At 35.3% G+C, this 288,358-nt stretch overlaps 1 protein-coding gene and 1 pseudogene across 4 annotated transcripts; one reads left to right on the top strand and one right to left on the bottom strand.

Moving 5' to 3' along the window:
* Window positions 1–48,091: 48,091 nt before the first annotated feature.
* On the top strand, window positions 48,092–263,215 carry CENPW (centromere protein W). 4 transcript variants are annotated; one of them, XR_012517187.1, is made up of 8 exons: window positions 48,092–48,378; window positions 54,096–54,209; window positions 56,218–56,239; window positions 110,855–110,930; window positions 119,823–119,971; window positions 182,724–182,794; window positions 262,256–262,399; window positions 263,126–263,215. XR_012517187.1 is itself a non-coding variant. In XM_003932395.4 (3 exons), the coding sequence occupies exons 1-3, from the start codon at window positions 48,253–48,255 to the stop codon at window positions 56,242–56,244; spliced, it is 267 nt and encodes an 88-aa protein (XP_003932444.1). In that variant the 5' UTR covers window positions 48,092–48,252; the 3' UTR covers window positions 56,245–70,895. The 4 variants fall into 4 exon arrangements, 2 of the variants coding, with proteins under 2 accessions (XP_003932444.1, XP_010341272.1); XR_012517188.1 differs by lacking the exons at window positions 262,256–262,399; window positions 263,126–263,215 and adding an exon at window positions 236,120–239,318; XM_003932395.4 differs by lacking the exons at window positions 110,855–110,930; window positions 119,823–119,971; window positions 182,724–182,794; window positions 262,256–262,399; window positions 263,126–263,215 and having other exon boundaries at window positions 56,218–70,895.
* On the bottom strand, window positions 210,427–213,272 carry LOC141584186 (histone-lysine N-methyltransferase SETMAR-like; annotated as a pseudogene).
* Window positions 263,216–288,358: the final 25,143 nt, after the last annotated feature.

Below are 288,358 nucleotides of genomic sequence, written 5' to 3'. Positions count from 1 at the left end.
AAACCCACAGCCAGTATCATACTGAATGGGCAAAAGCTGGAAGCATTCCCATTGAAAACTAGCACAAGACAAGGATACCCTCTTTCACCACTCCTATTCAGCATAGTATTGGAAATTCTGGTCAGGGCAATCAGGCAAGAGAAAGAAAGAAAGCGTATCCAGATAGAAAGAGAGGAAATCAAATTGTCTCTGTTTGCAGATGACATGATTGTATTTTTAGAAAACTCCATCATCTCAGGCCAAAATCTTCTAAAGCTGATAAACAACTTCAGCAAAGTCTCAGGATACAAAACCAATGTACAAAAACCATAAGCATTCCTATACACCAATAATAGACAAATAGCCAAATCATGAGTGAACTCCCATTCACAATTGCTACAAAGAGAATAAAATACCTAGGAATACAACCAACAAGGGATGTGAAGGACGTCTTCAAGGAGAACTACAAACCACTGCTCAAGAAAGTAAGAGAGAACACAAACAAATGGAAAAACATTCCATGCTCATCGATAGGAAGAATCAATATCGTGAAAATGGCCATATTGCCCAAAGTAATTTATAGATTCAGTGCTATCCCTATTAAGCTGCTATTGACTTTCTTCACAGAACTAGAAAAAACTAATTTAAATTTCATATGGAACCAAAAAAGAGCTCGTATAGCCAAAACAATCCTAAACTAAAAGAACAAAGCTGGAATCATCACACTACCTGACTTCAAACTATACTATGAGTATCATTATTTTTATACTCTTCAGGACCTCATTGACTCCCCTTTGACTCTGAATTACTTCCACTGTAAATGACCTTTAAGTCCATGCCATTGTGCCAAAGTGAAAAGATATGGTAAATGCAATCCTTGAGGAAAAATAAATCTTGAAATGTAGCATATGTTCCCGAATCATTTGGTTTGGCAGTTTATGAATTTATATTAACTGTTTAATTTCCACACTTGGGCTTCAGCACTTCGGCTTGTTCTATATAGCTGAAGATTGCTGATATAACCTGGAAAACATAGGGATATCTAGGAGGAATAAAAAACTTAAACTTAAGGCGGGGAATGGTGGCTCACACCTGTAATCCTAGCCTTTTGGGAGGCTGAGGCGAGCAGATCATGAGGTATGGAGATCAAGACCATCCTGCCCAACATGGTGGATCCCCGTCTCTACTAAAAAATACAAAAAATTAGCTGGGTGTGGTGGCACATGCCTGTAGTCCCAGCTATTTGAGAGGCCTGAGGCCAGCTGGGCGCGGTGGCTCATGCCTGTAACCCCAGCACTTTGGGAGGCCGAGGCGGGTGGATCACGAGGTCAAGAGATCGAGACCATCCTGGTCAACATGGTGAAACCCCGTCTCTACTAAAAATACAAAAAATTAGCTGGGCATGGTGGCGCGTGCCTCTAATCCCAGCTACTCAGTAGGCTGAGGCAGGAGAATTGCCTGAACCCAGGAGGCGGAGGTTGCGGTGAGCCGAGATCGCGCCATTGCACTCCAGCCTGGGTAACAAGAGCCAAACTCCGTCTTAAAAAAAAAAAAAAAAAAAAAAGAATAAAGAGAGGCCTGAGGCCGGAGAATCTCTTGAACCCGGGAGGCGGAGGTTGCAGTGAGCCAAGACTGTGCCACTGCACTCCAGCCTGGGAGACAGAGTGAGACTCTGTCTCAAAAAAATTAAAAAAAATCTTAAATTTAATAAATGTGAACAGATCCAACTGTGTTGGCCAAACTAATTTCCGTAGGCATGAGTTTTTAAAATTATTTGTAAAACAACTGACTTAAAAAATATTTATAGAACACTGTGACATATTTAGCTAAAAGTATCTGAGTAGAACATCGAGTGTCATTTTACTGAGTGTCCATGTCTAGGAAATAATGTAAATGTTCTTGTGTATTTTAAAATACTTGGATTAATCTATATTTTGAAATGTACCTCTTCTGGGTGGTTTACTTGGTACAGTAGTTGGGATAAAATATTTCGTGTTTTTTTTCTTTCTCCATTGTCCTGTTATAAACTTCTTAAGAATATGTATAATTAAAATTATAGGTGCTTGCTGCTGATTAAAATACCTGTATTCAATAGCTTGAAAACATGTATCTTTTAAAAATAAACTGATAGCAAAATATATCCACAATTTGCCCAAAGTTGCGGTTGAAAATGAGAACAGAAGATATTTAACATGCATAAATATACATGTATGTTATATATACATGTATAACATACATGTATATTCATGTATGTTTAATACAGCATACATGGACACACATCTATTTAATATAACACGTATATTCATGTCTGTTATGTTAAATATGGAAAGTATAATATATACTTATAAAAGTATAATATATAATATATACTTTCCATATTTAATATAAAAGTATATAATATACATGTATAGTATATATTTTCCATATTTAATATACAATGTAATGTATTCATAATTTTCAATGAAACATGAATCCTCTGAGTTGTTAAAAGTTGTTTCATGAAAATGAGTCCATAATCAAATAAGTTTGATAATGATGAATTATTATTTAATTTTCCCTTTCTTATTAAAACATAACACATATTAGCACTTTTAAGTCTTAAGAAGTTCTGTCATAAAGAAACCCATTTAACCTGCTTAACCTTATGCTTTCAAAACTTATTCATGTTTGGAAACTCTTCCTTCCCCAGAACATTTATTAATCTCTCATGGGACCCTAGTATTCTAAGGAACATTTTCTCGGGAATATTGACATAGAATATAGGTAAATATAATTTACTATAGAAACAGGTGCACATACATGCATGCAATAAACACACAATTACCCTTATTAAGTGGAATAGTCTGCCTTGACATAGGTGTATGCTTGAAAGTTTACAACTGAATACAGTCCCTGGCACACAGTAGGTACTCAATAAATATCTACTAAAGTGAACAAATTTTAATATGTAGACACTTTACTTTCCCCCACTCCCTTCGTCCAATCGCCAGTTTCCTATAACACTTCCTGAAGTTATTTTTGCCTGTGGTCAGACAAAGTAAGTTATTATGATCTCTTGTAATTAAAACTCTGTGCTGAGCATAGTTTAACTTACTGTGTTACAGCAAAGAGCTTCTTTTGGTGGTTGTAAAACACTCCTTAGCCCTGAAACCCTAGTATGCTGAAATAGGTCATGTAGTCATTAACCATGAGAGGATTGTTTTCTCAATGTTACATTACCTCTGCCGATGTTGAAGAAGGTGTTAGTCTTCAGGGCTCACTGCTCTTCCTGGGTTACACATTTTTCAGCATTCTGTGCACTGATGACATTTTTTTCTCTCTCTTAAAGTTTTATCACTCCAGGGTTTATAGTTGTACTTCCCATTTTTCATGGAAACTCAGGTGCTTAAATACACTCTATGTCTTTTGAAATTTAAAAGATATCTACTATCTTTTTCTATGTTGTCTTATCTCCCATGGCTTTTCCATGAGCTCTTTGAACAAACATTTATTTAGTGCCTAGTGATTTTTGCAACTGTAGAGGTGACATAGAGACTGTCCTAAATGGGTTTCATGTTCTGATAGTAGAACATTCACAAAACCAGTACTCACAGTTTTCTGTGTGATGGTGTGCGCCAAGGATGCTCAGGAAGCACTGTTATCTCAGAGGACTCATCTTCTAAGTATAGTCACAAAACATGCTCAGATTCCTTGGCCTTTCTTTCTCCATCACATACTTGAAAAAAATCATTTATTTTTGTCTCACCAACTCATAACTGGAGAAAAATCACACAACTAGCTTGTGGAATTTCATTTAAAATTTTGTGATTACAAACTGCAAATAGATTCTCAACAATTTTCACTAATTCTTCCATGTCTTTCTTTGGACTTATGTGGAAGTTTTTCTTCTCTCCTTAAACCTCTTTCTTTTCTCACCTAGTAAGTACTCTCAGTTAATTTGCCTCATTTTTTTAAAAAACAAAATAGGAGTTCCTATAATAACTCCCTCATGGGCCCACCATAAAATGTCCAGGCTGCCTACATCTGTACTATATTCACCTTCCTTCTTCCTTTCAACTTGAAAGAGAGGTGTCCCTCCTTCCATCAAAGGTCAGTGCTTCCACTTTTGCCTTATACAGAAATTTATCTCTAATGTTGCTTCTTTCTTCTGCTTAACCGATCTCTCTGTCTCTGCTGGAACATTTCTATTAGCTTAAACATCTGTTATATCCCATGTTGAAGAAAACAAAAGACAGAGGAGGAAGAGAAGGAGGAAAAGAAAGGAAAGGAAACTTGTCCTTTAAGCACCCCTAACTACCAAACCATTTCTCTACCCTGTATCATATCCATTTTTATTGAAAGAGATGTATCCACCTCCACTTCCCCATCTCTTCTTTGTTCTTCAATATCCTCTAATCCTTCTCCATTTTCCTATCTTCATTGGTACAAATTATTATGCCATTAAAGTTAATAAACTATTTTTTCTGTCTTCATTTTATTAGACCTCTTAGCAATATGCAATGTGACGTCTAGCGTCTCTCAAAACCCTCTTTACCTTGGCTTCTGTACCTGTTCTATCTTCCTACCACACTGGCCTACCACCATCATTTTATTCTTCTTTCATAGTCTCTTTAGCTCTTATTCTTCAGGACCTGGCTCTCCTTACGTGATCTCATCCATTTCTATGCTTTACATTTTTCTTTTGTGTCATGACTCCCTTGAGCATCAGATTCATATCCACTTACTTACTTAAATATATTATATTACTATCTCAGTTTAGAAAGTATCACAATGTGGTCTCATTTGGCATTTCATTTTACTCATTACAAGTGTGGAAACATCCCTTCCAGACCATCATCTTCCACTAAGTGTCCAGGGCTTTCATAAGGTTTATGAGTCCCTGGGATGTTGCAAAATGATTTGTCTGTTTGTTCATATGGGGTAAGTCAGAGAAGGGTCAAAGAAAATCTAAAGGACCAACAGGTGTCACTCCTGCAGAGCAGTGGCTTGGAGAAGTGCCAGATACTATTGAAGAGATGCTTTCATTAGTCATTGATGAAAAAGACAGCTTGCATAATATCTGGGCACAAGGGATGGACAGTGATTGCATAAAAGTAGACCAGCACACTTATCAGATGATGAATTCCACATGGCTCTTAGGTACCTGAGCAATGCTCCTCACTGTGGTTCTTTGCTGAGCTAGTCCCCATTCTTGTCCATGTGGCCGATTCAGATTTAGCCCTCTGACCTATACCACCAACTCTCATCACTTCTTTGTTCCGTTTTCTCCTGGGGAATCTCTTCTTTTCTGGCCACAGTATGGCATGGCTGTTTAATATGGGGTATGAAGAGGAGATAGGTAAATATCATATAATATGTTAAATTATTATTCCAGCAAGATATCTTCATTAGACAACTCGTGCTGCCATAATGAAATATCATAGATTGGGTGTGTTAAAAAACAGAAATTTATTTTCTCATAGTTGTAGAGGCTAGAAAGTTCAAGATTAAGGTCCAGGAGGGTTCAGTCTCTGGTGAGAGCTCTTCCTGCCTTGCAGATAGCAACCTTTTCCCTCACATGGTGGAGAAAGAGAAATCTCTACTTTCTCCTCTTCCTCCTCTTCCTCCTCCTCCTTCTCCTCCTCCTCCTCCTCCTCTTCTTTTTTAAATAAGGACATCAGTTTTATAGGATCAAGGCTTAGCTTTTACAACCTCATTTAACCTGAATCACACCTTACAGGCCTTATTTCCAATATTGTCATGTGGTGGTTTAGGGTTTTAATATGTGAATTCGGAGGCGGGATGCAATTCGGTCCATAGCAATATCTAATAGGAATCTCAAGCTTAAACATGTCTAAAACAGGTTACCTGATTCTCCTGGGTTATCACATCCTCATCCACAAAATCTCCCTTTCATAGCCTTTTTCTCAAATTGAGTAATCAGCACAATTATCTAACCACTTGCTGAAGCATAAAACATGGAGCAATTTGTCCATGAGTGTTTTAATTTTCTTTCTATGCATTATCAAACCCAAGAGCAAGACCTGTTGCCTCCATCTCCATAGAATTTCTTGAATTTGGTCACTTATCCATCTCTACAGTAGATGTCTTAGTGTATGCCAGCATCATCTGGAATGCTAGCCTCCATAATGGTGTCCTTGCTTCTAATCTTGTTACATCGTAATCCATTCCTCACAACCAGAGTGATTTTATCAAAATGTTCATCAGATTAATACATGCACCTGAATAAAACTTTTTAGTGAATTTTGTTGCACTTAAAATACAATTGTACAAGACCCAGGTAAAATCGTTGAACGTGATAGGAATTTATTTATTTATTTATTTATTTATTTATTTATTTATTTATCGTGAGACAGAGTCTCACTCTGTTGTCCAAGCTGGAGGGCAGTGGCATGATCTTGGCTTACTGCAACTTCTACCCCACTGGGTTCAAGGGATTCTCCTGCCTCAGCCTCCTGAGTACTTGAGATTACAGGCACACACCACCATGCCAGGCTAATTTTTGTATTTTTAGTAGAGATGAGGTTTAGCCATCTTGGCCAGGCTGGTCTCAAACTCCTCACCTCAAGTCATCCGCCCATTTCGACCTCCCAACATGCTGGGATTTACAGGCATGAGCCACTGCACCCAGGCTGTTACAGATTTTAATTGAGGGAGAATATTTGGATCTGCTTTGTGAGAAATGGCAATTGGAAGAAGTAGAGAAATTAGGATAAAAATTAGGCCGGTGATAGGAAGAGATATGTAGAGTCTACTGATATAATCCAGAAGGGAATTTATAAGGATCAAAACCAAGGCAGTAGGTATGGAGAAGAATATATTGAGGGTTGTTTGTGAGATATATAGAAAAAAAAGAAGCCAAGACTCAACTGATGTGATGGTAGGAGGTAGTAGTCTCTTTCCAGGCTTCTTGCTTTAGTACCTGAGGGATGCAGTATTATTCACTTAGAGATTTGGGAGGAGGGGAAAGTTACAGAGGAGAAGATGACTTCCTTTTGACATAAGCTAATTTTCCAAGAGAATCCTTGGAAAATCAAAATGTGTCCTGTTTGGCTGTTGGACATAGATTTATGGGACCTGAGATATAAAGATTTGAGAACCAGAAAGGGTTCAAAGACCATAAACTAGAAACTCTGATTACACAGTTTCAGTGTATGCTGGAGGACTGGGAGTCAATTTGAAAGATGAAGTGGTTGGAAATGTGAGTGGAGAGCAGTCTATTGGAAAGCTATGGAGTAAAAGATGATGACAAATATTGCGAAACAAATTAAATAGACAGGAACTAAAAAGTTTTTTTGAATTTGCAGCCAGAAATCGGTAATGTGTTTTGAGAGCAGTTTGGATGACCTTGTAGGGATAGCAGCTGGATTGCAATGGCTTAAGGAGTGAAAGAGGGTTAGTTTTATTTTCAAGTTGCTTAGGTGAAAAGGAAGAGAGCTAGGGTGTTAGCTGTGGGGGAATACAATCAAGGGAAGATAGTTTTGTTTTTACAGTTGGAAGAGAAGGAGCCATTAATTATGGCAATACCTAAAAACAAAGCCGCCAAATCAACTAACAAGCAATAAAACAGGAGAAGAGGATAATAGGTAATAGGCTGAGTCCTACAGTGCAATATAAGGGGAATCTTAGTTAAGCAACACCTCTCTTCAAACCTGTCCTAATCTCTCTACCAGTCAACATAGTAAAATGGAGGTGTATACTCATTATCTGTTGAATAGAGCTTTATATTTTCTGTAAAGTTAAAAAGTAAATGGTGCATGTGTGTTTTATTTCCAAAAGACTAAAGTTAATCTTGGCTTTGACTTTTGTATGGCTTATGACTGATGAGTTACAAAAACTAATTTCTTTCATTATTGATGGGTGGTCCTGGGTAGATAAAACTTGAGTAACTCCTGCAGTGGCATTATTCCCTGACCTCCTTCCTGTACAAACAGAAGTCTATATGACTGTCGTAAGTTAAACTATAAAGGTTTCAAAATACATTGCCACCTCTGTTCTGTGCACTCCTTATGTCCTAAACACTCCAGCTACAGCATGTTTTTCTTCATTTTGATTTTTTATTAGATCTTTGACACCAATTTTTTCCCTCCAATTCAAGTTCTTTTTATTTAACAATGTAGCTCATTATAGGAGCAATTGAAAAGCTCACCTAATTAAAAGTCACAGGTCATAAAATTTAATTCAGTGGTAAGGCTAATTTTCCTCTAAGCTATTGAATATCAGTGATTACTTTTTCAGTGGGAGTGAGGACAAAGACCATTTTCATCTCTTTTATTGTTAATATAAATTAGCCCCAACCAAAATACTCAATTGAAAGTCCTAGAAAATATGTTAAGTCTGGATTAAAACTGCTCTACAGTAGGTGGTGAAGATTCTACCCTCTACAAATATGAGATAACTTTAAAAGAAAGTGTTAAATGTAATATTTCAAAAACTAAGTGGATGGGGCCTAATCATCTTAGAAATAGTCACTGCTTAGAGATTGGCATTGTTCTGGTGGTCTGAAGAGTTAAATGCACTTTTGCTTTGGGGAAAGAGACTGAGTTAGAGGAAGGAATACTTGAGAGCAGACACTTGAGAATTGTGAATCTTTACTTTCTCTGCTTTGTGAGTGTCATCCAATCATGCTAGGTATATTTGGCTAGGGATATATGACTATGCATCTATCTCTTTAGTTGCTTTTAAAACAAAACTTAAAAACAGATAATCTTTTAATAGATGGAGGTAATTTTTTGCTAGGGGTGAAATCAATTTGCAAGGTCCCCCCAGCCCATTCCACTGACCTCCATAGACACCGCCCATTGTAATGTTGTGGGAACCCATTAAGTCTTTTCTTTCCCTTTTCTATGTGCATTAGATGAAATTACACAGTATATAGAGTTTATTTTGGTTTTAGAAATTCATCATAATGGAAAAATGTTTGGCTTATGATTAAGATAATACCATCATAAAATTTTTAAGAGTTTTTGTGTTTTGTTTTTCTTTCTTTGTTTTTAAGTAAAATGAGTTGGTTTTTAATAGGGATCCTAAAAACTTGTTGGTGCTTAACAAGACCATAAGAACTGAAGCTGAGAGAGTATAGTGAAAGCTCTTGTCTATGAAAACTTAAAAACAAAAAGCCAGGCATGGTGATACATATCTGTAGTCCTAGCTACTTGGAAGGCTGAGGCAGGGTGGATCTCCTGCAGTGAACTATGTTTGCACCACTGGACTCCAGTCTGAGTGATAGAGTGACACCGTCTCTCTTAAAAAAAAAAAAAAAAAAAAAAAAGAAGAAAAGAACTGAGTGTGTATATTTTAGAGATCAATAAATTGACTTCCTTCAGAAAAATACATCTCAATTAAGTTTATGTGATAATGAACCAGTAATTCAGCATCAAACCCCAGAGCATTTTTGGCTAGGCAGGTTGTCTGATGGGTTATGCAAGTCTTATTATTTTGAGAGGGTCTTGCTCTGTCATCCAGGCTAGCATGACCATGGTTTACTGCAGCCTTGACCTCTTGGGCTCAAATGACTCTCCTGCCTCAGCCTCAAGAGTAGCTGGGACCACAGGCACATGCCACCATACCTGGATAATTTTCTAAAAACAACTTTGTAGCCATGGGGTCTCACTATGTTGCCTAGGTTGATCTTGAACTCCTGGGCTCAAGGAATCCTCCCACCTCAGCCTCCCAAAGTGCCAGGATTAGAGGTATGAGCCACCATGCCTGGCTATATAAATTTTGGATCATTTATGGTGGCTTGCCAGGGAAATTCTCAGGTAATACCTTAGACCCAGATAAGAAGGGTCGTTTCCCTGAGCTCTACACATTAGTATTTCTTACATATCCTCAATAAGCAAAAAATAAATGACTTAACAGATGAGGCCCTTTCTTCTTGATTGTGTGACTGGCGGCCAGGTGCGGCACCACCACTCCAGTTCCCCATTTGCAGTGTCTGGGAATTGCTGTATTAGAAAGACAAAGTTTTGACTTCAAAGTGGAAAATTAGAAGACTTGGTTTCTCAAACCACAGCTGCTTTCCTTTATGTATAAATATACTATTAAAAAAAGAAAAAATGATTTATCATAGAGTTTTATTCATGGATGGGAGGAATCTACTAAAAGAAAATTGGTGTGAAACTGTAATTAAAAACATGGATATAATGAAAGATGTTCTTCTCTAGGCTTAATAGATGTTAATGATTTATTTTGTTGTTTCTTAGTCAATAGAACATTTTAAAATAATATTATGGTAGCAGTTATATTACAACATTTTGAGACTAATCATTTCATGTTTAAAAAAAATTTAAATTTTAAGAGTAGACAATGATAAACTCTTTTAAGAGAAAAGATTGGTTTATTTTAGAATTTCAGACTAGAAACTAAGAAGTTTTACAGGATCCTCTTGAAGGGTAAGTTATGTTGCATCGTATAGAGAAGCATATACAGTAAGGACTTGTATAGCTGACATTGCTGAACACTTGCTAGATGAAAAAAGTTAGTTAAACAAATAATGGCACTGCCATTTTCCAGTGCTATGGTAACTCATCCAATGAAAAATTTAGCTGCACATATGAATGTTAATGCAACCTCTTCTCTGTAGAATTGTACCTTTTCCATACAAATGGCAGTACCTATAGACATGGCTGGGCTTGCTGTTTTGCTTATATTCCGGTACCAGCAGTACAGTATCAGTACAGATCATGATTGAAGATCTTTTATGCGAATGCTTGACAACAACCACAAATGGGGCTAAAATATTCAAAGGATTGAATGTCTTCTTTTGAATCATATGGCTTCTTTTGAAACAGCTGTGCTGACATTTGTACTGAATGTTCACAAGCAATTGGGGATTAAACTATTGGTTCAAATCAGAGCCATGGCCTCAAACCATATTTGTCATCATTAATTTCTTCACCACTGCACTGGCAGAAAAAAGTTTTATTTCAAACTGTTTTGATAAGGAAGTAAAAGTTATTATTTTTATTAAACTATACCTCTTGAATACATGTCTTCTTAATATTCCGTTTGACAAATGGAAAATGCTATGTATGCATAAAGTGCTTCTGTAAACTAAGCATGATGTTTGTCAAGAGGTGTATTACTCTTACAATTGCTTCAGTTGTAAGCTGAAATGATCACTTCTTTCATGGAACCCCATTTCCCTTGAAAGAATGACTAACAAATTATGTCTATTTAGTCTTACATGTTTGGTAGCCACTTTATCAAAATACATCAAATGATTTTTAAAACTAAATATAATTTTATAAGAATATATAATGAAATGGATATTTCGTTATACACATTTAGAAAATGTGCACAGCTTGGTAAACTAGTATTTTCCAATAATCAATACAGGATGTTACAAAGTGACACATGGGTAAAAAAACTAATTAAAGTGCAAGAGAGACCCATGGATTTTAATGTCACAGAGCACAAAAATTTCATCCATATTGCACCTGACCTTTGAGACTTTTCTACTTGTTGAGCTTTGGTGTCCTATCAAAGAAGAATTTCCAGAATTATCTGAAAAGATTATTAAAATACCTTTTCTTTTTCTCATTACATTTCTGTGTGTGACTGGATTATCTTTATATACTTCACAAACAACATATGGCAACAAATTGAATACAGAAGCTGATGTGACAATCCAGCTATCTTTCATTAAGTCAGATGAGATTTGTAAAAATATAAAATTTCATCTTCTCACTCTTATCGTTTAGAAGAAAACACAATGAATAAGTATAAAAAAGTTATTTGTATTGACATGTGTTTATGTTTATTTTTAAGTGAATTTAAAGTACATATTTCTCAAGGAAACAAGTGGGCATTTTTCTTACTTGGGGTCCAGCATTTAGCACTTATACAGCAAACCCAGTAATCTTAACCATCTACCTTTGGGGTTAAAACTGTCAGGCCCTAGGGCAATGCTTTTTCACATCTTTACATTTACCTTTTTGAATCAGAAAAAGTAAAAGTTGCCATTTTTTTTGAAAAGGCAATACTGGATACCTTGGAAATGTGTGGATTATGCAATTACTAACATTTGAAGCTGACACTGCTTTGAAGCAGAGGGAGCATTTCAGCAGCAAACCTAAGATAAAAGGGGTAAGAGAAAAGACCAATTAACTTTTTAAATCCTTCCTCTTTGATAGCACCAATGCAATACAGTCTTACATAATGAAGTATGATATCCTAGTAACACCCAGTATGAAACTTAATGTGAGTTTTGAATCTTTGCCTGTGAAAACATTAAAAATGCTCTGTTGATAGTAATATAAAGTAATTTAAAAATCCCATCATGGACACTTTAGTATGAATAAGGCATAGACTATGTAAAACTTGGAAAATATGTAAGGTAAAATCCAGACAGAATTTTTACTCTTAGAGAAGCTAAAGATATTTATGAAGTAATTAATAAGAGAAACTAAAAATGCAAATCAGAACTTCATACATTATTCAAAGTTTGTATATATTTTTGTGATGAATCAACGTAGAATAAAATACATTTCATGGCTGTGTGTTTTTCATTACCAACTACTGGGTAACCAATAATTCCAAAACTTAGTTATTTAAAACAGCAACCATTTTATTATTTTTCATCAGTCTGCGGGAACCTGGGTTCAGCCGGGCTGTTGTCTTGTTCCTTGTGGTGTTTCCTGATGCTGCAGTTATCTTGAAGGTCAATCAAGCTGGGACATGTAAGATGCTTGCTCACATGGCTGGCTGTAGAGATTGACTTTTGACTGGAAACTCAGCAGGGGCTGTCAGTCTGAGTGCCTTCATTCTTCTCCATGTGGCTTTTCTCTGTGTCTTTGACTTCTCGCTGCATGTTGGTTGGTTCCATAGGGCAGTATCTCAAGAACAAGAATTCCCATAGGAAGAAAGCCAAAGCCATCTGTCTTCTTAAAGCCTCAGCTCAGAAATTCCAGAATATCACTTCTGCTACAATCCACTGTTCAAAATAGAACATTGCCAGACCAGATTCAAATGAAGGGAAAATCAGCTTCATCTCTCCGTAGGGGAGTGGCAAGTATGTACAAACAGGGAAGGAAATAATTGATGGCATCCACCTTTGGAGACTAGTAACTAGAGTGTAATCATTCTCAAGAATGCTTGTTTTCCTAAAGTTGTGGGTGCAGGACATGTTCAGGGGTTTTGATATATTGGTGATATTTATCGACCTGTCTGATTGAACACAGACAATACCTTGACATCCAGAAGACAAATTTAGAAAGGCACAATGGCTTCAGAAGACCCTCTGTTTGTTTGTTTTTGTAATCTGAGTAGGGGTCTAACATTGTGTATGTTCTCACTAAACTCTTTAGTAATATTAGCAACTAACCTCTTGTCTTAGCCCATTTGGCCTGCTTTTACAAAATATTATAGGTTAGGTGGCTGATAAACAACAGAAATTCATTTTTCACAGTTTTGGAAGCTGGAAAATACAAGATCAAGGTGCTGTCAGATTCAGTGTCTGGTAAGGGGCTTCTTTTTCAGCTGACTTCTCATTCTAACTTCATATGGCAGAGAGGACCCAGTTTCTCTCATGGCTCTTTTATAAGGGCACTAATCCCATTTATGTAAGCTCCAATACCACAACCTACTCACCTCCCAAAGACCTCATTTCTTATACCGGCCAGTGAGGATTTTAATATATGAATTTGGGGGTGGTACATAAAGATAAGACCATAGCACCTCTAGTAAGTCAAAATGTTCAAGTTCGAATCTTATAGTTTGAATCTTCCTATTTGAATCATCATACTGGATAATTGAGATGCGCTTTTTTTTTTTGCTTTTTTAAAATTGTACTTTAGGTTCTGGGGTTCATGTGCAGATCGTGCAGCGTTGTCACATAGGTACATACACGGTAAGGTGGTTTGCTGCCTCCAGCCCCCCATCATCTCTGTCTGGCATTTCTCCCCATGTTATTCTTCCCCACCCTCCCCACCCCCTACTGCCCTACCCCTAGTCCCCTCTAAACTGACCCCAGTGTGTGATGCTTCCCTCCCTGAGTTCATGTGTTCTCATTGTTCAACACCGGCCTATGAATGAGAACATATGGTGTTTGATTTTCTGTTATTGTGTCAGTTTGCTGAGAATGATGTTTTCCAGATTCATCCATGTCTCCACAAAGGACATGAACTCATTGTTTTTTATGGCTGCATAGTATTCCATGTGTATAGCTACCACATTTTCTTTGTCCAGTTTATCAATGATGAGCATTTGGGTTGGTTCCAGGTCTTTGCTATTGCAAACAGTGCCATGATGAACATACGTGTGCATGTGTTTTTATAATAGAATGATTTATAATCCTTTGGATATATACCCAGTAATGAGATTGCTGGGCCAAATGGAATTTCTATTTCTAGATCCTTTAGGAATCACCACACTCTCTTCCACAATGGTTAAACTAATTTACACTCCCACCAACAGTGTAAAAGTGTTCTTATTTCTCCACATCCTGTCCAGCATCTGTTGTCTCCAGACTTTTTAATGATTGCCATTCTAGGTGGCATGAGATGATATATCAATGTGGTTTTGATTTGCATTTCTCTAATGACCAGTGATGAGCATTTTTTCACATGTTTGTTGGCCTGATATATGTCTTCTTTTGGAAAGTGTTCATATCCTTTGCCCACTTTTGAATGGGTTTGTTTATTGTAAATATGCTTTAGTTCTTTGTAGATTCTGGATATTAGCCCTTTGTCAGATTGGTAGATTGCAAAAATTTTTTTCCCATTCTCTTGGTTGCTGGTTCGTGCTAATGATTGTTTCTTTTGCTGTACAGAAGCTCTGAAGTTTAATTAGATCCCATTTGTCTATTTTGGCTTTTGTCACCATTGCTTTTGGTGTTTTAATCATGAAGTCTTTGCCTATATCTGTGTCCTGAATGGTATTGCGTAGGTTTTCTTCTAGGATTCTTATGGTATTAGGTCTTACATTTAAGTCTTTAATCCATCTGGAGTTAATTTTAGTGTAAGGTGTCAGGAAGGGGTCCAGTTTCTGCTTTCTGCACATTGCTAGCCAATTTTCCCAACACCACTTATTAAACAGGAATTCTTTCCCTATTGCTTGTTTTTGTCCACTTTGTCAAAGATTAGATGGTTGTAGATGTGTGGTGTTGCTTGTGAGGCCTCTGTTCCGTTCCATTGGGGTATGTCTCTGTTTTACTACCAGTGTCATGTTGTTTTGATTACTGTAGCCTTGTAGTGTAGTTTGAAGTCAGGCAGCATGATGTCTCCAGCTTTGTTCTGTTTGTTTAGGATTGTCTTGGCTATGTGGGCTCTCTTTTGGTTCCACATGAAGTTTAAAGTAGTTTTTTCCCAGTTGTGTCAAGAAGATCATTGGTAGCTTGATGGGATAGTGTTGAATCTATAAATTACTTTGGGCAGTATGGCCATTTTCATGATATTGATTCTTCCTAACCATGAGCATGGAATGCTTTCCATCTGCTTGTGTCCTCTCTTATTTCCTTGAGCAGTGGTTTGTAGTTCTCCTTAAAGAGGTCCTTTACATTCTTTGCTAGTTGTATTCCTAGGTATTTTATTCTCTTTGTAGCAGTTGTGAATGGGAGTTCACTCTTGATTTGCCTCTCTGTTTGTCTGTTATTGTTGTATAGGAATGCTTGTGATTTCTGCACATTGATTTTGTATCCTGAGACTTTGCTGAAGTTGCTTAACAGTTGCAGGAGATTTTGGGCTGAGATGTTGGGGTCTTCTAAATAAACAATCATGTTGTCTGCAAACAGAGACAATTTGACTTCCTCCTTTCCTAATTGAATACTGTTTATTTCTTTTTCTTGACTGATTGCTCTGGCTAGAACTTCCAATACTATTTTGAATAGGAGTGGTGAGAGAGGGCATCCTTGTCTAGTGCCAGATTTCAAAGGGAACACTTCCAGTTTTTGCCCATTCAGATATTGGCTGTATTGTGTGTCATAAATAGCTTTTATCGTTTTGATACATTCCATCGATACCTAGTTTATTGAGAGTTTTTAGAATAAAGGGCTGTTGAATAGGCTTATTGGCCTATTCAGGGTTTCAATTTCTTCCTAGTTTAGTCTTTGGAGAGTGCAACTATCCAGGAATTTATCCATTTCTACCAGATTTACTGGTTTTTGTGCATAGAGGTGTTTGTATTAATCTCTGATGATGGTTTGTATTTCTGTGGAATCAGTGGTGTTATCCCTTTTATCATTTTTATTGCATCTATTTGATTCTTTTTTCTTTTTTATTAGTCTGGCTAGCCATCTATTTTGTTGATCTTTTCAAAAAATCAGCTCCTGGATTTATTGATATTTTTGAAGATTTTCTTGTGTCTCTATCTCCTTCAGTTCTGCTCTGATCTTAGTTATTTCTTGTCTTCTGCTAGCTTTTGAGTTTTTTGATCTTGCTCCTCTAGCTCTTTGAATTTTGATGATAGAATATCAATTTTAGATCTTTCCTTGCTTCTCATGTGGGCATTTATTGCTATAAATTTCCCTCTAGGCACTGCTTTAAATGTGTCCCAGAGATTCTGGTATGTTTGTCTTCATTCTCGCTGGTTTTGAAGAACATCTTTATTTCTGCTTTCATTTCATTTTTATCCAGTTGACATTTAGGAGCCAGTTGTTCAGTTTCAGTAAAGTTGTGCGATTTTGAGTTACTTATCCTGTGTTCTAATTTGATTGCATTGCAATCTGAGAGACCGTTATGATTTCCATTCTTTTGCATTTGCTGAGGAGTGATTTACTTCCACTTATGTGGTCAATTTTAGAGTAGGTGCAATGTGGTGCTGTGAAGAATGTATATTCTGTGGATTTGGGGTGGAGTGTTCTATAGATATGTACTAGGCTGGTCCAGATCTGTATGCACGTCCTGGATATCCTTGTTGTTTTTCTTTCTCGTTCATCTGTTTAATATTGACAGTGGAGTATTAAAGTCTCCCACTACTATTGTGCAGGAGTCTAAGTCTCTTTGTAGATCATTGAGAACTTTCTTTATGTGTCTGGGTACTGCTGTATTGGGTGCATATATATTTAGGATCATTAGCTCTTCTTGTTGTATTGATTCTTTTATCATTATGTAATGCTCTTCTTTGTTTCTTTTTATTTTTGTTGGTTTAAAGTTTGCTTTATCAGAGACTAGGACTGCAACCCCTGCTTTTTTTTTTTTTTCTTTCCATTTGCTTGGTAAATCTTCTTCCAACTCTATTTTGAGTCTATGTGTGTCTTTCCATGAGTGATGGGTCTCCTGAATACAGCACACCTATGGGTCTTGACTTTTTTTAAAATTTTTATTTATTTTTTATTTTTTTGAGAAAGAGTTTCACTCTTGTTACCCAGGCTGGAGTGCAATGGCGTGATCTCGGCTCACCGCAACCTCCGCCTCCTGGGTTCAGGCAATTCTCCTGCCTCAGCCTCCTGAGTAGCTGGGATTACAGGCATATGCCACCATGCCCAGCTAATTTTTTGTATTTTTAGTAGAGATGAGTTTTCACCATGTTGACCAGGATAGTCTCAATCTCTTGACCTCATGATCCACCCTCCTTGGCCTTCCAAAGTGCTGGGATTACAGGCTTGAGCCACTGTGCCTGACCCAGGTCTTGACTTTGTATCCAGTTTGCCCATCTGTGTCTTTTGATTGGGCATTTAGTCTGTTTATATTTATAGTTAATATTGTTGTGTGTGAGTTTGATCCTGCCATTTTGTTACTGGTTGGATGATTTGCCCTTTGGTTGACACAGTTTCTTCATTGCGTCAATGGTCTTTACCACTTGGTTGTTTTTTGCAGTTGCAAAGGAACTGGTTGTTCCTTTACATGTTAGTGCTTCCTTCAGGAGCTCTTGTAAGGCAAATCTGGTAGTGACAAAATCTATCAGCAAGTACTTGTCCATAAAGGATTTTATTTCTCTTTCACTTGTGAAGCTTAATTTGGCTGGATATGAAATTCTGGGTTGAAAATTCTTTTCTTTAAGGATGTTGAATATTGGCTCCCACTTTCTTCTGGCTTGTAGGGTTTCTGCTGAGAGATTCACTGTGAGTCTGATGGGCTTCCCTTTGTGGGTAACCCAGCCTTTCTCACTGGCTGCTCTTAGCATTTTTTTCTATTTCAACCCTGGTGAAGTTGATGATTATGTGCCTTGGAATTGTTCTTCTTGAGGAGTATCTTTGTGGTGTTCTCTATATTTTCTGTATTTGAATGTTGTCCTGCCTTGCTAGATTGGGGAAGTTCTCCTGGATAATATTCTGAAGAGTGTTTTCTAGCTTGGATTCATTCTCCCCGTCATCTTCCAATACACCGATCAAGCATAAATTAGGTCTTTTCACATAATCCTATATTTCTTGGAGACTTTTTTCATTTCTTTTCACTTTTTTCTCTTTTCTTGCCTTCTTATTTCATTGAGTTGATTTTTAATCTCTGATATCCTTTCTTCTGCTTGATCGATTCGGCTACCGAAATTTGTCTATACTTTGCAAAGTTCCTGTGCTGTGCTTTTCAGTTCCTTCAAGTCATTTATGTTCTTCTCTAAGCTTTTTATTCTAGTTAGCATTTTGTCTAACCTTTTTTCAAGGTTTTTAGTTTCTTTGCATTGGTTTAGAACATGTTCCTTTAGCTCAGAGAAGTTTGTTATTCTGAAGCCTTCTTCTGAAGCCTGCTTCTGTCAATTCATCAAATTCGTTCTCCATCCTGTTTTATTCCCTTGCTGGTGAGGAGTTGTGTTCCCTTGGTGGGGGCAAGGCGTTCTGGTCTCTGATAGTTTCATCCTTTTTGTGCTGGTTTCTTCCCATCTTCTTGGATTTATCTAGCTTTGATTTCAGGTAGCTGTTTGCGCATGTGGCCTTTTTTTGGTCTGTCTGTAGAGGCGCTGCTAGGCTGCCACAAATTCAGTGGAGGTGCTGCATAGATTTCCTGCAACTTTCGTTTACTCAGAAAGATTAGGCCCGCCTCTGCAATGGTGGCTGCCCTTCCCCCGCACCGAGATTGATCATTCTTGGTCACGTTCTAACTGATATGTTGACTATGATACTCTCAAGTGAGAGGTCTTCAGCCTGCTGGGCTTTGTTGGGGTGGTATCCTCCCAGCCATATTGCCCGATTCCCGGCTTTCAGTTCCCTTTCTTTCTGGGGGACAGGTAGCTCCATCCCACCAGCTTTCTTGGCATCAGCCAGTGCTTCTGCCTACATCTGTGCTGACAACCCTGGCACTGCTGGAGTTGCTGCTCAGCCCTGTTCAAGCAGCTCTCAGGGGCTCTTCTGCCCAGCAAAGATCTCCTGTTCTGGGGATTGTGGAGGGCTTAGGTAAAATGCAGTATCCAAACTGAAGTCCCAGAGTGGGAGAGCCCCCAGTCCTCCAGTCAGTTGTGTGCACCTCTGGGATGGGGCAGTGTCCTGCCCTGCCTCAGCTTGCCCTCTTTGGTTTATACTCACTGTCCAACCTGACCCACAGAATGAACCTGGTACCTCGTTTGGAACTGTGGAGACCACTTGGATTCTGCATCTTGCTCGCTGGGAACTGCATTCTGGAGCTGCCTCTATTTGGCCATCCTGTAAACCCCCTAAGAGATGCATAATTTTTATCTTTAATTTTTTTTTTTAGAGACAGAGTCTTACAGTGTTGCCCAAACTGAAGTTCAGAGACTGTTCACAACTGGGATCATCATGTAAGACAATCTTGAATTCCTGGGCTCAAGCCATCCCCCTGCCTCAGGCTCTTGAGTAGCTCAGATTACAGGTACATGCCACTGTGTCCAACCAGGAAGCCTAACTTTTTTTTTAAAGGAAAGGTTTTTAAGGAAGTCATGGGGATATGCTAAATGAATTTATTAATTCTTTAGAAAGTAACCAGAAATAACATCATGTTTCAATAAAATTCATTTTTCACAAAAATTATGCACAAGGATTATTTGCACAACACTTATTTAATAAATAAAGGGAATGAAACATCAATAAACATTTTGCTGAGTCTCTACAACTTATTTTTTTTAAAACTTGTTTTCTTTACTAGAATTTTTTTGTCTGATGCTTGCCAAAACATTCAGGCAGAAGTATATGGTGACCAAATTGTTGAGATTGGCCAGAATAAAAATCCAGCTGGAAACAAATGGCCAAAAATTACTTTATCCAAGTCTCTTTATAGGCTGAGTTTATCATACAAACATAATCTAAGATGGTAAAAAAGCTTATTTGCAGCACTGGCTATTCCTTGATTTCCTCATCTCTGGATTCTGTCTATACTCCCACCTGCTGCTGTTTGAGGTTAACTTCTCTGATTTTCTTCTCTTGACTCCTGAAACTTCTTTAATACAGGTTTTAAACATAACTTTTTCATTTGGCCATTGTATGTATATACATGATGGTTGATAATTACCTTCTATTTTACATTATAGAACTTAGTTAATAAGCATTCAGTCTTTTCTCCATTCTCTACTACCACCCTTTCTTCTTCCACCTTTCCCCCCTCCTTTTATTTCTCTCTTTTCTCTCTGCTTCTTTTCCATTCTTTATTTCTTTCTCTCCTTTTTTCTGCCTTTTTTTCTTTACCAAATAATTTGTATGCACTTAAGTAATTAGAACACTAATTTTAATACTTAAGACCTGATGACCAACAACACAGACAAGATAGCCTTTAAGCAACCTATACTCAAGCATTAAATAAATTACGTATTTCAAAGTTAATGATTTGGTTCTAATCATGGGTGCTATGAAGAAGCAAAGGATGTGATGAAAGAACATGACAGGCCTATTGAGATAATCTGGGGTGGGGGATCATCTTTGTGGGGTAAGTGGTATTAAAGTTGAAGTTTGAAGAATGCATGCAAGTTAACCAGGCGAATACTGATGGGAAATTGTTTATCAGGCAGAGCAGAAAGACCCAGAGAGTGTTTGAGGAACTGAAAGACAGCCAATGTAGCTCGGGCTTATTAGAGAAAGAAGACAGGGTGGCAAGAGATGAAGCTTCAAAGGATGGTAGAAACTAAACAATGCAGTGCCTTGCAGGTGATGATAAAACTCTTGAAGGGAAGTATGTGGAGAGTGATTAGGAAGTACTTTGCCTACATTGGATGAATAACCAGGCCTGACCATTAGAGGGAGGAAGAGAAATGAAAGGACAAAACTTATGACTTAAATAAAACTTTGAGATAGTACTTGATTTGTGCTTATTCATTTTATAAGCATTAGTGAATAATGGTTTTAAATCTTCCAAATTGAACACAAGTATAGTTTTATTTGTTTTTCCTTTACCTAGAGTATGGTCTGCCTCTACTTGTGACATATAAATCCTTGTCTGATTTTTGAATTGAATTCAGAAGCCTCCTTTAACTGATACATTTTTGGACTTCACATAAAAGTGAAGGAGGATCAAGAGAATGCTGCATTACTGTTTGTAGTTCTCTGTTTATGAGAACATATAGCAATCAACATTTGCACCCCCATGAAAATATGGTTTCAATTTTGTCCTTGAAGTAGGAGAGGAGATGTGTTGCCAGCACATATTTATTCCTGCCGAGCATCTTCTTCTTTCTAGAGTGTACAGACATTGTATGAAGTTTTGCTTTCAATTTGTTTCAAGTGTAGTTTCATTTTAAAGTGATGAATACCTGAAAAATGACAGCACTTGTTACAATGATGAGAATATTAGCTGGAATGATGTGCCAACAGAGATGGTGGACAGTCAGCAATTGCCACAAGTCTACTAAGAATATCAACTGCTGTCTTATATATTGGGACTTACACTTGAACATACTGGCTAACTCTAAAATCCAAACTTTGCATTGATTAAAGTCAAAACTAGAGACAAGGATTTTGAGTTGGGTGTTTAGAATTTGTTTAATTTTGAAGTTTGTAACTTATCATCTTATTGATTTACATAGCAGAAAAGAATGATTAATAGTTATGACCTTGCAAACTCATAATAGATATGTCACATGTTAATTTACCAATAATTTGAAATCTTAGAGTTTACGTAGACAAACAATATGCCTTGTGGATGTGTGTGACAAATGTTATATAGAGTTTTTTTATATTCTCAAATCAATAGCCCTTTGTTTGACTTAATGTTCATACTTTTCTTATTTGATATTTAGCATTCATAGAGAAATAATAGCACATAACCCCACATTGCCACAAAGAACACTGAAATATTAAACACATTATTTGGTGAATTCACACTGGGATATAAAATTTCCTTAATGATAAATACCCATTTGAAAGCAATCAGAACTGGCCTGGAATATTTTTAGATTTTTTTCTTACGGCTATCCTATTCATTCCTCCCTTTTTTTCTCTTAGATGAACAACACATTTCATTATTCTTTCACTTTATTTACTAAAGTACTCATATATTTGGAAGTGCCAGAAGAATGTTCCTTACTGCATATTCCAATAGTAAATCACTGTCTTGAAGAGATTCAGAGTTTAGAATCTGAATGCATATGAAGGCTTTGTTAAATTCATGCAACACAGTATTTCTTACCATTCCTCTAAATGTTATGACATTTACATATATGCATAACTAGAGACTGATTAGTTAAAATTTTTTAAAAAATTTCATCAAATCTGGATTCTAATCCTGTTATGCCACTGAAATTTCTTATATAATCAATAACATTCAATTGCCAAATCCATTGAATTCATAATTTTTAGTAACATTTGTTATTGTTGACCACTTTCCTACTCATCACTTACTTTTCTTTTGCCTCTGCTTTCTCAATGCATGTTTTATTTTACTGGTTTATATACCATGGGTAGGGTCCATACCTGCTTTTGTTGTCTAATAAAAAGGAGTTAGGAGAATTTTCACAAGTCCAGTAGATTAGGGTTTCAAATATTACTTGCCTATATGCAGGGCTGACCGAATATAATTGTTATATTAAAACGCCAACTTCATCCTCTTTCTACTCTTTTGGAAAAGAAGTAGAAATAGCTTTGCTAGAAATAACACTCAACATCACCAGTAAATCCCAACGAAATAACAAAATTTGTTAACATATTATCATGCTTTCTGTGAAGTTTATGGTAATAGGCCTTTTGCATTTCATTCTATCTCTTCTATCTTTGGATACACCTCTGAAGAGAGTACTAAAAAGCAGAAGGGGAAATATATACCAGAAGAGTAGAACTCACTGTACAGAAATTAAACATGTGACACAGTCTCTTGAAGGAACAGCATGCAAAGCAGTCCCTGGGTGACTTTGACCCAAGCAAATGGCAATGCCACAGAAGTGTAAATCATCAAGAACATTTACACAAATGCCATGTAAATGTAGTGTCAAAATATCTCAGATCCCATGATAGATTTATATTTCTTGCAAATATTTTCGGATGTTGGTATGACTGTTGGGAGCTGGAGACTCAGTTGAGCAGCAAGTTCCACCCTACTGCCTTTGGTTAGGATGCATGTTTTATTCATTTATTATGATATTTTAAATTAAAATATTCTTAATTGGAATCACTTTTCTATTCCTTTTGTGCTAATATATTGAGTTAGTTTATTGGTTAGCTACTTGAAAGAAATACTTGTTAAGAGCATTGCCTTTGGAACTGGAGCCCGAATTTAAATTCTGGCTTCCCCACTTACTAACTAATTGGTTGTCTTACATAGGCCTCAATTTCTGAGAGGCACAATTTCCTCATAGGTGATACAAATATGAGAATACTTACTTTATAAAAGCATTGTAAGGATTAAATGAGACAATCTATGTTAAACATTCAGCATAGTTTACTAGCAAATAATAAATGCTTAACGAGTGATGGTGAAAATGAAAATTGAAATATACCTAGAGATGATTACTTTAATCAGAACAATTATATAACAAAACTTTATATATGTATATATATATGTATAGGTAAATATTTATACACACAATACACTTGCAAACATATATATACAAAGAATGGAGGAAAAACCTTTTGTTAGCAAAAAATCACTATGCTTAATTCATTTTTGTATGTTTTAAAATTAGTCTAATATTTGTATCTGTCTCTCTATTAATACATTCCATAAGGATAAGCAATATTTCTAGCACAGTATATTCAGAAAAAACACATCTGCATGTATTTTAAGAATCCATCAGGGTGCTAACCTCCCTGTAGTATAATGCTGTGAGTATAACTTAGGTTGGAAATCTTTCAGGGATAGCATCATAACACATCCCATGATTTCATGCATTGCATGGCTGGCATCATTCCCGGTGGGGCAGGAGAGACACACACAGTAACATGGCTGTCAAAACAGGTTAAGATGAATCATCTGAAAATATTTTAAGACTGGGATTAGTGAGGACAGTCTGCCAATTTTCATGTGTTTTGTTATATCACTTGATGTTGAATGTTGCCTGTTCAGGAACATACTACCTGCAAATTCTATTTTTTATTAAATCAAAAAAGTTTAACTTTGGAGTAGATGATGGTAAGCCAAAAAGGATATTGAGAAAACTAGAAACTTCTGAAGAGAAACTTTAAATGAGATGACTGAAATTATCCAGAGAATAATTTTTATCATCACTAAATATACTTTTCACCCTTTCCTCTTGATTCACATAAATTTAATAAAGAGAGTTTAAAAAATGTGTGCTGGCCTGCATTTTATTATGGAATAACGTTTGCATGGTACCGCTTTTCTGTTTCTCACTTCATCAGTACTGTTTTTCATTTGGTTGGACCTCCTCAGCTATAACGGTGTTGGAAAAAAGCATCTGTAGTTGTGCAATCATCAACTGAAAACTGCTCTGTTTCCATGTAACTATATGTCTCTTTGAGACCAAATGGGAGATGCTTAATGTTAATAAATAAGCAGTTTCTGCATAAATAAAGACCAGGCCCTGAAATATACAGACTTGATTTTTTTTTCTGTGCCAAGCCAAATGGACTCATAAAACAAGCGATAAAGCTGTGAATTATACACTTAGTTATAAATGCATTCAGAATAAATATGGTTTCTATTTGTAAATATAAATATTATAGTGTTATGGTACTCAACGTTAATCCATTACGATAGAGAAAAATACAAATATATGACCCTTGAGTATAAAACACATTGTTACCAAAGTATTATAGCAATGGCTAATACATTTGTTTTTGTTTTAGATGCAAAAATGCAGTTGAAAATTTTGGAAGATGTGGTCAACTCACCTCTTTTCTGGCTTCCTCCTTAACCCCACAAACTTTAATATTCAATATGACCAAATAGGTACATTACATGGTGGTTTTCATACAAGCTCCATATATTTGCATACCTTTAAGAACATGGCTTTAGGGCCAGGTGCAGTGGCTCACACTTGTAATCCCAGCACTTTGGGAGGCTGAGGCAGACAGATCACCTGATGTCAGGAGTTCGAGACCAGCCTGGCCATCATGGTGAAAACCCATCTTAAATAAATAAATAAATAAATAAATAAATAAATAAATAAATAAATAAAATACAAAAATTGGCTTGGCATGGTGGTACACAGCTGTAGTCCCAGCTACTAGGGAGGTTCAGGCAGGAGAATTGCTTGAACCTCTGAGGCAGAGGTTGCAGTGAGCCAAGATGGTGCCATTGCACTCTAGCCCAGGTGACAGAGTGAGGAACCCTCTCAAAAAACAAACAAACAATGGCCTTAAAAAAATGTAGTGGTGTTTATTTTTTTTAAAAGAAAACGTTTTATACCTCTATGAATGCAGAATCTGAGGACTTCTATACAGCAGAGACTACATTTGCTATTATTTTCTTTTGCCATGATATTAAGTTTCAATACTGTCTGAATAATTTGTACAAATATTCTTTTAGTGCAATTTTTCTTATTTCTGTAAAAGAGACCATAATACAACGTGACTGACTGACCACAATAACCAGTGGTTATCCTAGATCAGATTTTGATGTTCCAAATTCCCTAGTTCAACTTTACTTGAAAATCAAAATGAAAGAGAATTCAGGCTAAGAGGAAGCAAAACTCTCTTTAAATACACATAGCTCTGGCAATTGTCTGGGATAGTTAACATGGATTATGAAAATCATACAAAAGGTAATAGATATGTGTTTGACAATAGAGTAGTTCAAACTTACTTCTGTTCTGAATGGTCTACTTTACAAAGAGAAAATATAAATTAAAATATAAATCATTGTATTTGATGTATGGCCTTTCCCTGTATTTAACAAGAAAAGCTACTTTATAATGATACAATTTTGGCAAGCTATTTTCTTACTTCTAAAAATAAACTCATTTAAAATATGTGTCTAATAATCTTTTTAATTTTAGCAGTATATGTGAAAAATTTAGTATTTCAAGACTATAAATGACATTAAAATACAATTTTGAAAATTAATGCATTATGAAACATGGGGTCTCTATTAAGAAGACTTATGTGTTTTATGAGATTCAGATAGATTTCAAGTGGTCCAGCTGGCAATCACCTTCCACCCAGCCTGTATTTAATACTTACTATATGTAATTATCTCCCTTTCAATCTGAATCCAGCACCTATGTTACTTTAACTATGTAAATATAGTTATATAGACGCCTAAAAAGTAGGATGGTGATTAAAGGCACTTATGCCCCAGTATAAATTTTTAATACTGAAAATTATATTATATTATATCTCCACCCAGAAGACTTTAAAATGCACTTCTCACTGTCAGCTATAGGAGAAAAATCCAAGCATGTTGTACTTCATAGTATAGCTATTAATTGCGTATTCATTTATCATTTAATGGTCTCTTTAGGATTTAATCATACTAAATTACCTGATTACTGACTTCATGTTGCTTTCTCACATCTTCATGCTTTTGTATACTATATTCCCTTTGCTTGGAACGCCTTATACTCAACTCACTTGGCTACTTGGGAAACTCCAGCTGATTCTTCAGTTCTGAAATCAAATATTTCTTCTGTGATGTTTTCTTCTTCAATTTCCTAATTCCATCTCTGTGGAATTTACATACCTACATATATTTGCAACCTACATAAAATTAAATCCTCTTTAATTAGATTACATCTTACATAGACAAGCACATGTATACATATACACACACACACACAATCACACACACTTCCATTAGGACTATAATACCACTTTAATGTGTTCTGAACTTGCTGGTTATTGCCTCTATTTGATCATAAGACTCTTTAAAGATGAAAAAAATTTCTTATTATTCTAATACACTTGTTAAGTTAAAAAATAAATTAATATGTGATAGTGAGTGATTAAATGAATTTATTGAAGTAGTTAAAATTTATTTAAAACCCCAGATCAAAGATAAGTTAGTTATTCAATGAACTTTCTTTACATGAACCTGTTTACATGCTCCTACTATAAATTGCACTCAGTAGCAAAATGAAGAATATAATTCATGTCAGCTTGCTATTTAAATATGTAACTGTGTTACCTATGTGACAAATGTTTTTAAATTCTTTTTTTTTTTTTCTTCACGATTTAAGTTCAGGGGTACATTTGCAGGATGTGCAGGTTTGTTATGTATGTAAATGTGTGCCATGGTGGTTTGCTGCACAAATCATAAATAGATTTCACCTTTATGCTTTCTATAAAAAGTCTCTGAAACTGAAAGTAAATAGCAATGGAGATGATAAAATGATATGAGCACAAGGTGTCTTATGTATTTTGAAGACTCTTTGAATGGAATATTCAAATTGTTGTAAGGCTGGCATCCAAATGCTCTCTTGCTACTTAAAGTCATTTTTCAATGAGGTGATAAATAGATAAAAGCAAACATGTATATTTTGGAATGTTTGGATCTAGGTAAGGCATGTGTGATGTGTTAATTTTCCTCCTACTTTAAGTAATGTATTCTTTAAAAAATGAGTGCTCTCTATATATTCTTTTATGTTCTGCTTTTGTTAAGAAAAGAAATTTACATTTCCATCTTCCTACTATAAGTATTCTGTACTTGAAAACAATGTCTTCATGAACCATTAATTAGTCTATTTTGAACTTGCTATATTTATCTTTAGTCCCATCAAAGGACCTAAAAGAATCAGGAGTTAAAACACTGAGTTGTCACAAAATCAGAGAACTGAAAAGATATGTTTATTTTTTTATTTCTATTGTCAATGTATTCCCTTGAATTTTAAATAGTAGAATGTCTGCTTTTATTATTTGTTTATGTCTTTAGAAGGATTAACAGCTACTTTTATTATCATAGCTATAGTTGCTATTAAAGTTAGGCTTATTTTTCTTTATTTGCATTTAAAACATTTTATGATCCTAGGTATGATATACATTTTGAGAATTAAAAAATCGAGTCCATTCACATTTGGTTGAAAATGATAGAAACAGCTTTTAAGTTAACTCAAGTAAAAAATAAAATTCCTGGGAAAGATGCTGGAGTTGACCACATAAAGGAAGATATAAGGAACTAGGACAACTTTTGGGGTTTCAGAGACTGTCCACTTCTAATATTGCTTCTTTCTGGGTGTCAGGGATACAGCTGCTGGAAGTTCTAGGGTCTCATGTTTTCAGCTTCCTAATCAGGGAGAAAAGACAGCATTTATTATATCTAGCAGAAAAATCATAGGGAAGAATATGAATTGACTTACCTGGAAGCATAGACTATTTGTGCACCAATTCCTGTGTCCAGAAGTAAAGTGTTCTATGAGTGCTACACTGTCAAGATGTGGAACTGTTTTTCCAAGGAGGGTGACTAGGGTGCCAGACCAACGATGGCAATAGCCACTACAGAGAAACTAATGATTTTATTTTATTAGCACTCCATTCTGTAGCATTATAGAGAATATAGAGAGCTGATTTATATCAGGTGCCAAATATTTTAATGCTACTTTTGTTTATTTGTGTTTAAAACATTTTATGATCTTAGATTTATTGTTTTACAGGTGGAAATATTTTCTCTGTACATAATTTAAATGTGTTCTGGCTAAGGATCATTATGAAGAAAAATCACTATTAAGGCCAGATATCAAAGTGAACATTTAATTGAGATACTAGAATGTAATGGGTTATGATTCTAAAGTGAGATACAAGACCAAAATGAAAAATTTCAAAGGAAATGTCAGTGAACGGGCTTCTTGACTAAAATCTCCTTACTCTCACTGGGAATATAAATAGTAAAGAGGGTAGATGGTGAGGAAATATTTGTAAAGAGGATTTTTTGAACAAACTCGTGATTGCCTCTTCATCTTAGGCCAAGACAGAGGATTTCTAACCAACTACTCTGAGAGGCTGAGCAATGGCCCACAGTTAGGGAGTCCTAGAGAAGTACAGAGAACATAGGGCTGCATGGGGGTAGAATGAAGCTCTGCTATTGGGGTTGTCCTATTGCCTCAGACATTGTGGGGTCAAGGATACTTGATTGTTTCCTCTATAGCATAGATGGCCAAGAGAGAGATTTGACATAGATGCTTTATAAGATACTGTGTATGCAGGTTCAGAGAGCGCAAGGAAGTCTCAGGTGAAGTTAGAGGTGAAGCACCAGATCCTTTGCAGCAGAAGTGAGCAACCACTGAAATGCCATGCTTTCACCCTAGTCAATGGTATTGCATGTTAGAGAGCACCTGGAATGAGACATTCCAAAAAATATACAAAAATTCCCCAGAAGAGAAAGAGCTAACTTTCAACATTTGCCAGCCCTTAAGACACAGAAGGCAACTTAAGTGGTGGTGGTAAAGTATTTAGTAAAACTTTCCTGTCGCTCACTCATCCCTCTTCTCTCCTCTGACATTGTCACTGGAAGGAAGGTTCAAAACCACAGTCAGCAGAATGGAGGTGCAGGAGTGAGGTTTAAGGGGAAATGCAAGAGAGAACAAAACACAAAAAAGTACCCTCCCCTCCTTTATTGGCCTCTTACCTACAACAGGCCTATGTAAATGAAAAATAAAATTCTAAGCCCCAAACTGAGTGAGGGACTCCTCTCCTAGGCAAGGCCATTCCAAAGTTAACCTGAAAAGCTAGTTCAGGCCATGATGGGAGAAGTATGGGTTGGACATGCCTCATTATACCTTCTTCCCTTTGGAATTCAGGCACAGCTTACTAGCATTAACAAGAAAATAGAGATTGTAAGACTGACAAAGCAGACATTTTGTAGCGACAACACTCCAAATCCCAACTTAACTCTAGTATAGCATCACATGACAGACAGCAGGCCCTGATGAAATGGAAGTATTTTACCCCAAAGTATATTTCTTTGACATAATTTGAAATGTCCCTAAAAAGTTATCTCTTATAGAGAAACTGCACATTCTGTAAAGAATCTCCTTCCCTTTCCAGGTCTTTTCTCTGACCCAGGAAAGAATTAACTAAGAGTCTCACACATTTTTAAGTCTGGTAAGAGCTTTGAGGCATTCCTTTTTATTGATTCCAGGTCTTTAGATAATAACTCAACCAATTTTTGATCAGAAAATATTTGAATCCACCTATGACCTGGAAGCTCCCCACAACTCCCATTTCAAGTTGCTCCACATTTCTGGACAGAACCAATGTATATTTTACATGTACTTATTGGTGTCTTATGTCTCTCTAAAATGTTTTTTTTTCCCCATGCTGTCCTCATGATGGTCTCCCTAAAATGTTTAAACCAAGTTATAGCCTGACCACCTTGGGCACATGTTCTTAGGATCTCCTCGGGTAGTGTCACAGGTAGTGGTCTTCATATTTGACTGAGAATAAATCTCTTCAAATATTTTACAGTATGACTCTTTTTGTTGACACCTACAGGCTCCACCTGGGGAACCAAGAATGGCTCTAATTTTGAATGGAGCTGGATGCTTTGATGACTGCCTGAGACTTAATGTTTGAGGCTTTGAAAGCCACTGCAATTCTAGTACTTTTTCTTGTCTAAAACTGAGAGCAGTCATGGGACTACCTGTGCTTCATTCCAAGGTCAAGGAGAAGAGCTTAGACCACTGAATAAACTGAAAGGAAAAATGGGCGGGAAACAAAGTACTTTCTGATTACAGCCTTTGAGTTCTGTGATTTATCTGTTTGTTTTTTAGTGGATACAGTCCCTTAACTAGATTTTGAGGTTCTAAGGGTATTCATAATTCTTGCAAAGTGGTGGACATTTTCCCCTATTTTTAGTTTGACACATGGAAATTTTGTGTACTAGACTATTTGTGTCTATGTATATCAGTGTATATATATTTTACATTCTTTATTATTTAAATCATCTGGTATTCCAATATAACATCAATTATAGGAATGGCTTTATTGAACTTAAAAATTATTTGAGTCAGACTCATATTATAAAAGCAATAGAGAAAAATCAACCACTAATTGGAACTTGCAAAATAGATTTTTACAGATTAAAATGAAAAACAAAATGTCATTTAAATGCTTTAATTGGTTGCAGTTTTACAACTGAAAGCCAGATGGTTTCTTTTCAAGTACTTTACGATGTCTTTGCTGAATAACTGAATTACTAAAGCAGCTGTGATTATTAACATTTGCCTAAACAGAAAAACATGTCTGCTATTTGTTTGTTAAGAAAGTACCTGCTTTGCAGTAGTTTGGCAAACAAATCTTGATTCTAATTCCTCTAGATAGCATAGTACTTTAATAAGATAGAAAAGATGAATAAGTGATGCACATATTAATTTATATCTTACAATGAATGCTGATTTAAAATTTTTGCTTTTTGACCCAGTGTTAGCATCTCTTGTAAATTTTTTCAATTTTATTTTTCTACAATTGTATGATTTATTTATATTTTTGATATTAAAATACTTTTAGATGTCATACTCTGTTAACAATTATCTTTAATTCCTGGTTAAAACATTATATTCTGGAAGTAAGTAGTCCTTATAGAAATTTGTTTCTGTTATAAGCTGAGGTGTTCTAACTCTATACTCTTAGCAAGGATAAGTTTGATACTAACTGTAATCTGGAGTGCTGGATAAAAATTCAGTTATTGAGAGAGCCAAATAAGGAAAGAAATATTTAGGGGGATGTAAAGGTGAGGTGTGCTGTTTCAGTTTTATTTTCAAAAAGATAAATTATTAGGAAAAATTCTGATTAGGTAATGGCATTTTAAACATTCTATCACATCATTTTCCAATCAGAATTCTCCTTAGTACTGTTTTGGGGAAAGGATTGAAACAACTAATTTTTGTCTCGGAAGTCTGTGATTGTCTAGGCATTTTTGTTGATCTAGGTTTGGCTCCACAGATCTCATTTGGGCTGTCTCGTGTGTCTGTCTGCAGTCAGCTGGATTATAAAGGGGGCTGGTTGGTGTAGGATGGTCAACATAGTGACAACTGAGCTCTCCTCCATGTGCTTTTCACATTTCGGCAAGGTAGCCTGGGTGTGTTCCGGTTATGGCAGAGGAGCAAGAGCAGCAAGAGAACAAGTCCCATGCACAAGAACTTTTGAAACCTCTGGTTGTGCCATGTTTGATAACATTCTGTTTGGCTAATGCAAGTCTTATAGTCAAACCCAGGCAAAATGCTCTGTTCTTGAGAGGAATAAAGAATTGGAGTCATTAATTGAATCAATGTGACACACGTTCTTGTAGGTTTGCACTATTCTATGATAGCAATCCTGGGTATGACGTACCATAACTTAATTATCCACTTTCCTATTTATGAATATTCAGGTTGATTCTAAATTGCAACATTGTGATCAATGTTGCAATAAAAATGTACATAGAGCTTTATGCACATGTATTAATTTTAGACATTTCATCACAAAACATTTTAAATAAACCAAAAATATGGTCTCCTCCCTGAGATTATATAGCTCTTTGTTTTTTTCAAACTTATTTCAGTCTCTGTGAGTATACTGTTTGTTGCTTCTAAGAACCAGGAATATCTAAAGCCCTATCACTTCTCTTTCCCTTCCATTCCAGAGGCAACCACTACCCTCTAGTTGGTGTGTGTCCTTCCAGTGTTTGCTATGTATGCTTATTGTATGAGCAAAACTGCTTTTTTTCTTTTTTGAGATAAAGTCTCACTCTGTTGTTCAGGCTGGAGTGCAGTTGCATGATCTTGGCTTAATGTAACCTTCACCTACTGGATTCAAGGGATTCTCCTGCCTCAGCCTCCTGTATATACTGCTTTTTACATTTGAACTTTTTACATTTGAAATCAGTGTTACCATACTGCATGTAGGTTTCTGAAGATTTAATTTTTATCTAAAATTATGTTTTTAAAATTTATCCTTATTAATGCATGCAGATTTATTTCCATCATTTACACAGTTAAATAACATCATTCTTCTGCATGAGCAAGCCAGCTAATGAGAGTCAGTTGTATTTTCTAAAATTTTCTTTTGCAAAGAGTGTTCAGCTGCAATCCTTGTACATATTTCTTTGTGCATGTATGTGAAAGGTTGTCAGGGACAGAAATTCATAGGAATAATTTCTATTTACCACAGTATGTATATCATGTTTTGCTTTTTTACAATTCCTCCAGAAATGTATGAACAATTCATCTTTCCTGACAGCTAACAAAATTTAGTTATTATCTAACCAGTGATTTGAAAATTGTATCCCACTGTTACCTAAATTATATTACCATTATTTTAAAGGTATTTTCATATGTTTATTTTTCAATCCAGTTTCTATGCTTGTCCCTTTACTGTTCCATATAAATTTTTGGCTCTGCTCGTCAAGTTGCATAGAAATCCTGTGAGCTGAAATTGCATTGAGTTTATAAATTAATTTTGGTGAAGATTGTCATGTCTTTATTATTTTTAATTATCCATAAACATGCTATTATATTTAAGACATATGTCTCTGAGTAATGTTTTGTTACCTGCTCTACAAAGATTGTTGTATTTCACTTATTAGGTTATTCTCAGGAAATATATGATTTGTGTTACTATTGTAGTACATTTAAAGTTTAAATGTACATTTGAAAACTAAAAAGTACATTTAAAGTATACTTTTGTTTATTGCTAAGGTATAAAGTATATTCTTCATTTTGTGTACTGAGCTTATATCAGACAAAATTGCCAACCTTTTTTACTCAGTGAAATTATTTTCACAATACTGTTTTCTAAAAAGAATGACTTTTTTCTTTTTCTTTTTTCTTGCTTTTACTCTTTATCTTGTATAATTCTCTTTTGCCTTAGTTCACTTGAAGGTCTTCTAATGTGAATTTGACTAGAAGCAATGATTGTCTATATCCCCACCTTCTTCTGAATTATACAGGAATGCTTGTATTGTTTCAAAATGGAGTTTGATATCTGCAGTGAGATTTGATAGATAAAAATCATCAGAAAAGGAAGTTCTCTTCTATTCCTAGTTTGCCAGTAGTTTTCTTAAGTTATAAATGTGTAATGAATTTTATCAAAACTGTTTTACTTCTACTGAAATATTCGTTTGTATCTTTTAATGTGTTACTGTGGTGAATCATACTAATAGCTTTTCCAAAGTTAATCATCCTTACATTCCTGGATTAAATGTATTTCTTAATATATTGATGATTTTTCTTTTTGTTAAGATTTTTATTTATAATTCTCTATTTAGTTTGTAAGTAAAATTCTCTTTTCTCTTACTCCTTTTAAGATCTCTCCTCTTTCTCAAGTTTTGACAATTCTTCTATGATGCCCGTGTTGTAAATTACTTTTTCCTGCTTATACATTAGGAATCTGAGATATTATATCTTCTGTTGACTCTGAGAGACATTTAATTCTAAATCATTTAAAAAAGTATTGCCTTTCCCTTGTTCTTCCTGTTCTTTCCACTTGGAACTCATCTTCAGTTCATGTTGGACATTCTCATTCTATCCCCAACTTCTCTTAATTTCTCTTTAGTAGTTTCCATGCATTTATATCTCTGTTCCAAGTTCTAGATAATTTCCCTAACTCTAATTTTTATTTAATAATTTTGTCTTTGGATTTTATGTATTTGATTATTATTATTATTATTGTTGTTGTTGTTTTTTTTTTTTGAGACGGAGTTTCGCTCCTGTTACCCAGGCTGGAGTGCAATGGCGCGATCTCGGCTCACCGCAACCTCCGCCTCCCGGGTTCAGGCAATTCTCCTGCCTCAGCCTCCTGAGTAGCTGGGATTACAGGCACGCGCCACCATGCCCAGCTGATCTTTTGCATTTTTAGTAGAGACGGGGTTTCACCATGTTGACCAGGATGGTCTCGATCTCTTGACCTCGTGATCTACCCGCCTCGGCCTCCCAAAGTGCTGGGATTACAGGCTTGAGCCACCATGCCCGGCCTATTTGATTATTTTAAGATATCAAGTTTTCTTGCATAAAGTACAATAACAGTATTTCATCATTCAATTTCCTTGTTTTGTTCATTGTATTATGGTTATGCAAGTTATGAACATTAGGGGAAATGGGGTGGAAGATATGCGTAAACTCCCTATATTATTTTTGTAATTTTTCTGAAAGTAAAATATTTTCTTAAAATAAAAAAAGGAATGCTGATTTTTCAATTCTTCAGATTTTGTATTCTGTTATCTCATACTTGTGAGCATAATGTTGCTGTGTATTCTTTCTCACTTTGGCTAATTCTGCTCTTTTCTGGATTTTTTTTTTAACTGGAAGTTGTATCTTCTATTCCTCTTCTTTTTAAAATTTGCTTAATATTTTAATATATATACTTAATAAAATATAAAGTCATTCATTAGTTCTACTTTCCTTCCCTCCACATAAGAACATCACATTATTTTATTATGATTATTTCCTCCTATTTTGACAATGACATGTGGTTGTTGTCTAGGATTTAACTCTCAAATTTCTCCAAATTGGATATCATTATTATTTTGGAGAATTGATTTAGGTTTACTTGCTGTATATTACTTTTTCCATTTAATTTGTTCTTTATGGTTTTAACTCTTTTCTTCATGAAGACTATACTTTAGAGATTCTTTCTGTCCAGGCTAATGATGGTAATGATTATTTTGGTTTGTCTGAAAATGTCTGTTGTATTGCCCTCACTTCTGAATGATGATTTGATTATAAAATCCCATGTTGAATGTTGTTTATTTTCAGCAGATTAAGTTTTTATCCCACTGTCTTTTAATTTCCATTCTTACTATTGAGAATTATTTTCTCAGTTTATTTTCCCTAAATGCTTTTGTGATCTCTCTTTTGTCAATGGTGTTTGACACCTTTTTTTTTTCTTGACATGTTGTAATTGTACATATCTGAGGAGTACAACTTGATGTTTTGTACACATACATTGTAAAATGGTCAGTTTGGGATATACAGCATGAGCATCACCTCATGAATTTATCATTTCTTTGTGATGAGGACATTCAAAAACTTTGCTTCTAGCTATTTTTGTGGTATACAATATTTTACTGTTAGCCATCATCACCCTGCTATACAATAGAAGACCAGATGTTATTCTTCCTATTTGATTATAACTTTACACCTGTTGACCAACCTCTTCCTGTTCTCCTCTCTTCCTTTCTTCCCTCTTCCCAGTCTCTGGTAATTACTGTTTCACTCTCTGTTTTCATGATATCGACTACTCTTTTTTTTTTTTTTTAAAGATTCCATATATGATATTATGTGGTATTTGTTTTTCCTTCTGTGCCTGGCTTATTGCACTTAATGTTATATACTCTAGGTCCATCCATGCTGTCACAAATGGTAGGATTTCATTCTGCTTATGGCTGAATAATATTCCATTGTGAATATATATTATATATTCTTTATCCATTTATTCATTGTTGGACATTTGGCTTGATTCCACATCTTAGCTATTATAAACAGTGCTGCAATTAACATGGGAATGCAGATATTTCTTTGACTTATTGATTTTATTTTCTTTGGCTATATAGCCAGTCATGGGATTACTGGATCATATGGTAGTTATATTTTCAGTTTTTAAGGGAGTTTACATGCAGTTTTACATAGTGCTTTTAATAACTTATAATCCCACCCCTTTTCACAGATCATCGCCAACAATCCCTGTTCTTTTCTCTTTTTGATAATGACTATTCTAACTGGATTGAGGTAGTATCTCATGTAGTTTTGATTTGCATTTATCTCATGATGAGTGATAGTGGACGTTTTTTCATGGACCTGTTGGCCATTTGAATATGTTCTTTCCAGAAAAATCTATTAAGGAGTTTTTCCCATTTTTAAAAATTGGGTTATTTAGTGGTTTTTGTATTGTTTTGTTTTGCTGATAGTTGTTTAAGTTCCTGATCAATTTTTGATATTACCTCTTGTTGAATCTACAGTTTGGAAATATTTTCTCCCATTCCATAGGTTGTATCTTCACTATGCTAATTATTTCCTTTGTTGTGCAAAAGCTTTTTGGTTTGATGTAGTCTAATTTTTCTATTTTTGTTTTTGTTTTCTGTGAATTGAGGTATTATTATTTTAAAATCCTCAGCCAGCTCAATGTTGTAAAACATTTTCCTTATGTTTTCTTCTAGTAGTTTCATAGTTTTGGGATTTACATTTAAATCTTTACTTTGAGCTGATTTTTAAAAATATGGTGAGAGATAGGAGGTGATTTTCATTCTTCTACATGTGGAAATCCAGTTTTTGAGCACCATTTCTTGACACGATTGTCTTTTTCCATTTTGTATTCTTGTCACCTATGTAGAAAATCAGTTGGATGTGAATGCATAAATTTATTTCTGGGATCTCTATTGTGTTCCATTTCATTTGGAGTTAAGAGCTATCAGATCTCTCAAGTCACCTCCAGTTAGGAGGGAAGATTCTACTTGTGTGTGCTAGGGTTCCAATAGCTGCCTTATAATTTTTAACCCTTTGAATCAAAGGAACTTAAATTACTGAAAAATGATAAAAGGAGAATAGTTCGAAATTGTAGACTGTGCTAAAGTTTTTCAGTATTATACTCTGTGACTCTTTAATAAATGAGGATGAAAGTCTATAAAAATAAAGTCGTTAAAAGAAAGCAATTTAGCAAAATTCAGATGTTTCTCTTCCACTTAAAGACATTATAATACATTGAAAAATTAAAACACCTGGGTTAAGAATTTAAATTTTCCATACAAGCTATCACACTTTGGGCCTCTCAAACTCTCTGATGATTTCCATTTGTGTAAAATATAAATTATAGTATTCATCCCAGCCCTACCAATGTACTTTTATTAAGATCAAATAAGATAAAATGTAGCTTCATTACAGGGATAAATGAAATTATTCTTTTCTTATCCAACTAAAAATATTCTTTTAAGTAAATAAACTTTTAAAATACCTGTTAATGTATTTTCATTGTAAAGGTGTAAAAATGCAAATAAAGTGTAAATCCTTTTTTAGTTCTGCTTTCTGCCTCCTATTCACCTCCAAAACTTTGGAGAGAATTATTTGTTAAAATTACTTGTTAGTTTGCTCTAACTGTGCTGACCAGTATGACATCTATGAGCTAGCTACCTGTGGCTATTAAATGGAAATGTAAAATTAATTATATGGAATAAAATTATTGTTTTTAGTTATACTAGCTACAGTTTAAATAATCAACAGCCATATGGATAGCATTACTGTATTGGACAGAGAAGCTACAGAATATATCTATCACTGTAGAAAATTCTGTTGAACCACAATGCTCTTCAATCAAGTTCAGTAAGAGAGCTTGTGGTAGGCAGAATAATAACCCCCTGATAATGTCTATGTCATAGTCTCCAGAACCTGAAAATACTACATTACATGGAAAAAAGGATTTCTCAGATTTAATTAAGTAAAGGATCTTGAGATGAAAAATTGTCTTGGATTATCTGAGTAGGCCCACTATAGTTTCTAGAGGAAGAGGGCATGAGGGTCAGGGTCAGAAAAAAAAAGAGATGTGAAAGTTGTTAAAATAAAAAGTGTAGTCACTTGGGTTTGAAAAAAATAATCCCTGAGAAACAGAGCCGGGGAAGGTCATGCATAATTGCCTGATAACAATGACTATCACAAAAAACTGCAAAAACCACAATCTTACACAAAGCCTTTGCAACCTTATACAAAACATACTTCTGCAAGGACATCTCTCCATCATCTGCCTGTCCAACCTCTGATTGATGCCATAGTCAAGGATAATTGCCTCAAAAATTATGTAATCTTTTTCATTTTTTCTTTAAAAACCTTTGTCTTTCTTTATGTCCCTAAATATGCACATAGTTTACTATGGTATGTGTATATTTCCATTATGATACCCTATTTCTGAATAAATATTTTTTTCTTTTAGAGAGTTTCTCCATTTATTATTTAGGTTGACATAAATGGTATCCAGAAGCATCACTTGAAGCATAATCACTTTAGGAAGGAATTGGCAATTCTTGGATTTAGTGTACCGCACTCCCTTGAGCCCTCTGAGCTCTCTACCTCCCTGGCTTGCCATTTCTGTCCTCATGAATCTTTCCTCAGCAGAGCCTTCTTCTTTTTGGTAGAGATGGTTTTTTGTTTTTGATTTTTTTAACCTTTTTGGGATACAGTTTGGTTATAAGACAGCCTTTGATACAGGACTTTATATCCTCCCTGGGATGATATAAGACAAAAAGTCTTTTCTGACAAGTCCCTTCTGGTATAAAGACAAGCGTCCCTCTACTTCGAATACTCTGGTTTCTAAAGAATTTATTTCCTCTCTGTAAGACAGTCTTTTCTGGTTAATTTAGTTTTGCTCTTTTCTGCATCCCTAATTTAATCTTTTGTTTGATCTACACACCTGGTTTAATATTTTTGTGAGCACTCTGAACTTGGTTTTATTTTGGTTCAGTTACATATGTCTGTAAATAATTTGTCTCTTTTCTCTTGTTTGTTTCTAAAAATCTTCCAAAAGCAAAACTAAACATTACAAAAATGATGGGTGCAGAAGGGCTAACTAAAAGCCACTAGGGAAATCATCATCTAAAACACTGGCATATAAACTCCTGACATTCTGTTACAGGATTTATGGGATTTTCTTTGCTTTTGAGAGCTTAATAAGAACTTAAATGGACTCAAACATTAAGGTTTACCAGGGTTTCTGGGACTCCAGCTGGCTATAATATAGCCCACTGCTCATTATTATGTTCATTTTTAAACTGATGGGCAAATTACAACAAGAAAAATTTAGAGACCAGATGGTCATAACTTAAATCTCTTTTTAAAAATCTCTGCAAATATAGGGTTAACAGGTAAAATCTTCGACATTCTCCTTTTCTCTGCTTTTTCTTTCTACTCTGAATCTGCTGATGTGTCTTCGGGTGTTGAGATAAAACTCACTGCTTATAGCATTGCAGCAAAGATAGGAAAACCAAAAAAGTCTTAAAGGGCTTTTAATTACAGCTTTACAACTACGATAGCTCTATGGCAACCATCAACCTAGACATCTGAGTCATCTCTTTTAATGTAAATGTAGGTTTTCCTGGCTAATAAGTGCTTAGGGTGATGGAACAATGAATTGAAAGATTAATATTTTTTAAAAACTGGATAAATGTTTATAAAAGTTGTAATTTCAGATCAAACAGCTTAAAATTTTAAGTTCAGAGCAATAATATAAGGTATTTCTGTCCAGCATAAAAATTGCCTTGTGTGCTGTGCAGGGGCATTAGAAAGACATTAGAATGTGTTTTCTATTGAAAAAAACTAATTTTATTTGTCTGATCTTATTACAAAGTTGCTTGAAAACATGGATTTAGAGAGGAAATAAAACGATAGAAACCAGTAAGTAGGAGAGAGAGATAAGTGGTTATAAGTATAAAGATGTAGGTTTGGTAAGAAAAGTTAAAAAGAAAAGAGAATATTTTTATGTGAAAAAGAATCTTGTATGGTTATTTAAGAGTAAGTATAGGAAAAATCATAATGTCTAATTATGTTGTTGAGGGTCTAGGGAGGCTGTAAAAGGTTCATTAATAATGAAATTATGAAAGGAATTTTACGTGTAATCAAATGGGCTACAATCAGAAGAAAATTATTTGTCTTTAAGATTGATCTTTAATTTTAAAAATACATGGATACAAAACTAAAAATTTGTTTCCCTAAAGTTACAACAGTAAGTTTTCCTTGAAGTATTGATCTGCTCTTAGTAAAATTGCAAGAGGTTTTGATTTAGTTTTGAAATCTGTTTCTTCAACAGCCATCTTTTAAATTGTAAACATTTTTTTTAATTTCTGCTACATTTCTTCCTGTGATCTGTTTATTCCCTAATTTCAGGTTGGAAATGCTGTCTTCTCCATTTGGAACAGTAATTTCATTTTTTGAGGTAGAGTTTTACTTTTGAAGCTTCTCAGATTAATATCTCAGAAGTTTGACTTTTGCCATATTTTGCACATAATTTGCAGGTTGTACATCATTGCCTTCAGCTCTTTCTCCTTTCCAGAAGTTAAATCTTTTTACTTGGCAGGGTAATAATTCTCACTCTGAACTTTCTCAGTAGCTTTTGTAACCCTTTTCTCTGGTTCTAACTCTGATGTCTTAACTGTCACTAAAATTTCTGTCCTTAAGTTCCAGAAAAACAATGCTTTCCTCCAGTATAACTTGATTCTGTAGTCTTGACTTATCTTGATATGTCTGAATTGTTCTATGTAATGAGGACACTTCCCATGTTGCTACTAAAGTCATGTATTCTACAGGTCAAGGTGCTAGTTTTCTTGTTTATATTCCTCTTTAATGTGGTATATATTCATAATCTTGGACACACACTCTTTCTGTTTCTGATTGATTCCAAGGAGTTTTCCATCTTGTTTGACTTACTGTCTAAATGGGCTTTTCCTAAGAGAAAGCAATCACCTGCAGAAGTTTTTTTTTTTTTTTTTTTTTTTTTTTTTTTTTTTTTTTTTTTTAATGTTTTTAATTAGCCTAAATAAAACCCCAAAGTTGTTATATTTATCAAGGTATTTTCCTTTACTGTCTTTTTAGATTTTACTGATTATATAGAAAAACTGAGATTTGAAAGGGTTAAGGCTATTACAGTCAAGTAGCTTTCTTTAAGTTTTTTGATTATCACTCTGATTAAATAAATGACTCTTATTTCACAGTGACCTGTGGTTTTGTTTTTATTGGTGTTTTCAATCTTTTGACATCTTTGGCAGGCTTTCTTGAAATCAAGATTCTAAATTAGGTCTTTTTGACCTAAAATTCATCTTTCATTTGGGCCCTGGAAGGTCCTCAAAGGATGTATCTCTTACCTAGTAGAGATATTAAATGGTTAGGCTTATTTGGTAAATTGCATGGGAAGCACTGTCAATGACAGGCAATACAAGATTTTCTTTCATTTATGTTTAAGAATATGTTATTGATATGAATGTTCCAAAATTCTAATCGTTCCAAAATTATATTTTAGAAATCTAGTATGTCATCAGCCATAATTCCAGTTATTCTGTTGCATGCCAAAAAACAAACAAATTTTGTCAATTTCTGATTATGATAAACTTTCATCAGATTTTTAACCATAATTATTCTAATTTTTTGTCATCTATATTTAATGTTTTGAATTTTTTCTAAAGAGACCTACAGCCAGATTCATGGAAAAGAGTCTAACAAGTACTGTTAAATACAGGTTTCAAAAAACTTAAAGATAAATGAACTAAACAAAAAGATTCTAGAACTCTCCATAAAGAAACTGATTGGCTCATGAAACTGCTAAAAAAGATAAAAATTTATTGTATCACCTTGAATATGACAAAAATAATAATAACTTTTATTTGAAGCATTGTTATTTACTTAAGTATCTTTTCCAGATTTAAGACTTTTTTTAAAGGCAGAGTCTTGCTCTTATCACTCAGGCTGGAGTGCAATGCCCTGATTTCAGCTCTGCAATCTCTGCCTTCCAGGTTCAAGGGATTCTCCTGCCTCAGACTCCTGAGTAGCTGGGATTACAGGTGCCCACCACCACAGCCAACTAATTTTTGTATTTTTAGTAGAGACAGGATTTCACTATGTTGGCAAGGCTGGTCTTGAACTCTGGACCTCAGGTGATCCACCTGCCTTGGCCTCCCAAGGTGTTGGGATTACAGGCATGAGCTGCTGTGCCTGGCCAGAAAATTTTTTATCTAGAGTAATTTATACAGCAATTTGGTAAAGTATACTTCTGTGAATAAAGGTGGAGACATTTGCTTTTTCTACTTGGTTCCTCCCAAATTTTGAAACTATTAGTGAGTATTCTTATGACACTATACATATTTGTGTAAGTTCAATAAAAAAATCTTCTTTCTCTTGATATGATTGGATATGCTGATTCTGTTACCAAGGCTTTGACTACAGTGTCATATTTGAGAATATGCATAGAATATCTCACTTCAAGGGTTCCCAGGCTTACAGTGAATGAATAAAAACTGTCACTTTTTGGCAGGTCCAGGGACTTGAAGACAACAAGTAAAATCTAAAGTCTACCTTGGTTTGGCTTCCTAGCCCAAAGACGTTTTAAAGTCTGATTTCTATGTTACCCATATAGAGAGAAAAAGTTACATTTCTAAAGGAAAGCTATAGTACACCTATTATTAGATTGTAGCTCTGCACATTGCTTTCAAGTTTTGTTGTCTACCTGTAGACTAGACTAGATCCTAAATTCTTCTAGTTTCCTCCAATCCAATTTTCTTTCATAGAGTTATTAAAAGAGAAACTACTCTCTTCTTGAAGCCCTGTAAGCTAAAAGTAGATGAATTTTAAGGAACAAGTCTCATGCCTAATGTATGGGTTACACAGAAAATTTACCACACTACCTGACACTATAGCCGGAGATATTCAAACTACAAAGCAAGACAAGATGTTTATATTTTCATGCTCAAGACAGTTTTCGAATATGGCAGAAAATGGCTCCATATCATAATGAAACTTTAATTCCTTTTTAATGCCCAGTTTTTCCACTTGGAAGACAGTGGTCATTGATTTATTTAAACTGGTTGCCTTTAAGCCTAGGTTTGTGGCTCGATGCCATTATGCAAACTGAGATTGTCATAATAATGCTAATTTACCTGTATTTCACCTTTTTAAGCTGTGTCTGTTACTTGTTAAATTTGTGCAGCAATACAAGTACTAACAGTATAAAACTGACCCAGCATTTTGAGATGATAGCAAAAGACTACGGAGCAGACAAAAATTGAACTTAATAATGGACTACAGATCTAGCTGGAGAGCTACTCCTTTGAAACCTTTCTGTTGTTCAAATCTGGCTAAACGGATTTTGACAGTGAGTCATAGTAGTCATTTACTCCCTCCAAAGTGGGACCAGACCAATAACCCATGATAAGTCCATCCTAGCACCATGGGACAATCAAAACCTCACTGCAGGATGATTGATCAGAAGTGCTTTTAGACAAAAGCTTGATTAAGATTGAGAAATATAAAAGTTGTTGACATCAAAATGGACTCATTCATGTATTTTAAAAATGACAAATTGAGTTGGGTGGCTCATACATGTAATCCCAGTGATTTGGAAAGCTGAGATAGGAGGATCACTTGAGGCCAGGAGTTCAAGACTAGCCTAGGCAACATAGTGATACCCTGTCATTAAAAAAATATAGGCCGGGCGCGGTGGCTCAGGCCTGTAATCCCAGCACTTTGGGAGGCCGAGGCGGGTGGATCACGAGGTCAAGAGATCGAGACCATCCTGGTCAACATGGTGAAACCCCGTCTCTACTAAAAATACAAAAAAAATTAGCTGGGCATGGTGGTGGGTGCCTGTAATCCCAGCTACTCAGGAGGCTGAGGCAGGAGAATTGCCTGAGCCCAGGAGGCGGAGGTTGCGGTGAGCCGAGATCGCGCCATTGCACTCCAGCCTGGGTAACAAGAGCGAAACTCTGTCTCAAAAAAAAAAAAAAAAAAAAATAAGAACCTCAGGTTATCTGCCTGCCTTACCCTCCCAAAAGGCTGTGATTACAGGCGTGAGTCACTGTACCCGGCCAGAAAGCATTCTTAACAGAGGGAATAGTTAGTGTGAACACCTGATGGGTGAGTGAGTGTGTTGTGTTGCATGTACTTGAAGTCCATCTGAAAGATATTATCTTAGTGTGCTTGGAATGATACAAGAAAACACTATAGATTGGGGGACTTATTGTCTAAGTTAATTTTCTCTTGCTATTACAGAATACTTAACATTGGTTAATCTTCAAGAAATGAACTTTATTTCTCACAATTCTGGAGGCCAGGAAGTTAAAGGTGAAGGGGCTGCCTCTGGTGAGGGCATTTTTGCCATTGAAGGCTTTCTGTAAATTCCTGAGATGGTGCACAATACCACATGGTGAGGAGGCTGAGCATGCTAATGTGCTAGCTCAGGACTCTCTTCCTCATCTTATAAAGCCACAGTTCCCCTCCCATAATATCTCATTAATGGATAGATTAAATCATTCATAAGGTCATAATCCTTGGGACCCAATCACCTCCTAAAGGCCTCACCTCTCAATATTGCCACATTACAGATTAAGTTTCAGTGTGAGTTTTAAAGGGAACATTCAAACTACAGCACTTATAAACAGCAGAAATTTGTTTTCACAGTTCTGAAGGATGGGAAGTCTGAGATCATGGTGCCAGCAAAGTCAGGTTCTGGTGAGGGCCCTCTTTTGGATTTCATAGATGGTGTGCCTTCTAGCTATGTTCCCACACGGTGGAAAAGGGAATGCAGCTCCCTAGGACCTCTTTTATAAGGGCATTAATCCCATTTATGGGGGTTCTGCACTCATGACATAATCATTTTCCAAAGGCCTCACATCCTAATATCATCACATTGATGATTAGATTTCAACAGATGAATTTTGGGGGGACACAAACATCTAAAGAATTGAAGATATTAAGGAGACTAACGCAGCTGGTGGAGAGTGAGTTGCTCAATTGTAGGAGATAAGTAAGTTAATTATATATTTGTAAGTGCGTGTGCATTTGTAGGGGCACATAAGGCCTCAGGTCATTATAGGGACTTTGTTTTATGATTTTAAGGGAGATGGGGAAATGACTAGTGAGGTCTGAGGTGACATAATCTGAATCTAACTGTTCTGTTAAGAAAGCATAGAAACAGATTGAGACACTCTCAGGAGGATATTGCAGTAAACCATGTGAATGATGGTGTCTAGTCCAAGCGTGGTAGCAGCTGAAGTGGTGAGATGTGATCAGATACTGCCAAGTAGAACTGACAGGATTTGCTGAAAGATTTAACGTGGAGTTAGATAAAGAGAGGGGTTAAGGACAGTTTCAAGATTTTGGCTTGAGTAATTGGAAGGTTGGAAGTGCCAGAAGATAAGATAGGTAAGAGAGTGGGAGAAACATGTTTGGGGTGCAAGGGCAGATCAAGACCTAATTTTAGACATAATGTTAAGATGACTTTTAGAATTCTAGTCCATCAGAGAAATGGATATACATGCTTGAAGTTTAGGGGAGAATAAGCTGGAGATGTAAATTTGGTATTTAAAGCCATAATACTGGACAAGATCAGATGGGGTGTGAGTGTAGATAGAGGAAAAATCTCAGGATGTGGTCATGGAGTACTCTAAGATTTACAGATCGAAGAGAAAAGAAAGAACCAACAAAGGAGACTGAGATGTTATCAAGTACAAAGAAAAAAGAGAATCATATCCAATTTAAGATACTGTTTCATGGAAGGAGAAATCATGAAAGTCAACAAATACTTCTGGTTGGACAAATAAGCTGAAGTCTGAAAATTGGCCATAGGATTTGCAAGTATGACGCTATTGGTCATGTTGCACAAAACAATTTTGGTGAAGAGATAGGTACAAAATTCTGATTGTAATGGCTTCAACAGACAATGAGAGGACAGTTATTTGGAGACATTGAATTTAGCCAACCGTTTCTAGTTTTGTTTTGTTTTGTAGGAGGACAACAGCAAAAGGTCAGATTAAGGGAGGGTTTTCAAAAGATTGGACATGTTATAAGCTCTGTGGAGGCTGATGGCAAAAAATTGGCAAAGAAGGAAAATTCATGAAGCAGAGGAGCAAGTAGAATTGCACAGAAATGTCCTTAAGAAAGGGAAGGGGCTTGATCTCAGGCACAAGTGGAGTAGTTGGCATCTCATTCATGGAAGCAGGTAGTGTTTGATGGGTAGATGGGGTAGTGAAAGCATACAGAAAGTCTCTATGAATTTTTTTTTAAATTTTATTTTGTTGATGAAACAATGTCATCACTGGAGATTGAGAATGGGGTTAGAAAGAAAAGAAGAATCTTTCCAGGTTTGCAAGAGGATATGGCTAGAAAGCTGTGGAGAAATAGAGGGGAGTATTATGATGACCAATGCACAATGGACTACAGGTGGGAAGATAAGGCATAGAGTGGGGTGGCAGGGTTGGGGGTGTGGTGAGAGGAGAGTAGTCCCAGCAGCATCTAAGAATTGTTGGAGGAAGTAAGTTCAAAAATAGAAGATGTGGTTGAAGAAAGACAACTAAATTGAAAATATGAAAAGGTAAGGTATTTAGTAATGACACCCCCTAATGTATGATCACAGGCATGAATAACTCAAGGATGTAGGAGATGATTGTCAGAGAGGAGGTCTTAGAAATGGGAGGCCAGATAGTAGAAGGATCATTTGTGTGGGTGACATCACAATAATATAATATTGAGATCACAATAGAGATAGTATTAGAGATAATTATAATTAAAATCAAAAATTGGTCCAGAGACTAGCAAATGCCAATATCTCCTGAGTTGTTAGAATTGCAAATTTTTGAGTCCTCCCTAGATCTAGTGAAGGAGAAACTCTGGGAGCGGTCTGGGAGCAGGGCCCTGCAAACAGCAGTTTAACAAGTCTCCCAAGTGATTTTGATGCTCATAAAGGTAATAACTATTAATACGTTTATGGTAGCACAAATGACAGAGAAATTAACAGCTTGAAGAAGTAACAAAAAGTTTAATGAGTTAGCATTTAAACTACAACTGGAAGTTATTGCTCGGTTAAGTGAGAGGAACCTTAAAATTAAAGGGAGCAGTATTCGTAAAGAAAAGCTAGAATCATGAAAAGACCTAAGGTAAGATCAAATAAAATTATGCAGAAGTGTAAAATTGTTAACTGTTAGTATCTGAAAATCATGCCTTTCTTGCTAGGAAGGCATTGCATTGGTTTTTTAGGAATCCTGATAAAACATCACAAACTTTTGTTCATTGGTATTAGGGACAGTACAGAGTGAGTGCTTGAAAACTGCCTTGGCTTTCCAATCTATTTTTCCACAACTTCCAATCCTCTGTAGGAAACCTAGGATAAATAATTCCACAGAGCAAAAGTTATAACACAGAAAGTGACGCAAGGAGGATGCAGACTCTTAATGACGTAAGGTACTCCCGGGACCCGCCCACCGTGGGCGTTTTCCACCTACAGCCAGGCGCCTCCGGGGCGGGGCTTGCGCAGGGTTAACGTCACTACTGAGCGCCGGGCGCGTTCTGTCGGCGGCGGATTCGAACGTTGGGATCGCGGTTTCGGGGTCTGAAGAAGCGTCAGAGGGACCGGATTGTTTTCCCTGAGCTTGTGTGCGGTGCGGGGAACACCTCGGAAGCTGAGGCAGCTGGTACCTGACGGAGAGGATGGCGCTGTCGACCACAGTCTCCCAAAGGAAGCAGATAAAGCGGAAGGCTCCCCGTGGCTTTCTAAAGCGAGTCTTCAAGCGACAGAAGCCTCAACTTCGTCTGGAGAAAAGTGGTGATTTACTGGTGAGATTCCATGCCTTCTCGGGCTGGGAATGGGGGACGGGAAAGTAAGGGCAATAACCTCTAGCCTTTTTTTTTTTTTTTTTTTTTTTTTTCCCGCCCCGAGCCAATCAATAGCGCCAATCAATAGCTCTTTCAGGCCCATGTCTAAGGCAGTTCCAGCAATGACAGGTTACGTATGCCCCTCCCTGGTTTGTCAGTTCGTATTCCTGGCGCTCAGTTGTCCCGGGCCCCGCCAAAATGTAAATATCTGGATCTTTTTAAAGGGAGGCTCTTAGTTACAGGAGCTTAGCGTACCGTGGCTGCTTGCAGTTTTTAAGTATTGCTGTTTAGGAACACAGTCTGGCATTGTGATTAATGTACTTGCAGAGGGTATGAAAGATGTACTCTTTAAAAAATAGATTTTGGAATTCAGTCTGGGTCATTTTTATTTAGCTGTTGTAAAAGGCATTGTTCACATGCCTTTTAAGCACCCCCCTTCTTGCTTCCCTCCCTCTCTCCTCTTTCCTCCCATGCCTCCTTCCTTCTCCTCTTTTTATGCATTTAACCAAACATTGCCCTATTTCCTCTAGGTTAGTGTGCTTACTAAAAGACCCTGATGCGAAAGTTTATTTGTAGGAAGAGTGCTCTCAACTGTTAATTCATTTTCCTAGACAAATACTAGAACACCTTGTCAGTTTTTAAGCTACACTACTGAAGTCTTCTTATTTGACTTGTAATACCTGAAGCCTAATGTTCTCCTAATTAGAAGTCCCAGCCAAACCACTGTACAATAATGTTTCTGTCTTGAAATAAATTCAGTTTTTGGATTGAATGCCTGGAACACATATTCCTCTGGCACAATAAACACTATTTCTGTAGGTTTAAACCACAGGAGGCATGTTTGGTACCTTGTCACAAGAGCTCTTTGAGTAAAGGAACAGTTATAAATGGACACATAATTTCCAGAAGATCAAGGTACTCCATTGTGGATAACAGGAGCATACTTCACGGATAGTCTTGGGAATGCATCATCCTAACTGTTCTTAAACGACATTGGTTTTTCTGCCTTCTCTTTTCTCTTTTGCTTCCTAGAATTCTCCACTGGCACCCAATCTGTTGCTTCCTTTTTGCTAAACTACTCTAGAATTATCTCCACTTTTCCCCTTATTTATTCTCTGAAGCCAAAACAGAAAAAAAAAAAACACATTTCCCCCCAGAAAAGTATTACTTCTATCCTCTGCCCTTCTTTTTGTTCCTTTCTTAAATCCTGTAAGAAAAGGCAATACAGGCTGTCTTGTGCCCCACCCCAATTAACTACCCTATGCTGCTGATAGAGGTGGCATAAATGAATGGAATTAAAATGAAATTCACTTGCAAAACATTTTAACGTAGTTTATTATGGAGCTTTCACTGGGGCTTCTAAGTGAAGGGAGAGGAAATGTACCTGTAAAAGATATCCAAGAGACTACCAGCTGGTGCAAATGGCTTAGACATTTCTCTAGTCAGCATCCTCCCACATCTACCCCTTTCTGCCCCAACGTTCCCATGGACAGAGGGACTCCATCGTGCGGTGGGATCCAGGTGGCATGAGAAGGTGCGTGAGTTGAAATTTCAAGCGGTTGCATTGATGGGAAATAGAGTGTTCTTTGGTTACCAACTTTTCCCAGGTAATATGCTCCTCATCTTTGGCTTTCATTAAACAGTTCCTCTTAACTGTCCTGTATATGGCATGCATTACCTTGGTTTCTTTATAGTTTCCTGCTCACGGTTGACACTTCATAATCTCACATAGCAGGCAGGCATCCCACATCATCCACAAAGTTTTTTCATAGTTAAGGCAGTTTGTTTTGATCTTTTTTTTTTCTTTTTTTCTGATCTTGGTCAGCCCTAAGAGTATACATTATATAATTGAGCTGTTGGATTGTTGTCTAGGAGTTTCATTTTCATGTTGATGTCTCCTAGTGTGGTATGCAGCTTCTTGAGGAGAAAGAATATCTTCTCTTCTGTCTCCCATTATCTTTAACATAAAATTAATCTACTTTTATGCTGCTTTTTATACACGATATTTCTACTGCTTGAAGATGTCTTCACTCCACCCTACTTGGCAACCTACAATTTTTTCAAAATCCAGTTCATATGCTACTTCAGTGAAGCATTCCTTAGTATCCTTAGAAAAGATCAGTCTTATCTTCTTCTCCATCATCTGGTGTCACACATTTGCCTTTTTCCTTATGGGTTTGATTCTCCCATTAGTCTGGTAACTTGAACTGGGAAATCTTTGTATTCCTAGTGTTTAGCATAATAGCTTCAACATTCTGAGTGTAAAATTAATTTTGGAAATGCATGATAATTATATGTGGATTGATGTCATTTCTAGCATTTTACTTATAATTTCATTGTGTTATTTTATTCTTCAGTGGCATTTTGTTATTTTGTTTGTGTTATGCTTTATTTGATGGTTTAACCTGAGGGATGGTACTAGGGAAAGGGTTAACATCTGTTAAAAGAATGCTGTGCAAGTATCTGGGTGCTTATAGTTCGTGTAAAATTCAGAAGTGCTATGACAAAGGGAGGAAGAAGTCAGGCTGGCCCAGTCTTTCTGTCAACTGAGACTGTCAAGTGAATGTTTATTTATAAATTTTCTTTTGGTTTATTTTTCAAGCAAGTGGATTTTTAAAAGTAAATTATTGATGGAATAGCTTATCTTTTTCAAGTTTGAATGCCTGACTAAATAGCCTAAAACTAACTTTTGTTCTGACCATTTTAATATAAGCCTTAGCACACGGGAGTAGCACCACTCAAGTAACTGTTTTATCGCATAGATATAGGTTGCTTGAAAAAAAATTAGTGAGATCTGAAAAAGTCATACTAATTTGTCTCAGTATCTGTATTAGGGTTTGCTAGAAGGACAGAACTAATAGGATAGATGTATATATAAAGGGGAGTTTATTAAGGAGTACTGACTCACACAGTCACAAGGTGATGTCCCACAGTAGGCCATCTGCAAGCTGAGGAGCAAGGAAGCCAGTCCCAGTCCCAAAACTTCAAAAGCAGGGAAGCTGATAATGCAGTCTTCAGTCTGTAGTTGAAGGCCCTAAATCCCCTGGCAAATTACCGGTATAAGTTTAAGAGTCCAAAAGCTGAAGAACTTGGAGTCCAATATTCAAGGGCAGGAAGCATCCAGCAGGAGAGAAAGATGAGGACTGGAAGACTCAGCAAGTCAAGTACTTCCACGTTCTGCCTGCTTTATTCTAGCCCTGCTGGCAGCTGATTAGATGATACCCACCTAGACTGAGGGTGGGTCTGCCCAGTCCACTGACTCAACTGTTATTTTCCTTTGGCAGCACCCTCACAGACACACCCAGGAACAATATTTTGCATTATTCAATCCAGTCAAGTTGACACTCAATATTAACCATCACAGCATCCATGGCTCATGACCATGAAGAGGAAAGGATATTCCACCTGGGTTAATGAATTAAGTCTTAAGACAGTGTAGTTTAATTGGGGCTGATTTAAAAAAAATGTTTTTTGGCCTTATTTGGGAGATGTGGTGGGGTCTTCATGCAGTAATAATTATTAGCTAGCTACTACATATTGAGCAATGTGTTAAAGGACACTGTTGTCCTTTAACAGTGTTGAAAAGGCTAGGCATAATTCTTGTCCTTACAGTACATTGAGGAAGACAGCTAAGTCAGAAATTACAGCATGATGCAGTTTATGCAGTGATAGGAAGTTCAGAGTGCTGTGGATCAATATAACCTTATATATTGGGGGAATTTGGACTTCTTGAGAAGTCTGTAAACAAGTAGGATGCCTAGAGCAAGGTTATATTTGGATTCTCAAAGAAATTCAAAAGGCCTAGTATAGAACTGGAAGCTGAGAATGGTGAGAGATGAAACTGGAACCCCAGTCAAGTGGGATTTAGTGTTAAGGAATTTGGAATTTATCCTGAGGGTATCTGGAAGCTGTTTACCTTTAGAAGTAGAAAATATAGATTAACAAATGAAAATGTGCCATATTATGGGGTGTTTTTGCTACCAAATGAAATGGGCTATCATTGAAAGTTTAAAAAATAATTGACACAGTATAATGTGAATAATTGGAATTAGGATGTTGTACCTCAGAGTTCTTGTGAGAATTCAAAGAAGACAGTGCATCAGAAATGTACCAAAAGAGTATCCACTTTTCATAGATTCTTCATTTTGTTTAAATTCCCAAACCTCTGTTTTCTCCACGTCACTAGAATGTTATTAAACACCTATATAACAATCTATTAAAGATTTCTGCAGTATATAAAGCATTAAAACATCACATTAATAGTTATTAACTTTTAGTGAACCGGGGGAGAAGAGAGTGTGCAGTACACAAGATAGTGAATATTAAGTTCTGTGTATAAATTGTTTTTCTAACTGCAAATATGACTTGTTATGATGTAAATAACAAAATACGTCATGTTAAAGACACTATCTAATTGAATCTAAGTTAGTAGTGCCCTCAGGTACCTGGCAGAAGCAAAGGATGGGGAAGATATGTGCAATAATATAAATAAGAGTACTACATATCCTAGAGTGGGGATTGAGATAAGACTTTAGCTCACTTCACATTTTCTTTTGCTTGGATTACAAGTACCTTAACTTTTATTTTCCAAGGAATGTGCTTGTAGGTTAAGAATTGTTGCTCTGGATGGTGATTTTGAGTAAAATACTTAATAAGATGTTATTATATATGATATATCAGAGCTTGTTTATATATATATGTACACACACACACATATATATAATATCAGATAATGTTGATATATATATATATATTATCTGATGATGAGTACATATGTTTTGCTTATATGTAGAGCTTGTTTCTGTAAGAATGTACAAGAAAGTGTCAGCTATGGTTGACTCGGGGAAGAGATGGGGAATAGACTTACTTTTGATAGTCTACCCTTTTGTAAACTTTTTTGTTTTATATTCCTATTTTAAAATAATTATAGACCCAATAGAGGGTGCAAAAATAGTACACAGTTCCCATGTATCCTTTAGCCAGCTTTCCACAATGCTGGCATCTTACATAACTATAGTTTGTTTTTTTTTTTTTTTTTTATAGGCTTTTAAATTTTTGAGTCTGCTTATATTATGTATTTTAAATAATTTTTTAAAAAGTCTTAAAGATTATTAATAGTAAGTATGGTTATTTTGTGATAGTTGTTGGATGACAAATAACTTGGCCTTTGTACATACACTTTTTAATTAAGCAAACTTAAACAATTTCAACTAGTAACGTGTTTTTAAATACTTAAATATATCTGTTTAAAAATCTTTGACCTCAGATTGTAGAATGATAGCCTAAAATGTAGTTTTTGATATGTTTTAATTTAAAATTTTCTGGAAATTTTAAATTATGTTATAAATTCCAATCTATTTGTATCAGAAGCAGGTATATTTGTTACTGAGTGAATCTTAAATAAGTTGGATATATAATGATGCTTTACAAAAAATGCTATTTTTGTGGTCTTTGGTCTGCCTTACATAGCTTGTTTCATGTATTGCAATGACCTAGTCTCTGCAGGAAATCTAAGGTGGACTTACATTAGACTGAATTCTATGTAAGTCTAAATAGAAGAGTTAATTTAATCACAATAGTAAATAGTACAACAATACATTTTGAGATAATTATTTTCTAAAAGTCATTATTTCAGTGCATCAGTATTTAAAAATCCACTTGGATTTTCTTTTTTAAAGGTCCATCTAAGCTGTTTACTGTTTGTTCATCGATTAGCAGAAGAGTCCAGGACAAATGCTTGTGAAAATAAATGTAGAGTCATTAACAAGGAGCATGTACTGGCCGCAGCAAAGGTAAAATCCACATTTCTTTTCTTGAGCAAGAATTACACTTCAAAAATACCACTCATCACTTCTCCTGATTTGTATACCTTACTCAGTTTTGTTGATTGAGTTGATGTTTTGCCTTTTATGAGTTAATGATTTTAATTAAGGAGTTAGATTTCCTCCATGTGTGTATCACTGATTTCCAATGGTAATATTAATGGCCACTGCTTTAGAGGAAACATTCATGTTTCTACAGACTGCTAATCTGTAGGCTGTGAAGATATATCACCTTGAAATTTATCAAAACTTACTTTCTTCTTGAGCATTTGAAATTATCCTAATTACCCCATTGTATTAGTCCATTTTCACACTGCTGTAAAGGAATACCCGAGTTGCGGTTTTTTATAAAGGAAAGAGAACTCACTCACTATCAGGGGAACGGGATGGGGAAAACTGCCCTCACGATCCAATCATCTCCTTTCCTCAGCATGAAGGGATTATAATTCAAGATGAGATTTGGGTGGGGACACAAAGCGAAACCATATCACTAATTATTTGATTTCTTATGACTTTTTTAAGATTTGAGTGATTTATGGGTGAAATCTCTTATATAAGTAGAGATGATTGCTTCTTACTGTTGTTTTTCTATAATGTTAAGAATATGTTGCCTATGGCACAATTTTCCAGATATGTTCCTGAAAATGTTATTTTCAAATCATGTTGATAGAGGCCCTACCTCAAATGCTTTTGTGGTCAAATAAGTGTAGATAACATAGCATGCTATATTTCCTTGATTAGTTCACAGTATTATTGTAGAACTTGTTTCCATAAGAATATGTAAGAAGCTGGCAACCACTGGAGATGATAGAGGAGAGAAACTTATTTTTGACAGTCTACCTCTTTGTAGACTTTTTGTTTTAAATGTATTTTGAAATAAGGTACAAAAATAGTTCAGAGTTCCCATGCACCTTATATCCAGTTTCTCACAATCCTAACATCTTATGTAACTATAGTTATGTAAAGTTATGAAAGGCTATGAGAGAAATATAGCAGTAAGGAAACTTGTTGAATTCTGTTTAATATTTTGTAACTTTATTTGAGTATATAAGATACTCAGCATTTTGTAAATTCATTTGAATATTCAAACTTTCTTTTGAAGTACTTATGATATTATATTGTGGAACAGAGAAGTACTAGCCTAGATACAGATTTATTTGATGGCCTTTTGGAAGCCTAGAAATGTGCATGTCTTGGCATTTTCTAGGAGCTTTAAATTATCTTGCAATTATAAACATTCCAACAAATTTTTAGGCTATTAAAGTCAATGTGAATATTTTTCTGCAGGAAAAACAAGGCTTAAGATATTGAAGAATATATATGTATGCTTCAAATTTAGGATTTTTTAAATTGTAGGTTTATTTACTTGAAATAGTAGATACTTTAAAAAAAAAACAGATCTTCTGACTAATGCTGTCAGTCTTTTTACAACTAAAATCTCCTTTTATTTGTTTCACATACTATATATTTTGAAAATAGTCTACTTAACAAACTGTTCAGCATAAGATAGCCAGTTTTGTTCTCAAATGATTATAATTCCAGTCCAAATATAATAGATTTAATGTTGCAGTGGATTTGTGCTACTTTATAGTTGTGAAATGTCTGACTTAGAAGACTCTGAGTTTTAGAATGTTGTTTAACTCCTTAATTGATATTGTTTAACTCCTAATTTAGATAACTGTATTGTCTAAAAATTTCAAGTTTGAAACCATTAATCTGAATGCTTTTGGCTTACAATTGAAGAATCTAGAGGTAACTAATAAAGCCAGGTTTTTACAATCTAGGCATGTTTCATAGTCATTGAGATAAGGCTATTTTAGAGAAATCTAAGACAAAAGATTCCTTAATCACCTTCCAAATCGGATTTTATAAATTCAAACTTGCATATTATGTACCCAGGACTATTTAACTTTTTGTTAAGGAATGATGTTTTAATTTTCATAGGTATAATAAATCTTATTTTTTTTCCTTCTTATAGGTGATTCTAAAGAAGAGCCGAGGTTAGAAGTCAAGGAACATATTCTTGAAAGTTATTGTGATGCATTCTTTTGGGTGGTAACAGATCATAAAGACATTTTTTTACACATCAGTTACTATGGGATTATTAAATATTGGCTAGAAGAGATGGGTGTGGTTTTTTTTTTTTTTTGGTGGCATGAAATATCTCAAGTAAATGCGTAGGATTACTCAACCCTTTTATAGGAATTATTATTTTTATTTTAAGTGTCCTCTAGGTCAGTTTGCTTTCGTTTCATTGCTTTTGCAAATATTTTATGTATCAAAAATGAAATATTACCATATTAAATACTTTGAAAAGATATACTTCCTAGAATTAAGTTTATATATATTTAGATTTAGCCACAGTTTGTGGAATTTAATCTCTGAGGAAAGACAAAGGCAGTCAAATCTAGGTGCACTTTCAATATTTTAACTTTTAATGTCTTTGCAAAGCAATGCAGTCTACTTTTACATTATGCTGATAGTAATATAATTTCTCAACTGGACAATTGTAAACATCAGGTAGGTTTTTGAAAACCTGTCTCCCTCATAACACCAACATAATAGACATTATGGAACAAATGACTTATTTTCTTCAAGTCTTAGGAATTTAATAGATAATTTTTTGCCCTAAATAAAATAATTTAGAAGTTTATTGTTTATCATCAAATAGTTGTTGTTTTTAACTTTTTATTTAGAAATAATTATAGATTTCAACATGTAGTTGTAAAGATAGTACAGAGAAGTCCCATGTATGGTACACCCAGTTCCCCAAATGGTTACATCTTACATAATTACAGTATAATATCAAAACCAGGAATTTCATATAGGTACAATGCACACGTGGTTCTGTTACCATTTTATAGTGTAGGTTTGTTTAACCACTACTGTAATCAGAAATGTTTCATTACCAAAAAGGTCTCCTTGTGCTATCTTTTTACAGTGATTCCTAGTTTAGCATGTGTCCTACCCTGAGCACCGTGTGTAAGCCCTAGCAACCATGAACTATTCTCTGTTTCTATAATTTTGCCATTTTGAGAATATCATATGAATGGAATCATATAAGAAGTGACCTTTGGGCATTGGATTTTTTTCATGTATCAGTAGTTTGTTCTTTTTATTACTGAGTAGTTTTCTGTAGTATGGAAGTACCACAGTTTGTATAACTGTTCATTTATTGAGGGGCATTTTGGTACTTAAAGTTTTGGTTATTACAAATAAAATTGGTGTGAATAGTCATCTGCAGGATTTTATATGGACATAAATTTTAATTTCTCTGGGAGAAATGCCTGGGAGTTTTATTCTGAGTTCATGGTAAGTATAGGCCTAGTATGTATGTATGTATGTATGCATTAATTTATTTATTTTAAGAGACCGAATCTTGCTTTTTAACCAAATTTGGAGTGTAGTGGTGTGGTCATAACTCATTGCAGCCTCAAACTCCTGGGCTCAAGTTAGCCTCCTGCTTTAGCCTCCTGAGCAGCAGGGATTACAGGTGCAAGTTGCCATGCTCAGTTGTCTCAGTTTTAATTTTTTAAACAGAAATGGCCAAATTGATCTCCCAGGGTGGCTGTACCATTTTACATTTCCATTAGCAATGTCTGAGAAATCTTAATATTCTCACAAATATTTGGTAATTTGACTATTTTTTAGTTTAGCTGTTATGACGAGAATATATAGCATCGTAGTTTTAATTTGCATTTTCCTATGGCTCATGTCTTAGTTTAGGCTGCTATAATGAAATACCATGCACTGGATAGCTTATAGATAATATACTTTTTTTCCCACAGTTTTGGTGGGCCAGAACTCTGAGATCATGGTGCCAGCATGGTCAAGTTCTGGTGAGGGTCCTCTTCTGAGTTGCAGATTGCTAACTTCTCATTCTATCCCCACATGGAAGAAAGAACTCCAGAGAGCTCTCTGCCCTCTTTTAAAGGACATTGATCTCATTTATGAGGACTTTATCCTCATGACCTAATTACCTTCCAAAGACCCTATCTCCTAATACTATCACACTGGCGATTAGATTTCGACATATGAATTTTGGGGGACACAAACATTTAGTCCGTAATAGCTGATGATCAACATATTCTCATATGCTTATTTGCCATCTGTGTATTATACATTTTTATACTTTAGTGACATCAAACATAAAGAATACCTGTGTGGTCAGTCTTGAACAGAAAGCCTCATGGATTCATATTTCAGCACAATATAGTAATATATATAATATATGTTACCATGTTAGTAATTTTTTTAAAGCATTAATATTAAAAAATTTAAATCTTTTATTTGAGTTGCCAAAATGGCAAAAGAGGGATTGCTATTCCAGAGGCTACTTTCTATTTGTGTCAGCTACATTGAAACATGGCACTTCTTCTGATTGGATTTAGTGAGGGATAGAATTTTGAGATACTCCAATTATCACCAGTAAAACAACTATTTACATTGTTTTCTTGAGAAATTATCTCTAATCCATGTTACCTGTATTTCCTTTTTGAAGGAATCTACCTTATTGAGACTTGGTGTTTCCTGTGTCTTTTTGCTTAGGATTGCTTTGACTGTGTTCTTTTTTGGTTCCCTATGAATTTTTTCTAATTCTGTGTAAGATGACGTTGTTGTATAGGAATAGCATAGAATCTGTAAATTACTTTGGGGAGTATGGCCATTGTTATGACATTAATTCTTCCATGAACATGAAACATTTTTGCATTTTATTTGTGTTGTGTCTGATTTCTTTCAGCAGTATTTTGTAGTTCTTCTTATAGAGATCTTTCACCTTCTTGGTTAGTTGTATTCCTAGGTATTTCTGTTGTTTTGTGGCTACTGTAAATGGGATTGTCTTCTTCCTTGACTTTCAGTTTGAATGCTATTCGTGTATAGAATTGCTATTGAATTTTGTACATTGATTTTGTATTTGAAACTTTGCTAAATTTGTTTATCACTTGTAAGAGCCTTTTTGGTGGAGTCTTTAGGGGTTTTAAGATATAGCATCATATTGTTAGTGAAGATAGATTGTCCTTTCCTATTTGAATGCCTTTTCTTGCTTTTTCTTTTCCAAATTGCTCTAGTCAGGACTTCCAGTACTATGTTGACTAGTAGTGGTTAGAGTGGGCATTTGGGCATTCTTGTTCCAGTTCTCCAGCTTCTGTCCAGTCAGTATGATGTTGGCTGTTTGTTTATCACAGATAGCTATTGTTATTTTGATGCTCCTTTGATGACTATTCTGTTGAGAGTTTTTATCATGAAGAGATGTTGGATTTTATTGAAAGCTTTTTCTGCGTCCATTGAGATAATCATATGGTTTTTGCTTTTAATTCTTTTTGTGTAGTAAATCACATTATTGATTTACATATATTGAGTCAGTGTTGCATCCCAGGAATAAAGCCTCCTTGATCTTGGTGTACTAACTTTTTGATGTGCTGCTGGATTTGGTTTGCTTTTTTTTTGTTAAGGATTTCTGTATCTGTTCATCAGGGATAGTGGCCTGAAGTTTTCTTTTTTCATTGTGTCTTGAATCAGAAATAAAAAGAAAAACCCACCAGGTGGATTCACAGGCAAATTCTTCCAGATGTACAATTTCATTAAGTTCTTCTCCTATTTTAGTTATTTCTTCTGCTTGCTTGGGGTTGGTTTCTACTTACTTGTTTTTTTTTTTTGTTTTTTTTTTTTTTCCATTTTTTTCCTAGTTCCTCTAGGTGCCAAGTTAGATAGTTAATTTGAGACCTTTCTAAGTTCTTGATGAAGGTGTTTAGTACAGCAAAATTTCCTGCATTCCAGAGATTTTGGTAAGTTATGTCCCTATTTTCATTAATTTCAAAGAATTTTTTGATTTCTGCCATAAATTTGCTGTTTACCAAGGAGTTATTCAGGAAAACATTGTTAAGGTATTTGTGTAATTTTGAAAGATCTTGATATTGACTTCTATTTTTATTGCACTGTACTCTGAGAGTATACTTGATATGATTTCCTTTTTGTTTTTTAATTTATTGAGACTTTATGACAGCATGTGGTCAGTCTTAGAATATGTTCTGGGTGCAGATGAAAAGAATATATATGCTGTGATTTTTGGCTAGATTATTCTGTAGATGTCTGTTAGATCAAATCAGTCAATTATTGCATTTAAGTTCAAAATTTCTTTGTTAGTTTTCTAACAAAGATCTGTTTGATGCTGTCAGTGAGATGTTGAAGTCTCCCACTATTACTGTGTGTTTAAGTCTTTTCCTAGGTCAAGAACTTGTTTTATGAATCTGGGTGCTCTAATGTTGGGTAATTATATAATTAGGAGAGTTCAACAATTGTTGAATTGTTCTCTTTATCATTATGTAATGTTCATCTTTGTCCTTCTTAATAGTTGGCAGTTGAAATTCTGTTGTGTCTGATATAAGAATAGCAACTGCCCCTTTTTTTCTTTACATTTGCATGATAGATCTTTCTTTATCCCTTTACTTTGATCCTGTGGGTGTTGTTATTTGTGAGATGGGCTTCTTGAAGATAGCAGATAATTGGGTCTTGTCGTTTTATCTGGATTACAACTCTGTTTCTTTTTTTTTTTTGAGACGGAGTTTTGCTGTTGTTACCCAGGCTGGAGTGCAATGGTGCGATGTCGGCTCACTGCAACCTCCGCCTCCTGGGTTCAGGCAATTCTCCTGCCTCAGCCTCCTGAGTAGCTGGGATTACAGGCACGCGCCACCATGCCCAGCTAATTTTTGTGTATTTTTAGTAGAAACGGGGTTTCACCATGTTGACCAAGATGGTCTCGATCTCTTGACCTCGTGATCCACCTGCCTCGGCCTCCCAAAGTGCTGGGATTACAGGCTTGAGCCACTGCGTCTGTTCCTTTTAAGTGGGATGTTTAGCCCATTTACATTAGGCCTAGTAAGTTGGGTTCATTTCTGGATGCTTTCAGAGGGTCTTGACTCTGTATGGGATCTTTATTTGTGGATTAATTTGTGGATTAATACTAGTATTGGTATGTGAAATTTTGATCCTGTTATTGTGTTAGCTGGTTGTTAGGTAGACTTGATTGTGTAGTTACTTTACAGTATCTGTGGGCTTTGTGCTTAAGTTTGATTTTGTGGTAGCAAAACATATTTCATTTTCATGTTTAGCACTCTCTTAAAGACATCGTTATAAGGCTGGTCTACTTGTAACAAATTCCCTCAGTGTTTGCTTGACTGGGAAGGATTTTATTTTTCCTTCACTTCTGAAGTATAGTTTGGCACAATACTAAATTCTTGGTTGGAATTTCTTTACTTCAAGGATGCTGAAAATAGGTTCTCAATGTCTTCTGGCTTGTAAGATTTCTGCTGAGAGGTCCACTGCTAGCTTGATGGGATTCCTTTTGTATGTAGCCTGGCCTTTCTCTGTAGGTGTGTTTAAGATTTTTTTTCTTTCTCATTGACCTTGAGCATCTGATGACTATATTATGCCTTAGGGATGGTTGTTTTGTATAGTACCTAGCTGGGGTTCTCAGTATTCTTGAGTTTGCATGCCAACCTCTCTGACTAGATTAAGGAAATTTTTGTGGTATGTGACCTCAAATATATTTTCCATGTTGCTTATTGTCTCTCCTCTCTCAGGAATGTCATTGACTTGAAAGTTTGCTATCTTTACATAATCCCATATTCCTCAGAGATTTTGTTCATTAAAAAAAAATTTCTTTTCTCTTGTTTGAATTGATTTGAAGAATTGGTCTTCAAGCTGTGAGTTTGTTTACTTTTCCAACTTGGTCTATTCTGCTGCTACTACTTTCTATTGTATTATGAAATTTCTGTAGTGATTTTTTTTTTTTTTTTTTTGAGATGGAGTTTTGCTCTTGTTGCCCAGGCTGGAGTGCAATGGTGAGATCTTGGCTCACTGCACCCTCCACCTCCTGGGATAAAGTGATTCTCTTGCCTCAGCCTTCCGAGTAGCTGGGATTACAAGCATGTGCCACCATGCCTGGCTAATTTTGTATTTTTTAGTAGAGACAGAGTTTCTCCATGTTGGGCAGGCTAGTCTTGAACTCCTGACCTCAGGTGATCCACCTGCCTTGGCCTCCCAAAGTTCTGTAGTGAATTTTTACTTACAGAATCTCAGTTTGTTTCTTTCTTTCTTATAATGGCTATTTCATCTTTCAGCTCTTAGATCATTTTGCTGGATTCCTTGAATTGGGTCTCAACTTTCTCATAAATCTCAAGGAGCTTCTTTGTCATCCAGAACATCCTGAATTCTGTGTGTGTCATTTTGCTCATTTCAATCTGGTTATGAACCATTCCTAGGGGACTAGTGGGTTCATTTGGAGGTAAGGGGACACTCTGGCTTTTTGAATTGCCAGAGTTCTTGAACTGATTCTTTCTCCTCTGGAGGGGCTGGTATTCTCTTAACTATGGCATAAATTGAATACAGTAAGTTGGGTTCATTTCTCAATGCTTTCAGAGGGTCGTGGGTCTGTACAGGATCTTTATTTGTGGATTAATTCTTGTACTTGGTTTTACAGGGGTGTGTATATTAGCTAAATAATTTTTAGTGTTGTAGTTTCAGCTGTGATCCAGTAGATGGCGCTTAAAAGTAATTGCTGGTAGATAGGTTCTTAATAAGATGTGTGGCTCTTTTGTATTTCCATGATCATAACCATGTTCTGTGGTGGGCAGAGAGATGATCCCCCCTCACCGGGTCTGCTCCTGAGCATTTAGGGAGTCTCCTCTGATCACTAGCACCACTCTCATGTTTCTTTTGTTGAGTGTTCCAGGCTGTGGGACTTCATCAGGCAGAGGCCAGGACAGGGAGATAGACCACATTCTTTCTGAACTGGTCCTATGGAGAGGCATGCCCCACTGCCACACATCTTGTCCCTCTTAGTGCTGTGAAAGTGGGGACTCCTTTGCTTGAGTGCTGCCCACAGCTCTCAGCTCAGTATTCCAGAGCTGTGTGCCACAGCCTTGGGGTGCTGGGACTGCCAGTGGCTTAGTGTTGGGCCCTGGCTGTACTGGGGGATACAGAGTGCTCTCAGAAAAGAACTCAGGTGTATTAAAGCACTCAGGCGGGGCTAAGGAGTCTGTGCTATGCACACATTCCTGTAGTGGGTCCACAGGGGCCCTGGGAGGGGCCCTGGTGGATAGGAGGGCCTGTAGAACTCATGTGCCCCAGTCCTGCAGGAAAGCCAGTCCTGCAGTCTCCTGGGTTGGTAGTTAGCTGGGGCTGGAGCTTCTCAGAGGGAGATGCGTCCTAGGGTTGAGCATCTATGGCTGTACTTTGTTAGAGCCACCTCATGCACAAAAGCTCCTGGGCTCTGTGACAGTTAAAGCTCTGTTTGCTTACTCCCTGAGCATATCCCTCTGCCAGTTCACAGGTCTGTGAGGGTGTAGGGTTCCCTGTAGCTGGGATCCCACTGGTCTGCAGTGAGATTGAGCTGTCCCTCAGCCCCTTCACCCCTTCCCAAGGATCTGTTTGGTGCCAGGAACTAGCTCTAGCATTCAGGCACCTGATTTTAGGGTTCCCAGCTTCCTCTTCAGCCTCAGTGTTTGTTAGTCTTACCTCTCTTTTCACCCTCAGTGTTTTTTGTCCAAAGTTCTACCAAAATTATGTTGGTTTACTTGTTAATTTGTTCTCTCTCAGTGGGAACAGTGCTTCCTGGCTGTGTCTAGTTTGCTATCTTGTCCCGCACCTCGATTATATATAACAGTTCTGAGCCCTCTAGTATCTTTAATACTAGTGGTTGATAACCTTTCTAAGTCTCTGCAGCATTTAGTCCTTTTTTCTATGTCCTCCTCTCTTCTGATTTCTTCTCCTATGATTTACTGTAATTTCTTTTAAAATTGTACTGAAAACAAACTTTTTAGAGTGAAGATTCATTCTGGAAATACTCTTCCTGATTATCCAAAGCTACCTGTGAGAGAAGTACTGCTGGTGGAAGATGATTGTTTCAAAGATATGTCCTGTATGAAGCTGGCAAAATTTTGGCTTGCATGTTAAAATTTTATTTTAAAAACAAATTTTTAGTTAATCTAGAAATATACTTTAAAATAAAAATCACCTATGTTAAGTCTCAATTTGAAGATTATTTGTGGATTCACAGCCACCAAGATCTGTTTCTTTAGTGAAAAACAGCACTACCTAGAGACAGTGTACTGGTAAGTGGAGAGTTTCTGAGATTTCTATATTGGTTCCTAACAGAAAATAGACCAGCTAGGAAAAGTGGTTTGTGTTCAGATGGAGAGATTTCATCAATTGGCTGTCTAGAATTGGATGGGAGAACTAGAATCTACTGGCAGCCCAGGTATGTATGTTTGGCCTGCAGATAAGTTTTATTTGGCCCATGTAGTTTTTGAAAAAATTGAATTACTTGATTACATTTCAAAGTTAGATTTCATATACAAGTTTAATTTCTGGCTTCTTTTGAAAAATTGGACAATATAGCAATAATAGATCCACACTTAGTTGGACCTAAATGGTAGCTTCTTCCTTTAGATGAAGGCATATTTTTGGTTTACTCCATTTAGGCGAACTGTACTTACATTAACTGTAGCACCTCTGTAGGCATTTGAGTTCATAATCCGTTTGAAAACTTTACATCTGACATTTGATATTCTAAGTCAATTTTAGTGGTGTGCACTACCCATGACTCTGTTATATTCTCTTTCTCATGATGGTATTTTCCAATATTTTCTCATGTTTCTGGTAGCAGTTTGCCTGTACCATTTGTTCCAGAGCTTGCTCAATTGTAAGCTCGATAGCAGCAGTCAGGGCCTTAAGGAGTCTGGAGTAGTACTAACTATTTGAACTCATCTAAGAAAAATCTCCTTATCTTTCCTATCCAAAGGGAACTCAAATTTGTTAAGATTTTTTTGTATCTAAACAGTCTGGATTAAAACTGCTGTCCAATTTGCAGCTTTCCAAGGGAGTTTCTTGGACCTCCTGAATTTAGTGCAGATAATAGTGCTGCATGGGATTTGGTTCTTTGTATATTCAGCACCAAGAGGACCTTGTCAAATTGTACTTACTCCCTCAACGATGTCTTTTTTTCTTTTATGATGCTTCTCCAGGAGCCATAATAGCACGGAGTTGTCTTGCTCACACTTCTTTCCTTTTTAATCCCAAGAGTTTGACAAACTGTAGTAAAAATGTACTTTAGACTTAGTTCTAGGATGGTAATTTACTGTAAGCAATACCTGGTATTAAACCTGAGGTCTATTAATTCTGAATGGTAGCCCTGCAAAATGCATTGCCATACCTATGCCAGTTGAGCACTCGATTACGTATATTTTGAGTGGATGAGTGATGGAAACTACTTAAAACTCATCCTGTTTGACCTAGTCTTTGTGTCACATTCAAAGGAACAGAAACCTGTGTCCAAATGTTTTGAAGAATGATGTAGATCATAATTTAGGCTGTCTTAGAGGCATGGTATAGAGTTTTCTACAGTACTTTACAGAGAAGTTTCTAAGATTTTCTTCAGATAACTTTCCCTTTTCCTAAGGTTTCCTGTTAATAAAATCTGCTAAAAATTTCTGCTTCTCCTACTCTCTCCAGAGAACTATCAATATTTTTTTTTTTTTCAGTGTTCATTAGCTCTTCCTCTTCTTCCTGTGCACTACATTTCCAACCATCCTAGTGTGTGTGAGCACACAACCCTCCATGTCTGGTATTATCCCTACCCCTATCCATGTTATATGTAACTTTTTCCTATTAAGGTGGCTTTTCTTCATGAAAAACAGCACTCTTGTGAATGAGTAAATAAAACTGTCCATTTTATTGTATGTACAATGAAAACTTGAATGAAAGAAATTTAGTTTGTCTCTTACCTTGTCACCCTCCTATGTGGAGAAAGAGATTTACTGAAATATTGTGGGATATATAAAGCATATTAATAGCTAGGCAATCATAATAGAGTAATAGCATTTCAGAAAATACCCTGTTTGCATTATAGTTAAGGTATTTAGTCCTCACAAAAACCCATAAGAAAGATACTCACAATTCACTTAGTCATAAATCAAGAAACTAAGATTCAGAAAGAAGTAACTTGAACAAAAACATGCTCAAATTGCCCATGGTAGGCATGCTCAAATTGCCTTAGGTAGAACTAAGTCTAAAGTGTCATGAAGACACAAAGGTTGAAGATAATAGTCCTGGTGAATATTGAGATGTAGATGATGTGAAATGACTTAGTATTTCTTGATTTTTGGGTAGAAGTAGACTATGGGGATGGATAATTCAGAAGTAGACTATGGGGATGGCCTAACTCTTACTTCAAATATTGTAGACTTGGGAGTCAGGAATATAATTAAAATGGAGTTGTGACCTAATTATAGATTTTGAAGAATTTACATGAGTTGCAATTAAACCACTGTATTAGTCTGTTCTCACATTGCTATAAGGAAATACCTGAAACTGGGTAATTTATAAGAAAAGAGACTTAATTAGCTCATGGTTTTGCAGGCTGTGCAGGCTTCTGCTTCCAGAGAAGACTTAGGAAACTTACAATTAAGGCAGAAGCTGAAGGGAAAGCAAGCACGCCTTACATGGACAGGAGGAAGAAAAGAGAGAGAAGGGGGAGATGCCATATACTTTCAAACAGCCAGATCTCTAAGAACTCTTATTAGGAGAACATCAAGGGGGAAGTCTGCCCCTATGAACCAATCACTTCCCACCAGCCCCCTCCTTTAATCCTGAGAATTACAGTTTGACATGAGAGTTGGGTGGGGACATAGAGCCAGACCCTGTCAACCACTGTTAGGATATGTTATACTAAGAAAATAATGTTACAAAAATACATATGTTGATGATGTAAAGAATACATGTGCAAAAATATACACGTTTATGATGTAAAGAATAAAGCTTCTGTTTAGAAATTTTTCAGTAACTGGGAAAGCAAGAAAAGCATGTTTTATTTTATTTATTTATTTTTTTTCCTCCTTAGCTGTGACCCACAAAGAATGAAAGGAAATGAACATTTTTATGTTTTATGACAGTGATTTTTGTCTTCATATTTTGTGGATGATGAAACAGCTTAATTGTGAAGTCCAGATTTCTGATTAAGCAATTTGTTCTTAGTGGGCTTTTAAATCAAATTTTATCTCTGAACTTTGAGAGTTAAGGCTGCCAAGATTTAAATGAGGAAAAACATTCATTTTTATCCCTACTAGCATTAAAGTTTAAGGCTTTGAAATTGTGAAGCATAATTACTAAAAATAAGTTAAATAGGAACATAAAATTGGGATTGAGTTTTCATTATATTTTTCAGGGGAAAATACTGGACTCTAATATATGTAAAGTATAGTTATATTTTTTGATTTGTATTATAAGTTCAGGTTATAGCCTTCAAAATAATTTTTTTTTTCAAAATTTTACTCTGTAATTTAAAAAAAATACCTTACTTGCAAGTAGAATACATATATAATCTTTGCATAAACTGTTTAGTGAAATAGAGGCAGTTTTCCAGACTATACAAATTTTAGAAATTTTAGAAAATTTGTTGAAATTTTGTTGTAAGTTAAACCATTAAAGTTTCTATTTTTAAAATTGTCATCTAGTATTTCAAAATACCATTGCAACAAATTTTCAGTAATCTGTACATTTTTGTTAGTTTAGATTTTAAGTGGATCTTGGATTAAGTATTAATGAATCATACTTGTATTGGTACCTTTGAGATTGAATAATACCTTTATGAACATCATTATATGAATAGTCTCTGCATTTTAAAATATATATCACATAATCTTGTTAGGCATGTTTATTTAGTTCTTGCTATGTGCTCAGCAATCAAGTACTTTGAGAGACTCTATCCCTATACTTCAGCTTACCATCTAACTGTTTGAGAGTATATCTTAGTCTGTTTTGTGTGGCTATTGCAGAATACCTGATATTGGATAATTGATAAAGAACAGAGATTTGTTTTTTATAGTTCTGGAGGCTGGGAAGTTCAAGGTTGAGGAGGCTGCATCTGGGGAGGGCCTTCTTGCTGTCTCATCTGATGTTGGCAGGATCAAGAGAGATGCACAAGGGAGCAAGAGATGGAACTTGCAGCCTAAAGCCCTTTGATAATTGCCATTAATCATTTATGGGGGTAGAGCCTTCATGACCTAATCACCTCCCTTTAGACTCTACCTTTCCACACTGTTGTACTGGAAATTAAATTTCCAACACATGCATTTTGGGTGACACATTTAAACCATAGCAGATTATTTTACTATAAAATTTGTTTAAATATTTGCCAGTGAAAAATTTTCTAAGAATCAGAGTCATATATTTCAAACTTTTATTTTTTAAATTTAATTTTCATTTTAATAGCTTTAGCAGTGCACGTGGTTTTTTGTTGTTTGTTGTTGCTTTCTTTTTTTGAGATGAGGTTTCACTCTTGTTGCCCAGGCTGGAGTGCAATGGTGCAGTCTCTGCTCACTGCAACCTCCACCTCCTGGGTTCAAGCGATTCTCCTGCCTTAGCCTCCCAAGTAACTGGGAATACAGGCATGCACCACCACACCCGGCTGATTTTGTATTTTAGTAGAGACGAGGTTTCTCCAAGTTGGTCCGGCTGGTCTTGAACTACTGACCTCAGGTGGTTCACCCACCTCAGCCTCCCAAAGTGCTGGATTGCAGGCGTGAGCAGCACCTGGCAACAAGTGATTTTTGGTTACTTGGATGAGTTGTATAGTAGTGACGTCTGGGTTTTAAGTGTACCTGTTATCCAGATAGTATACATTGTATCCAATAGAAAAATAAATTTAAAACAATTAGTGGTCATATATAATATCGAAAAACAATGTCATAGTAAGAGATGTAATGTACAGGATTTGGATCAGAAAGGCTTCCTGATAGAATTTTTCTTTTTTTTTGACACCAAGTTTAGACATAGAGGAAAAGGATAAAAGAGGGTTGACAATTGGCAGAAAACATACAGGAAGTGGTATAATGAGATAAGAAGGAATAAACCTGGAGAGTAACTCCAGATTAGAGTGAAGCAAGGTGGATAGGATGATACTGACGAGATAGGAAGACTTACAAATGGTGGGAGACTTGAAACAGCAGAGATTTTGAATCAGTGTAGGCACCTGGAAGTAGTGAGTTTCTTGAAGATTATTCTAGTAACTGAGTGGGTTAAGAGATAATAGGGACAGTTAAACTAATTTGGAAGATGTTTTCAGTGGGTCAGGTATGAATGAAGTAATTACACCAAAGGCTTGAAGTTCTGAAGTAAAGAGATGACAGTAGATCTGGGAGAACTTGGGAAGGGGAAAAAAAATTACACGAAGTGTTTGTTTAGTGTCTAAGTCATTTTGACTTAATCAGTTGAGGGTAAACATTGATGAATTATGATTTTGATTTAAACCATAATCTAGAAGACTTGTATTCGTTTGGAATGTTAAGATATGCTATGAAAATCCCAAATTTAGAAGCCAGATAAAATGGGGAAGTGGGTGGTTTAAGTTTTTGGCTTAACCATTTAATCAGGGTACTGGGCTTTTTGTGTTTCTCAGTCTTTCTGTGAAGGCCTTTCTTCCTCTTTGTGCATATACCTGTAGTTTAAAGATAGCTACTGCATATACAGGTATTCCTTTATGTTCCACACTGGGGAGGAAAAAGGAGAAATGGGAGAAAGTAGTTCCTGCATCAGGAGAGAAAAAGCTTTTTATCTTATTGAATTGATCATGTTATAAACCATCATTGGCTGCATTGGAGTCTGGAGAAAGTAAGGCTTGTTTTATTCTGGTTTTGGCTGAGCACAGTAAAGGTTCTGTAATTAAGGAAAGGAGAACCAGACACTGAGTAGGCATTTCTGACAACTAAGTTGTTCTCTGGAACCCACTGATTCTTCAAAAATATTAAGCTATAAAATTAAAAATCTTAATTGTTGGGTTAGGATACTTTTAGTTATTTGGATACTGTATTAGGACTTTATTTTTTATTTCAATAGGTTTTTGGGGAACAAGTGGTGTTTGATTACAAGAAAAAGTTCTTTAGTGGTGATATGTGAGATTTTGGTGCACCTATCACCTGAGCGGTGTACTCCATACCCAAAGTGTATGGTGAGGGTATCCCTCACCCTCCTCCCACTCTTTCCCTTGAATCCCAGTCCGTTTGTTTCATTCTTATGTTCTTTTGTCCTCATAGCTTAACTCCCACTTATGAGTGAGAACATACAATGTTTGGTTTTTCCATTCCTGAATTACTTCACTTAAAATAATTGTCTACAATTCCATGCAGGTTGCTGCAAATGGCATTATTGTTATTTGTGGCTGAGGAGTAGTCAATGGTGTATATATACCACAATTTCTTTACCCACTTGCTGGTAGATGTGAATTTGGGCTGGTTCCATATTTTTTTCAATTACTAATTGTCCTGCTATAAATATGTGTTTGCAAGTATCTTTTTCATGTAATGACTTCTTTTCTTCTGGGACCTAGCAGTGAGATTACTGGATCAAATGGTAGTTCTACTTGTAGTTTTTAGAGGAATCTCCACACTTTTCCATGGTGGTTGTACTAATTTACATTCCTACCAGCAGTGTAAAAGTGTTCCCTTTTCCCAACATTCTCGCCAACATCTATTTTTTTTTTTTTTTTTTTTGAGACGGAGTTTCGCTCTTTTTACCCAGGCTGGAGTGCAATGGCGCGATCTCGGCTCACCGCAACCTCCGCCTCCTGGGTTCAGGCAATTCTCCTGCCTCAGCCTCCTGAGTAGCTGGGATTACAGGCACGCGCCACCATGCCCAGCTAATTTTTTGTATTTTTAGTAGAGACGGGGTTTCACCATGTTGACCAGGATGGTCTCGATCTCTTGACCTCGTGATCCACCCGCCTCGGCCTCCCAAAGTGCTGGGATTACAGGCGTGAGCCACCGCGCCCGGTGGCCAACATCTATTTTTAAAAACTTTTTGATTATGGCCATTCTTACAGGAGTAAGGTGGAATCACATTGTGGTTTTGATCTGCATTTCCCTGATAATTGGTGATGTTGAGCATTTTTTAAATATGTTTGTGGGTTATTTGCAGATACCTTCTTTTGAGAATTGTCTATTCATTTCTTTATCCCACTTTTTGCTGGGATTGTTTGCTTTTTGCTTGCTGATTTTTTCCCTATTTATTTATTTTTATTTTTTATTTTTTATTCTTGCTGGTTTTTTTGAATTCTTTGTAGATTTTAGATATTAGTTCTTTGTCAGATTTATAGATAGCGAAGATTTTCCCCCAATCTGTGGGTTGTCTGTTTACTCCACTGATTTTTTTTTTCTATGCAGAAGCTTTTCAGTTTAATTAAATCCTATCAATTTATCTTTGTTTCTGTTGCATTTGCTTTTGGGTTCTTGGTGGTGAAGTATTTGCCTAAACCAACGTTTAGAAGGGTTTTTTTTTGATGTTATCTTCTAGAATGTTTATGGTTTCTGGTCTTAGATTTAAGTCTTTGATCCATCTTGAGTTGATTTTTATATAACATGAGAGATGAGGATCCAGTTTCATTCTTCTACCTGTGACTTGCCAATTATTCCAGCACCCTTTGTTGAATAGGGTGTCCTTTCCCCACTTTATGTTTTTGTATGCTTTTAAGTATTTGGCTTTGTTTCCAGGTTCTCTATTCTGTTCCACTGGTCTTGTGCCTACTTTAGACCAATACCATGCTATGTTGGCAACTATGACCTTATAGTACAGTTTAAAATTAGGTATTGTGATGCCTTCAGATTTGTTCTTTTTGCTTAGTTTTGCTTTGGCTGTTTGAGATTTTCTTTTTTTTTTTCTTTCTTTCTTTTTTTTTTTTTTTTTTTTTGGTTCCATACGAATTTTAGTATTGTTTTTTCTAGTTCTGTGAAGAATGATGGTGGTATTTTGATGAGAATTGCATTGAATTTGTAGATGATGTTTTGCAATGAATTTGTCATTTTCACCCATCCATAAGCATGGGATGTGTTTATGGGTAGAATCTTGATTCTACCCATCCGTAAGCATGGGATGTATTTCCATTTGTGTCATCTGTGATTTCCTTCATGAGTGTTTTGAAGTTTTCCTTGTAGAGGTCTTTCACCTTTTTGGTTAGATATATTCCTAAGTATTTTATTTTTTATTTTTGCAGCTTTTGTAAAAGGGGCTGAGTTTTAAATTTTATTCTCAGCTTTGTCACTCTTGGTGTATAGCAGAGCTACTGATTTGTGTACATTAATTGTGTATCCTGAAACGTTGCTGATTTCGTTTATCAGTTCTAGGAGCTTTTTAGGGGAGTCTTTAGGGTTTTCTAGGTATACGGTCATATCATCGGCAAATGAGTTTGACATTACTCTTAACTGATTTGGATGCACTTTATTTCTTTACCTTGTCTGATTGCTTTAGCTAGGACTTCAGTACTATATTGAATATAAGTGGAAAGAATGGGTGTCCTTGTCTTGTTCCACTTCTCAGGGGAAATGCTTTCAACTTTTTCCTGTTCAGTATTATGTTGGCTGTGGGTTTGTCATAGATAGCTTTTATGATCTTAAGGTAGGTCCCTTTTACGGTGATTTTGCTGAGGGTTTTAATCATAAAGGAATACTGGATTTTGTCGTTTTTTTCCCTGCATCTATTAATATATCATATGAGTTTTGTTTTTAATTCTGTTTACATGTTGCATCACATTTATTGACTTGCATATGTTAAATTGCCCCTGCATCCCTGGTATGAAACCCAGTTGATCATGGTGGATTATCTTTTTAATATGCTGTTGGATTTGGTTAGCTAATATTTTGTTCAGGATTTTTGCGTCTATATTCATCAGAGATATTAGTCTGTAGTTTTCTTTTTTTGTTACGTTCTTTCCTGATTTTGGTATTAGGGTAATACTGGCTTCACAGAATGATTTAGGGAGGATTCCCTCTTTCTCTATCTCATAGAATAATGTCAATAAGATTGGTAACAATTCTTTGAATGTCTGATAGAATTCATCTGTGAATCCATCTGGTCCTGGACTTTTTTTGTTGGCATTTTAAAAAGTGCCATTTCAATCTCACTGTCATTGGTCCGTTCAGAGTTTCTGTTTCTTCCTGGTTTAATCTAGAAGTGTTGTATATTTCCAAGAATTCCTTATCCTCTGTATTTTCTAGTTTATGTGTGTAAAGATGTTCATAGTAGCCTTGAATGATCCTTTGTGTTTCTGCAGTATTGGTTGTAATAAATCTTGTTTCATTTCTAATTGAGCTTATTTGGATCTTCTCTCTTCTTTTCTTGGTTAATCTCACTAATGGTCTATCAATTTTATTTACCTTATCAAAGAATGAGTTTTTTGTTTCATTTATCTTTTGTATTGTTATTTTGTTTCAATTTCATTTAGTTCTGCTCTGATCTTTGTTATTTCTTTTTTTCTGCTGGGTTTGGGTTTAGTTAGTTCTTGTTTCTCTAGTTTCTTGAGGTGTTTACTATTATTCTGATCTTATATTTCTTTCTCAGACTGGGTAACTAGAGGAAACCCAGATGACACCAGCAAGAAAATGTAGAAAATTCATGTGCTTTAAGGACCAATGTATGCATAGAAAAATATTATATAAGTATATAGTTTTAACATCTTTAAAATTTTGGTTTATATTCTGTGTTTATAGTTTCAATTTCTAACATTTTAAATTATCTTTTCAAAATTGAATATCATTTTATTATCTGAAGGTAAGCCTTTAAATTAAATGAAGGATCCAGAATACTTGTAACACTTCTGTGATAGGAAATGAGTGTAGCAAGATTATTATCAGGTATAGTTAGTATACTTTATTCCTCAGACAATATGTGATGTAGGTGCAAAATTGTATAGCTAAAGGTAATTAGCCCATAAGATTATGAAATTGCTGAAATATTCCTGAAGGTTTTAAGAATGAGGCCCTGAAGGTACATGGTTATTTGAAATATTTTTTGAACAAGCCTCCAGTGATTCAGAAGGAGTTATAATGTCTAGCCAAAAGATTGAGTCAGTGAAGAAGTACAGAAAAAAACCTGCAATAAACTTGCTAAGTGTCCTTTCTGGAAATGTAATCATTTCATTGCTACTCACATAAGTCCTCTAAAGTGCTTTGGGACATTACTAGTAATACAGATTCTATGCCCTGGAGTAATAAAATAAAATGTTAGCCTCAGTCATTTGGAATTTGAAATGTTGCTTTGTTTATGGATGCAACTGAGTCATTTTTCTACTTAGCTTTCTAAGGGAAAGCTCAAAGTAATTATATTTTCTTTTTATATTACTATAGTTGAATATATATTAATGCTTCTTCACATATGGAAAATAATAAATGTACAAGATATAAATGATAGCATAATGTTTCAGATTCTGAAATCTTGTAAATGATTTTATAACAAAATTTATATTACTCTAAAGCTTCCAGGAACCAAAATAAATTAGATGGGACTCTAAAGTATTTATTCTGTGGCTAAGTTATTAAATATTATTTCACAGTGTGCTATTTTTAAGGCACTGTGCTTGAGAGAGGCATATATAAAACATTAAAACACATTCTGTCTCCTTAAGAAGTTTACAGTTTGAACAAATAACAGAAAATAACTTGAAGACATATGACCGTTTGCTAAGACGTTAAGCCCTTCCAGCCATAAAAATTTGTGCTTCTAACACAACTGCCTATTTTGTTTGTTTATTGTTGCATAACAAACTAGTCTAAAACTTAATGGCTTACAACCACAGCAATTATTTCTCATGATTCTGTGGACTGGCAGGGGCTCTGCTGGGCAGTTCTTCTGCTGGTTCACTTGAAGTTTCTCATACTCTTGCAATCAACTCATAGCTAGGCTAGAATGTTCAAGATGACTCTTCACTCACTTGAGGACTCAAGGATTCCCCCAAGGGGACTCAGTCTCCCAGAGATGTCTCATCCTCGAGAACCTCTCCATGGGGCCTCTTTGGCCCTGCACCTCTTACATCATGGTTTAGGCCTCCAAGAGTTAGAAAGTTAAAGTTGGGATTCCCAAAATACCCACTTTTACCACATTCTGTTGGGCCAGGCAGTCACAAAACCAGCACCGAGTTTAGGGAGCGGGATAGAATAAGCTCCATCTCTTCATGTGAGAAACAACAGACAGGGAAGGGAGACATTCTTGGAGGGTCTCTTTGAAGAATAGCTACCACATTGCCTGATTAGTGGTCTAGGCCTTAATTGCTGTGGCACTTCTAAGAAATAGAGAATTTCTCAATTTGGGTGACTGAAGTACTCTCTAAAGATTAGCTAAGGGTTTTTTTCTGAGTCATAAAAGCTGGGCCTAGAGATCACAGGGATCGGGGGAGAATTATGGGATCCTCCGTTAGGAAGAATAGCATATGCAAAAATGTACTGGTAGGAAAACAGTGTCATTGGGTCAATAAGAACTCTAATAAAAATTTTAAAGTTAACTCAAAGTATTAGTTATCAGAGCTAGTATTGCAGGTGTCAATTACTACAGAAAGAACTAATGAAATTGTGTAAGGAATAGATTTTTTAAAGGCTGATGCAATTCTAAATAGGGACCATGTTCTTTAACAATAACAAAGCCAGTGGCTCTTTAAAATGGAGCCATCTTTGGGTTTGGAAATAAAACAGGAAAATTTAATTTGGAAGAATTTTTTGTTCTCATCAGATTTGATGTTTTTTTCTGATAGCTTGTTAATGCCAGACTAAACCAGCATGTTAATTTGAATATAGGATAAGTAAGAAAAGACAGCATAGATATGGCTTGGGATTTTTGCCTTCTTGGTGATTAAGCTTGGTAGAGTGCAGATTTGTGGCAACTGAGATCACATTTGTCAGCACTGAGATGAGAGTTGACAGCTCAGAGAGTTATAATACATGTCTCCTGTGAACAAATAAGTCTTGACCTTACAGTAGTTATGGTGTGAAGTAAAAGTCTAGAGTGAACTCTTAGTAGTGGTAAAGAGCATCAACACAATGAAGAAACTGCATCAAACAAACAAACAAAAAAATTCTTGACCTTACAGTAGTTATGGTGTGAAGTAAAAGTCTAGGGTGAACTCTTAATAAAGCAAGTAGTTAGAGTGGCCTCTATTTTGGAATTTAAAGTCAACTCCAAGTATATAAATAATTCCATTCATTCATTCATTTATTTGACACCTTTGTCTATTACCAGCTACATGAGTAGCTCAATACAGAGGAAATCCAAAGAAGCATAAACTGTTCTTATTTTGAAAGTATTGTACTAGACTGAAACCTGTGCTCCTCTTACATACATTGGCATTATTTCTGTGCCCTGGAAAAACATGTTTGTCTTTTTTTTCTACAAAATACTCCTAAATCATCTATAGAAACAAGCATTCTCATTGCCGAAGTCATCTTTGCTCCTCAGATTAATTTTATGCCAACACTTTTATAACCTCATTTATTCATTCAGCAAATATTTATTGAGTTTTACTATGAGCTAAATGCAGCTAAAATGTCTTTTGACTCTGACCTCCAATATGAAAAGCCAGCTTTGAGAATACTTGGTGGGAGAGAGTTTCAACTGAGCACAAAGGCCATGAAGAGAAAATAAAACCAGTGTATTCAAGAAACAGAAAGTAAGTCAGCCTTGCTGTAGCATGCTGAAGAAGAGGTAAATTAGGCCAGATAATGTGTGAGCTCTGAAACTGTAATAAGGAGTTTGAATTTTATTCTCAGTGGGAAAGCAAGGTATTCGAATGTTGTGAGGAGTGTGTGACAGGATTATAATTTACCTTTTATGGGGGTTATTTTTATTCTGGGTAGAAAAAACTATAGCTCAGCAGAGGTCAGGAAGATGACAAAACACCACTGCAATAGTCCATGGTGATGATGGCAACCTGAATTAGGTTAAATGGTGGAGTTGGTAAAGAGTTTGATGTTTTCTGCCTCTTACCCTTTTGTCTTTCCCATCTTTGCTCTCCACATGTTGCCTTTTTTTCTCTTAATTCAGTGCAATGGCTGGTGAGGGCATGGCTTGGGCATCACAGCTCTTCACCTGTTCTGCCTCTAGCCCCCTTTTCTCCTGTTTTACTTCTTTCTCTAATGCTCTTGCCCTTATTCCTCTCCTGTATCTTTTATATGTCATTTCTTCCTGCTTTTGTTTTTTTCTTACACTCTTGATTACTTTAGTTATATTCAGGCCTTATAAAGGCCATCTTATTTCCATTCATGAATAGACTTGAGTTTCTAATCCTTTACTCCTTTGAGGAGATATATGTAGAGGCTAGTTTTTTTCTAATTTACCCAGCTTAGGAAATTTAAAAGATTTTGATCATGGTCTCTCTCTTTCCTGTGCAGGGGCTTGTCAACCTGGTTATCATTATAGCCTTAGTTGGCCATGGAAAAGTCTCAAAATATAGTTGCTCATCAAAGGAATACATCAGTAAACATGACATGCATGTCCTGAAGATGGAACTGGCTGAGACACTAACCTAGTTTGTATTTGGCTGTGCTTTATTCATTCACTCACACCAGCATCAAGCAAGAGTCTTACTTGATACTGAGGTGAATGAATGAATAAATTAATGAATGAATGGAAATAAAATCTTGGTGCATCTTTGCATGTATAGCTGAACAATTTCTGTCTTCCTAGGTTAAAAATTTTTATCTTCCACATCCTGGGTTCCTGCTTGGGACCAAGGTGGATAAGTGTGTCAGGCAGCCCATCATCCTGCTAAGATAGAGTGGGCATCAAGGTCAACATGTTCCTGACTTGAGATTCCAACTGTCTCTAGTCTTGTGCTGTTCTAAGGACATATCCCTAATAAGGAATTGTATTACAACATTAGGAACAGCAGGGCTCTCTTGTCATTTCAGTCATTACTATTTACAGGTAGCAACTCAGGAGGCAGCTAGATCCTCTAATAACCGTAGTAGAGTTGACAGGACAGTGGTTGAGAACAGCCAGGAGAGCAGAACCAGACCAGGTGCTGTAGCTGAAGTCCTGGAACTGGGCATTACTTAGGAATGCACATTTGTCAGAATTTCTGTGACTAATCACAAATCATATTTTTAGATGCGTATTAAAATGCATAAATATTCCCTAAGGGCAAACTGAAGGGCACATAATAGTTTCCCTTAATCATAGGATTTTGCACCAAAAAAAGTATTCCACATGGTGAATAATGTGATATTGATTGATAAAAGGAGAGAAGAGCACAGAGGTGCCTTGTGCTGATGGGGGCACCCTGGTGTTCCAGCATTATGAGGAATGGGGCTGCAGTTGGGGCATTGGTTCTCATTTTGCAAAGTCATTCAGGTGAATTCATCCTGTGTGCACACATCTTTAGGTAAGGGTGATATCCAGTTTTCCCTTCATATCAATTAAATAATTTCTTTAATTATTTCATTTGTAGATTCTGGGGTTAAGAGAAAGCTGTGATAAAAGAATGCAGCATCTTTATTCTAGTAGTGTGTAGAGAATAGAGAGTAAAGAAATTGGGGAGAGCTGGAGAGTCCTTTGACCCAGACCTCTATTCACATTGGGTATCAAATTTATACTGCTATTTTTAACTGGAGTTATACAGTTAGAGAGATCCTCACAATTTAAATAAAAGGTTGTATTCTTTAATGAAAATGTGTATACCCTAATTAACTGTTCACTATTTTACATATTCAGCAGTTTACTACCCAGCATCCTATTACGTAGAAAAAAGACCAGAATTAGTCACTATAGAATTGAGTTAGATTTGTGGTGCTGCTATTCAAAAACTTTTAGTCCTTGGCAAAATATAGTGGCAGACAAGTGGTATCACTGTTTACTTAGTTTTTAAGATGTGATTCTTAAATAAACTATCCTTTTGTTACATGTTTGTGGGGAAGAAAGAAACCATATCTGCAGTGTTGCTAAACTCATATTGAAGAAGGTGATAATTAAGTGTCTTGTTAGATTTTTGAGTCAATATGAGTCAGTTATACAATAAAATTGGGACTGTTAGTGACTTCAAAAAACTCAGACTTTTAAGAAATGTATTTTAAATTCATCTTTTGACTTGTTTTGCATAAGTAAACCACATGCTAATACACCAATCACTTTGAGAGCATTATCCAAATATCACAAAGTCTGTTCCAAAGTCCAGATAATTTTCCAGTCCCTCTGTCAGAGAGCAAGTAACAACAAAAGACTTATTCCAAACGCAAATCAACCAGAACCTTGGAGAACCTTCACAGTAACTTGCTTTGCACAACAACTAGAGGAAGTTTTGTGAATAACCCACAGTAGGGAACACATAACCCCATAATACTCAGAACATATTGCCCAAGTTACACATGATGACAAGGTAAACATTTGCTTAAGAACGCTTTCAAAGGGGGAAATGGTTTGAAATAACCAGGGGAAACTCTCCCATCTTTAAAACTCCAAATTAGCCACAGCTTGGCTTTATGCAGCACCCTTAGGGTCTGAATGCTACAAATTATCTTCTACTTTAGTTGAAAGAAAACAGAAACGTAACTTTTCCACCAAAATACTTCCAATTGTTGACCTTGCTAGAATGTGTGGTAAGTGCTGTTATTTCTAGTTGATTTGTGCTTTTTGCAGCTCAAGCATTTGTCAAATGGCTACTAATGATTCTATACATTGATACAATTATTTACATATTCATTTAGTATTTTTCTGCTGAAGAGCACAAGATAATTAATAACTTGTAGAATTTTCCATCATGGATGCAATTCTCGGGTAATGGTTATTGTACCATAAAACCATGGTACAACAACTTCATTTTAGTAGTTTTACACTTTGCTATAACCACACATAAAAGGACCATTAAAGTTAAAATGTCCCTTGAGGGTTTTTTTTTTTTTTTTCCCCCTAGTATTAACTTTAATCAGTGTAGGCAGAAATTAAAAAAAAAAAAAAAAAAATGTACTGGTTGTGAGCACTCTGTCCCCAACTAATGTAAAGCTGTGATGGTAAGATACTTTATCATACTGCTTTAGAACTCATTCTTACTGTGATACATTGCCCAGAGCACCTTGGGTACATAAAACAGGCAATGGTAATTAATCTTTTGTGGAAGGTATAACCTAAAGTCTAGAACAGGAGGATGAGAGCTGTGTGCACACAATGAGATTTATAGAATGCAGAATGTCAGACACGTTTATGTGACAATTTGAAAATATTCCTTATTCCCATACCTGCACTCTTTAGAGAAAAAGAAAATATACTTCATATTCTTTATGAAAAAATAACGTAGAAATAAGTCTGAATAAAGAAGAAGCAGGAAAGATTGGCCACTAGTATTGTAAATGGAAATATTGTGTATAGAAACTTAAAGAATTTAACCTTATAATTGCATATAGAATAAAATATTACATTGTAAAACATACATTGTATTGTCTCAGTCAACATTTTTTTGGGTAGATAATTGGCACTTCAGTATCTGGCCTTTGTGTACTAGTTATGAAATGTGTGAACTCTTAACTCTGATTGAAATTTTTTAAAGTTAATGCTGAAAAATTAGTATATTAACTAATAAATTTACTCCATAAGCATAGGTGGAGCACCCACCTTGGACCAAACCCTTTCTGTGGGGAATGTGTCTTACAGACATATTTTCTTTTCTCTAAGGAGCTCCAAGTGCTTTAAACTCACAGTGGAGGTTTTTGTAATCTCAGGAAATAATTGTTTCTTTTGGTAAGAAATTTTAAGATTAAATTTTAAATTATGAGGTGGAGGCTCTTTTCTTTAATATATATAAAGCATTCTTTCATGGAAAATGGTTGAGTTTATTGGAACACTAGAAGAAATCTTACTAATACTTGAGTGTGAAGCTGGTGTTATACATGCTTTGGGAATAAAGGCAAGATATTGGCCTCCAGTGCTGTCAGTCTGGCCCTTTAGGAGAATTTAATGCTCTTGATTTTTATTATGCTACTAACCCTCTGCTTCCCCTGCAAACTATACTGGTTTACTCCAACCAATGTGGTCTGAATCGCATCCAACATTTTACTAATATTTGTCAGGTCTAAACTTAGTATTGCTTGATAAGTCAAAGTTGTTGCAAATCACTTCCAGTTGTACAAATACACTATTTATGCATAACTGGTAAAAACTCCATGCTGTCATTAAATGAGTTGACATGTTCATGTAATTACCTGGTCTGGGAATCCATGTACATGTGATTATTCTGGAAAAAGAAAAATGAAATGAATTGAAGTATAATTTCATGAAAAGTATAATCTTTGAGAACTATAAAGGTAGGCATTTTCCAAAGATGTGTTTCATTTTGTTGCAACAATTTTTATTTTTATTTTTTGTTTCTTTTTATAAAGTTCCTATAAATTATCTGAAGTTTGGATGAATTTAAATATTTCAATCCAAGTTTGGCAGCTGATAGATTGAACCTAGCTTCATTACCAGTTCCAAATGACCCATCCAGATTAAGTTCACGGGTTGTGCCACCAACCCTTAAAGTTCATCACTAAAGTGACTTGCCAGGGGAAATGTTTATGGCACAACTCCAATTTGGAACAGACACTCAAAGTTGATTTCAGCTTGGGAGCAGAAGCAGAATGGGAACCAAAGTCCAAGCTAAAGCTGGAAAAGGCTGTTATAGTACTGAAGCATATCCTTTCAGATTAACTGGCTTGCTTTCAAATTGTGTATTGAATTGAAAGTAATGAGAACTCAGATCTGGTGTTAACTTAACCCTGAAATTCACCTATGACCTTAGTAATGAGCAGTGGCTCTGCTGTTATGTCTAATGTTGTTCATGGCAGAAGGGTCTCCCTGTACTTTAGTTTGAGCTATCCCAGAAGTTGTGGAAAGGAATGATAAAGAGATTGCTAAATTCTAATCCAGCATATGACTTGGGTCTCTGGTATCTCCCTGAAGCCAGCGATAGGGGGCACCCACCATCTTAATTCTAGTTTATCACATCATGCATAGTAGACAAAATAAAAATATTTTATTCACTAATTTATAATTTTTAAAGATCCTGTTGGGCATCAGGTATTCAAGGCATACAGTAGTGACCTTCATAGATATGATAACCTGCATCATGAAACTTGCAATTTAGAGTTCATTGAATTTATTAATTTTTAAATTTTTATTTTGTTTATTTTCTCCTGAAATAGCAATGCATAGAAACCTTTAAGAGTCAGCGTTAATAATGACAAAGATTCTCTCTTGATTGAACTTTAGCCAGGATTCTGAACCTTCTCCTAGACTTGTGTTTGTACTTTCTTATAAATTCCAGCTTTAGCAAAGAACCCTGCTAAACCAATTTAGCAAGCATCTCCCACACTTGATATCTGATCACTCTCAATGTTTGATCAAGTTATTTATCCTTCACCATTCCCTAGGTGTTGTCTAACTACTCTGGCTTGTCTTCAGCAAGAATCCCCCTTACCCCAGTTCTCCCCCACTGCCAAATCCTTTTGCTGTAGTCCCTCAATGGTCCTTAATAAGTCTTCCTTACCATGTTTTAACAGGTATTGTTGAATGTTTTTGTTTTTAACAATGATATTTATTCTTTTTTAATATGTTGTCTTAGGACCTTCACTGGTATCTGAGTGACTTCTGTTGTTGGCAGCAGTATCACCCTTATTACTAGGCAAGAAGTCCTTAGCCTTGGGCCTTACATTTCTTTAGAGATCTAGCTGTTGATTAGATATCCCAAATGCACTCATATACACTTTTATTAAACTATATGTGAGCACCTACCTCTGTTTCTCATGACCCAATGTCTAGCTCTGAAAGTACAACTAATAACCTTAAATATTCTGAACATCCACTCTCAAGACTAACATTGTTTAAGCCCCAGGGAATGCCTTTCCACTTTCTTTGCCCTGTGTTCTTGAAACAAAAGCCAATCTGAATGTCCATATAGAGGCTGTCCCCTCAGCACCCTCTAGCAGCCTGCTGCCAGCCAACCAGCATGCACCCTGCCACTCTGCTGCTTCTGCTGACACGTGAATACATACGGATCCCACTGTCACTGGCCTATGAAGTGCTTTGGCTGGCACCACCCATTGCAGTATTGTGACCAGTGGTCCAGGAGCATCTTGGCCCTGCCAATACAGCAAGTTCCTAACCTAGAGGAGCCAGAGCACAAAACCAGGGCTCAATACTAGTCCCCTGAAGTTAGAGCACACAGTTCAGAAGTCCTGAGCTGAACCTTGGCTCCCTAAATCTTCCAGAAATGAAGCCAGTCGACTGAACCCACCTCATACCACAATCAAACCCTGAAGGTCTTGCTGGTCGTGGTGGTTCATGCCTGTAATCCCAGCATTTTGGGAGGCCAAGGTGGGTGGATTATCGGAGGTCAGAAGTTCCAGACCAGCCAGACCAATATAGTCAAACCTGTCTCTACTAAAAATACAAAAAGGAAAAAAAAAAAAGCTGGGTGTGGGGGCCCATGCCTGTAATCCCAGCTGAGGCAGGAGAATTGCTTGAACCTGGGAGGAGGTTGCAGTGGGCCGAGATCACTCCAGCCTGGGTGATGAGTGAAAATCCATCTAAAGAAAAAAAACCTAAAGGTTTTAAATGGGATCAAAAAAATATTTAAAGGACAGCAGCTGCCAAACATGAAAGCACATAAGCCCACAGAGGTGAGAAAGAACCAGCACGAGAAATCTTGACAACTTAGAAAGCCAGAGTTCCTTCTTTCCTCCAAACAATTGCACTAGTTCTCCAGCAAAAGTTCTTAACTGGTCTGAGATGGCTGAAATGGCAGAAATAGAATTCAGAATATGGATAGGAACAAAGATGATTGAAACCTAGGAGAATATTGAAACCCATCTAAGGGAGTTAAGAATCACAATAAAATGATAAAGGGCTGACAGAAAAAAATAGCCAGTGTAGAAAATAATGTAACTGACCTGATAGAACTGAGAAACACACCACAAAAATTATATTGTAGTCTTTTAGGCTGACTGATGATGCCAACGATGCCATGGTAACCTCTGTGACCTGCACGAACACTCCAGATGAGTTCCTGGAAAATCTGAAGTAACTGTAACACCAGGAAAAGGGGAAGAAATGATCAACCCCTGTGGTGCCTAATTAACTCTGAGGCATTCTCTATTGTTTCTTCTTCCTGCCCCAAGTGATTAGGCAATTGGACTTTGTAACTGACCTTGGTCAACCTCATAACTCCAGACTAGACCGACCCCCTCCCAGCTTACCAAAACTACCCTAATCTGTAACTTTCCACTGTCTACCCCAAGCCTATAAAACCAACTCCCATCCCACTGTCCTCCGCTGACTCTCTTTTTGGACTCAGCCCACCTGCACCCAGGTGAAGTAAACAGCCATGTTGCTCACACAAAGCCTGTTTAGGGGGGGATCTCCATTCAGAGCACATGTTTTAACATATATAATGCAATCACAAGTATTAACAGCAGGATAGACCAAGCCGAGGAAAGAATTTCAGAGCTTAAAGACTGATTTCTGAAATAAGACAGTTAACAAGAATAAAGAAAAAAAAAATCAAAAAGAATTACTGAAACCTCCAAGAAGTATGGGATTATGTGAAGAGACAAGTCAATAACTCATTTGTGTCTCTGAAAGAGAGGGAGAATGGAAGCAACTTGGAAATTGTATTTCAGGTTATCATCCATGCGAATATCCCCAACCTAGCTAGAGAGACCAACATTTAAATTCAGGAAATGCAGAGAATTCTTGCAAAAACACTTTATAAGAAGATGATCCCCAAGACACATAATCATCAGCTTCTATAAGGTTTAAATGAAGAAAAAAAATGTTAAAAGCTGCTAAAGAGAAGGGACAGGTTATCTACAAAGGGAGGTTGATCAGACTAAACAGCAGACCTCTCAGCAGAAAACCCACAAGCCAGAAGAGTTTGGGGACCTATATTCAACATTGGTAATGAAAAGAAATTCCAACTAAGAATGTTATATACAGTCAAAATAAGCTTCATAAATGAATGAGACATAAGATTCTTTTCACACAAGCAAATGCTGAGGGAATTTGTTCCCACCAACATCCCTTACAAGAGATCCTGAAAGAAGCACTAAATATGGAAAGAAAAGACCATTACCAGCCACTACAAAAACACACTTCAGTACATAGACTAGTGACACCATAAAGCAACCACGCAAATAATAACCAGCTATTGATATAATGACAGGATTAAATCCATGCATATCAATACTAACCTTGAATGTAAACAGGCTAAATGCCCCCACTTGACAGGCACAGAGTAGAAAGCTGGATAAAGAAGTGAAACCGAATGGGATGTTGTCTTTAAGAAACCCACTTGACATGCAGTGACACCCATAGGCTCAAAATAAAGGGGTGGAGAAAAATCTACCAAGAAAATGGAAAAAAAGAAAAAAACAGCAGGGGTTGCAATCCTAATTTCGGACAAAAAATACCTTAAACCAACAAAATTTAGAAAGAACATTGGCATTACATAATGATTAAGAGAGCAATTCAGCAATAAGACCTGATTATCCTAAATACATATGCACCCAACACAGGAGCACCCATATTCATAAAGCAAATTCTTAGAGATCTTTAAGGAGATTTAGACTCCTGGACAGTAATACTAGGAGGCTTCAACAAACCACTGACAGTATAAGACAGATTATCAAGGCAGAAAATTAATGATATTCAGGACCTGAGCCCAACAAATGGACCTGACAGACATCTGCAGAGTTCTCCACCCAAAAACAACAGAATATAGATTATTCTCACGTGTACAGGAAACATACTCTGGAATTGACCACACAATCAGACATAAAACAATCTTCAGCAAATGCAGAAGAACTGAGATCATACCAACCATTCTCTTGGACCATAGTGCAATAAAAATAGAATTCAAGATGAAGAAAATCACTCAAAGCCATACAATTACATCAAAATTGAACAACCTGCTCCTGAGTGACTTTTGAGTAAATAGTGAAATTAAGGCGGAAATCAAGAAGTTTGTTGAAATTAATGACAGTAAAGATAGAACATACCAGAATCTCTGGGACACAGCTAAGAAGTGTTAAGAGGGAAATTTATAGCACTTTTGAAACTGGACCCCTTTTTTACACCATATACAAAAATCAACTCCGGTTGGATAAAAAACTTAAAACCTAAAGCTATAAAAACCCTGGAAGACAACATAGGCAATATCATGCTGGACATAGGAACTGGCAAAGATTTAATGATGAAGATACCAAAGCAATCACAACAGCAGCAAACACTGACAAATGGAATCTAATTAAATGAAAGATCTTCCGTACAGCAAAAGAAGCTATCAATAGAGTAAACAAACTACAGAATGGGAGAAAAATCTTTGCAAACTATGCATCTGACAAAGATCTAATATCCAGCATCTATAAGGAACTTAAACAAATTTACAAGAAAAAACACCCCATTAAAAAGTGGGTAAAGGACATCAACAGACAATTTTCAAATGAATACACACATTGGGTGAAGAAGCATATGAAAACTCAATATGACTGATTAAAGAAATGTAAATCAAAACCACCATCAGATACCATCTCATACCAGTCAGAATGGTTATTTTTAAAAAGTTAAAAAATAACAGGTGCTGACAATGTTGCAAAGAGGGAATGCTAATACACTTTTGGTGGAAGTGTATATTAGTTTATCCATTGTGGAAAGGAGCGTGGCAATTTCTCAAAAAGCTAAAAACAGAACTACCATTCAACCCAGCAATCCCATTACTGGGTATATACCCAAGGAAATAGAAATTGTTCTATCATGAATACATGTGTACACGTATGTTCATCAGAGTGCTCTTCACAATAGCAAAGACATGAAATTAACCTAAATGCCTATTAATAGAAGACTGGATAAAGAAAATGTGGTGCATATACAATGGAATACTGTATAGCCATAAAAGAGAACAAACTCATGTCCTTTGAGAGATACTTTTTGGTTGATGAAACAAGGAATAAATGAAGAAATACATAACTTAAAATGTACTAAAGAAGACCTAAAATACTGCTTATTCATTGGTATAGTTAGACTTTGTGTCCCTACCCATATCTCATCTTTCATTATAGTTCCCATATCCCCATGTGTCAAGGGAGAGATCAGGTGAAGGTAATTGAATCATGGGGGCATTTTACCCATGCTGTTCTCCTGAGAGTGAGTTCTCATGAGATCTGACAGTTTGATGAAGGGCTCTTTCTCATATGCTTGGCACTTCTCCTTCCTGCTGCCTTTTGAAGAAAGTGCCTTGCTTCCCCTTCGCTTTCTGCCATTATTGTAAGCTGAAGTCTCTCCAGCCATGCTGAACAATGAGTAAATTAAATCTCTTTTCTTTATAAATGGCTGATTCTTAAGCAATTCTTTATAGCAGTATGAAAACAGGCAAATACATTCGTATTGAAAAGCAGAATAAGAGATTAGTTCAATAAGTAAGCTAAGCTTTCAGATAACCAGAAATCAATTGATAATGCCTAAAATTCATAAACCATGAGAGTAGAAATGTATTCTTTTGAAATATGGAATATTATAAAAGATAAAAGGAATTATCCTTGGGAGTGAGTTTCGGGATTAGTCGGAGTTGTTATTTGAAACCATTCTATACAATTTGATCTTTTTAGTTATGCAGATGATCTACATTGGGTCCAATTATTTTTTGCTTGGCCTTCTGTCATTTAGGAGTAAGAGGTCAAATCTAACCCATATGGTCAGGGAGGGAACACAGGCTACTTTCTTTCCCACTTGTAACATCTACCTCAGTCAGACTATTTACTGTCTCTCAGTTATAACACAAACTTCCATGTATGTAAATGGAGAGAGAATATCTCTGTGAGGGGAATGTTGTTAATCTACTGCCATGTTCCATCCTCTCACCAAATTAGCAGTGACTGATCTATAACTCGTACGGTAAAGTGCATTATTGAACATGCCCAGTACTATTTGACTATATCAGGCTCCTTGCTTGGAACTTAATGGTCATTACTTCCATTAGTGATCTTCTGTTGCTCTTTGGATTATTAGCATATTCCTGTCCACTGTGCCTTCAGCCATTTTAACGGGTTTGTGTTTCACAAATTGGCACAGATTAGGGTTTATGTCTTTAAAGAGATGAAATAGTTGTGCAATGTACACTAGAGAAGCAGCCTCCAAATTTATCAGCTTCTTTTGTTTTCAAATAGTTTCTTTTTTTATTCAACACCCTTTTTTATTCCCCCTCAACTGCCCCACCAGATAGCTTCTTCTAGGTAGGCACTGAGGGCACAAAGAAGAGTGACATCAGCTTGATGCTAGAAGAACACCTAGTTTAGTTATAGTAAATACATTTTATCTTGATAAGTACTATCATTGGAATAAGGTAGCATGGGAGTGCCAAGGTAGAAAGAAATATAATTAAATATTATATTATGTGCTCTGTTAAAGCAGACTTTTAGGAATTTAGTCCATGTAGTTACATCATTAAACATGAACACTAATTTAAAAATAATTTACTACAGATAAATTAGTTATTCTTAAATGACTAAGTGATTTAGAGAAGTTAACTAGAGTTAACTGACCAGTGAAATAATAAATCTAGAATATAAATCCTTAATTTTTATGACAAATTAATGAAGTGATTTTCTAGTTTTCTCCTTATAAAATAAACTCCAAGCCTTTCTACTTTTTCCTGAGAACTTATCTTAACTAATCTCCACCTTTATTGTTATTTTTATTATAGTCTTGTTGGATATGAAATCTACATGTCTGCAGACCAGACCACATACTAGCTACTCTCAAAAATAAATCACAATGAAAAGTGCAATTCTGAAGTAAGAAAGAATGGTTAGAAGTACTCAATAATTATAAATGTGGTGTTTCATATGCAGTGTACCTTGATTTTGGAAATTATATGCCAATTTTATAAAGGTAAGTTGACATTTTTTAAATTGTAGTTTTCTAAAAAGCCATCATATTTTTGCCATCCTCTCTATTATATGCCTTTCAAAGGCAATTACTAATTTCCTGAATTGGCTTCTGACGTGAGAAAGCAAACATGATTTCTACCTTAGAATTTTAAGCAGTATTGTATGGACAGACGCAAAGAATACATGAATCGGTCGATATAATTAATTTGTTTCAGCAAGGGGTTAAGTGTTTTCCTAAATCAGTAACTAAGAGATTTCTAACTATTCCTGAGTTTACATAAACTGCTTTGGCGTTACCAGTTAACAGGTATATTTGTCAAAATGCCTAAATTAGTTTCTAACTCATAGGATAGACTTGATCAAGAATGATAGTTTATATTTAGGCCAGAAAAGCTGCCCATGTCCACTTTCCAAAGTGCCAGCTACATGTGTTTTCCCCTTACTACTCTACTGTAATCCTGAATTCTAGACCTTATGTAACATACTAGCCAGACTGCGACTGACTTTTAGTAAACAGAATTGAGTGTAAATAATATTTATGGCCTTGTAGACTATTTGGCTGAATCTACCTTAAAAGATAGCTTCATTCTGCTTATACAGCAATGTTTCATCATCTACTGTAGCACAAAGGGACACTCAGACCAGGCCAAAAGAAAAGACAAAAGTGTAATTCACTAAGGAAGGAAATGTATGAAGGAAGGTGACTAAACTGAGACTTTATACAACTGTTTATTTGTCATAAAACCGTCTATGACCTAAGATATAAGCACAAGCATTAAGTGAATAACAGTTGTTTTATTGTTTTTTCAACATTTTTAGTTGTATCTTAAAAAATACCAGATGCTTTTCATATGATGCCAAACATATGGCTTTTGGCCGTGCTCTTGTGATCTGTAGTAGATTGCTATAATGTACAGGGCAGGGGGAAAAGGCGATTTACAGATAGCCTGGCTTCAGTGCCTCACAGCTGGATTTAATTTTACTGAACTGATGGTCTCTTCCTTCCAACACCTTCTATTTTATCAAATGCCACATACGTTTTTTGAAGTGGTTCTTGTTGTCGTCGTGAATACCACAGATGGATAGCACACAGGACATTTGGTTGTCAGTTTTCTGACTAAGGTCAGGACCTATTGTTCATGTTTAGGTGGAGGACATATTTATAGGACTGCCCAAAGAAACTAATGAGTTTCAGCTGTCTGAGGGATAATGTGTGGGACATTGCTTACTTGGTTGATGTATTTGGAGGCCATCATAGTCATTTGGGTTTTAGGTGTGTCTTTTCTTTGTATCAGTTGCTTAGCTGACATTTCACCTGGAAAGAAGATGAAAAGGGTAAGAAAGAGATTGAATAAATGCTAATAATTAATTTATTGCATGTGATTGCCTATTTACTTTTCTGCCACTCCTACTAGATTTTAAGCTTCTTGAGGGTAGAAAACTTCCTCTTTAACATTGCATAGTGTGCATGTAGCTCTTGGGCTCATACATAATAGGGAGTGAAAATCTATTGAATGACTAGAGGAAAAAGCAAACATTCAAAGATTTTTCATGGATTTGATGATTATGGAGGAAGAGGATGAGTAGTCAATGAAAAAAATGTAGCTCTCATTCTGTTTCCCAATTATTCCCCAAGACCTAATTTTCAAAGAGCCATCTCTTTTTCTTTGAAACAGTCTGTTTCTTGTAACTGTAACATAATACCTTTGTGTGCATTTGCTACCTTTTATCTATTACTCTATAACTGATGGATACCAAGAATGCTTCCAACTCACTTCCAACACAGGATAATTTCTAACTATCTCTACTGTTGCCATGACACTGAGATGTGGGACCACATGGGAGACAATTACTATCTACAATTGCAGATGAGTTGGTCACGTTTTAAATTTTACCATAAGAATATATATATATATATATATATATATATATATATATATATATATTTTTTTTTTTTTTTTTTTTTTTTTTTTTTTTTTTTGTTGTTGTTGTTAATAGGAAACATTTCCAAAGGTGTCTACCTCCTTAGGCTTCCTTTAGGAAACTAGGCACTGATTTCTGCCAAATATTTCTTGGGATTCTATTGTTTAAAACTGCCCTCTCTAGTTATGTCCCTAGAGAGAAGAATCCGTTTCTTTTCCTTTTCTGTAATTCTGTCTCATCCAGCCTGAGAAAACTAATTTACATTACCAGGGCAATCAAAACACACACGAATTTTCAATAGGAGAAAACTCATGGGATAGAAAACCTAGAATTATGTAAAATCCAGTTAAGACCTCTAAATTTTATTCCCACTAAATATACATTATCTAATTCAATGTACATAAATGCCTATTTTATAGATTTGGAAGATGAAACTCAGCTTAAATAATGTACCCAAGGCCCAAGGTTTCATAGTCAATGGAAAAGGACTTTCAAATAAATGTTTGACTCCAAATGCCCAAATTCATTTTACTCTGTGACAACACTGGCCTGTAAGTAAAATGCTGCTGCCACAAATGCAAGTTATGATACAGGTGTGCATTATAATGACACACACTGGTCTTTGTAGACACGTTTTCTTACAGTTGTGATTCATTTTTTAGAATTCATAGGGAAGGACAACATATTTTTGCAAAAGCCAGAAAGAAAGCTGGGTTCCAATCTTGATTCATCACTCTTCTTCACAATCTATAGTCAATCAATCATCAAATTCTAATTGTATTTCAAATCTGTCACCTTTTGTCCAGCTCTACTGTAACCTGCCTAAAACCATACCAATATCATCTTTCCTGGACTACTGCAATAGTTTGCTGTGGTTAGCTATGGGATATTTGCAATGGTTTGCTATGGGATAGCCCTCCTCTCAAGCATTTATCCATTGTGTTACAAACTATTCTTTTAGTTATTTTAAAAGGTACAATTATGTTATTATTGACTATAGTTACCCCATTGTGCTGTTAAATACTAGATTTTAATTCTAACATTTTAATCATCTCCACTTCCCCAACAACTCCTGCCCCTACGCTACCCTTCCCAGCCTTTGTTAACCATACTTCGAACCATCTCTATGAGTTTACTTGTTTAAATTTTTAGTTCCTACAAACAAGTGAGAACATGTGACATTTGTCTTTCTGCGCCTGGCTTATTTCACTTAACATAATAACCTCCAGTGCCATTTATGTTGTTAAAGATGACATGATCTCATTCCTTTTTATGGCTGAAAAATACTCCATTGTGTATATGTACCACATTTTCTTTATCCATTCATCTTTTGATGGACACTTAGGTTGCTTCCAAATCTTGGCTATTGGAAAAGAGTGCTGCAATTAACATAGGAGTAAATATAACTCTTTAATATACTGATTTCCTTTCTTTGGGGTATATATCTAGCAGGTGAATTGCTGGAGAATATTACAGCTGTATTGCTACTTTGTGGAAACCTCCAAACTATTCTTCATAGAGGTTTTACTATTACGTTCTCACCAACAGTGTACAAAGTTTCCCTTTTCTCCACATTCTTGCTAGCATTTGTTATTGCCTGTCTATCAGATATAAGCCATTTTAATTGATGTGAAGTTTTATACCCTTGTAGAGAAATGTATTTCTCTGATGATCAGTGATATTGAGCATCTGTTCATATACCAGTTTGCTATATGTATGTCTTTTGGAAATATCTATTTAAATCTTTTCCTCATTTTCTAATCAGATTATTAGATTTTTTTTCTACTGAGTTGTTTGAGCTCCTTATATATTGTGGTTATTAATGTCTTTTCAGATAGGTAGTTGACAAACATTTTCTCCCATTCTATGGGTTGTCTTTTGACTTCATTGATTGTTTCCTTTGCTGTGCAGAAGCTTTTTAACTTGTGATCACATTTGTCCATTTTTGCTTTCGTTGACTATGCTTGTGGCATATTACTCAAAAGCCTTTGCCCATTCCAATGTTCTGGAGAGTTTTTACATGTTTTCTTTTAGTACTTTAGTTTGAAGTCTTAGTTGTAAATCTTTAATATATTTTAATTTGATTTTTTATATGGTGAGAGATAGGAGGCTGGTTTCATTCTTCTGCATATGGATATCTAGTTTTCCCATCACCACTTTTTGAAAAAATTGTCCTTTCTCCAATATATGTTTTTGGCAACTTTGTCAAAAATGAGCTCACTGTAGATGTTTGGATTTATTTCTTGGTTCTCTATTTTGTTCCACTGACCCATATGTCTGTTTTTATCCCACTACCATGCTGTTTTGATTACTACAGCTCTGTAGAATCATTTGAAATCAGGTAATGTGATTCCTCCAGTTTTGTTCTTTTTGCTTAGTATAGCTTTGACTGTTCTAGGTCTTTTGTGATTCCATATAAATTTTAGGATAGTTTTTCTATTTCTGTGAAGAATGTCATTGGTATTTTGTTAGGGATTGCATTGAATATGTAGATTGCTTTGAGTGATATGGAAATTTTAATGATATTGATTCTTCCAATCTTATGAACGTAAAATATCTCTCCATTTTTTTGTGTCCTCTTCAATTTCTTTCATCAGTGTTTTGTAGATTTTATTGTAGAGATTTTTCACTTTGGTTAAGTTAATTCCTTGGTATTTAATTTTATTTCTGGCTATTGTAAATAGAATAACTTTCTTGATTTCTTTTTCAAATTGTTTGCAGTTGTCATATAAAAATACTACTGATTTTTGTGTGTTGATTTGGTATCCTGAACATTTATGAATTTGTTTATAAGTTTAAATACTCATTAGGTGGAGTAAGATTTTCTCAAATATAAGATCCTATCGTCTGGAAAGAAGGATAATTTGATTATTTCCTCTTCAATTTGGAAATTATTTATTTATTTTACTTTTTACTTTAGGTGCAAACTATATCTGGTATTTCTACCCATGTTATCCCTCCCCACTCTCCCTACCCCCTGCTGTCTCTCCCCTACCACCACAACTGCCCCCAGTGTGTGATGCTCCTCTCTGTAAGTCCACGCATTCTCATTGTTTAACATCCACCTATGAGTGAGAACATGCAGTGTTGGTTTTCTGTTCTTCTGTTAGTTTACTGAGAATGATGGTTTCCAGATTCATCCAAGTCCCTACAAAGGACACAAACTCATTGTTTTATATGGCTGCATAGGATTCCATGTGTATAGGTACCACATTTTCTTTGTCCAGTCTATCATCGATGGGTGCCACAATGAACATATGTGTGCATGTGTCTTTATAGTAGAATGATTTATAGTTCTCTGGGTATATATACCCAGTAATGGGATTGCTGGGTCAAATGGAATTTCTATTTCTAGATCCTTGAGAAATTGCCACACTGTCTTCCACAATGCTTGAACTAATTTACACGCCCACCAACTGTGTAAGAGTGTTCCTTTTTCTCCATATCCTCTCCAGCATCTGTTGACTCCAGATTTTTTAATTATCACCATTCTAACTGGCATGAGATGGTATCTCATGGTTTTGATTTGCATTTCTCTAATGACCAGTGATGATGAGCATTTTTTTTATATGTTTGTTGGCTTCATATATGTCTTCTTTTGAAAAGTGTCTGTTCATATCCTTTGCCCACTTTTGAATGGGTTTGATTGTTTTTCTTTTGTAAATCTGTTTTAGTTCTTTGTAGATTCTGGATATTAGCCCTTTGTGAGATAGGGAGATTGCAAAAATTTTTTCCCATTCCATTGGTTGCTGGTTCAGTCTAATGATTGTTTCTTTTGCTATGCAGAAACACTGAAGTTTAATTAGATCCCATTTGTCTATTCTGGCTTTTGTTGCCAGTGCTTTTGTTGTTTTAGTCATGAAGTCTTTGCCTATGCCTATGTCCTGAATGGTTTTGCCTAGGTTTTCTTCTAGGGTTTTTATGGTGTTAGGTCTTATGTTTAAGTCTTTAATCCATCTGGAGTTAATTTTAGTGTAAGGTGTCAGGAGGGGGTCCAGTTTCTGCTTTCTGCACATGGCTAGCTAGTTTTCTCAACACCATTTATTAAAAAGGGAATTCTTTTCCCATTGCTGGTTTTTGTCAGCTTTGTCAAAGATCAGATGGTTGTAGATGTGTGGCATTGCCTCCAAGGCCTCTGTTCTGTTCCATTGGTCTGTATCTCTGTTTTGGCACCGGAACCATGCTGTTTTGATTACTGTAGCCTTGGAGTATAGTTTGAAGTCAGGTGGCATGATTTGTTCTTTTTGCTTAGAATTATCTTGGCTATGCGCCTCCCTTTTGGTTCTATATGAAGTTTAAGGTGTTTTATTCCAGTTCTATGAAAAGGGTCATAGGTAGCATGATGGGGATAATATTGAATGTATAAATTACTTTGGGCAGTATGGCCATTTTCACAATATTGATTCTTCCTAACCATGAGCTTGGAATGTTTTTTCATTTGTTTGTGTCCTCTCTTATTTCCTTGAGCAGTGGTTGGTAGTTCTCCTTGAAGAGGTCCTTTACATCCTTTGTTAGTTGTATTCCTAGGTATTTTATTCTCTTTGTAGCAATTGTGAATAGGATTTCACTCTTGAATTCATTCTCTTTTAGTCTGTTACTGGTGTATAGGAACTCTTGTGATTTCTGCACATTGATTTTGTATCCTGAGACTTTGCTGAAATTGCTTATCAGTTTGAGAAGATTTTGGGCTGAGATGATGGGGTTCTTTACATATAAAATCGTGTCATCTGCAAATAGAGTCAATTTGACTTACTGATATCCTAACTGAATACCCTTTATTTCTTTTTCTTGCCTGACTGCTCTGGCTAGAACTTCCAATACTATGTTGAATAGCAGTGGTGAGAGAGGGCATCCTTCTCTTGTGCCTGATTTCAAGGGAATTCCTTCAGCTTTTGCCCATTCAGTATGATATTGGCTGTCGGTTTGTCCTATATAGCTTTTATCATTTTGAGATAAGTTCCTTTGATACTTAGTTTATTGAGAGATTTTAGCATAAAGGCTAAATTTTGTCAAAGGCCTTCTCTGCATCTATTAAGATAATCATGTAGTTAATCATGAGATAATCATGTAGTTTTTGTCTTTGGTTCTGTTTATGTGGTGAATTTTGTTTATAGACTTGCGTATGTTGAACCAGCCTTGCATCCCTGGAATGAAGCCTGCTTGTTCATGGTGGATAAGCTTTTTGATGTGCTGTTGCAATTGGTTTGCCAGTATTTTACTGAAGATTTTTGCTGAAATGTTCATCATGAGTATTGGCCTGAAGTTTTCTTTTTTTGTTGAGTCCTTGCCAGTTTTTGGTATCAGGATGATGTTGGTCTCATAAAATGATTTGGGGAGGATTCCCTCTTTTTGTATTGTTTGGAATAGTTTCAGAAGGAGTGCTACCAGCTCATCTTTATATGTCTGATAGAATTTGGCTGTGAACCCATCTGGACCTGGGCTTTTTTTGGTTGGTAGGTTATTAATTGCTGCCTCAACTTCAGCCCTTGTTATTGGTCTATTCAGGGTTTCAACTTCCGCCTGGTTTAGGCTTGGGAAGGTGTACCAGCCACTCCAAAAATGTACCTAATGTTAAAGACCATTGATGCAATGAAGAAACTGTGTCAACTAATGGTCAAAACAACTAGCTAGCATCAAAATGGCAGGATTGATTTCACACATAACAATATTAACCTTAAATGTAAATGGGTTAAATGCCCCAATCATAAGACACAGACTGGCAAATTGGTTAAAAAGTCTAAAACCATCTGTGTGCTGTATCCAGGAAACTCATCTCATGTGCAAGGACACATATAGGCTCCCAATAAAGGGATGGAGGAAAATTTAGCAAGCAAATGGAGAGAAAAAAAAGCAGGAGTTGCTATCTTAGTCTCTGATAAAATAGACTTTAAACCAACAAAGATCAAAAGAGACAAAGAAGGGCATTACATGATGGTAAAAGGATCAATGCAATAAGAAGAGCTAACAATCCTAAATATATACACACCCAATACAGGAGCACCCAGATACATAAAGCAAATTCTTAGTGACCTACAAGAGATTAAGACTCCCACACAATAATAGTGAGAGACTTAATACTCCACTCTCAATATTAGACAGATCAACGAGAAAGAAAATTTACAAGGACATCCAGTACTTGAACTCAGATATGGACCAAGCAAAACTAATAGACATCTATAGAACTCTCCACCTCAAATCCACAGAATATACATTCTTCTCAGCACCACATTGCACCTACTCTAAAATTGACCACATAATTGGAAATAAATCATCCTCAGCAAATGCAAAAGAATGAAAATCATAATAAACAGACTCTCAGACCACAGTGCAATCAAATTAGAACTCAGGATTATGAAACTAACTTAGAACCGCACAACTTTACGGAATCTGAACAACTGGCTCTTGAATGTTGACTGGATAAATAATGAAATAAAGGCAGAAATAAAGATGTTCTTTGAAACCAATGAGAATGAAGACACAACATACCAGATTCTCTGGGACACATTTAAAGCAGTGTCTAGAGGGAAATTTATAGCAATAAATGCCCAAATGAGAAGCAAGGAAAGATCTAAAATTGACACCCTATCATCGAAATTGAAAGAGCTAGAGGAACAAGATCAAAAAACCTCAAAAGCTAGCAGAAGACAAGAAATAACTGAGATGAGAGCAGAATTGAAGGAGATAGAGACACAAAAAAACGCTTTAAAAATCAATAAATCTAGGAGCTGGTTTTTTGAAAAGATCAACAAAATAGACCATTTGCAGATTAATAAAAAAGAAAAGAGAAAAGAATCAAAAAGAGAGAAGAATCAACAATCAAATAGATGCAACAAAAAATGATAAAGGGGATATCACCACCGATTCCACAGAAATACAAGCTACCATCAGAGATTACTCTAAGCAACTCTATGTCCATAAACCAATAAACCTGGAAAAAATGGATAAATTTCTTCAGCTTAATTACGTCTGCTGTTGGAGCTTTCTCTTGCATTTTTTAAAGTTTCATTCTTTGGATATTTAGCTGCAGGCTTTGCATTTTTTTAAATTTCATTTTGTTTTGGATTTATCATTCATATTGTGTGTCAATTGTTTTCCTGATTTTGTTGAGTTGTCCATCTGTATTTTCTTCTATCTCATTACATTTTCTTAATATTGTTACTTTTAATTCCTTTTCCATCAATTCATTTATTTCCTTTTCATTAATGTTAGTAGTGAGTTACATTTCTCTAGTGGTATCATATATCCTTGCTTTTTCATATTTCCTGCGTCCCTGTGTTGATACCTGCATCAGATGGAACTATTACCTCTTCCAAAGTTTCTGGAGTGATTTTCTTAGACAAAGACTTTCATTGCAGTTAGGCTTATGTGTGCCAATTAGGAAGGGTACAGGGACTCTGTTTCCAGATAGTTGCAGTGGTATAGTCTCTGTGCAGTTTCTTCAGCTTTGTGCAATGTCAACAATAACTGTGTGTGGCTGAGGCTGTAGAAATTTGTGACATAGATTGTTAATGCCCTGGTTGTCAAGTGCTTTTGTGTCTTTCAATTCTTGTTTTTCCCAAACTGGGGAGACCTAGCTGGAGGGATCCCTCCTGATGTCAGGTCTGAATTGACCTATAATCAGCTGCAGTGCTGCTGAGTTTTAGGTATAGAAGCTTGAAGTAGCTGTGGGTTTGGGGTCCTAAACTTGATGTTTCATTAACCTATTGTGGCACATGGGCTTTAAGGTACAAGTTCACTCTCTGTGTCAGTGTTAGATGTGGGCTTCCCACAAGGTGAGAGTCTGTTATACTGAGGCATCTCCTGGATGCTCAGGCCCAAGGACCAGGTTGTAGCTGTGATTCTACCTCTGGGATGCAGGACACAGCACTGGTCTGGCTCCAGGGGTAAAGGAACGCTCCAGATGTTTGGAGGTTTGGGCCGAAGAAGCAGGATACAGCTTCAACGTGGGAACCTGAGCCAAGAGTGATCAGTTGTAACTCAGGACACAGGAGATGAAGCACTGTGTAGCAACTGATTTTCTAAGATTTTTGTTTACCTGAAATTATCTTTTCTTTTCCTTCCTTCCCTTTCTTCTTTCCTTTTCCTTTCTGCTTCTTTTCCTCCCTCCCTCCCTCCCTCTCTTCTCCTTCCTTCCCTTAACCTCCCTCCCTCCCTGCCTCTCTTTCTTTTTCTTTCTTCTCCCTTTCTCTTTCTTCCCTTTCTTCCTCTGCCTCTTCCTCCTCCTCCTCCTCTTCTTCTTCCTCTTCTTCTTTCTTTTTCTTCTTCTTTCTTTTTCTTTTTCTGAAACAGAGTTTCACTCTGTCATTGAAGCTGGAGTGCAGTGGTGCAATTATGACTCACTATAGCCCTGACCTCTGGGGCTCCAGCAAGCTTCCCACTTCAGTCTCCCAGGTAGTTGGAACTATGGGCATGCACCATCATGCCCAGTTCATTTTTAAAAAATTTTGTAAAGGAGAGTTTCATCATGTCCAAGCTGGTCTTGAACTCCAGGGCTCAAGTGCTTCTCCCACTTCAGCCCCTCAAAATGCCGGGATTACAGGCATGAACCACTACATCCTGTATTGGCTTCATTTTTGAAATATATTTTGTTGTATATTAGAGTCTTGTTTTACAGGTTATTATTTCCTCCTGGCAACTTAAATATGTTATCCCACTGCCTTCTGGCCTCCTTGTATCTGAAGAAATGTAAGCTGTTAATCTTATTGGTATTTGTTTGTATGTAGTAAGTCATTTTTGTATTGTTACTTTCAAGATTTTCTATTTACTTTACAACATTATTGCTATGATGTGCTTGGGTATGTATTATTTGTATTTATCCTACATGGAGTTTGTTGAGCTTTTCATTGTGTGACTAATGTGTGTGTATATGTTTCTTTAAAATCAAATTTCAGCCATTACTTCTTTGAGTATATTTTTCTGCTTTCTCTCCTCTCCTTTTTGTTATGTCATTATGCATATATTTATGCATTGAATGATGTCCCACATAGTTTTTGTGGCTGTGTTCATTTTTTTTTTTCCAGGGTAACTGTTTTATTCATAACTGGGTGGCTCAGGGGCTCGAGAGAGTAAGAGAAACCAGAGAAGGAGAAAGAAATAGCTAACTCTTACCCTGAGTGAGAGAATCCAGAAAGATGGAATCCAGGAGAGGAAAGCAGCTTCCAAACTGAGTGGAAGGGAATAGAGAGAGATGGAATTTAGGAGGGGAAGACAAGCTTCCACAAGAGAGTATGGAATGGGACTCCAGAGGGGAAATCCAGGAGAGAGAAAGATGGCTTCTGCAAAGGGAGTATTCGTGGAAGGGGACCAAAACATGGAGTCTAGTTCTGTTCATTTTTTAAAATTCTTTTTTTCTACTTTTCTTAGATGGAATAATCCCTATTAAAATATCTTCAAGTTCTCTTTTCTGCCTCTTCAGACTTACTGTTGAGCCCCTATAGTCAGTTTTATTTTAGCTATTGTATTTGTCAACACAGAGCTTGGGTTTGGTAGGGAAGCAATTGGTCAGGTCTCAAATACCACAGATTCTCACTGTCCTTACTATGATTTAGTAGATTTTTTTTGAATAAATATTTCTTCACTTGCTTTATATCTTCATGACACATTCCAGAAGCTTTAAATGATTATTGCAGAATAATTTTTACCAGTTATGTTTGTTTTCTGTGAAGAGGTTTGCAGAGCTCCTGATACCTTCATTCCAGAAGTAGTATTGCTTAGAGGTCTATTGACAGAAATAATAATAATTATATGCTGGTCATATTTATTGAGTATTCATTATGTTCCAGTGGGTATACTGATATTTTTGCATAATTTTCTCCATAGATCTTCATTTTCCTGGTATATTTATTTTCAGTTTATTATTTATTGTTTGCATTCACTCACTAGATTATAACCTTACAAAACCAGACATTTTGGCTACTTTATTTGTCCTGAGTTTCCCTAAATTGTTACAGCAACTTTTAGTATGTGCTGAATAAATATTATTTAAATAAAATAATTAAAAATTAAATACATCATTAAATGAAGCTAAAGACATCATTAAATGAAGAGTCTGTCATTACTTCAGTTTTTTGAAGGAGAACGTTGAGATTTATGGAAGTTAAATCACATGTCCCCATTCACAGAACTAGTAAATTAAGAGCCTAGCATTCAAACATAATGATATGGTTTGGCTGTGTCCCCACTCAAATTTCATCTTGAATTCCCATGTGTTGTGGGAGGGACCCATGAATCATGAGGGGTGGTCTTTGAATCATGAGGGGTGGTCTTTCTTGTGCTGTTCTCATGACAGTGAACAAGACTCACAGGATCTGATGGTTTTAAAAAGGGAAATTTCCCTGCATAAGCTCTCTTCTGTTGTCTGCCATCATGTGAGGCATGCCTTTCACCTTCCTCCACAATTGTCAGACCTCCCCAGCCATGTGGAACTGTCAGTCCAATAAACCTCATTCTTTTGTAAATTGACCAGTCTCAGTTATATCTTTATCAACAACATGAAAACAGACTATTATAGTAAATTGGTACTAGTAGAGTGGGGTGTTGCAGAAAAGATACCTGAAAATGTGGAAGCAAGTTTGGAACTGGATAATAGGCAGAGGTTGGAATAGTTTGGAGGGCTCAGAAGAAGACAGGAAACTGTGGTAAAGTTTGGAACTCCCCAGAGACTGGTTGAATGGTTTCACCAATATGCTGATAATGATATGGACAATGAAATCCAGGCTGAGGTGGTCTCAGATGGAAATGAGGAACTTGTTTAGAACTGGAGCAAAGATGTCTCTTCTTATGTTTTGGCAAAGAGGCTGGTGGAATTTTGCCCATGCTCTAGAGATTTCCGGAACTTTGAACTTGAGAGAGATTATTTAGGACATCTGGCAGAAGAAATTTCTAAGCAGCAAAGCATTCAAGAGGTGACTTGGTGCTGTTAAAGGCCTTCAGTTTTATAAGGGAAGCAGAGCACAGAAGTTTGGAAACTTTGCATCCTGACAATGTGATAGAAAATTCTATTTTATGCAGAGAAATTAAAGCTTGCTGAATAAATTTGCATAAGTAATGAGGAGCCAATGTTAATGCTCAAGACAATGGCGAAAATGTCTCCAGGGCATATCAGAGGTCTTCACAGCAGCCCCTCCCATCACAGGCCCAGAGGCCTAGGAGGAAAAAGTTTTATGAATGGGGTCCAGGTTCCCTGTGCTGTGTGCAGCCTAGGGACTTGGTAGCCTGTGTCCCAGATGCTCCAGTTGTGGCTGAAAGGGGCCAACGTAGAGCTTTCACCATGGCTTCAGGGAGTGTAAGCCTCAAGCCTTCACAGTTTCCACATGGTGTTGAAGCTGCCAGTGCACAGAAGTCAAGAATTGGAATTTGGGAACCTTCGCCTACATTACAGAGGATGTATGGAAATGCCTGAATGTCCAGGCAGAATTTTGTGGCAGGAGAGCAGGGATCTAATGGAGAACCTCTGCCATGGCACTGCAGAAGGAAAATGTGGGGTTGGAGCCCTCACACAGAGTCCCTAGTGGGGCACTGCCTAGTGGAACTGTGAGAAGAAGGCCACCGTCTTCCAGACCCCAGAATGGTAGATCAAATGACAGTTTGCCCTGTGGACCTAGAAAAGCCATACACACTCAATGCCAGCCCATGAAAGCAGCTGGGAGGGAGTCTATATTCTTCAAGGCCATAGGGGTGGAGCTACCTAAAACCATGGGAGCCTACCTCTTGCATCAGTGTGACCTGGATATAAGACATGGAGTCAAAGGAGATCATTTTGGAGCTTTAAGATTTGAGTGCTCTTCTGGATTTTGGACTTTTATGGGGCCTGTATGTAACCCCTTTGTTTTGGTCAATTTCTCCCATTTGGAATGGCTGTATTTACTTAATGCCTGTATCCCCATTGTCTCTAGGAAGTAACTAACTTGCTTTTGATTTTACAGGCTCATGGGCAGAAGGGACTTACTTTGTCTCAGATGAGACTTTGGACCACAGACTTTTGAGTTAATGCTGAAATAAGTTAAGATTTGGGGGACTGTTGGGAAGGCATAATTGGTTTTGAAATGTGAGGACATGAGATTTGAGAGGGGCCAGGGGAAGAAATGATATGGTTTGTCCATGTTCCCATCCAAATTTCATCTTAAATTTCCACATGTTGTGGAATGGACCCAGTGGGAGCTAATCAAATAATGAAGATGGGTTTTTAACCATGCTATTCTTGTGTTAGTGACTAAGTCTCATGAGCTCTGTTGGCTTTATAAGGTGGTCTTACCTGCACAAGCTATCTCTTTGCCTGCTGCCATCCACATAAGATGTTACTTGTTCCACCTTGCCTTCCTCCATGATTATGAGGCCTCCCCAGCCACTTGGAACTATAAGTAAATTAAGCCTCTTTCTTTTGTAAATTGTCCAGTCTTAAGTATCTCTATCAATGGTATAAAAATGGACTAATACACTTGGTAATATAAAAAGGTGCCAGATCCATTTTGCTTAAGCATCATTATCCATACCTAAAATATTTTTAAATCCTATATGTCTATTAAGAACATGTATCCAGAATATATAAATAACTTTTAAAATTCAATAATATAGGTAACTCAAATGGGCAAAGAATCTGAACAGACACTTCTCCAAAGAAAATATAGAAATGGCCAGAAGCACATGAAAAATGTTCAACATTTTTAGCTCTCAGGGAAATACAAATAAGACTTTGAGATGCCACTTTATACCCAATAGGATAGCTTTAATCAAAAAGATAATAACAAGTGTTGTAAAGGATGTGGAGAAAGTGAAATTATTATACACTGACAGTGAGAGTGTAAAATGGTGCATATACTTTGTGCAGTAGTCTGGCATTCTCTGAAAATGTTAAATGTAGAGTTGTTATTTGACCAGACAGTTCACTTTTAGAATAAAACCAAGATACCTGATAATATATGCTCACACAACACTTTAACATAAATTCTCATAGCAGCATTATTCATAATAATAAAAAAGTGGAAACTTAATAGTCCATTAATCAGTTATGAATGAATAAATAAAATGTGGTATATCCATAATAATAAAAATGTGGAAACTTAATAGTCCATTAATCAGCTGATGAATTAATAAATAAAATGTGATATATCTAAAAATATTTGTTATACTTTGCTGCAAAAAGCAAAACTATGAAGACAATAATAAGATTGGTGGTTATCAGGATTTTGGGAGAGGAAGGGGTACATATAACACGGATAATTTTTAGGGAAGTGAAATTATTCTTTATGATACTTATGGTGCATGCATGTAGTTATACAATTGTCAAAACCCACAGGATGTACAACACTAAGAGTGAATCCTAATGTAAACTTTTAAAAAGAACAATAAACAATGATGGCAACTCCATCATTCTTGCTGTTTATAGCTCTAAAAATAATTATATCTACTCTGGGGTTAATAGTTTACACAGAGGTCAAGATAATCCAATTAATAACCAACAGCATGTGCCTTGGCAAAGAATTACAAATATCAAGGTAGATCCCGTCCTTCTTATGAGGTGTTAACTCAGGATAAGAAGGACCATATCTTTAGTGCAGGAGATTCTAAGTTATAACTGTCCTCCAACACTGAGATTAGAATGGTCAATGTACTTTCACCTCTACCAAACATTTCTTTTTTCATAGTCAGAAAGCATAAAGTTTTGATGTCTAGGGAAATAATAACTTTGACAGACAAAGTGCAAAAATTACATATGATAAATAATTATTCAATCAATTCAACTTATTCAGTGCCTATTATATATTTCTCAAAGAATGTAAGTGGTAAGTATAAGAAACAAGGTTCTTGTCCTTATGGTGTTTACATTCTAGTAAGGGGAGATAGATGATAAATAAATAAATGAAACAAGAAAAATATCAGGTAGAGTATTTAGTATTCCACTGTTGCTGTAATTTGCACAAACCAATGACTTAAAACAACACAAATTTATTACTTTACAGTTCTGGAGACTAGAAGTTCGATATTGGTTTCACTGGGCTGTAATCAAGGTGTTAGATGGACTGTGATTCCTCTGGAGGATCTAGGAGACAATCCATTTCCTTGCCTTTTCTACCTTCTAGGCACTTCCTGTATTCTTTGGCTTGTGGTCTCTTTGTTTATCTTCAAAGTGTAACACTTGAACTTCTGCTCCCATCTTTGGCTTGTGATCTCTTTGTTTGTTTATCTTCAAAGTGTAACACTCCAATTTCTGCTCTCATCATCATATGTTTTCTCCATGCCACTGATTCTCCTGCTTTTCTCTTACAAGAATTCTTATGATTATATTGAGTCAACCTGGAAAATCCAGGATTATTTCTCCATTTCCAGATCTTTAACCCAGTCTCACACAAAGTCTCTTTTCGCATGTAAGGTAACGTATTCACAGGTCTGGGAATGAAAATGTGAACATCTTTGGAGGACCAGGGTTCTGCCTAGCACAAGTAGTTACAAAATGAAGTGCAGAAAACTAATACTGATGATGCCATAAAGAACAGCTGACTGCCATTTTAGGTGGTCATGAAGAGTCTCTTTGAACAGGAATATTTAAGGTGAGATCCACATGATTAAATGGAGCCAAACCTGGGAAGGTCAGGAAGTGCAGGCAGAAGAAAGAGAAACAAATTTGCTTTGTCAGGAAAATAAAGAGGGCCAATGTGGCTGAATATCAGTTGGCCTAAGAGCTAAGTGGTACAAGTAGGAATGGGAGAGGTAGATTGGAGCCAGATTATGTAGGATTTATTGAACTATGATAAGAAAACAGCTAAGTATCTTTGCATCAAGTATCTTCTTTAATCATATTTAAAAAGAAAAATGGTAGTCATTGAAAAAGAAACTTTACAAAGTTTGGGTTAAAATGATAGGTAACCTGATGTGGCATAGCAACTGGAAATTGAAGTTGGTGTTGGTATAGATTGAGACAGGTAAGCTTAATTTGTCTTGGCAAAGAAATGATATGTCTCCCCAAGTTTATTTAGTAGGAGAATTTAGAATCTAGACCAAATTTTCTGCAAATATTCACTGGTGGGTCAGTTAAGGAGGCAGAAATTGACTTTAGAAATAAATACCTGGTAATCTATGTCCTCAATAGGAAGCAGCTTTGAAGAGAAGTTCTTTTGTGAGTCTAAATGGGGACTATGGTTATCTCTACTGAAGGAAAGAATTTCCTATCAAGTGGGTCCTACAAAGGGAAAGATGCTTAAGTGAAAATTGCATTAAAGTAGGGGCACATCACCATGGTTGAAGGCCAGGTTTAGTTTCTAAAGTATCCTGCCATTCTAAAATGTCAGCTTCCTCTTTTTTTTTTTTTCTTTTTTAAGGAAAATGGGAAAATAATTTAGGACCTTATCAGGTTCTTTCAGTTAGAAGGCTTCTGTTTGGAGATTAAATATGGGCAAGAATTGAGAAGGTGATCATTCTTTGTTTAATAAACATTTGATAAATATCTGCTTTAAAGATAATTAGAAAGATAAGTGGAAGCTACTTTCCAGTACCGACGGATTGGGGAGACATATATTGTCTTAACTCCCTGTTATTCCCATATTGTGTAAAATCTGTCCTCTTAAAATCCATGTTATACTGTCAATCCATGTGAGAGTTACACTGTCCTCTACTCTTCAACACTGTCATATATTGATGATTTACAGATTTCATTAAAACTTTTAGTATATAGCTTGGAGTCTTCCTTTTTAACTCATATTATTCCATTTTTCTTCCTGTCATTACTGTCTATGTAGATGACAATATCCTTCATATAAACCCTAAGGACTTTTATTTTTCCTCTAACTCAGCTACTATTACCTCTGGGTATATTATGAACTGTGTTGCTACAAGAAACTATTTCATTATGTAAACTCTAATGTGTCACTCTGATTACCGCTTTTATTTTTCCTGTTGTTTTCTTTACTTATTCCCTCCACATCCATTCTCCAACTTTATTAAGATCTTTTTTTCCTGCTAATTTTCCCAATTAAATGTAACTTTTTCTACACACTTTCTTTCCTTTTTTTTTTTTTTTTTTTTTTTTTTTACACCATGTAAACTAGATTGGATTTGCATTAGTTTCTTGTCAAATTACTTCCATTTCTTTCCCAAGTCTTTCTGCTATAATTGCCTGGCAAAACTTCAGTCTTGGGTAAATCTGTCTATTAAGTTGTCATCTCTAAAGATTGTAGCTGAATGAATGTAATAGATAACTCAAATACAATGGCTTACCCAAATAAGATGTTTATTGTTTAATAAGAGTAGTTCTACTATGTCATTAATGTTTTCAGCTTCTCCTTTCTGCTCCACTATTATTTTCATTTGGCTTTAATATTCCCTGTTATCTAGTACTTTCAAGGCCATGAGCAATTTGCCATGTCCAACCTCACATACAAAGAGCAGTCATGAAAAAACAAAGGAAGTAACTAGAAGTAAAGTGACAGTACCTGTGTTTGGAAAGCAAATCTGTTTCAGAAATGTCTCAGTAGACTTTTGCTGAGAACCAGTGTTAGCTATAAGAAGGACTCTGTGTGTGTGTGTGTGTGTGTGTGTGTGTGTGTGTGTGTGTGCATGTGTGTGTATGCAAATATATATTTGCTTGCAAGGAAAAAGATGAGAATAAATAAACATTGAGGAGGCCACTAACAGTATTTACCAAAGCATCATTACAAATTTTCTATGTTAACCCCACAAGTAATCCTATATTAACCTAGTTATATATACCTGTTTTTGTTAGTCTGCTGGGGTTGCCATAAACAGTACAATATATTGGGGAGTTTAGCCTACCAAAATTAATTTTCTCATAGTTCTGGAGACTGGAAATCTAAGATAAAGGTGCTGGAAGGTTTGGTTTCTCCTGTGGCCTTTCTCCTTGGCTTGCCCATGACCACTTTTTCTTCATTCTCGCAGGGCCTTTTCATTATCTGTGTGCACCACTGGTGTTTCTTCCTCTTTTCATAAGGACCCAAACGTATTAAATTAGGACCCCACCCTTTTGATGACAGGACTTTTGATGGGACACAATTCAGTCTATCACAGTCTTTCATTACCTGCAAAAGGTATTTGAAACCTTCATCGCTCATTACCAGTCAGCTACATATTGCTTCATCCCTCAGGCAAAAAAAATTAATCTACCTTCACTCTAACTCACAGAGAAAGTAGGTACTATTATATAAAACTTCTTTAACTTTATCCCTTTTCCTCTTCATCTGAAAACTTGCCTTTAACTGCTTTCACATATCCATTGTTTCCTCCCCTTTAAAGTTAGGTACTTAACAACAGGAGTTGAATAATTTCAGAATTAAAGCACAGCTGTAGAATGAACAGGGCCTTCTGAGGTAATAAAGCTAGAACAAGGTCAAATAACCATAATGCACTGTTTTCCCAAGATTCTAGGAGAATATTTTCAGCAGATAATAGGAACTTTAGCTTTTTTCCCTGATAAAGAAAGTATTTTGTCACCATTTTCAAGATAATGATAACATATCATATGTTTTCGTCTTGCATAAATCTTTCTTTTGGATTATATTAGATGTATGGTTGCCCATCCATACTTGAATGACATCACAATGACATCTAGTGGCTGTAGAAATTTTTTTTTTACTCTCCGAGAAGTACATCTTCAAGTATAGGAAGATCTGTCTAAGCTGGAAATAAGAAAGGAGAATGAACCATTATAAGTTAGTTACTCTCTTTTGAATCTGTGTTGCTTTTGAACCTGATTCTTTGCCTCTCTCTTCTACATTTGTTCTATTCTAAACAGAAGCAAAAAAAAAAAATGCAGAAAAAATGGACACTTAATTGAAATTGACATACTGATGTCCAGTGTGACACTTCAGGGACTCTTTTGAGTCTGCAGAAATGAGACGTTTGAAACAAAAGTGTTGCCAAATATTCAATAGTAGTTTGTAGTTCAGAAGCTAAGGTCCACATCCATATAATTTAGACAATTTTAACGAGAAAACCATGTCAAAGTTACCTTTTGTGTCTTTGTTTTACATAGACAATGAACAACAGGAAAATGCTGGCAATGGTGAAAGATGTTATCTGTGGTGGATGCTGGTGGTGGTGTGTAACGTGAGGTTTTTTTGGGGTGGGACAGGGAATATAGCATTTTCCAATGAAGAAAACATGGGATGCATTCACAGAACACTGTTATTGGTAAAAGGCAAAATGTATTTGGGGTATTTTTTAAATCACCCTGGAGAAATATGTATTTTAATATTTTATAATACATAACTAAATACATTTAGATTTTAAATATAACTGTATACATATGTATATAACTAATACATTAATATAAATAAACAAATAAATATAAATGTATTTTAAATATACATATAATTTCTAATATATAATATAAATTAATGTATATAAGTAATACATTTAGATTTTAACTTTAAATATCTAATACATTTAGATTTTATAGAAGAAAATTAGATAAATAAAATTAAATAATACATTTAGATTTTATAAATGAAAATGATATTAAGATATTTTTTAACTTTTGAAGAAATTTTGTATTAAAAGTTCTTTTGGATCTTTTTACTTTTTACAGTGTGGTGAATAGGACTTAGATTCTTTCTTAATCTCTGACATCTCTTGTCTGAAAAACACTGACCAAATAAGATATTCTTCAAACTTTGATATAATTTAAGAACAAATAGCACTTCATTTTGTTAGATTCTTATCCTTAAGACCACACACAAAAAAGCTGAATTCCATTTATTTTATAATTTTAGAGAGGCAATCACAACATATTTGAATATATGGTTTTAGACCACTAAGACTGCTTATTCAGCTAGTATAGTATACTAGATTACTGCTCTTTTTTTTTTCCCCCACTGGAATGTGGGGATTTAGAGTTCATAGTGAAAGTAATTGTGTATGTTCTCATAATTTGGAAACATTTGAAGAATGGGCTATGACGTATAGTATATGCACCTATGTGAACATGAAATAATTTGCGGAAAAGGGAATTAAGACCTCACAGCCTCAATACTTTGTTCCCCACTTTGTGGCAATTCTTCAGCTTGAGCTGGAAGATAGACCAGTATCATCTGGGAAAAAGATCAATCCAGATCCGTACCACTGTTTGGGATGCTGTGCTCATGTATTGCATTTTTGGAGGCAGTTGTTTTTCTGTTCTTTTGTTGGATAGTCATGGGTTGGATCATTTGACTGGATGGTGGCTGTGTAACAGCATTTAAGACTCTGAACGTTAGGCATTTGAGCTCTGCATCAAAAACAAAGACTAAGAGAAGAATCATTATCAGAGTTTGCAGCCCTCATCTAAGCCAGGATTCAAGAACCCTAATCACCCCTCAAAGCCAGATCTCATTCCCAATCTCTAAGTACCTCTAGTCTCTCTAGCACCTGATATAAGGGTATGGGCAAATTATCTAATTTCATATTTTATTTGTTTCCTGAATCTGCTTAGTAATATCAGAGATCCCAAAAAGGTTTGTAGAAGTAAAAGACAATACATCTCTAACATAGCTTTATTTTGAACTACTGCTTGTTCAATTTCATGTACATCTTGGGCAAGCAGTTTTATGGCTTATAGATATTGTGTAGTTCTGCTAGTCAATAGTATGTAGGATTCTTCTCACTCCTGGAGTCTTTCATAGAGGATGAAAAAGAAATGCTTGGGGAAGAAGAGAGCTTTTTGGAATTCGCTTTCAGGAGTTAAAATTTGTACCCTCCATATCTATAAAAATACAAAAAAAAATTATTTGGCATTAAAAAAATTGGACTTCAATTGAGGTCAAAATTTCGTTTCCTTCTGTAGTTATATAGATAAATAGATAAATCCAGACTGGAAAATACTCTGTATGCATTGGAAACCCAGTGACTACGTAAGAAGAAGAGAATAAGTATTAGCTTCTTATGTGACAAACTAAGTTGTTTTCTCAAGTTAACTTGATTTTATCAGACTATTGGTATCGTATGTCAAAAAGCAGTGGAGTTTTTCCTCTCAACTTTGTCGTTGCTTTTCAGATATCTGAAAACTGAAGAGTGGAGGATATGTTCAGGCAGGAAACAAGAGGATTCTTTCAGAAATAAGAGGTAGAAGGTGAGTAGGAAACTGAGCAAGTTGAAAGAAATTTAAATATATGTAAACCAATGTTTTAGTCAGATAGTTTAAGAAAATGTAAAGCAGCTTTTAGCCAAACCCCTTTTTTTGTGAAAAAGCATAAAATATTAGTGGCAAGTTTTAGTCTTAAGTTTCAACCTTGTCTTTATTATGGGGATTGTGAGGGAGGGGAATTGATGAATTTAAATAAAATTTGCATAGAGCATAGTGATGATTAATTTACCATTCTAATCCTTTATTGTTTTGGAGGTATACCTTTATATATACGTAATAAATATGTTTTATTTATTCTGTTTTATATGAAAGAGTATATAATTTTGAAGCTGACTAGTGAAGTGGCTGTTTTAGTTGCAGTTATTTTCTCTCTGAATCCATTGGAAAACATTTTAATAGATTTTCTTCCAAGATAGGCAAGCACTTGTAGGAGCAAAGCAAAGTGCTGGTATGCAATTTCAGAAATCTGTTGACTACATGTTCCCATATGTGTTCCAGGAAATTCACATTTGGATTTCAGTACAATTCAGAGTTATGGTAGTGTTATCCAACACTTTTTTGGATGGCAGTTTGCTTGATACCAACATGAGGCTTGCCAAACTCAGCAGGCCAAATCTTAGTTTTGGAATATTTGGGAACTGAGAGATCGACAGTTAAATGATGAAGGCCGTATCACTTTCAGTCCTCTAAGGAAACAAATTATACCTAATGGTCTGAAGGTCATTTTGAATATAACCAATAATCTTTTAAAATAAAATGTCTCTTTGTGGCATATCATAGTACATATAACATTTAATAATAAAACTGTACTCTATTGCATTTCTTCTTGTGAATACTATCTACAATGTTTTAGCTCTTCAGACTTAATTATAGCTGGCTAGACATGTATAATTATGCTTACCTTTAGAAATGATAACACGCTAGTATTCATTGTGTGTATGAAAAACAAGTTACAAATTCATCTTACAGCTACTCTGTTTCAAAACTGCCCCAGTTTATGTGAACAGATTGGCATTAAACTCATTGAATATAGACCTTCACATCTTCTAGTAAAACATTGCTATTAACTTGGCAAAAAAATGGTGTTAAAATTATAATACACATAATAAAATAAGAAATTATAACTCACAGTTGACCAGCCTGTTTCTGTTCCTGAGAATAAGCTATAAAATATAAGTTCTGGAGGAGACATCAAAGATTAATGATTAAGTGTCCAGGGTTTATTTAGCAAAGGTAGAGCCAAGTCATTCAACATGAATTGCTATCTATTCTATTCCTGTTTCTAAAGATCCGGATTATATGCCCTTTCTTCCTTGTCTGTTTCAGTGTCTAACCACATAATGAAAAATTATACAATAACTCTAATTATGGCTCCTCCTGCTAAGGTTTAAAACTATTCCTTCTAATGTTTTTAAAATCTTTCATTTTGTCATGATGTAGAACAATTGGTAAACATTCTCCTTTTAATAGCCTTCCACTCTTAAGAGAGTAGGTAAAACATCCACATCTGTGTCTTCAAATATCCAACTTCTTTAATGGTATGCTGTAGTAATTGTTTTTACTCTGTTTAGTGGTTCTTTCTTGGCCTCTGGAAATTTCATTATAGTAACTCTTTCAAAAGTGGGAAAATAAAATTTTATAATACTCTTGAACTAAAATGTGAAAAAAGACAGGTACATTATTTTCTGTTCTCTTATATACATAAGTCTGTACATTTATGATTATATTATGCTTACTTTTTTCTATTAATAGGCTATTTAGCCTCTCAGCCATTGTGATTGATGTATCTTTTGTTTTTTCTGCCTTTCTGGTGCTCTACTAGACTTCATCCATCTTATATCTGTTTATATAGAGGGAGAAATTCTGGACGCGTTAGTAAAAGTATGTGACTTATCAGTATCCTATGTCTGTTGTAAAACTTAGGTAATTTAAGGCCCATATCCTGCTGTTAAGTAAAAGGATGAATTTAGCATCTTTGTAAATCCTGCAATCCATGTTATTTATGTAATTAATTTTCTCAGATAACCATTTTTATTCCAATTTTACTACTTAAAAATATTAAATGAGAGGCTGAGTCACTTGCCCACTTGTCTTATTAGATAGAGACATCTGAAAACCTTTGGACCACTGCCCTTCCCACAAGACCACATTGCTAATATTTCACTTTGTGTAGATAAAGCCTTGGACTCTTAATGCTTCACTGTTTGTTTTTTAAAAAGTACTCTATCAAATGCAGTGCAAATTTTGGAGAAATAAATACTATACTACATTTTTAATGAAGTAAAAATAATGTCTCAATGCTATTATGCTATCATTAGAAGCTTGGCCTATAAATGACTGTGTACAATCAATTGAGATGATTCCTTTTGGGACCAACCTTATTATCCAGAGGTTAGTGTTCTGGGATCAGTGTGGGTATGAAGGTTTATAATGATATAAAAAAGATTTCCTGACAATGAAATCTCTGGGACTAGAGCTTATGATTATCAACTTGATGTGTTTTCTATATTTTTCTCCCAGCAATTACATTTACTAGATAATCTAGGTGTAATCCTACCTAGAATCAGGCAGTGTGCTAATCACTTTGAAAGACTTTTTAGTCTATGTTTTGTAAAGCTGAGTAATCAAGGAAATGATAATTTTAACAAAATGCTTTTCAATCCACCAAAGTTATTTGTTTCCAGAATGTTAGTGTTATGCTACATGATGATAAAAGAAAAGATCACAAATCTGTTAGTTGAGACATCACTTCTATGAACTCTATATTATAGTGTCTTTTGAAGTCCCAGCTTTAGTGAGAACCACAGACACAGCTCTACTTATTAATATCAGCCAGATATGGTATTTCCTTCTAAATGTAAGACATTAATTGGCATTGCAGGGAAATCTATTTTAAATACTTCCATAGTGTTGAGATGCAGTTTGGGGTTTGTGCTCCTGAAATACGAAACACAATACCAAGGATGAAACTTTGAAAAATATTTTAGATCAATGACATCACAAAAATTTTCACTTTCTTTTGGAGTGTTTAAAACATTTATTTTTAATAATATCTAATAATAACTTTCCTTTTCACCATGTGCCATTAGTCTAAATAAAAAAAATTCAGCTAAATTTTGTTTGCTAATAGAAATAAAAGAAAAATAGAACTTATAGATATGCCATCTGATTTCTTTTAGGCATATGGCCTACTTTCTTTCTGACCCCAGATTAATATATTAATTCACAAGGTTGTTATTTATTAAGATGTATGAATTGGTAGTTTACATTGGAGATTTAGTATTCTAATGCCACATGATACAAAGGTCTGTAATGAGCATTGAAACTTTTTTTTTTAATTCATAGGTTGTGAATTGCTAATTGGTAAACTATATTTAGTCAACCTCTATGTGAGTCATTTAAAAGTTTTCATTGATTAGGCACAACAGAAGGAAGGCTATAGACAGTGATTTTTATTTTAATGCCAAACTAAATGGCTCATTTCTTTTAGGCAAAGTTTCATAAACAAATATGTTTAAAATTGCCTGGCATGAAGAAAAAGGAAGCTAAATTTGTCAGAAAATTAAAATATAAAGTAAAGCCAGTTTACGCTTAGATATTTCTCAGAATTAATCTTTCCATACCATATGTTCTTACATAAAACAATCAGATATATCTGTATCATGCTCAATTTTTGACTCTGGCCCAGTTGAAATTGGTTTTCCACCAACTCTGCTGAAGGCCAAGGCCATGGCCCTTATAACTTAAGCCAAATCAGACAACAAGCAGCTTCTTTGGCTCCTTGGTTGGTGGAAAGACTTTGTAATGTTATAACCTCAGTTTGAGCAAAAATACAGCTTGAAATTATAGTGTCTCCTGGATTTCTTCACACAGTTTTGTCTACAAATGGAAATAAATTTATATACTTACAAGTAATGGAGACATAATTTAATAAAGTGCTTTTAATGTTTCTAATAATAAAAAAATAATAATTGTGTGGAAGTTACCATGACATTTTTAAGCTCACTGACCTTTTATTTTTTTCAAATTATCAATTTTGGTTTAGTTCTACTTTCATTTTATTCCCATAGGGGAGCTAGAGCCTGAAATGCACATTTTCTAGTGTTGAGTGTTCAGTTTATAATGCTAATATTTCTGCAGGATCCAAAACAAAGTGAAATAAGTTTATAGTAGAAGGTTAGCTTTAGAAAACATTGTGCTAATTGTCTCTATTTTAAGCAGCTATATAGCACTGGAGTGTGGCCTAGAAAATATAATTCAAATTTAAAAACACTTCCATACAACGGATATTTATTAATTAATTGGAAAACCATGGGAGATTGACTTTTTTTTCTTCTAACAAAGAGACTTTTAAAATCTCCATGATTTTATGTTATTCTCTCATTATTAGTAATCACCCTGGAAGAAAATGTGATGTTAATGCCCAGTAAAATGTAGTCTCTCTCTCACTCTCTCTCTCTTCCCTCTTCAGATAATTTCTTTGTATTTACTTTTCACATTTTATTTTATAAATTGCAAGTTAAATACCTTTCTTAAGGGCTTTTCTTATTATATAAACCTAAATGGGGCTAAATAAATTAAGAAACATCTATGAAATATTGCATTTGGATATAAACCTTAAATAAGAATATAGCTGAATGATATGTGACCGATTGAAAACTAAATAAAGTAAGGGCTCCAAATGACTAAGGTAAAGTTTAGAAAGGGTCTTATCTGATCTCACATGACACAGAAAAAAATCTGTTTGCTGATTGAAAAAAATGATCACATATTAACATCTGGACTTCATGTGGATACAGTGTTTGCTTAACAATTAGCAGCAGTGCCTGTTCAGCTACATTCCTACATCTGGGAACAAAACATCATAAGAACTAAAAATAAAGACAAGGAGAAAATAAAAAAAATTGCTTGCTGTAAAATAGCACAGTTACTCTACATTATAAATTAAAGGGATTTGTGACCCTCTTTGGGAATAAAAACATACTTTTTGCAATAGATATACATACTCCAGATACTACCCACAGATGCCCTATAAACTGACATTTTGTTATATATTTAGGGGAAAATATTATAATTTTATATCACGACTAAATGAGTTAGGGCTTAAAGAATCATTAAAATATTTTAAAGCATTTGCACACTGATGCACTTTTAAGTAAATAGAATATAGCAATATCAATTGATAGAATAATTGTTTCCTTAAGACATAATACGCATGAACTGTTTAAACTGTATTATATACTTTGAAGAAAGTAGCCTAGATAGGTACAAAAGAGTAAACATTGGTAATTTTTTTAATGCAATAATATTTTTTCTGAATTCATTATGATCCCTGTGTTGGGTAATGCTAAAGATTTGTCTGAAACAGATGAGGATATGTTTATTATTTTGTATCCAAGTAGAAATTCAGATAAGGGAAATTTGACTAGTGTAATCTGAGATATGTCATAGGGATTTCTTCCTGACAAAAAGGTGCTTTGGTGTTCTTTATATTAAATGCTTTTTATATAGAATATATATATATATATATATACACACACACACACACACACACACCTTATGGCTAGCAAAGGTATATATTTTTGTTATGCTTACAAGGAGAAAAATTATAGACTATCAACTACCCTGGATGATCTGCATTTTTTTCTCCTACTAAGAAGGGCAAAATAAATATTTACCTATGCCTAAGAACAATCTGATACTGGCAGTTTTCCTAGACTGTAATGCAGGTTTGTATTTTCTGTTAAATTGTAGATTCTATGGAAGATACATTCTATAGTTTCTCTGAAGTATTGTATCATATGTACCACATGTTTTCTGATGCTGCTTATCTTTTAATTGGCTGGAGAATAAGCCCATATGGTAAACACAAGCAAGGCCTGTAGTTCATCGTAGGGATGAAACTATTCTACAGAGATTTGAACTTTGCTTGTCAGATCCCTCTGGGCCCACTTGAAAGAGGTTGGTCATTGTCTCTGACATTGGCCCAATAACCCTAGAGCAAGAAGGAAGCCTGAAAACTCTGATCTATCAGACTTGGTTATGCATGTATGAGGGTGGCTCTGGGAGTTCTCAGGGTAAGAGGAGGGTTTTTTTTCCCCCTTCTTCCTTGATTTTAGCTATTATTTCTTTATTCATATTGAAAAGTTCTCAGTCTATCAATCAATTGCTACTGTTCTAAACAACTGACCACTAATATTTGTACCAAATTGATTATTTGGCCACTTGAAGACAACTGTAGTTTATCAACACTAAGAAATTTTGAAATATACCTGCTTTAGAACAATGGAGCCAAAGATTTCTAACCACTCACTTTTGGCCTTCTTATACTTCAGGCCATTTCAGAATTCTGTTGCCAAGATCATGGTATTTCCCTGGCATCATTAAACTATTTGTTCTTGATACTTTCTATATCACATTCAAATCATTCACCCATACCTTCAAGTTTCTAACCTCTACCTTCATCTCTTTCCACACTTCCCTATTCTTCAACTCATAGTTTTCACAAATTTTATTTGTCCATTTGATTTCTTTGCCATTTTGATTGCAAACAGAATTATGAAATGTCTAAGTCAGATTATTTTTGATAGTCCACCTTTAATGAGCTGATGCATTTATCAACAGATCTACCTCTAGTAATCAAAAGTCTCTCAGTCTTCATTGCGTCTATTTATATTTAAATGATTGTATATTATATGTATGGCTGCCTAGAAAAAAGGAAGAAGACTTTTAAAGAAGGGAATTCATTCATAGGTAAGAGCATGAATAAATATAGTTTGTATGATTTCTTAAGCTCTAAAAATAGCCACAGCAATATATAGTTTGTATAATTCCTTAAACTCTAAAAGTAGCCATAAACAATGAACGCTGAACTAAAAAGAAAAAAGACAGTATACTTTCCGTCTTAAAAAATAGGAATGTCAGAATCTGGCTGTATTGTGTTGCAAGTGCCACTGGGGGTTATTATTTTGTAAAAAATAATTTAGTAACATTTATGTTGTTTTTACCACTTTTAAAAGTGGCATTCTAAATATTCATCTAAAGATAATTTTTTAAATTTTAATAAATTTAAAGGTAATCTAGAATTAAACTATAGACTTAAAGAAATATATGCTAATGTATAGAGAACATGTTATAGATGGCTACAGAAGAATAAAGGATCATATCAAACAAATGGAACATGTGTCTGCAAAATCAACTTATTTTCATAAAGGTCAGATTATAGTGGGGTATTTTAGCAGATATATGCCTTCTAAAAAGTCATCCTTCTGCTATATTTAGCATTAATTAGATAAATCAGAATATAGGGCCTAGTTTAATAACATTTTAATAGAGGATTTGGAAAGACTGGAGAAGCCTAGTAAAGATGATTAAAGGTATTCAGAAGGAATGGTGTTCAGTCCATTTGAGGAGGGCTGGAAGTGTTAACTGTGTTTGTGTTAGAGAGGGAAAATGTAGGTTGATTTTAAGTACTTTTAAGTACTTTAGAACACAATAGAAGATATTTATTTACCTAGTAAGAATTTGACTCCCTTCGAACATAGTTTTTATACAATAGAAACTAGAAGACTAATGTCACACGTCTCAGAATCCTTTGCAATACAGCAGATTCTGTTCATCATCTATATTCTTCCAAGCAGATATACCCAATTAAGATTGGCAGGTGGAATTGAGCAGTAGTGGTTATGTGAAGATCTGGTCAGCTGGCAATCCTGATAGTGGAGGAATTTAGTTATTTTATGTCTAGCAATGATCTAAATTTCTGTTAACCAGTCCCTGGTGTTTTAGTTGTTAAGCAGCAAGATGAGAGCTGTTTAGCTGTCACATGGATGCTAAACTAACCCATAAAATTTGGGCATTTTCCTTCTGTTCTTGACTCTGTAGTAACCAAACAGAATTTATTCTTCTCCCAGAGATTCTGTAAACTGCCTAAGTTCCCCCCATCCCCTGCCACAATAATCCCCTTTCTTCTAAAACTAGGATAGTGGATTACTTTTCCTTTTTTAAAAAATGTTTTAAAATTTCAATAGGTTTTTAGGGAACAGGTGATGTTGGGTTACATGAATAAGTTTAGTGGTGATTTCTGAGATTTTGGTGCATCCATCTCCCAAGCAGTGTACAATGTGCCCAAAGTTTAGTCTTTTATCCCTCACCCCTCATCTACCCTTTCCTCCAGGTACCTAAAGTCCTTTGTATCATTCTCATGCCTTTGTGTCCTCATGGTTTAGCTTCCACTTATGAGTGAGAATATACAATGTGTGGTTTTTCATTCCTGAGTTATTTCATTTAGAATAATTGTCTCCAATTCTATCCAGGTTGCTGTGAATGCAATTATTTCATTCCTCTTACGGCTCAGTAGTATTCCATGGTATATATATGCCGTGTTTTCTTTATCCACTTATTGACTGATGGGCATTTGGGCTGGTTCCATATTTTGGCAGCTGTGAATCATGCTGCTATAAACATGTGTGTGCAAGTATCTTTTGCAAATGATGACTTCTTTTCCTCTGGGTAGATACACTGTAGTGAGACTGCTGGATTAAATATACTTTGACTTCTTTAGGGAATCGCAACACTTTTTTTTCATGGTGGTTGTAGTAGTTTACATTCACACCAACAGTGTGAAAGTGTACACTTTTTACCACATCCATGCTAACATCTATTATTTTTTTGATTTTTTAGTTATGGCCACCCTTGCAGGAGTAAGGTGGAATCGCATTGTGGTTTTGATTTGCATTTCCCTAATCATTAGTGATGTTGAGCATTTTTTCACATGTTTGTTGGCCATTCGTATATCTTCTTTTGAGAATTGTTTATTCAAGTTCATAGCCCTTTTTTGATGGGATTGTTAATTTTATTCTTGCTGATTTGTTTTAGTTCCTTGAAGATTCTGGATGTTAGTCCTTAAATAGATGGGATATAATTACACTAAAAAGCTTCTACACAGCAGAAGAAATAATCAGCAGAGTAAACAGAAAACCCACAGAATGGGAGAAGATCTTCACAATCTATGGATTAGTTTGTATGTGAGTAAGTTTTCTGCTTGCTACAGCTATTAGTCAAATTTCTTTGTGATAATAACTAGTGAATATTTTTTTACATGCCACCATTTAAAATACTATCTCACTTAATCTTTACATCTACTTTATGAGCCTCTAAGTTTCCCCCAAACATCCAATGTTTACTCATAAAAAGATAGTCAAATTCAGGCCTCTCTTGACATGACCATGTCTAAGAAGGGTGGATAAAGAAAATGGGTTCAAATGTAAGTCAAAAAGAAGTCACTTTAGGCATAAAAATATGCAGTTTAATAGAATAGTAATAGAATAAATTAGTGAACTAAAAGTTTTATCACTGAACATCTTTAAAATGGCAGCGTTGGTGCCAGGGAATCATTAGTTAGACCAGACCTCATTTGACATACTTTTTAGCATTTCAGTTGTTTATTTTTTTATATAGAATTCCTAAATTTCTATTTGATCACTGTGATCTGATGTTATTGTCTTCATAGTGATACTATAAGTTTATGACAATGTGATTAGTTAACAGAATGGTGAGATTTTCATAGTCAGCTGTTTATTTTCTCTAAGAAGCAGAACTGCAAAGTATTTGATATTTAATAGTAATTCCTTAACATCATTATATATCCAAAAAGTGTTAAAATTTTCTCAATTGCTTCATAAATTTTTTTAAGACTTAGTTTTTTCAAATCAGAATTCAAAGTATATATACTGCAATTGTTTGACATGTATCTCAAGTCTCTATTGATCTGTAAGCTTCCTTCACCCCCATTTCCCCCTTGCAGTTTATTTGTAGAAGAAACTGAGTAATTTGTCCAGAAGAATTCCCACAGTCTGGATTTTGCTCATTGCATTCCTGTAGAGTTATTCAATGTGTTATTCTTTTTTCTGTGTTTCCTGTAAACTAGCGGGATTTGGAAACTTTTTCAAATTCGGATTTGATTTATTTTTGCATAACAAAAATACTTCATAGATGGTAATGTGTATTTTTATCAGGAGGCACATGTCTGGTTGTTTCTTTTAGATCCTTTATGTCATTAAGGACTGGTGATATTCTAACTCCATGGTACCTTCATTTATTACCTATCAAATTCTCTAAGGTAACTAGTAAGTTTATTCTGTTTTCTATATTCTCTTTTCTTTCTCCCCACACTTCTTTATAATTATGCTGTATGAACATTATTATGACATGTAGCCATTATACATTATAATGCTTTTCTTACATTTATTATTTAATCTTGATTCTATAGCCAAATGATTAATATTTACTACTACTCCTTATGTGTGATTCTTATTGCCTGCTCTCCAGTTTTGGGTGTCTGAAGTTTGTTCTGTAGTAGAATATTCTGGGAGAGCTCCATAGGGCAATACTTCTTGAGTTCTTGTGTGTTCACAAAAAGTTTAACACTTTTATTTGTAGGTCACTCAGACTTCATATAAAGTCATTGGCTCACATTTTCTTTCCTTGAGACCCTCAAGTACATTAAGCTATTTCATTGTCTTCTGTCATAAAGCATTGCTGTTAATAAGCATGACATCTGTCAGGTCTTTTTTCCTTTATAAGTGACTTGGTCTTTTTGTTTAGTCACTGAAAGGATCTTTTTAATATTTTCTTAAAAGTCAGTTGTACTAGAATATATCTCACTGTGGTCTCTTCTGGTTAAATTTTTCTAGGTTGTGGTTTGTTCTTTCTGTATACATGTAGCTTAACATTTTTATTTATTTCAGAAAAGTTCTCCTGAATTTACATTTTGGAATGGATTATATTCTATTGCTTTAGGTGTCTTCTTTGGAGACTTCTACTACATACATGTTTGATTTTTGCTTGCCTTTTTCTATCTCTCATCACTTTCTTTTAAGTTGTTTGCCTATATTTACTTTTATATTTTACTTAAATTTCCCTTTTTTATATTCTGTTTTATAAGGCATTATCCATGTATCTAAATGCTTTTTTTTCACTTTTCAAATACATTTATTTGTTTTTGTATTCCTTTTAGTTTAGCCATCATTTCTGATATGAGGTTTTTTTTTTATAAGTCTTTCTTGAGTTTTGTTCCCTTTGTTTACACATATTCCTGTTTTTCCTTCAGCTCATTTCTGTTTCTAATTTTTCTGATATTCTTTCATAGTTTTCTATTATTTTAAAAAAATTTCAGTGTATTTTGAAATATTAGGAAATATTTTTATCTGTTTTATGGGATGTTTCCTGGAGTGCCTCTATTATCTACATGAATATTATTCTTTTTCCTTACAATAATGTTATATGTGATCTGTCCACAATGCATTCCTCTTGCTGATTTTAAGTGAGAAGGGTTTTCTTGTACTCAATGAAAAGGAGGGTCAGAGGAACCTTCCCCTCTTCATGGCTCTGGATTTCTCCTCCATACTTCTATTCTGGAGCTTCTCTTTTCTTTGCCCGTAATGTCTCCACCCTGCTTCTACTTAGATTTTCTTTCAAGGCATTTCTTTTTTGGTTGGGCATTTGTTTTGAAAGGAGACGTTCAAAACAAATTATGTTGGTCAAGACTCCCCTGCATCATCTTTCTGTTCTATGCTCCCTTGAACTCACTCATGAATCATAGCCTTCAAATGCCTTCAAATTGACTCAGTGAGCTTTCATCACTAGTGAAGACACCTTATGTTGAGGGTAAATACTGTTAGAAATTTGGCTTCTGGATCTCAAACTCACCAGAAGTGCTTTTCTCTTCTCTCTTCTTTCTCCCGTACAGGTGCTGATTCCATGTGGACCTGATATCAGGTCAAGTTTTGATATTGCAGGAACACCCTTTTTGTGAATTCGGCTATAGATGTTGACAATAAAATTTTGTATTGTCATTCTAGCTTCTTTGTTTTTACTGAAGGTTTTTAAAGATTAGAATATCAGGCCAATATAGCCTATACTATCCTGCTAGAAACCAGTAATCAGTTTATTCTTAATCTTATTTTATAACTGCAAGAGGATTTGCACTCTTTTCTTTGAAGAGTTAATTAACAATCATTTTGTATATTTGGGGCTAGAAGTTTATAAATTTAACTATATGCTTTTTTGAGGTCTTTGCCATTGTTATATCCTACCATATAATTTAGTCATTTTAGAAAGGCAGTTACCTAAATACTTTTTTAACTAACAGAAAGTGTGCTCTTTGTAAATGTATATGTATGCACACAAATTTAAAATATATAATACATGTCTATACAGCATATATATTAATAAAAACGTAACAGAAATTGATTCAGTTTACAAATTAAAGTTTCTTTAAATTAAAAAAGTGAATTTATTTTGCTTATAAAAGATTAAAAGTGGAATGTATTCCTATTTTAATTGTTTTGCTTTTATCCTAAATGTTTTATTCTCACCTAATAAAAAGGGAAGGAATGCTTTCCCAAACTCGAGACCCATTTGGATCTGTGGTTTCTAAACTTCAAGCCCAAACTGAACACTTTGGAGTTTAACCTTGTTTGCTTTTAGCTAAAATGACTTCCTCTTTCTAAGAAAGGATAAAAAAAATTCCAAAAGTCAATTGAAATGATCATAAGTCTTTTGTAGTTGGTTTTATAAATTCAGAGAATGGGTAGTAAACTGAGACAAAAGTCCTTGGGAAAAAGGCTACTAGGACTTGGCCAAAGAGTGTTTGAAAAATGCTGTTGCTGGAGATATATAATGAACCCAAAATACGTGCAGTTTTTCTGTTTTTCCTTCTTATAATTTTGTTGTACTTATTCCCACAGCCAACTTCAAATGACCCCCTCCCTGCGCACCCCCCCCAAGAAAAAAAACAGTGCAGCTGAAAACTTTGCTTAAACTTCTTAATACTTTTAATCCTTACTTGTTATAATTTGATTACTGAGACAGATTTTCTCTGTGGGCCTCCTATTAAATCACTTTCAAGTTGAAACAAACCAGAAATCCTTTTAAATAACAAAGCTAGTATTCACTTTAAGCTGCTCAGAATTTATACAGAAACTGTAGAATGTCTCTTCTAAAGTGCTGTAAATATGCCCAGAGGCTACTGTGATGGGTTTATCCTTCCAACCTAACCAAAAATAAAATGAGTAAATAAAGGTACTTGATGTTCTGGGTTATAAAGTACAGGACAGTGTTACTCAGGCTTATCTCTGATTTTATTTTTTTCCATGTTATTAGATATCAACACAGATAAAGTTACTTCAAATTAATATTGTAGGTAGTTTTTTCTCTATGCACTCAGTATAATTCTGTTTGGTTTGATATTGTCAGGATCCGGTCCAAAACAATCTTTATATTATATATTTTAACATAAAAAATAAACTCTTTAATCTGTTTAAATGATTTTTTCCCCCTCTATTTTGGGGTAGTTTCAGAATATCCAGGTGTGATACAGATCTTATGCCTCTAAGAAGCTATTTTGAATTATTCACCTGGAAGGAGTAACCCAAACTAGAAAATTTATAACAGCTGAGGCCTACCAGCTGTTATGAGGGGGTGAGTGTGGAGTGGAAAGAACAATAAGTACTGTAATTCTCAACTTTTTGTGTGCATAGGCATTTCCAGGGGCTGGAAATAAATGCAAGGACTTAGCTCCAGAGATTTAGATTTAGATTAAGCTTAGAATAATGCCCAAGAATCTGCATTTTACGCATATGATACTGCAAGTTGTCTTCAGACCTTAATTTGATAAATAACTTTATTAGAATTTTAGATGCCAGGTAAAAAAATCTAAGCACAATTTTGAGTTTTAGTAGTCAAGAGAGGATTATTTTTTGAAAAAGAAAATTACAGTTCTCTAAACAGTGGCAAATAAATAGTTGGGATAAATAGAAGCAAAAATTATGAAAATGACAGGTAGCTTGATGGTTGAAGAAGACTGATTAAATAGAGAATGGAAGTATGTATGGTAAATAACAAGGAACTTAACACTAATTTCACATGAAACACAAAGAGGAATTTGTAGATATTACTACTGAAATAGATACAATGTTTTAAATGTCCATGTCCACTTCACTCACCTCTTCCAGATATGAGGTCAGACCAGTCACTACAATATCAAACTGGGCCTTTGTCCTGAGCAGCTTGTTCTGACTGCATTATACTTTATGTTTCTGATTTCCTGGCTTGCCACTCCAAGACTCATTTCTCTACTGACTGCTCTGGCTACATTGCCATACATTGCCTTGGTCAGATCCTGCTTCCTTTATCCACCACTCCTGAACCAAGTAATATGTTCAAGAGCCAGGCCTCCTGGAACTGGAGTCGAGGTTGGTCTTGTTCCTATGTGCTTACAACAACCTCTTACCTTTACTCACTGTTCCACTTCTTGTATTGCTCCTCCTGGTATTGACTGAAGGAAAACTTTGCCTTCATGAATATGTATTATTTGTTGCCTGTTCCAGGGTCAGCCTCCTATAGCCAGGTGAGTGAGTCTCTACTGAAATTTATGGTCCTCAAGTTTTTATGTTCACTATAATCATCTACAGAATATGTTAAAAATAAGAGTGTTCAGACTAGCAGTTATGGAGAGCAATAGAGATTAGTGTTACCAAAAGTGTCATCCTTAGACAGCATCACTTGGGAGCCTGGTAGACATATAAATTCTTGGATTTCACCCAAGACTTACTGAATCAGGATCTCTGGGGGTGAAGCCCAGCAATCTATGTTTTATCAAGATAACTCCCAGCCTAACTTACTGATTCTGAGTGATACCAGTGCTGGCCTCTGGTACTTAATATGTAGTCTGATCTTAGACCTACTGAAATAGAACCTGTATTTTAAGAACATATGCAGGCTTTCAAAAGTACTGGCTGCATAAGTGTGTTTTTAATAAGTTGCTTCTATGTATTTAGGCATCAGAAAGCTGGAGAACATGTGCACTGACATGTTCTACAATCAAATGTGGGGCAGTCCTGTTAAGTCTCAGCTTGATGTTTCTTGAAACATTTTCTGTTTACATTATATTTATCCTAGTGCCCCATGGTTTATAGGACCAACTCTGGGTAATATCCATGTTTCAGAGCTGATCCGAGGCTTGAATACTTAATACCTTTAAAACCTGTTGAGATCTTCTGGTAAATCCTAGGGTCAAGGAAGCATCAATATATTTGAGGTTTTGCTGTCACTGGTACTGTAATAGGTTTTTTACCATGACATTCATGTAACTCCCTGAAAAGGATAAATCCACCCTCAAATCAGGTTTTAAGACAAAAGAAATAAACCAAAAGAATAGAAATGAAACAACACTAAGCCTATGCCCACCTGTCTCCCCCTAAAGTAAGTTAAGAACCAACAAAGTGTTCATATATATTCTTCCATTATTCATTCAAACTAAATATTCAGACTGAATATTCATTCAAACTATCTTGCTGCTAACCAAGAGGCTCTGCTGTTTGCCATGTCTTATCTGCCATTACCATAAATTCCCAAGCATGAACTATAATTTCTGAATAATTGATGCCATTTTGTCTTTAGAAATATTAATACAAATATTTACCACTCAGTGGATGTAAAAAACAAACCTTCTTTGATCTCTTTTGAAGATATCTAAACCTTTTATTACATTTTCTTAAAAAGAGAAATGAGATCAAATATACTCCATTTTCACTGGGTGCTGTTTGGATGAGAAGACATATCCATTTTGTTAGAGACGATATTAAAGTTATAACCCTTATCACACAATCTGCCTTGTAATATAATTACTTGTGCATGTTATCTGTTTTCCCACTAAATTGTTAACCTCTAGAGAACAAAGACTGGGACTTATTTATATTTGAAATCCCCACAGTGCCTAGTGGTGCCTTGCAAAGCCTTGATAAATATTTGTAGAATGAAAAAATCAATGATCTCCTTATTCCTTCCTAATACTGGAAATTGGTTCATTCTGTGTTCTCTATAGTGTATTGCTAACCAAACTTCTGTCTAACCAGTAAGATAACTCCGAGCTCAAACCTTAAGAAGCTACTTGACTGCTATCACAGGGACCAATTAATCCTTGCAGATTTATTCATTTTCTCTGCTCTGTCAGAAGAGACTGTGGATTAGGTGAAACTAGTAAATAGCTTCACAAAGAAAATAACTAACGTTGATCTTACCACCAGTACAAACATAATCTTCTCAACTCTTAAAAGTAATGACCTAAAAACCTCATAATAATTTCCTATCCATCAAGCCTTCTATAAATATCCTTGCTCACGATATAGGGAATAAGACAGAAATACTGAAAAGAATTATTCCAACTAATCTATGGGAAAGGGTAAACTAAAAGAAAACAATCTTAGTTAAATAATAGGAAATTGAAGTTTTGTAGGTAAAAAATGATTGAATATTAACAGTTTCCTACAGTTCAACCTAATAGCTTTTTGAAGTTCCCAAGCACATTGTATTTAAAATTTCCATAGTGCCCAGCAATGTCTTTCAAGTAAAAGTAGTTCTTTCATGTAAAAGATTCAATTTCTGTAAGCTCCAGCTGTTCAGGAGATTCATGAGTTTTGTAAAACAAGGTTTTAAGGACACTGATAATTAAAAGCTCTGTGGGTTCTTTTTTAAAAATTGAGTTCTGCTTTTATTTGTTTTCTAGTAAAAATGCTCGAGATAAGACCAAAGGGAAATTAGAATATTTTACTATATCTTCTAAGTTGTAGTTGTTAAACAATATGTATTAAATTACTTTTGGCATTTTTTAAAATGTAAATTTGTAAGATGACTTAATCAGAATCTTGGGGTAAAGCTCTTGAAATCATAATTTTTACTAAGTATTAAAGATGAATCTTATTCTACCAAATCTGGTGAGAAACACTGAATTTTGGAGCAACCTTCCCGTAGATGAGATAACTGAAGTCTGAAGACACTAAGTGATATATTCTGATGTCATACAACCATAAGTACTAGAGTTGGTTGTCTCATTCAGGCCTTTTTATTAATAGTTCCATTTTTTCTTCTACCACATGAACTAAGCAGAAAAAGCTTTTAGACTTACTAATTTTTCAGATATCCTTTGTTTTGTTTTCCTTTTATTGCATTTGTTACACTCTGAATGAAAATGAGAAACAACTCATGGAAAGGCATGCTCATGAAGTTATTTTTCCTGTAAAAGAATGATTTTTTCACAGTATTATTCAAGTTGTTTACTTTTAGATTTACAGAATGTTAAAAATACATTTATATAATCCATTTTGTAGTTTTAGTGGTTGCATCCACCAATTGTCAAATTTATTTTTTTCTTATAGGTAAGTTTAGAAAATTAAAACTACAACATTTAACCTAGAGAGTTTTAATGGTGAATTCCCATTTTTTGGTGAATGGTGAATGAATATTATCACGTTATTTGAACTTCAGAAAAATGAATGGAGTTATATCAAAAACAATTTACAAAGCTGCCAATATTCTATGCAACCCAGAATAAAATGAAGGAAAACATGGAACCAATTATACTTACAAGTATACATGCAAAATTTCTAATTGACATATTAGTAATTCTGTTTCAGCAAACGTGAAGGGAATAATGCATCAACTTTGAATGGGATTAATATTAGGAGTATAATTAAAGTTAAATGTTGGAAATTTTTCTACATGCTTCTTTATTTTAAAATTTAATAGATGCTGCTTTGGGGCACAATAGAGTAGGCACACCCCACCTGTCTCTCCCACTGATTGCAACTGTAAAACTTGGACAGAATGCATGGAAAATGATTGAGTACTCAGGAGGAAATATTAGCAAGCAGAGTAGGGAAGAAGGCTAGAATTCAGTACACCAACAAATAGACTACAGGTTTATTGTTTTTCTTCCATTGGTGTTCTCTGGCCTGAATGTGCATCCTGAAACCTGGATATGGGCACATGTGTGGACGGGGAGGTGTCTAGGAAAAGTCCCCTAGTTCCAGTTTGAGAAAAAGGAAATTAAACTTCTTCATCTCAGAAAGAGAATATAAAATTCTTGAGTTATCATTTCTCTATTTTCCTGCACACTAATCCCCAAGCAAGTTTGTAGGATGGAGAAAAAAGCTTCAGTGGGAACCTGCAGGAGACTAAATTTGGGGGAGAGAAAACTTCTGATCAGTGGAGGGGTGACCTCTAAGATGGTGGGATAAACACCCCCCTCCCCTGACCATCCCCCAGACACATAGTCATTAGATTCTCCAAGACCAAAATGAAGGAAGAAATGTAAAGACAGGTAGAGAGAAGGGGCAAGTAACCTACAAAGGGAACTCCCTTCATGCTAACCATAGACCTTTCAGCAGAAACCCTGTAAGTTAAAGGAGATTGAGAATCTATGTTCAGCATTCTCAAAAAAAGAAATTTCATTCAAGAATTTTGTATCCAGCCAAACTAAGCTTCACAGGGGAAGAAGAAATAAGATCTTTTTTAGACAAGCTAGTGCCAAAGGAATTTTCTACCACTATACCTGCCTTGCAGGATGTCCTTAAGGGAGTGCTAAATATGGAACAGAAAGACTCTTACTGGTCACCACAAAAACACACTTAAGTACATAGACCAGTGACAGTATAAAGTAACCACACAAATAAGTCAGCATAGTAACCAAGTACCAATATGAGGACAGGATAATATCTGGGTGTATTAATACCAAGCTTGAATATAAATGGGCTAAATGCCTTAATTAAAAGGCATATATTGGAAGGCTGAATAAAGAAGCAAGACCTGATGGTATCCTGTCTTCAAGCAATCCATCTCACATGCAATGGCACCCATAGGCTCAGAGTAAAAGGATGGAGAAAAATCTACCAGGCAAACAGAAAACAAGAAAAAAGCAAGTGTTGCTATTCTAACTTCAGACAAAACAGACTTTAAACCAACAAAGATTAAAAAAAAATTAAAAAACCCACAAACACACAAACAAAGAAGGGTATTACATAATGGTAAAGAGTTTGATTCAGCAAGAAGATCTTACTCTCCGAAATTTATATGCATGAACACAGAAGCACCTAAATTCATAAAGCAAGTTCTTAGATCCTGACAAATAAGTTTAGATAACCACACAATGATAGTGGGAGACTTCAACACCTGACTGACAGTATTAAGTAGATTATCAAAGTAGAAAACTAACATAGATATTTGGGACCAGAACTGGAAACCCGACCAGGTGAGCCTAATAGACATCTATAGAACTCTTTACCGAAAACCAGCAGAATATAGATTATTCTCATGTGCACATGGCACATAACTCTAAAATTGACACATGATCAGCCATAAAACAATCCTTAGCAAATTCAAAATTACTAAAATCATGCCAAACACTCTCAGACCACAGGTCAATAAAAATAGAAATTTATACCAAGAAAATTACTCAAAACCTTAGAATTACATGTAAATTGAATAATCTACTTCTGAATGACTTTTGAGTAAACAATGAAATTAAGAGAGAAATTAAGAAATTCTTTGAAATTAATGAGAAAAAAAATACAGTGTACCAGAATCTGGGACATGGCTAAAGCAATGTTAATAGGGAAGTTTATAGCACTATATCCCTACATCAAAAAAGTTAGAAAGATCTCTAATTAATAACCTATCATCACACCTAGAGCAATGAGAGAAACAAGAGTAAACTAATTCCAAACCCAGCAGAAGAAAAGAAATAACCAGAATCAGAGCTAAACTGAAGGAAATTGAGACATAAAAAAAAACACACAAAAGTTCAATGAATCCATGAGTTGGTTTTTGATAGAATAAATAAGATTAATAGACCACTAGCTAGACAAATAAAAGAAGAAAGAAGATCCAAATAAACACACTTGGAAATGATGAAGAGGCCATTAGTACTGACCCCACAGGAAGAAAAACACCCTCAAAAAGTACTATGAACACCTCTAGGCACCTAGGCACACACATTTGAAAAACCTAGAAGAAACGATAAATTTCCGGAAACATACAACCTCCCAAGATTAAACCAGGAAGAAATTGAATCACTGAACAGACCAATAATGAGTTCAAAAATTGAATCAGTAGTTAAAAAGTCTACTGACTGGCTACTTACATGGAGACCTGGCAAGATGGCTGAACAGGAACAGCTCTAGTCTGCAGCTCCCAGTGAGATCAACACAGAAGATGGGTAATTTCTGCATTTCCAACTGATGAACCTGGTTTATCTCATTGGGACTGGTTAGATGGTGGGTGTAGCATACCAATAAAAAAAGTCCAGGAACAGATGGATTCACAGCCGAATTCTACAGAGGTACAAAGAGGAGCAGTTAGAGTTGCTTCTGAAACTATTCCAAACAATAGAAAAAGAGGGAATCCTCCCTAACTCATTTTATGAGGACAGCATCATCCTGATTCAAAAACCTAGCAGAGACAAGACTAAAAAAGAAAATTTTAGGCCAGTATCCTTGATGAACATTGATTCAAAAATCCCCAAATACTGGCAAACCAAATCCAGCAGCACGTCAAAAAGCTTATCTGTATGATCAAGTCAGCTTTATCCCTGGGATGCAAGGCTGGCTCAACATACACAACTCAATAAATGTAATTCATCATGTAAACACAACCAAAGACAAAATCCACATGATTATCTTAATAGATGCAGAAAAGGCCTTCAATAAAATTCAACAGCCCTTCATGCTAAAAACTCATAATCAACTTGGTATTGATGGAACATATCTAAAAACAATGAGAGCTATTTATGAAAAACCCACAGCCAATATACTGAATGGGCAAAAACAGAAAGCATTCCCTTTGAAAAACCACACAAGACAAGGATGCCCTCTCTCACCACTCCTATTCAACATAGTACTGGAAGTTCTGTCCAGGGCAATCAGGCAAGAGAAGAAATAAAGAGTATGCATATAGGAAGAGAGGAAGTAAAATTGTTGCTGTTTGCAGTTGACATGATTGTATATTTAGAAAATCCTATCATCTTGCGCCAAAATCTTCTTAAGCTGACAAGAAACTTCAGAAAAGTCTCAGGATACAAAATCGATGTGCAAAAATCACAGGCGTTTCTATATACCAGTAACAGACAAAAAGAGAGCCAAATCATCAGCCAACTCCTATTCACAATTGCTACGAAGAGTATAAAATACCTAGGAATACAACTTATAAGGGATGTGAAGGACCCAAACAAATGGAAAAACATTCCATGCTTGTGGATAGGAAGAATCAATATTGTGAAAATGGCCATACTGCCTAAAGTAATTTATAGATTCAGTGCTATCTCCATCAAACTACCATTGACTTTCTTCACAGAATAAGAGAAAACTACTTTATTTTATTTTATTTTTTTGAGGGGGGAAATTCCTTAATGTATTATTCCCTTAAACATTTATCGTGATGGTTTTCAATGGCATAGTGTCCTTAGTCTTCCTTAGTTTTCCTAAGGAATACTGTGACTCTCTCTCTCTTTTTGTTCTTTTTTTTTTTTTTTTTTTTTTTAATCTATTGCACTTTAAGTTCTGGGGTACATGTGCAGAACATGCAGGATTGTTGAATAGGTACATACATGGCAATGTGGTTTGCTACCTCTTTTCCTGTCACCTATATATGGCATTTTCCCCCATGTTATCCCCCCCAACTCCTTACGCTCTATGGTTCCTCCCCTAGTACCCCCCAACAGACCCCAGTGTGTGATGTTCCCCTCCCTGTGTCCATGTGTTCTCATTGTTCAACACCCACCTGTGAATGAGAACACGCAGTGTTTGATTTTCTGTTCTTGTGTCAGTTTGCTGAGAATGATGGTTTCCAGATTCATCCATGTCCCCACAAAGGACACAAACTCATTGTTTTTTATGGCTGCTTTGTATTACATGCTGTATATGTGCCACATTTTCCTTGTCCAGTCTATCATTGATGGGCATTTGGGTTGGTTCCAGGTCTTTGCTATTGTAAACAGTGCCACAATGAACATATGTGTACATGTGTCTTTATAATAGAATGATTTATAATCCTTTGGATATATACCCAGTAATGGGATTGCTGGGTCAAATGGAATTTCTATTACTAGTCCTTGAGGAATTGCCACACTGTCTTCCACAATGGTTAAACTAATTTACACTCCCACCAACAGTGTAAAAGTGTTCCTATTTCTCCACATCTTCTCCAGCATCTGTTGTCTCCAGATTTTTTAATGATCACCATTCTAACTGGCATGAGATGGTATCTCAATGTGGCTTTGATTTGCATTTCTCTAATGACCAGTGATGATGAGCATTTTTTCATATGTTTGTTGGCCACATATATGTCTTCTTTTGAAAAATGTCTGTTCATATCCTTTGCCCATTTTTGAATGAGTTTGTTTGTTTTCTTCTTGTAAATCTGTTTTAATTCTTTGTAGATTCTGGATATTAGCCCTTTGTCAGATGGGGAGATTGCAAAATTTTTTTCCCATTCCATTGGTTGCTGATTCAGTCTAATGATTGTTTCTTTTGCTGTGCAGAAGCCCTGAAGTTTAATTAGATCCCATTTGTCTATTCTGGCTTTTGTTGCCAATGCTTTTGTTGTTTTAGTCATGAAATCTTTGCCTATGCCTATGTCCTGAAAGGTTTTGCCTAGGTTTTCTTCTAGGGTTTTTATGGTGTTAGGTCTTATGTTTAAGTCTTTAATCCAACTGGAGTTAATTTTAGTGTAAGGTGTCAGGAAGGGGTCCAGTTTCTGCTTTCTGCACATGGCTAGCCAGTTTTCCCAACACCATTTATTAAACAGGGAATCCTTTTCCCATTGCTGGTTTTTGTCAGGTTCGTCAAAGATCAGATGCTTATAGATGTGTGGTGTTGCCTCTGAGGCCTCTGTTCTGTTCCACTGATCTATATCTCTGTTTTGGGACCAGTACCATTTTGTTTTGATTACTAGCCTTGTAATATAGTTTGAAGTCAGGTAGCATGATGCCTCCAGCTTTATTTCTTTTTGCCTAGGATTGTCTTGGCTATATGGGCTCTGCTTTGGTTCCATATGAAGTTTAAGGTGTTTTTTTTTTCCTGCTCTGTGAAGAGGGTCATAGGTAGCTTGATGGGGATAGTGTTGAATCTATAAATTACTTTGGGCAGTATGGCCATTTTCACAATATTGATTCTTCCTGACTATGAGCATGGAATGCTTTTTCATCTGTTTGTGTCCTCTCTTTATTTCCTTGAGCAGTGGTTTGTAGTTCTCCTTGAAGAGATTTTTTATATCCTTTGTTAGTTGTATTCATAGGTATTTTATTCTCTTTGTAGCAATTGTGAATTGTAGTTCGCTCTTGATTTGGCTCTCTTTAAGTCTGTTTTTGGTGTATAGGAATATTTATGATTTCTGCACATTGATTTTGTTTCCTGAGACTTTGCTGAAGTTGCTTATCAGTTTCAGGAGATTTTGGGCTGAGATGATGGGGTCTTCTAAATATACAATCATGTCATCTGCAAATAGAGAAAATTTGACTTCCTCCTTTCCTAATTGAATACCCTTTATTTCTTTTTCTTGCCTGATTGATCTGGCTACAACTTCCAATCCTATATTGAGTAGGAGTGGTGAGGGAGGGCATCCTTGTCTAGTGCCAGATTTCAAAGGGAATGCTTCCAATTTTTGCCCATTCAGTTTGATATTGGCAGTGGGTTTGTTGTAAATACCTTTTATGATGTTTAGATTTGTTCCATCAATACCTAGTTTATTGAGAGTTTTTAGCATAAAGAGCTGTTGAATTTTGTTGAAGGCCTTCTCTGCATCTATTGAGAGATTATGTGGTTTTTATCTTTGGTTTTGTTTATGTGGTGGATTATGTTTATAAATAGACTTGCATATGTTGAACCAACCTTGCATCCCCGGATGAAGCCTGCCTGATTGTGATGGAAATGCTTTTTGATGTGCTGTTGCAATTGGTTTGCCAGTATTTTATTGAATACTTTTGCATCAATGTTCATCATGGATATTGGCCTCAAGTTTTCTTTTTGTTGAGTCTCTGCCAGGTTTTGGTATCAGGATGATATTGGTCTCATAAAATGATTTGGGAGGAATTCCCTCTTTTGGTATTCTTTGGAATAGTTTCAGAACGAATGCTATCAGTTCCTCTCTGTCTGTCTGGTAGAATTCAGCGGTGAACCCATTTGGAACTGGGATTTTTTTTGGTTGGTAGGCTACTAATTGCTGCCTCAACTTCAGCCCTTGTTGTTGGTCTATTCAGGGTTTTGACTTCTTCCTGGTTTAGGCTTGGAAGGGTGCAAATGTCGAGGAATTTATCTATTTCTTCCATGTTTACTAGTTTATGTGCATAGAGTTGTTTGTAATAATCTCTGATGGTAGTATGTATTTCTGTGGAATCTGTGTGTATCTACTTTCTCATTTTTTTATTGCATGTATTTGATTCTTCTCTCTTTTCATTTTTTTAAATTAATCTGGCTAGTGGTCTATTTTGTTAATTTTTTCAAAAAACCAGCTCCTAGATTTATTGATTTTTTTGAAGGGGTTTTTGTGTTTCTGTCTCTTTCAGTTCTGCTCTGTTCTTAATTATTTCTTGTCTTCTGCTAGCTTTTGAGTTTTTTTAATCTTGCTTCATTAACTCTTTCAATTTTGATGATAGGGTGTCAATTTTAGATCTTTCCTTGTTTCTCATGTGGGCATTTATTGCTGTAAGTTTTCCTCTAGACACTGCTATAAATGTGTTCCAGAGACTCTGGTACATTATGTCTTCATTCTCGTTGATGTCAAAGAACATTTTTATTTCTGCCTTCATTTCATTGTTTATCCAGTCAACATTCAAGGGCCAGTTGTTCAGTTTCCATGAAGTTGTGCAGTTCTGAGTTAGTTTCTTAATCCTGAGTTCTAATTTGATTGCACTGTAGTGTGAAAGACTGTTGGTTATGATTTCCATTCTTTGGTATTTGCTTAGGAGTGATCTACTTCTAATTTGTGGTTAGTTTTAGTGTAGGTGTGATGTGGTCCTGAGAATAATGTATATTCTGTGGATTTGGGTGGAGAGTTCTGTAAATTTCATTAGGTTTGCTTGGTCCAGATCTGAGTTCAAGTCCTGGGTATTCTTGTTAATTTTCTGTCTCATTGATCTGTCTAATATTGACAGTGGGGTGTTAAATTCTCCCACTATTATTGTGTGGGAGTCTAAGTCCCTTTGTAGGTCACTAAGAACTTGCTTTATGTATCTGGGTCCTCCTGTATTGGGTGCGCATATATTTAGGATCATTAGCTCTTCTTGTTGCATTGATCCTTTTACCATTATGTAATGCACTTCTTTGTGTCTTTTGATCTTTTTTGGTTTGAAGTCTATTTTATCAGAGACTAGGATTGCAACTCCTGCTTGTTTTTGCTCTCATTTGCTTGGTAAATCTTTCTCCATTCCTTTATTTTCAGCCTATGTGTGTCCTTGCACGTGAGATGGGTTTCCTGGATACAGCACACCAATGAGTTTTGAATTTTTATCCAATTTGCTGGTCTGTGTCTTTTGATTGGGGCATTTAGCCCATTTACATTTGAGGTTAATATTGTTATGTGTGAATTTGATCCTGCCATTTGGATGCTAGCTGATTGTTTTGCCCATTAGTTGACATAGTTTCTTCATTGTGTCGATGCTTTTTACTGTTTGTTACGTTTTTGGAGTGGCTTGTACTGGTTGTTCCCTTCTATGTTTAATGCTTCTTTCAGGAGCTCTTGTAAGGCAGGCCTGGTGATGATGAAATCTCTGAGTAATTGCTTGTCATAAAGGATTTTATTTCTCCTTCACTTAGGGAGCTTAGTTTGGCTGGATGTGAAATTCTAGGTTGAAAGTTCTTTTCTTTAAGGATATTGAATATTGGCCCCCACTCTCTTCTGGCTTGTAGGGTTTCTGCTGAGAGATCCACTGTAAGTCTGATGGGCTTCCCTGTGTGGGTAACCCGACCTTTCTCTCTGGCTGCCCTTAGCATTTTTTTCCTTCATTTTAATCCTGGTGATTCTGACGATTATGTGCCTTGGGGTTGCTCTTCTTGAGGAATATGTTTGTGTTATTCTCTTTATTTCCTGGACTTGAATATTGGCCTGCCTTGCTAGGTTGGGGATGTTCTCCTGGATAGTCTTCTGAGGAGTGTTTCTCTCCATCACATTCAGGTACACCTATCAAACGTAGATTAGGTCTTTTCACATAATCCCATATTTCTTAGAGCTTTGTTCATTTCTTTTTACTCTTTCTTCTCTAATCTTGCTTTCTCATTTTATTTCACTGAGTTTATCTTCAGTCTCATATCCTTTCTTCTGCTTGGTTGATTCGGCTATTGAAACTTGTGTATGCTTTGCGAAGTTCTCATGTTGTGTTTTTCAGCTCCATCCATTCATTTATATTCTTCTCTAAACTTTATTCTCGTGAGCATTTCATCAAACCTTTTTTCAAGGTTCTTAGTTTCTTTGCATTAATTTAGAACATATTAGCTCATAGAAGTTTGTTGTTACCCACTTTCTGATGCCTGTTTCTGTCAATTTATCAGACTCATTCTCCATCCAGCCTTGTTCCCTTGCTGGTGAGGAGTTGTGATTCCTTGGAGGAGGAGTGGCGTTCTGGTTTTGGGTGTCATCCTTTTGGCCTGTTTTTTTCCCCATCTTTGTGGATTTACCTACCTGTGGTCTTTGCAGTTGGTAATTTTTGGATGGTGTCTCTGAGTGGACTTCCTTTTTGTTGATGATGAAGTTATTTCTTTCTGCTTTTTAGTTTTCCTTCTAACAGATCCCTCTGCTGTAGGACTGCTGGAGGTCCACCCTAGACCCTGCTTGCCTGGGGATCACCTGTAGCAGCTGCAGAACAGTAACTGTTGCTGTCAGTTTATTCAATCAGGCAAGATAAAGAAATAAAAGCATCCAAATAGAAAGAGAAGTTTAACTATTTCTTTTTGCAGATGACATGAATCAATACCTAGAAAATCCCATAGTTTCTGCCCAAAACCTCCTAGATATAGGTCTGATTTAAACAAAAAAACTTCAACAAAGGTTTTGGCTAGAAAATTAATATACAAAAATTAGTAGCATTTCTATACAACAACAATGTACATTCTGAGAGCCAATCAAGAATGCAACCTCATTTACAACAGCCACAAAAAGAAATACCATCCAATAATCTAAACTTTATGCATGGGACTGTATGTTTATCACCATCATCTTTCTAGCTCTTACCTTCTAGAATCTTTATCTCAACTTACTTTTGACTTCATTGAGAATGCCAGTCTATATTATCATCTCATTGTCTTCATTTTTTCTGTTCAGCTTACACTTTCTGGTCAATGATAATAATTTTCTTGGATATAGTTTTGGTTTCTTTCACTTCTTTTACTTTCCTCTTCTGGCAAAACTGAAATTCTGTTTTAATCTAATTCTCCATCCATTTTCCAATGGTACTTATATAGCTGAATGTGGCTGGATAAAAATCTAAAATTTTCTCAGGATAATTCATGGCTGTGATCCTCAAAGGAGATCTTACTGCTGTCAGGTAATCATACTATATGTCCCTAGTCAAACTGCTCTCTCACTCTTCCTCACTCAAAATATTTCATATATTCCCCTATTTCCTCAAACCACAACATCTCTTCTTCCTGTTTTTATTCAGCTTCCTAATTTACTAGGACTATTGAAGCAATCAAATGAGAATTTTTCCAGGATTCTATGACTGCATTTGCCATTTGTCAGCATCTTTACTTTCTACCAGCCTGTTAACATTGGTTAGCTTTCCATGCCCCTATTTAAGAATAATTTCTCTATTTGTATACTGAGGAAGAAAGTAATACATTTTCATGAAGACAATGAGAATCCTAATAGAATCAACCTAATGAAGGGATAAATATACTTATAATGAATAGTTATTGTTATTGCCTGTATCATGATAGAAAAGAGGTCTGCCTAGAGAAAGGAGTCATCATCAGTTTGGAACAATAATTAAGGACAAGTACATGTAGTAATGTAGTTTTTGAAGATTTTAAGTAACAGATATTCATGACTTGGGGAATTAGAATAATAAAATATACATTACATGTATTACCTAATTTTACCTTTACAGATCCCATTTGGTCTGTGTAGTAGGTAATAAATGATCTATGTGAAAACCTACTTAACAATTTCTTCATGGACCAGTGAAACTAAGTTCTCTAGGGAGTTTTCTCTGATTTTTTTTTAGTATGTAGTCATCTCCATTTTGTCTAAATTTTAAGGTTTATAGCTGTATCATAATTTTTTTACTTATTCACCAATACTTAACTATTATTTAATTATTTTGTATCTCACCTCCAAATGCCTGTTTCTGTTCTGATTTTCACTGATCTAATACTAAGGGATTTTTTAACTTCTCTGTGACCTGCTATTCTCCATTCAGATTTTTGATCACTACATGAAGAAACTTTGCTAGATAGTCTATATTTTAGACAGTTAGATACAATGAAAAAGAAAAGATAAAGAATTAATAAATTCCAAAATGGTGAGAAGTAAAGATTGAAAGGTTGATAATAATTTGTAAATGCAAATATGATTTACTTTGAAAGATGATTCACAAAATAATATTAGAAAATATCTATTACCGTTAATGTATTTAAGGCAGAATGAAAATTGTTTACTTTAAATATTAGCTTGGAACATTACATGTCAGAGGAGTCAAATGTATGTTGATTATTTCAAGAGCAAGTCAGTGAATTAGCTGCATTGGAAATAAAATTAATTTAAAAATCAGTATTAGAAGAGACCACTCAACAGACCATTAAACACCTTCTTTTTCTTCCTAACTTTGTGCTCCTCACTAATTATCTTGTAATTCAGGGACTTTAGGATGGTTATCTCTTAGAATGAAACACTATTTGTAGCATGAAAAACTGTTAGATGTATCAAAATAATGTCCTGTCAATGTTTTTTCTCCCATTTATTTTTTTTTTAAGGAAAGCTTTTTTCTTTGGTGGTTACATTTTAATTATTTGTTTTTGAACAAATTCTATTATTGTGGATCATATTTGTGTTTTTAATAAAGATGCAGAATTGCTATTCACATTCAAATTGGAGGAAAAATATACTCAAGTGATGACAATTCTCAGTTTAAAGCTTACACCAAATTTTTGGTAACCTAGTTCATTATTTATCTTGAAAGTCTCTAAGCCTGCAACCACATGTGTTAATGTGGAAACAATTTGGATCAGGGGGTGAGGATTTGTTTTAAATTTACTTGAAGAGGAGAGAATCCTGAATTATATTTGGAACCTTCAATTTAAGGTTTGTAATTATTTCCTGTTGAGTACTAATGTAACCAATATTGTTCACTAATATTCAAATTAAATTGCTCTCAATTTGATACTCAAATTGATGGTTCAGAGAACTTAGCCTGAAAATCATGGGATTTTTGACTTTTTTATTCATGTCTGCACAATTGCTTTCGTGTGTAATGCAGGCACTCTAAAGAAAGAGAACATTCTATATTTTTAGCCTCAAGTGTCAGTGCTGTGCTCTAACATCTTACCCCCTCCTGATTTCAGTGCCCTTAAAAGTGCTATGATTCTCCCTCATCACTTAAGTTATTATAGTGTAATGGCTTGTTTCCATGTTTTTCTCCTTACTAGTGTTAATGAAAACCAGAACTGGACAGTAGTTAAAGCAGTAAATATAAATTTTATTCAGAGCTATTGCAATGAGGGAAAAGAGACCTCAGTGTAGAACTTGGCTCAAGTTCTAATGCAGCATGGGCAAGTAGGGATTTATAGCCAAGGATCAGGGTGGGGGACCAGCAGATAGAAAATTACTCAGAATAAACATCAGAGGTAAGGGAGGATTCTAGTTAAACCAACTTCACAAAATTCTTACTGAAAGCAGGCCAGGGTGATCAGATACCAAGGGTGGGTATAAGAAATCTGGTCACATATTGAGAGTGACAAGACAGTATCAAGGGTTGGAAAGTGGTCTGTAAAAGCAAAATTTTTACTACAACTGGGCCATGCAGGCCCAACAAGGCAGACATAAAAATTGAAGACTAGAGTGCTTAGAGGAGCCTGACTAACGTTTAGTCAAGGAGAAAGTCTGTCACTAGACAGAAGTTTACTTAAAGTCACAGAGTATGTCTATTTTTCTGTTTTCCCAGTTTTTAACATAGCAGCTGGCAGATAGAAGATGTTCACTAAATGTTTTTGAATTATACATTTGGGGGAGGGTGTCAGGATTTACTAAATTACAGATATGACCTGATATGGTCTGGCTCTGTGTTCCCACCCAAATCTCATCTTGTAGGACCCATAATTCCCACATGTTGTGGGAGGGACCCAGTGGGAAATGATTGAATCAGGGGGCGGGTCTTTCCTGTGCTGTTCTTATGATAGTGAATCAATCTTACAATATTTGATGGTTTTAAAAATGGGAGTTTCCCTGCACCACCTCTCTTCTCTTGTCTGCCACCATGTGAGATGTGCCTTTCCTCTTCTGCAGTGATTGTGAATCCTCCCTAGCCATGTGGAACTGTAAGTCCAATAAACCTCTTTCTTTTGTAAATTGCCCAGCCTCAGATATATCTTTATCAGAGGCATGAAAATGGGCTAATACATGTCCCAAATACTAAGGTATGTCAAAGAAAAACTCCTAGCCTTGGAGTCTTACCAAATGCTAAGTGTGTCCCAAATTCTAAGCTTTTTCAAAAACAGAGCATTGACTTTGGAGTCAGACAGAACTGGGTTTGAATCCTGAACCTAACATCAGTTGTAACCATGTACAATTTCTGAGGATTAGTTTTCTTATCTTTAAAATGAGAATAGTAATTCTTAGCTAAAAATTTTGATGTGATAATTAAATGTACATATTACCTTCTAGTATCTGTATTCTAGTCACTTTACCACAGTATTTGTTTTAGCACACTTTCTATTATGTCAGGCTTCTTCCCAGAGAATGATAATACAGCTTTGATGTATGTTGTAAGTAATAACAGAGAATTCTAATGCAATAAAAAGTTTTCAATATGTGACATTAAAGCAGTCTCTTAATATATATGTTTTCTCAGTTTTAAAATTAGAAGGCCCAACTAGAAGATCTCTAAGGTTTCTAATGGTAATGATCCTGAATTATATTCCTTAGGAATCATTGTCTAGAAGTAGGTTCATTTCTAACAACATTGTAAGTGTAGTAAATTGACCAGTAAATTACTTCTCACTAAAATATTAGAAACTTAGTATGCCATTCTTCTAGGAGATTTTTGATTTAAAAGAAGAGAGCTAGAATATTGAAAATATTGATAGAGTGCATTGTTCATATATATTGAGCTATCAGTAGAGGAAATGATTTTGAGCAGGAAGGACATCTTTCTTTTATAATTTATCTTTATGTTTTATTTTATATATTTAATGTGTGCAACATAATGCTTTGATGTATTTGTACATAGTGAAATAGTTATAGTCTAGCAAATTAACATAACATTATCTCACGTGGAAGGATAGCTTTCTAGTGTCCATGTCATACAACTTTACTTATGTAACTTATAACTAAGTTTAAACTGATGGGCATACTACCCAAGATGTTTTAGCCTTTCTTAAGATACATTTTAGTGATTTGGTTTAGATTCTTTAGAAAATTTAAGAACATTGTTTATTATATATTTTTTAGTTTATTTAGAAAGCTGAGGAGAAATGAAAACTTATTTTTTGTTTCCTCCTTCTTTCCTTCACCTCTTTTCTCTTTTTCTCTCTCTCTTTCTCTCTCTCTCTCTCTCTCTCACACACACACACACACACTCACACACACACGTTCTCTTGCTTGTCTTACTTTTTCAATTTCTTTATCTTACATAGATAGTAATTTCTTTGAGCACTACCACACATAAAATAAAACTGTGTTCCAGACTGCGACCAATATACAAAATACTCTACTACACTCAAAATTATTGTTTAAAAAAAAAAACCAATAGTAACTACCCTCCTGTTGTAATATATACAGGCATTGGCATCTTTGCCTGTAACTGACATAATGAGCTCAGCTAAGTGGCAGACTTCAAGGGACAAGTGCTTGTAAAATCAACTTCTGGATTAACTGGCTGATGTATATTTAAGTAGAGTGCATATAAATTGAAGACATTAAATTCAGTTTTAAAAATGTGATATATTAAATTTGTATTTTATAAATTAGGATATTGATTTATCTAAAACATATCATTTTGGAGTAGGATATTACATTTAGTTAGCACTATGACAGCTTAATGGGACGAGTTTAGGAAATAGTATAATATAGTGAAAAGAAGATTAGGTAGAAAGTCTGGAATCACCAGTTTTAACTAGTGATTAGTGGCTCTGTTCCTAATTTAATTAGTAGCTCTGTTCCTAATTTACTGTGTGACATTGTACAGACACCTTCCTCTCTTATGTTAAAGTACATGATCTTTGAATTCTTTTCTTCACTGACATTGTTCTACATGGGAGTGCATCCACAAGAAGACCAAAGCCCTGAATGTTTGTAGAGTGGTTTGGAGAGCTTACGATATACCTAGAGGCAGGGAGGCTATCTGTAAATTATGAGAACTATAAGTGTCTTCCTGTTGATAAAATAAATCTGAGTTTTAGAATCACACTTTAGGAAATAAGGACTAGATATGCCATCTCTTTTAAAAGACTATGGATTGTTCATTCTGATCTTAAGGAAATGAAAAGATAATTAATTTCATTAAGGAAATGAAAAGATAATTAAACCTAAATTAAGCAAAACAAGGAAAATAATATCAAAATACAAATCAATGAAATAGAAAGCATAAAGACAATAGAGAAAATCAATAAAACCAAAAGCTAATTCTTTGTGGAGGTGAATAAAGTTGATAAAGTCAAACTGACCAGAAAATAGAGAAGAACTAAATTACTAATACTAGGAAAGAGAGCGATTATATCACTGTGATTTATAAATCTTATTAGGATAAATACTTGCACAATTTTATGCCAGTAAATTAGACAACTTCAATAAGATGGATATCCGTGAAACACACCAATACCAAAAATCACACAAGAAGAAATAGAAAACAAGAATAGCTCTATAACTATTACACAAATGGATATTGCAGTTAAAAAACTTTACATAAAAAAAAAACTTTAGGTTTTGATTTGCATTTCTCTAATGACTGTGGAACTTTAACTTGTGATCATATGTTTGTTGGCCTCATATATGTCTTCCCTTGAAAAGTATCTGTTCATGTCCTTTGCTCACTTTTGATGGGTTTGTTTTTTTAATTGTAAATCTGTTTTAGTTCTTTGTAGATTCTGGATACAGTATTAGCCCTTTGTCAGATGGGTAGATTGCAAAAATTTTTTCCCATTCTCTTGGTTGCTGGTTCGTTCTAGTGATTGTTTCTTTTGCCGTGCAGATCTGCACATGTACCCCAGAACCTAAAGTACAATAAAAAGCAAAATCAAAAACCAAAAAACTTTAGGCCCAGATGGCTTCATGGCTTCACTGGTGAATGTCACGGAACATTTAAAGAAGAAATAGTGCCAATTCTTCAAAAGCACTTCCCAAAATTTTTAAATAGAGATACTTTTTAACAAAATTCTGGCCAATTCTATGAGGCCAAAATTACCATTATATCAAAACCACACAGAGATATTGTAATATCTTTCTTGTAAGAAAAAGAAACTACATACTGATAACTCTATGAACACATGTTATTATTACCAAATTGTAAACAAAATTTTAGTAAATCAAATCCAATATTACAGTAAAAGGAAAATACATTATGATCAATGTGGATTTACCCTAGAAGTGCAGGACTGGTTTAATATTTGAAAAACAATCAGTACAGCTCTCCATATTAAAAATTGTGAAGAGAATACCATCTGAACATCTCAATAGGTGCTGAAAAAGCATTGTGCGGTGAAATGTCATATTCGTGCCTGATGAAAACTCTCAGTAAATTAAGAATGGAAATGAATTTCCTCAGTCTGATATAGGGTACTATGATGGTTAATACTGAGTGTTAACCTCTTTGAATTTAAGGATGCAAATTATTGTTTCTGGGTGTGTCTATGATTAAAAGAGGCTAACATTTGAGTTCGTGCACTGGGAAAGGTAGTATATTCACTCTCAGTCTGGGTGAGTACCATCTAATCAGCTGCCGGTGCAGCTGGAATAAAGCAAGCAGGAGAAGATGGAAGAGTAGATTTATTGAGTCGTCCAGCTTTCATCTTTCTCCCATGCTGGATGCTTCCTGACCTCGAACATCAGACTCCAGGTTCTTCAACTTTTGTCTCTTGGACTTATACTAGTGGTTTTCCAGGGTCTCTTGGGCCTTTGGCCGTAGACAGATGGCTGCACTGTCTGCTTCCCTAATTTTGCAGTTTTGGGATTTTGACTATCCACCATTGGCTTCCTTGCCCCTTGACTTGCAGATGGCCTATTGTGGAACTTTACCTTGTGATCATGTGAGTCAATTTTCCTTAATAAACTCCCTTTCATATATGCATATGTCCTATTATTTCTGTCCCTGTAGAGAACCCTGACTAACACAGGCACCTATGGAAAACCTACAGGTAATATTATAATAGCGAAAAACTGAATGATTTCCTTCTAAGATCAGGAACAAGGTAGGGATGTCCAATATTACCACTTTTAGGTAATATTTGTACTGAGGGTTCTAGTGAGTGCAATCAGGCAAGAAAAAGAAAAGGCATCCAGACTGAAAAGAAAGAAGCAAAACCATTTTATTCACAAGTTATATGATCATTTATATAGAAAATCTGATGGAATTTATAAATAAACTGTAAGAAATAATGACTTTAGCAATGTAATAAGACACAAAGTCAATATACAAAACTCAATGATATTCCTACAAGCTATCAAAATTATTAAAAAATTTATCTGAAATTTAGTTTAAAGATTAAAATTAAAAATATAGTTTACAATAGCATCAACAATTATGAAGCATCTGAATATAAGCCTAACAAAATATATGAATCAGCTATACCTTTAAAACTATAAAATATCTTTGAGAGAAATTAAAGGTTATTTTAATAAATGGATAAAATACCTTTTACGTCAGTTGGGAAACTCAATACTTTTTTTTATTGCATTTTAGGTTTTGGGGTACATGATGTGAAGAACATGCAAGATTGTTGCATAGGTACACACATGGCAGTGTGGTTTGCTGCCTTCCCTCCCCTCACCTGTATCTGTCATTTCTCCCCATGCTATCTCTTCCCCCCTCCCCACCCCCCATCCCTCCCCCATTTCCCCCCAAGGGACCCTAGTGTGTAGTGCACCCCTCCCTGTATCCATGTGTTCTCATTGTTCAACACCCGCCTATGAGTGAGAATATGCGGTGTTTGATTTTCTGCTCTTGTGTCAGTTTGCTGAGAATGATGAGGAAACTCAATACTTTTGAAAATTCCAGTCTGCCTGTTGATTTACAAATTCAGTGTAATCCCAATAAAAGTCAAAACTGGCATTATTTATGTTTAGAAGTGTGTGGACAAGCTGATTCTAAAACTCATGTGGACATTAAAAAAATCTAAAATAGCTAAAATGACTCTGATAATTGGAATTGAAATACTATCTGATTTCAATAATTATTATAAAGCTACAGGAATCAAAACAGTATGGTTTTGACATAAAGATAGATAAATCAACTGATAAAAAAATTGTGGAGTCCAGAAGTAAACCCACATACACATAGAGAATTGATTTTGACAAAAGTATGAAAACATATATTGAAGAATCGGAAGGCTTTTCACAGAGAGTGGTGGAAAAATTATTAATGTTAGTGGTGAAAATGATTCTAGATTGAAAGCAAAGAAGTAAAACTTTTACTCACAGACAGTATCATCTAGATCATTTGGGGATATGAGTCTCTTATTTCACACCATACATAAAAATTGTGTGAAAATCAGTCATACACCTAAATGTAAAATGTAAAATGAAAAACTATAGTGACAGTGAAAACATTAGTTGTTATGGGTTTTAGGATGTATGGTGTAAGGTTTGAATACGTGAAGAACAGAGGATGTTTAAAAGATGGCAATAGTATTCTGTATATAGTAGTGGTGAATACATGACCTCAATCCCATCTACAATCGCCACAGAAAGAATAAAATATCTAGAATACAACTGACCATAGAGGTGAAAGATCTCTACAGTGAGAATTACAAAACACTGCTCAAAGGAATCAGAGATGACACAAATTGAAAAACATTTCACACTCAGGAATTAGAAAAAAATTCATATCATTAAAATGGCCATAATTTCCAAAGCAATTTACATATTTAGTGCTGTTCCTATTGAAATACCAATGACATTTTCCACAGAACTACAAAAAATTATTTTAAAATTTGTGTGAAACCATAACGCACCCAAATAGCCAAAGCAATCCTAAGCAAAAAGAACAAAGCTGAAGGCATGAAGGTGCCTGACTTTATACTACAGGTGTAGAGTAATCAAAACAGTGTAGTACTGGTACAGAAAGAGATACATAGACCAACGGAACAGGATAGAGAGCCCAGAAACAAGGCAGCACACCTCCAACAATCTGATCTTCAACAAAGCTGACAAAAATTAGCAATAGGGAAAGTACTTTTTACTCAATAATGGTGCTGGGAAAACTAGAAAGTAAGGAAATGCTAAACAAACTAAAAAGAAATAAATACTACAACACTCACAAAGATGGGAGTATGTCAAATGGAAACGAGCTTACTAAAAAAGCTTCCAATGGCCAAAGCTGGAACAATTTGATTAACCAGACAGTTACATTGGATTATAATGTAAATGTAAATTCATGAGTCTATACTGATATAAATGATTGAAAAAATAAATAAATGTGGGAGATGAGATAAATTTCCCAGCAGAAAAATTGTAAATAATTTATGCAGGTACTCTGCTTTCAAGGGGCATAACTTGTTAAGATGGGTTGCATACTGTGACTTTCTTCCAAAGAGCACAGTATAAAAATGGGCAAAAATATAATTTGACAGTAGAGAAATCTGACAAACATTGGCTCAACTATTGATCAAAATGAACATCAATAATAAGTATGTTAATAATACAGACCCTTTATATGATTTAATGAAAATTGTCCTTTACCTGTGTGATTTTCCTCCCCAAAACTTATAACCCCAATATAATTATGAAAAAAACATATGACAAATTCCAAATATGAAACATTGTACAAAATACACAGCCAGTACTAAATTGTCAAAATCTTGAGGTCATCAAAAACAAGGACACTCAAAAAGAAGAAACTATCACAGCCAAGTGGAGCCTAAAGAGATATGGCAACTAAATATAATATGGCAACTAGTAAGAGATGTGACAATTAAGTATGCAATATTTTAGATAGAATCCTGAAACAGAAAACTAACATTAGAGAAAAGCTAAAAAAAAACTGAATAAACTATGGGTTTTAATTAGTGATAATATGTCTGTTAGTTTATACAATATAATAAATGTATCACACTAATGTAAAGGTATTAATAATAGGGGAAACTGGATGCAGGGTATATGGGAACTCTACACTATCTGTAATTTTTCTGTAAATTTAAAATTATTTTAAAATGCTTATTTTTAAAATGAGGTATTGTAAAACTTACATTGGAATGGCTATAATGTAAAGATGGAATATGGTATAAATTGTTGGTAAAAATGTGGAGCATTTATTTTATATTTTTTCTTGAGATAGAGTCTCACTCTGTCACCCAGGCTGGAGTTCAGTGGTAGAATCTTGGTTTACTGCACTCTCCACCTCCTGGATTCAAGTGATTCTCCTCCCACAGCCTCCTGAGTAGCTGGGACCACAGGCACGCACCATCATGCCTGGCTAATTTTTGTATTTTTAGTAGAGATGAGGTTTCACCAGACTTGTCCTGAACCCATGACCTCAAGTGACCCACCCTCCTCATCCCCCCACAGTGCTGGATTACAGTGTGAGCCACTGTACTTGGCCAAGCATTTCTATATGTATGTATCTATGTGATATGGTTTGGCTCTGGGTCCCCTCCCAAATCTCATCTTGAATTGTAATCCCCACATGTCAAAAGAGGGACCTGGTGGGAGGTGATTGGATCATGTGGGCTATTTCCCATGTGCTGCTCTGTGACAGTGAGGGGGTTCTCTCAAGACCTGAAAGATTAAAAGTGCCAGTTTCTCCTGCATGCACGTTCTCTCTCCTGCCACCTTATGAAGAAGGTACCTGCTTCCCCTTCATCTTCTACCATGATTATAAGTTTCCTGAGGCCTCCCCAGACATGCAGAACTGTGAGTCAGTTAAACCTCTTTTGTTCGTAAATTACCCAGTCTCAAGTAGTATCCTGAAGTAGCATTGTGAAAACAGACTAATGCAAAGTTTTGTTACTAACAGAGTGGAGGTAGTTACCTCCTATAAAGATAACCTGAAAATGTGGAAATAATTTTGGAACTGGGTAATGGGAAGAGGTCAGAACAGTTAGGAGGGGTCAGAAGAAGATAGAAAGATGTGTGAAGTTTGCAACTTCCTGGAGACTTGTTGAATGGCTTTGACCAAAATGCTGATAGTGATATGGACTATGAAGTTCGGACTGGGGTGATCTCAGATGGAGAAGAGGAACTTCTGGGGAACTGGAGCAAAGGTCATTCTTGCTATGCTTTACCAAAAAGAATGGCAGCATTTTGCCCCTGCCCTCTAGAGATCTGTGAAACTTTGAACTTGAGAGAGATGATTTAGAGTATCTGGTGGAAAAAATGTCTAAGCAGCAAAGCATTCTAGAGGTGACCTTGCTGATTCTGAAAGTCATATGCATTCATAAAGAGATGATTTGAAATAGAAAATTATATTTAAAAAGGAAGCAGACCATAAAAGTTCAGAAAATTTGCAGCCTCACCATGAGGTAGAAAAGAAAAACCCATTTTCTGGGGAGAAATTCAAGCTGGCTACAAAAATTTGTGTAACAGGAACCAAATGTTAATTGTCAAGACAATGGAGTAAATGTCTCCAGGGCATTCAAGAGATCTTCAAGGCAGCCTCTCACACCACAAGCCTGGAGGCCTAGGAGGGAAAAATAGTTTCATGGACATGGTCCAGGTCCCTTCTCCTCTATGCAGCCTCGAAACTTGGTGCCTTTAATCCCAGCCATTCCAGCTCCAGCCGAGGTAAAAAGGGCACACATACATCTCTGGCCATTGCTTCAGAGGCTTCAAGCCCCAAACCTTGGCAGCTTCCATGTGATATTGGGCCTATGAGTGTGCAGAAGAAAAGAATTGAGGTTTGGGAACCTCTACTTAGATTTCACAGGTTAGATGGAAATGTGTAGATGTCCAGGCAGAAGTCAGCTGCAGGGGTGAAGCCTTCATGGAAACCTCTATTAAGGCAATGCAGAGGGAAAATGTGTTTTTGGAGTCCCCACACAGAGTTGCCATTGGAGCACTGCCTAGTGGAGCTATGAGAAGAGCCACCATCCTCCAGACCCCAGAATGGTAGATCCACTGACAGACTGTACTGTGTGGAAAAGCTGTAGACACTAAACACTAGCCCATAAAAGTAGCCACAGGAGCTGTGCCCTGCACAGCCATAGGGGTGGAGCTGCCTAAGGCCTTGGGAGCCCACCTCTTACAGTACCGTGTGCTGGGTGTGAGACATGGAGTAAAAGGAGATTATTTTGGAGCTTTGAGATTTAATGACTGCCCCACTGAATTTTGGACTTGTTTAGGACCTGTGGCCCCTTTGTTTTGGCTGATTTCTCACGTTTGAAATGAGAACATTTACTCAATGCCTGTACCATCATTATATCTTGGAGGTCCTAACTTGCTTTTGATTTTACAAGCTCATGGGTGGAAGAATCTTGCCTTGTCTCAGATGAAACTTTGTACTTAGATTTTTGGGTTGATGCTGGAATGAGTTAAGACTTTGTGGGGACTGTTGGGAAGGCATGATTAGTTTTGAAATGTGAAAAGGACATGAGATTTGGAAGGGGCCAGGGGCTGAATGATATGGTTTGGCTCTGTGTCTCCACCCAAATCTCATCTTGAATCATAATCCCATGTGTTAAGGGAGGGACCAAGTAGGAGGTGATTAAATTATGGGGGCCATTTCCCCCATGCAATTCTTATGATAGTGAGGGAGTTCTCATGAGAGTTGATAGCTTAAAAGTGACAGTTTCCTCTGTACATGCTCTCTCTCTCTCCTGCAACCATGTGAAGAAGGTGTCAGCTTCATATTGGTGTGGTGCTCTTTGTCTTCTGCCATGATTGTAAGTTTCTTGAGGTTTCCCCAGCCATGCAGAACTATGAGTCAATTAAGCCTCTTTAGAAAATACAGTCTCAGGTAGTGTCATTATACCAGTGTGAAAATAGACTAATATACTACGTATCCTGAATACATATAGTTATCAAAATATATGTACTCAAATGTACAAAGCAGCAATGTTTTAAATGGCCAAAAAGTGAAAACAATCAAAATGGTCAGCACTGGAATTGATAAATATATTTTCTCACCATTGAAAACTTCAGGTTAATCAGAATAAAGTCTAGGCCTAATCACAAAAATATGATTAATTTCAGAAATATAAAGTTGGTAGAAAAAATCCAGACACACAAAAAGGTACATCCCATGTTATTTATTTATATATTGTACAATAAGCAAAACTAATGCATGGGGAAAGGGCACAATGATTAGAAGGCAGCAAGACAGGGGACTTATGAGGGCTTGGTAATGTTCTTTTGCTTGATCTCGAAGTGCTCATCAAATGAGTGTGTTCAAGTTTAGATTTATTTTTTAATCTGTGTAAATGAATATAAATAAATTTTGTACATGAATCTAATGTCAATTATTGAGCTATAAATCTCTGCTAAGTTTGTTTTCAGTTTCTTTGTATTTTCAACAAAAGCTTATTTTAAAATAACTATTACTAGCAAAATTTTTTCAAATGTGCATATAAGGAGATAATAATATGATGAAACCTGTGAACCTATCATAAAGCTTCAATAATTATAACCTTTGCAAATATTATTTAAATGTCTGTTTTTCCTGGTATTTTTTAAAGCTCCTTTGTATGTAACAATTGGCATACATGAAATTGCACATAATTGTTGTGTAAAATTTGATAAGTTTTGACATATGTATACATCAATGAAACCATAATCCATAATCAAGAAATATAAATATTTCTCACCACCCTAAACTTTCTTATGCCTTTTTGGAATTCTCTCTGCTCTTGCCCAACAATACCAGCTACTACTGATCTGCTTTCTGTCACTGCAGATGAACTTGCATTTTCCAAAGATTTATATAAATAGAATCATACAGCATGTACTCTTTCTTTGTCTGGCTTCTTTTACACTGCATAATGAATTTTTGACTTACCCATGCTGGTGCATGTATCAATAGTTCATTCCTTTTAATTGGTAAATAGTTTTCCATTGTATAGAGCAGGTGTCCCCAAACTTTTTACACAGGGGGCCAGTTCACTGTCCCTCAGACCTTTGGAGGGCCACCACATACTGTGCTCCTCTCACTGACCACCAATGAAAGTAAGTGCGGTGGGGGGCCGGATAAATGGCCTCAGGGGGCCGCATGCGGCCCACAGGCCGTAGTTTGGGGATGCCTGGTATAGAGATAACAAAATTTGCCAAGCCATTAATATGTTTAGGAACATTTGGATTGTTTCCAGTTTGAGATTATTAGAAATGAAACTGCTATGAGCATTTTGTATAGATACAAATTTCCTTTTCTCTTGGATAAATACATAGGAGTAGAATGAGTAAACTATATGGTAAGTATATGCTTTAATTTGTAAGAAACTGACAGACTATTTGCCAAACATTTTTACCACTTTACAGTTGTTCAGCATATAAAAGACAGTTTCTCCACATCCTTGCCAACACTTGCTAAGGTCAGTCTTTTATAATTTTAGTCATTCTCTCAGTGGCATCTCTTATAATTTTAATTTCTATATTCTTAACTTTAAAAAAATCAACAAGAGATTTGAGTAGGATTTTTACCTAATAGAATATGTTAATGGAAAACAAACACAAGAAAGATGCTCAACATTATTAGACATATAATTGAAATAGTATACCTCTTTTTCAGTTTGGCTTCTTTCACTTAGCATTATATGTTTTTCTCTGTGACTTTTCATAGTTTGATAACTCATTTATTCTTATTGTTAAATAGTATTTCATTGTATGGTTATGCCACAGTTTGCATATTCATTCATCTACTGAAGGACATTTTGGTTGCTTCCAGCTTTTGGGAATTATGAATAAAACATCTATAAATGTTCACATGTAGGTTTTTTTTTTTGGTTGGTGGATATAAGTTTTTGAATATCCTAAGTAAATATCTAGGAGTGAGATTACTGGATTGCATAGCAAAAGTATGTTTAGTTCTATAAAAAATTAGCAAACTTTCTTCCATAGTGAATTTAATATGCAGCCTTTTAAATTATAGAATTCTAAGTATTTTTATCTTACTTTTTTCCCACTTTAACCAATGCTATTTAGAAATATTTTCATAGGCTGGGTGCAGTGGCTCATGCCTGTAATCCCAGCATTTGGTGAGGCTGAGGTGGGTGGATCATCTGAGGTCAGGAGTTCGAGACCAGCCTGGCCAACATGGTGAAACCCTGTCTCCACTAAAAATACAAAAATTAGCCAGGTAGTAGTAGCACACACCTTTAATTCCAACTGCTCAGAAGGCTGAGGCAGGGGAATCACTTTAGCCTGGGAGGTGGAGGTTACAGTGAGCCCAGATCACGCCACTGCACTCCAGTTTGGGTGACAGAGTGAAATGTGCTCTCTCTCTCTCTCTCTCTCTCTCTCTCTTCTCTCTCTTGATCTTTATAATTTACTAACTATATGAAATTTTTTTTCTTTTTCTTGTTAATTTTTTATTTAGTTAGATTGTGGCAACAAAACTTGATGCTTCTTTGAAATTTGTTTGGACATGTTTTACAATATTATGTGGTAAATTTTTATAAATGTTATGTGTGTGTATATTCTAATCATTTGGTATAGAATTTTATATATTCTAATCACTTGGTGTAGAATTTCAATATCATTTAGTATATGGTGTTGAATCAAGCTTGGTACTTACACTAAATACCATATAACATATATGTAGTGTTGAATCAAGTTTGGTGCACCATGTAATACATATATGTTGTTGAAACAAGATTGATACTTACATGTTTTCATTTTTTATATGCTTACTAATTTCTAAAACCTATGTAATCTATCAATAATTAAGAGATGTGTTTTGAAACTTAATACTATAAAGGTATATATTTCAAGATCTTAATGTCAAGCAATGTTTTTTTCTTTTCCTATTTCAGTATTACTCATTTATTTCAAGCTATTTTTATTGGTGTGCACTACTTTGGAATTGTTAGATTTTCTGAGGAGCTGAATTTTTGACATTATATAATGAGCCTATATTTTTCTAATATTTTTTCTTAATATTTACTTGGATCAGCAATATAGCCAGTCTGGCTTTCTTTTTGTTAGTGTTTGCCTGTTATATGTGGTTGGATCTATTATTTGATTTTTATTTCTGTGTTGCTGTTTCTCTGCTGTGGTATTGTTGCTTATATTTTCTTTTTTTTAATCAATTGCATTTTATTTTTATTATGTCTATTCCTCTTTTCCTCCTTACTGGTTTAGAATTTCAGTCCTTTTAGTGGACATCATTGAAAATTTACTGTGCATATTGAAGGCTCTGGCCTTATCCAGGGGTATCTTAGGTCCAAGGCTTAGTATCCTAATTGCTCTGTTGCCAAATGTAACTGTCTTGTCGTTACTGTTCAATACCCCTAACTCATGCCTCAGTTTATAGAATTTCCTTGGACTAGTTATGACATATGATTTGCCCAGATTTTTTTTTAAAGAAAAGAAACGAGAATGTCTTAAGAAGGTGAGTATGGGATCTTGCCAATTCTGAACACTTGATATCATTCAGAATAACATTTGCTCTGAGCAAATGAAATGATACCATTCAGAAGAACATTTGCTCTCAGCAAAACTGGTATGCAACAATGCATTCTGTAGTGTTTCATTAGTTAGTGTTAGTGTGCTACCAGAGATGGAAGCAATTAATAGATGCTTTATTACTTGGCATTTGTGCCGCTCTCAATCAATTGTAGGCATTCTTGATCAAAGAGAACTTGGTCATTAGCTACCAAACCAGTTGACATTTTTTTATAGTGTTTATTTCTTCTTCTTGTCTAAGTATATTAAAATTTCTAAAGCAATGTTAAATAACTGTGTTGATCACGAATATCTTTGACTTGTTCTAGATTCTAGAATTATCATTGATATATATATAATGTCGGCTCTTGGCTTGAAACTAAATGTAATATTTAAAATGTATGATTTTTTTAAGCAGGAAACTATTCTTGACATTTATTTTTATGCTACTTTGGCTATTTTCTAATTTTAAAAATTAATTAGTTGATTATTTTTATTGTGATAAGAACATTTTACATGAGATCTACCCTTTCAACACATTTTTTTAGCATACAATACAGTATTGTTAACTATAGGCATGATGTTGTACAACCAATTTCCAAAATTTGTTCAGCTTGCCTAAGTGAAACTTCATACCCATTGTATAGTATCTCACCATTTGCCCCTTTTCTAGTCCCAAGCAATCCCCCCAACCATTTTATTCTCTCCCCTCATTCTACTCTCAATAGACTCTATGAGTCTATTTTATTTCTCATATAAGTGGGATCACACAGTATTGTCCTTCTGTGACTAGCTTAGCATCATGTCCTCTAGGTTCGTTCATGTTTTTGCATATTATGGGATTTTCTTCACTTTTAAGGCTGAATAATATTCCAGCATATGTACATACCACATTTTCTTTATCAATTCATGACCAAGTGGTTATACTGGTAAATCTACCAAACATTTAAAGAAGAATAAGCACCAATCCTTCTCAAATTCTTCTGAAAATATTGAAGAAGAGAGAATACTTTCAAACTTAGTGTATGAGGCTAGTGTTATCCTGATACCAAAACCAGATAAAGATACTAAAAGAAAACTATAGGCCAATATTCCTGACTAACCTAGATGCAAAATATTCAACAAAATATTAGAAAACTAAACCTAATTGCACATTAAAAGGATTATGCATAACAATCAAAGGAGATTTATCCATGAACAGGAAGGATTCTTCAACATATGAAATTCAATTAATATGATATACCACATTAACTGAACCCCAGAACCACTCATTAGCTCAATATATGCAGAAAAAGCATTTGGAAAAATTCAGTACTCACTCATTATAAGAAAGAAAATCTCTTAATAAATGAGGAATAGAAGCAAATTACCTCAACATTATAAAGACCATGTATGAAAAGGCCACAGATGACATTATACTTAATGGTGAAAAACTGACAGCTTTTCCTCTAAAGATGGGGAATAAGGTAAGGATGCCCATTCTCATCACTTTTATTGAACATGGTATTGGAAGTTCTAGCCCAGACAATAAGGATCTTGGATTATTTTTTACATTTCTTGCTAAGGATTTGGAATAATATAATTTTCCCAGTGTATACCTTGTGGGTTTAAAGGGTCAGAAATTTAGAGAGGGCTTGAACCAATTACTGGGCTCCCACACTGTGACCTGAGGTTCTTTCATATTCCTAAGGACATGGAGATTTGCTTATCTTTGACCAAGAGAAAAGAGGTTTACAATATTTTAATAGCAGGTAGTTCCCAAAAGAGTTACTAGGGCCAGTGGAAAGTTTTCATCTTTTATCTCCTATGACAATAATCTCTCCAAAATTCTACTTCTGCTATAAACCAGTATTATTCTTAAATTGGCCAGAACATTTTATCACTCTTTGAAAGCAAATACTTTCTAGTGTAAATCACATGCAAACAATATCATTACCCTTGAGCACACCACATCTATTTCCTCTGAGTCAGTGGTTTTACTCTCAATTCACCTGTGATCTCTGTCCTAGGGTGGTGCACCAAGATTTCCAAAAAATAAATTTGGAATCCATTGAAGGATTTATTAGTTTTTGTCAATAAAATAAAGTAGTTTGAAATAAAGCCCCTGTATCATCCAGTTCCATAAATTTTATTTTGCTACATATGAAGGCAAATTTTAGGTGCCTGCTAGGAAGAGAAAGGTTGTACTACACCAGCATGTACATCTCACAAGGCTCATAATCACATTACATGTGGCATGTGGAAGGTAAATATTTTGCAGCAGTCACTAGTTAGCTCTTTTAAAGTTCTGTTTCTGAAAGAAAAACACCTTTATTTGTTCTGGACACATTTAAAGCAGTCTCTAGAGGAAAATATATAGCAATGAGTGCCCACATGAGAAGAAAGGAGAGATCTAAAATTGACACCCTATCATCAAAATATGTTCTGAAATTAAAGATCTTTAAAATATTTTTTTTATTTCTAACAAATTAGTTTTGATAACATTTATTTTTAACATTCAAAACTTGAGTGTCACCCCAATAATATCAATTATGTAGACACCCACTTTTACATTAGTTGTAATTATTACCAGGGGATTTTATATCAAGAAATGAAAGGTTGCTTCCAATCTTAGCTATTGTAAACAGTGTGGATACTGGATTGTTTGTAACTCATACAATAAGTGCTTGAGGGAATGAAAACCCCATTCTCTTTGAGTACACATTGCAGGCCTTTATCAAAACATCTCATGTGCCCCATAAATAAATATACCTACTAAGTACCCACACTTCTTTTTAAATAATAAAAAATTGTAAAAATGAAAGTTTTTATGAATTTATGAATTGTAGTTCACTTCCATTTTCTCAAAACATGAAGGCAAGAATAGCCATTTTTAGTTAGGCTTCATCAATAATCCATAACCTGGGTAAAATATTTGGTTTGTTGAAAATAACAGTGGCTTTGCATCTAGGAGTCTCAAGTTTAAAGCCTGGTTTTGCTACTTACCAGTCGTCTTTGGTAAATCACGTAACCTTTCTTATGTTTACATTTCCTCATTTGTATATGTGGGTGATGAAAACTACTCTGCAAATAGTTAAAAAATTTATAATAATATATGTAAACATTTGACATAGGGTCTTGGAAAACACTGAAAAATACTGTTATTATATTTGTGTTTATATTACTTGAGGTTGCTTATGCATTTTTCAGTTTACACCATTCTTGATAGGTTTGGCAGCTTTATACATGGAATGCCAGAGCTAAAAAGACCTTAGAAATTGTGAGTTGCCACTAACTCCCTAATTTTTCAGTTGGAGAAATTGTCTGTCCCATTAGAGCTATTGAAGGCCACTTACAGTGAATAAATAGCACAGTTAGTAGTAGAAGAACACAAACCCCTGGCTCTAATTCCTGCACTCTTTCTACCTGACTGCCAGTACATTTTTTTTTTCTAGTTTTCCTATAAGGAGAAAAAAATAAGTTGATTAAGTTTTTCCTCTAATAGCCTTCACTCTTCCTACCTAGTAGAATTATGTTCAGGTCACCCAACAGGGACAGTTGGCTATTAGCTAGAAGATAGTTTTGTGTTTGTTTCATTGTTCTGTGTGTTATGGTCAGGTGACGCTCAAAGATTACATTTTGTGATGATTTTCCTAGTTTTACTTTTTCTTAAAATATTAATTTGGAAGAATTTAAACATGGTGAAGATCAATATGTCCTCTAGCTTTCTATTGAAAAAAAATTTAAGCATTAGTGATCCTTTTTTTACAATTTCATTTTGACTGAAAATCATGAGAAAATCAGTGCTTTTATTCAAGATCTTTAGTGTGGCTCATCCAGAGATAATACTTTATTACTCTGCGTTTGATTTCATAAAGTTAAACCCACAAGGAAAATACAGTCTGAATGTCCTGTTACTAGAGGAATTACATTATGTGTTGAGTATTACAAAACTGATTGCATTAGAACCCTATTTCTATTCCCAAAGACCATATAATTCTGATTTGGGATTGTAAGTCTTCCCATTTGTTTCCTAACTCATCGTAACACAATATCTCAGTATGAGTGATTATCAGTGCATATGAACCTCTTCCGAAGGAGACATATCATAAATTAGATAATTGTTTCTTATTTATAAAGACAGATTCTCTGAGAGATTGATTGTAGCTGTCCTTATGGTTCTATCTGTCATAAAGAATTTCGGAAGTGTATAAAGCCAGATGGGTTAAAGAACATAAACTGAGCCTTACCAATTTAAATGGGTCACTGTTCTAACTTAATTCTCCATATATAGTAAATAAGTAAATATACTATATTAAAAACAAATCTAAATTTATTAGAGATGTAAAAGCTAAAGAAATTAATATAACACATTCAAAACATGAGAATAACACCATATTGGGATTCAGGGAAAATTCAAGTCTACCATTAATTCTTTCTATCATATTTTCTACATTAACCTTAATTTTGGTAACATCCTCTGTCTCCAACATGTTACTGAAGAAACACTAGTTGCCCATTAAAACAGTATAATGTCAATATATAGTTTGCTTACTTTCTAATAGCATCACTGATATAATTGAAAACTTGATGGTAACTATTAACATTAATAATATGGCTGAACTGTAAATCATTACAACCAAAAGAGGTTGGCATGAGAACAAATATGAAAACAGCTTGAACAAATGAAATTCTAACAGTTTTTTTCTTAATGCTCTAATTTTAGCCTCTGAGCTGATAACAATTACATTCACCTGAGAAAATTTATAGTAGATTATTGAACCAACCATTTTTAAGAGATCTCTGCCAGCAAATAATGTATTAATCTCATTTAATTCTCATACACTCTGTGATAAGCACTATGCTACTTTACAAATAAAGGAAGAGACTCAAAGAGCTTAAATGACTTACTCAATTTCGTGCATGTAGGATTTGAGCAAAGTCTAATGAACTCTGTAGTCCAAAGAGTAAAAGTTTGAATTATGTGAAGAAAATAACTGCATGATAGTAAGATGGCAAGTAGTTTAACTTTTAAGTGATAACTTTTTAAAATCCCCCCAAATTAATTCCAGCAAATTGTCATTTGATCTTGCACATTCTTTTTGATTTCTTTTCTCTCATAGCTAAGCTTCTAGATTCTAGAACATGTCCTGTGTACTGTTGTTTTCACTTCCTCACCACCAGTTTACTCCTCTTCTTACTGGCCCTCCATGTTTTGCTTCTGCCATAGCTTGCAACTGCCTCATCTGCAGATGAACAATGATCATTAATTGCTGAATTCTACCAGCTCTTTTCAATTCTTATTCTTGTCTAATCTGACCCAGGTAGTACTTAACTCTTGCGATCCAACTTCCTCTGGCTTTCCTAACTTGACCCAGGTAGTACTTAACTGTTGAGCTTCAACTTCCTCTGACTTTCCTAACTTGACCCAGGTAGTACTTAACTCTTGAGATTCAACTTCCTCTGGCTTCACCAGACTGTGGATGCCAATTGACCAAATTCATAAGAATAATCTGTATTTCATTTTTATAAATTTTATACAGGATTTCTTCTTGCTTATTCTGATTACAGCAAAGCTATTTCTTTGGTGGAATAGCTTCTTCCTGACTTCATTGACTTTGGGAGTTGAGTTTACCCAGTCAGATAATCACAGTGCTTGGACTAAGACGTGCCCAATCTGAGTGAATTGGTGTATACTTTGAGATTTTTTAATCATGAAGCAGAAAGAGGAGCACCTCATTTTTCCTCCAGGGCACTAAGCTGGAAGAAAAGTCTAGGTCTGCCAGCAGTCATCTTTCACCACTCCCTCCAAATAGAAGTCTGTCTTTCTCTCTCTCATAGTGTACAAAGAAAGCCATTTTCAAATAAACAGAATGAAGCTAACGTATAGAGAAAGCTGAAACTAGAATTGTGGAGGGAATAAAAAAATGTGCTGTGGACACAATATTTTGCCCTGAAACCTTTTCTGTCCATCCCAGTTTTGTCAGTGATAAAGACCATATTTGCTTAAAGTGGCTGCCGTTGTTTCTTTATTTGCATTTTGAAGAGATTTGACTCATCTACCTACTTACTCATTGCTACTGGTGTCCTTCTTAGACTCTTGATATCTGTGGGAAGGTGATAGTCCCAAATATCCCAGAACACTGGAACTGCTAAAAGTGATGTCTCACAGCTATGCTGTGATGTGTGAAGGAGTAGGAGAATCTTCTTGGCTCTTTCTCACTTTCTTACCTGGACATGAAAAGAAACAGCTGGGTTTTCCTGTTTCGGCGTTCCCAATGAAGAAAACTTTGGCTTCTGTAGCTGCCTCTCTATTGATAGGGTGCATATGTGAAGAAAGGCCTCTTTTCTTTAGCCAAAAGCCCTTGGATAAGCCTTCTCATATACATTCCTACCAGACTTCTCAGACAGTCCTGCATTCGAGTCCTTGCCCTGCTACACACAATTTATTCTTTTCCCCTTTGAGCAATTCTCTTTCTGTTTATGTCTTGCATTACTTGGTTTTATGTCTTTGTTTTCTGGGTTCTTCTTCCTAGAGAACTATAGTCTCTTCTTTGCTTTCCTTTAAAGGTTGTTGTCCCATGGCTCTGTCTTTAATCCATTTTTATTTTCACTTGGCCTCCTGGCCGGGCAAACTCATTGTGCTCTCTGTTATTAGATACTACCTATAGACAAGTATCTTATACATTTTTATCTGTAACTCAGATCTCTGTCCTGAGCTCCAGACCCTCAAATTTACCTACTTGCTCTACATCACCTCCTGAGTATTCTATGAGTACCTTGATTCTGCCCTTATTAAAAGTGATATCATCTTCACCTTCTTTCCCTCAAGTTCCCCCTCCCACCAGTAGATCATACAATTCATTTAAAACAAAACAAAACTTGAGGGACACATCCCGGATTTTCTTTCTCCCTTCAGATTTATCGTCTAATGCACCTTTTTCCTGAATATTCTTCAGCATATTAAGAAAGGCAGGTGGTGTGGGAGGTAAGGGGTCACAAATGTCTTTTGCATGTATTTTCAAATCCCATTTTCTAGATTAATTTTCTTTTTAACAAGCAACTGTTTACATTTGGATCTTTAATTTATCTCAATTTTTGCTGTAATATACAACCTACCACTTGTTATTTGAGAGCACTATTAAGAGGTATCTTGCAGATTCTATCACTTTATTTTTCTTTTACTTTTCTTTTTCTTAGCATTCTGGGAAAACTTTTCCAATGCTTTCCCTAACTGCTTACACAGCCACTTAATATATGCCTTTCCATGTCTTAAAAGTAAGTACTCATCTGACCAAACTGACCTCCCACCATGCATGGAGGACATATGTGGGTGTGAACCAGAGGCCCAACCCAAGTGAATAAGGTTTAGTTATTAGCATGTTGTAGTCTTCTTCCCATCCTCCTACTTCCCCTCGCCATACTTATAGTGCAAAAATTGGGCCAAAGACATAGTTTATTTTTAACTTTGTTTTTTAAATTCTTTTGTCTACACACACATGCAGAGAAATAACATAGGAATAATGTTAACATAAGGAATTCCAGAGGGTCAAAGAAAGGGTTAGAGGAAATAAAAAATATTATTTTACTTTGCAATACTTAATTTCATCATTTTGGGTTATAAAGCATGGTGTTGCGGTCTGTGAACATGGGACAGAGAATCAGGAAAGTTTCTTAACTAATCCTGGCTTTGAAAATGAACTCTGTGGGTGGCCATGGACAAATTACTTGATATCTTCATTTTACTTACTTTATGACTTCTAGTCTACATGGAGATCATTAGTTTGAGTAACAGTTTAGCTAAATAAATAATACAACAAGGTTTAGTTGGAAATCTAAGAAATGCTGAGCTTTTTAGAATCGTAACATATTTAAATTGTTATTGATAGGTCACCTCAAATACCACAAAATGAATGGGAAGATGAGCACTGTGCAAGTACTCATTAAAAACATCCCCAGATGCTGGAGGAAATGCCGTGGAATGAAGGAATAACTTCTTTTGTGGTAGAACATTTTTATTTCAGACTATAGACACTGCTTGTGCTGGGTTTCTTAATTTTACTGGATATCATAATTTTCTTGGGATTTTTGATCAAGTTTAATTTTCTCAGTGCAACATTTCTTAGAGCAAATATGATCTGCTAAATAAAATATTTTCCAAAGATAGATAAATGCCTTCCAGCAAGTATATTAGCATTCAGTATATTTTACAAGAGGATAAATATTTGTATTCTAAAGTTTTTTACCCTAGCGAAAAAGAAAATGCTAAAAATCTCAATATCAAACATAGCTTTGTAATAAGATCAATGGGCAAATGGAATCAGGTTCAGTTTGCACTAATCCTATGTATGTTTATCAAGCATATGTCTAATGAACTTTAGTCCTAGTAAATTATAACTAATTTATTTAATCAGTTCACTACTATATTTCTTTCTTGCTTGCTTATTCTCTTGTCTTCTCCTCGTATTTGGTAGAATATATTTTATTGAATATCTAGTTTCAGATTATCTGAGTTCAAACATAGAATTTTGGATATTGAGTACTTTTGATTGTGTAGTGGATATAACTAAGCAATTGTTTTTTTATTGGCTGCATATTTAGAATGTAATTTCTGAATCTGTTGATAGGCATGTTGTTTTAGTTTGTTTTCTGCTGCTATAACATCATACCGTAGAGTGGGTAATATATAAAGATAGGAGATTTATTTGCCTCAGAGTTCTGAGAATAAGTCCAAGATCAAGTGGCTGCAGCTGGTAAAATCCCTCTTGCTGTGTCATATATGATAGAAAGCGTCACATGGCAAGGAAGCATGCTTGTGGCAGAGAGAATGAGAGCTAAACTTCATCTTTTTATCAGCAACCCACTCCAGCAATAATTAACCCAATCTCACAATAATGGCCTTCATGTATTCATGTGGGCAGAGCCCTTATGACCCATTTACCTCTGGAAGGCCCCACTCTTAATGCTGTCACTATAGCAATTAAATTTCAGTATGAGTTTTTGGAGTGGATATTCAAATCATAGCATATGTTTGCTATAAAAATGCCAGTCTTTCAAGAAAATGTACCCATTTTAAATACCCACCAGAATAATTTGAGAGTTCTAATTGTTCAAAATCCTTACTACATTTGGTCTAGTCAATAATTTCAGCACTATAATAAATATGTAGTGATATTAAACTTGGTATTAATTTGCATTAATGACTACAACTTAGATGACAAATGATATTGAACTTATTTCTATATTGATCCAATTATTCTATTGATCACTTGGATGTATTTGTGAAGTTCCTTTTGAAGTCTGCTCATTTTTTCCTATTGTATTATATTTATTTTCCATAGTTATCAAAAAACATCCCCAAATGCTGGAGGAAATGCTCTAGAATTTAGGAATAACTTCTTTTTTTTTTGAGACAGAGTCTCACTCCGTTGCCAGGCTGGAGTGCAGTAGTGCAATCTCGGTTCACTGCAACCTTCACCTCCTGGGTTCAAGTGATTCCCCTGCCTCAGCCTCCAGAGTAGCTGAGACTACAGGCACATGCTACCACACCCAGCTAATTTTTGTATTTTAGTAGAGATGGGGTTTCACAATGTAGGCCAGGATGTTCCCGATCTCCTGATCTGTGACCTGTCTGCATTGGCCTCCCAAAATGCTGGGATTACAGGTGTAAGCTACCTCGCCTGTCCAGGAATAACTTTTTTTTATGGTAGAAAAGTTGTATTTCAGAGTATAGACATTTCTTGGGTTGGGTTTCTTAATTTTACTGGATATCATCATTTTCTTGGGCCGTTTGATCAAGTTGGATTTTCTCAGTGCAAAATTTCTGAGAGCAAATACGATCTGCTCAATAAAATATCTTCTAAAGCCAGATGAGTGCTTTCCAGCAAGGACAACTTGCCTTCCAGCAAGTATAATTCCTGGTTTATAGGCATTACATATATATATATATATATATATATATATATATATATATATATATTATTTTATCAGATAGATACAATAAAAGTTTAATATCTCAAACTTTTATGAGAAGTGCTATTTATATATTGTTTAAGAAATAGGTACCCATTATGACAATAATATTCTATATTTTCTTACGAAAGTCTTATTTTATGTTTCACATTTAGGTTTTGATGGTCCTTAAATATAAGATTTTTATATATGTATTATGTATGAATATAGATTAATTTCTTTTTATATGGATATCCAATTAACCCAGAACAACTTATCAAAAAGATCATCCATTATACATTGAATTGCAATAGTGTTTTATCAAAACCATCTAAGTATTTTTGAGTGAGTGTATTTCTAAACTCTCTAATTTGTTCCATTTGTTTACTTTTTGTTACATTAATACCTCACCAGCTTAAATATTTTTAGCCTTACAAAAGCTATGATATTTGGTAGTATAAGTTTTTCTGTTTAGTTTTTCTTCTTTAATATTTTCTTGACTATATAAAGTCCTTACATTTCTATTTACATTTTAGAATAAAACTGTCAATTTGCACATAATAACAGGCTGGCATTTGGATAGAGATTATATTGATTTCAGGGAGATTGCATTTTATCAATATTGTGTTTTTCAGTCAATATATAGAGTATATATATTTAGTTATTTTGATGTTAATATTCTCACCAATGTTTTGTGATTCTCAAGGAAAAAGGCTTGCAATGTTTCTATACATGTAATCTTAGGTAATGGATTCTTTTAGATGTTATTATAAATGATACTGCTTTTTAATTAAATTTCATTTTTCAATTATGTCTAGTATAAAGAAATGGAGATGACTGATTACTAGAAACAATTATTCATAAATTTTCTTATTTTTAGTAATTTATAGATTCTTATAAATTTTCTGCAGAGACAATCAAGTCATCTTTGAGTAATGATTTTCATGCCTATCTTTGTACTTTTATATTTCTTCTGGCTTTATTGAACTGCTTTGAAACTCCAATGAAATGTTGAATAAAAGTGATGATAATTGATATTATTTTCTTATCCTTGTTCAATTGCATTAAAACTTTACCATCAACTCTATGTTTTTTGTAGGCCTTTTTATCAGAGTAGGAAAATACCCTTCTGTTCTTCTTTTACTGAATTAAATCATGAACAAGTATAGAATCTTATTAAGAGCTCTTTTATTCAATATACTAAAATCATCAAATGGGTTTCCTCTTTTATTAACAGGTGTAAAATTTTACTAAATACCTTTTCCACATTCCATTGAAATTGTCATAAAATTTTTCTATTTTTTTTGAACTTGATGAATTTCATTGATTGATTTTTAAAACAATAAAGCAAACTTACAGTTCTGGCAAAAACTCCAATTAGTTTTGTATTTAAAAAATATGATTTTTAAATATACTACTAGATGGAATTTAATAATATTTTGGGTAGGATTTTTCCATCTAGATTCATGAAACATATTGGACTATGCTTTTCCAGTCCTACATTGTTATTGTCAGGTTTAGGCATCAGTTATGCTGGACTCATAAATTCAGAAATTTTTCTTTCTTTTTTCTATTTTATGGATAATTTTTTGTTAGAATGTATTTTTTTTAATTCATTACATATTGGAAAGCATTTTCCAGAGATATCATCTAGTTCTAAAAATTACTTTGTAAGAAAAGCTTAAAATTACGTGTTTGTAGTAGAGATTGGACTATTCATATTTTCCATTTTTGTGAATTATTACTTGTGGTTTTTCAAGCAATTTGTCCTTTTTTTCCCAAATTACCAGCATCAAAATGTTAATAATATCCTTTATTTTCTTCTAAATTCTGTAGGAACTGTAATGATACCTATTTCACATTGTTATCATTGATAATTTGTGTTCTCTGCCTCCTTTTCTCTTGATCAGACTTGCAGAGTTTCAGTTATATTAATACTATAATAAACATAAATAAATCAATAAATATTAATTTCATTATATGTAAAATATATCACATATTTAATGTTAATATATTAATGTATCACAATAATATTTTTAAAGTTTTTGCATTTGTTAATTTTTTTATTGTGTGCTTATTTTCTAGTGAATTGACTTTTGGGCCTGTATTGATTATCTGTTTTTCATCTGCTTTCTTTGTACTTGCTCTTCTGTTACTAGCTTTTCAAATGAAAGATTAGATCAATAATTATCAATATTCTTTCTTACTCAAAATATTTACTTCAAGTCTCATTATAACTTCTTGCTTGTAACTAGGATCATTTTTTTTTTTTTACTTGAAAGACCTAGTTTTTATTTCCTTAGCACAGGTCTGTGGTGAAGAATTTTCTCAGCCATTGTTTTGAAAAATACCTCTATTGGGTCGGGCATAGTGGTTCACACCTGTAATCCCAGCACTTTGGGAGGCCAAGGCAGGCAGATACCTGAGGTCAGGAGCCAACACGGTGAAACCCTGTCTTTACTAAAAATACAAAAAAACTAGTTGGGCTTAATGGTGTGTGCCTGTAATCCCAGTTACTCCGGAGGCTGAGATAGGACAATCTCTTGAACCTAGGAGGTGAAGGTTGCGGTGAGCTGAGAGTGTGCCACAGCACTCCAGCTTGGGCACGACTCTGTCTCAAAAAAAAAAAAAAAAAAAAAAAAAAAGCCACACACAAAAACAAAAAGACTTTATTGTACCTTCATTTAAAAATAATTTTTAGGGAAGAAGATGGAGCAAGATGGCTAAATAGAAGCCTCTGGTCGTTCCCTCTACAGGAACAACAAATTGAACACTATTCAAACAAAAAAGCACCTTCATAAGAATCAAAAGTCAGCTTAGGTACCAATTTGGCCACAGTGGGTTAGAACACTAATCCATAATGTTCTTACCCATCATGGCCAAAATTGGGCCTAAGGGGTACCAATTCCGGGCCTCAGCTCTTGGATGGAATTTATAGACCTGGCCTGGGCCAGCAGAGAGCCCACTGCCTTAAAAGGAGAGTACCAGGCCTGGCAACATTCTCCACAAGCTGAAGTGTCCTTGGGCCTTAGAGGAACATCAGCAGTAACCAGGCAGTACTTACTGCAAGCCTGGGGTAGTGGTGACCAAGGGGAGAAGCTCTTCTATTTGTTGAAAAAGTAGGCAAGAGTGGGAAAGACTTTGTCTTGTGGCTTGGGTGCAGATGAGCTGCAATAGAATAGAGCACCAGGTAGATTCCTAAGGTTTCTGAGTCCTGGCCCTGGATACCAGCTGGCATCTCTGGATCCACCCAGGGCTGTGGGAACTCACTGCCCTGAGGGAAAGGACAAATGCCTGGCTGGCTTTACCATTGGCTGATTGTAGAGCTCTAGGGTCTTGAGTACACATAGATGGTAGGTAGGCAGTGGTTACCATGGGCCTTGGATGAGATTCAGTGTTGTGCTGGCTTTGGATCTGATCCAGTGCAGCCCTAGTAATGGTGGCCACAAAGGGGCTTGTGTCACCCTTCCCCCAGCTCCAGGTAGCTCAGCATAGAGAGAGAAACTCTGTTCTAAAGAAAGTAAGGGAATAAAACAAGAGCCTCTGTCTGACAATCCAGAGAATTCTTCTGGATTTTATCCAAGGCTACCAAAGTAGTACCTCTACAGTTCTGCAAGAGCCATAGTGTTACAGGGCCAGGAGCACAGCCTAATGCAGATATGGCTGCAGTGACCACACACTTACATCACAACACCCAACTCTCTTTGTTATTTTTCTCATCCATCTGTATGTTAATGTATATTTAACATGGTTTCATGACTTGGGCATTGTGAATAGTGCTTCAATAAATGTAAGAGTGCAGATCTTTTTCATTGCATATAACTGACAGCTGATCCTAAATCTTTTGGGTAAATACCCAGAAGTGAAATTGCTGGGTCATACTGTAATTCTGTTTTTAGTTTTTTTAGGAATCTTCATATGGTTTTCCATAATGGTAATTTACTTTCCTACAAACAGTATACAAAGTTTAGCCTTTCTCCACATCCTTGCCTATACTTTTAATCTTTCCTATTTTTTATCATAGCTATTCTGACAAGTGTGAGGTGGTAGCTTCATTGTGGATCTAATTTGCATTTCCCTGACAATTGGTTATATTGTACTTTTTTGGGTATATTTGTAGTATTCCATTGTGTATATATAGTATATTTGTTGTCTGTCTGTATTTGTTCTGAGAAATGTCTGTTCCAGTCTTTTGCCTATTTTTAAAAATTAAGTTGTTTTGTTGCTATTACATTAAATTCCTTATATGTTTTAGATTGTAAACCCTTATAGAATGTATGACTTGCAAATATTTTCTCCCAGTTTGAAGGTTGTCAGTCTCCTCACATGGTTACTTGTTTCCTTGGCTGTGCAGAAGCTTCTAAATTTGGTTTAATTGCATGTGTCTATTTTCCCTTTTGTTTGATTTGGGGTCAAATCAAAAAAATCATTGCCCAGGCCTATATTGTGTAGTTGTCACTCTGTTTTCTTCTTGTAGTTTTAGAGTTTCTAATCTTAAATTGAAATACTTAATATATTTTTAGTTTTTATAAATGGTATAAGATAAGGGTTCAATTTTATTCTTTTGCATGTAGATATCCAGTTGTCCCAAAGCCGTTTATTAAATAGACTGTTCTTTTCTTTGTATTCTTGGTATCTTTGACAAAAACCAATTGAGCTTACATGTGTGGGTTTATTTCTGCACTCCTTATTCTGTATCATTCTCAATGTGTCAATTTTGATGCCAGTATCATGCTGTTTCAATTGCTATAGCTTTGGAGTATAGTTTGAAATAAGCTAGTGTCATGCCTCCAACTTGGTCCTTTTTGCTCGACTGTTAGAGATTTTTTTTGTTTAGTTTTATATGAATTTTGGTATTTTTTTTTATTGATTTGAAAATTGACATTGGAAATTTGTCAAGTATTGCATTGAATTCAGAGATTGCATAATATATTATTGTATAGACATTTAAAAAATGTTAATTCTTCCAATGCATGAATAGGGGATATCTTTCTATGTATTTGTGTCATCTTCAATTTCTCTCATCAATGTTTTATCATTTTCTGGTATTTTTTTCTCTTGGTCTCAAAAGCAACATTGGAAATTTGAGAAGAATTGCATTGAACTTGCAGATTGCATTGTAAAATATTATACAGACATTTACAAAATATTAATTCTTCCAATCCATGAATAGGGGATATCTTTCTATTTATTTGTGTCATCTTAAATGTCTCTCATCAATGTTTTATGATTTTCAATGTATAGGTCTTTTATCTCATTGGTTAAATTTATTCCTAAGTATTTTATTTTATTCTGTGGTAGCTATTGTAAATAGAATTGTTCTCTTGTTTTCCTTTTATAGTCATTGTTAGTGTATAAAAGTTCAATTGATTATTTCATGTTGATTTTGTATCCCCCAACATTTCAAAATTTGTTGAATAGTTCTAACAGTTTTTTTGGTGAAGCATTCTGGGTTTTCATTAGAAAACAGTATTTTGGGACTGTCATTTAAAAACAGTGACAATTTTTGCTTATTTGCATGCTTTTTATTTATTTCTCTTGCCTAATTGCCCTGGAAAAGACTTCCAGTGGTATGATGAATAGAAATGGCAAGAGTGGGCATACTTGTTTTGCTCCAGATCTTGGAGAAAATGCTTTCAGTTTTTCACAATTCAGTATCATGTTAGCTGTGGCCTTCTCATATATAGCCTTTATTTGAGCTAAAGAGTAACACCTAACTTGTTGAGTTTTTTTAAATCATAAAATGATGTTAAAATTTGTCAAACCTACATCTAATGGTATGATCAGATAGTTTTTGGTTTTTCTGTTAATCTGTCACTTTTATTTACTCTCATATGTTAAAACAGCCCTGTATTCCAATAACAAATTTCACTAGATCATTGCATATGATCCTTTTAATGTGTTGTTGGATTTGATTTCCTAGTACTTAGGGATTTTTGCATGTATGTTATTATCAGTCTGTAGTTTTTCATTCTTGTAATCTTATTGTTCTCTGATATTAGGGTAATGTTCACCTTGAAGAATGTATTTGGAAGTATTTCCTTGCCTTCAATTTTTTGAAGAGTTTGAGAAGGACTGATATTAGTTATTCTTTACATGTTTGATAAAATTCAACAATAAATCCATCAGATCCTGGGTTTCTTTGATGGGAGACATTACTACTAATTGAATATCCTGATGATTATTGATTTCTTCAAATTTTCTATTTATTTGTAGGGTATATGTGTCTAGAAATTTATCCATTTCTTCTAGGTTATTCAATTTGTTGGTATATAGTTTTTTATAGTAGTCTCTTATGATCCTTTATATTTTTGTGGTATCTGTTGTAATATTTCCTCTTTCATTTCTGATTCTATTAATTTGAATTTTCTCTCTCTTTTTTTAAATTAGTGTAGCTGATGAGTTGCTGATTGTTTTTATCTTTTAAAATAACCAACTTGGTGTTGTTGATTTTTTTTTTTTTTTTGAGATGGAGTCTCATATTTCTACCCAGGCTGGAGTGCAGTAGTGTGATCTCCACTGACTGCTACCTCCACCTCCTGGGTTCAGGCAATTCTCCTGCTTCAGCCTCCTGAGTAGCTGGTATTACGGGTGCCAGCTGCCATGCCCAGCTAATTTTTGTATTTTCAGTAGAGACGGGCTTTCACCAAGCTTGCCAGGCTGGTCTCAAACTCCTGACGTTGTGATCCACCTGCCTTGGCCGCCTGAAGTGCTGGGATTACAGGCATGGGCCACCATTCCTGGCTTGTTGATCTTTTAATTGTTTTTGCTAGTATCTATTTTGTTTTATTTACGCTATTATCTTTATTATTTCCTTCTTTCTCTTAAATTTGGGCTGATTTTATCCTTCTTTTTCTGGTTGCTTTAGGAGTAACAATATGTTGTTGATTTATTTTTTTTTTCATTTATTGTAGTTCTTTTCCCTTATTTAAAAAAAAATAAATTTACATGTAATAATTTTAATACATGTGATATATAGTGATCCATTCAGGAAAATAACTATATTCATCAACTCAAATATTTATCATTTCTTATGGAGAACATTCAATATCCTCCTATTTGAAATTATATAATGTATTTTTATTAACCATAGTTATGCTAAAGTGGTATAGAACACTGTAACTTATTTCTCTTATCTAGCTGTAAGTTTAAATCTTTTAACAAATCTCTTTTTATCTTCCCCTTTCCCCACCTTTCTCAGCCTCTAGTATCCTCTGTTCTACATTTTACTTCTATGAGTAACTTTTGTTTTAGCTTCCACATGTGAATGAGAGCATGCAGCTTTTACCTTTATTTTAGGCTTATTTTGCTTAATGTTATACTCTTCAGTTCCATCCATGTTTCCATAAATGGCAGGATTTCTTCCTTTTTCATGGCCAAAATAGTATGCCATTGTTTATATAAATACCATATTTTGTTTATCCTCTCATCTGTTGTTGTAACCTAGATTGATTTCATATCCCAACTATTATAAATGGTGCTGCAATAAACATGGAGGTGAAGATTTCTCTTTGATATACTGATTTTTTTTCCTTTGGATAAGGATTGCTGCATTTTTATGTTTTTCTTTTGAGATGTTTGAATTTCTTGTATCTTCTCGATATTACTCTCCTGTCAGATGGATGATTTGCGAATATTTTCATTTTACAGGTTATATTTTTACTCTGTTGATTGTTTCCTTTGCCATACAGAAACTTTTTGGTTTGATATAATTCTGCTTATTTATTTTTTGTTTTGTTGCCTATTTTTTTGAGGTGTTAGTTATACATTTTTTTTCCCTAGACCAATGTCCTAAAGTAATTTCCCTATGTTTTCTTCTACTAGTTGTATCATTTTGGGTATATATTTCATTAGATCTTAGATCAATTTTTAGCTAATTTTTGTATAGGGTGAAAGGTGGAGTTGTTTCATTCTTTTGCATATAGATACCCAATTTTCTCAGCAGCCTTTGTTGAAGAAACTTTTTCTCAATGAGTGTTCTTGGAAACTTTGTGAAAAATCAGTTGGCTGTAGATACATGGATTAATAATTGGTATCTCTATTCTGTTCCATTGGCCGATGTATCTGTTTTTATGCCTGTGTCATGCTGTTTTGCTTACTATAGCTTTGTAGTATATTTTAAAGTCTGGTAATGTGATTCCTTTAGGTTTGTTCTTTTTTGCTCAAGATTTCTTTGGCTGTTTTGAAACTTTGTTCCACAAAACTTTTAAGATTTTTTTTTTCTTTTTCTGTGAATAATGCTATTGATATTTTGACAGGAATTGTATTAACTCTGTAGATTGCTTTGGATAGTATAGTCATTTTTTAACAATATTATTTCTTCCAACTCATGAGCATGGGTTGCCTTTCCATTTGTTTGTATATTCTTCAATTTATTTTATCAGTGTTTAAAAATTTTCCATATAGAGATATTTCATATCTTTAAATTTATTCCTAGTTTTACTTTTTGCAGGTATTGTAAATGGGATTGTCTTCTTAATTTCTTTTTCAGCCAGTTTGGTGTTCATATATAGAAAATCTACTACTTGTTTTTCATGTTGATTATGTATCCTATAACTATTCTGAATTATCAGTTCTAAGAGGTTATTTATAGAGTATGTAGGTTTTTCTATATATGAAGACAATCAGAGAAAATTTGTATTCATTTTTCTCCTTTCTAATTTGGATGTCCTTTATTTTCTTCTTTTTCCTAATTGCTCTGGCTGAGATTTACAGTATTATGTTGAGTAAGAGTGTGAGAGAGGGCATCCTTGTTTAGTTTTAGTTCTCAGAGGAAAAGCTTTCAGCTTTTGTTTGTTCAGTGTGACCTTAGCTATGGGTTTGTCATATGAGGCCTTTATTATGTTGATTTACTTTCCTTCTATGCCTAATATATTGAGAATTTTTATCATGAAGTGATGTTGAATTCTATTGAGTGATTTTTATTCATTGATTGAGATGACCATATTGTTTATGTTCTTCATTCTTTTCATCTGATGTGTCATATTTATTGATTTGCATATGTTGAACCACTCTTCCATTCCTGGAATAAAGTCCACTTAATCATGATGTATTATCTTTTTGATGTATTCGTAAATTCAGTTTGCTAGTATTTTGTTGAGGATTTTTACTTCTGTATTCATCAGGAATATCAACCTTTAGTTTTATTTTGTGTGTGTGTGTATCTTGTTTTGGTTTCAGGGTTATCTTGGCTTCATAGAATGAGTTGGGAATAGTTATCTCTGCTTCAGTATTTTGGTGTAGTTTGAGAATTGGTTTTAATTTTCTTTAAAGGCTTTACAGAATTCAATGCTGAAGTTATCTGAAGTTATCTCCTCCTGGACTTTCATGATTGACAATTTTTATTATTGATTTAATCTCACTGTTAAGGTTGTCTATTTAGTTTCAGTTCAATCGTGGTAGGATGTACATTTTCAGAAATATAGATGTTTCCTATGTGTTTTCAAATTTATGGGAATACAGTTATTCATAGTAGTCTCTCATCCCCCTTTGTATTTCTGTGGTGTCTGTTGTGACATCTCCTTTTGCCTTTCTCATTTTATTTGAATCTTCTCTTTTTTACCTTAGTTATTCTGGCTAAACATTTGTCATTTTTTAAAAAGTCTTTTCAAAATCATTCAACATTTTTTGTCAGTATTTTTTACTGTTTTCAGTAACAATTTTATTTATGCTTTGATTGTTATTATTTCTTTCCTTCTACTAATGTTGGGTTTGGTGTGGTCTTGCTATTCTGTTTTCTCTAGACACAATGTTATTTTTTTATTAGAAATATTTCTACTATTTTGATGTATACACTAATTATTCTAAACTTTCCTGTTAACACTGCTTTTACTTTGTTCATGGGTTTTGGTATGACATGCTTCTATTTTCATTTGTTTCTATAAATCTTTAAATTGTATTCTTCCTATTTTCCTTTACCCATTGGTCATTCAGGAGCATATTGTTTAATTTCCATGTATTTGTATAGGTTTGTATGTTCTTATTATTATTGATTTTTAGTTTCATTCCGTTGTGATCTGAGAAGATACCTGACATGATTTCAATTTTATAAATTCATTGAGACTTGTTAGATTTTTTTGTCATTGTTGGCATTCCATCCTAGAGTCCCCAGTCTCTTATTTATTTTTTTCTTTTTTTGGCAAAGATTCATTCTACCTGTTTATGCTGTAAGGGTGTAAAAGTTTTGACAAGTAAATAAAATTAATATTCCTTTGTATATATGTACCAAATTTTGTGTATCCATTCATGGACACTTAGTTTGCTTCTACTTTTTGGCTGTGTGAATATTTCTATGAATATTGTTTCTATAACTATTTGTTAGAGTTCCTGCTTTCAATTCTTTTGGGTAGATGCCCAGAAGTCAAATTGCTGGATTATATCATAATTCTATATTTAATTTCTGAGGAACCACCATACCATTTTCCATAGTGCCTGCATCATTTTACATTCCCACCAGCAATGGGCATATGTTTTAAATTCTTCACATCTTTGCCAATGCTTGTTATTTTCTGTTTTTTTTTTTTTTCTTTTCTTTCTGATAATAGCCATTGTAAAGAATGTGAAGTGGTATCTAATTGAGGTTTTCACAATGATTTGTAATGTTGAGCATGTTTTCATGTGCTCATTAATCATTTACATGTTTTCTTTGGGGAAATTTTTAAGTCCTTTGCTCATTTTGTAATTGGGTTGTTGGTTTTTTGTTTTTGAATTGTAGTTCTTGACATATTCTGGATATTAGTCTCTGTTCAGATACATATTTTATCCCATTCCGCATGCTGTCCTTTTACCGATGCCCTTTTACTCTGTTGATAATGTCCTTTGATGCACAAAGTTTTTAAAATTTTTGGTGTAGTCCAACTTATCTATATTGTCTTTCATTGCCTGTGCTTTTGGTATCATATCCAAGAAACCATTTACAAATTAAATCTTACAAAGCTTTCTCCTTATGTTTTCTTTTAATAATTTTATATCTTGTGTTTAGGACTTTGATCCATCCATTTTGAGTTAAATTTTGTATATGGTATAAGGTAGGGTTTAACGCCATTCTTTTCTCTGTGAATATACATTTTTTCCAACATGATTTATTGGAAAAAAACATTTTTTTAAATCAGATAGTCTTGGAACCCTTGTCAAAGTCATTTGGCCATATATGAGAGGATTTGTTTCTGGACTCTCTATTCTATTTTATTGTTGGGCACTTTAAATTGTAATGGGTACTTTAGAGTCAACTTCTCATTCTCCACAAAGCAACTGAACTCAAATTTTGACTGAGCTTTAATTGACTCTATAGATTAAAATGGGGAGACTTGATATTCTTATAATATCTAGTCCTCTGAGTCATGAATGTAGTGAATCTTTCCATCTATTTGTCTTTTATGAAAATCACATTATAGCAAGGAGACATTTAGCAATGACTTAGTAGAATGCAGTATGAGCCAAAACTTTCTTCACTTCCCAGTCCTTTGAGAATGTTGGAGTCTCTGTTTAGCCACTGCTTTCTGCTCAGTTCTCTACTTGCTTCATCAGCCTCTTGCTTTGTTCTAATTATAAATGCGTAAATCATTTCTAGTGGAAAGGACACAGAATATTGGGTTACTTGTAATGAGCTTTGCCTCTTTCTGAAATTTGGAACTCTCAAATACTGTCTGCTTTATCTATTACCTTCAAGAAAGTGCTTTATATACTTTATTCCTTTTTTTTTTCCAGTTGTTTTTGGTTAGATGTTTGGTTTGTTGCAAGCTTGTCACAGCAAAAAGAGGAAGTTTAAAGTTGTTTTAATGGTAAATTTATCTCATTCATACTTAAAAAAATAGTTTTCTTATCTATTTTGCCACTTTAAAACACCTTTTATTATACAGTCTGTGCTTTCTCTTCATGGTTGTTGTTTTAATTGTATCTGTTTCTTCTGATAATTTAAAATTTAAATTATTATTGTAATGATTACCCTTATAACTATAACATATGTAATACATCTAATTTTCTGTTTCTTTAGAAATAAATTATAGCCTATAATAATCAATAATATATTTAATTTCACTTCCTTTCCCCTCCATAGACAACACTTAATTTTTGTTGATTAATCTGCTTTTTGGGGGGTTTAACTTTATGTATTTAAATGCAAGTCATTTCTTCTATGACACATTATATTTAATTATGAAACATTGTGTTCTGGAAAATTACTTTTTAGAAAGAAAAAGACTTCTGAGAAGAAGAGGATTAGAAGGTAACTCAAAACCAATATAAACAAAAGGGCTAACAAAAGCAATAATTAGTTTCTGATGAAATAAGTAGAACATAGAAGCAAACAGCTCACTGTAACTAGAGACTACCACAGCACATAGTTAAAATGCACAACACAATGAAATGAAAATGCTCTTAGCACTTTATTTTCAGTAGGCTTTATGGTTACTGAGACAATCCAATTGGAACGGAGCTCTGAGCCAGTGTTTCTGCTAGTATTGTTGGGATGGGAAACAATGCAATCTGACACAGGGTGACAGTTATACAAATAAAGAAGAAGGCACATTTCAGAGTGTAGATGCTCATTCTTATTTTTCTTCAAATATGCCTAAGGTCTCCTGTTACTGTAAGCTAGCTGAGAGTTTTTACCCTTCAATTGAAATTTCTAATTGCACTTTTGTATTTCTCTTCAACTGTGAAACATAAGCTGTTATACAAGTGATTTCCACATGTGTCAATGCTATTTGTTTATCAATCAATCATCTATGAGATAACTTGTATTATAGAAGCATGTACTATAGTTGAAAACTGAACTTACACCACCGTTTTTTCGATTGTCAACTTTAAATGTGTTTTTTTGATTCCTGTATATTAAAACAAACTAAAAGGGAAATTAGCCTATTTTCAATTTGAATGATTTCCTACTTCCCTTAACAACTTTCCCTAGACTTCATTTAACAATATTTGCATTATGTCATACAACTAGAATTTTCACTTTTTGTTTTTGTGTTACTCGTTTTGCTGCATTTCTCTTATGGATTTCTTGGTTCACTTACTTCCATCTTCTAATAAATTCTTTATTAGAAATTTACAGAAACAATGCTTCTTGAATTCACCTTTATGCTTGAACAATAGTTTGTATAAAAAAATTTAATCATTCTTTCTTTTCTTATTTTATAGTCATCATTTAATTGTCTTTTACCTTTTAAATTTGCTTCCTGTTGTAGAGAAGTATGAGACCATCCTATTTTAATTCAACTTGTCACAGGTTAAATCTAACAGTCTATTACACTTTGTGCTCTGATAAGTATGTGTGTGTGTGTATAAATGCTATTAGCATTATACATAGATGTACATACATAAATACACATATATTTTTAACCCCATGATAAAAAAATTATACTGTTATTTTTGAAGACCAATATTTTAGTGGACTATATTTCACTTTCCCTATACCAGTCTTTCATGTTATTTAAATCTATAGATGCATGACTTTTTTTCTGTATTGTTAAATATAATTAAAATTTTCTGTTCCTTTATTTTTCAGTTACTTCTTCACTGATATTGCCTGTTATATCAGATCTTCTTTGCTTGTCTCACACACTATATTCTCATTATCTTTCCAATGCTTTTTAACTCTGACCATTAACGTTTATTCTGCTTTTCTCAATTCTGTCTTTATGTTTACTACTGTATTGTTAATAGTATTTATAGTATTTTATTTGAATTCTAATTTTACCTGATTTTCTGATATCTTAATTTTCACTTATGTTATTTAACATATATTTCCTGTCTTTTATATCTTTCATATGTTCTATTATTTCATAAAGCTAATTACATTGTTATATTTAAAATTATCTGGTAAAATATTTTGGTAAAAATTTCTGGTAAAAGGCCAGGCACGGTGGCTCAAGCCTGTAATCCCAGTACTTTGGGAGGCCGAGGCAGGTGACTCACAAGGTCAAGAGATTGAGACCATCCTGTTCAACATGGTGAAACCCCGTCTCTACTAAAAATACAGAAAAGTAGCTGGGCATGGTGGCACATGCCTGTAATCCAAGCTACTCAGGAGGCTGAGGCAGGAGAATTGCCTGAACCCAGGTGGCGGAGGTTGCGGTGAACCAAGATTGCGCCATTGCACTCCAGCCTGGGTAATAAGAGTGAAACTCTATCTCAAAAAAAAAAAAAAAAAAAAAAAATTTCTGGTAAAAAATCAATTGCTTTGTGATAACACTTTTTTATTTCACTTGAGTTTTTTGTCATCCACTTACATTTTCTATTGTCTTCTTTTTCTTTTTTTTCTATAGATCCTGTGCTGGTTATTTATTATTATTATTATTATTATTATTTTTGCTTATTCCTCATATTTGAATGACACACTTTTAAAATTTTTAATTTTATTTATTTATTATTTTTGAGATGGAGTCTCACTGTGTTGCCCAGGCTGGAGTACAGTGGCCTAATCCTGGCCCTATACACTTTTTTTTTTTTTGAACCAATTATTTACAAGTTGTCACTGCACTTAAGAAAGGGACCAGTTTATGTTATGGGTTAGCAGGTATTTGATATATGTCACAGGGTTTTAGATATAAGCATTTGTTTTTATTTTCCTCTGTAAATATAGATCATCCTGATGCTCACAATGCAGTATCTGCTCACTAAAATCATTTTCATGTTTTCTGCTAAAGTTATTATACTCCTAGGTATACCCATCAAAAATATATGAATGTTTCTCTAAGACATACATAGATAAATATTCATAGCAACATTATTTGTAGTAATTTCCAAGTGGAAAATGATCCATGTGGTCATAAGCTGCAAATGAATAATTTGTAATATAGTTATATAATGATACACTTGATAGGAATGAAAAAATAAATTACAACTATATGCAACTAATTAATGATTTAGAAAACACAAGTGTGAATAAAAGAAGGCAGGCAAAAAAAATACATACTAGATATTTTATTTATGTAAGTTTCCAAAACAGACAAAACTAAACTATTGTTAGAAGTTGTATTAGTCCAGGACAGGCGCAGTGGCTCAAGCCTGTAATCCCAGCACTTACGGAGGCCGAGGCAGGTGGATCACGAGGTCAAGAGATTGAGACCATCCTGGTCAACATGGTGAAACCCCGTCTCTACTAAAAATACAAAAAATTAGCTGGGCATGGTGGCACGTGCCTTTAATCCCAGCTACTCAGGAGGCTGATGCAGGAGAATTGCCTGAACCCAGGAGGCGGAGGTTGCGGTGAGCCGAGATCGCACCATTGCACTCCAGCCTGGGTAACTAACGAAACTCCATCTCAAAAAAAAAAAAAGAAGTTGTATTAGTCCATTTTCATGCTACTTATAAAGACATACCCGAAACTGGGAACAAAAACAGGTTTAATTGGACTTACAGTTCCACATGGCTGAGAAGACCTCAGAATCATGGTGGGAGGCAAAAGGTACTTTTTACCTGGCAGCGACAAGAGAAAATGAGGAAGAAAAAGCGGAAACCCCTAATAAACCCATCAGCTCTCATGTGACTTATTCACCATCAAGAGAATAGCACTGGAAAGACTAGTCCTCATGATTCAATTACCTCCCCCTGGGTCCCTGCCACAACATGTGGGAATTCTCGGAGATACAATTCCAGTTGAGATTTGAGTGGGGACACAGCCAGTTCATATCATTCCACTCTGGCCCTTCCAAGTTTCCTGTTCTCACATTCCAAAACCAATCAAGCCTTCTCAACTGTACCCAAAGTCTTAACTCATTTTAGTATTATCCCAAAGTCCACAGTGCAAAGTCTCATCTGAGACAAGGCAAGTTCCTTCCACCTATGAGCCTGAAAAATTAAAAGCAAGCTAGTTACTTCTTAGATACAATGCGAGTACAGGTATTGATTAAATACAGCCATTTCAAATGGGAGAAAATGGCCAAAACAAAGGTGTTACAGGGCCCATACAAGTCTGAAATCCAGAGGGGCAGTCAAAGTTTAAAGCTCCAAAATGATCTCCTTTGACTCCAGGTCTCACATCCAGGTCATGCTGATCAAGAGGTGGGTTCCCATAGTCTTGGACAGCTCTGCCCCTGTTGCTTTGCAGGATATAGCCCCCCTCCTGGCTGCTTTCACAGTCTGTTCTTGTCTGTAGCTTTCCCAGGCACATGGTGCAAGATGTAGGTGGGTCTACCATTCTGGGGTCTGCAGGATGGTGGCCTTCTTTTCACAGCTCTACTCAGTAGTGCCCCAGTAGGGCCTCTGTGTGAGGGCACTGACCCCACATTTTCTTTCTGTACTGCCCTAGCAGAGGTTCTCCATAAGGGCCCCACCCTGCAACAAACTTTTGCCTGAGCATCGAGACATTTCCCTACATCTTCTGAAATCTAGGCAGAGCATTCTTGACTTCTGTGCACCCACAGGGTCAGCACCATGTGGAAGCTGCCAAGGTTTGGGGCTTTCACCCTCTGAAGCCACAGCCCAAGCTCTAGGTTGGTGCCTTTCAGCCAGGGCTGGAGTGGCTGGGACACAGGACACAAAGTTCCTAGCCTGTACATAGTGCAGGGACTCTGGGCCTGGCCCATGAATCCAGTTTTTCCTCCTCGACCTCTGAACCTGTGATAGGAGGGGCTGCCTAAAGTTCTCTGACATGACCTGGAAATAATGTCCCCATGGTCTTGAGATTAACATTAGTCTCCTTGCTACTTATGCATATTTCTGCAGCCAGCTTGAATTTCTCCCCAGAAAATGGTTTTTTTCTCTTCTATCACGTAATCAGGCTGCAAATTTCCCATTTTTACGCTCTGCTTCCCTTATAAAACTGAATTCCTTTAACAGAACCCAAGTTACCTCTTGAATGCTTTGCTGCTTAGAAATTTCTTCTGCCAGATACCCTAAATCATCTTTCTCAAGTTAAAATTCCACAGATCTCTAGGGCAAGGCAAAATGCCATTAGTCTCTTTGCTGAAATATAACAAGAGTCACTTTTACTTCAGTTCCCAACAAGTTCCTCATCTCCATATGAGACAATCTCAGCCTGGATCTTATTGTCCATATTGCTATTAGCATTTTGGGCAAAGAAATTCAACAAGTCTCTAGGGAGTTCCAGACTTTCCTGCATCTTCATGTCTTCTTCTGAGCCCTCCAAACTGTTCCAATCTCTGCCTGTTACCCAGTTTCAAAGTTCTTTCCATATTTTCAAGTATCTTTTCAGCAATGCCCCACTCTATTGGTACAAATTTACTGTATTAGTCCATTTTTATGCTGCTGATAAAGACATACCTGTAACTGGGAAGAAAAAGAGGTTTAATTGGACTTACATTTCCACATGGCTGGGGAGGCCTCACAACCATGGTGGGAAGTGAAAGGCATTTCTTACATGGTAGCGACAAGAGAAAATGAAAAAGCAGCAAAAAGGGAAACCCCTGGTAAACCCATCAGATCTCATGAGACTTATTAACTATCCTGAGACTAGCACAGGAAAGATCAACCACCATGATTCAATTACCTCCCCTTGAGTCCCTCCCATGGCATGTGGGGATTCTGGGAGATACAATTCAAGTTGAGATTTGGATGGGGCCACAGCCAAAACGTATCTGAAGTCAAAGCAGTAGTTACCATTGGTAAGGAGGTAATTAACTTTTGGGAAGGAGGAAGTAGGAAAGAAGGTCTAGTTACTCTCAGAAACTTGTAGCGTTTTCTGAGGGCACTGGTAGTATTTTTCTCTTTTAACCTGATTGGTGGTTATAGAGGTTGTCACTTCTAATAATTAATTCACCTATAATTTATGTCTTATGTAATTTTGTGTTTGTATTATGCTTTCAGTTACTTAAAAATGTTTTAAAATAAGTTGGTTTTAAAATAAATCGGCTACTGTAAAAAAGATAGCAAATTACAAATACATTATAAAAATATCTTGTTCCCAATAGTTTATAATATAAACAAGAACAGCAATAACAAAATTACTAATAAATGAGTTTAATTTTGAAAAAGTAGCCAAATATTTTAAACTAAAAAAAAAAAAAAAAACAGCCAAAATCAAAAACAGATAATTTTGGAGCCACATAGAGGAATGAAGCTGCTAACCCTAACTGTTTTCTGTCCCTTCTCACTACTCTATTTCAGAAACTTTACCTGCGTACCAACAAAATTTAGAGAATGCTTCCTAAATTCTTCAGGGCTGAAATGAAAACTGAGTGAGTATTCTCATTTATAGTTTCTCACTGAGGAGTAATGGGTTATACCAAACAATCAAAAACAAAACAAAAAAACAAATTTAAAAAATCAAGGTTGAGTGCCTATTATGTACAGACATAGGTCCAAGTACTTCAAATTATCTCATTTATTCCTTATAATAAATTTGTTACTCTGGTATTATTATTATTCCCTTTTTTACAGTTGAAAAAACTGAGGCTACAAGAATTTAAGTAAATTATCAAAAGCCATACAGCCAGTAAATGGCAAAAGTTTGATTTGAACTCAGTCAATTTGATACAGGTTGAGTACCCTCTAACCTAAATGCTTCAGACTGTAAGTGCTTTGGATTTTGGATATTTTCATATTCTAGAATATTTTCATATACATAATAAAATATCTTGGGGATGGAGCCAAATCTAAATGTGAAATTCATTTATGTTTCATATACCTTATACACATAGCTAGAAAGTACTTTTAAAAGTTTTAAATAATTTTGTGGATGAAACAAAATTTTGACTGTGTTTTTGCTGTGACCTGTCCTATGAGGTCAGGTTTAAAACTTTTTATTTGTGGTGTCTGTCATGTTGGTGCACAAGAAATTTCATATTTGAAGCATTTCAGATTTTAGATTTTCAGTTTAAGGAAGCTCAAGCTGCGCTAGAGCCCAGTATTGAAATCAGAACATTCTATATTGATGTGACCAACAGCATTGACCACGGGATAAATGTAAATGTTCTAGAGTTATGTATGTGTCACTTAACAGTGAGGATACATTCTGAGAAATGTGTTGTTAGGTGATGTCATCATTGTGCTAACATCCTAGAGTGTACTTACACAAACCTGGAGGGTATAGGCTATTACACATCTAGGGTATCTGGTATAGCCTATTGCTCCTGAGCTACAAACCTGTATAGCATGTTACTGTACTTAATAATTATAACACAAAGGTAAGCATTTGTATATAGAAACAGAAAATGTACAATAAAAATACAATTTTGTAATCTTCTGGTACCACTGTCATACATATGTACCATGGTTGATCAAAGTGCATTATACCGTGCTATATATGGTGAATGGAATTTTCCGGTTAGAATTGAATACACTTCTAGATACAAGTGGTGTCAGGAACAAGGCCTTAAAAAGAACCTCAGAAGTGAGAAAGATGCCAGGAACTGTTAACAGTTCCTGCAAAACTTCTGAGTTCTTCCCTTTTCGACATCCCCAGGCTATAAAATAAATGAACAGAACATGAAAATCTGGGCCCTTAAATTTTAGCTTTATTAAAGAAAGCAAACTGTTTTCAGATAAAGGGAAATAATGAAGTCATTCACTGTGTTAGAAAAATAGAAGATCAGGACAGAACTATGCAAGATTCAGCAGGAAATAAATAGCATAGCGACTCTATAAACATACCATTGTTAGCACATTGCATGCAAACAGCAATTAAAAACCTCGGTCCAGATAGGTATATACCCAATATAAATGAATGTTTATATCCACCAAGAAACAGATATGGGAATGTGTATAGCAGCTTATTGTTTATGCATGTTTAAATATCTATTTTATATTTCAGTAAGTTTCAGTAAGTTCTCCAAAAAAAAACAAAGTGCTTTTAACAGTTGTTCTTTAAAAGAACTACTAAATAATGCAAAGACATTTTTATTATAATTAAATGTACGATGTTTTAGAAAAAGTTAAAGTTGTATGCAATCAAACATAATAACAAATAAATGAATAAAACTATTTATAATGTAAGGAAACTTGGAAAAGTATAACTATATCAAAAGCTTCACTATGTATGCCCCAGAATTGAACTGATATAAGAAATATCATCTTTTTCTCCTCCCACCCCATCCCCCAGAAATAATATCTTTTACAGGAAAGAAATATTTATATAACATTTCTTTTAGAAATTTCCTCAATATTTCTTTTAGAAATTTCCTCATATTTAATTTAGGTGTCTCCTATTTCCATAAAATAAAACTAAATTTAATTCTTCTTAATTAAATAATACACATAATGTTCCATTTTTAACATCCATTTATTCATCCTCCATCCATATTTCTATATATACATAAGATAGCTATTTCTAGATAAATTTTTTCAACTTGTTTTCATTATCTTTTTTAAAAATTTCTTTGAGTTTACAAATGCTGTTTCTATAAAGTGAAGTAATTTTTTTTCTTAAAAAAATCTTTAAAAACATCCAAACTTGAATTATTTGGTAACTTATGTGAACTAAATTGATGAACAATTTATTTTAGATCATGAATTCACAACTTTAAAATAAGAGCTTATTTTTCTGGTGTCAGGTATTTGAAACATGACTTTAGGGATCAATGTTTTATCATTAAACCTATTTTGTTTGGAATGTTTCTAAGTTATCTTTTCCCCTACCTTCTTAAATAATATATGAATCACAATTTAATAATTGATTGATTGATTATTCAGCCTTTATTGCAAACGCTAATAATTAGACAAAGCCATATTTTCTTCACAGATTATTGACATGTTTGTGCTCATAAAAAATGGCCTCTTTTCCATTTTATAAAACAACTTTGTGTGTTTTTAACATTTTCTCTTCTGATGAGACAGCTATTATTTCTTGCTTTTGACAGTGTATAAAACTTCAGCAGCACTTCTTTTTTAAAACATGAAATTAAATGTTTAAATGTTTATTCTTTTACTAATATGTTGTGAAGTTTGAAGCTGTATATTTTAGAGAATTCATTAAATAGAGCTCTGAATATACATAGACGAGAATTCAGCAAAAAGAAAATATTTCTTTTGAGAAATTAATATAGATGTTATGATGTCCATACAATGAGGTGTTTCTATTATTCTCACAGAAAATAAATAATAATAAGAAATATGGGTTCCAAAAAAAAATTGTCTCCTTTAAGTTAAAATGTTTAACATGCCATTTAACTAAAAATACGTTTATAAAAAGTCCTATATGAAAATTTGTATACTTTGTTAGTATACTTGATAATCATATGTTCAGTTATGTTAGTTTACTTGATTATGAACTTTCTTAATAGAATCTGTGATATGTGAGCAAACAGTGCTTGTCATATAATAGGTACTGAGCAAGGTGAAACAAAATTTTGACTAATAAAATGTACTGCTTTGCCATTTTATTCCAAATTCTATCACCGTATAGACACAGTTTAAAGCATGTAATACTATAGTTAAAAAGGCATTTGTAAATGCAATCAATTATTGCCAATAACTGTATCCACTGCTCAATTTAAATTATACTTTTTGATATGATATTGAATTTAAAAACTTCTTACATTTGTATTGTAAACATACACTCTGATTATTCATATTGTGGTTAGTTATACTGATGAGTTTCCTAAGCTATTTTTTCTTTCCTTGTTTAATAAAATGTTCAAGAACACTTATAGTAACAGTTAATTCATACTTAAATTAGATAGTGATTTCTAACTGAATAATTTTGTGACTTAGACTATTTAGAACTTGACCATACTAGTATTTTCAGGCTAAACTTGAAATAAAATTCCAGAAAACAGTTCAGCTTTTGGAGATATTCTAAGACATAATGATTTTTACCCCCATCAATTTTGATGATATGAATATAGCCAGATCATACAATTATCAACCGTGAGATAATGATAGTTTTGCTGGTGAATATCAACAATTAGAGAAATCAGTAAAAAAAAAATTGGTAGATCAATAAACAAGTTAAAAATTACTTACCATAAAATGAAAAAAAATTAATATTAAAGTTGAAATTTACCATGAAAATCTGTGGTCTAACCCTAGCTTGGATTCACATAGCAATATAGTTTATAATCTCCCCAGTGATATGGAAATCATTATCACCTAATACAGCTGATTCAGTTTTTATACAGCTAAACTTGATCTTAATTCTGTATACTGAGTCAAATTCTATTTCATGATAATGGTCCATCATTTTATTATACTTAAGTCCTCTTGGGACACACATAATGATTTAATTGCTCTTTAATTGTCTTTTAAATATTTAAAGACTGCTTTTGCATGACATCTGAGTCTTCTCCAGGTTAAACAGCAATAATTGCTCTACCTTTTCTTCAGAGAAAAAAATTTTTTTGCCTTTTTTTTTTTTTCCTCTGATTGTGTTCCAATTATCCATGTCTCTATTAGAAATGAAGAGAAAAACTAAAAACAGCAATAATATTGCTTATGAGTATGACCAGAGTAGAACACAGCAATATAGATCACATGTATTATAAGATTATATTAGAAACTTTTGAAAAACAAGCACTAGATTTTTCATTATTTCATGCTTTTTTGAGGCGAATCTTTATGTCTTTTTCACGTGAAGTGCTCCTGACATGTATATCTCATTAAGTGTAGCTTTTGTTTTGTTTCTTATTTTTAATCTAGCTATAACACAATATCGCTTTAATTTCACACAGATTTGGCTCAATTTTTTCAACTGTCTGCACTTACTTATTAGTGTACTTAGACCAAAGATCAAAACAAAACTGTTCTTAATTCTTACGACAAGCTGGATATATGTGATTCAATGTATTAATTCTCTTCCCACATTGAGGCAATGTCCACCTGCAAGTGTTACTTACGCTCTGTCTCTCTTCAATTTATTGATAAAAACATGGAAGAGAACGGGGTACAGGACAAAAGAGAAAACATAGGAATCCCATGATACCTCCTTTCAAGACAATATTAATCCATCATTCTTAAGCTTTTTTTTTTTTTTAAATTAAGCCCCATACAAATTGACCTATCTATATTGTCACTAGGTCCACATTCCTGTCTTATACCAGATACTATCAAGTGAAATACTTGGCAGAAACTCATTTACATGCTGTCTCTATTCTTCCTCTTATTTGCCATTTTTAGCAACTCTTTTAAAAAAGGAAAGAAATTGCATTGATTTTGTAAAGTTTATTTATAATGCTTTCAAGATATCATAACTTCCATGTATTTTTGCACCTGTCTTTTTTTTAACAATCAGTACAATACTTTTTCCTGAAATTAATTTAAATTGAATGGGTCGATAGTTTCTGTTTTATTCTTTTTCTGTGGAAGATCAGAAGCATATTTGCCTAATTTGGTAATTTATCCCATTCTATATTAATCAGAGTTTATAAAAATTTATGTAAGTATGTTCTGCAACTACACCTACAAATTCTCTTAGTAATTTGAAATGTAGCTCTTTGGTCCCAAAACTTGAGTTAATTTATTAGGTGTTCTGACCATTCCTTTGACTGTATTGGATTTTCTTTTACTCCTGCAAATCTTTGCTCCACTTTCCAGTTGTAAAATTTAACTGGCAAAAAGCACAAAAGAGTCATTTCTTATATTTTTCATTATCTTTTGCCATCACATCATATTTCTAAACAGAAGGGCTACTTTTTTTTCTTCAAGTGGTTCTAATATAGCTTTGTAACATTCCTCAGTATTCCCACTCATATGTAATTTCATTCTTGGAGCTAATATCTTAACATTATAAATAAAATTTTTTTCTCTTATAATTATTAAAGTACACAATTATTGAATATTTTTATATTCAAATTACTGTGTTCATAAGACTAAATATAAATTATATATAATTACATATATACATTATTCTTAAGTATTTCACAACGTATACAGGACAATTGAAAAATTTTACCAATAATGTAAGGATGTTTCAACTTTAGTAAGCGTTTATACTAAAACCCTTAATGAAACATTAAAGGAGAAAAATCATGATTCCTTTAATAGATGCAAAATTTTAAAAATAAAGTTCTATGTTTGCTTAGATTAGGAAAAAAACTTTAAATTAGGAATAGATCAAAACTTTATTAATCTGGTCAAGATTTATTAAAATCTAGGAGAAATCATTATATTTAATGATGAAACATTAGAAACATTTTCAAGAACAAGAGTTCCAGGCAAAAATAAAAGTGAGATTCTTGTTGTTATTTTTTTCTGTAAACATTTCATTGTAGGTCCTAGCTAAAATAATAAGAAAAACAAAGCAAATCAGAAGACATGGGAAAATACCAAGAAAAAACTACTATTTGATGATAATGATATGATGATAATTACATAGAAGATACAAGAGAACTTAAACAAATGCAGAGAACTAATAAGGGAGTAAAGCAAGATTTCTATTTGTAAGACCAACATTAAAAAAATCATGAGGACTCGTAAACACTAGTAATGACTAATTGGAAAATGTTACAGGCAAATACAGTATTAACAGTAACAACAAAACCTCTAAGATACTTTATAGAAAAATTGTAAAATATTATTGAGAACGTTAGAGAAGACCTCAGCTACTGGAGAGCTATATTATTTTCACAAATGGGAATACTTAATATTCTAAAGATGTTAGTTTTCTCTATAATAATTATAAATTTAATGTAATTTTATTTAGATCCCAAAAGGAGTTTTTCTTTTCTTTTTCTTTTTTTTTTTTTTGAATGGGGGGAGGAGTGATAAGCTAATCTTAAAGTGTATAGAGTTAAGAATGAAAAATAGCTAAAGCAATTTTGAAAAAAAGGATTAGCTCAGGATACATTGTGATAAAATATCAAGAGTTTTATGAAGGGATTCTTTAAAAAATAATATAAACCTAAAATATTAAAACTTTTGACCAATACAAGAATAATGCCTTTATAATATACTATATTCTTAAGTACAAAAGCAGACACTTGAAAAGTATCTTGAATTCTATTTTAAAATATTTTAAAATGTATTTGATGAAAAATATAATAAACACACTTAAAAGAAAAGCCACAAACTACAGAAATATATTTATAATACATATAACCAAACAAGAATTATTACAAAGGATACACAAGGAAATTCTTACTGAATTGTCCCTTTGGAAAATGGGCAATAGTAGGGGGCGGGGCCAAAATGGTCAACTAGAAGCAGTGATAGGAGGCTCCCATTGAAAAGAATCATCACAGCATAGGAATCCTGCACTGGCAACCGACGTATCCAGATCCTGTCGTCAGAACTGACTAGGTAGCTGATGTGACCCACAGAGAGGAAGGAAGAGCAGCACAGTGCTGCAGCCCACCTGAGAGCCACACAGGGCAGGGGAGCACCCATCCCAGCCCCCAGCCAAAGGAGGCAGTGAGTAAACATGCTACCCAGCCTGGGAAACTATGCTTTTTCCATCGAACTGTACAAGCAATGGATTAAAAGATCTCACATGTGAGCCCAGGCCACGGGGGCCTAGAGTCCCAGCCATGGAACTGTGCAGATTCTCAGCAGCCACTCGGGTAGAATCTGCTTAAGCCTGCTGAGTCTGGGGGTTAGTTGGGGAAGGACACCAGCACCACAGCTGCAGCTGCCTGCTATCTAAGCCATTTGAGCTCCTTGGAGAAGGGGCAGCAGCCAAAGCTGTGACTCTTAGCTGCATAAGATCCCAGGGTAGCGGAAAGGTGGTAGCCATCTCTATAGCTCCAGGCCATGCTTTTCCCCCGCTGGAGCCAGGGAGGCTAGACAACTTGGTCCCAAGAGGTATCCCCCAAAGCCCAAAACAATGCCTGTGGCAGACTGTGACCAGAGTGCCTCTTCAGGCCCCACCCTGACCCATCCCTTCTCACTGGGCAGGACATCCCTGTAGGAACTTCAGCAACTCCAGTCAGGGACTCAGGGATGTAACTGTGATCTCCCTGGGCCTGAGCCTCTAGAGGGAAGTGTGGCCATAGTCTCCAGAGACCAGCAGACTTAGTCTTTCCTTCTGCTAGTTCTGAGGAATCTGGGCAGCCCAGATGAGTGGGTTCCCCCCAGTGAAGCACACCCCCTCCACCAAGGAATAGTCAAAGTGCTTCAATAAATGAGTCCTGCTCCCATGCCACCCAAGTGGATGAGACCCTACAACAGGGGTTGTCAGACACCCTATATAGGAGCATTTCTATTGGCATCAGACCAGTGTTCAGAGATCCCAGAAGAAGCAGGCACTCATCTTTGCTGTTCTCCAGTCACCTCGAATGACATATCCACATGTGGGAGCAAATCAGATGAATAGGACCTGAAACAAACCCCTAGCAAACTGCAGTAGTGCCACAGAAGAGAGACCTGACTGTTGAGAGAAAAACAGAAAGCAACAACAACAACATCAACAAAAAGAAGTCCCCACAAAAGCCCCATCCGAGTGTGGGCATCCTGAAAGATTGAAACTAGACAAACTCATGAATATTGAAAAGAGTCAATTAAAAAAAACACTGAAAACTCAAAAGGACAGAATGTGTCTATTCCAAATTATTACAACACCTCTACAGCAAGGGCATGGAACTTGAGGGAGGATGAGATGGGTGGAGGATGAGATGGACAAAATAGAAGTAGGCTTCAGAAGGTGGGTAATAACAAACTCCACTGAGCTAAAGGAGCATATTCTAACCCAATTTAAAGAAGCTAAGAACCTTGATTAATGGTTACAGGAGCTGCTTACTGGAATAACCAATTTAGAGAGGAAGACGAAATGACCTGATGGAGCTGAAAAACACAGCAAGAAAACATCATGAAGCATACACAAGTATCTATAGCCAGATTGACCAAGTGGAAGAAAGGATATCAGAGTTTTATACCATCTTGCTGAAATAAAGCATGTAGACAAGATTAGAGAAAAGAGAATGCAAATGAACAAATGAAACCTCAGAAAAATATGGGACTTTGTAAAAAGACCAAATCATGATTGATTGGAGTACCTGAATGAGATAAGAAGAATGAAGCCAAGTTGAAAAACACACTTCAGGATATTAGTCAGGAGAACTTCTCCAAGTGAGCAAGACAGGCCAACATTCAAATTCAGGAAATACAGAGAACACCACTAATGCTCTGTGAGGAGATCAACCCCAAGACACATAATCATTAGATTCTTTAAGGTCAAATTGAAGGAAAAAATGTTAAGGGCAGCCAGAGAAAAAGGCCAGGTTGCCAACAAAGGGAAGCACATCAGACTAACAGAAGACCTCTCAGCAGAAACCTACAAGCCAGAAGAGCATGGAGGCCAATATTCAACATTATTAAAGAAAAAATTTCCAACCCATAATTTTATATCCAGCCAAACTAAGCTTCATAAGCAAAGGAAAAATAAAATCCTTTTCGGACAAGCAAATGCTGAGGGATTTAATTACCACCAGGGCTGTTTTGCAAGAGATCTTGAAGGAATATGGATATTAAATATGGAATAACAAAAATGGGAAGAAAAATCCTTACCAGCCACAGCAAAACACACCAAAATATGAAGACCAAAGACACTATGAAGAAACTGCATCAACTAGTATGCAAAGTAACCAGGTAACATCATAAGGACAGGACCAAATTCAAACACAACAATATTAAACTTAAATGTCAATGGTCTAAATGTCCCTATTAAAAGACACAGACTGGCAAATTGGTTAAAGAGTCAAGATGCATTGGTGTGCTGTATTCAGGAGACTCATCTCACTTGCAAAGACACATATTATCTCAAAATAAAGGAATGGAGGAAAATTTACCAAGCAAATGAAAAGCAGAAAAAAGCAGGGATTGCACTCCTAATTTCTGATAAAACAGACTTTAAATCAACAAACATAAATATAGAAAGAAGAACATTACATAATTGTAAAGGGATTGATTCAACCACAAGAGCTAATTATTCTATATATATATATATGCACCCAACACAGGAGCATGCTATTCATAAAACAAGTTCTTAGAGACCTACAAAGAGACTTAGACTCCCACACAATAGCAGTGGGAAACTTCCACACCCCCCTGTCAATATTAGATAGATCAATGAGACAGAAATTTAACAAGGATATTCAGGACTTGAACTCAGCTCTGCATCAAGTAAACCTAATAGACCTCTACAGAACTCTCCACTCCAAATCAACAGAATATACATTCTTCTCAGTGCCACATGGCACTTATTCTAAAATCAACCATGTAACTGAAAGTAAAACATTCCTCAGGAAATGTAAAAGAATTAATATGATAACAGTCTCTCAGACCACAGTGCAATCAAATTGGAATTTAGGATCAATAAACTCACTCAAAACCACACAAATGCATGGAAATTGAACAACCTGCTTATGAATTACTCCTGGGTGAATAATGAAATTAAGGCAGAAATCAGGAAATTCTTTGAAACCAGTGAGAACAAGGAGACAACATACAAGAATCTCTGGGACACAGATAAATTAGCGTTAAGAGGGAAATTTATAGCACCAAATGCTCACATTGGAAGGCTTAAACAATCTCAAATTGACACCCTAATACCACAATTAATAGAGTTAGAGAAGCAACAGCAAACAAATCCAAAAGCTAGCAGAAGACAACAAATAACTAAGATCAGAGCAGAACTGAAGGAGATAGACACACAAAAAAAACTCTTCAAAAAATCAATAAATTCAGGAGCTGGCTTTTTGGAAAAAAAAATACATAGATCACTAACTAGAATAATAAAGAAGAAAAGAGAGAAGAATCAAGTAGACACAATAAAAATGATAAAGAGGATAGCACCACTGACTCCACAGAAATACCAGGTACAATGAGAGAATACTGTAAACACTTGTATGCAAATAAACTAGAAAATCTTGAAAAAAAAAATGGATAAATTCCTGGACACATACACTCTCCCAAGACTAAACCAGAAAGAAGTCAAATCCCTGAATAGACCAATAACAAGTTCTGAAATTGAGGCAGTAGTTAATAGCATATCAACCAAAAAAAAGCCCAGGACCAGACAGATTCACAGCTGAATCCTACCAGAGGTACAAAGAGGAGTTGATACCATTCCTTCTGAAACTATTGCAAGCAATTGAAAACAAGGGACTCTCCTCTAACTCATTTTATGAGGCCAGCATCATCCTAATACCAAAATCTGGCAGAGACACAACAAAAAGGAAAACTTTAGGCCAGTATCCTGATGAATATCGATGTGAATATCCTCATTAAAATACTGGCAAAGCTAATCCATCAGCACATCAAAAAGCTTACACATCGTAATCAAATCAGCCTCATCCCTGGGATGCAAGGCTGGTTGAACATATGCAAAGCAATAAATGTCATCCATCACATAAAAAGAACCAATGACAAAAACCACAAGACTATCTCAAGGGATGCAGAAAAAGCCTTTGATAAAATGTAATATCCCTTTATGTTAAAAACTCCAAATAAACTAGGTATTGATGGAACATATCTCAAAATAATAAGGACTGTTTATGACAAACCCACAGACAATATCATACTGACTGGGCAAAAGCTGGAAGCATTCCCATTGAAAACTGGCACATGATAAGGATGCCCTCTCTCACCACTCCTATTCAATATAGTATTAGAAGTTCTGGCCAAGGCAGTCAGGCAAGGGAAATAAATAAAAGGTATTTAATAGGAAGAAAAAAAGTCAAATTGTCTCAATTTGCAGATGACATGATTCTATATTTAAAAAACTCCATCATTTCAGCTGAAAAACTCCTGAAGCTAATAAGAAAATTAAATTGATACAAAAATCAATGTGCAAAAATCACAAGCATTCCTTTACACCAGTAGATAAGCAGAAAGCCAAATCACGAATGAATTCCTATTCACAATCGCTACAAATAGAATAAAATACCCGGGATTACAGCTAACAGGGATGTGAAGGACCTCTTCAAGGAGAGCTACAAACCACTGCTCAAGGAAATAAGAGAGGACATAATTGTAAAAACATTCTATCCTCATGGGTAGGAAGAATCAACACAAAAATGGTCATACTGCCCAAAGTAATTAATAGATTCAAATGCTATTCCCATCAAACTATCATTGATATCCTTCACAGAAGTAGAAAAAAATCTGTAAATTTTATATGAAACAAACAAGCAAACAGAAAAAGCCCATATAGCCATAAAAATCTGAAGCAAAAGAAGAAAGCTGGAGGCATCACACTACCTGACTTCAAACTATACTACAAGGCTACGGTAACCAAAACATCATGGTACTGGTACCAAAACAGACCTGTAGACCAATGAAACAGAACAGAGACCTCATAAATAAAAACATCTGATCTTCTGCAAACCTAACAAAAACAAGCAATGGGAAAAGGATTCACTATTTAATAAATGATGCTGGGAAAACTGGCTAACCATGTACAGAAAACTGAAACTAGACCTCTTCCTTACACCTTATAAAAAAATTAACTCAAGATGGATTGAAGAGTTAAATGTAAAACTCCAAACCAAAACAACCTAGAAAAAATCGTAGGCAATACAGTCAGGACATAGGCATGGGCAAAGACTTCATGACTAAAACACCAAACGCAATTGCACCAAAAGCCAAAATTGACAAATGGAATCTAATTAAATCAAAGAACTTCTGCACAGCAAAGCAACTGTCATCAGAGTGAACAGGTAGCCTAGAGAATAGTAGAAAATGTTTGCAAGTGACCCATCTGACAAAGGGTTAATATCCAGAATCTACAAGGAACTTAAACAAATTTACAATAAATAAACAATCCCATCAAAAATTAGGCAAAGGATGTAAAAGACACTTCTCAAGACATTTATGTAGCCAACAAAATTATGAAGAAAAACTCGGGCTGGCGTGGTGGCTCTCGCCTATAATCCCAGCACTTTGGGAGGCCGAGGTGGGTGGATCACGAGGTCAAGAGATCAAGATCATCCTGGTCAACATGGTGAAACCCCATCTCTACTAAAAATGCAAAAAATTAGCTGGGCATGGTGGTGCACGCCTGTAGTCCCAGCTATTCTGGAGGCTGAGGCGGGAGAATTGCTTGAACCCAGAAGGCGGAGGTTGCAGTGAGCAGAGATTGCGCCATTGCACTCCAGCCTGAGTAACAAGAATGAAACTCTCTCAAAAAAAAAAAAAGAAAGAAAGAAAGAAAGAAAGAAAGAAAGAAAGAAAGAAAGAAAGAAAATCTCAACATCATTGATCATTAGAGAAATGCAAATCAAAGCTGCAGTAACATACCGTCTTATGCCCGTCAGAATGGTGATTACTAAAGTTCAGCAAGTGTGTGGAGGATATGAACAGACACTTCTCAAAAGAAGACATTTATGTGGCCAACAAACACATGAAAAAAGCTCATCATCACTGGTCATTACAGAAATGCAAATCAAAACCACAGTGAGATATTATCCCACACCAGTTAGAATGGCGATCATTAAAGTCAGGATACAACAAATGCTCAAGGGGATATGGATAGAGAAATAGTAACGCTTTTAAACTGTTGGTGGGAGTGTAAACTAGGTCAACCATTGTGAAAGATGGTGTGGCAATTCCTCACTGTCCTCTAGAACCAGAAATGCCAGGATCTAGAACCAGAAATACCAGCTGACCCAGCCGTCTGCTAGATTCTTCACTGTCTTCTAGAACCAGAAATACCAGAATCTAGAACCAGAAATACCAGTTGACCCAGCAAACCCATTACTGGGTGTATACCCAAAAGAACATAAATAATTCTACTATAAAGGCACATGCACATATATGTTTATTGCAGCACTATTTACAATAGCAAAAACATGGAACCATCATTGGGTTGTTCGATCATTGACCAACAATGATAGGTTGGGTAAAGAAGGTGTAGTACATTTACATCATAGAATAGTATGCATCCATAAAAAGGAATGAGATAATATCCTTAACAGGGACATGGATGAACCTGGAAGCCGTCATTCTCAGCAAACTAACACAGGAACAGAAAACAAAACACCACATTTTCTCACTTATAAGTGGGAGTTGAATAATGAGAACACATGGACACAGGGGAACAACACACACAGGAGCCATTCAGAGTGTGTGGTTTGAGGGGAGGTAGAGCATTAGGCCAAATAGCTAATGTATGCAGGGACTAAAACCTAGATAATGAATTGATAGGTGCAGCAAACCACCGTGGCACACGTATATCTATATAACCAACTTACATGTTCTGCATTTGTAAACCAGAATTTAAAATTAAAAAAAAATTTTCATGGGCCAAAGTATATGAGCAAGCAATTCACAAAAAAGATAATCTAGATAGCTAATAATTATATAAAGAGATGCTTAATTTTATTGGTAATCAGGCAAATACTAATTTAAATGGTTGGCAGGACTAATATGTCCATTAACTTCAAGTGTTGGCAAAGAATATAAACTATCTCACACTCAGAGTAACATTCTGATTTAATAAACCAAATATAAACAGAAATAAGTCAATTTTTCTGAAGTTGGTATTATTAGTACACTAATTTAACATGTTTGTACCTTTTGTTATTTTGAGTTGAAGTTAAGGTCTATAGTTACAACTATTTTCTTGAGAGAAAGTGTCGATATCAGTTAGAATTAATATATTCAAGATATAAGATTCAACCTGGAAAATAATAATGTGTGCAAAAATTACAAAATGAAGTTGAAGAAATTATATAGTTTACTGAAAGTTCACAAATGTATAAGCATGCAGAGGGTCACAGTGCTAAGCTGAGAAATGTAAATAACTCGTGATTGGTATATCCCTCCATTTATTCAGATCCATTTCTATGTCATTGTTAAGATTTCAAATTTTTTCGCTATGAAGATTTTTACTAAATTAATTTGTAGATTTTTTTTGTTGCACTAGAGAGTGGCATAATATTTTGTTCTATTTTCTCAGTGGTAGAAAGGGACATTAATATTTGTGAGTTGATTAATTTTTAATTTATCTGCATTGTCTCTGGTGATTCATTTTAATTTCCCAAAATCAAATTCTGCTTTTCTTTCTTTATATGTGTTATTCTTTTAATGATGCACTTGTGGACATCTTCTAGTTTTTCCTTTTTTATTTTGTTTATTTGAATTCTCTTTTTTTCTCTATTTCAAAAGTACATTTTTTAGTTTTCAGTAATTGTAATTAATGACAGTCTTTATGTAAAATATTTTAATTTTGCACCCAAGAGTAGATGATAATTTATTTGGTTGCAGAATTCTGGATCAATAGGCACTTTATTTCATTGCTATAAAGCTATTTTCATTATCATCTGTTCTTTACTATTGCTATAAAGAATTGGTTATTCATTAAATGTTATTTTTAATGTATAACCTTTCTTTTATCTTGGGCTTGTTTTTAGATCTTTTTCTTTTTGGTATTAAGAACTTTATTACACTATATTTAGAAATAAATTTAGTTTTATTTATCTTATTTAGAATTTATGATTCTTCTCAAAACCAGGTTATTATCTCATTGTCTATGATCTTTCCTACCATTTATCTACACTTTCCTGTAAGTCCATGACAAGTTGACCATCTTGTCTTACCCTTCATATCTCTCAGACTCTTCTTTTTGTTTATCATTTATTAATCTTTCTGTACTTTATTCCGTATAAATTTTCTGATACCTGTTTTTCTAGTTTATTAGTCTTTTTACCCACATACATTCTGCTATTTGTTTGTAAATTTCAGTGACCATATCTTTCTTTCATAGGGATTTCTTAATATACATATATAACATGAGTCAGAAATTGGAACAATAGGATGTACCAATTTCTGACTCATGTTATGTATGTATACTTTATTTACTTACTTAAAATGTATTTTATATCAGATTATTTTGCCTTCTTAAATTCTCGGGTTTCTAATCCTCTTGTTTGTTTTTAATGCTAACTCTAGCTTCTGATAAATTGTTTCTTCACACATTCTGCCCAGTGCTTCATGGAATAATCAACCTAAGATAAATTCTTAAATTTATTTCTTAACTTGAGGGCTTTCATATTATAAAAAGGTGAAAATTTAAAATTTACAAGGTGAAAGTTATAATTTTTAGGAAAGCTTTTTAAAATTTATTAGTTTGTTTTTGACTATCCAGAGTTCTTACAGAAATACTTACATCACTCACTCTATGGTGGCGGACAGCATTTTTCTGTTCTTAAAACAAGAGTGTGCCCTTTTGAGGGTCCTGGCTTTATTTGTGTGTGCCAAGTGCCCCCTTATGAGAGGAAAAGTTCCCTTCTATTTCTGTGCAGAGTTTAAAACCAGGCACCTTGGGTTTTAAATATTGGCTGCCACCCTAGAACTAAAGTTTTCACCCTTCATTTCACCTTGTATTGACAGAAGTCACAGATTTAGCTAATTTCTATTGTGTTCAGGTCTCTCTTCTTCAAATTCGCCAACTTTTTCACCTTTATTTACTAAAAACACTGTAAAATATGTAAAATCCTTTTTATGTTGCTGTTTTTCACATTTTTATGTACCTTCAGCAGAATACTTTTTAAAAATTGTACATTAGGTTCTGGAGTACATGTACAGATCATGCAGGATTATTGCATAGGTACATTCATAGCAAGGTGGTTTGCTGCATCCATCCCCCTGTCACCTGTACCTGATATTTCTCTCCATGTTATCTCTCCCCAACCTCCCCTTCTGCTGTCCCTCCCCTACCTCCCAGACAGACACTAGTGTGTGATGCTCTCCTCCCTGTGTCCATGTGTTCTCATTGTTCAACATCCACCTATCAGCGAGAACATGCAGTGTTTGATTTTATGTTCTTGTGTCAGTTTGCTGAGTATGATGGTTTCCAGATTCATCCATGTCCCTACAAAGGACATTAACTCATCATTTCTTATGGCTGCATAGTATTCCATGGTATATATGTGCCACATTTTCCTTGTCCAGTCTATCATCGATGGGCATTTGGGTTGGTACCAGATCTTTGCTATTGTAAACAGTGCCACAGTGAACATACGTGTAATTCGTCTTTATAATAGAACAGTAATAGGATTGCTGGGTCAAATAGAATTTCTATTTCTAAGTCCTTGAGGAATCGCGACACTGTCTTCCACAATAGTTGCATGAATTTACACTCTCACCAACAGTGTAAAAGCGTTCTTATTTCTCCACACCCTCTCCAACATCTGTTTTCTCCAGATTTTTTAATGATGGCCATCCTAACTGATGTGAGATGGCATCTCAATGTGGTTTTGATTTACATTTCTCTAATGACATGTGATAATGAGCATTTTTTTATGTTTGTTGGCCACATATATGTCTTCTTTTGAAAAGTGTCTGTTCATATTCTTTGCCCACTTTTGAATGAGTTTGTTTGTTTTTGTATTTTCTAGTAAAATGTTTTAGTTCTTTGTAGATTCTGGATATAAGCCATTTGTCAGATGGTTAGATTGCGAACATTTTTTCCCATTCTGTTGGTTGCCGGTTCATGCTAATGATTGTTTCTTTTGCTGTGCAGAAGGTCTGGAGTTTAATTAGATACCATTTGTCTATTTTGGCTTTTGTTGACATTGTTTTTGGTGTTTTAGTCATGAAGTCTTTGCCTGCATCTATGTCCTGAATGGTTTTGCCTAGGTTTTCTTCTAGGATTTTTATGGTGTTAGATCTTATGTCTAAGTCTTTAATCCATCTGGAGTTAATTTTAGTGTAAGGTGTCAGGAAGGGGTCCAGTTTCTGCTTTCTGCATATGGCTAGCCAGTTTTCCCATCATGTATTAAACAGGGAATCCTTTCCTCCTTGCTTGTTTTCGTCAGATTAGTCAAAGACCACTGCTTGTTTTTGTCAGGTTTGTCAAAGATGGTTGTAGATGTGTGGTGATGTCTCTGACGCCTTGGTTCTGTTTCATTGGTCTATATCTGTTTTGGTACCAGTACCATGCTGTTTTGATTACTGTAGCCTTGAAGTATAGTTTGAAGTCAGGTAGTGTGATGCCTCCAGCTTTGTTCTGTTTGCTTAGGATTGTCTTGACTATGTGGGCTCTCTTTTGGTTTTATGTGAAGTTTAAGGTGCTTTTCTCCAGTTCTGTGAAGAAGGTCATTGGTAGCTTGATGAGGAGAGCTTTGAATCTATAAATTACTTTGGGCAGTATGGCTATTTTCACAATATTGATTCTTCCTAACTATGAGCATGGAAGCTTTTTCCATCTGTTTGTGTCCTCTCTCATTTCCTTGAGCAGTGGTTTGTGGTTCTCCTTGAAGAGGCCCTTTACATCCTTTGTTAGTTGTATTCCTAGGTATTTTATTCTCTTTGTAGCAATTGTGATTGGCAGTTCATTCTTGATTTGGCTCTCTTTAAGTCTATTATTTGTGTATAAGAATACTTGTGATTTCTGCACATTGATTTTGTATTCTGAGACTTTGCTGACAATGCTTATCAGTTTAAGGAGATTTAAGGCTGAGACAATGGGGTCTTCTAAATATACAATCATGTCATCTGCAAATAGAGACAATTTGACTTCCTCCTTTCCTAAGTGAATAAACTTTATTTCTTTTTCTTGCCTGATTGATCTGCCTAGAACTTCCAATACTATATTAAATAGGAGTGGTGAGAGAGGGCATCCTTGTCTAGTGCCAGATTTCAAAGGGAATGCTTCCAGTTTTTGCCCATTCAGTATGATATTGGCAGTGGATTTGTTGTAAATAGCTTTTATTATTTTGAGATATGTTCCATTGATACCTAGTTTACTGAGAGTTTTTCTCATAAAGAGCTGTTGAATTTTGTTGAATGCCTTCTCTGCATCTATTGAGATAATTATGTGGTTTTCGTCTATGGTTCTTTTTATGTGGTGGATTACATTTATAGACTTGGGTATGATGAACCAGCCTTGCATTCTCAGGATGAAGCCTACTTGATCATGATGGATCAAACTTTTTGATCTGCTGTTGCAATCGGTTTGCCAGTATTTTATTGAAGATTTTTGCATCTATGTTCATCATGAATATAGTCTTAAGTTTTCTTTTTTGTTGAGTCTCTTCCAGGTTTTGGTATCAGGATGATGTTGGTCTCATGAAATGTTTTGGGAAGGATTCCGTCTTCTTGTATTGTTTGGAATAGTTTCAGGAGTGGTACCAGCTCCTCTTTGTATGTCTGGTAGAATTTGGCAGTGAACATATCTGGACCGGGGCTTTTTTTGGTTGGTAGACTATTAATTGCTGCTGCAACTTCAGCCTTTGTTATTAGTCTGCTCAGAGTTTCAACTTCTTCCTGTTTTACGTTTGGGAGGGTGCTAGCATCCAGGAATTTACCCGTTTCTTACAGGTTTACTGGTTTATATGCATAGAGTTGTTTGTAGTAATCTCTAATGGTAGTTTTTATTTCTGTGGAATCAGTGGTGATATCCCCTTTATCATTTTTTACTGCATCTGTTTGATTCTTCTCTCTTTTCTCTTTTATTAATCTTGCTAGTGGTCTACTTTGTTGATCTTTTCAAAAAACCAGCTCCTGGATTTATTGATTTTTTGATGGGTTTTTGTATCTCTGTCTCCTTCAGTTCTGTTCTGATCTTTTATTTCTTGTCTTCTGCTAGCTTTTGAGTTTTTAAAATCTTTCTTCTCTAACTCTTTAAATTTTGACAACAGAGTATTGATTTTAGATCTTTCATTGCTTCTCACATGGGCATTTATTGCTATAAATTTCCCTCTAGACACTGCTTTAAATGTGTCCCAGAGATTCTGGTATGTTGTATCTTTGTTCTCATGGTTTTGAAGAACATCTTTATTTCTGCCTTCATTTCATTGTTTATCCAGTCAGCATTCAGGAGCCAGTTGTTCAGTTTCCATGAAGCTGTGTGGTTCTGAGTTAGTTGCTTAATCCTGAGTTCTAATTTGATTGCATTGTGGTCTGAAAGACTGTTTGTTATGATTTCTGTTCTTTTGCATTTGCTGAGGAGTGATTTACTTCCAATTATGTGGTGAATTTTAGAGTAGGTGAGATGTGGTGCTGAGAAGAATGTATATTCTCTGGATATGGGGTGGAGAGTTGTGTAGACGTCTATTAGGTCCGCTTGGTCCACATCAGAGTTCAAGTCCTGGATATTCTTGTTAATTTTCTGTCTTGTTGATCTGCCTAATATTGACAGTGGAGTGTTGAAGTCTCCCACTATTATTGTGTAGGAGTCTACATTTCTTTGTAGGTCATTAAGAACTTGCTTTATGTATCTGGGTGCTCCTGCACTGAGTGCATATATATATTTAGGATTGTTAACTCTTCTTGTTGCATTGATCCTTTTACCATTATGTAATGCCCTTCTTTTTCTCATTTGATCTTTGCTGTTTTAGTGTCTATTTTATCAGAGACTAGGACTGCAACTCCTGCTTTTTTTTGCTCTCCATTTGCTTGGTAAATCTTCCTCCATTCCTTTATTTTGAGCCTATGTGTGTCCTTGCACATGAGATGAGTTTCCTGAAATACAGCACACCAATGCGTCTTGGTTTTTTTTTCCAATTTGCCAGTCCGTGTCTTTTGATTGGGGCATTTAGCTCATTTATATTTAAGGTTGATATTGTTATGTGTGAATTTGATCCTGCCATTTTGATGCTAGCTGGCTGTTTTACCTGTTAGTTGATGCAGTTTCTTCATTGTGTGAGTGGTCTTTACAATTTGGTACATTTTTGGAGTGGCTATTACTGGTTGTACGTTTCCATGTTTAGTTATTCTTTCAGGAGTTCTTGTTAGGCAGGCCTGGTGGTGATGAAATCTCTGAACAATTGCTTGTCTATAAAGGATTTTATTTTTCCTTCACTTATGAAGCTTAGTTTGGCTGGATATGCAATTCTAGGTTGAAAGTTCTTTTCTTTAATGATGTTGAATATTGGCCTCCACTCTCTTCTGGCTAGTAGTGTTTCTGCTAAGAGATGTGCTGTGAGTCTGATGGGCTTCCCTTTGTGGGTAACCCCACCTTTCTCTCTGGCTGCCCTTAGCATTTTTTCCTTCATTTTAACCCTGGTGAATCTGATGATTATGTGCCTTGGGATTGCTCTTCTTGAGGAATACCTTTATGGTGTTCTCTGTACTTCCTGGACTTGAATGTCAGCCTGCCTCGCTAGGTTGCAGAATTTCTCCTGGATAATCTTCTGAAGAGTGTTTTCCAGCTTAGATTCATTCTCTTCATCACATTCAGATACACTGATCAAACGTAGATTAGGTCTTTTCACATAATCCCATATTTCTTGGAGACTTTGTTCATTTGTTTTCACTCTTTTTTCTCTAATCTTGCCTTCTTGTTTTATTTCATTGAGTTGATCTTCAATCTCTGATATCCTTTCTTCTGCTTGGTCAATTCAGCTATTGAAACTTGTGTTTGCTTCATGAAGTTCTCATGCTGTGTTTTTCAGCTCCATCAAGTCATTTATGTTCTTCTCTAAGCTGGTTATTCTAGTTAGCATTTTGTCTAACCTTTTTTCAAGGTTCTTAGTTTATTTGCATTGGATCAGAACATGTTCTTTTATCTCCCAGAAGTTTGCTATTACCCAACTTCTGAAGCCTGCTTCTGTCAATTCATTAGACTCATTTTCCATCCAGCTTTGTTCCCTTGCTGGTGAACAATTGAGGAGACAGCCTGTCCCTTATTAGAGCTCAAGTGCTGTGCTGGGAGCTCCATTGTTCCATTCAGACCTGCTGGGCAGGTACATTTAAGTCTGCTGCAGAGGAACTCATACCACCTCTTTTCCCAGGTGCTCTGTCCCGGCAAGGTGGGGCTTCATTTATCAGTTCCTGATGTGCTGCTGACTTTTTTCAGAGATGCCCTGCCTAGCAAGGAGGTAGTTTAGTCACAGTCTGCCAGCAGAGGCATTGCTAAGCTGCCACGGTATGTGCCCAGCTGCTGTGTAATCTTCCATGCAATTTTCTTTACAGAGGTACAGTTAGAACTGCTTTGGTAATGGCAGTCTGCCTCAGTAATGGCGGACTGCCTTGGTGTTGGTGGACTGCCTTGGTAATGGCAGATGCCCTTCTCTCTGGAGAGCTGGACCATCTCGAGTCCAGCCGTGCTTGCTGTGAAACTCTTAATCCTGACCATTTCAGGTTGCTGGGCTTTGTGGGGATGGGACTCGCTGAGCCAGATCACCTGGCTCCCTGCTTTCTGCACCTTCTTATTTAGTTGAATGGGCAACACTGTCTCCCAGGCATTCCAGGAATTGGTTGAAACAGCTGCCCAGATTTGTGTGAGTTTTTATGCAAAACCCACAGTGCTGACTGAAACAGCTGTGCTGGAAACTCGTGGCACTTTTCAGCCAGGGAATCTCTTGGTCTGTGGGTGGTAAAAACTGTGGGAGAAGCACAGTATCTGAACTCGAGTGATGGAGTGGCTGAAAAACCCCCTGATGGCCTCTGTTGTATAGAGAGGGGTTGTCCTCTGGGGATTACACCTCCTGGGTGAGGTAATGTCCTACCCTGCCTCAGCTTGCCCTTCTTGGGCTACACCCACTGTGCAAACTGTTCCATTGAGATGCACCTGGTACCTTGTTTGGAAATGCGGTGATCACTCACCCTCTCAGCAGAATACTTTTAGGGACAATTTCTCTTTTGCCGTATATTGAAACTAGGAATTTTCCATCATACCTTTCCTTGAATTTGTTGATCCTCAATTTTTTTTTTAAAAGCATTGTCTATTTTGGCTTTTGCTGCCAATACTTTTGGTGTTTTATTCATGAAATCCTTGCCTATGCCTATGTCCTGAATGATTTTGTCTAGGTTTTCCTCTAAGGTTTTTATAGTGTTAGGTCTTATGTTTAAGCCTTTAATCCATCTGGAGTTAATTTTAGTGTAAGTTGTCAATTTTAGTAAATGGGATCTAATTAAACTCCAGAGCTTCTGCACAGCAAAAGAAACAATCATTAGAGTGAACTGGGAACCAACAGAATGGGAAAAAATGTTTGCAATCTACCCATCTGACAAAGGACTTATATCCAAAATCTACAAAGAGCTGAAACAGATATACAAGAAGAAAACAAACAAACCCATTCAAAAGTGTGCAAAGGATATGAACAGACACTTTTCAAAAGAGGCCAACAAACATATGAAAACATATGAAAAAATGCTCATCATCACTGGTCATTAGAGAAATGAAAATCAAAACTACATTGAGATACCATCTCACACCAGTTAGAGTGGTGACCATTTAAAAATCTGGAGACAACAGATGCCGGAGAGCATGTGGAGAAATAGGAACACTTTTACACTGTTGGTAGGAGTGTAAATTAGTGCAACCATTGTGGAAGACAGTGTGGCCATTCCTCAAGGACCTAGAAATAGAAATTCCATTTGACCCAGCAATCCCATTACCGGGTATGTAACCAAAGGATTATAAATCATTCTATTATAAGGACACGTGCACATGTATGTTCACTGCAGTACTGTTTACAATAGCAAAGACTTGGAACCAACCCAAATGCCTATGAATGATAGACTGGACAGGGAAAATGTGGCACATATACAGCATGAAATACTATGCAGCCATAAAAAACAATGAGGTCGTGTCCTTTGTGGGGACATGAATGAACCTGGAAACCATCATTCTCAGCAAACTGACACAGGAACAGAGAATCAAGCACTGCATGTTCTCACTCATAGGTGGATGTTGAACAATGAGAACACATGGACACAGGGAAGAGAGCATCACACACTGAGGTCTGTTGGGGGCGACTAGGGGAGGGACAGTGGCGGGTAGGAAGTTGGGGAGAGATAACATGGGGAGAAATGCCAGATATAGGTGATGGGGATGGAAGCAGCAAACCACATTGCCATGTATGTACCTATGCAACAATTCTGCATGTTCTTTACATATACCCCAGAACCTAAAATGCTATTAAATATATATATATATATATATATATATATATATATATATATATATATATATAAATCTTTGTCATTATGTCACATTTCTCCACTTACAAACTTTGATTATTTTCTATTTCTGCCTCTTAATTTTCTGCTGTTTGACTTCCTTCTTGGTTTGATTCTTTATTTGTGTGTAAGAATGCTTTGTTTTCTCAAAACAAATGTTTGAAAAAGTGTTTTCCAAATCATTATACTATCTTCAACAATACAATTTTTTTAAAAAAATTAACAGATGTTTATTTGATAGCTTGTATAGGAATGGAAATGGTACATATCTGCAGTGCACAGGACCAGTTCTTTAATTTTAATACTTTCATGACTTTAAAAGAAATTACCTTTGTAATTTTTCCTAGGAAAATCTTTGCCAATCTGTGGTGGCTAAATGGTTAATTTGTTTGTCTCCACCGTGGGACACTTCATTTTTCAGGGATTTCCAGGAATACCAGCTTTAAGTTAATTTATTTCCTTCTTTATCTTTGATACTTTCTGTAAATTATTTTTATTTTTATTATTTTTAAATTTCTGTGGCTACAAAGTAGATGTGCATTTTTATGGGGTACTTGGAAAGTTTTGATACAAGAATGCAATGCTTAATAATCACATTATGTAAAATTTAAAATAGGGTATTCATCTTCTCAAGCATTTACAAACAATCCAATTATAATCTCTTAGTTATTTTTAAATTTACAATTAAATTATTATTGACTATAGACATTCTGTTATGCTATCCAATACTAGGTCTTATTCATGATTTCTAACTATTCTTTGTACTCATTAACCATTCTTACCTACCCCCTACTACCCTTCCCAGCCTCTGGTAACTATCATTCTATTTTCTATCTCCATTAGTTCAACTGTTTTGATTTTTAAATCCCACAAATAAGTGAGAACATGCGATATCTATCTTTCTGTGCCAGGTTCATTTCACTTAACATAATGACTTCCAGTGCCATCCATGTTGTTGCAAATGACAGGATCTCATTTTCTTTTTTTTTTTTAAAGATTGAATAGTATCTCATTGTATATAAGTACCACATTTTCTTTGTACAGTCATCTATCTGATGTACACTTAATTGCTTCCAAATCATTGCTATTGTGAACCGTGTTGCAACAAACATGGGAATGCAGATATCTGTTCAATCAATATACTGATTTCCTTTGGGTGTATACCCAGCAATGGGATTGCTAGATCATATGATAGCTCTATTTTTTTTTTTTTTTGAGGAAATGACAAACTGTTTCCACAGTAGTTGTACTAATTTACATTCCCACCAGCAGTATACAAAGGTTCCTTTTTTTCCACATCCTCGCCAGCTTTATTATTGCCTATCTTTTGGATGTAAGCCATTTTAACTGGGCTGAGATAATATCTCATTGTACTTTTGATTTGCATTTCCCTGATGATCAGTGATGTTGAGCACCTCTTCATAGGCCTGTTTGCCATTTGTATGTCTTCTTTTGAGAAACATCTATTCAAATTCTTTGCCCATTTAAAAATCTGATTATTAGATTTTTTCCTACAGAGTTGTTTGAACTTCTTATGTATTCTGGTTATTAATCTATTTTCAGATGGGTAGTTTGTAAAGATTTCCTCCAATTCTGTGGGTTGTCTTTTGACTGTTGATTATTTCTTTTGCTGTGCAGAGCTTTTTAACTTAATGTGACCCCAATTGTCTGTTTTTGCGTTGGTTGCCTATGCTTGCGGAATATTACTCAAGAAATTTTTGCCCAGGCCAATGTCCTGGAAATCTTCCTCACTGTTTTCTTTTGGTAGTTTCATAGTTTGAGTTCTTAGATTTAAGTCTTTAATCCATTTGGATTTTATTATTGTATACGGCAAGAGATGGGGATATGGTGTCATTTTTTGGCATAGGGATATTGAGCTTTCCCAGCACCATTTATTGAAGCGATTGCCTTTTTCCTAGTGCATGTTCTTGGCATCTTTGCTGAAAATGAGTTCACTCTAGGTGTGTGGCTTTGTTTCTGGGATCTCTATTCTGTTCCATTTGTCCATGTGTCTGTTTATAGACTGCTTTGGGTATATGGAAATGTTCACAATTTTGATTCCTTCAGTCTATAAACATGGAATATTTTTCCCTTTTTTTGCTGTCATCTTCAATTTCTTTCATTGATGTTTTATAGTTTTTATTGTAGAGATCTTTCACTTTTTTTTGGTTAAGGCAATTCCTAGGTATTTAATTTTATTTGTGGCTCTTTTAAATAGGATTACATTTTTTATTTCTTTTTCAAATTGTTTGCTGTTGGCATATAGAAATGCTACTGATTTTTTAAAGTTGATTTGTATTCTACAACTTTACTGAATTTATCAGTTCTGATACATTTTTTTGTGGAGCCTTTGGGTTTTTCTAAGTATAAGGTAATATTATCTGCACACAATGATAATTTGACTTTCTCCTTTTCAATTTCGATGCCCTGCATTTCTTTCCATTGTCTGATTGCTATAGCTAAGACTTCCAGTGCTATGCTGAATAACAGTGGTGAAAGTGGGCTTTCTTCTTGTGTTCCAGGTCATAGAGGATGGGCTTTCAGTTTTTTCCCATTTAGGATGATACTAGCTGTGGGTCTGTCATATATAAATTTATTATGTTGAGGAATGATTGTTTTATACAAGTTTCTTTATGGTTCATATTGATAGGTTGTATGTGTCTAAGCATTCATCTATTTCTCCTACATTTTTCACTTTATTGACATATTGTTGCTCCTAGAAGCCACTAATGATCCCTTGAATTTCTTCAGCATCAGTTGTAACGTCTCCTTTTCCGTCTCTAATTTTATGTGGATCTTCTTTTTTCTCAGTTTTGCTAAAGCTCTGTCAATTATAACTTTTCATAAAGTCCAAGTTTTCATTTTATTGATTTTTTGTATTGTTTTCTTCATTTCAATTTCATTTATTTCAATGAAATATATTTTAATTTCTGCTTTGATCTTTATTATTTATTTTCTTCTACTAATTTTAGGCTTGGTTTGCTCTTGCTTTTCTAGTTTTCTAAGATGCATTGTAAGGTTGACCCTTTGCAATTTTTTTTCTTTTTTGGTGTAAGCACTTTTAGCTGCTAAATTCCTTCTTAGCACCACTTTAATTCTTTTTCATAAATTTTGGTATGGTATATGTCCATTATCATTTATTTCAAGAAATGTTTCAATTTCCTTATTAATTCTTTTGTTGACCCACCTAATCATTCAGGGGGATATTGTTTAATTTCCATGTGTTTATGTAGTTTCCAAAATTCTTCTTGTTTTTGATTTCTACTTTTAGTCCATTGTGGCCAGAGAAAATACTTGGTATTGTTTCAATTTCATAAAATGTTTTAAAATATACTTTGTGACTTAATATATGGTCTATCCTTTAGGATGATCTATGTGCTGAGGAAAACAATGTATATTCTGCAGCCATTGGGTGAAATGTTCTGCAAATATCTGTTAGATTCACTTGGTCTATTGTGCTGATTAAGTCTGATGTTTCTTTGTTGAGTTTTTCTCTCGCAGTTATTTGCCTAATTCTGAAAATGGAGGTTAAAGTCTCTAAATATTATTGTATTGGGATCTATCTCATTTTAGTTTAATAACATTTACTTTATATATATGAATGCTACAGTGTTGGGGTACATATATATTTACAGTTGTCATATACTCTTGCTGAATTTAGCCCTTTATCTTTTTTCTTTTTCTGAGACAGAGTCTCACTCTATCACCCAGGTTGTAGTGCAATGGCATGATCGTGGCTCATTGCAACCTCTGCCCCCCCACCCACCCAAGTTCAAGCAATTCTCTTGCTTCAGTCTCCCAAGTAGCTGGGATTACAGGTGCCCACACCACACCCAGCTAATTTTTTGTAAATTTAGTAGAGACAGAGTTTTGCCATGTTGGCCAGGCTGATCTCAAATTCCTGACCTCAGGTGATCCACTCACCTCAGCCTCCAAAGAGCTGGGATTACAGTCATGAGCCACCTTGCCTGGTCTGTCCCCTTTATCATTATATAGTAACCTTCTTTGTCTTGTTATTAGGTTGGTGCAAAAGTAATTATAATTTCAGAATATGAATTTTAAATCATTATAACTAGGCTCAAGCACATCTTTATTAATCAAAATAGGAACCATTACAATCAACACATTTTTGCCAATGAAAAATAATTTATTCTTGTAGCATAAAAATTCATGCTTCAGGATTTGACGAACTATTGGAAAGCATTTTCTTCATCCTGCTGGTTATGGAAGCATTTTCCTTACAAAATGTTGTTGCAATGTCTGAAGAACTGGTAGCTCCTTGGTGAGAGATCAGGTGAATATGACAGATGAGGTAAAACTTCATAAACCAATTTGTTCAACTTTTGAAGCATTGGTTGTGTGATGTGTGATTGGGCATTGTCCTGGAGAAGAATTGGGCCTTCTCTGTTGATCAATGCCACCTGCAGGCATTGCAGTTTTTGGTGCATCTCATTGATTTGCTGAGCATACTTCTCAGATGTGATGGTTTCGCCAGGATTCAGAAGGCTGTAGTGGATCAGACTGGCAGCAGACCATCAAACTGTGACCATGTCCTTTTTTTGGTGCAAGTTTGGCTTTGGGAAGTGCCTTTGGAGCTTCTCAGTTCAACCATTGAGCTGGTCATCACCAATTTTCATATAAAATTCACTTTTCATCACATGTCACAATCTGGTTGAGAAATGGTTCGTTGTTATATAGGAAAAGAGAAGGTGACACTTCAGAATGACAATTTTTAAAATTTTCAGTCAGCCCATGAGGCACTCACTCACTTATCAAGCAAGCTTTTTCACCTTTCTAATTTGCTTCAAATGCTGAACAACTGTAGATTGGCCAACCTTGAGTTCTTTGGCAACATCTTGTGTAGTTGTAAGAGGGTTAGCATCTATGATGCTCTCATCTGGTCATTGTCAACTTCTGATGGCCAGCCACTACACTTCTCAACTTCAAGGCTTTCATCTCCTTTACAAAACTTCTTGAACCACGATGGCACTGTATGCTTATTAGCAGTTCCTGGAACAAATGCATCATTGATGTTGCGAGTTGACTCCTCTGCTTTATTATCCATTTTGAACTTGAATAAGAAAATCACTTGAATTTGCTTTTTGTCTAACATAATTTCAATAGTCTAAAATAAACAGCAAGTAATAAGTCATTAGCAAAAAAAAGCAAGTTGCCATTAAAATAACATGTAACGTAACAACATTTATTTAAGAATGTATTCCAATATCGAACTGCAAATTCCAGCAGTGCAAAAACTGCAATTTCTACTGCACCAACCCATTTTCATCTTAAAATCTATTTTATCTGATATGAATATAGCTATTCCTGCTGTTTTGGTGGATCCATTGGCATAAAATGTCTTTTTTCATTTCTTTATTTCTCATCTATGTGTGTCTTTATATGTGAAGTGTTTCTCTTGTAGGGAACAGATCATTGAATCTTTAAAAAAAAAAAATCCTTCAGTTGTTCTATGTGTTTTCGTTGGAGAGTTTAGTCAATTTTCATTCAATATTGCTATTGATAAGTAAGGACTTGGTCCTGCCATTTTATTATTTGTTTTCTGGTTGTTTTGTGATCTTCTCTTCCTTCTTTTCTTTCTTCCTGTCTTCCTTTTAGTGGAGGTGATTTTCTCTGGTGATATGATTTAGTTTCTTTCTTTTTATTTCTTGTATATCAGTTTGATGTTTTTGGTTTGTGGTTACAATGAGGCTTGCAAATGCTACGTTATGATCCATTATTTTATGATGATTACAACTTAACACTATTCATGTAAATAAATAAGCAAATAGAAAACTGATAAAAACTCTGTGCCTTACTTCATCCCCTGCTTTTTAACCTTTCAATTGTACTATTTCTTAAAAAGTGTTGTAGTTGTTATCTTTTATTAGTTTATTATTCTTTTTATTTAAGAGTACTTATTTTACACAGCACAGTTACAGTGTTATAATATTCTGTGTTTTTCTATGTATTTTCTATTACCAGTGAGTTTTGTACCTTTAGATGTTTTCTTATTGCTGATAATGTCAATTTTCTTTCTGATTGAAGTACTTCATTTAGCATTTCTTTCAAGAGAGGTCTGATGTTGATGAAATATCTCAGCTTTTGTTTGTCTCTGGGAAAGTCTATTTCTCCTTTATGCTTGAAGGATATTGTCAACAGATATGCTATTCTATACTACACATATTTAAAGTGTTAATGGAAAAACACTTTAATATGTTATGCCACTCTCTCCTGGCCTGTAAGGTTTCCACTGAGAAGTCTGCCACCAAATGTACTGAAGCTGCACTGTATGTTGTTTCTTTTCTCTTGTTGCTTTTAGGGTCCTTTTTTTTCATCCTTGACCTTTGAGAGTTTGATTATTAAATGCCTGAGGTAGTCTTCTTGGGTTAAATTTACTTGCTCTTCTATAACCTTCTTGTACTCGGATATTCCTATCTTTCTCTTCGTTTGAGATATTCTCTGTTATTTTCCCTTTGAATAAACTCTATCCCATCTCTTTCCCCACCTACTCTCCACTCTTTAAGGCCAATAATCTTGTGTTTATCTTTTTGAATCTATTTTCCAAATCCTGTAGGCATGCTTCCTTGTTTTTTAATTGTTGTCTTTTGTTTCCTCTGACTGTGTATTTTCAAGTACCCTGTCTTCACACTCACTAATTTTTCTTCTGTTCATCCACTTTGCTATTAAAAGACCCTGATGCATTCTTTAATGTGCCGTTTGAATTTTTCAGCTCCAGAATTTCTGCCTGATTGTTTTTAAATATTTTAATCTCTTTGTTAAATTTGTCTGATAGAATTCTGAATCCCACTTTTTGGCATCCTTAATTTCTTTGATTTTCTGCACAATAGCTATTTTGAATGTTCTGTCTGAAAGGTCACTTACCTTTGTTTTTCTAGTATTGGTCTCTGGTGCTGTAGTTAGTTCATTTGGTAAGGTCATGTTTTCCTGGGTGGTCTTGATACTTGTAGATGTTTGTCTGTGTCTGGGCATTGAAGAGTTAGGTATTTATTGTTGTCTTCTCAGTCTGGGCTTATTTGTACCCTTCTTTTTTGAGAAGGCTTTCCAGATATGCAAAAGGAGTTGAGTATTGTGATCTAAGCTGTATCTGCTTTTGGGAGTACCCTAACCTCATTAACATCATGGTTCCTGGGGACTTAATTAAAATACCACCTTGATGTTCTTGGACAAGATCCAGAAGAATATCTGGATTACCAGACAGAGACTCTTGTTCTCTTCCCTTTCATTCTCCTGAACAAATGGAATATCTCTTTCTGTTCTGAGCCACCTGAACCAGGCAGTAAAGTGACAAAAGCATCCCTGTGGCCACAAATACTAAAATTCTGCTGGGTCAGATCTGAATTCAACATAGCATCGGTTCTTGCCCAAGGTCTCCTATAACTAACTACTCCCTGGCTATCACCTACATTCAGTCAAGGCCTTGGGGCCCTACAATCAGCAGGTAGCAAAGCCAGTCAGTGCTGTATCCTTTTCTTCAGGGTGGCAAAGATTTTTAGGTCTTGGATGCATCCAGAGGTATATCTGGGAGCCTAGGACTAGAGCAGAAAACCTCAGAGTCCCTCTGATGTTCTAGTATACTTAGTCTGAGCTGGCACTCATACCACAAGATGTAGTTCTTCTCAATCTTCCAACCACTTTCCAAAGGCAGAGGAGCCTCACTGTGGCCACCACCACCACAGACCCATGGAAAGTACTACCAGACTACAGCTGATGATCCCGTAAGCGCCAAGTGCTCTTCAGTCAGCTCCTGGTGAATGCTTTCCATCCTGGGATTTTCTCTTCAGGGAAGTGGGCTCCTCTCTGGCCCAGGGCAGGTCCAGAAATGCCATCTATGATCCATGTTCTGGAATTACAGATCCCAAGAGCTCACTTGGTGCTTTATCCCTCTGTGGTTGTGCTGGTACCTAAAGTAAAATTCAAAGTACCTTTTACTTTTCCCTCCGTTTTCTCAAGAGGAAGTTGTCTTACCCCATAGCCACTACAGCTGGGAATGTGCTCTCACCTAAAGTCAGCGAGTCTCTAAGTCTCCCTCAAGGCCATCTATGTAGTACCTGGGTATTGCTGCTGGCTATTCAGGGCCAAAGGTCTCCTCAGTTAGCAAGTGATGAGTCCTGCCAGGACTGGGTTATTTTATTCAAGGAAGCAGGTTCCCTTCTTGCCCATGGCATGTCTAAAAATGTTGTTTGGAAGCAACAGCCCGGAAAGAAGACCTCCTGACTCTGGGGCCCTATCCTGCTGTGGCTGAGCTGATATTCAAGATGCAAGATGCAGTCCTCCCCACTGTTCCCTTTCCTCTCCACAAATGGAGGGAAGGGGTTGTTTTTGGAGCCACAAGCTGCATACCCTGGGGTTATGGGAGAGGTAATGCCAGAACTCTCTTAGCTGCCCTCTGCTGGTGTCTCAGTAAGCTGAGCTTGCCCCAGTCCACTGGCTAGGGGTGGCACTAGGATTAACTTAGGCATTGCTGTCCTTGTTGCCTACATTGCCTTTCAAGTTTAGTTAGAGCCCCAGAGCACTTTAGCCCATAATGATAAGATGTGCAGAACTCAAGTTCAGACCACTGGGATGGTGATTCTCCTCAGAGCTGGCTGGTTTAAAGACTTCCTCCCTAGGAGGGCATTAGCTTGAATTTGGTCTGGTTTTGTTTTCTGCTTTAACAAGGGAGTTCAGTGCCTTAAAATTGCTGTGTTCTCCCTCTCCCCAGTGCATAACATCACTCTGCACTGAGCCACTGATGCTGAGAGGGATGTAGAAAAAGTGGTGCTGGAGACTCAAGACTGTTTTTCCTACCTCTTTAGTGCCTCTTTCCACAATATGACCTTAAGACCAGGTGCTGTGAGTGCTCATCTGAATTTTGGTTCTTATGACATTTCTTTTTGTGTGTGTGGATTGTTGTTAAATTGGTGTCCTGGTATAGGGGATGGGGGGTAGAACCTTCTATTTGGCCATGTTGTTCTGTCCCTGAATATTCTTGGATATATGGATTTACCTTAGTTCCATATATAAAGAATCTTCTTCAAAATTATACTATCACAGTCAAAAAACATACTAAGATCTGAACTGGAATGTTAAAAGACAAACAAACAAACCCTATATCCAATTTTCTTTTAGTGTCTCTCTCTCTCTCTGGGCTGCTGGACTGGTTGGATAATACATAATAATTCAGTATTTTAGAATGACACATTATAATAAAACTTTAATAATTCATTAATAGCCATGCAAAACGCATGACTAAAAATAATGATGTTGAGATAAGAGATAATGACTATGAGATAATGATATTTAATTCTGTGAACTCATGACTAAATTAAATATTATGTATTGGGTTCCCTATAGAAGACAGTTCAATAATAAATGATCAAATGATAAAAAAGTGAATGTAAATAATGATTTTTAAAATGCAGTATACATTTTCATAAGTACAAAAGATTAAAGCTGTTTGTATTGATAGAATGATTGTAGAAAATTTTAAAAGAATATTTATTTCAAAGGTAAAAGAAAAATGATCTTTGCCTTGCATTCCCTTGCTTGACAGAGAAATGTGCAATGAAAAACTTTAAAAGCAGTAGAATGTGTTTCAGAGCTTGGTTATTTTATTTTAAAATAATTAATTAAATATTTTAATTGACAAATAATTGCATATATTTATTATGTACAATATGATGTTTTGAAATATATATACCTTGGGAAAATGGCTAAATCAAGCTAATTCGCACATATATCTCCTCACACACATCATTTTTTTTGTGGTGAGAACATCTAAAACTGATAGCTGATCTTTGTGACATTTAAGAATATCATAAATTGTTATTAACTATAGTAACTATGTTATATAATAAATCTTTTAAACTTGTTCCTCCTACATAAGAACATTTTGTATCCTTTGACCAATATCTCCCCACACCCCTCTGCTAGACTCTGGTAACCACCATTCTACTTTCTGCTTCTATGAGTTTAACATTTTTATGTTCATGTGATATTTGTCTTTCTATGGAGGATTCCCCTATGTTCTGGGAGTTTTAAAGTTTCAGGTCTTATATTTAAGTTTTTAATTCATTTTGAATTGATTTTTGTATATGGTGTGAGATAAGGTTCTAATTTCATTCTGCATGTGGATATCCATTTGTCCAAAAACCCTTTATTGAAGAAACTGTCTTTTTCCCATTATATGTATACTTGAAAGCTTTGTCAAATATCAACTGACCATAAATGCATAGATTTGTTTATAGGCTTTCTATTCTGTTCAATTGGTCTATGTGTCTGTTTTTTACACCGGTACAATGCTATACTGATTACTATAGTTTTGTAGTATATTTTAAAGTCAGGAGGTGTGATGTCTCTGGCTTTGTTGTTTTTAATCAAGATTGCTTTGGATACTTTGGGGTCTTTTGTGGTTCTATACACATTTTAGAATTGTTTTCTTCTATTTCTGTGAAAAATATCTTTGATAATCAGATAGGGATTTTGTTGAATCCATAGACAGCTTTGAGTAGCATTACCATTAAAAAATATTAATTCTTCCAATCCATGAATACAGGATATCCTTCCATTCCAGGGCTTGTTTTTAAAAGTATTGTAACTAATGCCATGTCTTTGGTAAAACCTTGGTCAATGATTGCTGTGCCATGTCCCAAAAATTGTTCTTATAAAATGAAGGATTTATTTTATTTCATGTTATCTTTTTACAGATAAAACAATAATAACTTAATCCACTGAATGTTGAATATTAATTATACAGCACATATTATTATAAGTTTCTGTAATACATTTATTTGGTTTTATTTTGTGAGTGACAATGATTGCTTAAACTCTACTATGGATTGATCAAAGATAGTGAAATACAATGTTTAAGATTCTCCCACAATCAAAATCAGACCTTTGGTAAAAGACATAAAACTGAATTATTTCATTTATATAATTAGATTCAGCTTACACAGTTTTAATTTAGAAATCCTTTACAAGGGACATGACTGATTATATGTAGTCATTTTCTTGTTCTTAATGAGTTAATTTTTAAAATCAGTTTTTCGGGTGAACATTTAAGGAAACTCTTGATCAAAACTGCTTTTAAAAATATTGACTTTATCAGTTACAATCTTCAATTATAAAGAAAACTCAACTAGATATTAAACACTTATTTTCCCAGGAATGCTTAGGAGAATGAAGCAATACTTTATGTCTATGGGAAAAAACAAAAGCAAAACTGTTTCTTAACAATGAGTTCCTGTTTGCAAGAATGAAGAGAAAACAAATCATAGGAAATGCAGCCTGTATTGGTACCATTTCTTAGTGATTAAGCTGTTTTTGAGACTGTCTAGTGAGAAAATATGTCAAACATATTTAATTTTTATTCACATGAACAACCAGAATACCAAATAATTAAACCTCTGTGGTGAACCTAGCACACTGCTCAAGTTTTCATATCATTTTTTTAAGCAAGCACCTTCTCCAAACAGTTTTTTTTTTTTTTGAGTGAAATAGTCAAGGTAAGGAAAATTTCCTTCCCACCCTTCTTTAAGCATACTGAAGCAGCAGTAACAGAAATAATTGTACCAGCCCTTTCAGTGTGTAAATTGAAGCTGTAGTTCAGAGAACATCAAAGGGGTCAAAGGGATAGTAGGGGTTTTTGTGTCCCAACTTGTCCCTATTCTTTTTGTGGTAGCTGATCCCATCTGTCTCCAAGAGCCAATTGTAGCTTATTCTTTGTGAGTATTGTTCACAACTCACCTAAGTAAAGATTAAACTTGTGGCTCCTTTCCCATGTGTTCAGTCTGGTGTTAAAATGCAAAAGCAGCCATCTATTTGTACAACCACACAGTCATAAGTAATGTGAGTCTGCAATCCAGAAAAATAAATTATTTATATTTAATATATAAATATTTAAGATAATGTTTTTATACTTTCTAAAGATGTTAGAGATTTAGGTAGCCAAATTAGGCAAATAAAAGCTTCTCTGCAGGGTAGTTGTGAATGTGGAGGTTTCATCAACCTCCAGAAAATACAGAGTATAGTGACTAACAAACAATAAATAATAGTTATGAATTATCATAACTGAACTTCTGGCCATAATGAGATTCCTTAGCTGAAGAAAGGGTGCTCTCAATGGAAGAGGACATTATTTTTATATTTTCTAAAATCTTTACCTATTTTCTAATTTATTCTTCAGCATAAGGATCACAGCTTCTATATACTGAGCAAGCACCAATTATAACATTTTATTGTTATTGCTTTACATTCATGATGTTGTGGCAGATATCTTCTAATACATTTCCCCACACCAGAGAATCCAGATACTTAATAAAAACTAACAACATTCATAATTGAGAAACGATTGGTCATTAATTCCTAGGCTTGGTTTTAGGAGAAACAGAGTTAATGCACTTTAATAAGTCTTCCTGTGGTACGTATGTGTTGTAAGAGAGCTCTAGAGACTTAAAGCATACAGGAGGTGTTTAGTGTGAATTAAACTACTTGGGTAAACATCATTTTTCCTTCTGATTTATTTATAATGATTAAATATACTCGATTATTTTGCCCATAACCCAATAATTGATTGACCTGGGCATTAATATATATATATTTAGTTAAACAAAACAGGTAAGTCAAATTGTTTTTATGCTCTGTGAACACTTCAGCTTTGTTCATTATAGTAATTGGGGGAAGTACCAGTCATTTGATTGCTCTTTAACCTTTCATTATATCGACAATCTGTTATTGCCTAGCATCAGTTCCATCCTTCTCAGAAGGTGGCTTGGCATTTCTGTGGTATTTTCAATCTAGGGAAATAAATCTGCATCTCCATCTGGACTGACCAGATGAGGCTCCCTTCAGAGCCAATTAACACTTTACCAATGGGGTCACCTCAGCATGGTAGGAGGTGCTTTACACCTCCAGGGCGACCGTAAACTGTCCCCACAATGCCTCCAGATGCTCCAGGTCTGGAAACCAATCAATCTTTCACATAAGTGGTTAGCACACCTACCCCAGGGTCCTAGAAAGACACACCAAAAGATATGTATGGCTTTCCAAGCCAGAACCTTTTGAATATTCTTTTGTTTGTCTCTTTATTTACACTGACTGAGAAGAATACTCACGACACACAGAAAAGCAAATCAAGCTCGATGCACAAGGAACAAGCATCACTTCTGTTAAATTTTATAGTCACGAGTGGTTATCACTTCTTAGCTAGTTTGACTAGAGATTTCTCAGTAGCCTCATTTGTGACCATTGAAAAGCCATAAATCCATATGAAAAGTCTTCCAGTACCCAGTCCAGGGAGAAAGTTTCAGGTCATACACCTGTAAAAATGTTTAAAGCACACCCATGGCAGCTCTGATGCCACTGTGGGCTGCCTTAGGCACTTCTTTGTGGTATCCTGTTGGTACCTGAGAGATCTATGGATTTGTTGTTGTTGTTGTTATTTTTAGGAGCCCAGACTTAGATTTCTTCAGCTTTTCTGCATAGGCGTCTTATTTAACAAAGCCATTTCCTTAACTCTGCTTTAGCTGGGAAAGAATGCAAATTAAATATTCTTCACTAGAAAGAATGGGAGGGGTGATAAGTGAAGAAGAAAAAGTAAAAAAGAAGGCACAGGGAGCACAGTGGAGCCGCTAAGTTCCCTCAGGTGGCTGGCTAACTAGCTTGGCCCTTTGTGTAGACAGTGTCTGCCTGTGGGATGGAGCTAAAAGACAGAAGAATGACAGTCTGGAGGAAAAAAGAAAGACAGTAATTACGGGATGCGTGCGATTAGTGCGGTAGCCAGAGAAATTAAGCCACGAGTCCTAGGAATCTTCCTTTCTGTATGGTACCTGCAGAGGAAGAGAAAAGACCTCACTACAGAGTTCTGTTGGAATCTACTCCCTGCCAGCTCAGCTTGATTGCTTTCTGGGTTACCTACTGTGGAGGTTCAGCAGCTCGACCTTCCTTTCAGTAGAGCTATATTGTCCTGCTCTGAAAAAAAGCAGATTAAGAATTTACAGGGATCCCTCCATCACTGGTCTCTGACAGGAACACTCAGGGAGCTGATTTTTCATGGTTCAATTTGCCTGGGGCCAAGATTCTTATCAAAATGTATTCTGTTAATGTAAAGTACCATTGCAGTTTTAAGAAATAGCTAACTTTCTATTATACTTTTGCTCTCATTTCATTACTCCTCATCCTTTTGTTTTAGTGTTGGAATTCTTCCCTAAAGTTACTTTATTATTATTGTTGTACTTGGAGGTATGTTTGCATTTGAATTCAGGTTTATAGGTGAAGAATAAATCATGTCAGTTGAGAAGTTTACAATTATTTTGTAGGTAGGTAAACTGTATTCTAACTGCTTTGGATCCGAAATATTCCTAGCTATAATTAAGAACATCCTTCAGTTGTCTATTTTAATTTAAATGCCTTAATTAAAAACTATATATTTGCAGAATAATTGAAAAGTACTTTTTGTTAACATGAAAGCTATTTAATTTTACCAAGCCAAGAAGAAGCAAAGGATATTCAATCTCTTCTTAGTTTAATACATATTTTTGAGAGCTGTTTCAAGTGGAGGAGGGGAGAGGTTAGTCAAATTTTAAGCCAAGAATCTTTTCAGCCTCTGCATATGTGTCATCTTAGATAGTTCTGATTAGGCCTTAGTATTGCTAACATTTTTATTGCCTCTTTTTATTATAAGTGACTTGATATTAACCTTTTTAGCCTGCATAATTCTATTAATATCTCTGCTAAAAATTTGAGGTTATACTGGTAAATGAAATAATTGTACTATACTTGGTTGTGTGACTTCAAAAACAAGAGGTTCTTTAATGCTGTATGTTTTGTTAACAGGGCAAGTAAAAAACTGGAAATCACATTTATTCTACTAGAGACGAGAAAGCTTAGCAGATGGACTATAATGATTTTCCAGGAAGAGGAAAGGAAACATCTTTGTCTCCTATTCAGATTGGTTTCATCTGGCATAGTCAGACTTGGAGCAGAGGCCTTTCTAGCTCACTCAGCAACAATGCCACTGCCTATTTGTGATGTTTGATATAATAATTTTTTGATGCATTGTAGTTCAAAACAAGTAGTATGGAGAGTTACTCATTGAAGCTCATTCATTTAAAATGAACAATGTACAATGTTCGTTTTAAACGAATATGTAATATGCTAAATGTTAACAAAACATACAGCATTAAAGGACCTCTTACTTTGAAGTTGATATATAAAACATACATATGCCACTGTTCTATGTAGGCTTACCTTATTCCAGAGGGAGCTATGTCATGATCTGTCCTATTACGAGATCCTTAATAAAGATCTCCATTCCTATTATGAGACTCTGGTAATGTTGGGTCTAGGAAATATACTTTGGAAATCCAGAATGATTCCATTGTCCTGCCATGTCTTATAGCATCTTAATCTCTTTGTCTTCCTTCTCCTCACAATCTTACAGAAATAAAAGGGACGAAGACCAAAGTACAGTTTGTTATCTCTGAATGACTTTATTTTTAGAGCTATTTATTAATGGTTTATAGTAACTGCAAATGAAAGATCAGCATTCTTCTTTCTAGTTACTTTCTAATATTCAAATAATAATATATCTGAGAAATTCAATATGTATTCTCAATAAGTAACATTTTTTTCTTTTGCAACAAAAATATGTCAATAGGACAGGCTATCCTTCTCATTACCCTCTAGCAGGTGAAGCTTCTAAGACATTACTCATTACTCTTTTTAGTGGAAAATTTTAAATTTTATTTTCTTGATATTATTAGAAGAAAATTTTGTTTTAAAATTTTCCAAAACATCCAGCTATGGCATTCTTCTAGTAATAATTTCTTAAATGGAGTGGATGAGATGGGAAAGCTAAAAAATGAGAGGACAGATTAAGATTTGAAACTGAAAGTAAGTTGCTTGTCATATATCCCATGAAGTAGACAAAATAGGCTAGGCACAGTGGCTCATACCTGTAATTCCAGCACTTTGGGAGGCCAAGGAGGGCAGACTGCTTGAGGCCAGTAGTTCCAGATCAGCCTGGCCAACATGGCAAAACCCCATTTCTATTAAAAATACAAAAATTAGCCAGGCATGGTGGTGCATGCCTGTAATCCCAGCTACTTAGTAGGCTGAGACAGCCAAATTGCTTGAACCCAGGAGGCGGAGGTTGCAGGGAGCCAAGATCATTGCCACTTCACTCAAGCAAGACTCTATCTCCACCACCACCCCCCAAAAAAGAAAAGACAAAATAATGTGGTTAAAACGACCAAAGTGAAGACATCTGTCTGATGCTGAAGAATCATGTTGGGAAAACTATCCAAAAATTATGTTAGAAAAAGTTATAGGACATGATCAATTGGCTAGCAAAAAGAAAGGTGACTAAATTACTGCTAAGGATAAGTGAAGGATGTATACCAGTTCCAGATTAATTAGCTGGGACAGGCACCTATGTTGAGATGCACAATATCAAAGAGGTTACTGAGCATGTTGTGATATTACTACTGTACAGCAGAGTGTGCTAGCATGATTAGAACCAAACTAAGCTCAAGTCTGTGTTAATGTAATAAGCAAGGGAAAAACAAGAGCCAAGGGAGAAAAGGACAAATAAGGAAACTGGCTGTTGATAGCTTGCACACACTTGCATGCCATAAAGACCTTTTGAAGTTGCAGCAGAAACAGTCCCTGTGGAACAATGATAACAGAGAGACAGACGTTGATGTGTAAATGACATCATCATCCAAAGCCACTTCCACTCAAGCAGCGTTCCAGATCATATTGGGGTTCAAAGGGACTCTAATCTTACCCTGCTCATTTTTTTTTCTCCTAAGTTCTTGCCAGAAATGAGGGAAACACAGAGATGCTTGTTCATGTTAGCTTTTCTGACTTGACCTGGAAACTGAGAGTCATGTAACAAGACAAGGGCTGCCCAGAGTTCACAGATTTAAGGATCAAGTTTGTGAAGACATTGGCTTAGATAAAAGGACAGTAGTTAACATTAGCATTACATAAGCTTGAACAACTATCTCAAGAGATATCCAGTACTTTGAGAGAAACATGAAATTGTATCAACAGTTTATAAATAAATGTGAATTTATAATACTACTGATAGAACTGCCTGTGAAAGGAAAAAGGCTGCCCTTCCTGTCTTGAAAAATATTTTTCATTTCTGAATAATTTAGGGCTGGGCAATTTGATCTTTTATAGGTCATACTAATCAAAATTTTGCCATTCTTCAGTAGATGATAAGCCTGTTTAGCAATATGAGGCAGGTACTTCCACTTTCTGAGGGCCATTAGTTAGAATTCTTAGGGATAACCATTGTTCAAAGAACTGGATATTAATGATAGTTTCACATAACATTATATGTAACATTTACATAATATTATATGTTGTATAAATAACATGCTTACTCACTGAGAGTGGTACAGAAATCAAGAGTCATGAAACCCAGTACAGGAAAATTAACATTGAAGGTACAAATCAAACAATACTATGGCCAAATGTTATCCCCTGTAATAAGGACCTTAGATTTGAAAAGTCCCTAAATTCGAATGATAAACCCTTTCTCAGTATGAAGTGTTTATATAGCACAAGCTAATTAGTATTAGAAATGTCTGCTTTATTTCCTTTTCTCTGAAGCTTAGACATCTATCTGGGAGGAGGCTGAGTACATCAAGTATTCCTTTCAGTGTAAGCAATAAGTAGTTCACTTCCTGTACTTTCCATGAACTTTGTAATGGTTAAATAAAGCTATATTCAACATGAACTTGTGAATACCTCCCTTGTAATTTTTCTTTGGCTAGGATTGAAACCTCAATATAAAGTAGAAACTATTTGACTTTCTGTTCTTACACCATAACACATTCTTTAGTAGGGTGGTAATATTAATCAGATGTGGCTATTTATTACCATTGTAAGTTAAGTGAGAACTTTGTCACTGTAGAAAGTTGCATTAGGTTCATGCTATTACATATTACTCAGCTGTTAAAATATTATAGGATATTTGTGGAGGTCTTTAGAAGACTTTTTTTACAGTAATTATTTAACTATTAGGCGTGCTTTAGTTTATTCAGTGAGAGTCTCTGGGGTGCTGTTCTTGGTTATATTCTGAATAAGACTTTGCCCTATTAGTGAATGTGTTTATATATGCTAATTTTAAATGGGTATATGTTTCGCCAGAATTCTGGCTGGCAATTTGGCAATAAGTTAAATGCGAGACACAAGGTTCATATGTAACAACTGGTGAAAAAAGAGATTAAAAGGGGAAGTTGAAAGTTAGCATAGAGTAATTGGAGGAAGCTAGCTTTGTTAAGTCACAAAGGAATTGTATTAGTCAGGGTCCTCCAGAGAAGCAGAGACAATAGGATATATAGAGATATAGGAGAAAATACAGGAATTAGCTCTTGCAAATATGAAGACCAGTGAAGTCCTATGATATGTCATCTGCAAGCCAGAGATCCGGGAAGGCTGGTGTAATTCAGTCTGAGCCAGAAGGCCTGAGAAACAAGAGTTCTGATATCTGAGAGCAGGAGAAGATAGCTTAAGGTGAGAGAGAAAGAAAGAAAATTCATCCTTCCTCCACCTTTTTGTTCCATTTGGGCCCTCAGCAGATTGGATGATGACCACTCTTATTGGTGAAGGTGATCTTCACTAAGTCTACTGATTCACATGTTAATCTCTTCTGGAAATATCCTCATAGACACACCAGGAAATAATGTTTACCAGCTATCAAGGCTCCCTTTAGTTGAGCCAAGTTGAAACATACAATCAACCATTACAGGAGTGATGTGTGCAAACATGCCCCCTTGCCTCTCCCACTTATTCCTTTACCCTTTGACCTGTACTATCTTAGCTTCTGTTTAATCTATTGCATTTTTTCCTCTTAAGGAGCTTATCCATGATACCCCTACTTCTGGAATATTCTCCCACTCTCTCTTCCCTTTGGCTCTCCTTTGCTCTCCCATCATCAATTGTGTTCTGCCAGATTTAACCCCTAAAACATTCCCTGAATCCCTATGCTTATCTCCAAGTCTTCTCTCAGTGCCTTAATTTAGGTCCCAGCCACATCTTTCTCTTCTTATATAGGCAAAGTTAGTTGAGCCCCTAGTCTTCTTATTTTATTTATTTATTTATTTATTTATTTATTTGGAGACAAGGTCTCACTTTTTACCTAGGCATGCAGTTGCATGATCACAGTTCACTGAAGCCTCAAGCTCCCAGCCTCGAGTGATCCATCTCAGCCTCCTGAGTAGCTGGGACTATAGTGTGTGACACCATGCTAGGCTAATTTTTGTTTTTATTGTTTTGTGATGGGGTTTCACCATGTTGCTCAGGGTGGCCTTGAACTCCGGAGCTCAAGTGATCCACCCATCTTAGCCTCCCAAAGTGCTATGATTATGGGCATGAGCCATGGTGCCCAGCCTGGTCTTCTTATCTTTAGTTCATCTACTACCTAATTGACAAAATGTTCTATCTCTTCTGTCCACACATGGACAGAAGAGATAGAACATTTTGTCAATTAGGTAGTAGATGGACTAAAATAGTTCTTCACTGTCTAGAAGATAAAATCCAGCCACTGTTATTATATATATATATATATATATATATATATATATATATAATGTAGCCATTGTTATTTTATATATATGCATATCTATAAAATCCAGCCACTGTTTTTTATATATATATGTATATATACATACATATACATATATATATATATATATATATATATATATATATATATATAGTGCTTTAAATTCTGGGGTACATGTGCAGATCTTGCAGGATCATTGCATAGGTATACACATGCCATGGTAGTTTGCTCTCTCTATCCCCCCGTCACCTACATCAGGCATTTCTCCCAGTGTTATCTCTCCCCAATCTCCCTGCCCCCTCCACTGTCCCTCCCCTAGCCCTGCACTCCCCAACAGACCCCAGTGTGTGATGTTCCCCTCTCTGTGTCCATGTGTTCTCATTGTTCAACATCCACCTATAAGTGAGAGCATGCAGTGTGGTTTTCTGTTCTTATGTCAGTTTGCTGAGAATGATGGTTTCCAAATTCATCCATGTCCCTACAAAGGACATTAACTCATCATTTTTTATGGCTGCATAGTATTCCATGGTGCATATGTGCCACATTTTCTTTGTCCAGTCTATCACTGATGGGCATTTGGGTTGGTTCCAGGTCTTTGCTATTGTAAACAGTGCCTCAATGAACATACATGTGCAGGTGTCTTTATAATAGAACTATTTATAATCCTTTGGATGTATAACCAGTAATGGGATTGCTGGGTCAAATAGAATTTCTATTTCTAGGTCCTTGAGGAATCACCACACTGTCTTCCACAGTGGTTGCCCTAATTTACACTCCCATCAACAGTGTAAAAGTGTTCCTTTTTCTCCGTATCCTCTCCAGCATCTGTTGTCTTCAGATTTTTTAATGATCACCATTCTAACTGGCGTTAGATGGTATCTCAATGTGGTTTTGATTTACATTTCTCTAATGATCAGTGGTGGTGAGCATTTTTTCATTTGTTTGTTGGCCTCATATAATGCTTCTTTTGAAAAGTGTCTCTTTGTATCCTTCACCTACTTTTGAATGGGTTTGTTTGTTTTTTTCTTGTAGATCTGCTTTAGTTATTTGTAGATTCCAGATATTCGCCCTTTGTGAGATGGGGAGATTGCAAAAATTTTTTCCCATTCTGTTGGTTGCTGGTTCACTCTAATGGTTGTTTCTTTTGCTGTGCAGAAGTTCTGGAGTTTAGTTAGATCCTATTTGTCTACTTTGGCTTTTGTTGTCATTGTTTTTGGTGTTTAAGTCATAAAGTGTTATTATATTTTTAAGGCCCTCCATAATCTGTTTATAATCTCATCCCTGTCTATTCCCTGCCTTCAAGGTTCCCAGCTTGCAAAACACTTGTCTGCAGGTCGTACATAGGTAAATAATTGAAGTGTGCTGGATGGAAGAAAGAGGGAGTTATGGAAACTACAAGGCACATCTAAAGAGTTCAACTTTATTTGTATTAGGGCAATAAGACAAGTCTTCAGGACAATTGAGCCCTGGATTACCTGTTTATGAGCTGTGCTTGTAGCATTAAACTGCTTATGTTTGTCTGCTTTGATATCATGGTATTCTTTTTCCTTCTACAAGTCATTTGTTCTCCTCTGAGGATAGTGCTCATTCATAGTATGTTCCCTCTCGCTTACTTCATCATTCTTGAGTTAGCCACTTCTCCTTAGTTAACATTTAAAACAAGTAGTAGTCATCTTCAAAAGTCCATGCATGATCTGTATTTATTTCCTACATGTTTCTGTAAATTTTCTATAGAAACTCCTGCATTTATTTTAATTAAATGTTTACCTCTTCTACTATATCATATGGGAAAAGATATATTGTATTTATTTCTGTATCCTCAGGGTATAGTGAAGAGCCAGGTACATAGTATTCAACAATAGCGAGTCAAATAGTATTGTGGTTCAATACCTTAGCTTTGCCTTAGAGTCTGTGGCTGTGGAAGTCTATGGAAGTCTTGAGGAGTCATTTGACACCAGCAAGGGAAGAAAATGGCAAATTCCATCTTATTAATCTTTCTACCAATGGAACTTAGACTTACATCTACAGTACTGTGGAAGGGAAAGGAGAAGGATGAAAGGCAGGAAGAAAAGAAAGAAGGAAGGAAAATATTTATGTTCTTAATGCAGAAGTGCTGTGGAGGAGGGAGTGGAGAAGTAGGAGGACAACTTGAGCTGAAGTAAAGAGCTAAAACAAGGCTTATTTTACAAGAATTAGAAATTTTGAGATAGCCCACAACAACGAGTCTGTACTGAGAAAAGGTTGAACTCAGAAAGTGCTCAACTGCTCTGAGTTATACTTCATATCCTCCAGGACCTAGATAGATTTTATTTCAATTTTTTAAAACAATATCCCATGGAATAAAATGTGTGCTCAGATATATTTTATTTATGTAGTAACTTTCTGATTTTTCTCTCTCCTTAGTTTGAAAGCTGTCGTATGAGAAGAGAGAGGATGTTCTCAAAGGACATAGCCTCTAGGAAGGGGTCCACAGCATATGGCAACAGGAATGACAGTGAAGGGAAGTCACTTAAACATGGCATTTTACCACAGTGGCACTACTTCTCAGTGGCCTGGTCATCCCCTACCATCAATCCGGATCATACCTAAGCTGTTTCTGACAGATATATCCTACCACTACCCTTAGTAAAATCCAAAATTCTTAGCAATTCATGCCACAATTTAAGAATGTAACTAAGTTTTGAAGGCTGTGTGTGTGTTCAATTCAGTGTACACAGTAGAAAGAGCAGGAGGTGGCTTAATAATATCATATGGTATTTCTGGTTTGAGTGGAGTGATTTTACAGGTCTGCCTGCAAAACACACAAAATAATGTTTGTTCCCTATTATGGCAAACACAATGTGAGTGGACAAGACAGAAAACACCTAAAAGTCTTTCCTTGGAAGAAAGACAAATGCAAAGGATAAGCTTCTTCCAATTTTCTTATAACCTTTTTTCACAGGGCTGCCAAATGACTGTTCTGTTTGCCTCACACTAGGGGTGTGTCTATGATGTATTTTCACAAGTGCTTCAATACTGAGATAAAAAGTGTAGTGTGAGTGTCAAAGGTGGACTAAAATACAAAACTCCATTACTTGCCAGTTTTCACTGAAGATAAAATAGTTTTGCTTTATAATAACAAAGGATATCCATATCTCCAAGTCAGCTATTTTACAATCAGGAAATGGTTCTCAAGGTGGCCCCAGATCAGAGCTGATGTGGCCTGACCATGGGTGAGTGTTGTCATTCTGGTACAGAAGACAACATATTGTATAATTCTGGCATTTTAAATAAGCTCTTGCAGCTTGGCTACCCTTGCCAATCTGGTTTAGGAATATAGTCTCAACTGAACTGTCCTCAGTTTAGAGTGACCATTTTGTTTTCCACCCTCAACTTCACTTCAGGCCTTAGATTTGAATAGTAAATAGATAGCAAAACATTACTAGTATGAGTTAAAACTCATGGCAAAATATTTTTATTATTTAAATGCTCAGAGTTGCTGTAGAGTTGTAGGATATACATATATAAAATCTGTAATTTGAGATCCATAAGGGGATAAAAAATAAAAAGAAAACTCTTGGAATTCAGAAGAATACAAGAACAACAAATCCTTTGACAGTGAATGTTATCTAAAGGGGTTAAAAGAAATCAGACTTCCCTGTGGGCTGTGCATGGGGTATGCATTATGTGCTGTCATTAAAGTATTCTTTTCTCTGTTAAGCAAGCATCCCCTGCTGGGACATCTCTTTGATTTGGTGGGAGTCTGGAGTTATACATGAAGTGTGTGCTATCAGCTAGAAATTACTCCCACATAAAAATTTAACATTATTGTCTGAGCTATTTTTCAATTAGTGCATATGTTCTATTCACATGATTTGGATTATTAAATACATGAATTATAACTGCAGTGAAATATGAGTAGAGTTGGGGTTTTTTGCTATAATATTATAACTAATGAAAAATTATGAACAACAACAAAAATGAATATAGTTGAAAGAAATCAAACCTTACTGTTGGCAATAATTCTGAAATGCTGAATTATCTCAAATTGGTTAGTTTAAGGCTTTCATTTGAATTATCTTGAAAATTCTATGTGTAGTGTTCAATCACTACACCTTCCTTTTTGCTCCCAGGCCCCTGTGTTTAAATCCATCAATGTCATGGAGTAGTGGAGTTTAAAAAAGTATTTGGAAGGGCACCAAGCTGAATGTTTTGAGAGCGCTAAGCAATAAACACACACAAGACTGAATGTATTTTCATGGAGATTGAAACCAAGTTTTTTTTCAGAACATTATTAAAGAAGAATTCTGGCTGCTTACAGGGGACAGTAGAGCCAGTCAATATGTAGAGCTGCTTTACTTAATTAAATTCATATCTCTTTTTAAGGCTTCTAAAACATAGTAATCACTGAAAAGTCCTTGCAATCTCTTTTGTGATATGGGGTATTTATTTCCTTCTTTGTAAGACAAGCTGTAACCGTTTTTTTCATAGCATATGTCTCTTGAAAGGGAACTCAGGCTGTGAAATTTGAAAATGAAATTGGGTAATCTGTTGGAGGTTATGCTGAAATCAGACCCAAAACTTAGTTACATTGTGCCACTCTTTCTGTTCTAGTCTAATTCACACTTTTGTTCAGAATTTGTATCTTAAATATTTCTAGGAAAAATATAATTTTTGTAATAGATAACTCATTTGTTTGATATTTCTTGGAGTACTTTAAGACTATTGAACGTTTTTCAACAACTAGAATTTAATCTAAAACTAACTTAGGCAAATTTATTTTTCTTAGTTTTCCACAATTCGAATGAATAATAGCTGGATATATAGATCTTTTTATTTCTTCAGAATTCCCTTTGCAAAGAGACAGATTAATTAAAGAGGGAATCCTCCAGAGGTATATTATTCCAATATCTCTCTCAGCACCCATATATTGATCTATTTAACATCTTCTTCTTGTATAATCCAGAACAACAATTTTGAGTCTCTCTAATAATAAAACATCAATCAATGCTGCAATTAGAATTTTGTCAAATGAATTCATAGACAGAAGCAGACCTAGATATGAAATACATAAAGTATTTCAAAATTTATCAAGTCAAATCAATTATCTTCCCCAATCTATGATTAAACATACTCTTTTCTCCTCAGCTATGTGACTTTTGGATAATTTTCAGTGACTAAAATATCTGTCTGTATGTGTATGTGTGTGTGTGTAATGTGTATGTTTTGTGTTAGATGTGTGCAGGTATTGTGAAGCCAATGTATTATATTTTCTTTCTTTTTTGTTTAATTGTTCTTTTATTTCTTTTAAGGAATTAAAATACAGAGGAGTATAAAAAATTATATAATGATACTACTGTCCCAAATTACCAACTGTGTATTGCTTTTTTGGTTCAGATAAAGTTTCAGTTTTCTAAAATATGGATTCAATAAGCACTAGTTAATAACTGAATTGTAATCTTTTTCATCCCATAATTTCTTACTCCTGAATAATGAGATTTACTGAGAGATCTAGAAGAGTCTGTAATATGAATCCTAATAGGTTTCTGCAAAGAAAATTCAATAACATTGGCTATGTTGGTAGATTTGGGAGCACTTCATTGGAAGATAACACAGAAGGCTCTTAATTTGGAAAGCTTAGCACACTGGCATAGAAGAAAATGTAAATCAGTTTGCATGCTGCCACATGTCTTCATGATTTTATTTTTTTCACATACTTTGCTATCTTTTTTGGAAGAATTTTCATATATTGCTTCATTTTACTTTTTCTAGCAAGTCTATGTCTTATTTAAAATATTATAAAAATGCTCAAATAAAGATGCTACCTCTTAACCCTTAATAAGATAATTCTGGTAGTTAGGTGGTGGGAAACTAGTCTGAATTTTAAAAAAAATAATAAGAGTCTGTGAGACTACTGGTCCAACTCAAATTTCACTGTTCTCTATTTGGAAGAAGAGAGAAGTAATTTTGCCAACTTTAAAATACAGTATACTCAAAAATTGTCAGCTCTAGATTTGAAGCACATCTCAGAATTACTTTGGCTTAACTCAGCTATGTGACTTTTGGTTTGCTTTTACTTTTTAATTCTCATGGTAGTTCTGAAGGGAAGAATGAATTTCACAAAAGGAATCTTGTTTGCACATTGTAAGTTGCCTTTTTATAGCAAAAAGTAGTTGCATGATTTATGTTTTCCTGGAAGAGACCTAAGTTAAAAATTGCAAAAAATTTTTAAAAATTATAAAAATATATTTTCTATTTAATGTAATTGTTTTCATGAAGTCTCTTTTTCCTTTTCTTTCAATATATCTGGTTTTATCCTATGTGGAATTATAAAGATGGTTCAAATATGCTATTTAATTGCCATTATTTTAAGCATTCAAATGCTTCATGTTATTGCTTATATTTACAATGACTGTGCAGCTGCTGCTGTTATTATTGCTGCAGCTGACATTGCTTTCCATTCGTGTGAAAGAAAGGGATTGGAGAATCTCCTTTCCATTTTGAACACAAATGAATGAACGTGTCCTTTGGTTCCTTTTCTGTAATTTTTGTAGTGGGTCACAGGACCTTTTTACCTGATTAGATCTCCCTCATCTTCCCTACCCTCCCCCAAAGCAGGTGGTTTCTTATGTTTCAACAAAACTGAAGGAAAACCTAATCTTGTTGTCAGCTAGTAGATCATTAAAATAATTTTTGATGATAGATCACCATGTGATTTTTGGCATAAATGCTGACTGAGTTCAAAGAATTTTGTGACATTTCTACAAAAATAACCTTCCCATTTTCATTTCCTTATTTTAGGAACAACTTTTTGTAATGCTTCATTTATAAAACTGAAACTAAGATAGAATTATGATGTGCCCTGCTTTATCCTAGCAAAAGTGATGTTTATTTATGTAATAATATACCAATTGAAAAAACCTGTCTCATCTATCACATTGAGAGTAATTTCCAAAAAAGATTTATGTTTAATAGTTTTTGTCAGAATTTGTGAATATGTTTTTTGCCAAATTTCATACTATAATTAACATTAAAAACTCAATGTATAACATTTATTTTAATATTAAAGTCTTTAAGGATGAGGAAAATAGATGTCATTACTATCTATTTATATACTTTTTGTCAGAGAAGTGTTACAGTAACACAAAACTTCCAAACATACAAATAGAGGAAGTAAAATTATGTTGTGGAGGTGGGATCAAAATAAGTTCTACACAAAATACTAGCAATGTAAAACTTAAATACAAACCTATCTATTTTTATGTAAATCAGTGATAGTTGGCATATGTCAAAATATATATAGGTTCTAGTAGAGAACAAAGTACACTAGGTTCTATTGTATATGTTTAAAAGAGTGATGCAACAACTTTATTTTAAAAACCAATATATTCTATTTTCCAGAAATCGTATTCTTTGCAAATATTTAAGTTTATCATGACTACTTTAGATGTTAAAAATATGTGAAGGGGTATCTAGTTTTCAACATTATTTGGGGTTTATGAACAAAAGAATGTTTGAATACTACTATTCTATACTAGATCCCAATCTACTTGCCTGGAGTTTTGCTATTTGCTTCACTCTTGTCCATCCTTTTTATTCCAACACCATAGATCATGACTCAGGCCTGAATCACTGTGGATTAGTCACCCTTCTTTGGACACTGAAATTGGCAATTTCTCATCTTGTCTGTCTGGTTCCCTCAGCTACACTGTGCTGTCCTCAAAGTCCAGCACTCCTTTAAGCCTAAATTGAAAGTCTACCTCTTCTTTGATACTGTTCATAGTTATCCCAGCTGGAAGAAATTTATTTTTCCTCTGCACCTTTTAAAGAACTAGTTTGTACCAGTTACATAACTCTTATCTTACACTGTGCTTTAGACAGAGTCTAAGCATTTTTCTCTTTTACATGAGTATAAACTCCTATGTGGAAAGACCATGTTTTTTGTGAGCTTATTATGCTTCACAGTGCAAAGTTTAGAACCTCATACCTAGTAGGCTCATTTTTTGAATGGATGCATGAATGAAGTAGATATATTCAAAGGAAAACATTTTCTATTATTTTAAAGATCCTTTGATGTGGCTTTCTTGTAACTTCTTTAGAAGTCATGGGGGTAGGAGGTGGAATATTGAAATCAGCCTAATGAGGGAGATGGTATTAATGCTGAAGAAGACATACTGGGAAAATTACTCTAGATAGCTAAATAAGTTGGGAAGAAATGAAACCAGGAAAAGTATGAGTGGAAACAAATAGAAACATTTTAAATTTAATATGCTACAAAATCCTGTAGGAGTGATTTTTGAATGTGATAGAAAAAAATGAAGCCCTGACTCCATAGGTAAACATATGAGTGGAAACAATATCAAAGGGGATGGAAGGAAGCAAGGGACCTTGTCAACAGAATTTTTGTTTTTTGTTTTTGATTCAGCTTGTAGGAATCCAGCCTAAGAACTGTATGGCCAGAACAGCTGTACCTTTAATTATTTTATTAGTGGTTTTTTTTTTTTTTTTTTTTTTTTTTTCACAACATGAGTTCCAAAGTAATCAAATTACTTAGACAAATATAAAGGGTTTTTTTCCATCCTATTTTATCATAAGATTTTTGTTTTGCTTAGTTTTTATTGGAGGATAAAATATTTCCTAACTTTCTTAAATTTTAAAATAATGTTTCAAAGGACAGCTATCTATAATCTAGAACCTGTGAGTTATTTCATTCCTCAAATAGTGCTTTTAATGTTCTCATAACATTTGAGCCCATGTGATTCCCAGAGCCAGAAGTCCAGTGTTGCTTAGTAATGTCTTCTGGGACTCTATTGATGTAGGGTTTTATGTTTTAACATGCAGAGCCCAGGGTTCTGATGTGAAGAATATATTTTGGGAGCTACCCTGTAATACATTCTTACATTTTTTTTTTGTTTTGGAAGAGGGCAGTGATTATCTTAGAGTCAGTTTTGCTTTTTTACTGGTAATGTTTCTTGAAATGCAGTATAGTTGGCAGCTGATAGCAAAACCCAAGAATTTCAACAGAAAATTTAATTATAAAAATGACTAAATTGGAAAAAATCTTGTGAGAAGTTCCCAGGAATTATATGATACTTATAAGGAAGCAATAACAATTAAGTACCAGTTTCTGAGAGGAAAAATTACCTTGGAAAACTGTATTTAAGTTAAACTCTGTCTTTCCTGGAATATGTAGAATTTACACTGAGATTTCAAGGTTTTAAAGATTTGTATTTTAATAGAGAAGCACGTCCCTCTTCATCATACCCTTGCAGAAATGGAAGACCAAAAAGAGAGAGAAATTTATTTATTAATTATTATTTATAATATAGTCATATATAATATATTTAATTCAGGCATCCCCAAACTACGGCCTGCGGGCTGCATGCGGCCCCATGAGGCCATTTATCCAGCCCCCCGCCGCACTTCAGGAAGGGGCACCTCTTTCACTGGTGGTCAGTGAGAGGAGCACAGTATGTGGTGGCCCTCCAACGGTCTGAGGGACAGTGAACTGGCCCCCTTTGTAAAAAGTTTGGGGACGCCTGATTTAATTACTTAATATTTACAATGGAAATATGTAAGTCTATACTAATCTCTAATCTCTCTCTCTATAATACATGTACACATGTACAATTCTGTCTCTACGATTGACTTTTAGTTTAGATGATGTAATGATATAAATTGAGGTGTCCCATGCATTTGAATATAACTAGAACTTTACTCATTCATTTGGATATGACTACAAAGTTATAGACACTCATCAAGATACTCTTGTTCTAGTAACATACATGTTTGGCATGATTATAAGAAACATTCTTTATAGGATGATTGCATCAGGAAAAATAAAATGTGTGGGTAATATTTTTAGTAATTTAACAATAGCTTAACTGAACCTTAGGGGCAGGGATTGTAGATTACACTCGTAACTAATAATATTTGATTTATTAAATAGAGGAATGTAAATAAAAACTATCTTAAAGACCATTGATACATTTAAAAATGATTAATTGAGCACCTACCTGTACGATATTATATGTTGGATGCTATTTTAGTCACTGAACAAAACTGACACTATCTCTGTTCTTTGTAGCCTGTATTCTGGATGCCAGACATTAAACAAATATAAGTCATGTACAGTGGTAATAAATACTATGCAGAATAAAAAAGTCAGGACAAGGAGGTAATGAATTACGGTGCCAAATAAATGGTTTTTTCCTTTTGGTTTTATCAGGGAAGGTGTCTCCTATCTATGGACAGCATGAGAATGAAAGCCTTGGAAATATCTGGGAGCCAAGATTTCAGAAAGCAACAGTGAAGGCATACCTGAGCCTGTATTCTGGGAAAAAATCCAAGAGGCCAGTGAGTTTGGAGTCAAGTAGCAAAGGAGAGGACTAAAGGAGTTAAGGCCAGAGTGGGAACCATGAGGAATACCATGGGTACCTTAAAAGACATGAGTAGGACTTTGGAGTTTATGTAGAATGGGCTGGAATCGTTGCAGAACTTGAGCAGATGAGTGACTTGATCAAACTCCTTGTTGTGTGCAAACTAGACTATGAAGCAAAATGAAAGCAAGATAACTTGTGTAGGAGCCATTACAAAAATTCATGGGAGAGATGAGAGGGATATTGGCCAGGGTGACTGCAGCAGAGGCAGTAAAAAGTGGTAGGATTCTGGATAGATTTTGAAGGTTCATCCAGTGTAATTTTGAGGATGTGAGAGAAGGCAAAGAATGTTTTACATATGTGCACTTCTGGGGAAAATATGCCTCTTCTGAGGAATACTTATGATAAACTCTAACACACAATAAATAAAATCACTATGACTGCTCTGAGGAGAGTGACTTAAGAGAGACAGGTGAAACAGGATGACTCATTAGGAAATCACTAAGATTAACTTGTTTAGTAATAAAGGTTATTAAGATCAGGATTTTAGTGATAAACATGGTAAACAGTATCCAGATGAAATTATATTTTGAAATGGGTGTCAGAAATTTTGACAGAACAGCTGTGAGAGATAGAATCAAAATCATGCCAAGAATTTTGGTTAAAGAATGATATGACAATCTTAACAGATTGACAACATTTTTTTCTAAATTAGATATCTTCCCATTTCTGAAAGCTGGAATGTCTACTGATTATTCGTTACTGCATCTTAACACAGTTGTACATTCAATAACTTTCCTTATGTAACTTTTGACTCTTGCAACAACTGTGTAAAGCAGGAAAGAGAGATATTTTATTTCAATTTTGGAGATGAAGGTGATAGATTTGAGAGAGAATATGCGTCTTGCCCAAGAGTACAGTTCTAATAATGGCCAGACTGTGGGTAAGAATCCAGAGTTGTTAACCCTAATTATAAAAACATATATTGTCTAAAAAACTAACACTATGTTTTTGAACCTGTGCTATTTGTAGGATATTAGATATCTTACCGGGTACAGGCTTCACAAGGGCAGAGATCTTTGTCTATTCTGTTCCCTGAAGAACCCCAAGAGCCTAGATACAGAGTACAGTGCCTGGTACAGAGTAGTTTAGCACTGAATCAGGATTTCTTGAATGAAAGGAAAAATCTTGCCTAATATTGTTGCTATGCTTAGATCAAATGAAATTTGATAATTAAACTCAGTCAGGAGTGATTCTCTCTTTAAAGGAGAAATTAAAGGAAGTTGTTTTCATAAGGAAATTGAAAACCGGTTTTAGTCACAGATTAGAAAGGCCCCAATACATAGACCTCTACCCTAACCTTTTAGTTCTTGTTCTGTTTTAATGATAAGTTATTTTATAACAATTATAAGTGCTATTAATTATATGTGAAAAAAAGTCATTTGATTACTAAAACTTTATATACCTTATTCTATAAGGTAGGTTATACTGGAAGATAGCTACCCAGCCAGTAATTCACATTTACTATTGTATCCAAGATGCCATGTGACTTGTTCTTACCACTGGAATATGAGTGGAAACAGTTTGTGCCATACCAGGGTCTGAGTTTTTAGGAGCTGGTAGGGCATCTTCATATTGTCTTGTCCTGCCTGCTAACAGAACCACTTAATTGATAAGATCAGTACAAAGATTTACCATCTATAAGGAATTGGGGTAAGTGTGGGAAATGAATATCTACTGTCAATAAAATTATTTTTTGTTATAGTTACTAGTATTACCAAACCAAGCTGACATTGGAAGTGGGGTTGCAGCATTCAAAAACACATGCATATGTAACATTGACCTCAAGGCTGGATGGTTATAAAACAGATATTGGAGGTTGGGAAAATGAAGATCCCTATTTTACAGTGGCAGACTTGATAAAACTCTTGCCTGTGATAACTTCAAAGTTAGGCCATATGCTTCCAAGACTGTGGCTCTAGAAGCAGAAGTTGGAAAACAGCATTATATTTTGTGTTTATTGTTACTTGCTACTTTTATAAGATATTACAAGAAAGAGATGAATTAAGGCAAGAATTGACTGCTTTCAGAGCATAAATAAAAGGAATTAGATTAAATCCAGAAATATAAAGCCTCACAAGGTTGAAAATGCTCAAGGTCTGGACCACAACTGGATGAGACTGAAAAAAATCTCATTAAGACTTCAGTTAAACAGTTGGGCTCAACTCTGCAATGAAGATAAAAGAACTTTGAGTGTCATTATTGACACATGGAATTCACTAGCAGCAAACAGTTCAGAAGCCTCGTAACTTTGAAAAAATTGATTGGCAAGGAAATTTTGAGCCCAAGTCTAAAAAAAGAGCTTCTATCATTCCCAGGGTAAATAAAGGTCTTCACTGTGTCTGCCTGACAGGATTTCATTATTGCTATGGACCAGGGACTGACATGTGTTTCCTATTCTTTCCCTTTCCCAGTGGGAGTGTTCATGGTGATTATTCTATTTCTGCTGCCACATTGTATGCTGGGTGTCAGGGGTGTGGAGGAAAGACAACTTGCCTTTTAGTTCATGGGTCACTGGACTGTAAGCTGCCACATATGGCTGAAGGAGAGAACTGTGTATTACCCAGGGCTCTTGGATTTTGAGCTGGATGCCACAACTGGATGGAACTTTTTGAATAATTCAGTCTAGGGTAAGAGTGAGTGTGTTTTGTGGGGAAGAGGAGTGCACAAAGATACTTAATGGCCAAAGGAGGTGACTGTGGCACAGATGGATAGCTGTCCACATGGAATTTGTTACCCTTTCTATATTGTGTTTAGTTACCACTAGAAAGAAAGGTATTCCACCAGGAACTACATTGTCAGGTATGTTTACACTCATGTGTATCAGCTGATTAGTTTTATATTAGGGAATATCTATGAAAATGATCATTGTTGCCATGAGACCAGGTTTTTAAAATAGTGGCTGAGGCCAACGTCAGGAGTTTGAGACTAGTCTGGCCAACATAGTGAAACCCTGTCTCTACTAAAAATATAAAAAATTAGCCAGGTGTGGTGGTGTATGCCTGTAATCCCAGCTACTCAGGCTGAGACAAGAGAATTGCGTGAACAAAGGAAGCGCAGGTTGCAGTGAGCTGAGATTGCGCATTGCACTCCAGCTGGGTGACAGTGAGAGACTTCATCTCAAAAAAAAAAAAAAAAAAAGTGGCTGAGGGGTTTCAGCTCTATTTCCTTTTTGTTTTTCTTCTTTTCTTTCCTTTCTTTCTATTTTTTTTTTTCTGAGATAGGTCCTCTCTCTGTTGCCCAGGCTGGAGTGCAGTGACACGGCCTCAGATCACTGCAAGCTTTGCCTTCCAGGTTCAAGCAATTCTCGTGCCTCAGCCTCCTGAGTAGCTGGGACTAAAGATTCACACCACACCTGGCGAATTCTTTGTGTTTTTAGTAGAGACAGGGTTGCGCCATGTTGGCCAGGCTGGTCTCCAACTCCTGGCCTCAAGTGATCCTCCTGTTTGGGCTTCCCAAAATGCTGGGATTACAGTCATGACCCACTGTCTGTTTTCATTTTTGATAGATTAGGGCAGAGAACTCATCAACCATACAATGATTGAGCCACAAAATTGACACAACTTGGGTTATGAATTTACCATAATGAGAAAATCCACCCTCTAACAAAGAACATTTGCATTGGATAGTGAAAAATAACCTTCCTTAATGTTAAGCCACTAAATTTGCAGGCTGATCTGTTACTACAGTTAATATAACCATAATTTATTCAGTATATTATTAGTTATTAAAGATTACTTTTTATTTGGTGCCTATTATGTGCAAGATATTCTAAGAAATGTCACATATAGTCACAAATGAGATAATTTTTTAAGGCTATATGGCATTCCATTGTGTAAATATACACATTTTTAAATCCATTCTTCCATTGGTGGACAATGATGTTGCCTCTAGATCTTGGCTGTTGTGAACCATGTTGAAATTAACATAGGAGTGCAGATATCTCTTCAATGTATCAATTTCAGTTCCTTTAGATATATACCCAGAAGTGATATTGCTGGATCATATGGGAATTCAATTTTTAGAATTTTGAGAAATTGCCACACTGTTTTGCAAAATGGCTGAACTAATTTACATTCTCACCAACAGTGTATATAGAAGAGTGTATGAAGAATTGCTTTATCTCTACATCTTTACCAACACTTGTTATTATTCATCTTTTTTATAACAGTGTGGAATAAACCTTTGATTTTTAAATAACAGAGAATTTTATAGAAAAATCCTCCTACTAAAATTATGTTATTTTTCAGAATCTAATTTTTTTCAAAGACTGTATTTTCTCAATGACAGGTACAAAAGATGTACCCAGCTAAAGCACAAATGTCATGGAATAAAGTAATTCTTGATAATGCCTTACATGTACTGTTTAAAAACAGTTTCTGAAGTGAAATAAACTATCAATTAAAAACAGGCATTTTTCTCTCCTAAAACTTTGAAATTGTTGCCTCTCCTGAATTCCATTGAATTTGCCCTAAGGCTTATCTTTAATGTTAATGAGGCTCTCTAAATTCAATTTAGATGATAACCTCAGCAGTGAACCTGAGATGTGTATGCCTTTTCTTGCTTTCTTGTTTTCACACTCAAAATTATTTATGAGCACTCATATTGTTTAATATATTTGGCAGCCATGGGTTTGAAAAAAAATTATTTAATTAGACAATTTACAAACACAGATCAACAATGTTAAAAATAAGTTACACATTGACATATAGGCACATTACATGACTACAATTTACTTTGTTAGAAGAAATGATTATGACTTACAGAAGATGGTAGGGTGAAAAGAAAATAAATCCTGGAACTCCTAACTCATTAAGCCAAAAGGAAGAGTTAAGCTGGGAACTGTGTTATGTAAACTTGCCTCCCCTTTTGGTTCCTAAATAAGATGACTACGAGATGAAAAGCTACATGCCTCCCCATATTTTGTCCACAGGGAAATTCCTAGTGAACTCCAAGATATTTACCCTCAGGTGTCTCTGTTAAAATTTCATCATGGCAATATTATTGATAGCTTATCTTTACAGGTGCAGCCACCCCCCTGCCCATCAGATACTAATACATATCTGATTGTTCCTGTGCCCCATTTGTCTATGTCATCTTATGTGAAAAAAAATGCAGATTCGCTGAGCCAGACAAAGGCGTGAATGACTATTTTTCACTACACTACTCTTACATGAAAATTGTACACTTTTCAATATGCCACCCTTTCCCCTTTAAATTTGGAGCCTTCAAAATTATCTTTGGAGAAAGGCATAGACCAGTCTCCCAGGCACATTTCCTTAACTTTGGCAAACAAATATTCTAAAATGATCAAGACTAGTGTTGTCATTTTTCTCTACTGACAGTAGTTTTAAAAATTCTTTGCTTTTTTTTTTCTTGCCAGGTAACACAATGTTTCCAACTTTTCTGGACTTACTTTTCTTTCTTTCTTTCTTTCTTTTTTTTTCTGAAACGGAGTTTCGCTCTTGTTACCAAGGCTGGAGTGCAATGGCGCGATCTCGGCTCACCGCAACCTCCGCCTCCTGGGTTCAGGCAATTCTCCTGCCTCAGCCTCCCGAGTAGCTGGGATTACAGGCATGCGCCACCATGTCCAGCTGATTTTTTGTATTTTTAGTAGAGACGGGGTTTCACCATGTTGACCAGGATGGTCTCGATCTCTTGACCTCGTGATCCACCCGCCTCGGCCTCCCAAAGTGCTGGGATTACAGGCTTGAGCCACCGCGCCCGCCCTGGACTTACCTTTTAAGGGTAGATTCTCTATTCTTGCATGGTGTTTGCAAGAAGAGATGTTTCCATGGAAGTTTCAGTAACTGAATGTAGCTCATACTGCATAATTTTTCTGAAAGTCTGTGGTTACTTTTTACCATTCAAGAGCTATTTTATTCTGAAGTAGGCATCACAATGCAACCGTCAGCACATGTGCTAACACAAGTGTTTCTGTTGCTTTTTTCAGCTCTTATGGGAGCTGCCATGTCTCACAGAATGAACACTACATGTATATTCTGAGAATGTTTTATCAGTTATTACAAAAATTGCCAGTACTCCTAGGAAATTTACTGTCTTTGTTTTCAGAAATTTTCCTGATTCCTTGTTAGAAGGTTTTTCAAAAGAGTCTGGTTTAGACTGAGTTTGGTTTAAGGCTTTGGATACCAATGATATAATGTAGGGAAGAGTTTCTTTTTGTTGCTGTATATCACACTACTAAAGTTATCCTGTTTATAGCAAATCTGTATTTTGTTTGGTGCATGTTGAGAGAACAGCAGGATAAAATGTTTCCAAAATGAATGGATTTTGGCAGGCATATGACCTAAATATCATTACCAGAAAAGGAAAAACTTAGTCTGATATTATACTGCTTTTTTTATGAGAGTCCTGTTCTTCCTAGTCATGTTTTATATGTGTTAAAGTATCCTTGTCTGAGACATTGAGTGGAAACTTTGGGTCATAAAAAGCAGAAATTCCTTTCCCCACTTGTTAGATATGTTTATGAAGTGAAATTATTTGATGGGCTGCTAGTTTTCATGACATGTAACATATAACTTAGTCGAATTGATACATGAACTTAAATAGCACTTGGGTGATTTCCCAGGTGTAATGAAACTTTTGGGGTTAACGGTGGATGATGCTGAATTCACAGTAAGCTTCATCAGTTGAAACAAAATGTTAATGCCTCAGGATGCATTCCTAAGTCTGGCTGGTAACTAGTTTGTCTTGTTAATAAACAACTTCAGCAGATTCAGAGTTTACACTCGAAAAACAACTCCCAAAATTTAGCACTCTTATATCTTAACACTGATCTAATCTTCCGATTTGTCTGAAGCAATAATTTCTCCTTCCTAAGTCCACAAAGTATTATTAAAGTTCATTAAAAAGGAACCTTTTGAGGCACAATTGAAGTTTTCTTGACAATTGTATCCTTGCTCAAGAATAAGTGAGATTAGAATGACAGTGAGGACAGAATTCATCTATGAAGCAGAGCCCACTGAGTTTCTCAACGTAAGTGATTCTTTCTAATTCATATCGTTATGTGACCTCTGTATCTTGCTTTTGTGGGCAGAAATCATCTGTGTTCTTTTTTAAATGACTAGCTTATTTTCTTTTGGGCATTTTTTGAGTAAAATTCAAATTAAAACATACTAAAGAATTGTGTTCTGTTAATTTCAACATTGCTTGTTTTTTGTAATATCTGTAGGGAGACCAGCCTGCTGGGACCATAGTTTCTTTTTAGTAAAACTGTGTGTACCAAATAAATGAATAAATAAATAAAGTTAAAAGAAAACGTGTGGTGGCCAGGCAGTGTAAGTGTGGTTTAGTTGTGAGGAAAACTCAGAGGCCAATGTGAAGAATGTGAAGAGAGGAAATGCCCCTCTGTAGTGGCATGGTCAGCAGCCTTTTGGAAGATGGCATAGTAGCTGGCACAGGGCCAGGAGTAAAGACTCAGATAGCTGAGAAAGTAGGCATGACATAGTAGAGGAAGTTGAGGCCAGTGTCCAAAAAGTATAGAACATAGTGAGGTTTGAACAGACAGTGGTAGAAGTGTCCGAGGATGTTATAGCAATGGTGGTAGCTAAAAAGCTTATGACAATGACAAAGAGGAAACCAATGCTTTTGCCATAAGCCTATTATGCCCCTAGTATTCTTTTAAAAACATTCTGTCAGTGAATTGAACCACTGTTGAAGTCTGCTTCAGGGAGCCAATCATAGAAATAATCTTAGAGAGCTCAGAATAATAGTTCCCGTTGGCTCATACAGAAATCTCTAGTTTACCGTACAGAAGTAGATCATTCTCTCCAGGGAGACAAGAAGAATGCCTGGTTCATAGAAAACATTCCTTTTGCCTTGAATGGGCCAATTCTTTTTAAGACTAGATGGGACCATGTGGGCTGAGGCAATCAAAGGACATCCTGAGCTGCTGTGAGAGAATTAGGCAGGAAAGTGCGTGATACACCATTTTTCTCTCTGGGAAAAATTCCTGGCAATAAAGACCAATCCTGGTGCTTTTGAGCTACTATCTGAGAACTCCTCTTTCTTCTGTTTTCATCTATCCCTCAGGTTGTTGTTTTTCCCCCAGCATTTTCACATGTGATAGTTTCTTAGCTTAGCTCACTACTTCTGGTTACTTGCTGTAGTTTCTTAATAACTGAACCAGTGTTCATTTGACATAAGTAGACTGCAACATCCCTCATTTTATAGAAATGAGAAAAAAAGGTTTTCAATTTACTTACTCTATCAATGATGATTATTAAAAATTTCAAATTTGTTCCAAAGAAAAACATACAAGGTAAATACATTTTGAACCTAGATATCTTAGATAGCTCTTGAACATTTTATTTTGATCATATTTTGGCTATAATAATAATCCTATAGGCATCATCATGGTTTGAATATCAGAGCACTCTCAGGATATTATTAATCTGATATTTGAAAACTCATAGAATCTCAGAAACAGAAGGTATTCATGAATTTTCATTATAGCTTATTTATTAAATTTTTAGAGTTTTACCTTTAGAAGTTCTTTATTTCCTTCGATCCTCAATCAATCTTTAAAGCTTTATACATTAATTCTGTTTCAGCCTTTAGAATACACAGAATCTAATCACAGGATTAATTTTCAAATATTTGAAATTTTCATGTTCACCAGCATATTTTCCCCTAAGCTAAATAATCTAATACTTCAGCCATTTATTTAGTGACATATGTTTTCAGGAACTTTTTCTATGTTTACTCTTAAAATCACTCCAGTCTGTTATTTTTTTTTCTAAATATATTTCAACAGAACTGAATGGCATGTTTTAGTCAGTGTAACATCACATCCCTGGTTCTATTAACGAAGCCTAATCTTGCATTTATTTTGTTTGTTTTGGTTCTCAGGAGCAGTATTATTATTTGGCGCATGCTGAACATGTACCAAATTTTGTATTTTTGACAGCACATTCAATCAGGTGGGCTTTTTTCATCTTGAAGAGATGTTATTGTCCATTTCAAAATATAAGTTTAGAACTGGGATTTTAATCAATTATTCACTCATTCATTCCTCTAGTCAATAAATGTCTACAATGTTTCAAGCATAGAATGTAAAAAGTTAAGCCAGAAAGACAGTGCGTTCTTTACCTCATGAAGCATTTATGTAAGTTTCATCTGGTTAGGTTCACTTCATGATTCTAGCCCATGAGTTGTCAACTCAAGGAGATTTTGCAACCAGGAGACATTGGCAATATCTGGGGACATTTTTGGTAATCAAAATAGAGGAAACGGGAGGTGATGTATGCCAGTAGCTTATCTCAGAAAATGTGCCTCCTTATATTTTATCAGCAAATATAATGAGCCTGTCTCTATGTCTTTTCTCAAGTAGCTGATAAAAATGCTTACCAGAAAACCATAAGCACAAAACTGAGTGACACACACTAGACAATTTATTCTCCTGATTGAATTTTCTCCATTAATCAATACTCATAGGGTACTACCTGCAATCAGATCCCAGTTTAGTGTTGAAACAGAAGAGTTCCCTTATACCCCTTGTGGGTCAAAAGGGGTGTGGCTGGCTCCTTTGGTCATCCCGCTGCTGTCAAACCTCTAGGAGGAGCATGCAGGTTGGCAGGTACAGAGGCTATAGGGAGCGCTTTTGGGCTCTGGACCCACAACAGTGTCTAGGGGTGGGTGTCTGTGACTCCTGAAGCCCGAGAGGGTATGTGTTACAGTGTGCTCGGGTTAATCAGCTCAAAAGACCCTCTACATTATTGCAAGGGCAGAGGGCCAGTGTGATTGCTTTCTATATCCCTAGCTATTGCCCAGTATGCCAGAAGAATTGGATCACAAGCGGGCTCAAAGTATGAATGCAAGGTTTTATTGAGTGGTGGAGGTGGCTCTCAGTGAGATGGATGGTGAGGTGTAAAGGAGGCGATGGAGTGGGAAGGTGGTCTTCCCCTGGAGTCAGGATGCCGAGCTGCCAGATTCTTCTTCGACTGTCTCTGGCTGAACTCCTCTGGTCCAGATATCCTTCCTCTTCTCTCTTTCTCTGCTGTGTTGTTCTGTTGTTGCTGGTCTGCTGGGCTGTTCCTCTGCTCCTCTTAATCTTCAGACACTTGTGTCTGTGCCCACTAAGGTATCGTGTTTATAAGGGCACAGAATAGGAGCATGGTGGGCCAGATTGGTATTGGAAAATGCAATATTTGAATGTGAAAACAGGAATGCCTGTTCTCACTTAGGTCTGTGGGTCCAAGCTTGAGGGTGGAGCCTTTGCCAGGGACCCTTCCCTTCCCTACCCCACGCTTCTCTGCCTGCTTCCCTGTCAGTATCATCATCATCCTGGCCACATTTCTTCTTCTTGTCAGTGACATATTAAAAAGCTTTTTCAAATGTCTTCCTAAAATCAAGATATATGGAGGTTACCCTTTTAAAGAGCAACAATAATAAAATGTAGTTTGTATACACCATTCTTTTGTAGTGAGCTTGTAAGTTCCTAGTGACCACAGTGTTCTTTAGAAGTACCCTAAAGGTGTTTATTCCAGAATCTGCAATGGACTAATGCAAAATTTACCTAACTGGGAATATCTTTTATACTTTCTGAAAATATTTAATCACCTTCCATATTTTGGTAAGTTTTCATTTCTCAAAGATTTCCACTGATAATTCATAGCATTTTTCCAGTGTCAGTTCCTGAACTGACACATATCCCTGGCTCTGTGCTTGGTTTTAGAAAAAGATAATTAATACAGGGTCTTATTTCCACACAATCTATGAAAGAGTTGACAACATTTTAACAAAAAAAAAGGAATAATGACAAGTGTAATATGCACATAAACTAACAGCGGAAGTCCAGAGATCAATTTTCTGAGACTATCAAGCAAAGTTCCCTGGAGGAGAAGATAGTCAAGTAGATCATTAAAAGAGGAGTGCATTTCTTTAGTCTTTTTGCATTTCATGGATAACAAATGCCACAAACAAAATTAGAGTGGCATGATGTTATAAGGTATGTTCAGGAAGTATCAGAAAACTAGATGTGGCTAGAGGATATGGGTTGCAGAGATGGTAGAAAATGCAATTGTATTTGTGACACATCCATGAATGGCCTTGATGGTGTTTGGGCATTATTCTGTAATGTGCCTTTTCATTTTGTGATCAATAAAGGAGCAAGGCAATTGAAATTAAATTTACATGTAACTCCACTCTTCAGACCAACATTTTAAAGTCATTAGTCTTAATTTTATAGATACATAAGCCAGGATTCAGTAAAAGTAATGGACTTTTCTTTTTTCTTTGAGATGGCGTTTTGCTCTTGTTTTCCAGGCTGGAGTGCAATTGTACCTTCTTGGCTCACTGCAACCTTCGCCTCCCAGATTCAAGTGATTCTCCTGCCTCAGCCTCCCGCGTAGCTGGGATTACAGGCATGCACCACCATACTTGGCTAATTTTGTATTTTTAGTAACGATAGAGTTTCTCCATGTTGGTCAGGCTGGTCTTGAGCTCCTGACCTTAGGTGATCCGCCCACCTTGGTTTCCCAGGTTGCTAGGATTACAGGCATGAGCCACCATGTCTGGCCAGTGATGGGGCTTCCTAAATTTATGTAAGTTTTGTTGATATATTTAAAAGTTAGGTTTATCCAACCAAAAGATTGACAATTTGACTAGATTTTCTTTCTAGGAAGATAATTTTGGTAAGAATGGTTGGGTAAACTGGGAAACATTTTAGAGTCAAGTAGGAAAAGGCCACATTTTAATTTAAAAATACACATATACGACACTGAACAAATGTTTCAATTTTTATGCTCATTTTGTATATATTTAAAGAGCTTTAGTTGGAGGAAGTTGATCCAGAATCCACTCATTAGAAAAAGTCTGGATTCTATTTTGGAGAAAATATCAGGCAAAGTTTAGAATAACAGCACAAAATTTATTGCCTCCCCTTCTTCTTACTCAATACAACATTTAGAAAAAGTTTAAACATAATACTCTTTAAATAAAATGTATAAAGGTTCCAGCACCTAGAGCATTTACTTATATGGAGAGAAATATGGAAAAAAGATTCTTTATTTTTGATATCAACTCCTATATTTAAATGTTAGTATTCCTGATAAAGTAACATTCTATCCTAAATGGTAGAATAATAGGAGCTTGTGAAACCTTTTGAATAAACAGTGACATTCTGAATCAGGACCCCTGGAAAATGATGGTCATGTATAATTTGGAGAATTTGCCTAGATGCTTGTAAAAGTAATACATTGGAGGACATTTTCAGATAAATACACTGTCTATAAGGGCTGGATGTGTAGTAACTTACAAATGCATTTGAATGGTAATTTGATGTGTAATAGATTAGCAGAAGCCTGAATTTATTCCCGTCGTTGCTACTTAAGGTATCTCTTTATTACGTATGTCCACTGCTGTGGTTGCCAGCCTTCAAATGACCCCCACCCCCAAAATTCTGAATGCTTTCTGATATTTACAACCTTGTGTCATCCCTTTCTATAGTAAATATGGCTGACCTATGTAATAAAAGGATCTTGACAAAATTAGAGTTTGCAATTTTTGAAGCTGATCATAAAAGACACTGCAGCTTCTGCTTTGCTTCTTTGGATCAGTTGCTTTGGGGAAACCAGTTGCCAGGCCATGAGGACGCTCAAAAAGCCCTGAGGAAAGATTTATGCGATGAGATACTGATGCTGTCTACGTTTACTAACAACCAGCACTAACTTGCCAGGCATGTTGAGTGAGCTGCCTTGAAAATTGACCCAATTTTCAAACCTTCAAATGTCTGCAACCCTGGGAGACATCTTGTCTACAGCCTAAAGAGAATAAGAGACCCTGAGTTACAAACACCTATGTAAGCTGTCCCCAGTTGCCTGACACACAGAAATTGTGAGCTAATAAATGTTTCCTATTTGTAATCTGCTAAATTTGAGGGTTACTTGTTGTGCAGCAATAGGTAACAAATATAACTGGTCTAACTTTTTGGGCTAGAACCTTGTACAGAGGTATTCACTTTATACTAAAAGGGTTTAGTCATATTAAATTAAAGTTGTTCACTGCTTCCAAGTTTACATTTTATGTAGAAAATGACTCCAATCAGCCAACAGTCTCCTAACTGCTTTAATCTGTGTTTCAATCTGTTTCTCAATAACAATAATAATGCCATTTGCTAAGGTGTTATTATTACTTAAAATTTCATTATGTTTTATGTGATGATGGATTTAAAGCAAAAATATTACTCTTATATTTAGAAAATGTGGTGCACATTTTCATGTTATTCTAATCATTATATCATGGATATTTCCATATAAGTCTTATAAACAGATGCTGAATGCTTTCTTCACTCTTATGGGTCCTTCTTGACTTATAAATTATTTCACCTTTCTTTTTCTTGGGTTAGGCCCAGACCACAGTATGTATGTTAGAAAAAGAGAGATGATTTTATTTTTACTATTTCCAGTGAATATATATATATTTATATAGATATATATATTCATAATATTCAATATATATTTATTATGAATATGTTTATTATGAATATAATTTATTATGAATTTATTATGAATATGAATATATATTATGAATATTTATATATAATGCTTCTGAAATGGCTTGTTACTTTAGAATTGTTCCAAAACCAAAGTAAAACACATCTATGTGTGTGTGTGTGTGTGTGTGTGTGTGTGTGTGTATGTGTGTGCACACAGGCGGGAGTGTGTACACACATTCACATACACACTCACATAGAACTGTATATCACCACAGTCTACGTTTAGTTTTAGAAATGATCAGCACTCAAATCCAAGAAGATATATGTTAACTTTGAAAAACTTCATGAGACTAAAACCATCACTAAAAAATTATGTGGGAAGCATTCTGATAATGGTTGAAGGAACTACTTTTTTGTTGCTGTTGTTATTTTTGTTTTTCTGAGACAGAGTCCTGCTTTTGTCACCCAGGGTGGAGTGCAGGAGCAATCTCAACTCTCTAGAACCTCTGTCTCCCAGGTTCAAGTGATTCTTCTGTCTCAGCCCCCCGATTAGCTGGGACTATAGGTTCGTGCCACCATGCTCGGCTAATTTTTGAATTTTTAGTAGAGATGGGGTTTCACCGTGTTGGCCAGGCTAGTCTGGAACTCCTGACCTCAGTGATCCACCCTCCTCGGCCTCCCGAAGTCCTGGGATTACAGGCATGAGCCATCACTTCCAAGCAGGAACTAGTTTTAATAACCTATAATTAAACATTAGTTTGAGTGAAATGAAAGGTTTAATATGATCTGAAACAAAAATCTCTTTCTCTGTAATCTTTGGTTTCCATTTTGGCTGAGGAGGGTATGGAAGAGACATGGGCTGGGTTCAGCCAGGTATTTCATTCAGCACTCATAATTACCGATTTAAGGTACTCACGGCTTGCAGTATGGGAAAGAGCTGAAACACTGCAAATGTCTGCATCTCTCACTCCATGAAATGCCCTGAGGGCTGACTCCTAGAGCATTCTACTCACAATGTTGTAGGAACTTTGTCCCTGTCTGCATGCTGATTGGAAGCAGATCCATAGTTCAGTATCAGTGTCCATTTTTGGTTATTGCTAATAATGTAGCAACAATAAAATAGAAAGAAAAATGACAGGGCAGCTGTCTAATGAGGTGTAGTTTAGGGAGTGTTAAACTATGGTAGACATTTCTATTTGCTGGTGTTAAATTATGCTGCCTGTTCCAAGTGCTCTCATTAAAGGTTGATGCGCTGTGTTGTTCTCAGGCAATTTATGGAATCTAAGAATGACCTGCATGCATATCCTTCTGGGAAGTGGGCTGTCTGCAGCCCCATAGTAAACCATGAAGAGCAGCAGTCCAAACAGTTCATCTTCCCCACTTTCCCCATTGCAGAGACCCCATAGTCCTTTTCTTTCCAGTCGGCCATGACTTGTCATATTGGTTGACATATCCCTGAAACAACAGAGTCTGGTACAGCGTGTGTTGAAACAGATTTCTCCCACAGCATTTTTGCTTCTTCCCCGTAGACCTGACTGGAGGGGAGAAAAGCATTACATGTATTTTTCCCCTGTATCAAAGATGAGAAGAACAGTCATCATTCCTGTTAGCAAATTGCCAAATAAGGTGTTTATCGTTATCATTCAACATATATTTATTGAGCCTCTATAATATGTCAGGTGTTCTGTAAATAGTGGTTAAAAAGATACATATGGTCTCTGATTTTTTGTTTTGAGGTGGTAGAAGAGACGTAGTACAGGTTTAATAAGTTGATGAAAAAATTTAGGATGCTATGTGAATATATGTCAAGGGGCAAAACCTATGCTAGGAGAGTCCAGTATAGGAATATTAAGTCAGGATATTAAGTCAAGTGCTACCTCTTTTGTTTTTATTTGATTTCTTGTTTGTTTCTACATGTGCATGAGAAACACAATGGGGTGGGAATACAATGGTTAGGAATATGCCAATTGATATGGTTTATAAAAGACTTTGAAATGATGAAGAATACCATCCTCTGTTTGGAAATGTTTATTCAAACCAAGGGGCAGTGCAGCATGCTTCCAGTAAGTTTTAGTAACAATTCTCAATCTTGGCCGGACTTTAGAATTATCTGGGGAGCTTTAAAAAATCTGATGCCTAGGCCACCCCCAAAAGCAATTAAAAAAGAATCTCTGGGGGTGAGCCCCAGACACTGGTGCTCTTTAAAACTTCCCAGGTGATTCCAATGTGCAGCCAATTTAAGAACCATTGAGTTATAGGCTTCCTAGGTTTTCCAAATTCCCCACAAGGACCTACAGCTGCCAATTTTACCACTTACAGAGGAAAAAAAGAATTACCAGGTGCAGGAAGCTTCTCTTTCCCATCCTAAGAAGTTTCTAACTTCATTTTAAAAAATGAAAGTATAGTTACATAATAAAATGCACAAATCTTCAGTACAGAGTTCAGTGAGTTTTGACAGAGTATCTACTCAAGTAACCAGCATGCCAATTGAAATGCAGAATATCATCATCACCTTAGAATGTCCCATAGTGTCCCTTTACATTGTTCCTCCCCATAGAAGGCAGAAATTATTTTAATTTATGTTCCATAAATTAGTTTTGGCCATATTAGATTTCATAAGAATTAATTCACACAGTATGCAGTCTTTTGTTCTGGCTTATTTCCCTAAGCATAATGTTTTTGAGATTCATCTATGAAATTGGGTGTATCAGTAGTTCCTCTTTATTGCTGAGTGATATTCCATTGTATGGATATACCACAGTTTGTTTATTCTCCTGTTGATGGACATTTGGTTTGTTTCCAATTTTTATTAATATAAATTAACCACAGTGACCATCCTAGCACAAGCTTTTGTGGACATACATTTAAATTTTTTTTTTTTTTTTATAAATTGCCAAGAGTGAAATTACTGTGTCATAGGGTAATTGCATATTTAACTTAAATAAGCTGCCAATTTTCCACACACATTTAATATTCCTGCTAGCAATGAATGAGAAATCCTAGCTGTTTTGTGTTTTTACTAATGGTTGGTGTTGTAAATTTATTTTAATTATTGTTTAAATTTTAGTCATTCTCTCAAGCATGTAGTAGTGACTAACTGGGTTAATTTGAAGTTCTCTGGTGACTAATGATGTTGAGCATTTTCATGTGTATTTATTGGCCATTTGTACATTATTTTTTGAAATGTCTGTATAACACTTTTTCCCCTTTTATGTATTTGTTTGCATGTCTTTTTATTATAATTTTTATAATTTCTTTAATCTTGATATAAGTCACTTTTCTGAATATATTTTCTTCTAGTGTGGGGCTTGCTTTTTATTACTTTCAAGGTGTTTTAATTAACAGTAGTTTTTAATCTTAATGAAATCTAGTTTATATTTTTTCTTTTATAATTATAGATATTTGTGTCTATCTAGGAAATCTTTGCCTATCTCCAGGACAAAAAGATGTGTTTCCGTATTTTCATTTAGAAGCATTTTATCTTTTACAGTTAGGTCTATAAGCCATCCAACATTAATTTTGTGTATGGCATTAGGTATGAATCAAGTTTCTATTTATTCTTCATCTGTTTTTCAACATCTAGTGGTCCATCTCCACTCATTTAAAAGATTTTTCTTTCTCTATTGAATTATATCAGAAGCTTTGTCAAGAAAAACATTTGCTTGTATCTGTATGCTTCTTCTTTATTTCTCTTATGTTCCATTGATCTATTTATTTATTATCTATGTTTATGCCATGTTGTATGGATGACTATAACTTTATAGTAAGTATTGAAATTGGTTAGTACAAGTTTTCCAACTTTGTTCTTCTTTTACAAAATTATTTAGATAAATGGAGACCAATAGATTTTTACATAATTGGTACAAGCTTGTCAATATCCACAAATAAGCATGCTGGGATATTTATCTTAATTGCATTATGTGTAGTTTAGGAATAATTGACATCTTCATAATATTGAAACAATACTAAACTCTCTCAACAATGCTTTGTTCCTTTTTCTTGTTCTAAATTTATCCCAGACATTTTATTTACTTCTGATACTATTCTGAATGAAATAATTTTTTTAAATTACATGTTCTATTTGTTACTTATATATAGAAATAAAAATAATTTTTGGACAGTGGCTGGCAAGATGGCCAAATAGGAACAGCTCTGGTCTGCAGCTTCCAGCAAAATCAATGCAGAAGGCGGTGATTTCTGCATTTTCAACTGAGGTACTTAGCTTGTCTTAATGGTACTGATTACACAGTGGGTACAGGCCACAGAGGATGCGCCAAAGAAGGGTGGGGTGTCCCCTCACCCGGAAAGCACAAGGGGTCAGGGAACACCCACCCCAGCCAAGGGAAGCTGTGAGGTACTATGCCATGAGGAACTGTGCATTCTGGCCCAGATACTACACTTTTCCCATGGCCTTCACAACCGACAGACCAGGAGATTCCCTCAGGTGCCTATACACCAGGACCCTGGGTTTCGGTTTCAAGCACAAAACTAGATGGCTGTTTGGGTAGACACTAAGCTAGCTGCAGGAGTTTTTTTTTTTTTTTTTTTTTTTTTTTTTTTTTTTTTTTTCCATATCCCGGTGGTGCCTGGAATGCCAGTGAGACAAATCATTCACTCCCCTGGAAAGCAGACTGAAGACAGGGAGTCAAGTGGTCTTGCTCAGCAAATCTCACCCCCATGGAGCCCCACAAGCTAATATCCACTGGCTTGAACTTCACACCACCAGCACAGCAGTCAGAAGTTGATCTGGGACATTCAAGCTTGGTGGAGGTCAGGATGTCTGCCATTACTAAGGACTAAGTAGGAAGCTTTTTCCTCACAGTGTAAACAAAGCCTCCTGGAAGTTTGAACTGGGCAGAGCCCATTGCAACTCTGGAAAGTCACTGTAGCCAGACTATCTCTGTAGTTTCCTCCTCTCTGTGCAGGGCATCTCTTTAAAAAAGGCAGCAGCCAGTCAGGGGCTTATAGATAAAACTTTCATCTTCCTGGGACAGAGCACTGGGGGGAAGGGGCAGCTGTGGTTACAGCTTCAACAGAATTAAATGTTACTGCCTGCCAGCTCTTAAGAGAGCAGCAGATCTCCCAGCACAGCACTTGAGCTCTGCTAAGGGACAGACTGCCTACTCAAGTGGATCCTTGACCTCTGTGCCTCCTGACTGGGAGACACCTCCCAGCAGGAGTTGAGAGACACCTTATACAGGAGAGCTCAAGCTGGCATCTGGCGGGTGCTCCTCTGGGATGAAGCTTCCAGAGGAAGGAACAGGAACCAATCTGCCATTCTGCAGCCTCTGCTGGTTATACCCAGGCAAACATGATCTGGAATAGACCTCCAGATAACTCCAGCAGACCTGCAGCAGAGGGGCCTGACAGTTAGAAGGAAAACTACCAAACAGAAAGGAATACCATCAGCGTAAAAAAAAAAAAATGACATCAACGCAAAAACCCCATTGGAAGGTCACCAACATGAAAGACCAAAGTAGTGTAGATAAATCCATGGAGATGAGGAAAAACCAGCAGAAAAGGTGAAAATTCCAAAAACCAAAATGCCTCTTGTCCTCCAAAGGATCATAACTCCTCACCAGCAGGTGGACAAAACTGGATGGAGAATGAGTTTGATGAATTGACAGAAGTAGTCTTCAGAAGGTGGGTAATAACAAACTCTACTGAGCTAAAGGAGCATGTTCTAACCCAGTGCAAGGAAGCTAAGAACCTTGAAAAAAGGTTAGAAGAATTGCTAACTAGAATACCCAGTTTTGAGAAGAACATAAATGACCTGATGGAGCTGAGAAACACAACACAAGAACTTCGTGAAGCATACACAAGTATCAATAGCTGAATCAATCAAGCAGAAAAAAGGATATCAGAGATTGAAGATCAGCTTAATGAAATAAAGTGTGAAGACAAGATTAGAGATAAAAGAATGCAAAGGAATGGACAAAGCCTCCAAGAAATGTAAGACTATGGGAAAAAACTAAACCTACATTTTACTGGTGTATCTGAAAGTGATGGAAAACATGGGAACCAAGTTGGAAAATACTCTTCAGGATATTATCCATGAGAACTTCCTCAGCCTAGCAGGACAGGCCAACATTCAAATTCAGAAAATACAGAGAACACCACAAAGACACTCCTTGAGAGGAGCAACTCCAAGACAGAATGGTCAGATTCACCAAGGTTGAAATGAAATAAAAAATGTTAAGGGCAGCCAAAGAGAAAGGTCAGGTTATCCACAAAAGGAATCCCATCAGACTAACAGTGGGTCTCTCTGCAGAAACCCTAGAAGCCAGAGAGAGTTGAGGGGCCAACATTTAACATTGTTAAAGAAAAGAATTTTTGGCCAGGCATGGCAACTCACACCTGTAATGCCAGCACTTTTGGAGGCAAAGATGGGCCAATCAAGAGGTCAAGAGATCAAGACCATCCTGGCCAACATGTTAAAACCTAATCTCTACTAAAAATATGAAAATTAGCTGGGCGTGGTGGTGCACGCCTGTACTCTTGGCTACTTGGGAGGCTGAGGCAGGAGAATCGCTTGAACCCAGGAGGCAGAGGTTGCAGTGAGCTGAGATTGTACCAGTGAACCCCAGTCTGGTGACACAGTGAGACCCCCTCAAAGAAAGAAGGGAAACGAAGGGAAATGAAGGGAAGGAAGGAAAGGAAGGGAAGGAAGGGAAGGGAAGAGAGGGAGGAAGGAAGGAAGGAAAGAAAAGAAAGGAAGAAAAGAATTTTCAACCCAGGATTTCATATCCAGCCCAAATAAGCTTCATAAGCAAAGGAGAAATACAATCCTCCTTTACAGACAAGCAAGTGCTGAGAGTTTTTGTCACTACCAGGCCTGCCTTACAAGAGCTCATGAAGGAAGCAGTATAAAAGAAAAACCGGTACCAGCCACTACAAAAACATACCAAATTGTAAACACCATTGATACTATGAAAAACCTACATCAAGTAATGGGTAAAATAACCAGCTAGCATCATAATGACAGGCTCAAATTCACACATAACAATATTAACCCTAAATGTAAACAAGTTAAATGCCCCAATTAAAAGACACAGACTGGCAAATTGAATAAAGAGTCAAGACTCATTGGTGTGCTCAGAAGACTAATCTCATGTGCAAAGACACACATAGGCTCAGAATAAAGAGACTGAGGAAGATTTACCAAGCAAATGAAAAGCAAAAAATAAAAATAAAAATAAAAAAGGAGGGGTTGTGATCCTAGTCTCTCATAAAAGAGATGTTAAACCAACAAAGATCAAAAGTGACAAAGAATGACATTACGTAATGATAAAGAGATCGATGCAACAAGAAGAGCTAACTATCCTAAATATATGTGTACCCAATACAGGAGCACCCAGATTCATAAAGCAAATTCTTAGAGACCTACAAACAGACTTAGACTCCCACACAATAATAGTGGGAGACCCCACTGTCAACAGGACAGAAAATTAACAAGGATATCCAGGACTTCAACTCAGCTCTGGACCAAGCAGACCTAATAGACATCTATAGAACTCTCCACCCCAAATCAAGAGAAAATACATTCTTCTTAGCACAACATCACACTTAGGCTAAAATTAACCACAAAATTGGAAGTAAAATACTCCTCAGCAAATGCAAAAACCAGAAATCATAACAAACAAGTCTCTCAGACCACAGTGCAATCAAATTAGAACTCAGGATTAGGAAACTCACTCAAAACCACACAACTACATGGAAACTGAACAACCTGCTCCAGAATGACTACTGGGTAAATAACAAAATGAAGCCAGAAATAAAGATGTCCTTTGAAACCAGTGAGAACAAAGACATAACATACCAGAATCTCTGGGACACACTTAAAGCAGTGTATAGAGGGAAATTTATAGCACTAAATGCTCACAAGAGAAAGCAGGAAGAACTAAAACTGACACCCTAACATCACAATTAAAAGAACTAGAGAAGCAAGAACAAACAAAATCAAAAACTAGAAGAAGACAAAAAATAACTATGATCAGAACAGGACTAAAGAGGCTAAAGGACTAAAGACATTAAAAACCCTTCAAAAAACTGGTAAATCCAGAGCTGGTTTTTTGAAAAGATCGGCAAAATAGATAGACCACTAGCCAGACTAATAAAGAAGAAAAGAGAGAAGAATTAAATAGATGCCATAAATAATGATAAAGGGAACATCACTACCAATCCCACAGAAATACAAACTAACATCGGAGAATATTACAAACATCTCTAAGCAAATAAACTAGAAAATCTAGAATAAATGGATAAATTCCTGGACACATACAGCCTCCCATGACTAAATCAGGAACAAGTCAAATCCCTGAATAGACCAATAACGAGATCTGAAATTGAGGCAGTAATTAATAGCCTACCAATCAAAAAAGGTCAGGACTAGATAGATTCACAGCTGAATTATACCAGAGGTACAAAGAAAAGCTGGTACCATTCCTTCTGAAACTATTCCAAACGATAGAAAAAGAAAGAATCCTCCCTAACTCATTTTATGAAGCCAGCGTCATCCTGATACCGAAATCTGGTGGAGACACAACAAAAAAAGAAAATTTCGGCTCAATCCCTGATGAGCATCAATGTAAAAATCCTCAGTAAAATACTGGCAAACTGAATCCAAAAGCACTTCAAAAAGCTTATCCACCACGATAAAGTTGGTTTCATCCATGGGATGCAAGGCTGGTTCAACATACACAAATCAATAAACATAATGCATTACACAAATGAGATCTATGACAAAAACCACATGATTAACTCAACAGATGCAGAAAAGGCCTTCAACAAAATTCAACAGCCCTTCATGCTAAAAACTCTTAATAAACTAGGTATTGATGGAATGTATCTCAAAATAATGAGAGCTATTTATGACAAACTGACAGCCAGTAACATACTGAAGGGACAAAAACTGAAAGCATTTCCTTTGAAAACCAGCATAAGGCAAAATGCCCTCTCTCACCACTCTTATTCAGCATAGTATCGGAAGTTCTGGCCAGGGCAATCAGGCAAGAGAAAGAAATAAAGGTTATTCAATTAGGAAAAGAAGAAATTAAATTGTCTCTACAGATGACATGATTGTATATTTAGAGAACCTCATCATCTTAGCCCCAAATCTCTTTAAGCTGATAAGCAACTTCAGCAAAGTCTCAGGATACAAAATCAATGTGCAAAAATCACAAACGTTCACAACTATACACCCATAACAGACCAGCAGAGAGCCAAATCATGAGAGAACTCCCATTCACAATTGCTACAAAGAGAATAAAATACCTAGGAATACAACTTACAAGGGATGTGAAGGATCTTTTAAAGGAGAACTACAAACCACATGTATATATACCCTAGAACTTAAAAGTATAATAGTAGTGATTTTAAAAAAAGATCTGAAACCACAAAACTACTAAAAGAAAAAAAGGGAAGCTCCATGGCATTGGTCTGGGCCAGGCGTCTCCAAACCACGGCCCACGGGCCTCATGCATCCCCCTGAGGCCATTTATCAAGCCTCCCCCCAACCTCTGCACTTCAGGAAGGGGAACCTCTTTCATTGGTGATCAGTGAGAGGAGCACAGTATGTGGCGGCCCTCCAATGGTCTGAGGGACAGTGAACTGACCCCCTGTGTAAAAAGTTTGGGGACGCCTGGTCTGGGCAATAATTTTTCTGGATATGACCCAAAAAGCACAGGTAACAGGAACAAAAATAGACCAATGGAATTGTATCAAACTAAAATGCTCTTCACATCCAAGGATAACCAACAAAGTGATGAGACAACTTACAGTATGGGAGAAAACATTTGCAAAGCATACATTTGATAAGGGATTAATATCCAAAATATATAACTCAAACAATTCAATAGCATTAAAACAGCCCAATTTTTTTAAATGGGCAAAGGGCTTGAATAGCTATTTCTCAAAACAAGACATACAAATGGACTACATGCATATGAAAATATGTTCAACATCACCAATCATTAGGGAAATGCAAATTAAAACTACAATGAGATATCATTTTAAACTTGTCAGGATGGCTCATAATAAAAAAGATGAAAGATAATAAGTCTTGGAGAGGATGTGGAGGAAAGGGAATACTTGCACATTGTTGGTGGGAATGCTAACTAGTGCAACCATTGTGTAAAATAGTATTGAAGTTACCCCAAAAATTAAAAATAGAGCTGCCATATGAGCCAGAAGTCCTGTTACTTGATTTATATTCAAAGGAAATCAAATCAGTATGTGAAAAATATATCTGAATTCCTATGTTCATTGCAGCATTACTCACAACAGCCAAAATATGGAATTACTCTAAGTGTCCACTAATGGAAGAATGGATAAAGAAAATGTAGTATATACACACAATGGAATACTATTCAGCCCTTAAAAGGAAGGAAATCTGTTGTTTGCTAAACATGGTGAATGTGAAAGATATTACATTAAATGAAATAAGCCAGACACAGAAAGATAAATTTACATGATCTCACTTGTGTGTTATCTTGAAAAGTTAACCTCATATAACTAGAGAGAAGAATAGAGGTTACCAAGTGTTAGGGGTTTGCAGGGAATTGGGGAGATTTTGATTAAAAAACACAAAATTTCAATTAGACAGGACACATCAAGAGATGTGTTCTACCATATGATGACCACAGTTAATAACAATGTATTGTATTCTTGAAACTTGAAGTTAAGAGGTAGATTCTAAATGTTTTCACCACAAAACATAAGGTAACACATATGTTAATGCCTTAATTTAGCCATTCCACAGTGTATATATATTTCAAAACAGCATGCTGTACATGATACATATATATTTTATTTTTTTCCTAAATCAATAAATGAAAGTAAAGCAAAAACTTAAAATAACAACCAGAGATAATAGGGTAAAAATGATGTGACTACTGATTGCTTGGAGTGTTAGACAGTTTTTTAAAATCATTTTCTGCTATTAACTAGTTATTTCATTTAATATTGGTCTATGATAGTGACTCCCCTTTTAAAAACAAAAGCAGAGAGATATCAGTGTTCTTAATGTGAGAACAGTAATAACTGACCATTTAACCCTTGTGTCTTGTCTTTAAGGTTGTAAATAAAACGAAGGAGAGAAACAGGATCTTTGGTATTTTGGTAACATAGGACAGGTTTAGACAATAGGATAATCCTTTTAAAAACTTCTTTGTCTGATGTTTCACTAATGGGTGGGTGAAATACCTTTAGCGTGAGAGGAAACAACATAAACCTTTTTTAGCTTTTGTAAATGTATACTGAATGCCTGTGTTAAAGTAATAGATTTTTTAAAAGTGAGTTGGGAAATGTAAACTATATATAAGTGTAAGGTATTGATATTATGTCAAGGCTTAAATTATGGATTATAACTGTAGAGATAACCTGAAGTAAAAGACGTGTACTTTCAAAGTAAGTAACTTAGTATATATGTGTCCTATTTTGTCACATCCGAAAGAAGACATTGCTAATCTGGCCAAAAAAATAAAAATATGCCCCCCACAGAAAATTTAACAGAACCAAGAGTAAGTAGATCATATCAATACAAGTATTTATAACCTTATATCAGTAGAACTATACAGTTGGCATGAATTTGTATTCAATTAGAAATCATCATCAAAGGTAGACCAAAAACTTAAGTTCTGAAAAAAAAAATTCTGTACAATTTTTCTTAATGTGTATAACATGCCCAAATTATAAAAGAAATTCAATTCTGTGAACTAGAATGAAGTCATATTTATAGTTAATACAACATCCATCTACATTAACTACTTTTGCTGTCTGATTCTGCCAAATGTAAATAGTACATCATTTATTGATGTGTAAGAGGATTTATGTTCTGATGAAAGAACCAAGAAAGAGTCTTGCTGGTCTCCGAGGTAAAAGAGTTATATTAGAAAGCCTTTATTTGGCATCAACAAAAAATTTGCTAGGTATCAACAAAGCTCTCTGGGGCCTTATAAGAACTATGGATGCCTTTTTTTTTTGTTTTTTTTTTTGTTTGTTTTTTGTTTTTTTTTATGGTAGTTAGAGATATTTTTACATAAGTAAAATCAATGAAAATTAATTCATACCTACTATATTGAAAACTTAAGCCAGAAAAAAACCCTTACATGAAATAAACTATGGTTATCCAAAGGAAGATTCAGAAACCAACTTCATCCTCATCATCTGATGTTCATTAGAAATGCCAAAGGAAAAAAAAGATAGGCCTATTGTATCAGAATCTGCATTTAAACAAGATCCTTAGGTGATTTGTATGCTCTAATGTGTGAGAAGCAAGGCTTTCATCTTCTTATTTGCATTGGAGAAGACTTTCACGCTTTCTACTCAACTCTCAAACCTTCCTCATAAACTCAATTTGTTGTCAAACTTGGAAAGTTTGTTCAATTTATTTACTTTAGAAAAAATTTTAGCTTGCCCTGTTTCAAAAGGGAAATGAGACCTCTGGGAGTAATGAGCTTTTATTTTGTAGAAAAACAAGGGTTCACCATCAGAGCAGAAGAAGGCAAGGACCCAAAGGTCAAAGAAAATTTGTGCTTACTTCCCAGTCTATGTCTTAGCGCCATAATTCACCATTTGGATCAAGAACATGTTTCTCCACACTCTGGTAACACAGGTAATCCCCATCTTAAGAAATGACTTTAGTTCATTTGTAAGTTGGTGACTTGAAACTTTGAATGTATTTCCACATAGAAATAGTATTATACTCAGTAGGTAGACTTCTAGGCAGTTTTCAGAAATCTGTTTAATTTATAATATACTAAGAAGTAAAGTGTCGGGATGCATTGGGTTAAAGCAAGCATATTCAAATGACACATACTCAGGTTCAAATTTTGGCTCTACCATTATCCAACGCTTCACCTTGAACAGTTATTTAACCTATTTATGATATGTAAATATAATAATAATTGCCTTACAAAGTTTTTGTAATAAATGAAATGTGCATTAAGTTACCTGATGTTGAACTGTCACTTTGCATAATTGGCTATATAAGAGTTTAAAATAAATTTTGTCAAAAAGCACTGGTAAATTTAGATAAGGATACTTGATCCATAAGGAAAAGGAGAATGAATCTCAGGGAGGACTTGCTTAGAGAAAATTATGCCTCAAAATGTGAGAGCATCCATATGTGGTGTTGGGTAGAAGTTTGGAAGAGGATATTCTAGGCAGGAATCATGATGTAGAATTACAGATATATATGGGGTGCAGAGTAGAAAGGAGGATGTTCAATGGATTTGGTCTAGAGACTTTAAGAAACTAACTACTGCTGGCATTTGCCTTTCTGTTTCTTTCCTTTTCTTCCTTGCCTCCATCTCTTTTGATATTGTTACTCTACAAACAGCACACAGTAAGATCAATAAGAAGCAAGAGAACAGCAAGAAGTGCCCAGCAGCAAGGAAAAAAAGTGGGCAGAAAGAAAATAACTGTCAAGGGTGGAACCAGGAGGGAAGACCAATTCCCATTGCTTCTCTACTATCAGCAGTGAATATTCTTGTATTGAATACAGTAGCTTAGATTGGCAGTTGTAATATTTGTGCTACATTCTTGATATCACTTTGTAATGAAGAGTCAATCCAACATTCTACTTTCATTTAAACCAAAGGTGACTGTGGGTCAGGGATTATGTTTGTTTTTCCTTGATTTTTCATAGTTAACTTTAATTTTGTTCTCCTCTTTTGTGACTGTCTTTTGTTGATGATGCCTTTTTTGTAAACCTAAATTGTGTTTTTATTCACAAAACCAAGTGGAGAATTAAGACAATTATCTTTATATCAACAGATCTAGAGTGAGAAATTTGGCCCAAAATGAGAGTGTATAACATGATTGGTAATTGATTTTTGTGTGTTCTCTAATGTGTTATAATTGACATTTTAGACAATATCAATATGGAAACATGTGTCTAAATTGTATTAAGCCACACAATGAACTGTAAAGTAAAATATATAATTTCACACATCAAATCACAGTGACAGATTTATACACCCAGGGACATTCAATAATCAATATTTTTTTTGTTTTGTTTTTGAGATGGAATCTTACTCTGTCGCCCAGGCTGGAGTGCAGTGCCATGATCTTGGCTCACTGCAAACTGCCTCCCAGTTCAAGCAATTCTCCTGCTATAGCCTCCTGAGCAACTGGGATTACAAGCAGACACCACCATGCCTGGCTAATTTTTGTGTTTTTAGTAGACACGGGGTTTCACCACGTTGGCCAGGCTAGTCTCAAACTCCTGACCTTAGGTGATCCGCCCGCCTAGGCCTCCCAAAGTGCCGGGATTGCAGGCGTGAATCACCATGCCCAGCTTCAATAAAGATTTGATAACTGACTAAGGAAAACATCAGAAACAAATAGAGTTTTCTATCAAGTTTCTTTAAGCATATTTGAACAAAAACACTGAGATTCTTTTGGTTAAGATTTAAGAAAATTAAAACCACTGATGGTTATGGTTTTATCTGAGAGAATAACTGAGGGTGCTACAAGATTGTTTATATCTATCTGGAAGTAAAAATGGCAATATTTGTGTGTACATATGTGTGCTTTTCCCCCAAAACTCTCATGCAATTTTCTCCTGTGGAATGCATGAGGTAAGAACATATTATTTTGTGACACCAGAATATATTCATATTAATAATTAGTGTTTGTGTTTCGATAATGGAATAGCTTTGATGAAGCATTCTGACATACATATTTATTACTTGGTGTGTATAATCACTGTGTGAGTTATGGTTAACAAATATTGTTGTCCTCTTTTTATCTATACATAAACTTCAAAAAAGTTTAATTCCTCCCATAAGGTAACATAGGGGCTCAGTGGTGGATTGAAAACTCAGAGACTTTCTATTTCCCAGTTCAATATACTTTCCATGACATCACATTTCCTTTCAGTGTCTCTATAAGAAGACAAAAAAAAAAAAAAAAACCCTCTCATTTATTGATGAACAATGTTAATTAAAAAGCTACTAATCACATCAAGTTCCTACTTTAGGATAATAGTAAATTTTGTTCTGGTAAAATGGAAGACTAGCCTATTGTATATAGCCTGGTTACATACAAATACTGAAAAAATAAATTTAACTTTGGTTTTTAAATGTATAGTAAAGAGTAAGCATAGGAAAGCACAAATTCTGAGTGGTAACATGAAAGATGTGAGTTTCTTTTAGCCCATCTTTAATAGACAAGATTTTTAGTTTTCATCAACCATGTTTAAGTAACAGGAGAAAAATGAGATTCTGAGTGAGGTGAAAAGTCATGTCAGAGAAACCTGTGTAAATCCAGCCCGTCTGAAAGGGTTAATGACTTAGCGAGCAAATAAACAGATATAAAACATAAAATTCTACCTCCTGAAGAAAGTAACTTGTGTTCATCATGGGTGAAATGTAGGAGCAGGGTAGAATTTTCCCAGAGAATTTGGAGCACAAAACAGGCTTTCAGTCAGACTTCCTGCATGACTCCAAAGTCTAAGCAATAAATTCAGTATGATAGATCTGTCCCTGGGCATCTAGAAGTCACAAATCCCATTTAAAGGAATGTATCATAAAGCCAGTCCTCAAGATTGCTGTATATAATATTCAAATAAATGAGCTCACAGTCAAAAATCACAACACAAATAAGAAACAGGAAACTGTAAATGAGAATCAGAAGAAACAAATTCCAGAACCAGACCATTTTATATAAAATCCATAATGGATATTTTATATAAATAAAATAATAAAATTAATAATCATTTGGGATAATTTTATTACAATTGGAGATATATTTACTATAAAAATATTTGATCCTAATATTTAAGGAAAAATTCACACATTCCTGAAAGTCAGGGGATTTTAACATTATCGTTTTGCTATATGTGCTCATTTTTTTTCTGTATAACTCCTCTGTGGCAATAACAAAGTAGAGAGTTCATGCATATTACCCTAAATTTAGAGTTCAAAAGAATTAATCAATGAGATTGAGTATTGTTATAGTATGCTTGGAACATTGAGAGATCCAGAAGTCTTAGTCAGGATTTCTGCATTTCAAACCATTCCTTTCTTCTTCTGTCTCTGTTTTATGTGAAGTACGGGGGTGTGATCTACTGATACCTCACCACCTGCAGTCTCAGCCTTACCCCAATTTTCGGATCCATTTGATCAAGACAGGATGGAGATCCATTAACTCAGTTCCAAATACTAAGAATAGTCACTCCCATTTGTATGTGGTTTTCAATGTCTCTTTGCTGTCTCTCAGTTCCTGTGTCCCAAATGTGGCTACTTGGGTACTTTATTTCCCTATTCCCATGGGATGGCTCACCCATCAGGAACAGGATACCACCTCAATGCCTAGTTCTGGATGTTGACTACATACCCAGAATTCTTAGTTCCCCCTGAAATTGGAGCTATGTGAGAGCCCCAGACTGTAGAGTGTAGCCAGTCTTTTTTCCTAGGGGAAACTGAAAACTGCTCCAATAGAAATATGAATTCTAGAAAAACAACGTAGGTTTTTAGGAAATATAAATGAATTTACTTTTTAACTAAGTCAGATGTACTGAAGAAACAGTGCATCTAGTATGCCTTATGGTCCATCTTTTCAGGACTAGTATTTGCATAAAAAGTACAGAAATAACAGAAGGTCATACTTGAGTAGTTAGACCATGTTTCAGCTACTAATCATAATAGCTTACAACTTCTTATTCCCATTTTATTCTATGATGCCCCAACTGATCTCACTTTTTATTTATCTAGTCTCCTGCTTACTTTAAAAAATATTTGGCATTCTTTAATAACTGCCAGCTGACCTTGTAAACTAAATAATAAAAGTTAAAGTGAAAGATCTGTAAGAAGTATTGCATGGTATATTCTCTCTTCCAATTTATATAATAAATAGGAGGTAAGTCTTAATTCTACTTTTAAAATTTTGTTTTAAATTAGACTTTTAAAATGATATAATGATCATTATTTTAAAATTTACTGCACAGTTTTGGGTCCACTGAATTTGCTGTGTTTAGTGACAGCATTCTTCCTCGTCCTGCCTCTATTACTTGGGACTAGGGAGGCTGTCCTGTCACATCCAGGGTCAACTGGAACCAACTCTTGCTTCCTCACTATTCTTAATAAAAGTGATTAATACAAAATTTTGTTTTGGAGATCTATCAGCTTAAGGAAGTAACTATTTATTCATTAAGTAATTATATAAATAGACATTTGCACAACTCCATTTTTGCTAAACATTAGGCTAAGATCTTTGGGAATAAAAAAATTAATTAGAGGGAAAGTTTCTTTCTTCAAGGACCTTAACATATGATAGGAGTGATTACACAATATTTTTAAATAATTACAGTTATAAAGCTAACTATAATTAGTTTTATATTTTATTGATTCTTGATGAACTGAAGCTGGGCTTCAACCTCAACACAGCCTGCTATTCAGTTGTGCTATGCAGTTTTAGTGTCATTTTACCATCACTGATCTTGTATATTATTAGTATAGATTGATCCAGTGGTTTACAACTATGTCTAATTAGCATAAAAGTACAGTAATACTAAAGCACATTATTCAGTTGTTAAGAGTTAAAGAATCATTTTAAAATACAGGTAAGGATTCCATATATAACTTTGAATATAAATTTCTGTATGTGCTTTATATGTTTAAATGATATCATTTAGCAAAAATATAAATGCTATTTTATTAGTGCAGTGAAAAACTGGTGCACAGTTTTGATGATTAAAACTATTAAACATATACATAAGAGTAATTATTAAAAATTGACAAAAAGTTAAATGTATGAAAATAACTTCACAGGGCAAATCATAAGACAAGGAGTGTTAGCCAAATAATTTTATAAATGTAACATTACATTTGAGCCAAAAACATTTTACAAAATTAAATTTTAATATAAGGCAGAATAAGAGAGATTCTGGTATAATTTGAATTTTATAAATTCAAGTTATAAACTTATAAAAGTTGTTTATACATTCATATTTATAACATCAAAATAACCTTAAGAAATAATTTTAATTTTTAACTAGTTTCTTTTTTGGATATGAGTAATTCAAAAAGTTTTATTTGAGATTGTGTCATATTATGTAAGGATGAATTAAAAGGAGAATGTCAACATTGCTGTCTAAAAGTTTAATTTTTAAAAAACCCCTCAAAACTATGTACAATAATATCCATAATAAATTGTCATTATTTCAGACATAAGGAATTTGAAGAAAGGAAAAATAAAAAATGTATTTAAAATACCTTTTGTTCCTACTAATTGAAACTAAAAACAGATACAAGAGGAGCTCTTTGAGTTACATTTTATTAGTTTTGAATCTACATTGGCTGAATTTTTAAACAAAGACCTATTTAAATGATTGGTATAGAATGGCAACCAGGAACCATATTAAGCAGAAGATGGAGTGAGATTCTTCACTTTGGGAATATGCAGTATATTAAAAATACAGATAAGGTAAAGCATAGAAAAGTACTAAATACCATAATAAGGAGACACAGAGCTTTATTAGCTTCATGGAATATATGCCCAATTTTATGGACCTACAATGATTTTTCTTTCTAAAATGAGGTCTTGGGTCCAGATCTCATAAATTTTAGTTCAGTGCTTTACTAAATATGTAGTTCATGGGAGAGATTTAGATTGAGAATATAAATTTGAGAAAACATACTGCTTGTATTTGAAGCAATGAGATTGGAAGAGATGACCAAAGGAGAGAAAAATAATGAGGTGTGAAAAATAAGTCTGGTTACTCCAGCATCATAAGGTTTTAAAAAAAAAAAAAAAAAAAAAAGATGCAACGAAGAAGGAGCTTAAGAGTCTTAGAAATTGTGGCTATTTTCCTTTAACATGGGCATTATGGAATTTTAAATATGATTGTAGATTTTTTATTGAGGTAAAACCATTTAACATGAGATCTACCCTTTTTAAAAATTTATTGTTGCAGGTTTAATTCTTCCCAACCTTCATTTACCTTGAATATGCTTCTACCATTATTCTGCAAGTGAGTGTCTTCAATCTGACTTTTAAAAAACATATTTTAGGCTATTAAAAATGAACATCATTTTTTGTATTCCTTTTTTTTAAAAAAATATATATGTATTGTAAAAAATATATATATTTTTACAGACTTTTTTTTTTCCTTCAACTTTTAAGTTCTAGTGTATATGTTGAGGATGTGCCAATTTATTACATAGGTAAAGGTGTGACATGGTGTTTTGCTGCACGGATCAACTCACCACCTAAGTATTACACCCAACATCCATTTCTATTCTTCCTGATCCTCTCCCTCCCCTCAAACCCCCAGGTCCCAGTGTGATGTTCCCTGCTGTGTGTCCATGTGTTCTCATCATTCATCTCTCACTAATAAGCACTTGTAAGTGGAAATATGTGGTATCTGGTTTTCTGTTCCTGCATTAGTTTGCTGAGGATAATGGCTTCCAGCTCCATCCATGTCCCTGCAAAGACATGATCTTGTTTCTTTTTATGGCTGCATAGTATTCCATGGTGGATATATACCACTTTTTCTTCATTGATGGGCATTTGGATTGATTCCATGCCTTTGCTATTGTGAGTAGTGCTGCAGTGAACATACACATACATGTATCTTTATAATTACTTATATTCCCTTGGGTAAATACCTAGTAATGGGATTGCTGGGTCAAATGGTATTTCTGCTTCTAGATCTTTCAGGAATCACCACACTGTCTTCCACCATGGTTGAACTAATTTACACTCTCAACAGTGTAAAAGCATTACTTTTTTTTTCACAACCTCACCAGCATCTGTTGTTTCTTGACTTCTTGATAATCACCATTCTGACTGGCATGAGATCTATCCTTTTTAACACATTTTCCAGTGCACAATATAGTGTTATTAACTATAAGTACAATGTTGTATAGCAGCTCTCTAGAACTTACTCATCTTGTAAAACAAATTTTGCCATTCAATAGATGTAATGACTTTATTCAACTTTTGCTCAGGGTCTTCTTAAGCAAAATTTGGGATCATGTGCATCTCCTCTATAATACTACTCACGGTTCACCTAGTATCTACATACATAGTATAATTTAAATATGGAAGGCTGCTACTTTCTCCTAACTTTAGCTGTGGCTGGAATACTGATGTCATCCTTGCTGTCATCAAGCACATAGTGGGTAACCTCAAGACAAACCACATGTTTGTCATAATCCTTGATCATCTCAGATTGATCTGGATTTCTCTCATTATCTTGTTTACTTTTTCTAATTTTAAGCTTATGCACAGGCTTTCTGATTTTAACTACTTTTAACCACAAATCCATGATTTTTGGTTTAAAGCGTTTTATATATGTGATGTATATATACACATATATATGAGACAAAAAAACACATATATAAAAAACACATATTATATATGTGTTTATATATATTTATATTGATATATATATCATATATAAACACACACATATATATCACATATATATGAACACACAAATATATACACACACACTTATATATTCTTTAAGCAACTAAAGAATATTTCTAAGATCATGAAGAAAGCCAGGAATTTTTTATTATTTTGGGTGATTTTGGTATTTGCAATGAGAAATAAAATTAAGTGCATTGTCATGGTCATAAATAAAGCATCTTACGGAGGGTAGAAAGTTGTAGTAATTCGTGGGAGCTATTTTTTTTCCTTATAAAAAATTAAGCTGGGTGTGATGGCATACACCAGTAGTCCCAGCTACTCAGGAAGCTGAGGCAAGAGGATTGCTTGAGTACAGGAGTTTGAGGCTACAGAGGGTTATGGAAATTGTGAATTATAAAATTATGAAAATTATGCCTGTGTATGGCCCCTACACACCAGCCTGGGCAACATGGCAAGACCCCAGCTCTTAAAAAACATCATTAAAAAAGTAGGCAAAACTAACAAAGAGCATCCACTGATTTCTAAAGTGGTACCTTGTTTCCCTCTCTTTCTCTCCTTCCCACTCTCTTTCTCTCTCATCTTCCTTCTTCTTTTCTTCCCCTCCCTCCCTTCCTTCCTTCTTTCCCTCCCTCCCTTTTTCTTTCTTTCTTTTCTTCTTTCTTTCTCTTTATTTTTCCTCTCTCACTCTCTTTCTCATATATGTATGTGTGTGTGTGTGTGTCTGTGTGTATATATGTGTGTGTGTGTGTGTGTGTATATATATATATATATATATATATATATATATATATATATTTGGTTATATACTTAGAAGATATAATGACCCTCACCAAGTTGTGGTAGTAACTGAAATTTTGTTGCATAGTACATTATTTATTAGGTATTACACATGATTAATAAATGGTGTCAGATTTCTTGAGTCTAACCCGTCTTCTTAATTTCAATTCCTCCTCCTCTTTTTTGTGCATTGGTACTTTCAGTCCAAGTCTACAGTTCTATTATTTTATTCCCTTATGGGTCATAGTCTTTAGTCACAGATGTTCTAAAAACTTATTTTTCTTTTTTTTCAGCTTGCATTGGGCTCCCAACAACCCCCACCCAACTTTTATAATAAACCCTAAGTGCCTTAACTCACTAGTAGTTGCAGCCTATTGGAAACGTGATAGATAAAATCATAAAACAGACACATGCTATGCTTGCGTTTAAGTAAAAAAGTTAGCTGGGAAACTTTTTACTTACCTTAAAGCCATATCCAAAATAGAAGTATATTTTCCTCATGATTCTTCCACTTTAAACTCATTAGTTTTAAGTATAGGGTTTCGTAATGTAAATCAATTCATTATGTTTTAATACTTTCCCAGTGTGTGGTTAAGGACAACTGACTATTCTATTTCTCTTTCCTCATTGTTGGTTCTTTCTCACTGGCTTTTGCTGATACCTCTCCTCTCTGATCTCCACATTTTGCAGTGTTCTGTTCTCAGTCCTTTTGTCTTCTCTCCTGTCGTCATTTACTATTTTGTCAGCTCATCTAGTTTCATGGTTTTAAACATCCTATATTTGCTGACAAATCCCAATAATTTATTTTCAGCACAGTCTCTGTCCTAAACTGGATTTCATATTCAATTGACTGTTTATAATCTTCCCTGAATTTCAACAGACATTTCAAACCCAATATTGAGCTTCTGATCTTTCTCTCACAAAACCAGTTCCACTCATTCTTTCCTTTCTTAGTACGTATTGACTCGATCCTTCCAAGTTATAGTCCAAAATACCTTGCGATTCACTCTTGATTCCTCTCTTCAGACTTCACAGTCTATCTACCAGCAAATCTCTTCAGCTCTATGTTATATGTAGTGTATGTTATACTCCAGTGTCTTCTCATCTCTTTCACTATTTCCACTTTCATCTTCTACCTGGACCACCACCATAACCACTAAGCTGGTCTCCTGGTTTATACTTTTGCCTTTCTACTACCTATAATCAACAAAAGTGCTAGAGTTAAGCTTTCAAAAACGATATCATATAATGCCATTTCTCTACTCGAAATTGTCACATGTCTCTCTATTTTGCCGAAGTCCTACAGTGACCTGTAAGATCCCTAGCTGCATCTTCATGCCTTGGTATTTACATCATAACCTAAAAGTGATGAAGTTTTAAAATGAGATGTGTAGGTGGAGGCATATATGCAATAATACCCTCCAGCATTATATGTAGGTAGGCAAGATGAATATACATAATTATATGTATGTAATTTTAAAATATAAAATCTGATTAAGTTTTATGTGAACTAATGCATATCATTTCTTATTACTAAGTTTTCTTTATTTGAAATTTTATGCTGTTTTGTGTCAGCTTTTTAAAATAGGATTCTTTTTTTACCCTCAGGCTCTACCAGTAGTTGCATAATTTAATCTGGATAAGCAGCTCCCTTTTTTGTCTTCCTTTTGTCTAAATTATTAATATAATTAGGATAGTGATATTCTATATTTTGATATTCATATAATTAGAATGGCTCCTGAATTTCTCAGATTGGGTAGAAATTTTAAATCCTTCAAAATATTTTCAACTTTATTTTTTACTGGCATAATTTTCTCTTGGTAATATAACTGAGACAAAACAATACAGATCATCAATAACATCCTAAAAGCCATTAGCATCTTTCTATAAAATCTAGAATTCCAGGGTCATTTTCTGTTTAATGTTGTCTAAGTAAGTTACTAAGTAAATCACTTCCCTTCTCAGAAATAGTAATGGTTCCTAATTCTCTAATTCTCTGTTGTCTCAAATATCAAGTCTTTAAATTAATACACTAAAGACCACCGTCAGTTGATTTTTCTCTTTGAACTACCCTATTTACCTTTTAACTTTCAACTCAGATTTTCTAATATGTGTAGAGAAAGCCATCCTACTTTCTGTTTCTTGCACACAAAACAATTCTCCTCAGCATTTAAATTCATCTAAATGCTCAGTACTGCACCCAGACTGAAACTCAAGCTCATGTTTTGGTTATAGAGCTCCCCAGGATCCATGCCTGCCTAGTCTCCTTCCCAAGTTTTGACTTGCCTCCTCATTACAGGCTTTCTCTTCCTCAAAATATGCCACTATCATTTCCCCCTTTAGTTTTGCCTTGGCATTCTCTTTGTCTGGAATATCATTCCCTGATAATAACAGCACTAGAAGATAATATTTATTTAGCAGACACTATGTGCCTGACATACTTCTAAATATGTATATATATAGATAGGTAGACAATGTTGGGTAGATAGATAATATTGTTTTGATTTCACAATGAAAACAAAATAATAAACTGAGGCATAGATGCCGAAGTATGTTTCCAAAGATATACATTTGGTACAGATTTGGGAGTGGAATTCATGTAGATGCTTCAAACCCGGGAATTTAAATAACACACTATACTGTATGATATTCACATGCCTGGAAACACCATTCATATCACATTCTCCTGATTCCAGTTACTACCATTAGGAACCTTAAAAAAAATTATTTCTTTGAAGTCCATTTTTACCTGTATTGAATTTTATGGTTCTAAATTTTGCCAAAGACTTTCCTATATGTTACATTGTGGTTAATAATAATGCTAATGTTTTCATTTTTAGCTATTGCCAACTTTATTTTGTACTGAATTATTTCTAGTGGCTAAAGTGTACTTTGGATTCATTTGTTTTTATAGATTGAGTACAAGTGTTGTTTTGTTACATGGATATATTGCATAGTGGTCAACCCCGAGCTTTTAGCATAGCCATCACCTGAATAATAAACACTGTACCCATGTCTTATCCCTCACCCTGCTCCCACCCTCCCCACCTTTTTGAGTTTCCAGTGCCTATCATTCAGCTTTCTATGTCCATATGTACAAATTAGCTCCCACATATGAGATCATGCAGTGTTTTCTGAGTTATTTCACTTAAGATAATAGCCTTCAGTTTCATTTATGTTGCTACAAAAGACATGCTGGCTGAATAGTACTCCACTGTGTGTGTGTGTGTGTGTGTGTGTGTGTGTGTGTGTACACATTCAACATCTTTATCCAGTTGCTCATTGATGGACACTTAGGTTGATTCTTTATTCTTGCTGTTATAAATAGTGCTGTGATAAACAAACAGGTACAAGTATCTCTTTAATACAATGATTTCTTTATTGTTGGACATATAACCAATAGTGGCATTCCTGGACTGAATAATAGATTTATTTTTAGTTCTTTGAAAAATTTCCATACTGTTTTCCTTAGAGATTTTACTAATTTACATTCCCATCAACAGTATACAAGTGTTCTCTTTTCTCCATATCCTCACCAGCATCCATTATTATTTTCTACCATTTAATAAGTGACCAATGTAAGATGGTCTCTCATTGTGGTTTTAATCTGCATTTCTCTGATTAGTTATGTTGAACATGTTCTTCATCTGTTTCTTGATTATTTTTATGCCTTCTTTTGCAAAATGTATGTGTTCTTTGCCCACTTTTTAAGGAGTTCATTTGATTTGTTATTGTTGAGTGGTTTGAGTTCCTTGCAGATTGTGAATATTAGTTATTTGTCAGATGTATAGCTTGCAAGTATTTAATCCCATTTGTTGATTATTTCTTTTACTATATAGAGCTTTTTAGTTTAATTAAGTCCTGATTGTCTTTTTTGTTTCTGTTGAACTTGCTTTTGAGGTATTAATCATGAATTATTTGCCCAGACCAATGTCCAGAAGAGTTTTTCCTAGGTTTTTTAGTATTTTTATAGTTTCTGGGCTTACATTTAAGTCTTTCATTCATCTTGACTTAATTTTTGTATATGGTGAGACACAGGGGTTCAGTTTCATTCTCCTGTATAAGACAATTCAAATTTCCCAAAAGCACCATTAATTGAATAGGGTGTCTTTCCCCAGGGTTTGTTTTTGATAATTTTGTCAAAGATCGGTTGGCTGTAGGTATGTATGCTTTATTTCTTGATTCTCTGTTATATTCCCTTGATCTGTGTGTCTACCTTTATACCAGTACCATTCTGTTTTGGTTACTAAACTACTTATATATGACAATAGCCTTGTAATATAATTTAAAGTCAGGTAATATGATGACTTCAACTTTTTTCTTTTTGCTTAGAATTGCATTGGGAATTTGAGCTTTTTTTCCCTGTTCAGTATGTTTGCTGTGGGCTTATCATATATGGTTTTTATTATTTTGAGGTATTTTCCTTCTTTTGTTAACTTTTAATTAATTAATTAATTAAATTATACTTTAAGTTATGGGGTAAATGTGCAGAACATGCAGGTTTGTTCCGTAGGTACACACGTGCCATGGTGGTTTGCTGCATCCATCACCAAACTGTCTACATTAGGTATTTCTCCTATGCTATCCCTCCTCATTCCTACCACCCCCTGCTATTCTGTCCCTAGCTCCCCACCCCCCAGGTCCCCATGTGTGATGTTTCTCTCCCTAAGTCTATGTGTTCTCATTGTTCAACATCCACTTATGAGTGAGAACATGTGGTGTTCGCTTTTCTGTTCTTGTATCAGTTTGTTGAGAATGATAGTTTCTAGCTTCATCTATGTCCCTGCAAAGGACACAAACCCATCCTTTTTTATGGCTGCATAGTATTCCATGGTATATATGTGCCACATTTTCTTTATCTAGTCTATGGGCATTTGGGTTGGTCCCAAGTTTTTGCTATTGTTAACAGTGCCACATGAACATATGTGCACATGTGTCTTTATAGTAGAATGATTTCTAATCCTTAGGGTATATACCCAGCAATGGGATTGCTGGGTCAAATGGAATCACCAGACTGTCTTCCACAATGGTTAAACTAATTTACACTACCACCAACAGTGTAAAAGCGTTTCTATTTCTCCACATCCTCTTCAGCATCTGTTTTTTTAATGATTATCATTCTAACTGGCATTAGATGGTATCTCAATGTGGTTTTGATTTGCATTTCTCTAATGACCACTGATGAGGAGATTTTTTTCATACATTTCTTGGGCACATATCTTCTTTTGAGAAGTGCCTGTTCATATCTTTTGCCCATTTTTTGATGGGGTTGTTCATTTTTTTCTTGTAAATTTGTTTAAGTTCTTTGTAGATTCTGGATATTAGCCCTTTTTCAATGGGTAAATTGCAAAATTTTTTGCCCATTCTGTTGGTTGCTGGTTCATGCTAATGATAGTTTCTTTTGCTGTACATAAGCTCTTTAATTTAATTAGATTTCATTTGTCGATTTTGGCTTTTGTTGCCATTTCTTTTGCTGTTTTAGACATGAAGTCTTTGCCCATGCCTATGTCCTGAATGGTATTGCCTAGGTTTTCTTCTAGGGTTTTTATGGTGTTAAGTCTTATGTTTAAATATTTAATCCATCTAGAGTTAATTTTTGTAAAAGGTGTAAGGAAGGAGTCCAGTTTCAGCTTTCTGCACATGGCTAACCAGTTTTCTCAACACCATTTATTAAATAGGGAATCCTTTCTCCATTGGTGGTTTTTGCCAGGTTTGTCAAAGATCAGATGGTTGTAGATATGTGGCATTATATCTGTGGCCCCTGTTCTGTTCCGTTTGTCTATATATTTATTTTGGTACCAATACCAGGCTGGTTTGATTACTGTAGCCTTCTAGTATAGTTTGAAATCAGGTAGCATAATGACTCCAGCTTTGTTTTTTTGATTCTTTTTTTCTTAAGATTGTCTTGGCTATGTGGGCTTTTCTTTTTTTGCTTCTATATGAAGTTTAAGTTTTTTTTTTTTCCAATTCTGTGAAGAAAGTGAATGGTAGCTTGATTATCTCAATAGCTGTAGAGAAGGTCTTCAACAAAATTCAGCAGTCCTTTATGCTAAAAACTCTCAATAAACTAGGTATTGATGGAACGTATCTCAAAATAATAAGAGCTATTTGTGATAAACCCACAGCCAATATCATGCTGAATGGGCAAAAACTGGAAGCATTCTCTTTGAAATGGTACAAGACAAGGATGCCCTCTCTCACCACTCCTATGCAACATAGTATTGGAAGTTCTGTTCAGGGCAGTCAGGAAGAGAAAGAAATAAAGGGTATTCAATTAGGAAAAGAGGAAGTCAAATTGTCTCTATTTGCAGATGACGTGATTGTATATCTGGAAGACCCCATCATCTCAGCCCAAAATCTCCTTAAGCTGATAAGCAACTTCAGCAAAGTCTCAGAATACAAAATCAAAGTGCAAAAATGACAAGCATTCCTATACACCCATAATAGACAGAGAGTCAAATCATGAGCAAACTCCCAATCACAATTGCTACAAAGAGAATAAAAAGCCTAGGAATACAACTAACAAGGGATGTGAAGGACCTCTTCAAGGAGGACTACAAACCACTGCTCAAGGAAATAAGAGAGGACACAAACTGATGGAAAAACATTCCATGCTCATGTTTAGAAAGAATCACTGTCATGGAAATGACCATACTGCCCAAAGGAATTTATAGATTCAGTGCATCCTTACACTCTTGACAGGATCTCTTGATAGAATGCCAACTAGACATCTAAAGCACAGTTACTTCTTATTGTCCATTGGACCATGATGAGGCACTCATCTACTGCCACCCAAAGAAATAATACTGTAGTTGCTTCATTGCAGCTCTTTCCATAATCAACCCTCTCTCGCCACTCTGCCATATACCTCATATTTTCAACCCTCCATAAACCCCTCCCCTGCTGCCCTGCTTCAGACATACAAGTGCAGATTAGCAACTTTGTTGCATAGACAGATGTATAATCAGGAAATTAGGTGACTGTCTTCATTGTAACCAAATTATGTATCTGTGTAGCTCCATATATACGTAATTCTGAGATATCTCCAATCTTTTGTTTATGTGTAGTGGTGAGAACTACAATTAGGATATAAAAGTTCTGCTTCTATTTAGTATGTCTTGTGCAAAGGTATCTGGTGATTTCTTAATCTGACTCAAATGTTCTTTTTGGTTGTTAAAACATTTTGGAATTAATTTATTATTTCTAATATCCCATTCCCTAGCATCCAAACTTTCTGTTACCAGAAGGGTATGAACAAACTGTCCTCATATTTATCTCTTGCCTATAACAGAGAAGTTCATTTAACATTAAATTTTATCTCCTGAACAATGAGATAAGAATTTCATTCAATTCTTCAATGATATTTTACTTTAAAAAAATAGGATCAAGATGGATACTGAAGTTTTTATTGTTATTGATAAAATCTTTAACAAATTTGTATTTTTTTTCTCCTCCTTTCCTCCCATGGTACAGCTGATCCTTCTCTTTCAAGATTGGCTGCTTTTCCTATTTAACACCTCTTACTCTAACAACTTATTTCCATAGTACTTTCAAAACATACTTGGAACTTTCCTTGTTTTCTCTCCTAAGATGACAGTCAGTGATGGATGGCAGATGTTGACTTTAGAAAATAAAGATTAAAATGAGATTTAGCAAATTAACAGGAAAGAGTAGATATCTATTGCTTAAAAATTATTAAAGATCTTTTGAAAAAGTTACATTGCACTCAAAATTTTGTAAGAAACCTAAAAAAAATTCCTTGTGAACATTTTTATCTTTTTCTTATTTCTATTTACTCACTCTTTATTATTATAAATAAGTTATTTTTATTAGTGATTATTTTAAGTATGTCAGTTATTGTTTAAATATAAGAACTCATGTCATTTATTTCATATTTGGTGTAAACTGTCAGTTACGCATTTGATTGAATGAGGAAGTATACATGATTCTCCAGTCATTCATATATTTTGTATGATTATTAAAAGTCTTATATTTTGTACAAAGGTGAAAAGCCAGGAAGTTTTCGGAATTTAAAACTGCAATTTCCACTTGGATTCAAATTTTGAGGAACAAATAATATGCAAATTTTGTTGAGCTTAAAATAGTAGTAATTTCTATGAGAGCTTTGAATGATAAGTATAACTGCTTACCTGAAAGTTATAAAATGATCTTGCAGATCTGAATAGAGATCTTTTTGCCCCCAAAAAATTGTATTTGGAGAAGTAAAATGGAGTTGAACTTTAGTGTCTGTAAGTAAACATGTTATGTTTTATAAAATAATCGGAGATTTCTTACTTACAAATTTGACATGATTATTTCTGAGCAGAGAAAAAACTTATATTTTAGTGGACAGTTTACAAAGTGAATTCTGAAATGGCTGTGATCTACTGATACAAAGTAAAAACAGTAAAGAAAATCAGGCAAGGGTTATGTATTTTCCATTTACTATCTCATTTAGCCCATTACTCATCTGTTTGAATCTACCCAGAAAATTTAGGCAACTCCTCCAAAATCATAGTTAGTAAACAGAAAGACCAGGGTCTGTTTTCCAAGTCAGTGCTTTTCCTGATAGGCCACATGGCTTTCTAGAAAGTAGGATATTGCTTACAGAGTTAGACAGAAGTTACTCTCTGGACTCCATGTGGACAGTGCCTTAGAACCTCACAGCATGGGTCTTTGGGTGGCAGAGGGCAGGGAAAGATCATTGAAAAGACGTATTTTAGGGTTAATGTGTTTGAATCTTTTGTCAAGTTATTTCCTTATAATTCTTCAATGGAGATTTAAAAATTACTGTTTCAGTGAGCCATTTTAAGAAAATCTAGGACAAAAAATATCAGGAACTTAAACTAGAGGTAGCAGCAAAGATTCAACATTGTATTAGCCTCATTTGTATTATACAATCAATTGAATGACTTTTTTTCTGTGCTTTCTATATATCTTCACTTAATATGCACAAAGAGTTTCTTGTTTCATATGCTACAATTTATATATTTTTAAACAAACTAGTAAAAATTATATGTATGTGTATACATCCTTCATCAATCTTTAAATACTGAAATCCTAGAAGAATATTTATTTTGAAATACTGTATACTGTTGAGTGTCTTTCTTCTCCTCCTTACTATTCACATGACCCAGCAGGATAGTGCCTCTCCTTTAGTAATTCACTACTTCCCAAGTAGAATACATTTAAAAGTGCATAAGATGACTTATGTCACTTTCTAAATAGAAATTGTTTTCAGGTAGATAATCTTGCCATTGGGAGATTTGGAAGTTGTTCTTTTGTTATACTTGTATAGTGAAGTATTAGGAAGAGTAGCTCGAAGTCAATATTTAAAAAGTAGAAGAATAGAAAAATGAATATTGTTGAAATAGTAAATGGAATTATAACTCAAGGAAGATAATTTGCACTTTAGTGATATATGCTAATAATAAATGTAGCAGAATCCATGTAAGAGACTAAAAGCTGACCCTTCAGAAACTCAATCTTCTTAGTCTTCAGATATTTCCATTGTGTCACAAACAAGTCTCCCATAATTATAGAAAATACACTTCTGTAGCTTATATTTCAAACTTGAATTTATGTAACTAAATTTATTCCCCTTCCCAAAATCTGCTCTCATTTTCTTTTAATCTTAACACCTATCACTTAGAGGTCCCAAGGACTTTTTTCTCAAGTGTATCCTATCCTTTTCTTCCTTTCTGACTCTTTCATTATGCATATGTCAACATGCTTTTGAAAAATCACTTAATTCAGTCAATTCAGTGAAAAAAAGAAATAGATCAGTGAAGTCAGTTGCTAGGCACCCCGTAGACAAAACATGCAGCTGATTGACTAGATGTTTCACTTATTAACTGTTTGCTTTGGCATTATTTAGACATAACATTTGTCTCCTTGTTTTCTCCCTTTATTGAGTATGCTATAATTGCTTTTATATTATCTTTTTTTGGCATTCTTCTAGGTTCTTCCTTCCCCTTTGGATTGTTTATACAGTTCTATTTATAAATGCATTGTTCAGTTGATCTATATGATATGTGTTCTAAGTGGTTTAACACAAAGTATATAGGCTATTTATCTTGATACTTAAAATCTGTACTTAAATAACTTGAGTCAAAGTTTGAATTGGAATAAGATTCAAGGCCACATGTACTACATTGTTTATTTTTTTATATTTGAGCCAGCTTTGTAATATTTTTTAGAAAATACACATGTGACAGCAGAGAAAATGAAGTCAATCATCAAATGTTAATGCACTGAGACCTTGCTTCTTTTTTTAATTTTTATTTTAGGCTCAGGTGTACATGTGCAGGTTTGATATATAGGTAAATTTCATGTCATGAGAATTTGGTATACAGATTGTTTTGTCACCCACGTAATAACTTGTATCCTAACTTCTCTTAGATTCCGTGGTCTAGCCATCATATCCATCTGGCAAAACAGTACCAATTAAACATATTTTCCTGCTTACTTTCTATGTGTACATGAAAAGCAAAACTTTACTAATAAAAGGTATACATGCCAGGCACGTTGGCTCACGTCTGTAATCCCAGCACTTTGGGAGTCCAAGGCGGGAAGATCATGAGGTCAGGAGATTGAGACCACCCTGGCTAACATGGTGAAACTCTGTCACTACTGAAAATAAAAAAAATTAGCCAGGCATGGTGGCATGCACCTCTAGTCCCAGCTATTCAGGAGCCTGAGGCAGGAGAATCCCTTGAACACTTCTTAGTCTTCAAATATTTCCATTGTGTCACAAACAAGAAAATAGAAATACACTTCTATAGTGTATTGTAGAAAATACACTTCTGTAGCTTAAATTTCAAACTTGAATTTATGTAACTAAATTTATTCCCCTTCCCAAAATCTGCTCTCATTTTAATTTTAAAACCTTTTAATCTCACCTATCACTTAGAGGTCCCAAGGACTTTTTTCTCCAATGAATCCTTTCCTTTCCTTTCTGACTTTCATTATGCATATGTCAACATGCTTTCAAAAAATCACTTAATTCAGTCAATTCAGTGAAAAAGGAAATATCATTCAATTGACTGTATAGTACAAATGAGGCCGATACAATGTTGAATCTTTGCTGCCACTTCTAGTTTATCTTCCTGAGGGAGGCGAAGGTTGCAGTGAGCTGCGATCAGGCCATAGCACTCCAGTCTGGGCAAGAGAGCGAGACTTTGTCTCAAAAGAAAATAAATAAATAAAAATAAAAATAAATAAGGTACACACAGTCAAACTGGCTTCAATTTAAATCTTGAAGGGACACTCAACGCTTCCAGAATACCACTACATTTTCCTGTTACATTCACCACCCTATCCTTGTCTCCTCAAATCTTCAGCAAAATCGTCCTTTTAACATTCATATGATGACTTCTCAAGAACATTTACAGAGAAAACTAGTGTAATCTGATGAAACCAAAATCTCATGTTTCCACCACCAGCCTGCATCTGAAAACCAGCCTGCATCTCCAACTACTTCTCAGCCCTTTATCCTGTTATGAAAGAGAAAGTGTCTGCTCCTTAGGCCAGATCCCCCTGACCTGGAACCTCATTCATTTTCTTCTCAAAGAAATTACTTTGAGAAGAAGGTAGTTATACACCTACCTTCTTTCACTGCATCATTAGTTCTCTTTTTTAAATCTCTACAGAATTAGCCCATACATGTCTCAGTATCTCCCATCTTTAAAAACCAAAACCAAAACTCATCTCTTGACTGCTCATTCTCCTCCAGCTACTGATCTTGTTTACTTCTCTCAACAGCAAAACTCCTCAAAAAGTGAAACTATTCTTGCTCTCTCCAGTTTCTTTCCTTTCATTCTCTCTTCAACTTGTTCCAAGAAGTATTTTTAAAATTGTTATTTGTTTCCTGTTTTGTTTTTCCAAAGGTTTATTGCAGTAGAAACAAATTAGTCCAATACTTGCTAGAAAAAAAGCAGTTAAAACGATTTTCAAAATATTTTTCAAAAACTGGTGTAGCACCAAACTTCTTCAGAAGCCTAACTATATTTTAAACTTTTGTTCTAAGTCTTTTAGGTGTGTTAGTTTTAAGAACTGTAGCTTATTTCTATTCCAAATTTATCTTGTGCTACTAAAAAGCTGTAGAAAGGCATTTGAAGGCTGTTTCTTTAAGACATAGGCTTTCTTTTTATTCTTGCTGCTAATATATTGCTGCCGTGAGTGTGTGCAGTTTTCATCAAGCTAATTATGAGGCTGAGAAAGTTCATTGATAACCTGTCCATCTCCAGTTTCAACTGTCCTTATCAGAAGGGTCCTGTATGAATGGCTATCACCAGAGGGAGTTAATTTAGAATGGTTTCTCTCCGGTTCTGAGAAGAAAAGTTTGGAAGAGACAGAGAAATCCTGCTTTCCTCACCTTCTAGCAGCATTCTGTAGGTGGCAATCTCAATGTCAAGGGCTCTATGAACATCCCACAGGTCCTGACATTGATTAAGGTGTCAGGCCTTAATTACTTCTTCCTTCCGGTTCTGAATCTTGTTGTGCATGAGGCCAATAGTGTCTTGGTAGCTTACAGTAAAGTTCTTGTCTATTTCCCACATCTGGCACTGCAGAGACTTCTTAGTTTCTTTGAGTGCCTGGCCAGTGAGAGACCAGACCTGTCTTTGGCACTCTATTGACTCCTGCTTTACCTAATGCAGGGCATCACTGTCCAGGTTCAGTTAATAGCTTCAGAGGTATCAACAAACCTGGCCTTGTTCCTGAAGGTTCTTAGTAACTACACTTTCATACCGCTAACACATATCAGCAGTGCAACCATGAGGCTGAGCTTGGAAACATCATTGATTTATATGGCTCTTCCTGAATCTGGACCTGCAGCTCCCAGATTTCACTCCTGTGCAGTTCCTTCAAAAAGGCAATCTCTCATTGCAAGGAATCCACTGTACCTTTAAGTCATGGAGTGCCAAAGAAGCATTGTCAACATCCAGTCTGAAAGTTTGCAGGATTTCTAAGGGTGCTTTCAGTTTCCTCTCTTTGAAGCATCTCTTTCTGCACCTTCTCCTGATGTCCTTGGCTAGGATGTCATTCTGAACCTTGATACTGGTCTTGTTGGTGAACTGGTCCACCTGCTAGTGCAGCTCTTGCATCTCTTCTTTGTAGAAGTTCCCCAGGCTAACTTTCCGTTTCTTGAGCTGCTTCAGTTTATCAGCAAGGTCTTGTTCTTTTGGACCAAGAAGGGCACCTTGTCGATGTGTATGAAACCACCATTCAGATCCTGCAGCTCCATCTTCTCATTGGTGCAGGCATTTTTTTCCAAGTTGCTGTTGATGGTACATGGTGGAGTAGCTCCTGGCATACAAGAAACCCAGGAAACAAGTATAGAGGCTGCAACTGGTGCCAAGGCACAGTGCGCTACCCAGGGTTGCAAGTGTGGTGGACGTCGTCATGTAGTCTGTCTGGAGCTCTGCCATCTTGCAGTGCAACGGCTACTGAGCAGTCTGAGAAAGGAGGATGAGGACTCCTATCTGGTAGACTTGGCTGTGGGGGTTGACAGTAGACTGGGCCACTGTGGCGGGGCCTTCTTGCTAGGCAAGGAGAGGCCAGCAAGGGCGCGATGGGTGAGGGCCGCTGCATCACTTCTGTGACCTCATAGTGAGAGGCAAAGCTCCAATAAGGCTTTTACGCTCTCTACTTCCCTAAAATAGTTCTTATTAGGGTGACAGGTGACTTATATATTGCCAAAGCCATCAGTCAGTTTTCTGTCATTTTCTTTCACTTCCCAGAAGCACTTGAAAATGCAGACCACTGCCTCCTGCCTCCTTTATAAAACACATATCTCTCTAGGATTCTGATATTCCTGGTTTCCCTCCCTCACAGCCTCTCCTCAGAAACCTTTCCTGGCTTGTCCTCCTCTGTCTACTGGGCTCTGGATGTTGGAGTGCCCAAGGGATCCCGCATCTAGCTTTTCTACCTGTGCCATCTCATTCTTTCCTATGCCTTCAAATACTATCCATATATTGATTCAAATATCCTATCTAGCATATAGGTCTCTTCTTTGAGCCCTAGCATCACCTATGCAATTGTCTATCTTCAATCTCTGTCAGGGTGGACAATGAACATCTCGAACTGGACATGACATAATAGAACTATGGATTTTTCCTTCACATCTATTCTCCCTCAAGACCTCACCACCTCAGTAAATTAGGAAGTTATTTAGTCTGCAAAACTGGGTGCCATCATTGATTATTCTTTCTTGTGTACATTTTAAAAACCTGTGTCTAAATTGAATCTTCACTACCTTGAAAATATATCCCTACCTCTGACCACTTACCACCCCCACTGTGGGGAGGCTGATTTCATCTATGACTATCTTTTATTTAAAGCACTTTTAAACTCTGTATTTGTCTGCCTCTTTACTCCATTCCTACCTCCTTATAATTCATTATATATTGGCTGGTAAGATTTTTCTAAAACACCAAATAGATCATGTTTAAATTCCAACTTAAAATCCTCCATTGCTTGCTTTTTTTCTTCATTTTGCTCTATATAATTTTGTGTGAACTTATGTTCTACTATAACTAGAGGTTTGCCACTATTTCAACCAAGTGTAATTTGAGTCGTGTTTGTACCCTCTCCCACTCCACCACAGTTTCAAGAATATTATCTTGCATATTATCTACTCAAAAGTATTTGTGATATTAAATTAAGTAAGTCATAAGTGGTTAGAAGATAAAACATTAAAAATTTTTGAAATATTAGGTATTGCTATTTACTTTTCTCTGTGGTAAATATTAGATTTGGACAAAATGTTGAATTCTAATTTTAGTCTAATTAAGCTGGATAATTAATAGCTAATCATTTTTTAATCTGTTAAAATGAAAACAAAATTTTAATCATTTGATTAAATTACAATTAGAATCCACAATTTTATGAAAAAGAATTGAATATTATATGCATTGATCTTAATTTCTCTGCACAATGCAAATATCTTTACCATGAAATGGTCTATTGCTGATTATCATTTTTATTTCACCTCAATATTCATTAATTTTGCATATTATAAATGTGATAAACCATAAACATATACACTGAAATGATTTTATTTGTCAACTTGACTAGTCCACAGAGTACCCAGATATTTGATCAAACATTATTCTCAGTGTTTCCATGAAGATATATTTGGATGAGATTAACATTTGATAGTAGACTGAGTAAAGCAGATTGCCTTCCTCAATGTGGATGGGCCCCATCCAAAATTGAAATCCTCACTAGAGGAGTTATAATGAAGTTCTCACTAGAACAAAATTGCTGACACTCTCTTAAATACAAAAGAATTTTTTCTGTCTAACTTCCTTGAAACTGGGACATTGGCTTCTTTCCTGACTCTGAACTCAAACTGAAACACTGGCTGTTCCTCAGTCGCCAGCTTGCCAGCCTTCAGACAGGAAGCACATCACCAGCTCTCCTGGTTCTCAGGCCTTTCGACTTGGACTGGAACTAAACCATCAGTAATTTTGGGTCTCCAGCTTGTCCTGTAGACCTTGGGGCTTACCTGCCTTCATAATTGCATAAGTCAATTCTTCATAATAAACAAACATCACCTATTGATCCATTTCTCTGGACAGCTCTGACTAGAATATACCCTATGCATATTCTGTGGATTCATACAAAAATTGTATACTCCATGGGATGTGGCAGTCTTTAAAATTAATTACTACCAGAAAAGAAACATTTTTTACTGTGTTTCTTGACTAATGGATAGGATTCCTTCTTCACTGAGTCCACCAACTTCAGAAATTTGGGCTGAATTTAGAGAATTAATGCTCATTTTACATTCAACGTTGAACTATTTTGATTTGCTTCTCAATGTCACAATATATTAGCATAGTATAGTCTTTCATATAAGTATATAGATTCAGATGGCAACTGTTTTTCTCCACTCTCTATACCATATAGGAGCAATCGGTGAAGTTGCTGCACTAAGAATACTACCCCAAATGTGGTATAGAATGTTTTCCATCCAAAAGAAGACATTTATGCATCCAACAAACATGAAAAAAGCTTATCATCACTGGTCATTAGAGAAATGCAAGTCAAAACTACATTGAGATACCATGTCATGCCAGTTAGAATGGCGAACATTAAAATATCCGGAGATAACAGATGCTAGATAGGTTGTGGAGAAATAGGAACGCTTTTACACTGTTGTTGGGAGTGTGAATTAATTCAACAATTGTGGAAGATAGTATGGCGACTCCTCAAGGATGGAGAAATAGAAATACCAATTGACTGAGCAATTTCATTACTGGGTATATACCCAAAGGATTATAAATCATTCTATTATAAAGAAACATGCACATATACGTTTACTGTGGCACTTTTCACAATAGCAAAGACTTGGAACTAACCCAAATGCCCATCGATGATAGACTGGATAAAGAAAGTATGGTACATTCACACCATGGAATACTATGCAGCCATAAAAAGAATGAGTTCTCACTCCATCCCCCTGTCACCTATATTAGGTATTTATCCTAATGCTATCCCTCCCCAATCCCCACACCCCCTGATATCCCACCCCTAACCCCTTACTCCCCAACATACCCCAGTGTGCGATGTTCTTCTCCCTGTGTCCATGTGTTCTCATTATTAAACACCTGCCTGTGAGTGAGAACATGTGATGTTTGGTTTTCTGTTCTTGTGTCAGTTTGCTGAGAATGATGGTTTCCAGATTCATCTATGTCCCTGCAAAAGACATGAACGTATCTGTGCAGCAGTAGTTTTTACGTCTGCGTAGTATTCCACGGTGTATATGTACCACATTTTCTTTATCCAGTTTATCTTTGAAGGGCACTTGGGTTGGTTCCACATCTTTGCTATTGTAAACAGTGCTGCAGTGAACATATGTGTACATGTGTCTTTATAATAGATCGATTTATAATCCTTTGGGTATATACCCAGTAATGGGGTTGCTGGATCAAATGGTATTTCTATTTCTAGATCCTTGAGGAATGGTCACACTGTCTTCCGCAGTGGTTGAACTAATTTTCACTCTTACCAGCAGTGTAAAAGCATTCCTATTTCTCCACATCCTCTCCAGCATCTGTTGTCTCCAGACTTTTTAATGATCGCCATTCTAACTGGCATGAGATGGTATCTCAATGTAGTTTTGATTTGCATTTCTCTAATGACCAGTGATGATGAGCATTTTTTCATATGTTTGTTGGATGCATAAATGTCTTCTTTTGAAAAGTGTCTGTTCATATCTTTTGCCCACTTTTTGATGGGGTCGTTCATTTTTTTCTTGTAAATTTGTTTTAGTTCATTGTAGATTCTGGATATTAGCCCCTTGTTGGATGAGTAGCTTGCAAAATTTTTTTCCTATTCTGTTAGTTGCCAGTTCATGCTAATGATTGTTTCTTTTGCTGTGCAGAAGCTCTTAAGTTTAATTAGA

The sequence above is a fragment of the Saimiri boliviensis genome, chromosome 4 (genome assembly GCF_048565385.1).
Source record: "Saimiri boliviensis isolate mSaiBol1 chromosome 4, mSaiBol1.pri, whole genome shotgun sequence".
NCBI classification, from domain to species: domain Eukaryota; kingdom Metazoa; phylum Chordata; class Mammalia; order Primates; family Cebidae; genus Saimiri; species Saimiri boliviensis.
The sequence above is the reverse complement of the archived record's forward strand: the minus strand, read 5'-3'. Positions and strand labels throughout refer to the sequence as shown.

What these genes read in the sequence shown, in the direction of transcription:
- CENPW (XM_003932395.4), top strand. Translation starts at nt 48,253, where the DNA reads ATGGCGCTGTCGACCACAGTCTCCCAAAGGAAGCAGATAAAGCGGAAG. An exon ending in AGAAAAGTGGTGATTTACTG is followed by an intron (nt 48,379 to 54,095) that starts GTGAGATTCCAT and finishes TCTTTTTTAAAG; the next exon opens with GTCCATCTAAGCTGTTTACT. An exon ending in ATGTACTGGCCGCAGCAAAG is followed by an intron (nt 54,210 to 56,217) that starts GTAAAATCCACA and finishes TCCTTCTTATAG; the next exon opens with GTGATTCTAAAGAAGAGCCG.